The 288,358-nt window shown below is 38.9% G+C and overlaps 4 protein-coding genes and 1 long non-coding RNA gene across 12 annotated transcripts in view; 3 read left to right on the top strand and 2 right to left on the bottom strand.

Annotated features, from left to right (window-relative positions):
* The first annotated feature begins 1,209 nt into the window (after positions 1-1,209).
* FRRS1 (ferric chelate reductase 1) lies at positions 1,210-19,943 on the top strand. 4 transcript variants are annotated; one of them, XM_005498761.4, is made up of 16 exons: positions 1,210-1,572; positions 6,524-6,719; positions 6,942-7,078; positions 8,305-8,399; positions 9,083-9,233; positions 9,970-10,149; positions 11,064-11,162; positions 11,679-11,826; positions 12,379-12,495; positions 13,317-13,432; positions 13,721-13,807; positions 14,776-14,873; positions 15,050-15,108; positions 15,822-15,965; positions 16,888-16,949; positions 17,047-19,943. In XM_005498761.4, exons 2-16 carry the CDS (start codon positions 6,524-6,526, stop codon positions 17,137-17,139), a joined length of 1,782 nt encoding a protein of 593 aa, XP_005498818.2. In that variant the 5' UTR covers positions 1,210-1,572; the 3' UTR covers positions 17,140-19,943. The 4 variants fall into 4 exon arrangements, with proteins under 4 accessions (XP_005498818.2, XP_064928656.1, XP_064928655.1 ...); XM_065072584.1 differs by having other exon boundaries at positions 1,210-1,398; XM_065072583.1 differs by having other exon boundaries at positions 1,210-1,382; positions 6,523-6,719.
* A 2,371-nt stretch (positions 19,944-22,314) lies between these two features.
* On the bottom strand, positions 22,315-47,025 carry PALMD (palmdelphin). Its single transcript, XM_005498760.3, has 8 exons — positions 46,689-47,025; positions 41,819-41,899; positions 37,253-37,383; positions 31,051-31,165; positions 30,157-30,190; positions 29,954-30,064; positions 28,134-29,231; positions 22,315-23,972 (listed from the first exon to the last, which is right to left on the bottom strand). Exons 1-8 carry the CDS (start codon positions 46,731-46,733, stop codon positions 23,929-23,931), a joined length of 1,659 nt encoding a protein of 552 aa, XP_005498817.2. The 5' UTR covers positions 46,734-47,025; the 3' UTR covers positions 22,315-23,928.
* Positions 47,026-52,572: 5,547 nt separating this feature from the next.
* Positions 52,573-158,700, top strand: LOC135580127 (uncharacterized). The gene is made up of 10 exons (XR_010474361.1): positions 52,573-55,413; positions 63,592-63,716; positions 83,349-83,469; positions 89,766-90,018; positions 98,752-98,937; positions 119,416-119,623; positions 136,361-136,540; positions 142,301-142,398; positions 149,058-149,146; positions 157,569-158,700. It is a non-coding gene; the product is annotated as an uncharacterized LOC135580127 (long non-coding RNA).
* Positions 128,607-162,364, bottom strand: PLPPR4 (phospholipid phosphatase related 4). The gene is made up of 7 exons (XM_065072582.1): positions 162,154-162,364; positions 148,091-148,276; positions 143,541-143,670; positions 141,657-141,852; positions 136,858-136,915; positions 135,393-135,566; positions 128,607-133,335 (listed from the first exon to the last, which is right to left on the bottom strand). The coding sequence occupies exons 1-7, from the start codon at positions 162,229-162,231 to the stop codon at positions 131,998-132,000; spliced, it is 2,160 nt and encodes a 719-aa protein (XP_064928654.1). The 5' UTR covers positions 162,232-162,364; the 3' UTR covers positions 128,607-131,997.
* A 31,449-nt stretch (positions 162,365-193,813) lies between these two features.
* The window catches only part of PLPPR5 (phospholipid phosphatase related 5), a 111,010-nt gene continuing 16,465 nt past the window's right edge, over positions 193,814-288,358 (top strand). Inside the window, exons 1-8 of one of the 5 annotated variants that reach the window (XM_065072586.1) lie at positions 193,814-193,840; positions 199,285-199,359; positions 216,077-216,265; positions 236,335-236,467; positions 238,764-239,014; positions 247,766-247,942; positions 249,645-249,764; positions 264,540-264,641. In XM_065072586.1, coding sequence (XP_064928658.1) covers positions 193,829-193,840; positions 199,285-199,359; positions 216,077-216,265; positions 236,335-236,467; positions 238,764-239,014; positions 247,766-247,942; positions 249,645-249,764; positions 264,540-264,641 — 1,059 coding nt within the window. In that variant the 5' untranslated portion in view covers positions 193,814-193,828. The other 4 variants (XM_065072587.1, XM_065072589.1, XM_065072590.1 and 1 more) reach the window with 4 other exon arrangements.

Here is a 288,358-nt window from a genome sequence, read left to right on the forward strand (position 1 = left end):
TAATTCCATTATAACCTGTGCAAGTTACGAACCTAAATATTGTGAGGAATACTGGTCACTGTGGTCACCAGATTTTTCATACTATAAATGTATTTATGTTAGTATTTGTCATACTAATAATGTATCTGCAAGGAAGGCGTTTGTAAGAGCATAAACTAATTAGAGACACACAAGCACTTAAAGAAGCATGTACGTATTTGGGCTTACGATTTTATCAAACTCTCTCATATTTTGGGGACTTTATGAACAGCTGTTGCAAACTGATGTTCCCCTCCTCCAGCTAAGGGGAAATATCTGTATTTAATTTTAAGCTATTGATTATGCATGATCTTTCCTCAGGTGCTGTACACTTAGTGAGATCTCAGCTTCCCAGTGACTTGCACAAGCAAGATAATACAAGTATAACAGTCAAATAATTTGTCTGATTAGGCAAAATAGTTCATTATGGTTTTTCAAATTAAATATATCTTACAATATGCTGTCACTGGGTAACTCTACGGTTAATGTTGCTTCTATAAAAACTGAGAAAACAGTAGAACACTAACAGAGCATTTGTAAGCCTGCTAGATTTTAATAGTGCTTTTCAAGAAAATATGACTAAATTAATAGCATTGGGATGACTAGAACTGCTCAGACCTGTTTATAAGCAACTCAATTACCAGAGCCCTCCAGTCAAAGTGTTTGTTAACACAAACATAATGTTTCTATTATATGGGAGGACACTATTAAATATTTGCCTTTTTTGTGCTACTTTGATTTACGAGCCATTGAGGACTTGGAATAAAAGAAAAACACAACTCTGAGAAGCCTGTGGAAGTAACCGCAGTTTCTACCAGCAAAACCCACTTACAGCCAGTACTTATTTGCTTTCTTGATAAGAAAAACCTGATTTTGCAAACACCTTCAGGAACACGACTGGCCGCGCAGATGAGTTCTGCAAGCTTTTACAAGGACAATCTCCCAGTAAAACTCCCAGCGCGAGGCTCCGGTTGCAAAACCAGGACCTTCACCAACACCTCCGAGGTCTGGAGGCTGTAAGAAAACTACGTGTCCTTAACACACGTCCCAGGACCCCGGTTCTGCTGGGGATTCACAACCGGCAGCAACTTACGCGAGAACACGGAGCGTCTCAGAGCGGCCGGCCCGCATAGCCCCGGGCGGGCCCCGCAGCGCCCTCTCGCCGGCGGCCTCCGCCCAGCCCGGCCCGGCCCGGCCCGGCCCGGCCCGCCCCTGCGCTCCCCACGGGGGGAGGCTGGAGCGGCAGAAGGGGCGGGCCGGCCCGCCCGCTGCCGTTTTCTGCGGGAGCGGTGCCGGAGGGTAGAGCGGAGCTGCGGCAGCTGGGACGCTAGTGGAGTTCAGAGCGCTTTGGTTACACCAGCGCCGCTGAGTGCTCAAAGTGTAGGTACTGCAAGCTTCTTGAAAACTACACGTTTCATAGAATATCTACAGCAGCTGTGAAGCAAATTAAATTCTGGTGAAGCTTTTGAAGCACCTTGCAGCTTCTTCCTTTCACACAAACATTTTTGTTGTTATAGAAAAGACTCTTAAGCATGCTTGCCTGATTGAGTAAAGGTAAGTTATGACTTATATTATCTGGAAGCTAGGCCAACTGTGTTCCTCTTGTATCTTGTTTGCTTCTTGACATCATGTGAATATTACTTTTTTTTTCTTTCATTAATGTGTGTAGGAGATAGCAGTACGTTAACTGTTACAGGAAATGTGTTGATCCTGTTGTTGGATTTGCTTGTTTGGGTAACAAGCTGTCATTTTTAAGTCAGCCTGCAACTTGGGGTTCGTCATATAGATAAAAGTTTGCAGGGTTGGGGCCTTAAAGATTATATGCATAAAAATTATACACATAAAGATTACATAGTGGGATATATGGAGAAAAAAAAGAGACTTATTGTAATATTTGAGATACCTTATTCCTTTTCTAAAAGACAGCGTATCCTTGATGGGAGTAATTGTATAGCAAGCCTTGAGATCATGCTGCAAACTTGTACCAACTTGTGCTTTGAGGAAAAAGGTATAAAAAAAGGTGGCTTGCTTGGTCTTGCTCCCCCCACCTTAGCTGCACCAGAAGATAATTAATTGCTTAATTTGAAACTCTCTGAGATCTGTGGAAGCACATGTCTGACAAAGCAAAGGAAGCTTCAGGATTGGTGCTTCATTACAACTTAATGCACTTCAGCTGAAGCATAGGGGCTGATATGTGCAGCCTGGGAAGCAGTGTAAATTGTGTGCCTGCAGTGAAGAATGCTCTTATAAATGTTTTCTTTCTTGTGTGTGCTGTTTCTTCTTTCACACAAACTTCCTCTGATTCTGGGTATGATAAAGGTCAATACTGTTAAATGCAAATCAAATAGGAGAGGTTACAATGTAAAGTGAGTTGTCTCATTATAAGTAGAAAGCTAATAGCAATTTTACTCAGACTTGATTGGTGTAACAGGACTAGCTGTAAGGTAAGTGCCTACACTTGAAGTGTTATAAAAACTCACTTTGAAATGTACAAGCGTTGATGTTCTCTCTGAACATTTACTGAGTACAAAGACCCAAGTGCCTGAGGTGTGTATATTTTGTTATCCTGTGGGTATGAGGTTGTGCAATCAAACCTGTATGGCTGTGTTCTGACGATGGAGCCAGCGTGCTCTGTAGCACATCCTTGTAACCCTGATGAGGGTATTTGCTGGTGCACCTATTGCATGGTGTGCAGTTGGCAGGCAGGGTGGAGGAAGGAGGTTGTTTGTACTCTCAGGCCTTTGGTTAACACAAGCATTTCAGTGTAATGCATTTATCTTGAAAAACAAGCCCCTGGATAGTGCAGAAATACTTCAACTCCCTGTTGCTCAAATGATAGTAAGTGAACAAAAACAGTGGAGAATTGCCAGTTGAAAAATGCTGCAGGAATTGGCTTATATTTTTTTTTTAACATCATTATGATTCAGTCTTAAAGTCAGTTATTCTTATTCCTCTTGACTACAGGGAACTTTACTGTCTGTTAATTAGTAGGCTGCCGCTGATGAGTTGCGTTTCAAAGGGCTGTAAATAAACCACTACAGCCAAATCTTCTCAGTATAACTTGCAAGCAGAATCTGTCAAGAAGGACGTATCTGTGACTTATACTAAGTTATAGTGGAAACTGAGAGTATTAGAATGTGAAGTAACTATGTGGTGGTGGTGTTGTTTTTTCTAATTCACCTGTGTGTGTGAGAGGAGTAGAATAATAGAGTAACAATTCTGTAAGATGCAATAGCTTTGATCAGTCTATCAGGTCCCTCTTGATACAGGCAGAGAACTGTTTTTATTTTTACTTTATTCTTTAAAAGTAATTTATTATTTTGTGGTGAGGTTAAGCATGATTCACTTATTACATTTCAGCTTTCCTGAACTTAACCTCTCTGTAACAAATCCTTTTGCCGTTAATCCTAATGCTTTTTATTTGGGGTTGTATGCTATTATGGCTGTAGAACTGCAGTCAGAGAAAAGAGGAAACCATGTAATGGCCCAGAAGAAGAGGTGACTGTTTTATATGGGAGTGACTTGTTGCTTGTTAGTGGCTGAGTTCTGTTGATTGGTTGTTTGTTTAGCAAAACAGATGATTTATTGTGCAAATACTTGGCTGAGAATGGATATAATTGCTTATTGATCTTCAGCTTGAGTATAGAGACAGTTTTTCTTTTCCCTTCAAAGAATTGCTTGTTGCTGATTCATTAGTTTAATTATGTGTCTTCCTTAGGTGCTTTTTTTAGTATTGTTCATTTTTGAACCACTAATGATATGCGCTCGGCTTTCCAGACTAACTCCCTTTTTCCTTCTCTTGGCCCGGCTGTCAGATCCATGAGGGCACAACATACTATTTTATGCTTTTGTAACAAGTACTTTTTTAGAGCCAAAGGAGACATCTTAACCTGCTTATATGAGGAAATTATAGGCATCCCTTGGATTTCCCTTTTTCCTTCCTGTACATTTAGATTTTGTACCCTTGTCTTTCTTGCTCACTGTGATTGGGATGGGGCTTGTTTTGAACAGGTCTTGGCTGAAGGCTGAGGTGGTGTGTGCATGTTGTAGAAGGGGGTGGGGAGGCACAGTGAGGTGCTAGCTGAATTGGGGGCAGCAGATGAGTGATTGTAAACTTCTGGTTTTGCTTATTGCAAACTGCAGTTTTAACTATATTCTCCCGTATTATGAAAAGGTTTTTACTATGGTATTAGAGTTAAAGTTTAGAATTATTTAATTTGAAATTAAAGAATAATTTCTTGAAGTTTGACTTCTCTAGACTGTTGACCTATTGTATTGTTTTGTTTACAATGACACTTTAGGAGATATCTTCCTAAAATACAAAATCATCTTTAACCACAGAATGACTGATGTTATAAGAGTGCTTCCCATCTTCATCTTTTGTTTTGTAAGTGGAACACATGGTGTTGTAGCATATTACCAGATTAAAGGAGGAAATGGACTTTTCCAGGCAGCTGAGTAAGTGTTGTTTGAGGAAGGCTAAATTTTAATATAGGGATTACTGTTCTTTATAGGATCTAGCCCCTATCATTGAACGTGCATAGAGAAAGCTACTCTTCTACAATTAACCCTGTTTAAACAGGAAAAGATGTTTTAAGAAATTCCTACTCAGTATGGTACTTCTTTCAGATTTGGGGCTTTTTCTTTCTCTTCATCTCTGCTTCTTCCTATTCTGACAGCTTTTGAGTCAGCTGAGTCTGCAAATAACATTTTGTGTTTCATTTTAAATCCCTACCACATCCTCTGCTACTTAAACTAGAATACTAACCTACTCTTTTTCTTGTCTCTACAGTACGCAGCCTTATCTCTTCTGGTAGCAACTTGTTTTGAAGATTTCACTGATATGTATTAAAGCTGTTTCAATGCCACTGTAGTGCTAAATCTTAATTCCTATAGGCTTCCTTAACTTATGAATAAAATCATGTTGATGTAAATTTGTGACAGTTTGGAGAAGTGTTGGAACTAGAAGGAAAGGCGTACTTTAACGAGAAGTAAAAGATATTATCATAATGTTATCTTGAATATTTGGGAGGAGGAGTTGAATGTGGTGTGTGTGTTTTTTCCAGTTCAACCCCCTCTCATCTCTGATTTTCTTCTATTTACTGGTGTAAGTTTGCTGAGGAGCTGTTTTGTTGAAGTACAAGTGTGGCATCTTCCTGGATATTGTGGAGTTTTAGCACTGAATGTATGAGAACTTTGGAGAGTTAAGATTGATGACTCTGAGAGTGTGCAAGACTAAGGACGTGCCTTGTCTTCATTTGGCTGCTTTTTAGGTATCAGAGCTCAGTCTGAAGTGGCTTTGTGCTTTTTCTATCTTTGCATCCATATGCGATGTTGGGGAACTTCATAACCTGATACTAGTTATCACTTGGTGCAAAGTGGGCATGGCTCTTCCAGAATACAAACCTACTTGCCTGGTGTGTGTTCCAGTAGAGCTGATAACCCACTTCTTGTGCCTAAGGATTGAAAGGAGGTTTATCTCTGTTCTCCTGGCCTGTCGGACATGTAAACGCTTTTTCTTGCTGGCTAAGGTGTTCTGTAAACAACAATACAACTGTAAGCCCTGCATTCTGCTAAGGAGAGAAACAATTACCACAGCTTTTTTGAAGACAGGATTGTGGCAGAGCAAAACATTAAAAAACGAATGCTGAAATTAGTGCTCATTAACTGTTTTGGGTCGTACTACCTACATGTTTTTCATGTATGCTATTCCCCTAATGAGCGTGTGACAAGCAGGGATATTGTTTGAATGATTGACTGGAAGTCCAATATCCAAATGGAAGAGTTCCAAGGAAGAGTCTTGTGCTTGTCTGAAACAAACATACATATTTATTTGTTTGTATCTTTATACCAAATTCCCACTCTTTTGCATGTATAAAATCTATTTCTGACATGTGACAACTTTAGCTTCCCTGCAGAAAGAAGAACTTGTTACTTGGGAGTTACTTGTCATATGTGAAGAAATAGACACGAGTTGTGGAAACTGAAGGCAGTCTGTAATGATGCAGTTTGGAGCTGTGATTAATAAGAGTGGGCTTGGTACTGCTAGCTGTGTAATTCCTAACTACTGTGGACCTTTATACATGAACGAAACATGTTTTAAGGTCCATCTGTCCTGTGCCAGGTATTTAAGGGACTTGGACTTTTTTTGGGGGGGTTGGCAGGGGGAAGAGAACAGGAGAGTTGTAAGCAAAAGAAATTTTAAAAGCGATGTCAAAATGTACTGAGAGAAATAATCCTCCCCAGTGGATGGAGGCATCCATCTACTGTCTATACTCTTGATGGCCTGAAACATGGTATCTGTGAACATTCTTGCAGAGTCTGGCAGTTATCAGAAGTACACCTTGCCTTTGGCTTCTGCAGCTGGGAATGCTATCTTCTCATGCATGCTTTTGTTCTAAACATGCTTTTAAATTTCAGTGTTCAACTGACTCTTCTACAGGTGAATGGTGACCTGTAATGTAAATGTTTGTATTTAATTGTCTGTAACTCTTACTTTATATAGATGGAGCTGCCTGGTCTTGCTTTTGCTGTTTGGATGTTTATTTGCTTCTGTGCATCTGTGGATGGCTATCCGAATGGAAAAGTAAGAGAAGCCTGCACTAGCATGATACCTTGTCATGGTGGCTCTCCACAACTGTCACCTGAGCACACAATTACAGTGGATGAGACCAAATTTAAACCAGGGGACAACATAGAAGGTATTGTGTCAGTCATAGCTGAAGAGTTTAATTTACTGTTTCTTTGTGTTATAGTACAACTTCACTCAGCTATACTTGATTTATCTTGTTGAATCTTGTTCATGTGATCCATCTACCAGTCATTCAGTGCCTGAAAAAATGAGTTTCTGGTGGTTATTGAAATATTCTGGTTTTTTCTCTGGAGAATATTTCAACTTCCTTTTATTTTTCTTCTTACTTCAGTTCATCTGTCTGGGCCAGAATTTGAAGGATTTTTCATACAAGCCCGGGATGCAGATCACCTGGATAGCCCTGCAGTTGGTTCTTTTGTGTTAGCTGACCGGAGACTTTCTCAGCTTCTGACATGTGGTCGTACCAAGGTATAGTGCGGTGTCTGAAAATGGGACATCAGGCACTACGGGGTCTGTACTCAACCATGTCTGTAGTAGGACAGAGCTAAGCAATGTAGTCTTCTTTGAGCTCAGGGCATCTCTAAGGAAGTTGGTCTAACTTGAGGCATAGAGGCCACAGTTCACTGCAGCTCTGTCAGACTATTCTTACATTCTTATGAATCATTTAAACTAGCCTGGTGGTAGAAGGCTATTGACTGCTGCAGGAAGATGCAGCATTCATAACATAACTTTTATTCGTGCACGATGAATGCAGTGTATTCCTGGTTATTGTACTTAGTATGACAAAAAGGAGGGCATGCTCTATTTACTCTGAGAAGAAGAGTCATCAATTATTTTCTCTGTCCTTAACAAGCATGAAAAACGTTTTACAGCAAGGAAAGTTTAGGTCAGTTATTGTGGTAAACTAACACTAGAATAGACTATTTTCTTTAGTGTTGCTCTGTCAGTTACTGTTAGGGGAGCCTTCCTAGTAACAGGTTAGATCACAATCTTCAATATCCATTTTGCCTTGTGCAAGCAATGTGAACTGTGGGTTGTGTTTTAGCAACCCACTTGAACTTCATGAACATGTATTGTCATCTGAGCTGGTGTGGAGAAAGTTCTCAATCTGCCTAGATATATTTTGTTTTCTCTCCACTTCTGCCACCTGCTCCCCAGTGGCATCCAATTAATGCATTCATCAATGCCATAAAGCTATGGGGATGCCTGAGTTGTGCCCTCTGTGCTCTGGGAACTTAATTCAGTGCTGTGTCTCATCTTTTTGTTTTGTGCAAATAAGTCACTGACCCCAAGACTGCTTTTGGTTTTTGTCCTCTGGAATAGTAGTGCTGTTCTTGCTGTACAGTCATTGTGCTGTCCTTTCATGTTTTTACTGTCAAAAAATAGGGCATGGTCACACCATTCCTGCATAAATGCTGCAGGGGACCTCTGTCTCATCGTTGGAGTCTTCTGGATTGGAAGACCTCTAGTTGTTCCTTTGAGTCTTAAAGTTTGTTAGTATGTGTAAGTTTCGGTGGTAGATTTCATTTGAGTTAATGATGACTGACTGGGGAAGAGCCAGTTGCACTGGGTCTGTGCTGTTTAATGGTGCAGTGTCTGTTTAGGACTGAGCTGCAGCCTGTGATGGCTGTGTTAGCTGAAATCTCCTTAGTGCATATCCACTGTGTCACTCTTGAATATGTGTGTGTTTTCAGAATTCAGCTGTCAGTCACACAAGTAAAGCAAAAAAGAAATACATAAAAGTTTATTGGATTGCTCCTGGAGATGCACCAAAACGTGTACAGTTTCTGTAAGTACATTATTTACCATTACTTCTAGTTCATTAAAATGCAAATAAAAGCACACCTGAATGATCCTCTATGTCAAATATTGGCCAGCAGCTGAAAAGTATGCATGGTCTAATGGACTGAAAAGTTGACATTTCTTGCTTGCTGCAGAGTCTACATGAATATAGTCTTTTTGTTTGTCTGCTTGTTTTGGAAATGTTGGAGATCATTAGTTTGTGCGTTGTGGTTTTTTTGTTGGTTTTTTTTGTGGGTGGCAGGGAGTCAGTAGTAAAAAGGGATTCAGAGTCCAGCTTCTTAGTTCTGGTTAACTGCTCACTTGTCATGCCTGTAATATATCTTCTTCTGTGCTTGTACCTAACAACATGGTATGTATACCCTCTTGTTATACTGCTGCCTTTTTGGGAATTAATGGATAAAAGTTATGCAACTTTTCTCTGAGGTTGTAATCTGTGCCACAGGCACGAGTGTTCTTTATAATGAGTAGAACATGCAGTAGTAAATTTTAAAATTATTTTTCCACTGAAATTTCAGATAATATCCTACTTTATGCAGACCTTTAATATGTTTTATGTATTAAAGATGGTGGTTTACAAATAAGTTGCACAAACTGTAGAAGTGGTTCCCTCCTTAAAGTAACAAGCAGCTCTTGATCTATACAATAGTGACTGTGTGTGTTGTGTTTAAGAGCCACAGTTGTGAAGAAATACAGGACTTTCTGGGTGAAGATTCCTGGTCCCATTGTTTCTCAGCCTAATGCACCAACCCCAACAACACCCTGGGGTGCAACATCAGAGGCTGTATTAACTTCACACCCTGTTTCCTACTTATCAAAGCCAGTAAGTAATTATAAACCTAAGTAATTGTGTCTTTAATGCTTGTGATCAATGGAATTTAACGAAGTCGCATCGATACACCCTATTGACAAAAGGGAGAGATGACGGATGAGTAATTTGGATATCAAAGACCAAGAATATAGACAGCTACACTGTGTTATTTGAGCTGCCTAAATTTGTGTGGGTTACATTAAATTTTGTGATAGCACGCATGGGTCAAAAGGTTGATACAACATTTAGAACTTAATGGTCAGAAAATATTATGTGTGTCTGGGAAGAGAAATAGGAAAAGATTTGCTCTGATCTTGACTAATAACTTCCTATTTAGTAACCACAGGCTCAGAAACTTCCTTCAATGAGTTACTGTGTTACTGGCTTCCATTAATCATAGAATCGTAGAATGGTTTGGGTGGGAAGAGACCTTGAAGTTCATTTACTTCCAACCCATTGCCATGGGCAGGGACACCTTCCACTAGACCTTATTGCTCAAAGACCCGACCAGCCTGGCCTTGAACACTTCTGAGTATTCAACTTGAGTAAAAGTACAGCTTGGAGCTTACTGCTATTTTACCTGCCAGTCCTGGGGTAATTGTCAGGATGGGTTAAGAGATTGGCATGCAGACATAGATGGCATTTCTTTGCTGTTCCTTGTATGCTTTCTTCTAGAATGGGATGGAAAGGGAGGAAAAAGAGGGAAACTCTCATTGCTTCTGACTTATTTCTTTGCTTAATTATCTAGTTTAATACATCTGATTGTGGAAGTATGAAGTTCTGCATTAGGAACCCTTCAAACTGTGATCCTGAAAGTGCTTCCTGTTTTTTTCTGTCCTTCCAACAAGAGAAGAGTTCAGTACTTATTGAAATGAGTGGTCCAAGTGAAGGATATTTAGCATTTGCATTGTCTCATGACCAGTGGATGGTGAGTGTCCTATTCTACTGCTTTAGATGCTTTTGTGATATTAGTCAAGTTTTAATGATACTCTAGCAAAAGATGCAAACAGAAAACTGAAATGCTGATAGATGTCAAACAAGGTAACATTCCTCCCATAGTGCTGGGAGTGCTCCCAGGCTGCCTTTTATAGGTGGATATTCAGTTTTAGCTCAGGCCTGACTATTTGCAGTAGAATTTCCCTGGAGATATCCATGTTGGCAGAATCCAACCTGTCTGCACAGTAGCTGACTGGAATTCCTGGTGGGAGGGAGCAGTCTTGCTTTGTTACCTAGACAAAAACTCTTGCCTATCAGAAGCCAAGTTGCTATACTTTCTGAAAACCATTTGCACTTCATCATTGTTTGTACAGGAGTTGACTCCATTCTATCTTAAAGTGTTTAGAGATCCTTTTTTCTAATTGGTGTTAAAAGGGACAATGCTGTTGACAAATGCATAATCCATAAAATAACTGTTACACAAAGGAGATGCTGTTTATATTAGCATTTATGTCCCTAGTGCAAGAACACTTGGTTCTTAACGCTACTTGGTCTTTATAGCTATGAGGAAAGCCAATTTTTAACTAAAGAGGGTATTTAAATAGCATAAATGTCCATGTCTATCTTGTCTGGCTGATTCAGTACATTCTAAATAATTCAAAAAACTTCTGATAACATGGTTGTTACCTTTGGAGGGAGGGTAAATCATGATGTGCCTTACTGTGTGTCATCTCTTTGACTTAATCTGGTTCCCCTGTAATACCAAAGTGTTTGAATGCTGAGAAATATTAACTTAACAGCTAGAGAATTCTGTCTTGGGTCTTGTTGCATATATTAAATCAATAAATAAATTTGGAGACTGGTTTTTATTGGGCTACAAATATTTTTTTCATTTAAACTCTCCAGGGTGGTGACGATGCGTATGTGTGTGTTAGTGAGGACCACCATGTACATGTAAGCACTGCCTATTTGAAGGGGCGAAGTCCTCCTGTTCTGGATTCAGAGGTACATTGGAAAATAAGACACTTCCACAAATGTGGGTTTGAAGTAGTGAATGGCTGGCTGCTGCTTTGTGCTTTTATTTGCATAGCAGCTGTAAATGGTAAGATGAATCCATAATTCTTGAAGGTGAAATTAGTTGGACTCTTTCTTCCCCAGAAATGTTACTTTTGGAAGTTTAAATTTGGTTTTTAAAAGTAAGTCACATTGAGGAACTTTGTGTCCATTATTACTCCATCCCTTTGGTAGGGCTGCAGTTGCAATCAATATATCTTAAAGGCTGGAAGGGAAGGGGAGATAGTTATGAGCTGGGAAGTTTGTGATAAGAAGTCCAACGCTTATATTACTGTGTTGACTTATTGACATACCTTCTAAGTTGGTATGCAAGAGATTTTCATCCCCCTCAATCATTGCTGTTCTTTCTTTGCGTACCACTGGCACTCCTGTCTTTTGCAGGGTGACTTTTAAGCAAATTACTCTCTGTCTGAAAACACTGGGTATTGAATGTCTTGTGTTTCACAGAATACCCTTGAAGATGTATCATGGAGACTTGTGGATGGTGTTCTTCAATGCTCTTTCAGAAGGAGTACTCGTCTTCCTGCTTATAAAGGGAGATTTGATCTGGATGCGAGCTACTACATCTTTATGGCAGATGGGGAAGCTAGTGGTGGTAAACCTGACTTGCATCTGGTTGCCTTTCTTTGAACAGCTCTAAATGAGTTAGTAACCTGTATGTAAGATATGGCTTAGCTGAAGATTAGTATCTGAACTAAGGACTCTGTTTTCCATGTTTGAGGTGCTTAGTCCAGTCATCTTTACTACCTCTCTGGATCATGGTTTTGCTTTTGGAAGTTCATCTTACTCCTAGATGTGTGTTGTACGCCCACTTGATGTGAAGAACTGTTAGCTTCTTGAGAGCTGGCCACACATTTTGAAATGGAGACTAGCATCAAAGGGAATGAATTATTCTTGACCTCTTGAGTGTGTTGTGGAGAAGGCTGTTTTCTGTAGAGGGATGAGTTGGTTCTTGTACATGAAGTCTGCAAGACACCTTAGGTTCAAATTTTGATTCACGGACTTCTTACCATATTGCATGCCAGCAGTTCAGTTTGTATGACTGTGCTTGGTGGTCACAACAAGGCTTTAAATAAAGCATGAGCACATTTTACAAGTGCAGTGGGTTTCATCAGCCATACATAAACCACTTTATGTCACTGCTTAGGTGGACTAATACATAAACATCGTCGTCAGCCTCTGATCACTAGTGGAATGTACAATGTCACAGGCCTTCCTCAGGATATTGGAGGTTCCCGGTCTCCACGACTTATCAAAGCTCATGGTAAGCTGCAGCTTCTAGTTTTGTTTTCCAGCTCTAGACTTGCTGAGACTGGAGAGTTAGGTTTTCCTCATTATTGCAGAGCAGGTATTTCCTCTTGTCTTTCTGGCACTCACGTTATAGATACTTTTGGCTGGCAAGATCTGAGACTGTGAAGAAAGAGCAAAGATTTTAATTTTTCATTTCAAGAACAGTGTTTGTAAGATTCTTTTTGCTCAGGAAAATGAGCCTGCCTTTGTCTTTTCCCTTAAATTCATAATTAGGACCTGTATCTGTTTACCTTTTTCTCTCTGGCTTAATTCGACCTAGTTGTGTTGTTGGTTTAATTCTCTTTGAAATGGGGAAACCACTCAGCTGACAGTCCAGAGCTATTCAAGTGGATGAGAATATTTTCTCACAGTACTGAACTGTAAAGCAGGCCCATGAGAGAACTATCTCTCATTCTTTGTGAAACAAGTTGTTACAAACATCACCTTCCATTCTCTGATGTCGAAGTTGTTGGCAGAACAGCATCTCACCAGTATGTACTGACTGTACTGGTGCACATGAAATGTGTGGTAGCCAGAGCTGCTCTGTGCTGCGTGGGCACAGTGTGGCTCTTTTATATGGACATCGTCTGCCTTCTAGCAAGATAAATGCTAGCAAGTTGTAGCCTGAACTAAAAATTACTGCTGGTATATTCTGACCATATGTGCATCAACTAAACTATTATCTAGTCTTTGAAGCTGTATTCATAAGCAGCTAAATTATTCACGTTTACATGGTGTGTTTGTGCGTGTGTGTTTGCTTGCTTGTTTTATTTATTTATTTATTTATATTTTCAGGAGCACTAATGTTTGTTGCTTGGGTTACCACAGTTAGTATTGGTGTTATTGTTGCAAGATTCTTCAAACCTGTCTGGTCTCATTCATTTCTGTTTGGAAAGGAGATGTGGTTTCAGGTGGGCAAAGTCTCTCCATATTTCCAGTTTTATTTTCTAGCTTCATTGTAAGCGGAATTATAAACCTGCTAGGTCCAAGAAACAGGAGATTAAGCTTAGTGTGATTTTTATCTTTCTTTAATCTCATAAAATGGAACAATTACAAAGCAGAAGTTCACCTGCTTTGCTGGTAAAAACAAAGCCTAAAGAGGACACTAGGTACATATTTAACTGTAGATCTGTTGGATGTATTTTAATGGTGTATTAAGAAAGCTGTAGCATTTCTAAAACCAAACTGAACTTTTCTAGGTGCATCGTATGCTTATGTTGACCGCAGTCATGCTTACAAGCATTTCTTTTGTGCTGCCTTTCATATACCGAGGAGGTTGGAGCCATGTAAGTGTGTGCTTTTTGTTTTGATTGTTAACTGAAATGTAAAGGTTGGAGCAAATGAATGAGAAAGAGGTCCACTGATGACTAACTTGTTAGAACTATTGTCAAGGAAATTGCTGTGAAACCTACCCTAAGTAGGTTGATTTCAAATCCTACCAACACAGAAGAGGAGTGTTTCCTCCTTTAACTGCAATTGCAAAACTTTAATAATTTCCTTCCTTCCTCTTTCCTCCAAATAAAGTCCTTGCTAACAGTTGCTTTGCATACTAAATCAGTCGTCTTCACGTTTTCTTAAGAAAGCTAGAATTTTGGAGGGGAGTGCAGAAGGGTCATCTGAATTTTTAACATGGTAAATCCTCTGGGAGTAAGTGTTGTGATGAACTTGGATTTGAGTAACTGTATCCAGTGATTACACTTAGCCTGGTACATTAGTATACCTCTTGCTGTCAACTGTGTAATATTTGGTGCAAGGTAGTATCAGAAACTGGGAAGTCTAGAGAGTTTGAGTTAAAGGTGGGAGAAGAATGTGGTCACAGCTATGAGCTAGGGAAGTGGGATAGAATGTTTTAGGGTTAAGAATAGAACAGATAGGGTGGTGGGGAGACCAGTGCTGGGAGGAGTTATGAAATAGGCCTCTGCTGAAGACACAGGGTTGAGGATGAAGAGGTTGGAGCATAGCTTCTGTAGTCATATTGATCTCTGCTCTTCAGCTAGTAGAATTTCCAAATACAGCAAAAAGGTGAGACAAACCCTTGACGGATTTACCAATATCTCATGCTGCCAAGGTGAACCATCTCCATCCAGCTGCAGGGCAGCTTAGTGTGTCCTGTCAGCTCTGCCAGTCTACACACAGTGCTGCTCTGTCATTGTAACTTACTAATACAAGTGTAAATAGAATTATCAACTTCTTGGTATTTTTCCGGTGTCTTTATATAGATGTGATATTGAAAGAAAAATTGTCCTGTGCTTAGCAAGCAGGTTTTCATCCCTATCTGGGCTGTACTGTGATGGCTCTGACAATCTTTCAACCACTGATGGCAGGCTTCAGACCATCTCGTCATGCACCAAGGTACTCATAACTAACTCATTAAGTTACAGCCACAAGAATTAAATAACCCTGTTTTTTAAAAAATATTTTCTATAGTACATTGAGAATATATATTTAAAGTAGGTAAAATTGTCCTTTTGATTGTATTTTTTTTTCCAAACTATATAATCAATAAAATTGATTTTGCTGTTTTGTAGGAGGCACTTGTTTAACTGGTTTCACTGGAGTATTGGTACAACAGCTAGAATACTAGCTGGTAAGTAGGATTAATAGTTGTAACTCCCTTTAAGTGATTTAAAGGAACTTCATTTGTTGTCTGGGCTATTGCTTGTCTAAACAATCTATGGACATCCAGTCCAGGTATCTCTGATGATTCTTGTTCTTGCTGGCCATCTTCTGCTTGAGTTTTAAGTGGCTATCAGATACAGCTTTAGGGAGAAAAAGTGACCATGTAAAACCACAGATATTACAGACAAATCTGAAGAATTTCTGAAATGAGGACCTCTTCTTATCTGGAGTGATTGCTTTTTGTCTTGGAAGATTTGAGGACAGTGTTCTTAGAGTAACATAGTCCAACGTTATTTAATGGGAGAGGGAAACTCACGTAGAGAAACAGAACCTGGGCTTTAATTCTGTCAGTGGTGACGAGTTTCCCCAGGCAGCTTAAGCACACAAGTTGGGGTGACTGTGATCTTGCTGGTAGTCACAAATGCTTGTGTTTGTGTGACAGGGATGTGAGAGAAAACTGAGCAGGATGAAAACTATCTTGGCCTCCTCCTTTCCTCCCTGCCTTCCCCCTCACACTGCCCCCAAAACCCCACCTTTTAGCTCCATGAACTCCTTTAACCTCTTTCTCCAAGCAGTTGTATGCAGTTCATGGGGAAATCTATTGCTAAAGGTGTTGAAAGCATTTTTTCATCTACCTTGACACAGTACAATTTGTCTTTTTATCTTGTTTTTACTGACTAGTGGTGACTATGTTCTTGGGAATGGATCTACCAGCACTTGACCTACCAGACCCATGGGACACCTATACAATGATAGCTTTTGTAGCCTGGCATGTTGGTATTGATGTTCTTCTGGAAATACACAGCTACTGTCTCATACGTAAAGGTACAAACCCAACAGAACTCCTATTGTTACCTTTCTTGCTGAGCATTGTAGTATGCAAAAAGTGTAACAGTGAACTGAATTTCAGGAGGTGTTCTTTGACCTCTGACTTGTAAGCTGAAGGTAATATCTCTTGAGTAATGGTGTCGTATCTTCTGTACAAACTTTAATATGGGAGTAAGCCAGTTTAAGACTTAAGTGTTGTAGAAAAAATGGTTTTGTGCCTTTTAAAATAGTAGCCTCTTATTTCTCAAACCGCAGTTCATGGGGTCAGACGACTTGAAATGTGTATTTTGCAAGAATCTATTGCTTTGGAAGTTCTTGGCTTCACTGGTTAGTGTCACTGAGAGGAGATGGCTGTGCACATGTCAATGATGTGTATCTCTGGCAGAGATGAGCCATCTGCAGAACTAAAGAAGCATGATTAGTTAAGAGGTTGTATAAGGTAGCATGTGGAGAAGGAGTGATTATAAAACATGTGAGTTTAGATTTAACTGCAGTAAATACTTCCTAGAAACAGAAAAATTAACTTGAAATGTTTGAACAATGAATGTTTGTATGTTGGCTAATGGAAAATACTTTTAAATGAAATCTAGTTATCTTAAAGTGAAAATATTTAGATCAAACAAATGTTTTGTTCAGCTCAAAACTCAGTGTTTTGATGGTTCATCATAGCAAAAGAGACTAAATGTTTTGCACTTTGATGTCCAGAATTTACTTTTTGTAGGTCAGCTCCAGAGTAACTTCTCACTTGTGCTGTGATAGTACAGGTTATGAAATTGCAAATGAGACTTCCAAGTGCTTTTCAAATTTGATGCTGTATAAGACTGACTTAGTCACAGGATCGTGACTTCTGCAGTAGAAAAATGAAAAACACTGTTCCTCTTAAAAGCAGGCTTAACTTTCTTTTTCTTCCAACTAACAGTTGAAGTGATAGAGGATGACAGAGTACAGATACTGCAGTCACTCACGTCTGCAGAAGCAGAGGTAATTCATAATTTTGGAAATAACTACTATGAGATGGTATGATTCTTTGTTTAAACCAATAAAGACTGACACTTCTGTGGCTTTTCTTCTCTTGCAGGGTCGTCTGTTTAAACAGATTGTGTTAACCATCTATGTCTGTGGAAATATAGTATTCCTCATTGCCTTCCTGGCAGCAATCAACGAAATATGAAATCAGTAATTGTGAATTTTGTGATGAAATATTGTGTATTTGAAACACGTGCAAGGAACGCTTTTTTCTCTGAAAATGTAATTGAAGAATAATAGCATATGTGCATCATGGTCAGTGTTATGGAGAACTTGAATTTAAACCTATAGAGGATGCTGCAGCCTGCAAAAGTTGTGTTCTGATGTGACTTTTAATGGGGAAGCCTTTGCCTGAGTGAGGAATGAAGTCTCTGGTTTGTTTTAAGCACAATAATTAACTTGATTGAAGCTTACAGGTTAAGATGACTGAGATGATGTGCTGAAAATGCAATTTTCATGGTCTGTTCCCTAAACCTTTTGTGAATATTACTGGGAAAACTGGGAAGATTGATTCTGACAACTTCCTGCTCGTGACAGTTTTCTACATTAAAAGAAACAAACAAGCCCAAATGACCTTTAGTGTAGTAAAAAACTGTCACAAATGCAGGTTGATGCATGAGCTAAATGCCGTTGTCTATTTTTGCAGTTAAATGCAAAAATTATTCTCTCTGCTCTAAGAGCAGTGCACTTACACAAGCATATGGGTTTGGGAACTTCAGTCCTATAGTAAAACCACCATTTGCCTCATTCAAAGTACTGTTGTGTCCCATCCCCTTCAGTGCTTCTAAACCATACGGAGAAAATGCGTTTGAAATGTAAGTGCATTAAACCCGGTTGTTTTTCTCTAAAACTCAAACAGGAAGAACCCATCTGTGTGTGTGGATTTCTGCGTTTTGCTGTCTTTGGTTGCTTATGCCTTCTGAATTTTCTGTGTGAACAGGATGGGCTTATGCTACTTGATGCTTAAATAGAAGTGAAAATATTTGCTCAGGAATGTTGCATTTGTATTTGCACTATTGAGCAAAATATAGATAAGGATTTGGTTAAAATTCAGGAGAAGCTGCTTTGGTTAGTATTAAGTGGGAGTACTTTGAGCTAGCACATCTGGGAGACAGAACTGTCTCTATAGGAAGGTGGAAGTGTTTGTTTTTCTTGGTTAACAAAACATTTATCTAAATACATGAACTGGGTGTGGAGAATGGAGAGACACTATATTGTTTAACTTTTTTGATTCGTGATTTGCCTGCGTATGGAAGGACAGTCAGTCTTGAAATGGCATCTCAGAAATGTACATTTAATATGCCATACAATACAGTGCTTTGCACTTGTTTTTGCAGCTTTGAACAGTATGCTTCCACATGTCTTCATTTTGATACTGGAAAGCATTGATTTTTAGTCATAAGGTTTCAAAATATCTTCAGCCTGGGGCTACTAAGGTAGCTGGGAATAAAGATGTTGGAGTATCGCATAGATAGTGAATAGTGAGGGCTGGCTTGGTATAGACCACTACAGCAACATCTCTCTACTACCCAATGGCCAGCCCTGTAATACTGGTATGTGTGGGTCAGGCAGTGGTTCTTTCAGTTTGCTAAATCTGTCTGTTTCTGTCTCTTCCATCTCCTCAAATCCACAGTAAGACTTCTTGCTGGGATGAGTCATATTCAGAAAGCTACAAGTTTGTTTGTGTTCTTCTTTTTGGCTGCTCAAGTAACTGGTTCAGCCATAAGGGCATTTATAGAGCTGGGATTAATCTCTTCGTCGGCAGCAGACTGCAAGTGAGTCTAAGTTGAATCATCCCCATTCTTCCTGGAATCTGGGAAGGGGGGACTACAAATGAAATAGGCAAAAAACCAGGCTGAAAGGAAAGAACTGAGTGGCTAATTGTGTGGGTTTGTGTTTTGTGGAGTTGTTCTTTTATTTTTTGTGGGGTGTGTGTGAGGGTTTGTTTTTGTGTTTTGTTTTGTTTGAGAACTCTGATTTCAAAAGCCTGGGAATCAACAGGGCCCATCTAGTGATAAAGTTTTAGGGGACTCTTGTGCATAACGTGAGTTTATAGAATAAATTCTTTTAACATAAGCACAATTGATGGCTTTTAATTTGAAAGTCAATGCCAGATTCTTTCTGTAATACAATAGCTATACTGTGTTGTTTCATTTGCATGTGACAATGAACACAGGAGTTTTTAAAACATGGATGTGTATATATATATTAATAAATTTTGTCTCTTTTAGTAAGGTGAAAACACTATCAAATAGAAACTAGAGAAGAATAGACTTGCCTAGTAGCAAAATGGATTGTCTGTTTTCTTTGTAGATGTTGTTTTATAAATTAAAGCAATATAAATACTTCCTGGAGAAACTATTATTGAAATGGAATGTTAAAATAGTTTTTCTGTAATGCAGATTTTCCTCAAGAAGAAAAAGAAAACCTTGTTTAACATCTAATACAGCTTTAAAGTTGGCAAAATCGTCAGTTACTCTTTGGATAACTTGTTCCTTCCCAGTGGTAGCAGTATTGCATAGTTTCTTCTGTAAGGCCTTATGTGTGGTGTTGTAACTAATTTGATGGAAAGACTTGTTAATTTTGTGTGATGTTTGTTCGTGCCATGACTCCTGCCCTCTTCTTTCATGACTAGTAAGAGGAAGCAATGTGTCATTGTATTCTTGTGACTTCCAAAATTACTGGTATACTCCTTTGGCGGGGGAAAAAAAGAGTCCGTGGAAGTGTGTGATATCAGCAGGAAGATTGTGACAAGCGGTTTGATTCTAGAGACAATGGTGGCTGCTGTATATTTTCTTGAATGGTAAAGTACTATACAGAAGAAAACTCCCATTGCTTTGCTTCATAAAGGAATCTTGCTGAAGTCAAGAAAACTTTTCCACAAAAAGAAATCAAGAAGGTTTCAGTGTTCTCTTTTACTCTCAGATTAAACTTGTGGTGACAAATCAACATTAGCATGTTTCTTTCTGGGTTCTAGACAGGCAAACACTCCCAGTCAAGTAGAGACTTGTGCTGAGTCTCACAACAAGTAGTTTATTGTTTTGATTGAGTTGTTAGGTGCAGCCTTCAAACTCTGCTCATCTGTTCTTGACTTATCTACAACTCACATTTCTTGCATATGCTTTGAATGAAAGCTAACTGATGCAAATAGCTCAAATGCAATGGAATTTACTGCTACTTTACAGTTGTTTTTTTTTTTTTGCTAACTGATGTGCAGGCTGCAGAATGAACTAAGAAAACGTTTCTCTTGTTTCTCTTCCTTGCATTGAACGTTATGCTGTGTTCTTTTTTAACAAACATCACAAGTTGGGGAGACTTCACGTGTACAGGTTAATAAAGGCTGTGTTGTCCTGTACCGGGTTTTGGGAAGGCTGGAGAGAGGGAGGAGGTGGTTGCTTTGCCTCTTGTGTTCTATGGCAGTTTGTGACACTGCGTGGCGCTGGTGTCCAAAGAAATGCTTGCTTGCTTCAGTCTGTCAGAGAGAGGCTGAGACATATAAAGGATGTCCAAACCAAAAAGTGTTACTAGATGAACTTTTAAATTCAAGCTTGTTCATACAAATAGACATTATGAAATGGATGTATTTACTTGATTTCTATGCTTAAGCTTTTGTTTGAACAGTTATGGCCTGTTTTCTTTTGTCAAGTGTGTAGACTGTGCTCTACATAGGTACATCTCTTTCCAAGCAACTGAACATGAATGGCAAGCATTGAGGAAAAGCTGCAATCTCCTGCACTGAAATGCAGAAATTAATATCTTGGTGGTTTTTTAGATGACTCCAAGGATGGTTAAGAGGGGTGATCTGCTAGCAATTCTGAGAAATTCCCTGCCCACATCAGTCTGTTCCCATCTTCTCTAGGGGCTATGTGTGAAGGGGGGAGCTGTTGCATTCCCTGACCTGAGGAAGTGGCACAACAGAATTGGCACAGGACAAGAACTTTGGAACACACTTAGCACCATCTGTCGTAGCTCATACCTGAGCTAATTCAACCACTGTATAGCTTCTGCTGGTCTTCTTCATGCTGTGCAAAAGTAACTTCACATATTTCAAACCACAAAAGCTGAATATCTGCATTGCACTGGCCCGGGCATATGTGACAGTCATCCTGGACAAACTGTATTGCACCAAGAAAGAGTCCAGCTCTGGCTTTGTTTCAGAGAGACTTCTATTTTGCTGGGCCTTAGAAATTGTTTTGATTCAATGATGGACTGAAATTTTGCATGGCCTCTGTGCTGGCATGTGAAAAACATGGTTTGCTGCCTTGTAATTCTGTTCTTGTTGACACGGGATGTGGGAAAGCTCTGGGGCTGCAGTGCTCGGATGATTAGCATCCCTTCTTCCCAGAAACACATGGCTCTTGAATGCTCTGTTCCTCCAAATTAATGATCTGATATCTGTGTGGCTACAGAGCTAGTGTGTTAGTGTGGGACAGTTCAGATTCATCTGGCATAGACTGAGTAGTTTTTCTATATGTGACATTAAAATTGCCATATGGCAAAGCAGAGATCTGCTGAGCCCAGTATTGTCTCCAGAAGTGGTAGTAATGAGTGCTTAGAGCAAGAAGTGTGACAAGGCCACAGTGATATTTTTCTCCTCCCAGCAAGCTCTCCTTGCTGCTTGGCAGATTCTGCGCAAGGATGTCCTAAACTAGAAACTGCAGCTGGACTGTGAACTTTTGTAATGATTGGATTTTAGCTATGAAACATGCAGTGAATTATATAAAGAACTATTAATGCTTTTGCTCTCTCTTTTAACCAGTTACTCTCCAAGTACTGCTTGTTTTTGTTTTAATGATCTGTATTTTGTTTTTATCTTCCTTCTTTTATCACAGTCCTTTAGGCCACTCATGCCTGTGTCTTACTGTCTTTCTCCCTGTATAACTGCAGCTGTATTTAGCTGTTTTTTTCTTCTGATAATATTCGTTATCCATCTCTGTTTGTATTTTCAGAGGTGGGCTGACCAAGCTCTGCTGAAGCTGTAACTGTGAAATGTATTGGTAGTGAATTTCACCTGTAGATTTATTATGCATTCTCTGTTCAGTCTCCCTTCTTTTCAACTACTTTGAATAACACTGCATTGGCAACAGCATTTTTGTTCCCTTTTCCAGATAACTTAAGTTTAATAGCACGGATTATTGGAGAAGTGTCCATAGCAATCTGCTGCTGTTACAAAAACGGCTTGTGACTACTCCATATCACTCTCCCCCTGTATAACTTTTTGGGGTGTATGCTGTTAAGAACCTTTGAGAAGATGTAAAAATGACAAACAAACCCCAGCAACAACAAAACCCAAAGAAAGAAACGGGATAGACAGAAAAAGTGTAATATAGTTAGATTTATTTGTTCTTATCTACTATTCCAATCTCCAGGTAAGCATCTCTGAAAGGTCCTAAAATTTGAGATTATTACCTGATTCAGACTGGGAGCCACCAAGTGTTTAGAGGCTACAATTCAGCTGGTTACTACCATCGTGCCTCAGTATGAGGTAGTAGCTTCAGTTTCCTGCTTTGAAACAAGGAAGACCAGCAAAAAAAGTTATTTTTTTGCCGGTACATAATTTGAGTCAGCTATACTGGAATAACACAACCTGAGCTTTATCTGTTTAGTGATTTGAATTAGGCTAAGATGTAGCAAAATAAAACTACCATACTGATTTGAATATAAGGATGTAGTGCTAAGAGGCACTTCCTGCTCCCCCTGCCCCCCAATAACTATGTACTGGAAAATCTGACTTGCATGTGATTTTTCTAGGTATAATTGTATCTTATGGCTGCTTTAGGGGCCCTTAGCTCGTCCTTCATGTGCAAAGAATTAATGTGTTCCTTGGTGAGAGCCTGGGACTTTGCTGGAGGGCTGTACCCAGCAGTGGCTGCACCTCTAACAGACCTTGTCTTGCAGCTGCAGAACAAGCCATTGGTGACTCTATTTCTGATGGGAGGCTTGTGTTGATTTTTAGCTTCCCTGGTCAGTGGAAACCTGGTTACTGAACAGTGGAGTGGGGTTTGTTGTTGTTGTTGTTTTTCTGTTTTTTGGTGGGGTTTTTTGGGTTTTTTTGTGGTGTTTTTTGTTTGTGTGGTGTGTTGTGTGTGGTATGTTTGTTTGTTTTTAATGGAGAGGCACTGCCTGTCTGGCAACAAGTTTCCTGGAAAAGCAGGGCTTTCTGAGCAAGTAAGAAAGTGAAGCCATGTTTGGAAGGTCAGGCTGTTCATAGTGTTATGCACAGGATTGGTCTGCGAGGTTACGGGTGGGCAGCATGGGTGCGGAAGGGATTAAGGTCTGAGGATGGCTATACTGTTATATGTACAAGAGGAGGGTGGGTGGACTGTGGAGCTATAGGAGGTGGCTAAATATTTAAATGCTGACTTGACTATTTTTGGTTCGGTTTGTTGTCACTTAAAAAGGAATGCTTTAAATTTTGGCCAAGATGGTATGCTTGGAAATCAGCTTTTCTATTTACATTTCTTCATGTTCTTATCTCTCATGTGTAGTTTTTAATTAATCAATGTTTTTACCAGAAAAATGTTGGAATGGCATTTTCAATCAAAATTTGATAGCTTGGCACACTTTGGTGTGGAACTATGCCATGTGAAGTCTGTGGAGTTGAGTGTTCATCTGCTCTGTGTATATAGTAAAAACATATTCCAGATTGTGGGAACAGGTATGCACGTGTCTTCATACTTAGATGTACACTGCATTTATGGTGTTAGGTAATTCTCCATTACTTTCAGCAAATCCAGGATGTGATTTGTGTGTACGTGGCAGTTGGTCAAATGTAAAAGTCTGTTAAAGGATTATACAGAGGGCTGAACAGCCTGGATGCACAAAAGAGAGGAGCAAAACAAGCATTATGATCCAAAAAAGGTGTGTCGAAGAAGCTCTTCTTAGCTTTATTCTGCTTTGGGTAGTAAATTTTACTTCTGTGTCATTATAGCTGTTAAATCACCTTTTTTCCCAGCTTTGCCATTCTCATCCTCAGAGCTGAAAAGAGAAAACAAACAAGTCATTGCATTTTAAGACTGACTTTCCATTTCTGATGCTAAATCTCCTTACTTAGAAAAATAAAGAATAAACATACCTCCGGTGGTTAATCCAGAAGAATAAGCATTGTTTTAATGACATAGAAAGAAATCAGTAGAAGGCATTAGTTCTGGCAATTTTGCAGTAAAGCGAGTATATTAAGAAATTACTTCATTATCACGACTTGAAAATCAGCACAGCTCTTCTCTAACTGTTTTGTTTCTGTTACCTTCACTAAGGCTTGCAGACAGATGGCATTGTCCTTGACTAGATGCTGACAGATTAATAGGATTCATGAATAATTAAACAAACTCTTTGTTTAAACCAAACTCCTCAGTGGGAGCTGTAACTGTTTGGAAGGCTTTTTCTTTTGTGTTGATGTTCACAGGAAACTTTCCACTCTTCCTGGTGTAGTGAGTCACAGCAGGAGTTAGTCATGTTCCTGATGCGAGTCTGATGGATAACTTAGTATCTATATGAACATCAGTATGGCTGTTGTCTGTAACTAGGTATAATGTGGGTTAGTTTGAAAGTGACAGTACAGGGCAGATGATTAAATGTTAAGGTTATTTTTAGAATGGCAATGTAATGCTGTTGTTTGATAGTGAGAACCTCCCCCAGCATGTAGTTGCTCTGAGAATGCAGTGGGAATAATCTCCAACTCTCTGACCTGTTAGTTTGAAGAGTCACCCAAAATAGCATGTCTCATTCCTTCACCCTGCATATGTCTCCGTACTGAGAGGGTGAAAGCAGCTGTTTACTTGATTTATGCATGTCAGCAAATGTCCAACTTGAGTTATGCTTTGAATGCTGAAGTTATTGCAAGTCAGAAGCATCTGAGTGTAACTTTATATCATAGGGCCACATGTTAAGCGTAGCTCTCACAAAGCCCTGTGTACTGTTTGCAGACCAAGGAATCCTGAAGGATTCAAGTAATGGTTGTGGTTTAAGAGAAAAATCAATCTGGTGCTTCACTTACAGCCAATAGTCCTCTTTTGTATTGCTCTCTGAGTTTCAGAAACAGATGGTGTGCATTAATCTATTAAAAAGCTTTCTATGTTACTTTTTTCAACACAAGTGGAGCTAAGTCTCCATTGTGTTTTCTGAAGGTTGCAGAGATTCCAGTGGTAAGAAAAAAACCCTGGCTCATCTAGAGTAGCTGCCTGCCAAAAGCCTCAGACCTTAATGTCCTATGGGAGCATGTTCCACACTGTCAGATTTTACTACCTATTCTGCCTCAGTTTTTCCTTTCTGCATTCATTCCACCATGTTTAGCCTTTGTTCCCCCTCAAGGACTTCTAATTTCCCTAGTGAGTATTGAATCTTTAAAACATTTGCACACTAATGCATTTGACTGAAATTTAGAGAAGAAAATAAGCCCTAATAGTGTAAAACCCTGGTGTCTTAATTATAGCGTTGTCATCCTTCTCTCTGTATGTTTTTTCTGAGGGCAAATACTTTGAGGTATTGGTACCCCAGCAAGCTCATGGGGAAAGGACAATTGCTCCCATATGGAAGGAGGCATGTCCTGCATTTGTCAGTTTGGAGACATGCTGAAAGCTTCTAGTTTAATCGGCTGTTTCTCTATATAGATTGGAAAATGGAACAATTCTTCTGCCTCTTCGTTGTCCTTGGCCATGACTAACTTTTTCAGTAACTTGCTCTGCAGGTTAATTTCTTTCCTGAAAGCAAGGTTGTTACACAAGGGACCACCTCCCTCATCTGTCCTGTGCTTTCCTGATTTCCATTTTCTTTCAGGGAGTCCTCAGCGCCTGATCAGTGTCCAAATGCTGCAATTGCCTCCCAAAGCTTTTGTTTCAGAGAGGATTATTTTTTTATGATATGGTTTGTTTTAGTAATGAATGATGAGGTATAAAAAATAATTTTGATTCCCCTCTGGTGGTGTTTAGGGTGAACCTGCTAGGCTGGGCATCAGTGGCTGTCTTGAAAACAGTTTATTTCTCTAAGAAACAGCTCTGTGTAATACATTGTTCTAGATTGAGGAGGCTTTCCTGGTTTTGTTTCTTCTTTAGAAGTTGCAGGAGGATTACAAGACTGCTTGGGAAAAATTGAGTCACTTCCTGGCTTTTTCCACTGATCAAAATGTCTCAGGGAGTGGCAATAAATAGGTGGAGGGGTGAAGGGAAATATGGCTTAGTTCCAAATTCTACTGAGCATTTAAGACACTCAGAGGCAGTGGTGAATGTTGGGGTGTATTTTTGAGGCAGTTGCCAAACTGCTTTTAGTTTAAGTGGGACTTTTTTTTCCCTAATTGGCTGTTTTTTCCTTGGTAAAATAATTTTAAGTAAATGAGTGAGATCAAATACAGAGTAACAGAATGGATTCTCAAAAGCCTTTGCTAGATTTACACTTTGTTTTGCACTGGCATCAAAAGAAAGAGAACACAGATTGCTCGGAGAGTCCATGAGTGGCAGGGAAAAATGAAGCTTCAGTTGCTGCTTTCAGGAGACAAAAATAAGCAAAGTCTGTTACAGGTAGAGGTGCTCAGCTAACATCTCATGGCCCACCTGAACAGCCCTGCCAGCTCATAGTTACTTCTTGGAAACCTCTCTCCTGGGATCTGTTCAGGAGCACCCACATAGGGACTGTAGGATGAATGAATTGTTTCAGGAGCAACCAGCTGGTGGGTGGGTGAGGGTTGCTTCTCTGTTATATGCCTCTCCATGTGTGATGGGAGGATTAAGGGACTGTCCTCAAAACATAATAGGCTGGAGCTGATGCTGGGGTGGTTTATCTTGGCTGTACCAGCTGCTTCTGCTTTCAGTTGCTGGCAGCAGCCTTTGGTCCTGAGGACCCAGGGGAAGTGCACAGGTGGCAGGATTGGTGCTTGAGAGGAGCAAAGGTCCTCTCAAGTGATAGAAAAGCGCAGTGGCCTCATTGATCAGAAAGGCTGGGCAATGCTGCTGGAATACTTCAGGCTGTTGTGTGCCCGATTGCACGAGGCTGATACTCCTGTAAGCTGCGAGCATGATTTACTGATCAGCTCTTCCCCATTAGCGCATACTGATGTGAAAATACTTGAAGCTCTTTACGTGATTCAGTGACCACCCTCTCTCCTGGCTTTACCTGGATCATAAAGAAATGCTGGGTTGCCAATGCAGCTTTAGGCAGGGTCCAGACTTATATTTTTTTCCTACCAAATTGCAAAATTGTTCAGAATGTATTCTGGAGGAGGAGCAAGGACACAATGTGGGATCAGGACCCCAATCTTCCTATGATTCAAGCACAGTGCTCTTTCCTTGCAGTGGAATGTGACTGCTGTCTGAAATCTGATTTTCTGTAAATATACTTAAATGTAGATAAATTGTATGTGTTAAAGTGCAATATAATTGTAAAGAAGAGCCTTCTGTGTTTCTGGAAGATCTTCCTATTGTTCTTTCAATCTTGTATTATAAAACTTTATAGTAAGAAATAGACACCTGGAGTATTAATAGAGTATAAAAATTTTTACAAAATAACATTGTGGACTATATGGACTAACCACATGCAGTGGTGAAACTGTTTCATTGTCTTTCAGAGGCTATAAAAATATCTAATGCAGGTTAACAAAAAATATTAGAACTTGCATAAACATTGTCAAGGCAAGGTTGGCAATGCTGATTCCAGAAAAATGCAAAGCAAAGTTGGTTATTAAACAGTCTAATTTAAGGAGCAATTTGAATTATCTAGGAAGTAGTTAGAATGCAGATAGGCACAAAAACATTCTAACAAGGAAACAGTGTTAAGAAGCAATGCTGTTAGTTACCTGGTAGGAATGAAAACTAATTCTGATGATTGAGGTAGCACTGATGGAACTTTCAATTGTCATTTGAAAGAGAACAACTTTTAATCTTTGAAGATTACAGAAATGGCTTTTCTGAGAGTTTATTTTTCAAATTTTGATATGGTAACTAGTGCATTGCTAAAGATGAAATAATTCCAACAGTACCGAAGTGCAGATTGGCATTTGTTAACAAACAAGAGCAAAGAAACTATTAGTAATTGCATATTAGTCCATGAAACAATCCAAATAATAAAGTGAGACAGTTGCTAGCAGATAGGAGTGGTATCGGGTTTGCTACATGAGCGAACAGCAGTGACGTGATTTTCCTTTTCTGTTACCTGTTAGTGAGGGATCTTCGGTACCATCTCCAGATCCCTGGCTGTGAAGATGAGCAGGGTGTGTTGGTGAGCTCAAGCGTTCCTCTTGTTCTTGCCGGGAGATGGAATTTTTGTGGGGTACCTTGTTCAGGCTCATGCCCAGACCACTTGCAGCATTCAGCTGTGGGACCTCTGGGAGTTTCCTGCTCGGTGGCTGATAAACCTGACTATAGTGGCCTATGGGATGATACGCTGGTTTCTCAGATTTGCTGTCATCTTCATCATCATCATCAATGATAACTAACTCTGCACGGATAACCCCATCGTAACGTGACAACTTTTGATCTGCTTCTGGATCGTCATCATCAATGCGCTGATAACCCATGAAAATCATTGTTACTGGTTCGGAATCATCCACGTAACATGGTACAGCTTGGACAACGCTGTATTGAGCATCTTCCTCATCTGGAGGTGCGGAGGATGTTTCATTAAGATGGGGGGGACTTAAAAACCTTGTCTCATTATGTCTTTCCTTTGTATTCTGGTAAGGTTTTGTTTCCTCATGTGCAGCTTTTCTTTCTTCGTTACGTATCATCCTATTCTCAGGGTTAGTGTGCACTTTCTTCTCTGAAAGGGGAAGTACTGGGGAGGGAGACTTTGACTGTATTAACTTTGGAAGATCAAGCCCGTTTTCTTTATGTTGCTGCATGAAGGGCTCTGATTTGGAGGAGAATTCTGTCTGATGATTGCTAAATCCATTCAATTCTCTTCTGTGATTCTCTTCCGGTTTTGGTCCAGGAGCTAATTTGTCTTTCTGAGGAGTAACTGGCCTGCAAAACTTGTTTGCAAACACAGGCTCATGATACTCTGTGGGAGACTGGGAATTTTTTTCAGTTGCCTGCCGTAGCAGGTCTTCCACCTCAACAGGAGCAAGTTCATCCATCCCATTTTGTGTTGTGCTGCCATTTGAGGACACTGCATAGACTGACTTCCTACCATCATCATAGACTTTAATTCCTGTCTCTTTAAACTCCTTTGAGGGAAGAGGTATTGTTGATAACACTGTATTCTCTCCTGTCTTCATGTCTTTTTCGACTTTAATTTCCATGGCAAACAATGCTGTTGAAAGAAACAAATGCTTAAACTGATAATGCAGCAGCTGCAAGAAGTATTATGGAAGAGTTCTGACAGCAATAGAGAATGACTGTTAGCACAAGTTATCAAATATGTGAATTTGTCACATGCATAACCGATATTGGATTCTCACTTTGAATGCCCCTTCCATTCTGTCAAAACTTGAAGTGGAAAAAAAATGCATTTGGATCTAATTCTGTGAGGAAACATAAGCTTCTAAAGAGCCAGTTTTCATTACACAATTGAGCCAGATTTAACCTTGGTCCCTGGTATTGTGCTGAGCAATAGCAGTTGAAAGAGCTCAATGCGCTAGAAGACTAGTCTTGGGCCCTCAGAAAGGTTAGGAGGCTTTGTGGTACTTGGGAAATAACCAGACTACTGCTGGCTGCCTGGTACGTGTAAGTGCAGATAGAAAGTGTGAAATGTGTGATATGAAGGGAGGAACAACTTAGTTATGCCACGTGGAGGGATGAAGTGCTGGAAAGAAGTGTCAATGTTGAAAACACTTGATCCTTATTTTCAATGGCACTGGCCTTACACTGGTGTTCCACCTCTCAGTTTTGATGACCTCACTGATAACACAGCTTAAATGAGAACAATATTGTCCCACATCTGTAATGTTATCCTTGTCTTGAAGTGTACCAGATTCAATTAATAGGAAATCTTTGCACATATTGACACCCTTTGAATTTACTAATAAGCAGTACCTTTTCTCTTTTCTTCCTCGTCAGCAGCAGCGTGTGGTGTACTTTTCAGTGCAGAAGGCCTGAAAGACTTGGGAAGGTCGGGTATGCTGGTGTATATGTAGTCTGCTGCCTCTGAATACAGAAGATCCACAAAACATTTAGTATGCTTTCAGTGACTTCTACGATAATTTTTTTTCTAAATTTAAAAGAAGTCCTAAACATACCTTTTTCAACTCCTGTTTTTTCAGTCTTCACAGACTAGGAAAGAGAACCATTGACAATAAGTGTGATTAGTCAGCTTTAAGATGTTAACTAGACAGTGCTTTGCTCTACCTGATAGTTTTAACCTTTTGTGTGCATGCCTTCATACTGACAAGGGGCTAAAAGAAGAAAATGCTCATGGCCAGGGAGAAAGTGAAATTTTGGTGGTCTTTTTTACTAATATGCTTCCAAGCCATACAGGGAAGGACAGGAAATTGCAAAGTGTTAGTCAGACTCATGCTATGGCCCAAGCTGGTTGCCTTGAAAGATTTTTTCCAAAGGCTCTGCTTTGGCTTTCCAGTTGTGTTTATCTCCCTGCATGTCTTTAGAAAGTGTTTGTGTGTAAGAACAACTGGAGAACTGAAGTTTAGTTCCATCACTATGTTTTTTTTATACAGTTTAAGATGATTTTCCAAATATCAAAACGAACTTCTGACAACAGCTAATGACTGATAATATGAAGTCATATTTCACTATAACCTGGCTCAGTGTTTTGGAGCAACACATGATGTAGTTTATCTGGGCACATCAGCTGAAGGAGGCTGGATGTGTCAGCCTCTGTACCTGTTATGTCTGTCCCTGGCTGAGATGCAAAGTTGCTGTCAGTGGCAGTGTTATTTTGTTGAGGTGTGCTATAGATGAGCAATGATAGGAATTGCTCCACAGCCCCTGTGAACAAGCAAGTGGAGATGTTTGGGCACTTGAACAGTATAACATCTTGGCCCCTCTTGTATTTGTGCTACTGTTACTTTAGACTAAAGCTCATGACCTCTTACAGGATCCAGCTAGTTCCCCTTTCCCTGGTTATTATGATGAATAAGTAATTAATTCTACTTCTGGAGTAATTTGGCACTAACCTTTATTATGTCTTCTGTTGTTTTCTCAACAGACTTGAGTTTCTTTAAAATTGCTTCTTCCTTTGCTGATACTTCCATTTCCTCTTTTTCCAGAGCCGCGATTTCCTTCTCCAGTCTGCAATCACAATTCCTTTTGATTTAATACCAGGCAGAGAATAACATTGCAGATTTGACTACATTGTGAATATGGACTTTAGTGTAGCTGGTTCTACTTACGCTGACAAACTTTGCTCTGAGTTCAGCTTATAATTTCATGTGCATCAGGAAACACTATGAAATAGTATTCTCATTTAAAAAAAAAAAAGTACCTGCTGTAAATTCCTTCTGAGTCTACTTTGAAAACAGTGGCTGATATTAACTTACTTTTTTTAAGAGGGAATAGATAAAAATATTAGTCTCCCACAGCATTTCTGCATCTCTAAGCAAGTTTTCTCTCCTACATTGTCTCAAGAAATGTGATTACTTAATTGTAATTAAGATGTAGGAATCTAGTATGCAGACACCAGGGTTATGACTTAATTGCTTGTCTCCTAATTTTGCATGTGAACTTATGATGGAAATCAGCAAATTCTTTTGTTGTAAGAAAGTTGGAAGAATGTTCCTGTGCCTGGCAGTACTTAAAGGGCTAGAATACATTGCCTCATATGCTATATTTCAATATATGTAGCCAAGCTATGTTCAGGAGGATCCCCTGTGGAGGAAAGTTCTAGTCAACCTATAACTAGAAGCTACAATTTCAGAAGAACCACCTCTATTGATGGAAATTAAATTGCATTTATATTTCTGAGGGGTAGAACAAGTATTACTTTTTTTTAATACAGTAATAATGGCATTTGCAAGTACTTTTTGTAGGTAAAACAGCTGTTAACTAATTTTTTAGTATAAAAATTAATACAGCTAAAAATCATAAGTGATGTGCTTTGCAGGCTACTCTTATGAAGTGGATAATGTCATAATTGTGTGGATTTTGAAAACTAAGCAACCTGCATAGAGGGGGAGGATGCTCAGGAGACCACAGTCTGAGGCTTTGTTATTTTCCAGTGTGTCTGGTATTGAGAATGTAGAATTTATAAGCACCCAGGATGGTGAAGGGACTTGGAGGAGGAGTGAGTGTGTGTGTGTGTAGTGTTCAGATGCAAGGTGCCACGACAGTTCTCCCTGGTTTTGCATGTGTGAATGTGGCTTCTAGGCTTTCAAAATATTTTCCTTTGGTAAAAGAGGTGTAACTGTGCTTGACTGACAGCCTGAAGCTTGGTTCTTCAGGGGACAAATTCTTGATTAAAATGCAAGATATTGCTGATGTGGGGTGGGTGTTATTATAGTGTTCCTGATAGACTAGAGCTGGTGTTAGCTATAGACTTAAAAATACTAGTAAGTTTTAAGGACTCCTCTTTGGGGCTGTGTACAAAGGCTTTTACAGATGTACGCATCTCAGCATTTTATATACTTAGTTCTCTGGGAAGAGTGCTGATATCTCGTTTCTGGAAAGTGTTCCTTTTCAGCGGAACAGCAATCACGTAAAACACGCTGGTCCAGCACACTGAGGACGAGCAGCTGGGCAGGTCAACATTTGCAGTGTTTGCTCAAGTAGTGTCCTCACAAGTATTACCCATGAATTAGCAAGAAAAAAACTGTGTAGTGTCTTATATAGGTGTGATACATGTTGCATCAGGTGCTAGTAGCAATGGCTTTCTAAGAAGCGATTAAGTGAGATTTCCAACACTAAGAAACTATTGTTAAGGGTCTAACATGTAAACTTCTAACATGTAAAGAAGAGGAATAGGACAGTTAATGTGTGGTTTTTCTTCTGTAACCAGAATGTTCAGCTGTCTGCAAGGTGGTTCAGGCCCCTCGCTGTTAACTCTTTTTTGTTGTTGTTGCAAACTCTCCCTTTTATCAAAAAATGCCCGAATCAGAACTGATTAGTAGACATACATTAGCTCTATTTGACACCTGAGTAAAGAATGTTTTGAAACAAAGGTTCCATTTAGGATTGTGATGGAAAGGCCCATGAGACTTCTGGAGATAATCTGCCTACAATTGTCTGTACTCTCAGCAGAAAGAGATAAAGACTGGTCTAAGGGTACTCAAAAAGTCTTCAAAGTGATTCAGATTTTTTAACTGATGGTAAAGCTTGTGCAGAATAATCATCAGAGTGGACAGAATCTGTCTTAATGAAGTTTAATAAACAGATGCACAGAAGAAAGAATTCTGAGTTTCTCAATAACATACCTTACTGCTCCTGCATGATGTGGCTACGTGATCAGTTTAGCAATCTTTCATTTACAGAACTTTGTTAGCTTGGGTGCTATCTATGGCACAGCAAAAGCAGTGAGCAAGTACTGTATGGTACGTATTTTGTACTTTTTAGTGGACTCTGTTCATGCTGACCTAGTTTTCTGTATTGCTGCTGGCTGGTTTGAAACTGGGATGGCAATGTCTAAACAAAACAATATGTGGAAGGCAGCATGGATATTTTTCTAGAGGACTTTACTAGACAACTATTGAGAAGTGGTAGGAAGTATAATTTATAGCAAAAGGTGCTTGTTGTGAATAAACCTGCTTAAATTCCTAGTTCAGTGGGAATTTCCCACATAATCCAGGTATGTTCTTCTGCCTCTGTTCTACAGATGTAAAATCAAATATCCTTGTCTGAGCCCTCTGTATTGTGAAGATAAAAGCTGCAAAAGACTAAGGTGTGTAGATGGATTATAAGAGTAAATATATCAGTAACAAAAGTATTTCTTTTGATATGAAGGCCTTACCAACCCCTGTCTTTAGAACTGCAGCAGTGGTGAGTTAAGTCCTCTTAGTTCAGGATGGTTCAGAAATGTAATTATGAAAATTTCTATACTGATTTTAATTTCTAAGGTGCATTATACCTGTCAAGTTCTTATCATAAGAGTGGAGACAGCATGTCATTTTATGTTATACTTTTTCCTCAGTTAATATTATCATTTGTCTGATTCATTTCACTACAAATCTGAGGTATTTCAGATGTGTGTCAAGAAGTAGGAATCATTTTAAGGAGGAAGCAATTTGGTGGAGCTTCCCAGGAGAAGGTCACAGGCAGGAAAAGTTAGTTGGTAACCGTGGTATTAACAACAAATGGCTGTGGAAATACTTAGTTTGCTGTGAAAAAAAATCAGTTGCCATGAAAGAGCAACATATATAAAAATAAAAGGGAAACCATTCACAGGTTCCAATAAGCAAGTGTAGTAAAACAAATAGCGTTATATTCTTGGAAAAAGAATAATATTTTTAGTAAGAGGAGAAAGGTCTGTAGCTACCATCAAACACTTATTGCAGTTTTTTCCACTATAGCACTTAGAGTTGCAAGTAAACTTATTTCATTCTCATTAGAATTTAAACTGCTGATTTATGGTCAGAATATTAGCTATCTAGATATACAAATGTTATTTGTGCTTGTGATTAACTGAATCTGAAACTATGTAGGAAATTTGTATCTAATACACTTCTCCTAAATGCAAACATATAAACAAAACTATTAAAAAAAAAAACCACACACACAAAAAAACCCAAACATAAACCAAACAAAAAACCCCCCACAACACACAAAAACAACAGCAAAAACCCCACAACCGAACAAAAAAAAAACCCACAGTAAAACATACTTGGTGTCCCTGCATCCCATGTACATGGGAAAGCAATTCTAAAATGTGTGTTTTTGTACCTGCTGAATGTCAACCATGTCTCTGGCAACAATTCTAGTGGGAAGGCAGCAGGTGCATTGCTATAGTCAGGCTGTTACAGGCTCAGGTGTACATTGAGTGTATGAGCTGAGGAACCTCTGCTTTGTTTGGTGCAATGGGTGTGCTCTTGGCCATGGGATGCAGCACTAAATGTGTGGTCTTCCCATTCACAGTGTGCCTGCATGTAGTCCTTGGGGCTGAGTTGTTACTTCAGGTTCTAAGCTGTGATCTAAGAAAGCGTTTGGGGACAAATGATGGGTTTAGCACTTTCATTTCTCCTTCCATAAAGCACAAATGTATTTAGAAATCTCCATTTAAATGCCTATGGACATATTTTAAAAGACCTGGAAGCTTCTAATTCAGACAAACTTTAAAATTTATAACCCCTTTGCAACTTTTGGCTCCAACTGAGAATTAAAGCAGTGGCAATATTCCTCTGTGATTCTAATTTACCTACGTGAATTAAAAGAGTTTTTCAAGTCTGAAGCTCCAGTTGGATTACTGTTTTACTATTTGTAATAGTGATAAATTCTTTTAATGCTAGAAAAAAGTTTATATGGCTATATTCAGAGAAGTAAAGCTTACTGTGCGTGTTGAGTTTTGGTCTCTGAGGAAATAAAAATGAAGGCCACTGAGCCGACAAAAAATTCAGGACAATAACAATAAAAACAGTATCAAAAAGCTCTGCAACTGTTGTTAGAAACACAGGATTTTGTGAGACACGGGAATGACATATGTGGATAATCAACTCTATTTGCTGAAATCCCTGAACTAGTATTGTGGGTAGGTATTTAAGTCCTAATCCTGCATTCCAAGTCTTCCCAGGGATAGGACGGGAGGGACCCACGGCCAGTGCTGCTGTGAGACAGCTCAATTGCAGTGACTTAGGTGCAGAGAACCCTGAAGGTATGTTATGAGATGACAGACTAGATTTAGAGGTTGGAGATATGGTGCACTTCCTGCTAAAGTAATATTTCACTGTTTTTAAGGCACTTGATATGTCAAGAGTTCAATCACTTTCTTTTCTAGTGGCGTAGACATTCACAGACCCCTGCTATAATAGCATTGCTTGTTCTTTACTTGGTTGTCATCAAATGAATTGAAACAGTGTAGGTTATGTCAGGTGAATAAAAGCTTCCTTTACCCAACATAGCCACACACCAAATCCGGTTCTTGACTTGGTTCTGAGATCTAAGACAAAAAAAACAGTAGTAGTTTTAAATATCTCCCTTTGCTAGATTTCTCAGGGCATAAAGGAGATCTCTGCCCCATGTGGATCTTTGCTGGTGGTCACACTGTCACAGGGACCCCTTTATGTGTCTTTGTAATCACAACCTGCTGGGATGTTTTTAGAGCAGACTGTCTGCCTCCTACCACTGCAACAAAGAATTCCACAGAGGTATGTGAAAAGCTGTTTTGTGGAGAAAAGTGCTTCCAAGCAAGAAGTCAGCATAATTATAGGACAAGGTGGTACTAAGCTGCTGCCTGTCAGCCAAGAGAACTATCGTTTGTGTCTGAGAGATAGAGTAAGGATGAAAGTGGGTGGGAGTTAACGGGAGGAGGTAATCTTGGTGACAACTTTGCCAAAAGAGTGTGTGTAGGAGGAGAGTGGAGAAAGAGGAAGGTATGAAGGAAGATGCTATTGAACTGAAATAAAAGAAGCAGCCTTAAAGGATGATGAAACCAGAATTTAAAGAAATAGGAACATTTCATCTTTGTGTGTGTGCTAATGGGTAGTACCAGTCAGTATGCCTGGACCCAGAGAGGGAGCTGCCTGTGTACAGAGCCCTGTGATATTTGGGAAAGGTTAACTGCAGCTAATAAGCACCTTGAATCATGTCCATAGTAAATAAAGGAGTCATATATGAGACTGTCTATGCAGTATGGTGTTAGCCATATGGGGTAGGGAGGCACTAGGTAATGAGATTTGTAGGAATATCTCTAAATGATATAATAGAAAAAGGCCTTTGCTATAACAGACTTCTGGGAATAGAGAACAGAACTTGATGGAAGAGAAAATAAGGCAAGCGATACTAGTGAGGCTAGGCAGCTGGTACTGCTCTGAAGTGCTGTATTATGGTAGAACGCTGGTATTAAAGGCTGTGCAGGTCCTAGTGAAACTGAAGAAGTTTTAAAACTATTTACTATTGTTTTGAAATTCTGATTCATCACTTGCTTTCTCAGAGCAACACCCATATACTGCAGTTTCCATCTATTGAGTATAGCATGAAAGGGTTATCTGGAAGTAGAGAAACAAATACTGTGCAAGATATTTTTTGTGCGGTTTGATAACATTCACAGTGTAGAAGCTTGCACTGTGTATTCTCTACTTCTAGAGGACCAGAAAATATAGCAAAGATTGCTTTACTCTGTGTATTAAACTGTGTATTTTTAGCCCTTGCTGACATTTTAGTATTTTACAAAGTAAGGTAGGACTTTTAAGGAGGGACCATTTTAACCCAAACAGAAAGGCAGGGGTTCTGTCCCACCTGAAAATTTCTTGTTCCAGCTCATGAGTTCGTTGTTGGTCCTCTCGATTCTGCTTTTGCATTTCTTCTTGCTCTTTTGGAGTTAGAGAACTAAGGCCGTCCAAGAGCCATTTTTCTCGCAAGGCCTTTTTCTGGTGGGGAAAAATACAAACAAGCGCACTTTGAAAGTTAGATTATTCAATCATTTACTGTATTTGTCTTCATGCCATAGGCATGATCTATGGTCTTGTGTTGTATCTAGCATAAGGCAATCTGGCAGTGGGGAGTGCTGTTTAAAGAGAAACACTAAAAAGCATTTGTGTTTTGAGATTGTTCTTCCATGTCCTGTTTTATTAGTCTACCCAACAAATACATAGAGGATGTCAGTTGCTACATGTGACAGGTTAATATTTCTCAAGTGGATCCAGTGATATGTTTGTCCTCAATAAAGTAAAATAGTAAGAAGTAGGAGTCAGGGCTCCTTAGAAATCTTTTTACAGGGTAAAAACCTTGTATGTGGGGTTTTTTTCATTAACCATGAATTTGTACTTTAGATTCCTTGAGCTGTCTGATTTCCATGTTAGTTGTTTTTTTCCCCTCTATATAGTTTAGTTAATTGTGGAATGTAGCTAAAGATAAAACTGGGTTTTGACTACTGCTGCTTTGAGGCAGAGCTGTGCGGTGCTGGCGAGAAGGCTGCGTTAACCTGGGTGCTGGTTGCAGCAGCAGTTGGAATTCCTGGCTGCATCCTGTGCGCTGAGTCACTTAAACTGTTGCTTCCTACACTTTTCTGTTTACTGTATACTTTACATGAGTTATTAGTGAGGCCCAACAAAATAAGATTTTAATAGAATGGTTTTACCTGATCTGGTAGATGCATGTGGTCTCACTGGCACAACTCTTATTTACCATAAAATACTGTTTTCTCAAGCTGGAGGGAATGCAGTTATTAATTCCCTTTCAATGAAGTTGATTAGATTTTAATAACAGCTAGGGCTCCTAGAAAAGTGAGATTTTAATCCTGCCTGGACCTGAATTAGTCTAGAATTACTGTCTCCCAAAATCTATAATTTCAGTGGGAATTCCAGAACAGCAGTGTGGCTGGCACTGTGTGACCTCAGAAGCTGATAACACCCATTGAAATCAACAAAAGCTTCATGTATGTATAGGCTTAGGCCCAAGTAAACAAACTCCCTAAATATAGGCATAACACAATAGTGTTATTTTGCCTTTTCCTAGAGTAGTTTGCTGCTGCTCCCAACTAAATGCCATGTAATATTTTTAATCTAATTAGCCACTTCTGAAAGAATGACACACCACATAGTCTGGAAACAGCCTTTGAATAACAGGCAGTTTCAAGGCTGCTTTGCAGAGGCATCGACACAAACCAGTGCTGGAGCTGCTGCCTCAGGGTTGTCAGATTCTCTCTGCTGTCTGGTATTTCCTTTTGCTGTAAAGCATCTCTAACTCAGTACTAGGTTGGGCAGGTGTTAGAGCACTTACAGGAAAGCACTTTCATTTTGCATTAGGCTCAATATGTTAAGGGAAAGGGATACTTATACATTATGTTATGATAAGACCCTGAGAATGGCTGGAGCACTGGAAAGGAATCACTTTCATAAGCCTATGGTCACATCAGGAGTGCTGCAACAATATCCTGCAAATTTTGTTAAAAATCTCCTACATGTGCTCCAGGTGTAACTCCACTGCAATCCTTAACAAGGCTGGACTAACACTAGAAGATTCATCCTTTCCTGGAAGGCAGAGGTGTTTTGAATTCACGGGTCTTGCTCTCCCAGTGATATGGCTCTTACGGCATGTTGGGCGAGGCAGAAATCACTTTTGCTGTTTTCACAGAAGATATAGTTCAACACTGTTGACTCCAGGAATAAGAATGTGTGTGACCAGCAGCTACAAGGTGGCACTAACAGAGTTCAGGCATGTCAGAAACCAAAATCTTAATAAGCTGAACTAGAAAAGCTTTTGGTAAGTACATTCAAATCAGTGCTGACTACACTTCTCAAGCAACTCTGGTCCTTTCCTTGTTGCTTCAGTGAGAAGGATTCCAGGTAGGAGGAAGAGTTAGTTGCTGGTGCATCTAGAATTACTTGAGGATGGAATTTGACTTGTACCCTCACTAGCAACCCCCATTACCCCTTGCAGTTCCATGAAGCCCTGTCCACACCAGAGTCTATATTTGCATGCATGTCCTCTACTTCACGTAGTAGAGGTGCCTGTTTGGGGAATACATGATCCTTTTCCAGTATAATTCTACCAGATAACTAAGACCTGCTGTTGTACCTCATCTATCTCTTCCAAGTAAGAAGTTAGCTTGGGGAAAGAAAGTCATTAGGAAGCCAGAGCAGAGACTCGCATTTACAAAAAGGAAATACTTTCAACAAAAAACACGACAAAAAAACCCCCACAGAACAAAGCAACAACCTTTTAATAAACCTGTTGCTAAGGGTTATAAATAGGAATGAAGGACAAAATAAGAAACAGGATAGTGATATCCAGCTAACAGGAACATCTATATGACAGTGAGATTTACTAACTTGCAATAGTTTCCTAAGGGACAGGTGTGAGTTACGTTGGATAGGTCATGGAGCTCCAGATTTCACCATGTACAACTGGTAGGAGTGTAAATGAGTGAAATCAACCTGTGCAGCTAGGGAAATGAGCCCTCGGTAAAATTTGCTGAAGTGCATAAACGCTTGGAACTCTAAATCTGTCTTAAAGTGATTTCTGCACTAGATTCTTGTGTTTGATTCTGTCAAAATACCCGCATTAGTCTGAAGCATAAATGTTTGTTAAACGATGAAGCTTCTAGGGAATCAGGCAGAGGATGTTCATAGAGTAATGTTTCATTTGATATTAGGTGCCTGCCTTGATATTCAGTTGGAAAAAGTAGTCTCCATTTTGAGTGCTCCAAAAAAGCTAGTAGTACGTATTTATGCACCATACGTATACAATTTAAATGCATGTTTGATTCCTCTGCTGAGTAACTCCTCTGCAGATCCTTGATTTGCCTCATATGCAGTATGACTGCTTTTAATTTAAAAAACTTTTCTGCATGATACCTGTATGATTTTTTTTGTAGAACAGGAAAACAAATCACATCCTCTGTCCTCTTCCAAAGGAAGAGCATTTCAATAATATTTTTCTGTGTTTTAGCTTCTGTAAAATTCAATAAAACATCTTCAAAATAAGTGCAAGTTTAGTTTTTGTTTTCTTAACTTTTTAACCCTGTTTTACCTATTAATGTTAGCTGAAGGCATGTACTAAATCTGTAAGGAAACTGCCCTAGGACTCTGCTCACAGCAGTAGTGAGGATTAGCAGGTTGTCTAGAACAGATCAGTTTATCCTTCTTAAAAGAAGGGCAAAAGAGTCATTCTGAAATTATAGGCATGGAAACTTGAAGAATAAATTGCAGTACCCGATGTACCCACGTAGTGAGATAGAGGAAGGCAGTCACATGTTTGCTGTTCATTAGTTACCTGACATGGAACAGATATTCCCCTCTCTTTTAGGCAAGACATTACACAGTTGGTCAAGTCAGTCCTTATGATCGCTGCCTTCCAATAAAATGGAAGCATGGGTGAGTTTTGCTTTGGCTTGCCTGGCCCAGCAAACTAGTTTATCATCACTTCTCATTTTTTTGGCTTGGCACAAAGAAGAGGGTAGATGAAATCCAGGGCCAGGTGTCTATTTTAAAGAAGAGCCTCTTTTAAATATGCTTCTCCCACATTTGCTTAGGGAGACACACCATACTCCTGGTATTGTATTCAGAATCTTTTTTGAAACTGGTTATCTCCTGACATAACTAAAAGGGTATGTAAATACCAAGTCTTGCATAATTCTAGAAGCATAGATTTTTACCTTTTCTCCCTAAATTACAGGTAGTGTCAAATTGCAACAGACATTTAAAGAATGGTGCTGTTGGGTAGAAATCACTGCAATCTCAAGTGTCTATAGAGGGGGTTCCTCCGGTATCTTAGTAATTTTGCTTTTATAACCCTGAGTTTACCAGGCCATATTTCAGGACAATATTTGCAGCATTTATGCCTTTTTTTTTTTTTTTTTTTTTTTTTTTTTTAAATACAAAGAAACAGCATTATTTTACCAAGGAGTCATTTAAAAAGCTGATAAAAGGTAATGGCCAATTAAAAATAGGCTGGTTTTTTGTGTGTGTATTGTGTGTTTTTTTTCTTTCAGAAGTCTGTGATGAGACCTCATGATTGTGCTGCACCCTGTACCTAGTGAGGCTGCTGCACTGGAGCTAAGGAGTGAACACACCCAGTCTGAAATGTGAGGCTTAATTTTCAGCTGTGAGTTATTCCTGGTTATGATCTCATTATGTGCCATGAAAGTGATCAAATGACATTAGCTCCTGAGTGTAATTTTTTTTTTCAAAGGGTGATGCTTATTAAAGTCAAATGGAGTCCTGGCGAGATTCCAAAAAGCTGTGAAAATTTGGTAGTAAAAGCACAACTTAAATGCAAGAAGATTTGCATTCCAAAATGCAAACCCTTTATTTATGGTGGAGGACTTGAGGCTATCTTTAGTTGCATAAATCCAACGCTTACCTTTAAATGTTGGTGTTTCATTTTTTCTTCTTCTACTTTTAAACGTTTCTGTGTAATTTCTTCTTGCAGTTTTCTTTTGTCCTACAAATTAAGAGAGCAATAAAACTTTGTTTAGAGAAGTTACTTTTTGCAAAAGCAAAACGTTTGTGTTCTTCAGTAAGGTGGAGTCAATCCATGCAAACAAAGCTTGTACGGCACTCAGGCAGCGCATAATTCTTAGCAACAGCAGCTCATGTGTCCTATGCAGGTGTGGTTTCCATCACTCTTTCTCTGAAGTACATTTAAACATGTTAATGACCACAAAGCAGTGACGATCCAAATCAGAAATAATTTTACTGCTGAGAGGGATAGGGAAGAAAACAGTAAGAAATAATATTTGAGCATGATCGTACATGCAAAATGAGGTTAGAAATGGGTCCTGACCAGAATTCCTAGGGCAGCCCACACATGATTTAGGAGACGAAGGAGTCTGTGTGGTCTGTACTGTGCAGCTGTGATTTATCACTAAATTAAATGGGCTGTTGGTGAATCCAGCACTGAGCTGGATAGCTGACTAATAGCTGAAATAAGCAGGAATAAATAAAGACATAGAAATATATTTTGTTAGTGTCATAGAGGTGAAGAACACAGAGAAATGCAATATGGTTTGTATATGGTGTTGCCTCTCAATTTAAAAAAGATTTTTTTGTGTAAAGGCTGTTTTCACGACTGCTGAACTTCAGAAGGAAAGTCCTCAAGCTGTACTGATCTATCATAGTGCGACCTTAATCCTTTTTGCTACAATTTACAGAAAAAAAGGAAATGGGTGAACAGTCCACCTTTTCTTTCAATTTGAACAGATTACTCTTGTTGTTGGTGTGTGGTGGTGCTTTTTGTTTGGTTTTTGCGTCTGTTTTCAGACAACTGTGGTTTAGGAAGGAGTTAAGTTCTTCACAAACACAGGAAGAGATTTGCCTTTTCAGCCCACCTGAGGAGCACAGCAAGTCAGTGAGGATGTGCTGGGCACCAGGCTGGGAGTTGTTCTCGGGGTTTCCCTGGGGTCTGGGATTGGGAAACACGAAGAGCTGTAGTGTGCTTGGCTGAATCACTTCACTGCTACTTGGACATCAGAAAGCAGCAGTGGGGCCAGAGTCTATAGGGACGCTTTGTTGAAGGACAGGAAGTAGAAGAAAACCACCCAGCCTTGTGGAGAAGAAGTGTCAGTGATCTCTTTTGCAGTCTGTGAAGTGCAGTAGCCATCTATAAATATCATCTGTACTTTACAATTTTTACTTGATTGTGTTAGTTTGCTGCTTTAATACACCAAACAGAGGAGGTAGGGATCTTGCCTCAAGGAACATGCTGCCTTCATCTCTGTAGTGGTTTTGAGTTTTCACAATGCTCTCTAATACAGTTGAAGTTACTGATGTAGGATCACTACAATATGTAATTTTTCTGCAATGTCCCTTTCAGAGACGTTATTCAAGAGCTGCTGTGCTGGATTTTATTTGGCCAGTCCTGGTTTTGGAGACATAACATCTGGTCTTTGATCTTCACACCTTTCTTTAATTAGGAGATATTCCTGATTTCATTGTATGAATGGCCTTTAAATAACCTATCATTAGATGAAAAAAGTGTGACAAGAGCTTGTGTTTACAGATTGTTACAATTCTTAAGAAAACTGCTTTTTTCTTTAGTAAAGTTCTGGATAAGAGTCTTAGCCAGACCATGAACTTTTACTTGGTTTATACTATTAAAAATATTCTAAGTCAATTTAAATGTTCTTTTTGTACCAGTGGAGATGTGTTCTAAGAGTTTGGGCAGTCTGAAATGAGAAGTCGTACACAAAAATCTTGTGCAGAAAGAAATCAGAGTGTAAAGGCACAAATAACTGCATTTGAAATTAACTGTGTAACAAGAAACTTATTCAATAATGAAACTTGTACTTGTTTCTTTTGTTAAAGGACTATGTCTCTTTTACAGTGAATTTTTTTTCTCAAAGTTTTCCACTTGTATCCTTTGGTGTTCAAGCAGGTTTTAATTTCACAGGTTGGTAATAAACATCCATTATACAATTATCCAGATTAAATAGGTTGAAATGGTTTGTCTTTTATATATCTAGTCAAAGAAAGCTGAAGGTCTAATGCCAGAAGGGAAACTCAAGGAAGATTTATGAGGAACCTTTTTGAACCTTGTTTTGCTAGAGTAATTTTTGAAACCTGCTAGGACACTTTCTACAGTATATTCTGCTATGCTTTGTCTGCAAATAATGTCTTACCATACAAAGCTTTGTCTATACATCTAATGGACTAAATGTTTATTCCTAGGTATCTGAGGGATCCATACTTCTGCTAAACTTTATACTCTGCCCCAGTAGATAATCAGGTTGCTGGCAGAAGCCCTCTAATCCTCTCTTACTATGCTCTTGTTAATGTGGGCAAGATTTGCCTTTTATGAAATAACACCTTCATCCCTTCCCCTCTGTGCATCAATGCAAGGTGAGACTTGAGTCTTGGTCCTAATTTTCACTCCTACTGATACATTTTGGAATCTTTCCTGATTTCTGAGCATAGAAAAGATTTGTGTTCTGAACTGGATCTGTCTGAAAGAAAGGGAAACACATCTATGGAGCAGTGTCTTGTGGGATCTTGTGTGCCAAGTCTGTTGGTTTGTGTCAGTGTTCCTGAGCGATGCCGCTGTTGGTCTGCTGGGTCTGCTTGCACATGCCATTTACTGTCAAAGCCAAAGGAGCAGCTGATGGTTTAGCTGATGTCTTTTTGTTTTCATATAGTTTTCTAGAGGTAACGCTTGATTACTTTATCTGGAGGTATGGACACTTTAGTCTGACATGAGACTGCAGAAATGTCATAATTGAAAACTTCAGTCACAATTTAAATTTTCCATAGTTTCTGTTTCCATATAGAATGGACGATTTGATGAGAGAAGATTAAGCCTAAGGTGGTTCTTAGACTGTTTTGTCTCACAGTTTGCCATGGCCAATGCCAAAGCTTTTGTATTTTAAGATATGACAGTGTCTCTAACAAAATGGAAACATTTGATTTTTTTTTTTTTTTTTTCACTTGTTATATTCTATATGCACCAGCAGCAGGTGAAACATACATAACAGAGAAAAATGGTTCCTTTTCAGAGCTGTGGGAACATCAAAATATTAAAATAATAAGAGCTTTCCTTTTTGCTTTGCTACATAGAGAAGATATGAAAATGATTTGAAAACCCCCAGTGGGAGTGCCAGATGCTGTAAAGGAGCCAGGCATTTAACAACAGAAACCAAGCAGGTTTTAGTGCAGGTGTAGCTGTTTACTGCTCAGAGCACCCTGTGCTGTCCTTTGTTGGGTCCTTCACAACACACACCTTGTGGATAGCACTTGAGATTCTCAGGGGTGTTGCTTGGGACAAACCTTCCCAGAGCCACTGAGTAACTTGTAATTGTAATGTGCTCTTTTCTTAGACAACTTGAACTGTAGATTGTTAAACCTGATGGTAACTTCACCTTATTTAGACTCCATTGTTTCTGCAGTGCTTTACAATGGATACACCGTTCCAACTATATGGTGTCGATTAATAAGAGAGAGCAAGTAGTTCTTTTACACAGCAAATGCAATAAATGAAGTCATGGCAAGAACCCAAATGTGATTTCCTATTTCCTGTAAGGCAAGACACTGGAGACTGTCACAGTTTCTTAAAAAAATACTTGTGCAGTATTTGTCCGAAGGCAAAGCTGCAGCCAGAGGACACTAACCCTGGTACGTCCATGGGAGCCCTCACCACCAAGGGTGCTGCCCTGTCCTCCTGCCAGACATGGGGAGTATAAAACATTGTAAGGCCCCAACCTGTCTGGGGAGCCAAAACATTGCTTATCTTTTGAGCCCATACACCAGAAACAAAGTCCAGGTTGTGAATCTGGTTCAAACACTGTTAGAGTTAGGCAACACATTTATCTTTGTTCCAATAAGGTATCTTTTAAGGCTGTCAGCTATTTATTCAGCCAGTAGTGACTGGTTCGCAACCCATCCATGATGCTAAAAGTGTTTAAAAAAATATATTTCTTCCCATTATTTGTTTTTAAAGATTGCCTGTAACAGTGAGTGACCCTTCTGAAGTTTTTCTTTTGTTCCAAAGGGCCAAATATTGCTTCAGTTTAATTCTTTTGTTACTGAATAGGTTTTGCTAGAGATATCAGAGGAGACCTCAGATTTAGCCATTTTTGTTATCAGCTTATATTCCTTTAAAAAGTAATTCAGTAGTTCCTTTAAAACACAATAATTATTTTGAATCAGACTTCCCTTGAGAAGAGAAACTGAAAATGTTTTCTAATGTCTTCAGCATAAATTTTGCTGAGTATTTTTTTTTCCTTATTCTCCTGTGAAAACTGACAGGTAGGAATTTCCTTAATCTAGGCTTGTCCTTTTTTACTTTTCAGACAGCAAAGTTTATGATAAAAAATCAGTAGTTCAGAATTTGGATTTAATTCCACAATGCAAACCTGAAAGTCTTTTATCTCTGTTTCATTGTGAAATGGGAAAATTGATTTGTTCTGGAATTCTCTAGCTGCCTTTTGACCTGCTGTCCTTCAGGCAAACATTCAGCTGTGATGATAGTAATATGTATTTTAGACTGTCCAGTAGTGATTTGCACACATACTTACGCTACCTTTAATTTAGTTTGAAAGTGCAATACAACCCATAATAAAGTCAGTACAGGCAACTTTGCTGTCTTAAAGCAATAGTTTATAAACCAGAATTAAGTAACAATTTAAAAAGTAACAGTTTCAAGCAGACTTAAGTCTCTTTCCTGGAATAAATCATTCTGCAGAAAACACACAGTAGCAATAACATTTTTTTTTTTAATATAGGGAGTTACAAGCACTTACTGTTATGGCCTGGAATCTTTCTTTCAGCAATTCGTCTTCCTCCATTCTGGAAATCAAAAACAGACAAGTACTGAAGGAAAACAGAATGAGACCATAAGCAAAAAGCCTCCTGGTGGGGCTATAAAAAAAAAAAAACACCACAACAGAGGTGATTTGATCCAATTCCAGAGCAGAGAGAAGGCAGAAATTTTGACTTGTCAGGAGAGTCCCACAACAGAGGAGCAGATCAGTCCAGGCAGACACATGTAATGAGGGTGTGGAGAAGAGGCAGCCGTGGAGAGCGCTGGCATGAGTTGACTGACAAGTTGGAACAGTGGAGCACAAGCCCTTTTCCTTCAGAAGCTGCCAACTCTTTGTTTTAATGTGCTCAGCTAGCATGCCATTGCTGCTTTAACTGTTACATGCCCAAACCCCAGTCTTCCAGGATCATGGTAGAAGTAATTTTTTAATTATGTTCTTGTTTCTCTTTGTTCCCCTTGTGTATGCCTCTGGTGATAAACAGATATTTTAAACTTATTAAGTATTCCTGTTTCTTATGAGACTTATTTCACCTTTGTATTTTAACCTGCTGTAATGTTAGCACTGTAGATACTACGTTGGTTTTTTTTTTTTGAGATGGCAGTTTTGAATTAGTTTCCTAGATGAAATTTTTAGGCAAGCTGTATTCGTACCCAGCAGAATGTTTTAGAACTGCTAACCTAAATTAAAATAAACTTTAAGCAGTCAGGTCTGTCATAGAATGTAAGTGTTAATCTGTGCAATTACTGGTCAGCTCTCCAGGACTCAGGGAAAGCTTTGTCTAAGTAAGGATTTCAGGATCATCATTTCAGTGTTACCAAGATGAATCTAAAATACCAGTGGTTCTTACTCTGGATTTCCATTCAGCTGACTTGGAGGGTTTTTTACTGTGGATTTCTGCTGAAAACAGCATTATGCTCCTTAAGAGATGGCAAACATTTTGACCTTTCCAGCTACATGAGTGGGAGTCAGCCTTCCAAAATCAGTCTAAGAAACTTACAAAACAAGTTGAACTGTCTCTAGTAAAATGCAATTGTAGAAAAAACTCTAAGCAAGATAAAGCTGAATTCAAACAGCATAAAGATGTAATGTGAATCTGGAATCCCTTCGTTACCCTCAGTATCATGTAACTTAAGCCTTTTTAAGGACACCAAGAGGAGAGTCAGTCAGCAAACTTGTTTTTTTTTTTTCCTGCTAATTCACTGAGATGACTGCACTCAGCAGGATTTGGTGAGGGGTTTTACTTTACATGTCCATATAGTGACCTGGATCTTGGTCACAAATCTGGCTAATTAATAGCAAATTCTAAGCTGTTACAAAATTGAACACTTGCTGGTGGGGTTGCATCCTCAAAATTCAATATGAATCAATATTTAATTTCAATTTCCACCTTTTTAGTATGTCATCACTCATCCATATATGGAAGCAGACTATCCCCCTCCACGTTGTGATTAAGGATGCATTAATGTTTTGTTTATACTGTGATCCACCCTAAGCTTTTGTTCAAACTTGCAAAGACCCCATGTTTTATTCTCCAGTGAAGACTCTTTTTTTTTTATATATATATTAATATATGCCTCATTTGGTCAGCACTTGAAATTTAAAAAGTTACCACATAAAAGCAAGTGTGAAGTTCAAAGGCAAGTGAACTGAGGGATATCAAGAGACAGGTTACATGGGAATTTAAACATGTTCAGTTTATGGATCTGAAAATAAGTTCAATCACTGCACTGAATTCAATATATTCTTGCTGCAGAAGCCAATAGAAAGACCGTCTTTCTGTTTCAACTTTCATAAGCTAGTATAGCCTGTCTTATTGTATTTTGAAAAAAAAAAAAACCACTTAAATCATCTTCATATTCTGTGAAGTTCATCTTTAATTTTAATTGTGTATGTGGACTTCAAAATGTTTAAAAATATTTAAAGCAGAAAATTATTACATCAGAAATAAGGATTTCTGTTTTGGTTCAGAATCTGTACTGTGGTATAAATGGGATTCCATTCTCAGTGGGTGGAGAAACAAGATCAGTGTTTCAAGTTCAAATTAGAATCAATGGGATTGCATTGCTTTAATTTTTTATGTTCTAAAATATTTTCTTTATGCTCCAAAATATTTAAATGCTTTTAAAAACATTACTTTTGGATGTTACATATTTACAGACCATAATAGTATTTAATGTGTCTTTTTCTAATCTAAACCTCTAGATTTTGAAGTAACCTGAAGATGGTTCCTAAAATGTTAGTTCCCTTTTTAAGTGATCATTATTAAGAAAGTATTTAAAGCACACTTTTAACATTTCAAATTGTTTAAATCATATATATCCCCTTGCTAGGAGGGATTTGTTGTTCAGTCAATAGGTTATTTTCCAGTTATCTTAATCCTATTCTAAATGGGATTTATGTGCAAGAGAAGAAATGGACCAGCTGTCATTTTGTCTGTCCCTTAAGCCTGCTTCACCAATAGGAGTATCCACGGTGTTGTAGGTTAGATCAGTGAATCTGAACAGCTGTGTTTGCAGTCCATGGGATTCTTGGAACAAGGTTTTTCAGAACTTGCCTGTCAGAAATATATCCAGAGGAAACTGTCAACCCATTCTGCAAGTTTGAGCAGAACTGTGGCTGGCAACTGTATTATTTTCCTTTTGACAGAACAGATTCGCTCAGTTATGTAGAAAATGTTTGTTGGATCACATGATGAGTCATACAGGTTGGATGTTTTTGGCTTCATTTCTTCCGTTGTTCATTTCAATTTTGTGCTGGGTACTTAATGTAGGAGAAATAATGAGAATCTAAAGCACAAGGTGAAACAGTTGCATTATGAAGTCTTAAAGAAAAATGGGTGGGAATTTAGAAGAAAGCCATATCTTGAACCATAATCTAGAAGCAGAACCACAGACGCCCTTTCACAGCTGGAAATGCATGTTCCATTGTCCGTTTCTGGAGCAAAGTCTGAGTACTGGCATGGAAAAACTCCCATCACTTTAGAACTGTAGTGGCTGTCCCTGGCCATGCTCTACAGACAAACGCATCCTCAGTTCTACCCTTACTCGTTGCACTGGGGTTTCTTTTCAAACAAATCATTAACCTAATACATATACAATGAGTTATAGGTTACTGTAGTAGTAAACAATTGCTTCTAAGAATCATCATCTCATTAAAGGTAAGGACCGTGAAGCTTTCACTTTTTGAAAGACATATTTGAAGTGAATGGAGTTGATCAGATTGTTATCAGTTGAAAACACAGCTTATACTTTTTTTTTCTTTTGAAAGACTTTCTCTTTAGCTATATGTTATTTCCCAAAGAAACAAGTTTGTCTCAGTCAAGGGCTGGTTTAATGCCTTCAAAGCTGAAGGCCGTTTCCACCATTAGTCTGCAAAGTACTTCCAGCTGTTTCAGTCAACAGTGTTTTCATGTTGCAGAATAAGGAGCAAACAGCTTTTGTCTAGGGTACAGCAGCTAAAGAACTCTTTTGGGGTTCATCTTGGTGCTATTGTACTTTTTTTGGCTAAAAAGCTGCAGACAGGTTCACTTCTCAGTGACGGAAAACTCGGGCCTCAGTAAATAAAAAGTTTGAAGTTCAGAGAAAGAGTACTAGCCAGAAGCAGCACCTATTGCATTAAATTTGTTTTACTTTAACTAGATTTCTTTCATATTATAAAGAACATATTTTCTTGTATCCATCAAGTCACAAATTCCAATCTAAACTGGAAGGTGTTTCATGAAAAATGTATGTTAATAAAGGGGAAAACAAGCTTTGAATTGATGATAACCTAGAGGAGTGGAGTTATAAACTATCCTCAGAATATAATTTTATAGACATGTCTGCATGCAAATCTATGTTTAATATATATAAAATGATTATTTATGATTTAAGATACTGGGTATCTTTATTGGTACTTGTTTAAATATTGCATCTAGGGATATATGTAACTAAGACTAGTTGTGTGTAGCAAGTCCATGGGAGACTTTCTCATTGTTTTTTATTTCTGTGGCTCATACATCTATGGCTTTCTAGTCTCTCAGTTTCTGTTGGTCACTAAATCTTTAATGCCACGTTTAACATGTGGGATTGCTTGACCCTTATCAGGTGAATAAAATTTAAGATTCTTTCTTTTATACTTTAGTCAGAATCCAGATTATATTAGCCAGTATGCTTGAAGATATGTAATAAAGCAGGGTGAAAAAGAAGAAAAAAAGCCTCCTATCTCTCCACCAAATCATACAATATTAGAAATTTAAAAATGTGTGTACATTTTTAGGCTAAGAAGAAGTTCATAACAAAAACTGCCAGCTCTCAGGAAGGATTAAACTTTTACCTTGAAGGTAAATTTTGAAGTAGTAATTCCCTACTAGGCAGGTCTTTCAACTTTAGAAATTTCTTGGATCCTCTCACTGAAAGAAAACAATATCAGAGTATCTCAGTTTTATACTCATTTATGAAGCTAAATACTACCTGCTTTGCTTGTTTGAGTAGACACACCCTGAATCTCTGTGAGGAAAAGCCTTGAACTATTATGTTTCAGTTGGTACAACTCCCTTCCTGTTGCTATTCATAATTATGAATATATTAAGCCTTTAAAATCAAACTAAAGAAACAGCTGTTGGTCATTGCCTTCAACTGTTTTAAAAGCATTTATTATTAAGCCTTTAAAATATTAAGCCTTTAAAATCAAACTAAAGAAACAGCTGTTGGTTATTGCCTTCAACTGTTTTAAAAGCATTTATTATTTTAATCATATTTTATAATAAATCTGCTTGTCAGATATCTTCCAATATTGTAGAGAAGTTTTAGAATGCAGCTCAGGCTCTGCTGTCTCTTCTGTGGTAGGTGTGTATACCATATGCATAGTGGAGCCAAGCTACAAATGCCATTATGCTAAATGCAGATGATGTTGCACGTATTTTTGAAAATTACACAGTAAACTTTGTCAACGTTTATTGATTAGTTTTTGATTAGTTAAAACATGTTTTTTGTAGCTTTTTTCATGTTCCCAGACACTTGTAAATTCTTGGCCTTATTTGTTTTGGAAATGTTTATGAAACTCTGAATGTTTGTGGTTTTCCACAGCAGCTTTAACAAACTCTGTTGTCTCTCATTTAGAAATCACACTTCAGCACTTTAGTGAATAGCTGAAGTATCGTTACTATGATGATATTAAATGTGAGATTAATGGAATGTGTTCAGGTGCCTGGATAAGTGATAAGATTGTGTGGGGTTTTTTTGTGTGTAGGTTTGGTGTGGGTGTTTTTTTTTTTTCTTTTAATGTAAACTTAAAACCACAAAGACTCTGAAATACTCAGGATCAGAGCCTTAAACATGTTGTGGAATGCATTGCTTGCAACCCAGCATTTTCCAACTGCTGTAGATACGCGCTTCTAAGAATAGTGCAGAGTTTTAAATCCTACCCAGCCAACTGCGTGGGGAATTTTTAGCAGGGCTCTGAGAACCAGCTTTAGTGGTTGTGTGGTTTGGTTGTGTTCCATTAAGCGAAACCAAATACCCCATAACCAGGGCCAAATCGTGGGGAAAGTAACAAAACTTACATGGGTACTTGCTGTCCATAGACAAGTAAACTCCATGACATATTCTCGTGATTCTTGTTCTCTGATGCTCTTGGAGAACAGAAAGAGAACAGTAGTGGCGGTTGGGTCCAACAGGCCTCGGTAGGATTGCAGAGAAAAATTATGGCCTTGCAGATGTATTTTTGTAAGCGCTTTGTGCCAGATGTGGCTTCTCTGAGTACAAGTGCTGGTGGTCAAAGCCTTGAAAGTATAGGTGATTTGTCTAGAAGACAGACCTGAAGTAGGAATTACTTAGGAGAAAACCTTTCTTCTGGAGCTGGGGGCCTGGCAGAAGGGGCAGAGACAAGACCGGAGGTGGTGAAGCCATTTAGCAAGTTTCCCTGATGAACAAACTCTTGTTTGCAGGCTGAAGAATGGAAACTGTGCAGGTTACATCAGCTGATTCCCATTTCCTGAGGCATGGGCAGGGTGCTCACCCTGTTTCCCTGGGAAGCTGCCTAACCAGCCTCTGCCCGTAGCAAGGTCTGCCCTGAACACTGCAGCTCTGGTGTTCTGCAAGATGGGATGAACCTTATCTGATAGCTTTCAGCAGAGCAAAGAGGAATTACTGCATTCTGCACCTGCAGTTCCAACCACTTTCTTCCATCTGACTACCCTGTGAACCAATTGAATTTGCTAATCTGTCAGGAAAGCAATTTAAATATATGTTATATATATAAAATATAATAATTATTAAAAAAAAAAAGATGACCAAACCAAAACACAAACAAAAAACTCTTAAACCCCAGAATAAATGATCTCTGCTATGCCAGTGAGCTTAAAGGGAGATGAGCAGTAGCAGTAGGGAGTACAAAGGAATGAATTCTGTCTGGGAGATGGGATTCTTTTGGCAGCAGTGAGTTGCTAGATGAACTCAGCCATCTTGTGGGCCTCAGGCTTACCTTACCACAGTGTGCCAGGGACCATGAGAAACCTTAGACTGATGTGTATAATAAGCATGTATGTTTGGCTATTTATCTGAAACTCGAAACTGCCGTGCAAACATGATGACCTCAGACCCTGGCAATCCTTCCTGTGCTTCCAGATACTCAGTATCCTGCCCTGTGGGTGGGCAAAAAATATCTCACATACAATTTGTTTTGCGTAAACGTTTCCAAGTATTAATGGAAAAAACACAGGATAAGATTATGCAAACCTTTATTGTTAGCGGGACTGATAAGATTATTTATGGCAGATAACACTTGTTGCAAGTACAAGCCTATTTTCTTCAATGAAGAAGACCTATCTTTTTTGCTGAGGAGTTTGTTATTTGGAAGCAGTAGCTGAGAAAAACTCCCGACTTGTCAGTCATTTGAACTGTGAACTTCAGCTGTCTCCTGTTTGTTTGCAGTGCCGGGTAGGTCATCCGAATAACACGGGGACTCGAGCGGGATGGCTGACGCCTGCTACAAGGAGCACTGCGCGATACAGCGCGAGCAGCTGGAGCTGAACAGTCATTCAGATGCCTGTGACAGTGTGTCACCAACATACGTCTTTCAACAGATTTGAATATTTCACTTCTGCTTCTCATAGCACTATATATTTACCTAACCCCTTACCTTTGAGTGGTGATTATTAACTAGGCGCAAAAAAACTTGGTCTGATATGGTTTCCTTTATTTTTCTTGTAAGATTTGATTGTCAGGATTTCAGACCTGTTTCATAGCTACATTGTCTTACCAGAAATAAGATAATAATAACTTTCTGCTTTTCACCTGAATCTGAAGTAGATCCTCTGAGTGGTATCTGTTTGCTTGGTATTCGCTAGGGGGAAATTACATGAGCAATCTGAACTGATCCAGTGGCTGTGTGGCACTGAAAAGAGGCATCCTTGCCTCTCAGTCCTGGACGTGTGTCCCCACAGCTTACTTGTCTGTCTGCTTGCTGAATCCACTCACTATGCTGACAGGGATCTAACCCAGCAAAAAGGTGGCTATTGCTGAGCTAGTGAGTCCAATCATTGGCCAGGCACATCTGATGAGTGTCAAAACATGGTAAAGGAAGAGGGTAGAGGGTGGATCTGTGGCTACTGGAAAATGCCAAGTGGGGGGAAAGGGCAGTGGAAGAGGAGTGAGGAGTAGGAAGAAAGGGAAGTGGTGGTAAACTCTTAGATAAACTAAACTGTTAGTATAAATAGTATAAATTTACATTTACAGACTATTTAACACAATGTGTGGAAACTTTATTTTTCTTCCACCTGAAGGCTGAATAGACCTTTCAAACACTGTGTTGGTAGATCAAAGGTTAATATTTTATCACCATTCATGAATAATGCAAAAAAATTATCTGGCCACGAGTTCCATGAAAAGAATATTTTTGGGAATATAAAAGCTCTTTTCTTGTCATATCAGCTGTGGACTGTTTTTTTTACCCGGTGACATCAGGAAAGCCAAGCTAATCTGCAGCTCCTTAATTAGATGTAATTTCTGAAGAGTCTCTTTGCAAATTTCTCTTCAGCCTAGCAAGCAGGACCTTTGGTTGTTTGGGAGATCCATTATAGTCTTTGTGTAGATTTCTCACTGTCCAAATGCACCTGGAGACTGATGGCTTGTGAAGGCTGGAGTTGGATGCTCTTTTAATAATCTATTTTAGTGAAGGATTTTTACGTTTGAAAATGTCATTGCATTTATCTTGTAGGTGAAATGACTCCTTGAAAAGGGTTTTGATGCATAGTGTTAATCTGGGAAAGGAACTTGTCAGGTAGTTTCTTATTTCACAAAGTATTACAATGGCTTCCTCTAAGGGGAATCTAGCTCTATTCTCAGACTTACAGGTAATGGAGTTAAGAGACTTCAAGAAGTCAGTTCTTGGGGTTTCAGTTAGAAGCTTAATTCATGTTTCTTTCTTGTAATCATCACTGGATTGGACAGAACTCATTTTGCTGTTTGAAAAAAAAAAAAATCAAAAACAGCCTAGCAGTTCTAGTTAAGTGCTATTATCCTTTAATTTAGTTGGTCTGTTCTCTTATTCTGGTTAATGCAGCTCAGGATTGTAACAAAAAATTGTCATTATCTCATGGCTGCTCAGCACTTGTATGACAAGTTTTCTGTTTCCAGTTTCCAGTGGACCATCGGCAATGGGAGAAGAACCAAGGAATGAGCAGCACACAGTGTAATCTGTCCTTTCACTGAAGGAACACGTCAGGGTAAGTGTCAACATATTTTCACATAGTTTATACTTCAAACACCAGTAAAAAGCTAGTAATAAATTTATTTAAGCATGTATTTTCTGTATTATATATATATTATATATATATTAGTATATGTGTATTTTCTGCTGAGATTTGAGAGTGGTTTTTATTTAAATACCCTTTCTCCAGTTGTATGAAGTATATGATATGTTCATGTAGGTTCATGTTAACATTTGATTCTCTTAGGGGACAGCCGCTTATCTAAGTATTGCTTGGAACTTAAGCCATAGATCTCAATAACTCTTACACTGATTTATTATTGAGCTGTTTGATGTTATAGCTCAGAAATTGAACAGCTGCAGTTAGATCAAACAACTTCAATAACATCAGTTTGGACCTCTAGCTAGTAGAGGAAGGAGCTTTTGGGCCCTAATGATCTATCTGAAGGAAATGTCAGATGAAACACAGCTGAGGGACCTTAGTTCTTTTTAGTCCTAAGAAATGTCATAGAGCAAGGCCTTATTATTCAGAATCAGTTATTTTTACCAGTATGAGATTTATTTTATGGCTGACACATTTTCATTTAAAGTGTGTTGCTCATACATAGAGACTTTCATACCTTTTGAATCATATATGCTTATTTCTTATACAATCTCTTAGCTCTTCATTAGTTTCATAGTTCTGTAAATATCTCAGTTAAAAATACTGATAGGCCATGATTTCAGGTTCCCATTTTGATTACTGGTTCTAGTACAGTAGATGAGATAAAATAAAAATGAATTTGCATTTTTTAAGTGTACTTGCCACCGCCACCACAAGTTGAACAATTTCTGTAGTTAAGTGATGTCTTGAGGGTTACCTGTTCTTAACAGAGGCAGAAAATGGCTTTTGAAGTAATCGTTTGACTTCAGAGTACTTCAGAAACAAGTTCCCCTTATTGTGAGATCTGATCAGTGGCTTTCTGAAGCTGGGTTAAGACAATTTTTTTAAGATATGTGCATGAATTCTTCAGTATTGCACCATAGATCAGAAAAGGAGCAATTTCTACACATTACCACAACTCTTAGATATGTTTAGCTTAGTTTATGTTCAGGTTGTGACGTTGGGACCTGTCCTGAAAAACCAGTGCAGGTGTGTGTTTGGGATGTTCAGAGCTGTGTTGGTGTTCTGTGCTTGCACTGACTGTGTTGTCCAGAGCTGAGCTAATGCTGCCAGTTGCTTGCTGCCATATGTAAATCAGCAATTAAAACTGACAGTGCAGGTAGTGGAACAGGTTTGTTCAGTGGTTTCTGCTAGGGGTTAAAACAACTCTTCTAACCCCCCATTCCTTTGACTGCAGCCTTTTGTCTTAATTGCTTTATTATTATGATAGTGTCAGCAAAACCAAGCTGCCAGCTGGTACTTTCTCCAAACGGCGTCTGCTTTCCAAAAAACCTTGTGTGAGCCTCAGCCTCTGTCTCTTCCTCCCACTTCTCCCAGACATTATCCTAATCCTCAATCTTTCTCCTATCCTATATTAATCCTCTAAACCCTGAGCAGATCTGTTCTCCTTTGTCAGTGTTTGGTGTGGCAGGTCCCGCTCTGCAGGGTGCAGCTCTGTGTGCATGGGCTGCACTCACAGGCTGCAGCCAAACTGACCACTGTGTGAACCCCAGTTTAATTGTCCCTAACCTAGGCCATTAGGAAACCCTCAGAGCGGATTTAAGTGCTCTGAGAACGTTCTGAAAATATTCCTTACATACTGGTTCCTTAGGTTGTGTTGTGTATAATGTTTATGGTGTAGGACTGTCACTGAGTGAGTGAAATTAAATGCCAGGTTTGAAAATGACATGAATAATACAAGAATAAATGTACAGGACATACTTTGAAAGATCATGAGCATGACTGAAGCAACCAGTATTTTATTCTGGTTATGTAGAGCTTTCAAAGAGAAATGTAAAACAACGAAACAACTCTTCTGGTTTCTTTACTAGAAAATTACTTTCAAGTCTCTAATTAACCTTTTCTTGGAAGTACTGAGTCACTTGTGGTTTTCTGTTTCCTGTAGGTAAAAGCTACCTGTAGTGTAGCTTGTCAAAAACATTTGGTATGAAAGGCAAATATACTAGAGACTGCCACAAATCCTCCTGTGCTAAATCAACACTTTCAGATGCACTTTCTGTTCTGCTTGCTTTTTTTTTTCCCTCCCCATATATTTCCATCGGCATGCTTTGAATGAATCCTACAGCCTATTATCCTAGATTAACCTCTTAGCTGTATTTTTTTAATCTAGTTTTGCCTTTACTTACTTGACCTTTTGAGTGATTAGCCAACAAACTTTGGTCTGATTTACAGGAACACTCCCAGCTGGTGAGACAATGACTATTCTCTCTAATTTATGGTTACCTCTAATATATAGATACCACCAGTTTCAGTTATGGAAATGGAATAAGAATTATTTTAATTCTTTGGCTTGTATATCTTTGATTATTCAATTATTGTGTAATTTAATGATTCTAAATAATTGCATGCTTCTGAATAATGAAAAAGTTTACAACAATTCATGAACAAGGTCCCATCTCTTTCCATGTAGATATAGGATGATTAATGAACAGTTTGAGATCTGTCCTGTATTCTCACTTATCTGTAGGCTAAATTAGTAGTCTGCCTGGGTTAATCTCAGCACTTTGGAAGTTTACAGAGAGTCTCTCATGGCATCTGCCTCTAGTCTGCTTAATTATAAAACAGTTAGATTTGTCTGATCGGGGTGTATGTGTTTTTTGTTCGTTTTTTTCTTTCCTTTCAAGCTCTGGTTTGCAAGCCTTCCATCAGTAACAAAAAAAGCATTATGTAGGAATAGCTGGAGATCTCTATTTTCCTTTGGGACAGTAGTAGCTGCTACCACAAAACCTTAAAGCCTTGGCTGTGGTTTCTCTCCTTTGCAGATGTCACTTTCTCTTGAATGGTGAGGAATAGTTTTTTCTTCACCATTCTTTAGTATGATAAGTAGAAGTGTAGTCTTCAACAGAAAATGATTTGTTCTCTAGCATATATTGCAGTTTAAAATTCCCGACAGAAATGTGTGTTGCCATTAAAAGAGGTAGCTAATATGACTCAGATATTTTTGGCTTGTCAGTCTGTCATCAGTTCCAGCCAAAGTGTTGGGTAGGCTGATACAAGATCTAATAAGTGACATAGTGAGTACCAATACATGGGAAATAAATTCTTTCGCTCTTATCTTCTCTATTGCCTTTCCCAGAAGTAACATCAAGTTAAATTTTCATTGATACCTTAATTAGGAACTGAATTTACAGAAAGCCAACAGAGATTGTGAGAACAGAGATTGTGAGAGCTAAAGAGTAAAGATGAAAGTTCACTGGCATGGGGTGATCTGGAACATGACCAGACTGTGTGCTCATAACCAACATTCACTTAAATACTGCCAAAAGGCAAAAGAGTGAAGGTGGGAGTAAGACTCTTCCAATAAACTAAATTTATTTAAGATTGATACCTAAACAGTAGGTTTATCTCTTTATCTACCAGTGTTTTGTAACTACTATTAGATGAATGAAGGCAGGTAAAATTATTCAAGTTATTTAGAAACAAATTTCTTAATGAATAATTGAAAACATTGCTTACAGGACAATTTAAAAAGGTATCATATTGATATTTTTTTCAGTTTTCTTCTGAATATTCACACTGCTGGAAGAAATTTTTAAAAAATCTGACACATTCAAATTTGCTATTTGTCACAGGAAGGTGGTGTTTTTGGCAGTTAGCTGTCAATATTATAATAGCATCTACAGTCCTATTGTACTGGTTACAGAACATATTTACAGCACATGTTTGTTGTGACAGTTGTTGAATCCACTTGCTTACAACCTTCTGTGTGGAACTTTGTACATGTTAAGCTGTCTTTTATAATCCAGAAACAGTGATTTTTCAAATGGGGACTGGATTTGTGGGTTGTTTAGTGGTATGAGTAATGAAATGTAAGTGTGAAGCCTCTGTCACTTCACTGTCTTATCACAAGCCTAGATGAAGTGTGAATGAGTTTCTGTAAATCAGGAAAATCAACCTGTTCCACTGTGTATTTCCTGCTTCCTGTCTGACAGATAGACATAATAGTCCTTTCCTAGCTCATGGGAAGGAGCGCCATTATTGATTATGGACAACTCCTTCACAGCCATTTAGATGAGTCTGTATTCAGAAACTAGCCAAAATGATGGTTGGTCGTTTGGTAAAATAAACATATGGGGAAAACAAACAAACAAACAACCTTTAAACAGATTTTTTCACTTACAGATATCTATGCAAAATAGCAATTGCAACTGGACATAGTGATAATGGAATATTGCCAAAACAGTGCTACCAAAATGCAGCCCAGCCCAGCAGAGAGCTGAAACAGCTGCATGATTCCTGTTTGAAAGCCCTGGAAGTCCCAAGCAAGTGCTCACTGTGAAGTATGAGCTGCCTGTGTTTCAGACAGTGTCTCTGTTCTATTTTATTTCTGTTGTAATAGGCTGCTCTGCCTTACTGGTCTCCATAACTTAATCTTTTTAATGAATTGTTTTGGAAGATGCAGACCCAGCAGCAAGCTAATATACTATAGTCATCATTAGCAAATGTGATTTGCCCTTGAATAGTCTCCTATACTAATCATTTTATGTATCACCATCCTTTTTCAGGAGTAGCGCCACTTGCTAAAAGCAACCTGTCTCTGTCAGTTTGCCAAGGGGTCCTGTCGTGTGACTGAGTATCTCACATAAAATGTCTCTGTGCAGCTTGGCTGACTTCACAATTCTTTGCATGCTGAGACTGTTTGAATAGAGTGGTCTGACTATCTTTACAGAGGGCTGTAGTTCAGATCTCATCTAGTGCCCTTTCTAAATCAGCAACCAGACTGATGGTACGCATTAGCAGCTGACAGCACTTGGTTTGGTGATCAGAAGTGACACTTTTCACCCTGGGAGACTGGAGGCTGAGCCAGGGGCTGCCATCAAATTTCTCCTCAGTCACAGCCTGTGCAGGCGGAAAATGCAGACAGTAAGCAGAGCTTCTGGTAAAGCCTTGTCTTCCTGCATTCAGGGTTTCCTTAGGGGTCAGCCTGTTGGCATGAAGATGAACTATCTGTCTGGGAGGAACAGGACTTCTGCAGCTTGGCAGAATCACCATCTCTGTTATATTGCAGCAGTGTCACTGCCTCCGTTTAATCTTTGTGACAAGGATGTTGGCTGCAGCAGGCACAACTGCTATTTACAAATGCATTGCTTGCGTGACAGGCTCAGCACACCAGGGTAGGTTTTCAAGAGGGCTCAGTCAGCTCCTGTGATGCTTACAGCCAGTTTTCTGAAGACCTAGGACAGTGAGCTCCAAACGAAGAGTTGTAGAAACTGCCTCTACCAGCAGTGGAAGAGCCGTTCTGTGGGCAGCAAACACCTATGTGTGCAAGGAGCAACCACAAGTTCTCTTGTTTTCAGAGGGGCTGTTTATTGGCTTTTGAAATAAAAAATGTGACTTGTCAATAACTGAGCTTCTCGTTGGTATTGAATTCCTTCTGCCCTGATAAGTGGTAGTTGTTGTTGGTAGATTATTGTATGGTGTATATACAACACAAGCCACAATATTGGGCAGAAGAGAACACCTCTCTCTAGCTGTCTGTACGTATCGGCAAAGTGTGTATCTGACTGTAAAATCCACAAATCTGGATATTCCCCTTATGCACTTATATCTGTAAATAACCCCTCCTTCTTTCAGAGAACGGACCGCTAACAGCACACAGTCTATACAGAGTCTTTTACAGGCAATGAGGCACCTTGTGATCTGGTCATACAAACACTTGGGCAGGCAATGGTGCCAGCGGTGAGCTTACAAACTAAGAAAATAAAAGGGCCCTTCATTAAAGGTTTGACTTTGAAACTGTGATGTTTCATATGTGCTGCCTTTTCTGATCATGTTAGAGACCTTATCTATACCGGGCAAAGTGCACTGTTAGAAAACACGTATTTAATATACTTTAAATGACAGACCATGATTCAATGCTTACTGTGACCAAAGATCATCTAGAGCTAGCTGGACTGACTTAGCCTTCCACTCCCTTGACTTCAGCTGTAAATAGATAACTTTTTTTTTTTTTTAACAGAGCTATCTGTATTTATTCTAGACAATAGCCGGTTTTGTGGTATTTATAGTGTTGTTGTTTCTAACAATACCTTCCAGTTTGGGGTAGGTACTGAACATTTCACTGTTGGAAAGGTTACAAAATTTAATGGGAAAGGTAAGGCATAGTGGGTCATGGTCCTGAACACACAAAATATGAGAGTAAACGGTTGTTTCTGGTGAGCAGTCATAGGAAATTGTCAGAAAAACATGTCTGGTAGTGGAGATTTTTCTAGGCTATAGGACTGACAGTGAGTGAGATAAGGAGAAAATTAACCCCAGGAAGGGTAATTAAGACCAGAATAAAACAAAAACAAACAAAACCATAGAAAAACATACAGGAAGCCCAGTCCTTGGTTTTGATTAGTCTGATTTGGTTTTACTTTTGGTACTATTTCATGTCTAACTTATAGATGTGCCTCAGTACTGCTGGAAACATTCAAATAGACCATGCTTGAACTTCTGGAAGATATCTCGTTATAAATGTAACCTGAAGAACACATAAAACAGGAAAGAGATCATTAGGATTGGAGACCATGATGAACACTAGGAAAAAACTAACTAATACATGAGAAAGTAAGTTGCTGAAGAAGCAGTATTCATGATCTATAGTTTGGTCTTTTGTCTGGCCATCAGCAGGTACATAATAACAGAGCCTGAAAGCTCTTTGATCAGCAGTTTGGCTCCCACGCTGGGAATGAGGCAAGGCTTGCTCAGCTGATACCTCATTCTGACAAATATATTGAGCTACAGGATGGACATAGAGTAGGAGTCAGTGTGGCATTGGTAAGAACAGTAATAGGGTAAACCTCTACCAAACCTGTACAAGTATAATAAGACCATGGAAAAGTTAACCAACAGCACATCTGGTATTTCTTGTTCTGCTGGAGTAAAGTGAGCACTTTCCAAAAAGGAAGCACCGAAACTGGCCTTGCTCCAGGGATGAACCTGCTGGGGCTTGTAGATGTCAGCTGTCTGTTGTGGGTGGGTGGATTCTATACATGTTTCATCAGAACCTGGCAGGGTCTGCGCTGCCTGGGAAGAGGGCTGGGCTGTGTTCTGGCAGGTAAATATGGGATGACACAGTAGCTTAAGTGTGGAGACAACACAATAACGCTTTCTTCAGATTGCATGAAACTCAGTGAGAGCAGAAAGACACTGCTTGAGCTGGAATTTTAATGTAAGAGAGAGTTCTCCCTCTTCTGAAGTCCTGACATAACAGTTCTTTCAGAGGGTACTGGTAGATTTCATTGCAAGTTTTTCTGCTGAGTGAGATTAGTGTTGCCAGAGAATTGTCCACAGGTGCTTGTATACCATGGTTCTGAGAGCTGTGTGAGTATAGAACACACTTCATAGTTACTGATTGTGATCCTTTCAGCCTGCAGCATAGGGAAATTAACATTAATAACTCAGTGTGGTTAGGACTTAATATATGGAACCTGATCCTCAGTTTATACAGTTGGGTCCTCTGTGTTCACTTATTCAGATCTAGCATAAGTACCCCAAATCTATATATGTATAACTATGACAGAGTTACTTCAGGTTTCTGTCAACAATGCACAGAATCAGGTCTGGTAGCTGTGAACAGCTCTGGGCACTGTCAACCAACATGAGGTTCCAAAGAGCTTTAGTCCCCTGAGTTACAGCACAAAGTTTGCTCCTGGGAGTGAGGTGGGGGGAAGTAGCTTCATTTGTAGAGTTTAAATTTGTTAAAGAAGCTTCTGGCTGTGCAATGTAATTTCTTTATAGCATGCACTGGGATATTGCAAGCTTGGGCAGAAGGAGGGGCCAGCTAAAGAGCTTAGGAGCTCATCTGCACTGAGGGATCCAGCCAAAAGAACATTACTCTTGTAATGCTTAAAAATGACTGGAAAGCTAGAAGTAATTTTCAGTGGCACACATAAGGTAGGTTTGGGCTCGTTCATAGACTCCTGGGGATAGTTTTCTAGAACAGTGTTTCTTGTGGCTTTCTTCTAAAGATGCACATTCAGTCTTTATCCCCCTAGAAACAAGTTTGTAAGGAAGATTGAGTATCATTGTCTGTTATTTTGATAGGTGTTGTAGAGTTATGCTGCAAATAATAAATAACCTGGATCTCTCCTCTACCTGGAAGCCCTTGAAGAACTCTGTGTAGATGGGAAATATCACCTCTTACTGTTGTTCAATTCTCACCTCAAAAGGTAATTTCTGTGAACCTCTTGGAAAGAATGAGTTTATTTTGAAACATTCTTGAACTTCAACCAAAAATCCCACTTAAGGGACAGACTGTGACCACGGTTATGCTAATTTTTGCATAGATCAAAGTGCATGTCCCAAAACAGCAGCTATGCATTGTTAGTTTAAGCATCCCTAAAATCTAATACTGAAGTCATATAGACACATATAGTAAACAGACACAATTTCAATTTTATTTCATTATGTAAAAGAACTTCTTGAAATATAAGGATTGGTTAGAAAAATTTCTCATTTAATTTTAAGATTTTTCTCTTATGTAATTTGTTGACTCTTTTTGCACTCCACTGAGCAATCCTAGAGCATGGTGATCTCTATTATGCAGGGAACACACGAAGAGCACCTACAAGTGAAGTATTAGTAGGTGAAAACATATAATTACAAGCTCTGTCTGGGCAGATTCAAGGTCAAGCTTGTTGCCTCAAGGCAGAGAATCTTTATGGGAAATGGCAGCTAAGGATTAAGGCTATAGAGGAATATATTTGCCCCATGTCCAAATATAAGACAAACTGCATTAATTTGCTTCAGTGCATTGAATTACTCTGCTGCACAGTTAGGAGTATCTGCCAAGAAGTTTTTTTTTTTGAGAAGATAAATCTTTCATTTCTAGCAGCAGCATGGGGACAAATGACAGTCAATGCACATCATGATGGCTATTCTGTAACCAACTGGGAGCTCTGCACTTGCTGCATTAAGGGAAAAGGAAATGTTTCCTGAGTCTTTTAGCTTTCATTTTTTGTTAGTCAGCCATTACCAAAACAAACAAGGCCAAATTAATTCATTGGCTATCTTCGAATTCAGAGGAGTTATATTTGTACTAAGTCTCAAGATTCTTAGTATAAAGGCTGTGCTGAATCTTGCAGGAGAATCCCTTTTTGAGAGCTTTTTGCTAATGGAATGCAGTGTTTAGTGTGGCTTTTCATTATTCATCATGAATCACCCTGCTGCCTGTTCAAAAGCTGCATTTGCAAAGAAGTGTGTTTGCCTTTTCTCAGTTTTCAGTGAAACCTTAAATGCTCGTGAAAACAATTGTGCTTGGGCCACCATTATGCTGTGGGTTAATGAGAAGATGGGTCAACTAGGATAAAGGTCATATCAGTGGCAATGTTTTGTTTCCCTTACAACATTTAAAGGTCTCCTGATGCCTAAAAAGCGTCATAGGGTTCCTTTTGCTATTACAGTGCTGTCTCTTTACCTCATCCTCTCTGCTGTCTGTAAAAAGTCAGGATAGACGTAGTATCTTTGCAGTCTTTGACCCAGGTTACAGTCAGGGTCACCAGCAGGGAACTTTTCCTTTCTCCTCGCTCTTAATGTAGGGACAGATTTTATCTACTTCTTAAGCTGATACAAAAGGTAGTAGAAGTTTGTACAAATGTTTGCATGGTCCCACTAGGATGAGCATAACCCACGTTCAGATTTCTTCCACTGGCTGCTTCGTATTCCTTGTGATGGCTTTTTCCTTGAAGAAATAAATTAGTTTTTCTGCACCTGGTAATCTCCATAGTAGATTTTTTTCCTCAATAGTCTGACTTTAGCATTACATTATAATGATTTCAACAGAACTGACTCTTATCCCTTAGAACCTAGAGCAAGTTGCAAGTACTTGGCATTGCAGTCTATGTAGCAGACAAATACTTAATTTCAAGTACTTGCTTTTGGGAGGCCATCACAGTGAATCTCTAACTGATGGACAAACCCAGACTTGGCGACAAACGTTTGTTGGTTTTCCCACTTTATTCTCTTTCACATAACAGCTGCTGTACTTTCCAGCTGACTGTTTCCCCAGCTAGTGCTGCCAACATTAGCTGTTTCCAGACTAATGGAAACTCTCTTCTGAATGAAGCAATTTATACTGCCATCTATTTGAAGATGGAAAACATTTGTAATCTTTACATACAAAGAAATAAGATCTTACTATAAATATAGAAACAAAGCACTGTTTATTCCCAGATCTCAAATACATCTTTTGAAATATCAGTGAACTGGAAAAGTATTTGGGAATGTGAGGGAAAATGAGTGCTCTAAACATCTCATAATGAAATGCAAAACATTATGCTTTTATTTTGCTTCTTGAGCTCTTTATTCCCATAGGAGATGGCCTTTTTTAAAAGGAAATGTGGCCAAGAAGGTATTTAAGACAGAGCACAATTGTAGCCTGAATTGTTGGCTTGGCCTTACCATGTTCTAGATAGAAGAATGGAAGATGAATGGATTCACAACCAAATTCCACTGCACTCATCAGCAGAAACTTTAGAACTGGTGCAGGGGCTGCATGTCAACCTCCACGGGCGACTGTTAACCTGCAAGGATCTCTGAGCCTGTTCTGTACATGGGAGTGGTCAGGTATTATGGTGCAACCACAGTAACAGAGATGTCTGTAACCTACCTAAGAGAGACCTTGTATAATTTTTGTGACAGGCATTCATAATCCTACAAATCTGGCCATTTTGCTCTCTAGTGAATGTTTTCAGGCCTTCTGAAAGAGCATGACTGCTGTCTTTGTTCTTCTTCTACACTCAGCAGAGGCTTGCATGGTATTTTGTTCAGCATATGAAATGCTCCTTTTGTGTTGTTTCTCAAATTTGTCTGTTGTATGAAATAACTTTATAGTTTAGGCAGTTTTGCACATTCAGAATTGCCTCAATTAGAAAATAGATGGAACTCCAGAAATGAAGCTACAAGTAAATGGACATGTAAAAATATTCCAGCTTTCTGTGACAAGCTTCAGACAGATCAGGACATTTACTGGCAGACCTGTCAAGTCCTTGCTGTGTCAATGATCTCCCAAAGTCTGTCTTATTTGTTGATTGCCTGCAAATTGTTATGGTATGCTCATTTCAGGATTTTATTGCAGATCAAAGGTAAATACAGTGTTATAAAGTAGACCAGGAAAAAATTCCTCTTATCCCCTGATTTAGTTTGTCCAGAGGACTATGTTGACTTTTTCATTCAATGCATGGCTTGTGCAGAGTAGAAAATGGTAGATGGAATTGAGAATTAAACTATCAGTATGCCACCACTGAGTTTTAGTTCATTTCTATCACAATAAATCCTTAATCAAATATTTTTGAACCTGTTTGGTTTGCTTGACACTCCTTAAATGCTAGACTAATATTATTACTATCTATTAAGCATGAGACCTTCCTATACTGGGAATATTCCATATCAGAGCAGGGTAATCTTACTGTTGAAAAATCTCTCAGTCAACAGATGGAGTAGGAATCTCCCTAGCTGATGGCTAATAGATAAGTGCTGCTCATTAGTGGTTTCCCTTTCATACTTACTGCTTGCTATCTAGCCTTTGGGAAACCTGATTCTTCTAATCTGTTTAGCAATCAGTACGGACAAAGGTACCTAGAGGTGTGCAGGAGTTAAATAGAACAGGAACTGTGCTGGCTCTAGCATAAGCCAAGGGAACCTTTCCAAAATGGTAGTAAGTGAAGGTTTAGAGCTATAGGCAGAAAAATCCCCCTATAACCACACCTTCATAGTGTTTGCTAGGAGTCGTGCTGTCTGCTGGCATGTATGGAAATATACAGTACTGGAGAACCTGACATTGTATTTCCTTAGCAGACTGTGAATTCTCTGTGGAATTCCAAACCTTGAAGTGTCTTTAAACAAACAGAAGCAGCTCTCTTAAGTAATGGGCATGTTCTGTTAGTACCAGCTTACTGTGATTCAAATGCCTCTGTAAAGTTATGCTGTTTTGTTACAGAACATGCCACTTGGAAACAGCTGGAGGGTGTTGAGCTATGATTGCTACCACTGAGTCCTGCTATGTAACACTGCTGGAAATTGTGCACACTGATAGACTGTAGTCAAACAGGCTGTTATTGCTGTCACTCAGAGTCAATCCAAACTTTTCCTCAACATTAGCCTTCCTGCCCTCCCCTGAGCTCTTCTACCTTCAGACTCTCATGATGTGACCCATTATGTCTTTTCTTTGCTGCTTCCAAGAACTTAAATTAGTGGAATCATACAGGCTCCTGTTGCTCTGTGTGTAGATAAACTTTGCTCTCAGTTTTATAGCTGGTTGTGGCTGATTTGTCCAATCCCAGACTGAGAGTGATACAGACAGTGCCAGGCAATGGCAGTGCTGCTGTTTGCTGTCTCCATTTTGCTCTGTATAGCCATATTCTGTGCACTTCTGACACAATCCCATCTGGTATTAAAAAAAAAATCACATGCAAATTGGAAGAGAAATGGCACTGGGCGACTGCTGAGAAACTTGAAAACCTTTATATTCATCTAGGTTCTGGATTTCTGAGAGGAATTTACCATGATACTTCAGCCAACAAGAGCACACAGACACTGGGACAACTTTGTATGTCCTTTCTTCAGGAAAAAGGCTATGGAAATTAATGATTGATTGTTGGATTGAAGCTGCCAGAACTCTATTTCAGCCTTCTCCGTACCTGAGGTTGGATTTATTTTAATTTGTAAAATGGATGATATTTTTAAAACCGAAGTCAGTGAAAATCTTCACCATGTATTAACCTGCATCTGCTTAATATCTCTCAGAGTAATTTAGCAGAGCATTAATTTGTTGAGATAGACATCCAGAGATTAAACTCATTACTTGCCAATATTCTTTAGAAGTTTGTGTGAGAGTGCCATCCCACCAATTCCATGTATAAATTTCATTATAAATGTAATTTGATTTTAGTATCCCTCTGTCAGTGGAGATGGGCATCTCCAGAGGGCACTGTGACTATTCCTAAAATAGACTAGTTGCTTTCTGGAAGTGGCCGCCGACTCCCTCTGCTGACTACAGAGCCTCTTTCTGCTGTGCTAGTTTTTCTGTTGACAAAACAATGTTGTTGGTTCTTCACATACATATAAAACAGACTCAAAAAACCAACAATGCAGGTTACAACAAGTCTAATGTGTGGGCAAAGAAAAGTCCACAGACTTTGAAAATATGTGAAATCAACATTTTAACATGAAAAAGAGCATTTACACAGCTTTTTCATGTTAATGTACGTTCCTTCCCCCGCTCTAATATAAGCATTCAGGAGTGTTAACTCTGCTGGACTGTAGACTACTGTCAAATCTAGGAAAACTGAAATGCCATTCTGGAAGGGAACCAAGCTATATCTGTGTCTATTATCACTTTGCTGATGCTGCACAGCCCAGTGCCGATATTTCTGACAAACCCCACCGCAGGCAGGTAGAGAATAATCTGCCCTTTTCTTATGGGCCTTACCTGGTCTGTGGCGACTAAAGATTGGCTTGCATTCAGAAACACGAAATATTTTTTTTTTCTATTAGACAAAGCTTATATCCTAATTGTACTTGAAAATTCTGGGAATAACTACTTAATCCCTGCTGATTGATAGCAGAACTGAGATTCCACATTCTTAGGTAGAAATAATAGCCCATGGTAATCTGTGTGGGAAAACTAATCAAATTTGTAACTAGGCATATTAACTGAAAAAAAACCCCATATATTATGTTACATATATTATTTAGATGAAATAATGAACACTAACAGCTATAGTTATATGAGTGAGAAAGAAAAAAGCATATGAGAAATTTGATAATTTCTACATCAGTTCCCAGTTCATCTGCTTATTTCTCTAAAACAGGCAAATATCTCTACCAAAACAAAACCAAGACTATTTATGTCAAGGGTTCTAATTTACCACAAGGCAGGCAAAAATGACTGTGGTAAGTTTTCCTTCTCAGAGTTCAGCCTGAGATGAATATTCTGAGCATCCCTCTTAAAAGCAGGATGTGAGGGAAAGGTAAACAGCCAGGGGAGACTTCTTCATATGAAAGGAAAGCCTCTCTCATTTAAAAGAAGCTCCATCTGTGCAGGCAAATTCTATAGGCGTTGTGGGGGATAGGGAGAGGGGAGAGGCAAAACACAAGGAAGAAAACCGGAAGAAGAGAAATTGAAATAAAAGGACAATCGGAGTATATAATGTAGAGATGCAAGATAGAGAAGATTGAAATTATCTGTTTTCAGCAATTTAAATAGAAGGTTAAGGTGCCAGAGGGTTTGAAAGGTGAAATAACCAATTTTGAGAGTGAGAAGAGCTGAGCAGGAGTTATAATTTATGGAGGTTAGGGACTGAGAAGTTAGGTCAAAATGAGCTTCATGAGAATGTGACTTCTGATAATGGCATTGTCATGTAAGATAGCAAAAAAAACTCAGTGTGGGGGATGTTTAAGGCAATCTGCTGCTGGATATAGCTCTGATGTCCAAAGAAGATGAACAGAGCAAGGCAAAAGTTGTCTTTGATTATAGTAATACTTCTTTCCTAGTGATGGCTCTTCTCACAATGCTTTTTGCTGCCTTTTCTGATCATACAGAATGTTTAAACTAGAAGTGGCTAGTTAGAATCTTGTGTTAAAATAAATTATTCTAGTTCTGACAGTGAAAAGTTGTGGTTTAAATTAAAGCCAAACCACATAATCTGTATGTCTATGTAAGCTGTTATTATTGCTGCACATGGCTGGTTTGCTGATGGCCAAATCAGCACAGTGACCACAGTGTTTCTTCTGTATTCAAAATTACCGTGTTTAGTGTCACAGAAGCAGGTTTAGCACAGTTGGATTAAATTTAACTATATTTCAGTATTCCCACCTTTCTGCTTTGTCTTTCTCTCCTCTCTCTCCCTGTTTTCCCCTTGTCTCCCAAGAACAAGTATAGTTGCAGTCACACAGATATTTTACGACTTGTGTAGTTCTAACTTTGAAATAGATACTTAGCTATTGTGAACTGGTACAAATGCATTGAAGATATGCTGGATTAATCCAAGTATTTCTCTGTCCTGTCCTCCCTCATCCGAAAGCACAAGAACTCATAATCCAGATCCACACCACAAATGTAGATGTATAAACTAGAATTTCTTTTCAGTAAGTGAGAAAAACAGAATGGCGAGCAGGATCAAAATACAACGGGAAGACAGATTTTTATAACCACATTTCTTAAGAGTAGTATGCAGCGTAGGCAAATGTTAAGAAATTGGGGTCTTACCTTTTCTGTCTTTGATGCTGAGAAACTGATGTATCAGACTGCATTTTGGTGTCACATTTATCAGTACCACTTTTCAAATGATGACAAGGTAGAGGGCTGTAAGAAGTGCAATCTGAAATGATAAATCCTTTTGATGCTGTGTTAATGAGCTTCATTCATGGACATATCCATTGAGGTGAAGCTTGGCCTTCTGTGGGGTTAAGAAAAGCAGATGGAAAAAGATATTTTAGAAATGTCCATGGTGGGAGTAAGAAATACTTGCTGACGACTTTTCCTCTGATAAATCGGTTGTCATCTAAAGGACCTACTTGCGTTGTTTGCTGGTTATAATCTGGTAAATATTTAACTTGCTACATAAAAGACTTGGGGCTGTGTGATTTATAAGTGGGTGTAGCCCTCACTTTGGCATTTATTGTTCTAGACATAGCCTAACTAAATTAGCAGGTGAGGTAAAGACTGCAGTGATTTACTGTAATTTCTGGACAGATAAAAATGCTAGGCAGGTGCTAAAGGTTGCTTTTAACAAAAATTGTAAACTATCGTATCACAAACTATTTTAAATGAAATAAGTGTGTTGGCAGTCCAGGACAAAACACAGCAAATGCATTCTAGAATTGAACTTCCATGATCAGGAATGTTAAAATTTCTTAGAGACACAGTGGGAAGACTATATTGGATATGGAATCAATACATGTTTTGTTTCATGCAAAAAGCATATAGAAAGCAATAATTTCATGGCACCTGTTTGATTTTTCTGTGCCAAGTTTCATGACACCTTGATTTATTGATCTAGTGGTGTATAAAGAATGGCAGGAAATGTGGCTCCGTATTTGACAGGATCCCATACTTGCTACCTGTGCCATCTCAGACTACACAGGCTTCAGCACACATCTCCGTAACAGAGAAAATCTGAATCAAATCTGCAAAGGATTTTGGGCAAAAGAGTATGTAGTCTCAAATATTCAAGTTGTGTATTAGACAAACTGAAAAATCTGGAAAAGGTGCTTCTCTAAACAGATATGTCAGGAACAGAGTTAAGGAAATGGGGAGGTCGGGAACAGGTCAGAAATGTGAGGGGCTAGTGCCACTTACAGTGGAAATTTTAAGTCTTGGGGAATCTGGCTTGTTAATCTACAAACTGTCATAGAATAAGAGTCTTTTTCGTTTTTCCATTTTGTTGATGTGGGATCGTTCTGAGATGTGGAGATGTTCAAAGGCCAGCTGGAATATTGTTCTGTGCTCTGTCATGTGAGTAAAGGTAGGCTGGCACAGGTGCTGGTTAGCACAGAAATATCAACCGTGTGGCAATCTGGGTCCAAGTGTACGATACTTGTTCTGGCTGAGACAAGCTTTGTTCTGCAGGGAGGGTACCCCATTTCCCAGGGGTGACCAGGATTACCAGCTGTAAATAAGCCCTTTGCTGGTGGAGTGGTCTGCTGACTCACTAGTCCCAGAATTCTGACCTCCTTCTAGCAGAGCTGAATGCTGGGTCAGGGTACAACCTTCTGGCCTTTCTTCTTGAGTCACTGTCCCATCTTTTGGGTAGGTGAACATAAAAAAAAAAAAAAAAAAAAAAAAAAAAAATTAAATTTGTAGGTGTCTTTTCTACACTTGGCTGGGTAAAACTCCTAAAACTCCTTTGCTTCTCGTGCGTATATTGCCCTTATTATTTGTCCTCAGGAAAAAAAAAAAAAAAATAATTTAAATAGTAGTGAGGCAGTAATTTCAAAGGAGATTTAAAAAATAACCTTTAACAACACTGACTTGAACATCGACTCCTTAATTCAAGTTTTACATTTTTAGATTGCATAGGAACCTAAATGCTCTGATTTTTAAAATATTTCCTTTAAAAAGAATTGTGCACATGTGAATCTTTCCACAACATCTGTAGTGCATGTGGCTGGAGTGTGATCCAGGTCTTGATAAAACGCCTTCTAAGAGTTATATTTCAAGTGTCATGCTGACAAGGCGTGAACTGATGTCCCCCTCTCCCTGGTCCCTCTGTCACTGTGGGGTGGGCAGGGCTCTGCTGGGCGTGCTGGGGTGGGGACACCCAGTGGGGCCCTGGGATACCTGTGGGGCACAGCGTGCCAGGGCCAGGAGCACTGCCCCTGTCAGATAAGAAAGAAAAACAACCCCAAATCCCATTTTCTTGACAGCAGGAGAGCACTGAATCTCAAGCTTGATTATTGTTTAATGCCTCAGGACACAATTATTCTTAGATCCATGTAAGAGCTCTAATTCATAAAAAAAAAATTGTGCTTCTTACTTGGTCAGAAACAGTATAATTTATTTTTAAATATTTATCTTTAATATTGTTTTTATGATCTCTAAAAACATGCACGTGGGATTATTTTTTTTGCTGTAGGCCTATCAGCCTTTAAAAAGGGGATCAGAAGTTTAATTATGGTGTTATAATTATGTGCATCCCCTATATCTATATTTAATAAAGACTCACTGTGTGCTGTGTTCAAGCATTACTCACAAAGGTTTAATTCTGGTCTACTGTGAATGTTTTGTGCAGATTTGAGTAAACCAATACCTGAATAGTAACACTAAAAGTGGGGTGCGAATGTTGTTCCTTAAGAATCACAGACCCTGTTTGCTTTACTTTATACTGAAACTTTTGTCTTTGTGTAGTAGTGTCTGTAGCTTGAAACTATCTTAATATTATTTGTTGTACTACAGGAATTTTGCTTGTCTGAAGAGAGTTTTGTTTCTGGAACTGCTACAGAGTATTGTAGATGTGATGATACTTTCTCAATTACTTTTGAGTCTTGCTGCTACTGTAGTTTAACGTAAAACAGGTTTAAAGCAAAAGAACACCTTTCCTCCTCTGTAAGATACAATTTTTTTACTGTTACTCAGTTTAACCAGACCAGAGAAGCAGTAACATGGTGAGCTGGCACCTGAACAGCTCAGGGCAACTGATGGATTTATGCTTCATTAGTATTTTGTTCGACTGGTCAGATATGAAGGACAGTAGCAAAGTGTGTGAAGTCTCTACTTTTCTACACAGTTTTGGTGAAGCACCACCTAAGTCAGTCAAGAGCTCTGCATACTTAAACTTCCTTAAAATTGGAGTATTTTATGGATATGTTGAAATGGAAATGTATAGCTTGACTTAATGGCTCTATAAATTTGCAAATGTCACCCATGATCACCAAGGGGATTGGACTAGATGATCTTTCGAGGTCCCTTCCAATCCCTAACATTCTGTGATTCTGTGTGAACTGATCCACTGCAATGGATAAAAATGGAAGTTTTTTTGGCACTGGATTGCCTTTGGAATTAGTATTCTTGAAACTAATTTAAAGTAAACACTTGATATATTGTTAAATTTTGTTTTATATGAAGGTGACACCTCCAGCCCTCCCCTGCCCACTGTGCCACTTTCTGTGCAGCATTTTCTTGTGCAAAGTACCACCAAACTTCCAAGTAAAACATTGAAGTGCTGATCTGATTGAATTTGATTCCTGACATTCGAAATCTGGGATTAGTTGCCCACTTCTTGAGTGTGTTGTAAACATTTCCAAACGAATATAAGCAATTGTTAATATTTTCCATCTTCTCACAGAGTTCTGAAAATAGGTGCTTTGAAGTTTTGTTTCTATGTTTAATTTTTCTGATAAAAAATAATGTTATTTCTATTTAGGCATGTCAAAATTCCTTTGGTTAGTTTTGTGTGAGAAAGCGTACATACAGAAAAGCTGAGTGTCAAAGGTCTTAAGCCTGTAAAAAAATATTGATTAATTTTTTTGTGTGTGTGTGTGTCCCTTGAGTGTCACAAGAGAAAGATCCAAGACACTGGAGAAGACAGTCCTCTTGGTGTTCCGTTCTGTGGCTCATGCTGTGGAGCTGCTCTTACTCACTTGAAATGTAAAAGCAAATTTTTTCCTCTTAGAAGGAGTAAAATTACTTTAAATTGCCTCATTCCATTATCTCTAATTTTAAAAAATTTCCTGACCATCTGTTTGTCTTTCACATAGCATCACCTTCACTTTGGAAGATTCATCCTGATTCCACTCTTCAGGGGTGCATCTTTCAGTGCAGCACAGAATTCTTTTATTCCTCTGTACATCCTGCTGTTAGGGTCTCATACAGAAGAATTTATAATGTGTCTAGATTAGTGATTTAGTTCAGATCAAAAATCTGCTTCTGAAGCCAATCTCCTTGTCCTTGCTAAGTGTGCTTTGATTCACATCATGGAGTAGTCTTGGGGTGCTTTAATGGGTGCCTTTCAGATAAAACTGGAGAAGACAATGTGTTCCAAGAGCACGTTTGATCACTAGCTGTGTTCAACTCCTAATGAGACCTGATTTGTTCTTGCCTGAGGTAATCCCCCACAAAATGTGCATGGTGAGGATGTCAGGTTGTCAACACCAACCACTTCATGCCACAGCTCTGTTTCTAGTGGAGCCTGGTCCTTGCTGATGTGTACATGGCCTGTCTTTTTAGTTTGATTCCTTTTAGCAGAGGAGGTGTCTGTCTCTTTGACCTTGGAAGATCTTGTGGAAATGTCTCTTAACAACTCTGTTTCTGTGAGAGCACACATCTAATTGCACTTTCTCTATTTTAGAAGTGAAGGAGGAAGGAAATAACTTCTTTGCCAGAGCCCAGTCTGAGGTTTTGCTGAATACATGGCAGAGTGCTCAGTGCTGGGGTTCTGCTTTGGCTAAACTAGAGAAGTTGGAATCAACTGTGTTTGCATTCAAATATCCCTCAGAATATTCCCCAAGTACTCCATGGAGCTTAACAGGCTCATCCCTTCTACAAAAGTAGGGGAGTGGAGAGAAACACAAAGGGAGGTTTGCCAGCTAGCAAGAAGAATGTGACAAAACAGAGCGTTCTCTGCTTATGCTATATAAATAACCATTTCTGCAGTCTTCTGGAATGCATTTATATTTCCATTTTCTTTCTTGCCTTCCCAAAAACCACCTCCCTAGAAGAAGTGATAGAGGCTGACCCTCCGATGTCATGTTTCTTCATGCAGTATCTTTTTTGAGAAAGCTCTGCTCTAGTGAGACTAAAAGAAAGATAAATTTCAGTAGTGATGAACTAATGCAGTCCTGATAGCATACTCCTAGACTGGCTGGGATTTAATGGCATGGCAGTGTAGCACATTTCTGGATTTCTATGAGATAAGCAAAATACCTGCCCTGTACATGATGCTATTAGTAGGCTGAACTTGATTAAATCAGAACAGAAGCAGTTTATAGACTAAGGCAGGTATACTGTGGAAACACTGAATTCAATGGTAGTGACACAGCAGAGATTTTTAGGTATAAGTCACAGCTACAGGAAACTAAAAAAAAAAAATAAATAGAAAGCTGCACACATTAGCAGATTGGATTATTGATGCTTCCTCAAGGTTGTGTTGTGTTTTGGTTTGTTTTTTTCCCATTTCTTTTTCCTGCTCTGTGAAAGCTCAGAGTTCTCTATAGTTTGCAATGAACTCTGAAACAGAAAGTGCATAAATGTCAAATAGGAGTGAATAGTTTGGCATCAAATATTCTCAGTAAGATGAGAATATTAAGTCTCTGTAGGACAGTTCAGAGCAGTTTAGAGGTGATCCTGGTTTTCTAATTTTGACCATGATTTGGCACTTACAATTCCGTACTATTGTTGAAGCTAGCATTCATTGATATACCTGAGGTTCACGTGTCTCTAGTACCTAAGAAAAGGAAGTGATCTTCCTTGAGATTTGGGGCAATTATTTTGTGGAATTTAGGTAATCTGTGGTAAAAGCGTCCTTCAGTTAGTTCAGTCCAAGCAAATGGCTTAAGCTGAACTTACAAAATACTTGAGGTGCTTTTCAGTTATGAAACATGCTAGTCATGTTTGTTTCTCACTGGAACTTGTAGGCAGGAAATAAACTTCAAAGAGATGTTAGTGTAGCAGTGTGTTATTAACTCCTCTTTGCAGTTGGATGAAGCCTTAAAGAACTTGGGATAAAACTGAACAGTCTTAATGAAACAGCATTTTAAAAAGAATGTATTATGTACCGAGTTAATAGCTACTTCAAAAATTTGCTTCATTAACTGGGAAGTATTAAAAGCTCAAAACCACTGTGAAGGATGTGTTAATCAAAAATATTAATGAAATGTGTTGACCTCCAGATATACGTTCCCATGCACAAATACGAGAGCTCTGTAATTGAGACCCATTAAGTATTGTGGCTATATTGGCTGAGCTAGCAGCCTCAGGTGCTGGTGGGCATTCAGTATTGCCAATTTTTTGCTCTGCTGGCTATATAAAGCAGGGGGATGGCAGGGGGGGAAGTAAGCCTTAACAGCAATCCAGTCTTTACTAATAAGAAGGTGCTTAATATGCAAATGAAAAACTCTCCTAACTCCTCTTCCAATATAGATAGTAAGTGTATTCAGTCTGTCCTCGCTTTCCTCCTGTTAAAAGAAATTTATTATTTGTGCAGGTTTCTGTGCTGCTCAGTGGTTGTGCTACAATACAAAGATCATAGATCTCATTCCCATGTAAGGACACTTCTTTCTTTCTGTAGTAGAGACTCATTAATTTTAATACATACCAGCGAAGCAGCTGAGTGGGCTTTGAGGTCTCCTTCATAGCAGCATGTTGTGTTGCTTCTGCACCACTGAGTTCATTATTCTTTTATTAAGAAGGCAAGGAGGAATACAGGGTGTACAGTCCTAATGCTACCGTGCTCAGACATCACAGGGCATCAGTGCTCTCCAGAAACATAGAAAACTTGCTTGAAAAGTGAAATGAAGCATTTTTATTTTTTTTTTTTTTTATTCCATGCATGAGGAAACATGTGGCACATATTTCTACATTATTTGCTACTTCTCTTTTCCTCCTTACTCTAAACTTACAGAGGTCAAGGCTAGAAAAACTGGCTGTGTAAGAAGTACTAGTGATGCTATATAGGGCAAATAAAGTACTTGTCTGCATTTCCTCTGCTAACAACTGTATGTAAGATGTTTCCTCAAGCCTCCAATGTTAACTGTGCTGATGTATTTTTACAGACATACACATTCGCTTTCTGTGTTGCTTCTTTAGGATTGAGACTTCTGTCAAGCCTTGAGACCCCAGTTCCATTTCTGCCAGTTCCTAAATGGGTCTGAGAGTCTCAGCCCAGTTCTGCCAGGATGCATGAGGGAGGCATTCATCTAGTATTTGGGTCAGTGAAGCTTTTTAGGGGAGGCACGCAGCAGTACTCAAGACCTTAGTGTATTGATTCAGGTCCAGTTCAGATTTGAATTCAAAATGGAGGTTTGTTTCAGCTGTCACATTCTCCAGCCTCTTTGTCCCACCTCTTTTCTATCAATACATGTATAAAAAGCAAATAAGGAATCTGTAAATTTCAGCACCCTGTCATTCAAAGTTAGTGCTCAGGCAGAATAGGTGATCATTTCTGCATATCCAATATTAGCTATATTTTTACGTTGTTCGTTAAAGAAGACTATTTAATTTCAATTTTGATTCTGCAGAATTTCCCAGGGCTCAGCTGTGGGGATTAAATCCAAGCAGTTGTTCTTAAAGTTTCTAAGACCAAGTCTCTCTTCTTCTTTTCTCTTTTTACATTTGTATCTCCTTGCTGTCCCTGTGTAAATATGCCCTTTTTTTCCTGGTTTTCCCCAAGACTTTTTACTTCTAATTTACAGGTCTGTAAGTCTCATTTGAGTGCAATAATTCCCATTCTCTGAAAAACACGCATTGCAAGCTCCAGCAGAGGCTTATCCAATCTACCTCTCCTGGGCAATTTGTTTAGGAAAAGGAATGAAGGCAGGCATATTGGAATGTCTCCCAGTAACCCCATGCTTTGTCTCCCTGTAGGTGACTGGTTAGTGTCCGGTCAAGGAATGCACACATCAGTTGCTGTGCTGGATGACAGAAGGTATCTGCTGTGTTTGCTTGTTTGCAGTTCATATAGAACAGAAATGTTCCGTGCAGTGTCTGTTCTGCACTGGGACCTGGGGTGCGGCTGCTGAGCGGAGAAGCAGGCAACCTTGCATTCTTGTCCTTGTTACCTGCATAACTGGTTGGGTGAATCCTTTGGTGGGAAGACAAAGCAGCTGAGCATGTTTTGCTAAGTAGATTTCAGTCTGGCATGAGCGGACACTAGAGGGCTCTTGTGAAGAACAGAGAGTAGACAAAAAGCCAAGCATTGGAAAGGCTGAAAGAGATAAGGCTTTCCTGAGGACCCAGAGTGATATGCTACAATCTAAAGATGAAGCAGAATGTATTGTGTGTGTTGTTCTACCTCATGTCTGCATTACTGTCAGTGCTTTCATGGTTTCCTGAGAGTTTTATCAGCCATCAGTAATCGAAATTTTAGCCAGATTGATGTTTCTGAATCTTTACACAGTACTCTGGTTGCCAGTCAAATGGAAAGGAGGGGAAGGTTGTGACCTCTTGGAAGCAGTGTGGCCTTGCATCAGTGTAAGGTGGTTGGAAAGACTCTCCTACCTTTTATCATTGACCTGTCAAGCAGAAAATCATATTTGCCCCAGAGTAGGTAAACAACATGTTTATATTTAAGTTAATCATTGGGAGAGTTGGTAACACTCATGTACTGTAGGAGGAATGGTGTTTTTCATGACCAGATATCTGTATTCCTTAAGTTAGGAGGACATAGTTAGGACCCTGCTGGCTGGCATGTTGAAAGTAACTGGCTTGCTATCAAGAAATTTGTGGTAGATGCTTGAGGAGAGTTGGAATCAGAATAGTAGGTCAGAGTGTGAGAAGACACGTAAATCAAAATCCTTCCTCTATCTGAGTGCTCAGGCAAAGGAAGCTGGATGCCTGGCCATGAGGCTAGATAAATATTCTGGGAGTGTGGTAGCTGGAGAGAGGCTTGCTGCTTGGACAAAGTCAAATCCTTACTGTGAAATATATCTTCATGAAAAGTACTGAGGCTTCTTACTCAAAGAAAAATCTCAGGCCCAGAGATAACTGAGATTCAGAAAATGTCAGGTTTTATGAAAAGAGACAGATGATAGCAGCATAGAATGCAATAGAAGACAGAAAATTCCTGGGTTAAATAGCAGGAGATCTGCCCTTGAGAATTGAATCAGAGTTCAACATTTCCATGTCATCCTCCACTTCAGCAGTGACTTTTGAAATAAAGGTTTATGGTTCTGGGAATAGAAAAGAAAACAATTATTTTGTTCTGTGTACATGTGTTGATCTTTCAAAAGCTATGCAATAAATCAGTTAAGAAATATTTTCTGTGTGGCATCAGAGTTAAACAATTCTGCTTCATTCTTTCAGAACCAGAAATCTTGTATTTTTTCTTCAGCTGTTTAAATCCTTCTGCCAAGTCCTATCCTCTACGAATAATACCTTCCTAATTCTTGTCATCAAAACCTGCTCTGTGACTACTGCAGCCTCCAAGACAGAATTCAAGTTATACCTTTGAATATAATGGGAAATGCAAGCCATGCACATGTTAGTTTTTCAAGATAAAAGCTTGACAACTGATGTCTGCATCAAAGAAGATTGACTTGGACACCTAAGAAACTAATGTCTTTTTTGTTGTGTGATAGAAAAGTGCTGTCTCTGTGGCAATCTACCAGCCTGTGTCTTCCTGTAGGCCTGTTTACTGGTATTGGCAAAGGACAAGATAATCACTGCGCAGGGGCCGTTTTCTCTAGATCTGCTGGTTTGTATTGGTCACAAAACCAGGGAGCTGGGTTTTAACACAACCCTTCAGAATTGCTTCTGCAGAGTATCTGTGCAGTCCTGGGGGAAGCAAGCATGTGGCTGAGAGCTTTCAGGATGAGGCAGGAAGGGGAGACAGTGAACCAACAAGGTGACAGCGTGATCGCAGCTGCTGTGGATATGCCTCACCTCTATGTTGGTACCATTTGGAAACAGGACTGTGCATTTGTGTGATGGTAATTCTCAACTTTGGGAGAGGTTCCACAAGCCAAGCTACTCCAATGGTGTTATTTTAATGTTTACTGACAATGCTCCCCTTACAAACTTGTAGGAATAATTTCCTGGATAAGCAAAATATAAATGGCTGTAATGCACTTGAGCATTGAATGCTTTTCTGCCAACAGAGACTACTGAATTAATGCTTGTTACATCTGCAAAACCCTTAATCACCTGGAGGCTTAATTTGAAATTTCAAGGACAGGGGTACTTTACACTATTGAACACTTAAAGAAGAGGTGCTGCAAGGAGGAGCAGGGACTGTATCAGCCTTCGAGTTTCTGTGTGGGATGGGAGTGCAATACACTTCAACTATTTTCTGGAATGACAGACTCTCATTGCTGCTGTGACAGGCTCTGGCTCTACAAATCTTAGCTATTGTATAACTTGGCCCTAGTTAGTTTGTAGAGCAGAACCAACTCTTTTGCCTGCAATTCCCGGCACCTATAAACAGTGGTAATTGTCCAGCCCTGCTTCACTGGACTACTTTGAAAAAAATGAGGACAATAGTGTTTATCCTTGTATTTGCATAAGCACCTTCCCTGTGACTGTGCTCACCATGAGTTTCTACCCCAGCACTTGCAAAAGATGAGATTCTGGGTTATTCTGATTCTGTTAGTTGTGATAGTCAGTAAGGGCATTTGCGCTAGAAAAAAAGGGAATATTTCCTTGTGCAGCCTACCCAGTGCAGCTCAGTGTTATGGCAAGAGAGCAGGCTTCAGAAGCAAGTTGGTTTTCCTTTCCATTCCTGATAGATCCTACAAATAATAGATGTCTGGTGGGTTCCTCTGGCTGGTAAAAAGCAAACTCAAACCCCTCAGTAGCACCGGTAGGTGATATCTGGAATTCTTGTTTACGGAGAAGCAAAGCCCTTATGTAGCATATGTGCAATAAGACAGGAAGAGAAAATACCTTAATGGAGGTTGTAGGGGAGGGGGGCAATGGGGAGATACATACTACTACTTAGTGTCCAATGCAAACTAAAATCCTTGAATAATGGAAACAAATTGCTTAATATCCATACAGGACTTTGAAAATCTAAAGTACGGTAAGTGCTATTATTTTTACTACAGAAGCTAAAATTGCTCTTCTAAAGAGATATATTGGAGTTTTATCTTTAACATATTGTATTAGAAAGGCCTACATGATTTTTTTCTGAAAAGGAATGAATGATACGGTACTTTTATCAGCATAGGAATAAAGCATTCACAATTAGACCCTCTACTTTGTGTAGGCTTGGAGGAAAGGAATTTATGAGTCAGCATATGGTGCCATTAAACATATTTAAAGGTAGTTTAATAATAGTCTTTTCACATCCTTTTAGTGCATATGACTCTCGTTTTAAAAATTAAAAAAAAAAAAATTGCTCCTGGAGATTGAGTGCACTGTATTCATGCTGTTCTGCACCTCTGATTGTAAGTACTACTATCAGGAGGGTGAACAAAACATGACCATGAAAATGGGCGTCATAACTGTGGGCTGATACTGCTAGTATACGTTTTCCAGAAATACTAATTTGGTGTGTGACACTGGTAAGCACACAGATTGTCAGGTTGTGGCTGTACTGCTCTCCTTCAGAGCCCTGTGTTCTAATAATCAAATCTTCTGTGCCTTTTCTAATGGACAATTTCTAAGACAGCCACATATTGTTGTGTCTGCTGTTATTCCTTCAGAGTGAACAGAAATATCGTGACACTGTGTCTTGTCACAGTCAATTTTAAGGCTTTAAACGTAGAATTGTTTAGGTTGGAGAAGACCTTTAAGATCACAAAGTCTGACCATTATGTAGCACTCCCAAGTCCACCTCTAAACCATGCACCACATCTATAGTCTTTTAAACTCCTCCAGGGATGGTGACTCCGCCACTTTCCTGGGCAGCCTGTTCCAATACCTGACAACTATTTATGTGAAGAATTTTTTCCTAGTATCTGATCTAAACCTCCCCTGGCACAACTTGAGGCCATCTTATCACTTGTTACTTGAGAGAAGAGACCAACCCCCTCCATGCTACAAACTCCTTTCAAGTAGTTGTAGACAGTGATAAGGTCTCTGCTCAGTCTCCTTTTCTCCAGGCTGAACAACCTCTGGTCCCTCAGCTGCTCCTGATCAGACTTGTGCTCCAGACCCTTCACCAGCTCTGCTGCCCTTCTCTGAACTCTCCCCAGCACCTCAATGTCTTTCTTGTAGTGAGGGACCCAAAACTGAACCCAGGATTCGATGTGCAGCCTCACTAGTGCTGAGTACAGGGGGACAATAATTTCCGTAGTCCTGCTGGCCATGCCATTCCTGACAGAAGCCAGGATGCCATTTGCCTTCTTGGCTACGTGGGCACACTTCTGGCTTGCTTTCAGCTGTCTGTTGACCAACACCCCCAGGTCTTTTTTCTTTCCAGCCACTCTTCCTCGAGCCTGTAGAGTTGTCTGGGGTTGTTGTTATCCAAGTGGATGATGTGGCACTTAGTCTTGTTGAACCTCATACAATTGGCCTCAGCTCATTGATCCAAACTGTCGAAGCTCCAAAAACCCACTTTGCTCTAATTAGCAGCAAGTTTAACATGGATATGCTGAAATTGTTGTACCCTTGGTTACAAAATATTGCATTGCTGGAATGACAAAATCTTCTGGTCACTTACTATGGAATCAGTAACATTGTCTTTATGTCTTTATATTTTCTGGGCTAGGAAGGACCACCATGGCTAGGTATGAGGATAAACATGATACTAAGACTGATGTGACTTCATGTGACCAGGCCTGGATTTTGCTGTGGGTGGAGAGCAATTCTTAGAAACAGAAAATCAAAAGGTAGGAACTGGCAGCTGAACTTCCTGCATTCTTTGAAAAGCCTTCTCTCAGAAATCTCTTTAAATGAAACTACCTTTCCAGTTTTGTTTTAAGTAAAGTGAATTATTTTGTTTTAAGTTATTCTGGGACCTTTATAAATATACAGCATAAATTAAATTATGTTGTATGTCTACTTGATATTCATTTTATTTGTTGAGCAGCATTTAGAATTGCTTTCTTACAGTACATAAACATAATATACTTACAGGAGATTAGACAGATTCTGGGCTGAAACAAAGTGTCAATCTGGAGTGGTAGAATGATAGCCAAAGAAGGTAACATTTTCAAATAATAGACCTCACTAAAGGAATTTTATGTTGTTTCCTTTGAAAATTAAATGCTGGCTGTTTTCTTTGCTGACTCTGATGCATATTGTACTTTATTACGTGTTCTTGCTCGTATTGTTCGTTTTACCGAAGATGGATAGAAAGAAAATCCTATTGTACTTGAAAACAATTGCTTTTTCTTGATTAATTTATGTAGTGATATACATGACAGTATCAGAAACTGCCCAGAGCCTCCCAAACTACCTCCTAATAACAAGTATTAAAAAATAGTATAACTTTTATTGACCACATTTCCTTCTGAGATATTAAGACGATGTATACACATTTACTGTGCATATGTAAATGTCTGCAAACCTAATATGAAGTTATCAACTTAGTCTTGTGTTCTGTTTTCAATGGCTGTGTTTGCAGATCATTTAACAAAAGGAAGAAACTAGTTTTATTAAATTTTTGCTTCATATATATGGTGAAACTGTGCAGACTGTAACTGATTTGTAACTGTAATTTGCTCACCTGTGTTCCTCTCATGGTTTCAGTTTGCTATGGCTTTATTCTTTACAACTCGTTACAAGTTGTTTCATAGCATTACTGTGTGCTGTTGTGTACTTGCCAAGTTTTACCCCGAAGGTGTTTGCATTTCAGTTCTGAGTGAAATTCTTCCCGTATAGTAGGTGATTTGCAAGGTGCTTTGTGATGTTTGGTGATAAAAGGTGTTATGTAAATTATCTTTACCATATGGCCTCTTCATGTTTCCAGTTCAAATCCACTGGGAGAAACCTCCCTGAAACATCAACAGAAGTGGATATGGTCCACACGCAGCCCATGGCAGAGTATTCTTTTGGTTTGATTAGTCCTTCTATAGAAGTTCAAATGTATTAGGCATAAGAAGAAGAAACAAAGCTTCTCAAAAATGAAGATCACTCTACAATGTGTTTGGGACATGCCAAAAGCTGTTCTTAATAGAGAAAAGCATAACAGATTTAAAATTGTCTCGATCGGAGTGAAAATGACTTATAAGGACACTTTTACAAATCATCTGGAGTTTTAGGTCAGTAGTTTGCTGCAGAAATGCTCCAGACCCTGCATATTCAAGCACATGTTAAATTTTACTAATATTGCCTTTTTGCTTGTTGCTGACCACTGGTGCACTGATACGAAAGTAAGTGATGACTGTTGGTGTAGTTGCATTCTGTGCTGCTTTCAGATGAGGGAAACAAGTACTCCTACCCATGGGATATGCTGATTGCCATGCCTGCAATGCAGGCACTTTCCTTCTGCTGCTTACAGAAATCATGCCAAATTCTTTCCATTGCAGCCTTTTGCAATCTGAAAACATTTTCAAAATAAAAATGATAACGCCAGTGAGAATGAACTCTTGACAGCAGTATAATGAAATATGTAGGAGGGAGCACTCAATCTCCAGACTCTGAAAGAAAATTTAATTCTACCTCCAGTCCTGCAAGATGTGGTATTGGACCAAGGATTTTCAGTACAATCATTAGCAACAGTGTACAGTCTAATTCAAGCATGGTGAGACTAATCCCTTCTGGTGCATGCAACATTAATACTCCAGGGTTTTCTCCATCTGTTGTCATGTATACGTAAAGTGTAACCTCTTTGAGGCAGGGAGTCACTTTAGTGTTACCTGCATAACTGTGCCTAGCACAGTCACACACTGTTAGAGGAATATAATCACTACTGTAGTACAAATAATAGGTTTTTTTGTTTTGGTTTAGTTGTTTGGTTTGTTTGTTTTTGTCTTGGAGAAGTCACAGAAGTGAAGGAATAATAATATCACTCCTAGGTATATAGTCTACTTTCTAAAAATAGATGTATTTTTTAATAAATAAGTGCAGGTATAAAAGTTACCTCATTACTTTAATGAAGGTCCAGATTTTCACATAATATAACTTGTGGAAACCTAGTGACAAATGTACCAAACAGCAGAAGAAGAGACTTCCTGTACTAGTGGGAAGATAAAAACTAAACAATTATGGTACCTGTGTTGAAGGTAGGAAAGGAAACTGGGCTCTCTGATGGCTTTTGGCTCTGGGGACATGTGCCATCAGTGTGATTTCTAAAACACAATCCCTCAAAACTGCATGGGCAGAGGTGTCTCCTCCTTTCTTCCTGAGCACTAAGAAGCTGGACTGCGTTTCTTCAGCCATGTTAGGAGGAACATTCCTATCTCTAATCCTGCTGCGGTAAAGAAGGCAACTCACGTGATTATATCAGTGTGAGATTATAGTGTTTCTGGTGAAGTTTTCATAATTCAGACATATTAATGACTGGAAGGAACAAGGAAGGGGATGATGGACTTAGTTGCTTCAAGTAAAAACTGTATGGTTGTTGTATTTTTTTTGCTCTTGGTGTACTGAGTATCCTCAACAATTAATTCCAAGCTGCATTTTTTTTTTTTGCTTATTAGTAGATCATAAAGAAGAAATAGATTAAATTAATGTTTGTGTATTTACTTATCCTTTATTGTCGTGCTAACAACCTGCACTTTCTGAACTGAGCGGTGGGCATTTCCCATCAGTGTGTGCTGGAAAAGCAGAGGACAGCGATGCCATCTTGTTTGCTGCTGTGCTGAAGCATGTGTGTGCTGGGCTGATCTGACAGGGAGAATTACATTATTTTTTGGCAGAGGCTAAGATGTGGCTTTTCATTTTTTTGGGTGATGAACATCTCTTCCAAACACATTTCATAAAATATTCCCTACTGGAAGAGCCTTGGTAAATTGCTTTTGCGAAGAGACACTACTCAAAGGATTTAGAAATGCAGTTGGAAATGGAGTTTTCTCCAGGAAAAAACATTCAAGTGATTTTTTTTTTTTTTTTTTTTCCTTGAAAGATTATTTTTTTTCCATCCTGAATTAAGATAAAAAAACAAGAGTTCACAGACTCCCTTGGGGTAAAAACTGTGTTTTAGGAGAAGCAGGTTGAAAATTTCAGTTCACCTTTAGCTGCTACCAGGCAATGCCGCTGCCTCTTGGGAATGGCTGTATTTTTCAAAATCCTTTCAGTTCTTTCATGCAAGCACTTTTTAGCTGATGGTATAGAGTTCTTTCATTGTAATTTTGACCGGCTCAAATAGTTAGCCAAGCATGGATGTGATTACGGACATGAGTGGAAGATTGCAATGACTCATTTCACTAAGGAGAATTCAATTTCAACTTGCTCGGACCGTGAGGGATCACACGAATTTCAGAAAATTGCTGAAAAGAAGTCGCTTCTGCGAGTGGGGAAAAATAGCGCTTTTCATCAAGGAAAACCAGCAAACTACTGTTATTTTTAGAGTGGTGTGAGTTTCACTCCATTGGATCCTGGAAAATGCCCTTTGTCCTGAGTTTCCTCTTCACAGGGTGTGCCTGCAGTGGGTGTCTGTGGCGAGGGGCTGCCCTGCGCCGGGCACAGCCGGTTCCCGTCGGTTCCCGCCAGTTCCTGCCAGCTTCACCGGCCCCACAGCACAGCCCTGCGCCAAGCTGGTGGTGCCTCTGTGAAAGCCTGTTTAAGAAAGGGCAAAATGCCATGAAGATGGTGAGGAGTAAGGGAAAAAGTGTGAGGGAAAGCCTTGTGACTTGCCAGGTGGGAGCAGGAGGGTCAGCATGAGGTGCTGGAGCGGGATCTATGATGTGAATTCCATGAGCCCTCCCTAACACAAGCCAGCAGGTTCCCTCACATCTTGAGTGAAGCGATCGCGAGTGTCTTTCTAGCATTTGCTGATGACAAACCACGGCAAAAAAATATTTCTGGTAGGGGAGAGCACATATCTTTCTGAGACAAATAATAATGTCTACTTTTGCCTTAATTTTTTAATTTGTGTTGTGAAACAAGAAAGAAGAGTGGTTGCTTAGGAGACAGAAAATATACAAGTATTAATATTCGATTCTCTGACTGGATCGTTCACACTTTGACTGTAGTACTTAAAGCACTTGAGTGCAGTCTGAAGAGCTGGTAACCCTGACCATCCTCACGAGGCATTGTAACAAAATGGGAGTTTCTCCAGAGGGTGCGTTATGGTGCCTGCCAGGCTGCAGTGAGCGGGAACCTGGGCACGCACCACAGTGCCCATGAGACAGCAAAGCAGAACCCTGAGCTCAAAGCAAGGTGCTTCCTTACTTAGAGCCTCTGGTCACGGGGCTGAGCACATGTAGCTCTCTCTGTCTCCTCTTATTCTGTTTTCTTTTCCAAAGGCAGTGATATTTAACCAGTTACAGTTTGTTTCTTTTTATAGTGAAAACAAATATTTGCAATATACTTGGTGCAGTACAACATGTTGTATCTGGTGCAGCTTTACAGAATGTGAAAGCAAATGGATTTTTGCAATTTGCACAACTGGAATTTATTTTTCTGTTATTTGTCTGCACAACTGGTACTGTCTTGCACACATACACACAGAGGCATAATGATGATTTATGCTGTAATTAAGACTGCTGAGAAATGTAGGGTTTGGTTTTTTTTGGGTGACATGTACTTTTTTGCTTTCCTTTGAGTATCTTAGAACCTTTCTGTGAGGTCAGGTAACTTACACTGGCTGCATCCTGGGCATCACAGTGATGACTGAGACTGCCAAACAGCATATCTTTCTGGACAATATGCTCAGACACTTAATGGCTATATGGAAGCCATTTAGTAATAATATAGAAATAATATTTTCTATAGAATTACACTTCTTACAGGATCACTGAAATAGCTGCCTACTTCAGGTTTATTTCCTTCTTCCTCAATTAAGGGTTAAGGGAAACTGTGAGGCTATAGTCATCTCTCCTGGACAGCAGCCCAGAGATGTGAAACGGCATGCCTGGGAGCTGTGTCCGAAGCATTTGCCACCTCCCTTGGTTGGCTCCAAAATATGTTTGGGCTTTGAGGCAAAAAACTTTGGAGCATCAGAGCAGGTAAAATGAGAAGGTGTTACACAAAGAATTCTTGAAGCTCTAGACCTTGCTAGGTGGCAATTTCTTCTGTTCTGCAGCTCCTTAAGCACGGTAATGTTTTATAATCAAAAGTACCACAAAAATAAGATACTTTTTTCACCTTGCCAAGCTTCCTACTTATTTATTTATTCATTTCCTGTGCACAGTTAGAATATTAAAATTAACGTTGCTATTCACCTGAGTATATCCTGTTTAACACACACAGGCACACAGGGATTGCAGAATCAGGTCCCCATCTGAATTATTTAGAATAGAATTTTTTCTGAATTAGAGACTAAATCAATTACAGTCACTGGAGATAAACCAGAATCCTTTCTGTGTTTCAATGTGAAAAGAGTGAGATTTTTTTTTTTTTTTTTTTAATTAGACTTTATAGCACCTATTTGTACCCTTGGCAATTTAACTGAACTTAACCAAAATGAGATCTCATCAGGTTTTAATTGTGTGGCTAGAGCATTATTAAAATAAGCCATCAAACAGCCCTGAAAACACAATCCTATGTATGCCAGTACCTGGCATTAATAAACACCTATAATCCCTAAATACCTGAGTACAAATTAATCTAGGTTGGGTGGATAAATGGAGAAAAGCTTGTCCTGTGGTAATACACAGTATATAAGAAATTGTTCTCTAAGTATTCTGGTTTTAGTCTGCAGCTGGCAGCCCATCTTCATCTGCAACCTACCCTTTCTTACCAGGTTTTTGATCAGTTGGGGACATTGTGCAATTCTGCGTCACGTAGCCTGGGGCGTTTTCACACGCAGAGCAGTCTGAATGCGACTTGTAAATTCACAATTTAGGCAAATTGTTATGTAACTGCAATAAAATGTCTAATCTCCCTTTGCTTAAAGCTGTCACACATGGCTGGATTCTTGGTGAGTGCAAAGCAGTTAAGTTGAAGGCAGTGGAAACTATACTGCTCTGTACCAGCTGAGAATCCAGGTCACAATGTATATGGAAATCATAAAGCCTCTATTCTGGTTTCTGATATTGTCTGGTATTCTAATGTTTTGTTTTTACATATGCCTCTACAGCTACTTCTGCTTGCTATTGTCTGGGTAAGAACAGGATTGAGCTATTTTATCAGCTTATGTATATCTACATGTTAAAAAGAAACTCTTGCTCTCTGCAACAAGAAACGAAGGAATGGTGTAAGAATCCTTTTGATTTTTGGATGGATGGTGAAGGCAGATGCACCTGAAAAAGTGAGGTGGACAGAGCTCTGACTGCTGCTGAGAGTGTCCTGGTTTATCAAGAGGCCTGTGGTAATTCCTGGAGTGTGGGGAGGTGAGTGTACTCCCATGTCACATCTTGGTCTTGTCATTATTGTTGCAACAGTGAACCCTTGCAAACATTGCGTCAGAGGCTCTGGTGTATTCAGACACTGCAGTGCTGGTGTTTTCACAGTCAAACTGTCAATGTAGTCAGAGGGCTGAATGATTTTTCCCATCTCTACTACAGCTCTGGTATAGGCAAGAGCAGAATGTGCTGCCTGCAGCCATTAAAGTCTCTAGCACCAAGAGTTCATGGCAAGAGAAAGCTGAAGTGCTAGTGGGCAACCTGGCTGCCTGAGGGAGTTCATGAATATACAGAATTATTTTGAGCTGAAATGGGATGGAGTAATTGAGGTTGCAATGCAGATGTGTCAAAAACAATCTAGACATGGCTGAATGTGCTGAAGAAGTTGAAATTAGCATTTATCTGTGCTGGTAGTACCTTATTTTGTACTTCTTAGAGGAAATCATTAAGTGAGAGCAGAATTGCAGCAGTTAAATGGATGACAAGTGTTAACATCTTTTTAGGGCTTTGGTTCTGCTTTTGTCCTTCCCACCTCTTAGATCTAAAGTACATTTTCAGCCTTACTAAACTGTAATCCACAGCAGGTCTGTATTGTCATCTTTGTTGATCCTTCTAGAAAGAAAAAAAGGAACTTATGTAATCTGTAAATAAGTGAACTTTCATGCTGTAGATGGTGCTATATCCTGAGCTCTTACTAAAACCCCATTAAATAATGGAAATGGTATGTTTATATATGTATTGACCATCTATTCTCATTAATTGTGGCTATTAAATACCTGTCTAGAATAGAAAGGATATTTGTTGCAACATTGTGGAAATTCTTCAGGTGCTTTGTTAATTTTTAGATATATCAACATACAGTCTTTTATCAGATAATAATATTTTTATTTCTCTTATTGTTTCATTAAATCCTTCCTGTGTTAATTTATACACATTCTTTTTCACAAATAACTATATAAGAAATGCGGTGTAATTTGGAGCTGCATCGTATAAAGATGCCTTTGTGAAACCGACAGACCCGTGGGTTGTGCTCCCACCAGGGGGCAGGACGAGACAAAAATTAAGGAGCATTAGAACCCAATAGCCCCGCGTTTCATTTAATTCGCCCCCGCCCCCTCCCCAGGCTTCAATTTCTGCAAAAGCACAATCTCTGCAGCTGTATGACTCTCTGAGTAAAAGCTTTATTTATTTATTTATTTATTGGGGGGATGGGGGGTGGAGAGGGAGGGGTTATGTAAACAGTGCTTGGCTTCTGCTTCAGTGAATATATAGGTACTGCTGCTTCTAAGATACCGTATGTTCTCACAAACAGAAGTCCTATGATGTATTTAGAGGAGCATTTTTAAGCTACATAAAGGTATGTAATCTGTATGTTTCGCATCTTGTAAAAAGCAGCGGTGTTTTAAGTCCCATCTGCAGCATTTAACTATTATTTTTCTTAAACACAGTTGGGAGAGAACCCTAGACACTACAATTCAAGACTGTAGCATTATGTTGTACTTTGTAAAAACCACATAGCAGGACCCTGAGGCTTATGCCACGACCAATTACAGGAGAACTCTGATGTCTTAAGTGTTTCTTGTGTCTAGGAATAATGCAGAAGGCAGCCTACTTTCTAAGATATTGCAGTGACCCACTTGTGCAATGATGGAAGGGGATCACTGACTGAAGCCTGTTTAGCCCAACCATAAGTCAAAGAGCTGTGAGGAGCAAAAACTCTTGAATAAACTGGGTTTGTTCACAAAAGTGGATGTGCTTGTAAGGAATGCTGTTCATAATTAATTATAGACTAATCCCAGATGATTTGAGCTCTCATCTCTGAGCAAGATTGTGAAAGACTTTTTTAGTAATTACACTACAGAAGTTAATGCCTGTAAAAGGTGATGAATCATCTGAGAATAGAAAAGTAGCAACTAGTTCCCAGGCCACTCCAAATCTACAGCTGAGGTATGCAACCTGCAGCTGTTACCTGTGGGTTGCTCACAACCATGATTTTACATGTATGTAACCAGAGGCAGAAATTGCCAGGCATCAGAAACCATGGTAAGGGTTTTCATTCATTATATAGGAATGCCCTGGCAGTGAAAAAACAGCTTGAAATTGACAGTACACTTGGCTTTGCTGAAGGATCTCCCAGGCTTAAGTAATGTGTTTCAGCAGTTACCAAAAAATCAAGGCTCCCCAACTTAAAAGAATGAGGTTCTCTTTACGATCTGTAATTAAAGACTCTACTAACTTGAGTATCTCTGGAGCTTTTGTTGTTCATTTAAACTTTAAGCTTCATTATTGCATTTGTCTTGAGAAATAAGTTATTCAGGTAGGTCAACTATGTCAAACAGGTAGCTAGAATAAATACAGATGTGGAAGGTCTGAATGCTCGGAGGTGTAAATAACTGCATGGCATATACCTGGCATATACTGTTCCTTGCCCACCACTTCTGAATTGAAACTGTGAATCTCAGCACAGTCCTCTGGACTGTCAAAGCTTAAACTGCTGCTTTTGGGTGGTGTTAGGTTGTACTGAAGAATGCATTTACAGGAAGTGACCACAGCACAGGAGTCAAGCAGCAATTCTGTTGCAACTACATGATTGTGATCATGTGCCAGTTCTCTCCCAAAGCAGCCAGAGTCTTCGAGTATGTTTCTCCCATATGCATGTGATTTCTTTCTCATGTCAAAAATCAGAATTATAGGAAAAAAAAAAAAAAACCCAGAGTCTGGAATGCTTCAGGATCTATATGAGTAAGAAATTATACGTTTGGCTTTTACACAGACATGTCACAGACTCACAGATTCATGCAGGCTGGATGGGAGCTGGGATGCAGTCCAACCCGCTTCTCAGAGCAGGGTCTGTGCTGAGGGTAAAGTAGGTGTCTCAAGGTTTTGAAAAACTGCAGGTGTGAAGACTTCCTGGGCTACCTGGGCAACCTCTTTCACTGATTTAGTGTCCTGTCACTGTCAAAAACTATTTTCCTTATGTCAAGTCAGAACCTCCCATTTTAGTTCATGTCTGTTGTCTCTTATTCTCCTACCAGGTATCTCTGTAAAAAGCTTTATCTTCTCAAGAACCCTCTTGTGGGTATTGAAAGGGTCTGTTAAGTCAGCCTATGCCTTCTATATCAGTGCTGTGGAGGTGAAGGTTTGTATTCCTATATTTTCACTGTAACGTAAATAGTGTGACTGTAACACTTGGGTAACTATGATACCATCTTTAATCATTGTCTATACATTTATATGGAATCTAAGATACTCTTCAAAGTTATGGTTACTTTCCCTTAAATAGTCACAAATAGATACTATATTTTAATATAAACATACAAAGTATTGACATGTGTAACGTAGTCACATATTACTATAATAATATATAAAATTCTATAAAATCTAATAAAGATCTAAAAATAATTTATGCATCTAGAAATTACTTGTAATTATATATTTTATTTTTTACATCTGTCAAGTGCTTTAAGCAATTTTTGTACAACTGTGCTAAAGCTTCTTCAGAAATCTTATGTATTTAAGTGCAGAGAAGCAGTAACTTGTATCAAACAGCTCTGGTCTGGTCCTATAAACAGTGTGAAAATTAAATATTTTACTATTATTACTGGCCTCATTCACGTCAATGTCGTGAGTCAGCCCCCCCGCAAAGAGAATAAAAACATGTATTAAGATTCTTTTTATTTCCCATAATTTTTGCATATAGTTCCGTTTGTTTCATGTTTTAAGCTTTCCCCACTGGTTAGTCGAAGTAAAAACTTAAAAATTTCTGCTGCTGCAGCAACTTAAAAGGGCCAAAATGAAGAGGTGGTACGGGAATCTCTGACTACTTTATCTCAAAGGGAATGAGTTAGCAAGGAACAGAGGAGGGTCTGTGTAAGGCAAACTGAAAAAGCACTACAGGGAAAAATTTCCTCCAGCATATTAGTATGCACTAACATCAGCGATATAAATAGGCACATGAAGTGGAAGCCAGAAACAATGCTTTTACTATTTTTTTCCTCAGTAGAACAATTCAGAAAGTGGCTTTGTGTTTGCGAGTTTCACCGCTGGCTGAAACACAAAGTCAGAAAGTTTTCATCTAAAAACATTTGGCAGAAAACTGAATGTTTTTAAAGCATCTGCAGAGATGGTTCTGTTTTGCCAATGCCTTATGTCTCATCTTCCTCCCTTGGGCTGCCCCAGGCTGAACTGGACAATGCTCTGCCTGTGGTAGCATGGGGTTCACAGTGGTGCCGCTCAGGACGAGATGGAAGACGCTGGTATATCTAATTGATCTGTATTTCCACATCAGGTGATAAGTTAAAACAGGTAGCATATGAACTCACAACTGCTTACATACAAGGCAAACACAGTTCTACTGTGTGATGGTAAAATATATCAATATGGCTAAAGCATGCTTAAATAATAAAAGTAAGTCTAAACTGAATTATAAAGCTAAAATCAGATTCAGGTTATTGAAATAAATCTATACAGCTACAGTAGATATAACAGAGGTCAGAACCTACCTCAGAGTCAGTGGTAAATAAAAATCAAGAGAATACTAAAATCATGTATGCTATTGTCACAAGTGGGTGTATTTCCTGAAGGTGTGTGTTTCTGTGACCAAACCTGCATTTTATAAAGGTAATATCTTGGTTTTAATTTCATATCAGAATATTAAGCTATTTAAGCTTATTTTCTAATAATCAGATATTCAGAAAGTTAAAACAAGGCATCTATTTTTAATAACAATCTGCAATCTCTGGTGGATTAAATGTCATGATCTTAAATTCTGAAAGTGAATCTGGAAATTATTTACGTTACTGTACTTTATAAGATTTCCTATTAGATAATTGCTACAGACACTAAATGGAGGTCTTTCAGGAACATTCAGTTAATAACTTTAAGTGAATGAAAGAACGGTCTTTTGCTGAAAGCTGCCAGAAGGAAACCAGCATACATTTGATATAAACATTATAGTAGAGTTGAATTTGTTTTCTTTTTTTTTTTTCTTTTCCTGTTTCTCAGTCCACATATTCTTGATTTTTAAAAATTGTCTGGACCATATGTTATAAAATAATTTCTTACACTTTTGTTGTTAATTCAAAATGATTGATAGCAGAAACTAGGGGCTGAATGTCAAAGTACATAACTACAGCGGCAGGAAGATCAGGCAGATTTAATACATGTTTTTGTGAGCTGCTGTTCCCAGTAAACAGATTCTGATGAGGTATGTGTTTGGTGTCAGGAGTTAAGGAACAATTATGCTGCTATGCATCTTTTTTTGGTCTAATGTGGCTGCTTCCAGGAATGGAAGAGGTGAAGGGTGCTGTGTCCATCTCTTTGCACAGGGGTGACTGCAAAAACATGAGCTAACCTCACCTATCTTGCCTAGACACAATTGATTAGTGTGTGATGGATGCAATTTACATTTTTTTTCTAAAGCAAGTTACAATATAGAATTTCCAATCAGTTAAGATATTTTGCAGCAAATGACAGCTTTTAGGAAAAAATAAAATAGTGAACTGAAGAAAAGAGGATCTGAGAGTAACAATGTAAAATTTCTCTTTGAAGAAATTTTGAATTCACTGTCATAATCACAATTGAATCAAAGCCCTTCATATATGTATACTGCTTTTTAATCTGTGAATCTCAGGAGTGCTAGAAACATTAATTAATTAACCTTCTTAATGATTCTGTGAAAGAAGATTGGTAATTATCATGAGATACTCATTTTAGAGTGGTGAGAAAAGGTACAGAGAAGTAATTTACATAAAGTTAAATACTTTGGTAGTATGTGAAGCAGTTACAGTGTGCATTCTGACAGGTCGAGTTGGGATCTGAAAACAATCTAAAAAAAAAATAGCCAACCTCAGGATATCCCTGAGAACAAGAAAAGATTTTTTGATTTTGATACTCTTGTTCTTTTAACTATTGGAGCTAAAAATTGTCAAACATTAGTTGAACAGTAATCTGGATTACAGTAGCTGTAGGAATAGATGTAAATACAAATATCTCTTATGAAGAATTAGCTTCTATTTGATATTTTTTCTAAACTTCTTTTGATCAAAAAGTTCCAAGACAGCCTTTGCTTCTCAAGTATTTTTCTTGTATTTATAGTACAGACAGAAGCCTTGAAAGATGAGTACAGCTAATGGTTTATGTACTAGTAGGCAATCTTTTCTTATGGAAGTCTTTGCTTTAGAGCAGCAGCTTGAGGAAGCCTAAGTTCTTCTTTTTAATGCTAATGTTGATACTACTATGAACTGTACAAATTCTTCCTGATGTAAAAGCAATATTTTTGATCATAAAAAGAGACTAAAATACAGACAAAATGTAAAAGATTATGTGCAATTTGATATGTTCTTAATGAAAAAAAAAACAAACCTCATGGTAGCACTCAAATCTTACATGAGGATAAATTAGATCCTACAGGAGGAACGGGGAGGGGGACAGGAGGGGAAGGAGCTCCAAAAAATTCCCATATTGCATCTGAGAATAATTATTTCAATTTATTGTTATGTTCAGTGACAACTGCTGTTATATTGAAAAGAAAACACCAAAGCAGTGATTATAGTTGTTTCTCCTTAGGTGCTTGTGTTTGAGTTTGGATCTGAAACTTTGACGCTCTTCCTTTGTCCTCATAGCTACTGGCAGTTGGTACATACCCAGCCAAAGGAGAGAAAGGCAATCTCTGTTTCTCCTCATATCTATAGACTGATCTTGGAGTAAGAGGACTTTTATAATTGGGGACTAGGCACCTGCAGCTGCTGTGGACAATTAAAATAAAAGCAGCTGTACAGTTTATAGGGAGGCCCTAAAGCCATGGTATTCCTGTGACCAGGAGGAGAAAGAGGCAGTCCTATACACCTCCAATACACGTGGACTCTCATTAACGGGGGCATTCTGAGAGAACAGGGTTTGGTAGATTTTCAGATGATCTTTACTGTGTCCACAGGACGAGCATTATCTTTCCATTGTTGAAGTGGCTGGGATGGCAGCTGGTTTTCTCTGCGTGATAAATTGACATCCAGGCCTGCAGGGCTGCAGATTTGCACTTGGGTTGGCTGCAGTGCATTCCACCATGTTCAGCACCTCCCTTCATGGTCCGATGAGGCTGTTTCAGAGCCTTTCAGAGCCTTTCAGCTTTGTTTTCACATGTGTCCACAGGTGGTGAGCTACAGCCCTGATGACTAAGGGAGAATTCTTCCTTAGGTGAAAAAAGTGTAGTGTAGATGCAATATAGTCTTCCTTGGGGCAAATGGGAATGCAGGATGTGGAGATAATCTATAGATACATACATACATGTTATGGATTATTTCCACTGTATCTTTCATTTAATTTATAACTTGAGTTGTGTGTGTAAAGTATTTTACAAAATAAATGTATTTACTGTTGGTTTAACTGAGAAAACGGAGAGGAAAAAAAAAAGACATAAATCTGATAGAAAGGCTCTAGATATTTTCTTGGCTTGCAGATATCTTCTTCAGTGCCGTTTCCATGGTAATTATTTATAGTGCCTGGAGGGAGTGAAGTGCAGGTCACAGATCTGCAGAGCTACAGTAGGCTCTCAGCCCAGTTAGACAGAATCTGACAACAACAAATGGGAATGTCTTTGAAAGAGGCTCTTCTGCTTTCAGAGGAAAATGTAATCTCTTATAAAAATGTGGCTTTGAAAGAAAAACGTTAATCTCTATGGCAGTTTGGGGGTGAAATTGGAACCAAGAGCTGTCGGTTTTCATAATGAAAACAGCTTCAAACTCTCTTCCCTCCATTCCCCCTCCCCTTACTGCTTGAAGTCATTAAGGGTTTCGTCACATTTATTAGAGCAGAATTCTAAGTACCATTCTGGATAATCACCATGTATTCCAGTTTGGCTGATTATTTTACCTCTTGAATGTCCACCTACTGAAACAGCACAACAGGCAAATCTGGCAAATGCTATGGATATTGTGATTCATCAATGAGCATATTCTGCATTTTATTTACATCAAAATATATTTTATATAAAACATCTAAGCATATATGAATGTTTTAATATATTTATGTATATGTTGATGTACCTTACATATATGTATATTTTTTTCCTCTCCAACAGTTATGTAATTTTTGTGATACATTATATAACTATTTATGTGACAGCCTTTTGTGGAAATGAATGCTTCCTATAAAGAATTTGTAAAGAGGGGTGAACAGAAACATGGACTGCAGTTTGAATTAGAGCATCAATCTTTCAGTTTGTCACAAATTACTTGGCAACATTAATGCAACGTTAAGGAGTTTCTTACTCCTTTCTGTCAAGAAAAAACCGCTAGGGCCATTTGATTCACACAGTGCATAGCCCAGCCAACGCTGAAGACAAAGATACAGAACAAGATGGTGATGAGGGTATTGAAGCCTGTGTTGATTTGCAATCAGAACAGTGTAAAATGCGATGCAGCTGGGTGTGGCACGTTGGTCATTAATTCTCAAATATACTGTATAAAGGTTAATTTAAGCAAGGCAATTGTATGACCAAGGCAGAGATCCTTCCATGAGCATTTGTGTTTCAGCTGTTCATAGCTGGCCTTCCACAGGCAAAGTTTAGTTGACTGTATTTTCTGTCTGCAGTTCCCACAGCTTAAGTCTCTTATTGGTTTATTAGCAAATAAAGTGAAAATGTTTTCATTTTTTTTAAAGAATTTTGAAACCAAAAGAAGTTGTTATTCTCATAATCAACTTTTTTTTTTTTCTCTTTCTTCCTAGTTTATTAGAAAATAATGAATACTCCGTACACACTTCAAAGATTGGGATATGCCACGGAGCTACCTTTGGCCTCAGCAGGCTCTCTGTGAACCAGAGAACAGTGGAAATAGCTACTGTATAAGAGTGTGTGACCCAGCATTGTTTTCTTCCATTTTGTTGGAGAAAGGCAGGGTGTTCAATATGATGGTAAGTCACTTCAGAATGACTTTATCTGTATTCCAGGAAAAGAATAAGTGCATGAGAAAGATAATGAAATCAAGTATCCTAATAATTATTTTTGTTAGGATGGCAAACACTAAGAACGTTTAGATTTCTCATTTTTTTTCTCTCATACATATTTGAATTATTGTAGATACTGTTGTACAGTGCATTTCCAGTAGCTCAAAATGTAAATGGGAGTGAATATTAGTAATCACTTTCAAGTGTTTTTCCTGCAACTTGACACATATAAATCTGATTCAAATTGTTTCAGCCACAAACCCTGGCTTTAGGTCTTGCTTACAACTATTTTTCAGATTCAGTTTAGTGTCTGAAAGGTTCTGCCTACTGTGAAGTGATATACTTTCCTGTAACTTCTTAGCCAAATGAACTGTGAAAATTTGGAAATATTGAAGGGTATTGAAGACATGCCATGTCTGCTGGTTTTGTCAAGAAAGTAACTTTTATGATGTTCTCAGTGCAGTGACAAGATTCATTATTGCAGATGAAATTTCTTTTGGTTTGGGTCTTTTTGTTTTTTCTTTTTTTTTTTTTTTTTTAACAGAAAGTTAACTTTTTATCATTCTAAAGTTGTTTAGGGGGGAAAATTATGTATCTCACTGATCCTTTTATTTCTCTTCATTTGACTGACATAGTATAATATGAGCTCATGTAGTCTGTGTGTCTCTCCTCATCATAGCTTCTCAGAGGCAAAAAAATATTGAATTTCCAATTCCATACAAGTGTTGTGACAAGGTCTCTCTACTCAACCATCCCCCTCACTCCCTTTCATATATCTATTTTTATTTTTTTTTTTTTTTTTTTAATTTGGAAGATAACTCTTCAAATTAGCACAGTGTTTCCAACACTTCAATAAAGTAGGTCTCTTTACCACTCAGGTGTAAAAATCCTAGAGGTGTCTGCTGGCTGGGGGTTAAATATTAAGCACAGCCTAGAAATTCAGCACTCACCTCATTAATCCATTTGAAACCATCTGTCATAAAAATATGCAATATGCCACATTACTTTTTTCCCCCCCTTTGTCATCTGCCAATTAATTTTTAATCTCCAAGAAATATATTGTTGAATTCAGTAATTTCGTGGCTGTGCTTTTGTCAGTTTGGATATCTTGGCTGATATTTATTAAGATTGCTTCCATTAAAAGAGGCTCAATTTGAAATCTTTTCTATATGGCAGTATACAATTCTTCCCTTGGTGTTGGGATGGACTGTTCTGAACAGCAGTGTGCATAAAGCTGTTCTCCCTTGGAGATACTCTTGGGGAAAAAAAGAACAAAACAAAAACAGCCCATATGCTTCCTTCTTGTTCCAAATGTGTTCAGATTCCCACAGTGGTATGAAGTGGATATGGAATTAAATATCTTAAATATGCTGGGATCTGCCCATGCATGTTGTGCTCTATTCCTATAGGTGTGGACTAAACGCAGAGAGCAGTAAGAGTTGTGAGCCTTTCCCAACAGGTGCGGTCAATAGTAGATTGAGTACTTATAGTGCTTCATATTGTCTTGAAGAGAGTAAACCTGTATGGATTTCTGAGACATCATACTGTTACAGGCTGAATGCCAGACTCTGTCTCACTAACTGTGGTAAGAGATTCAGCAGATGATCATTTCATCTGTTATTACCTATGGTAGTGTTATGAAGATGTGTACTAGTTGCCTCTCAACGGCTTAGTTTTACATTAATGGGAATAATTGTTGTAAGAAAAAGCACTGATGCGCCATTATGGCTGCCTGAGCAGGGCATACTCAGGTATTTCAATATTCCTTCTTGACGTTCAGTAGTATCCTTTTGCATAGCTACTGAAAAGAAACCTTATTTTTCTTCACAACAAGCAGGATGGACTATTTCACTTTTCTGGACGTGTTCATTTATTACTTTTTCTCATTGTGCTTTGAAGCTCTTTCTTGGTAAGAGGAGGATTATGTCAATGACAGTCTTCTGAAAAATAAATTCATAGCAGAGTATTAATTAACAATATTGGTTTTGCTGCTGGTCTTTTATACAAGCTCGTCCAGCCTTCTAGAAAACCCTTTTTTGCTTTTGCAGATAGAAACAAAGTGATACTGTTTCTGACTAAATGTTGTGCTCAAATTCCCATGCATATAATTGCAATGAGAATTTGCTAATTGCTTGCTGATTTTTTTCATCTACAAAAATCCCAAATATAAGCAGTCAGAGCCCACAAATATGCATCCCAAGAGAAGCTCTAAAATATTTCACAAGAATGATGCAATATTTTAACCCTATCAGAGTCTTCTATTCTGATGGTATCCCTATTCTTTCAATTGTATAGCATCTAGATTTGTGTTTCATTATAATAATATTGTAGTGAAGCTGGGTGGTTTCAACTCCATTGTCGTGATAATCATTTGACATAAAATAGCTTCTTATTTATCTTATAAACTAGTAAGAGGAGTTTTTAAATTCATAATTGTTAGTGAAGTCGTGGTTTAGTTTAGTGGCCATTGTCTGCTCTGTGTAGAGGCTGCTAGAAATGAGTGCCCTGGTTAGCTTTACAGTTACATGAGAAAAGAAAGGGAAGTCTCCTCCGATGAAAACCTGGCAATGAATTGCTCTCTCCTGAGGTGCTAATTGAAGCTCAGCAATGAAAAACAGCAGATTGGCAGTGATTAATGCGAACTCTCACAAAGAACTGTGCCCACTTATGAAAATTTTAATAGTCTAAACAGCTTCCTTGGCTTTTGTTTTTCATTGCACCAGATTAATCTCATTATTTTATTTCACTGATGTGAAATAAGTAACAAAAAATGTAGGGTAAATGGTTTCTTTTCAGCTGATGAGTAGCCACGTGCTTATCAACCAAGCAGAAGAGTACAAACCGTTAATGTGAATAATGCTTTTAGACTCAGTTTTGCACAGTACTGTTTTTTGGTGCTGTTTTTTTGTTGTTGTTGTGTTGTGTTTTTAAAAAAAAAATTTATTTTATTTTATTTTTTAATTTAGGCAACCAGGAAGAGTGAGTGTTCTGAAATACATTTCACAGAGATTACTTTATAAATGAATTTAACACAATTGACCCAAATTTCTTAAGAATTCTGCAACTGATATCTCCGATTAAATATTCGGGAGTATTCGGGAGAGATTTGTTTGCTCTGTGCAGTTCTCTACTAGCCATCACCATGCGGTAGCTCTACAGAGACATAAAATACACAATACTTGAGATTTTCTTGTAGCACTTCAGCTTCACTACTCTTTCTCTAGAGTCTATTTCACAGCAGCTTGTGTAGAACCGTTGTGAATAAACATCTACTCCTGTGTTTGCATAGCCAATCCATACAAGCACGAATGAAACTAAATGATGATTCTTCTGCATTTATGCACTTACGAGGGATACTTGTTTCTATAATTATGATTTTATCTTTTTGTGTTTCTAGGATTTTATAGTATCAGTGCAGTAGCTTGTACACATGAGCAAGATGATATACAGTGTACACTGAAGAATTTTAGGCAAATAAATAATCATATCTGTTTGGCAGGGCGGTGTGTTTGAGAGGTAAAGCACTTAGTGTAAGCTGAAGTGACCACAGGTAATGTAGTTGAATGGATGTCTTGCCTGTTGTCCTGTTTACACTTAAAGCTTGCATTTCTTATTACAGTTCCGGGATAATTATGTAACCAGCTCACTGGCATGAATGGGCTTGGTCAGTCTCCAAACAGAGTATGTTTGCAGTTGAAATCAAATGCAGTCAGTGCTCATGGATTATTTTAATTAAGGCTGACACTGAAGGCATGAGATAAATGTATAGCTAATTCATGTAACTGCCCTCAGCTCAGGTCTGTAATTGTAATTACATATGGAAGTGCACAAAGCAGAATGATTAATTTTTCATATTATGACTTGAGCCTCACTCTGGGCTTGTGCTAAGGACTGTTTTGTATGAGCTATCTGCAAATGGGTATCTGATCATTTGGGGAGCGAAGGCAAAAGTAACAATGGCTGATGCTAAATGAAACCATTCCTTTGGGTGAAGTTGGCTATACAAGCTGATGTATCTTAGTTTTACTAGTCTAGTGATCTAGCTAAGATCGGGAGGATTTTTGACCTTTTGAATTGGAATAGAATAGAATATTTAAGTTGGAAGGGGTGTACAGTGGTCACCTAGTCCAACTGCCTGACCTCTTCAAGGCTGACAAAGGTTAAAGCATGTTATTAAGGGAATTGTCCAAATGTTTCTTAAAGACTCTCAGGTTTGGGACACTGACAACCTCTCTTGGAAGCCTGTTCCAGTGTTTGACCATACTCTCAGCGTAGAAATGCTTCCTAATGTCAAGTCTGAATCTCACCTGGTGCAGCTTTGAACCATTCGCACAATCTCTTAAACAACAAAACCAGCTAGTTTCCTGTTAGCCTTACAATGTGAATGGAGTATTTTGTTTTCTCAATTTAAAAAGGGAGATTCTCTTGTTACTGCTGTCACTAACCATGAGACATTTATTTTTCTAGTGATTTTATACATATTGTCTTTAGAGGTTTTAATGTTCATCAATATTAGCTGAATTCTTTTCACTTGTTGCAAAAATATTACCTAGAATGAAAAAAGTGACGTAATTGCATGAATTTGATATACAGCAATACATTAACCATACAAAGTTATGTAACATGGGAAAGAAAAATGTTGACATATATAAGCCCCACTCTGATATGTTTTAATGTGGATTTGAGTTGTAGACTTTAAACTTAGTCTGCAACAGACTCTGCTTGATTTGCTGGCAGCCTTCTCCCGAAACAAGGAGGCATTTATGTCAAGTCTGAGTATCCAAAGTGATATGTGCATTGTGACCATATTTACTCATGAACGCTTAAGTTCATGCAGTAAATATCATAGTCTTGGAACATTTGTGAGTTCAATGGAAAAACCCCAAAGATTCATCAAATAAAAAATATGAACAAATTGCTTTCAAGCAGGTGTTGTTGTATGGACTTTCAAGAGCACAGCAGGAGTCTCACTGTCCTCACCTACCCATTCTAATGTTCATGCATGTTACCGTGCACACACAGCATGTGTTGGCCCATCTTCAGTTAGTTGCTCTGTACACAATAAGCTCGTTGTATATACACATCAAAACACTGGAGAAATGCACACAGGGAAGACTTGTAAGAAAAAACCCTGACCCTTGTAATCATTTCAGTGGAAGTAAAAATTGGAGATAGAAGATGCTCTAATTTCTTAGCATCTGGGCTTAGACCTGAATGCTGATCATTTAGATGTTATTGAATGGAGGTTTTCCTTCCAGTCTTCAGCTGGCTGCAATTATATTTCTATCATCTTTCATTTCAATCCGTCATGATTTTTTTTTATCTTACTAAATATGAAAGCAGAAGGAAGGAGAAACATCTGCTATAGAAAATATTCTGAATTGCAGTTTAGCGAGCTTATGAATCCTTTAGGCTTATCACTTGTACAACACCGTGTGGGTGGCACACTGTCAAGTGCAGACAGCATGGTGGAAGATCCCTGTATGGAAACAGTTTTTTTTTAATGGTAGTGAAAAATATTAAAAAAAAAAAAAAAAAAAAAAGAGGGAAAGGACCTGATTTGGAGGATGAGTATGGCATGTTGGGCACAAATTAGTGTGTGGATTTATACAGATATACCATGATTAAAAATCCATGTGCTTAATCCAGTGAGTCTTTATTAGAGTTCACTACCATCAGGTGGCAAAATTCCAGCTGAGAACTTTGGACTGGTTTAAATTAATAAGTATTAAATTATGTATCTCAGGGAATTTGCCTTGTATTTTTAAAATCTAAATTTTTCATGCTGTTCTATCAACCAGGAAGGATTTGAAAACTCAACTGTACTTTTTTCCACTGTTTCTATTGTTGTTGTTTTCAGCTCTTTTGTTAATGCTTCCACCTGCCTTTAATATTGCTACATTAACCAGCTGGGTCTCTAGCTAACACTCAGGAAATATTAACAGAAAGTGTTTGAGAAATGGATGATTTGGCTGTACAAAATACATATTGTGGGCTCTGACAGAATGTAAAAGATTGTGCTTGTTATCAGAACACTTCTGGTTTCCAATATGAACGCCAGCTAATACGTTTGTTCCAAAGACCTGCCTGCCAAATATGTTAGATTTGGAAAAGAAGTTTTCCTGCCATTGCTGTATACTTAGCCTGCCTGTCATTATCCCCCTCAGCATTTTTTTCAATGATTGTGCATTTTACACAAGTGCAAAAGAGAAGCAATTTAAAAGGCTTTTTGTATATGAGATGCTCTACAGGCAACTCACCTCCTGGAAATTAAACAATGCTGCATTTGTGACAATTTTCTCCCCTGCATGTAACGTTTATTCCACAAAAGACATGATTGTGGAGATAGAGTTCTTATTTGCTGATGCATTAGTTAAAGTGAATGAAGTGATTTTCTATACAGTTTAAACCAAGCTGAGCAGTTTTTAAGAACAGCAATTTCTTTACAGCAGGGCAGGAAATTGTTTTGCAGTCCTATAAACAATCACTATTTAAATACCTTTATCATAATGAAATTTGGACCCTTGAAATTATTAATGAACTTATATTATGGAATAAAAAGCATAAGCTTTCTAAAATATCCATAGAGATTTTTCCATTTCTCTTAAACAAAAAATCTGTTAGGAGTTTCTTTTCCACAAAATGTTTTAGTTCTGATGATGCTATGTTTGCTGAAAATATTTAGTCAAATAATTCTCATCTAACTCCAGTACAGACTTTACCCTTATATCTGCTTCTGATCCAATCAATACTAGATTTGTTTACTTCAGTTTAATTAAAAAGACAATATAGAACATTTGTCACATTTTAAATGACTTCAGTAAACTGAGCAGATCCACTGTTTTATTGATCTTTGCAGCAGTATAGTCACCAAAATATAACAAAGAAAACTTCCATAAGAGCTTTCATGTTGGCACTGTGCTGAATTATCTTGGGCGCACTGTGCCTATCTTGCTAGTAAAATGCATGCTGATTACCAGAATGCTAATGCTTGACATATACAAAGTAATTTATGGATTGGAATGTAATCCTCTCTATAACAGAGAGCAGGGGTCCCTCTGCACTCCACGATTTTGCTCATGTTAGTAAATGTCCTCACAAATAACTAAATAGACACTTAAAATTTTAATGGCAGGTGTGTCTTGAGACTAGCAACTCCCATGGCCAATGTGCCTCCTCAGACACACCAGCAAACAGCCAGAATTACTGAGCAGTAAGGAGATGCACGCCATACTCGGCGCTGGCCACCAAATGGAACTGCTTGCTGAGCTGTTGGGTCTCCACAGCCTCCTGGTATCATTCATGGAGAGAGGTCAGATCTTCTGAGCATCATGTTTGAGGCAGGACCTCAGGTGGTCAGAATTCCCAACTGTACAAACCTGAATTTTTCCATTGACTGTAGAAAGTTTAGGATGATCTGGTACAGTTAGCAGCTCCAAGGTGAGGGAATAAATATACCTATATGGATTACCAGGCATCCAGCTGCAGAAGACCCTGACAGGCTGAGAGCCTTGAAGGCTTTGTCAGCAGGTCCCAGGAGAGCAGGGCCCTATGGCAGTTCATGCACAGGTGATACAGTGTGATTGCACTTTGTAGGCAATTTATACAGTACAGGAGCAGTTTATCTGGGCATTCACTGTCTAGATGAGCTACTGCTGTATCTCTTATCTGAGACACGGGCTGGGTCCTGGAGGCCTTTGTCGTGTACTATGAAACAACCCATTTTCTCATTATATAGTCTGCAGCTTAGCATGGCTTCATGTTCTTCAAGGTCACTACTGGGACTGCTAGTTTAGTTTTCTGATCCTTGCCAGTGAAAACAAAAGAGCTAGAATTACAGTTGTATTCTCTGTGTATTGTGTAGCTATACACTGTGGCCTGAAACCCACCTACATACAGAAGCTCACCCACAACTAGCTCTAAATTCTCTGTTCTGCTACAGCAGTATTTCTGCTAGTTCAATTCATAAAGTCCATCAGCTGTCATAATTTTTTCCTGACTTGTTTTTAAATTATGGTATTTGTAAGAAAAGTGAAGCTTCATGGTCTCACTTAAGTGTTCATGTAAGAAGCATCACTTAAGTGTTTTACAGGGCACTGGTTGTGTGAAGTAGGACAAGAAAGTGTCAAACATGCCAAATGTGTTCTGCTTTAGAAATTCTTTGTTTTTGAGGCAGCAGTACTTGGTTTGTGTGGTAATGTTGGGTTCTGGCTGACTCCTTTAGACTCACTTCTATGGCTCCTTTGGGCACTACCCCATGCTTATGCCATGCTGGTTGTGACAAGGGGATGACTTTTTCAAGGAGTATTGTATTGTCTGAATGTGAGGACAGAAGTTATTGTATATCAGAACTTTGTCAGGCTCCATGGGCTCTAGTTTCAGTAGGTTCTCTTCAAAATACACTAGGCTGGTACAGACCATAAATTAAAGGTTCCCAGACATATTGATAATAAATTTTCTGCCAAAGAGTGATACTTAATGAATGTTTTGCTGTTTTGCACCATAACATAATATTTTGTAGGTGTGACAAATCAAATGGATTTAATTTATCTCATGGACACCATGGGTCAGAATCTGTTCCTCTTGGCTTAGAATTAAAATATTAGGGAGAGGATTTCATGTAAATCCTTACTTAAGGGTGTTAAAGATTAAAGTGAGTTCTGATTAGCATAAATCTTTCAATCTCTGCTCCCTGGCCCCTACAGCTGCCCTCAAGTACTATCTTTTAAGAAACAGTACAGAGAGATTTTATTAGTTGATCAGAGCTTGTTGGGATAGCCCACTGTGAAAAGCAAATTGCTTGTGATTTTAGGCTATATGGCACCCTGAGTAGGGAATGACAATCACTGTGCATTTGCCAAGTGCATGGGAAAGTCCAGTAAAAACTAAATCTTGTAAAATAATTCTGATCTTTTCTTCTTTGTTGGATCTTCCCCTTCAGATAATGTTTTTTGTTTTTTCTTGAGCTGAAATTCATTAGTTTCAAAGTTAATGCAAATTCAGGTATCTAAATAAAAAAGCCCCAGGTCTGAAAATGTGGAGCGTTTTTCTTTACTGGGAGAACAACTTAGTAATTGAATATCTAAAAGTGGGCTTCCATGTTAGTATTTTTGAGATTCCAGAGCTTTGGCACAAAGTCATATCAGTATTGAAATAATATTAATGATATTGAAATGTTAAAGAACGTTATTTTTTATACTACACAGTCAGGTGTGATATTGCCATGGAGATCTTATGGCAAAGCACTTCATTGAAATATAAATGCTCTTGTTACTTTAGCTCTGATCACTCCTGTGGTTAGGAAGAAGAGAAGGAAAAACACATTGCAGGCTCACAAAAGCTGAAGGGAAACCTTTTCTCATCAGAGTTCTGGCTTTTCAAATGAATTTGATATAAGGTGTGTACTGTGAAGAATTCTGTTTTAACTAGCTCTTAACATTAAGGTTTTTAAAATAGTTTCCTTCTGCATAAGACATTTTAACAACACCAAATGATTTTAAAAAAATAATAATTTCAGGCTGTGTCATTGTGGATGGATGAATATCTGTCATTGTGTATGACAGGCACCTACTCTTAGAGAGCTGTCAGGCTTGTGCTTTTAGTGTTATTGTTTCCAAGAAAGACTGCTCTTGTTAGGAGAGTTCTTGTGGTAGAAGGTAGAAAAGAGAATGCGTTTAAGATCTCTGTTTTAGCAAAGCTGAGATTTCATGTGACAGGGTACTAAGTAACTGTATGCATAAAGTACCAGTCACAACTTTTAATGTTAATTTTTGGAAGGGAATATCAAAGTATTGAAAGCCTTGATGTTGCTGTCAACGTTGCATCTGGTTTTCTATTGTGTTGTACTTTTTGTAATAATTTGTGAAAAATGCATTCAAAATCTGTGGTAGCGACTGTTGATATCTGCTGTAAAAAGTGCAGGGAAAAGGAGAATTGCTTATCTTTTTGTTTAGAGACTGCATTGTATCCATACCTTATTTCCTTATTCTGGCAACACTGGGAACATTGCTAGTATGTAGGATTATTCAAACATATAGTAATCCTTGTCTAGAAATTTATATTTGGATTGCAATGTTTTAAATCAGCTTACAGCTCAATGTCAGATATCAATGGCTGTCTCCTGGGCACTACAGTTTTCTGTCAACTGTATGAATTCTCACTTGTAGTTGACATATCGTATTTTAATGACAACATGTGAGGAGCACACTCTGATAAAGGACAGTGGACAACATACAACTGCAGTTGAGAATGCTCAAATCACATCTACACTTCTTTTTTCCAAGGCAAAAGTCGATAGGAAGTGGTATCTAAGTGAGGTGGACTGGAGGTGTGCTGTGGGAGTGCTGTTCTGGTCCTGATTTTCCAGCCATGCTGCTTTAACTGAAGCTACTCAGAATTTTACCGCTGATGGGAGAAAATTATATCCATTAATTATTTTCTGGTTTATGCTCGACTACCTCTGTTTATCATTTCACAGCAGCCTGTTTATGCCTGTAGATGGGCCCTAGCCTGTCCTTTGTGGATGAGATCCATGGAGATACATTATGAAATCTGTGTTAGCCTCTGGAAGTGCTTAAAAAGCTCTGTAAATGGAACATCATATCTAAATGAGCCATCTAGTCTGCCAAAGAAATAACTCACCTTAGTAAGTGTTCTATTTAGAATCACTGAATAAAAATATTAGTATGTGTTATTCTAAAAGTAAAGGGCAAACATGAAAAATCACCCTGAGAAAAACAGAAAAAAGTTTTAAGTGAAAAAAACACACCCACACTCCTACTATATATTGACCTTGATGTCTTTGTGGTTTTTTGTCATGTGAATGAAAGTAGGTGACCAACATGAGTTAAGATTTGTTCTTTTTGGAATAGATTTTTACAAAGTTTTGAGTGATTTTAGTGTGACATTCACTGCTGAAAAGCAAGAAAAAATGTAGTATGCTGAAGAGAAAAAGGCAAAATTCTTCACTCTCACATAATGGTGTGGAAATACTCTGCTAGAACGCGGGAGCTTTTAATCATGGATGTCTCCCTGTATTGAATGACAAGCCATCTGCAAACTGTACTTCTGGAGGTTATGGTACTGAATCTTGTGATCAACATTGCCAGTGGAAACAAGGGGTTAGGATGAAGCTGGCAGCTTTGAAGATGGAGTAGATGGAGAGAGAAACAAAACTAAAACAAAAGCTAAAACAAGCAAAAAAAAAAAAAAAAAGCAAACCACCAAAAGAGAAATATTTTCAGCAGTTATATGAAAATGTTGTCTTTGTTTTGCTTTTGTGGTGTGTAGAAATGAGTGAGAAAGCCACAGGGAAAGCAAATGTGACTTCAGTCCATTCATTATGAAAATACGTAAAAACATTTTTGTCTTTAGCTAATTAGAGTTAGAAACCATTTTAATAACTAATACCAGTTAAAAGATAACAAATGTTGAGTTTTGTAGTTATAACCACAAAAATTAATCCCAGGACAGATGTGATTTTAAAATATAAACCCATGATAAAAATATTAAACGTTTCATTAAATTGTTGCTATGTATTAATAATTCAATTCTGAAACACTCCTAAAAATGAAAAAGAATAAAGAATACATAAATAATATTGCTATAATATTCTGCACAGACAATAGCTAACGGTGATTATGTCAGCTAGACCAAGGTAGAAGGTACTAGACTTCTATAACAACATTAAATCTGCATATCTTCACATGCTCTTCTTATAAGACTTTTTTTTTCCTTTAATACAAAGTTGTCTACAGGGCTGATGTAAATATTTTTGGCAAATATTGCTTTAGTGGTCTTAACACTGAGTCTGGGTGAAAGACTGAGGGATTTTGTGTTCACTGCCTTACACTCATTTAATTTTTTTTTTCTTATTCTTTTAAGTTTATTTAATTAGGGATATTACAAAATTTAAAGCTCAATCTCTAGTTCATCCTATATTGTGGGTGAGATAAGACATGTGATGGGCACACTCCCTGTCCTCCTAATGGTGAATTCTAATGGTGAATTAAAATGTAATTCTACACAGTTGCAGGCTGTGGTTATTCTCTGTTTTTCCAGTGTAATTTCATTGACATATTGGCCATGAAGAGTAAAGTTATTAATTGTTGTATTCCATAAGGATGTTTAGCATTGGTGACACATGCTATAGATATGTGATTGGGATAGCTGCTGTTTGAGATTTCCAGACATATGAATGTTTTCCTAGTAGAACCAACTGGGTTTCTGGGAATTCAGCTAATTCTGCAGTGAAATACCAAACAGGTTTTAGAAAAATGAACTCGCTCTGTTTCTTTAATTTTTATGAGTTTTGTATTTTAGCAAGCATAGGACTTTACAGTTTCTATTTACTTTTAATCTAGTTCATATTTTGATGAAGCTCTGTCTTTTAAACAGTAACTGGTTGTAATAATTTTTTTTGTAAATCCTTAATTTGTCAGGCACTCAAATGCTTCTAATATTGTTTTGCTGCTCCAAATGAGATACAAAAAAAAGAGGTTTTTAATGATTTGTGTTTCCCAAGTTACCTTTTAGAGGCTTTTTACAGAAAGATCTATAAACAAGGTCTTATTTGGAATTAGAAAAAGGAAGTTAGCATTAATATTTTGGTGCAATTCTAAAGCAGTCTGCATTTTCAACCATTGGGAGCCATGCAGAAATATAATGTCAACTTTGATCATTTTTATTCCCGGTGTCTTTCTTTTGGGTGCTTTCCAATTGCACTTTGGAGTGAAAGTTATCACCACAGTAATATGGTTCATCAGAGGTATCACAAAGTATCTGTGTTTGTTCATTTGCAGCTGACATGGAAGAAAACTATGGCTTTATGCCATACTTGTCTATGGAGAGGTGCAATGAGATATTTAAGGACAGCTGTTTTATGAAGCCTTAACATATTCATAGTGGCAGCTGCAGTTTGCAAGAATATAAGAGCAGCAGTGCTGTGTGTTTTGAAGAAGAAAGTTTTTATCATCTTCCCATCCATGACCAAAATGTAGATGATAATAAATTGCATAGAAAAATGTTGGGAAATCACATAGTAGATCTTCTCGCAAGGGCTCAAGTCAGTAAAAGGTGGCTCTGGTTTAGGATATCACAGTCATTTAACATGGCTGTGTTAAATCCAGTTTGCATCAGGCCCTGTGTATTACCAGAAAGACATTGTTTGAGAACCCTCTGGATATTTGAGCAGCTGAGATTTTTCTTACATTATTGTATTGATTTTTCTGCTTGGTCTTCCATATCCTGAGATATTTTTCTCCATCAAACCATTCTAGCACTAATTCTTGCAACACTTTTGTTTTTAATTTAAAGTGCCAGTCAGTCCTGATGAGAAGATACACAAGCAAATAGGATTATTCATCTCAAACAAATTTATAAATGTCAAGAAAGCAAAATATGGTACATTAGCCATGTGTTGTATATGTCAACTGTAGCCAACGGTAAAGACAGAATCCTGGATTTACAGATACGTTGATTCTTATATGTCTCTTGCGATAGTGAGCTGATAATCACAAACACTGGATGTACATTATTCCCCAGCTTACATTTCAGCTAAAGCTTCTATAAAAATTTGTTGGTAGAATTGTAGGAAGATGCATTTTAGTTGCTGTTTTTGTATTGTGCTGCTTGTTCTAACTCAAATACTTGGTGATATAACCATTTCAGCCACCAGGTGGATGTGCAGCCATCGGTCTGTTCTGCCATCAGCCAGGCTGCTGCTATGATGCTGCCTAGAAAGAGTTATTTTTCAACCAATGCCTTTCCTCTTTCAAACTGTCCAGTGTGTTTCAGAAATCAGTTCTTTAGGCTCAGACCATTTTGTGAATGTGCAGTAGATATTCCCCATCATCAGGTGAGCTCGTTGAAAAGGGCAGAGCTACTCCACCACAGACTGTACTTTTGCTTTGGTTTCAAGCAGAAATCTGCTTTTATCAGTAAGCTTTCTTTTTCCACTACACTATACTACGGTGTTTCTTTTTAATTGCAGAGCATAAAAGCTAGGTATCATGGGATATTTTATTTCTTTCTGATAAACCACCTTTCCAGTAGCATTTTCCAGGAGTGGAATCGAGACAGCTGCTGCCGTTTGGCTACATTGACATATTCATCAGCTGCACTTGCATTTAGGGTAGTAAAAGTCTGAAAGCCACTTGAATGTCACTTAGATTGAGTTCAGGTTTGATCAGCTTTAGCCATCTTTTGATATTTCAGATGCCTAAGTTAGTAATAAAACACAAGAAGTCCTGCACTTATACCAGTTTATTATTATTATCTTAGTCATATAGGGTATCTGTTAACTGCATTTCAGCTGTATATTATCATTCATTATGACACAGCTTATGCAGCGCTATATCATAGTCTCTTGAATAGCCCCTGTATAGCATTGATTAAAGCTCTGAATTTTCATTTCATAAAGGAATTTTTGTTTTAGAACAAAGAAACTTAAAAAATTTTTTTCTGCATAATGGAAATTCATATTTCAGTTTTACCATTTGATTTCAGGATTTTGAAAAGGTATTTTAAAGTATACCCTCCAGCTATTTTTAGTATATCCTGAAATAATGGACATATATATATAAACTTATACAAGAATAAAAATCTAAAGTAGCAAACATATAAATTGAAGACTAAACAACAATTGGGAATGTATATCTCTCTCTCTTTTTTCTTTTTCCTTTTTTTTTTGTCAGACCCTTTATTTTTCTTAAAAGAAGTTTTGACAGGAGAAGTTAACTTGTTTCATACTGAAGTGACAAATTTTACTTGGAATCACCCAAATCGGAGTTTAACTATTTTGAATGCTAATGATATTCCAAGTAAATTTTAAAGGCAAATGTGGTTTACTATGTTACTGTCCTGTGCTCTATAGCATGGTAGTAGACCACCTACTTAAATAAAATGCTATTTGAGTGCTTCAGATTAACCCTCAAGATTAATTCTGTGTTATGTCTCATAAATACAATATGAAAGTGTCACTGCTATGTTCATTTACATGTCAACAAACTATCAAAAACTCAGGTGTGCATTTTCCTTTTTAATATTGCCCTGCCATGGAGATGACATATTACCTTTCCTTGTGACAACGGCAGTCCTTAGGGTCTGCCATCAAGGCTACTATTTCTTTGGGTTCAGCCTGTAACAGGACAGAAGTTACTTAAAAGTACTGTGATGGACCTATGACGTCCAGCTGTCTGGTCTGGAGACAAGATTTGGGAGCAGGTTGTGGCAAGGAATCTGTGTAACAATGAGTTTTGCTGGAAGCAACTTGGCAAATGACATTTAGATTGACTAGCCTTCAAGCTTGCCTCAACATCCAGATGTGGCAAATCCCGTGAAGGGGCACTTAGTGCTTTTTCTACCTCCATATGCCTGAGCTATGTCTTGTGGGGTAAAAAAATCTGTATTGCTGCATAAAAAACTGGCTGGATGGCTGAGTCCAAAGAGTTGTGGTGAACGGAGTTAAATCCAGTTGGCAGCTGGTCATGAGTGGTGTTCCCCAGGGCTCAGTATTGGGGCCAGTTCTGTTTAGTCTCTTTATCAATGACCTGGGTGAGGGGATTGAGTGTACCCTTAGTAAGTTTGCAGAAAACACCAAGTTGAGTGGCAGTGTTGATCTGCTGGAGGGTAGGAAGGCCATACAGAGGGATCTGGACAGGCTGGATTGATGGGCCAAGGCCTGTTGTATGAGGTTCAACAAGACCAAGTGCTGGGTCCTGCCTTTGGGTCACAACTATCCCAAGCAGTGCTACAGGCCTGGGGAAGAGTGGCTGGAAAGCTGCCTGGCAGAAAAGGACCTGGGGGGTGTTGATTAACAGCTGTGATGATAATGATGTATTCCATTGTGGGTGCTTCCTTTCATGGGAATTTTTCAGTTCTTTGTGTGTTTGAATTGCACTTGGCTGAAATAAGGTACAATCCAGTAGCCTCTGAAACTGGTGAGTTAGACCCACACTGCAGACAATGAAGAAAAAAAAAAAAAAGAAAAAAAAAAAAAAGAAAAATTACAGACATGGTGTGTGGAAAACATGTAAGAGTAGAAATGAATGCCTTTGACACCCAGTGATGACAGAAGCCTGACTATAGAAACTGATAATGACCCATTGTTTATATTTAGACAGAGAAACAAATGTATACATGTATAAATGACTATTTTACAGGTATTCATATTCTACCTATATAAAATGAAATTAAGTTATAAAATTTCATCAGCCTGTTTTCCCCTCTCTGCTTTCAGTTATTGCAGGTGACTGCAGGGCATTTCTTTTGAATGGTAACTTCCATCTGTGTATCAGGTTACCAACACATACAAGGCACATAAAATATACAGGGTCTTGATTGCTTTTATTAATTTCAAGATCTTGTCCCCAACAATGGATATATATTTAGCACTGTAATACCTGTAGTCCTTCAAAATCTTTTAAGAATACTGTAAGCCTACATTCTCTGTTAGCTCATTGTTTTTAATTGCAATTCAAGCTTTTATTTTTATTTGATGTTACAGAACACTGGCTTTTCAGTAAATAATACTATTGACTGATTTCAAAGCTTGAGGACCTGGCTTAGATCCAACCTTATTTTCCTCTTTAAGAACAGGTCATAGAAGTAGGGCACATCAGACTGGGCTCCCAGCAGGGAAATGGAAAATGTGTCATGATTTTTTGGGGGGAATGTGAGCAGCGCCTCCTGGCTCATTTCGTTCATTTCTGTAGAATCAGGCACAGGAGCAGGTGACCTGCCTCAAAGTTGTAAAATCAATCTTGATTCATTTTCAAGAGCAGACAAGGATCTGCATTTGAAAGTAGTCATCTGATGTTTAGCTTCTTGACATCACTGCAACCAGCTGTGCTATATGAGAAATCTCAGAGGAGATATAACATTTTGTAGTCAATGTTTGACTTTTTCTGAAAGAGGGAGATATATGAATCATCCCAAACATGTCATTTCAGTCTCTCGTAAGTGGGACTACAGCAACAATGTTTGTAATACTCCTTTCCCTCCCCAGCTTTATCCATATAGCCTTAAAATTCTGAACAGGCCCTAGTGCCTATAATGTAAAGACAAAGAGGCATTTTGGTAGCAATAATACAATATTTATAATGTTTAGGAGATAAGTTTTATTAACATGACTATTGAGCATTTTGGTGTTTAAATGCACCAGAAGTGACCAACTCGGAGTTGGGATTTTTGTTGGCTTTGGTTCCTGGCATTCAGAGACATGTGTTGGGGATATGCAGAAAAATGGAAGAAAGGAGATATACGTTGCCTACTGTTGTTTCTCTTCCCAAGCAGATGGGTTAGCATGCAAGCCAAAATAAATAGTTATGTCTGTAAATCCAAAATAGGGTCTCTGCAAAAGTAAGTGGCTAGAGAAAGGAAGTCCAGAAATTTCTGCCCAGTTCACTGGTTTTTGCCCTCCTTATTGTTTAGTGACCGTTTTAAGTGAAAGAAGCTATTTGTTTTAAAATTTTCATCTAAAAGGAAAATTTATTTGCAGAAAAGTTTGCAATGAGTTTCTGCTATTTGGAAGTTTTGTCGTGTGCCAGTATCTTTCTGCACTGCCAGTTAAAATTGCTCTTCTTCTCTTCTCTGTATAGAAGGTTATAGTGACTTCTTCAGCAGAATTCAGAACTCTGAATTAGGTAAATTCCCTAAGGCTTTTCAGTGTTAGCTAATGATCTGCTGTGGTTGGTTTTGAAACTCTTTTTTTTTTTTTTTTTTTTAAATTGTGAGAGTTAAAACCATTTGTTTGAGTAATGGCTTGAAAAAGCATGGCACAAAGTTCCTAAGTGGTGAAGAAATAAAACAGCTCAGAGGCGTGGGGTTCAGTGGCAGGAAGCAACTGTGACCAGTACTACATTTTTGACTTTTATACCAAGTACAGCCTACATTATACCTGTGTGAGAGTTGAGCCTCTGGACTGCAGAAGAGAAACTAAATGATTAGAGGTCTGAGAGGATCCTGTAAACATAGCAAGTGTCATAGCTCTTTCTTTTTTTTTTTTTTTATTATGCATATAGCAGTATAGTGATCCTTTTTTAGCTGAGCACTGTGGTGCAAAGACTGAATGTGCTATAGCAGTGCTTTGAAGATGCAATGTGCTATAGACATTGCTATGTGGAATTCGTCATCTTTCATATGTGAAAGTGTGCTGCTATTAGGCAGTGTGTCCTCTGTGAGTCTGGACTGGCTTGGTATGTGTGAAGCTGTCAGTGTCATAGACAGTATAGATTTTCTTCAGTGTTTTTGTTTCTAGGGTTTATCTAGAACAAGTCTAGGGATGCAAAGGAGTTTTACACTGTGATCCTCAAGGGCAGACAGGTATTTAGGTAGGTAGTTTGGTAAGTAGTAAGCTTTCACTCTTTTGAAGCAGGATCTAAACAGATCTTCAGCTGGAGAGTAACAGCACAAATAAGGGAGCATTTCTGCCATCGCTAAGTAGGAATGGATATTGTGGCAGAGGTCTCTGATACCAACACCATAGCGAAGTCGTGGGTGAAGTGAAGAAATAAGCTTGAGATTGGTGCTAAAATTAGCAAATGTGGGATGGAGATGTTAAGTATGGAGTCATTGTACTCCTCTGTAAATAATTTAATCCTGAAGTAATGTCTTCTGTCTGAAAATAGTTAATTGGCTATTTTAGAGCAGCAGACTAACCTATTCTGAAATAGAGAAGTTTGGGTTTTTTTTACTTTGTAGTAGGTGACTGTACTCCTTATGAATGTGTGTACTGGTAGGCTAAAGATATATAGAGTATCTAGACCCTTAACAATTTGTATCCTGAATAATTTTCTAGCTTTTGTCTTTCTCAGAAGGAGTTTAGAAACGTAAGATTGAAGAGCTGCTAATTTAAGTGAAAGAACAGATGAAATTTTAATTATGTAGAACTGACATAAGTTATTAGCTCTTATGCTAAGGGGGAAATCAGTGCAGTGCAGGCCAGGCTTGGGGACCTCTTGTAGCCAGTTGGTGCTAAGGAGCTATTGAGAGTCTTGCTCATTCTCCCATGTGGGGACATTCAGACAGTTGAAAAAAAAAAAAGCCATGCTAGGAGCCCTTTTTTGGTTTTGTTTTATAACCAGAAATACTAATAGAGTAAAGCTTTTGCTATTGAAGGATTGTGATTACAATAATCGTAACAACCTTATATGGAAGTCCAGGACTGACTCCTAAATGGGAGATTGGCTTTGGAATGAAGAATTTGGAACGTAGAGACAAACTAGCATTTAAGCTGCTTCTGAAGATACGGATGGGAAATCTACTCCAGCTTTGTAGATGTCAGCATTCTCCCTCATTTTGAAATAAGCTTTACTACATGAATTAAGTCCTGTTTTCAGTTTGAAACTGTATTTAAGAAATAATTTGGTACCTACTTCTCTCTTCACTGAAGAGAGACATGATTTAACTCCTCTACAGGTCCTCAGGTAGACTTCTTTGGTAAAATCACGATTGTTACTTTAACAGTAATATATATATATACATATATATATATATGTATATATATATATATATAAAACCTTCTACACATCAGTGTGATTGTGTCAATGTAAACAATATATAATTCTTGATATATTAGGAAGTGTTGAATTGCTTAAGAGGAATTATTTCCCCTCTCTTCTTCCCCAGTATCCTGCTAGTAAATTTAAAAAATTGCATAAAAGAGTGTAAAGAGTGACCTCATCAGATCTAGTCAAATAAGTTACTCTGAGATTTCCTATATTGCTGGAAGAATTGTTAAACCAGACTTGGTAAGAAACTCTTTGCACTAGAAAACAAGATACCACTATAAAAACTAGTACTGAACAAAAAGACAGAACTAACCAGTTATATGCAGTAATGTGGCATCCAAGAACAGGTCAGGAGTATAATTATAGAATCTTGATTACATTAGTGTTGGCATGATTATATAACAATTCCCATGGATTGCAACAATGTTACTTGCATGTACCAATATTTGGTTTGTTGGACTGCTAGCAAAGTGTTTCCTGTACAAACGTTGAATCTGGGCTTTTGCCCTTGTCATAAGACAATGATGGGAATTTTAACAAAAGCCACTTCTTTTGTGTGAGATCTGTATTTTTGGCCTAGTACTGTAAGAATACAGTTTTGGGGGTCCTGAGAGCATTAGTGTTCAGCTGTGCCTGTTTGTTACTGACAGAACAAAGTGAGGTGGTTGTATTCAATGGGATTTTCCCCATTTTTCGTGCTCTCTGTCTACAAAAAGGCAGAGTTATGACCTATGGCCTCAGGACCAGGAATTATTAGCCAAGCAATTAATAACAGCAGCTGTCAATGACACAAATATAAAGTTGGTAAATCATGTTCTCAGGGACAATACCTTTTAGTTCTGAGAGCAAATTGAGCCAGTTTACCTTTTTATTCTTGTTGTTGTCATTATATTTATGTGGAAACACAGACCATTTTACAACTAAATTTCCTTTGCAGGTTCTGCCTCATCCTGAGCGCTGGAACTTGGACTTCACTCTCATTCCTCCTTCCCATGAAGTAACTTCATTTTCTGCGTTTTGGCTGACCTCATTATTCAACCAGCTGGCCCCTTTCCTCCATCAGCCAGCCATTTGTTCTCCTTTGTCATTCTGGGATGCCCTATGTTACCTCCGACTGTCACCTGTCATCACGTTTCTTCCACAAGGTAAAGTCCAGGATAAGATGTGCCTTGCAGGTTTTCTAGGCAGTCAGCTGCCTTGTCTCTGCTCTTTTCTAGTATTCCCTCAATTGAAGGCTATTGCATCTTTCTAGTCTGTAGCCTGAAAGAAGGGAGCTAAATGGGCCAGAGTCCTCTTAAAAATGCCCTTGCAAAAGCTCCTGTTGCTGAATTCACAGTACCCAGCACAGCGAATCTTAAGAACCTGTCTTCTATTGACAGTTATGTGTTATTTCAGCTCACACTTATTTCTTCACAAACAGGGAACAGAAGCCACTAAAACGGGAAAGGAGGAAATTCTGGAACACAGATTTATATCCTTCAGCTTAGTTGGATCCTGTTCCCTTTTAATTCAGTGGCTTTAGATCAGGCCCTGTTGCTAATTTCTTTTCCATTCAGTTTCCCTGGTAACGTTTTATTTTTAGCATCATTATTCTTCAGAGATCTGGCATGGAGGGTTCACTTTGAATATGAACTGTTTTATTTTAAATGTTTAATTTCAGGAGCAAAAATGGAAAAAAGAAACCAAACCAACCCAACAACAAAATCTTCCACAAAGTATCTTTAAATATCTGAAAAATGTGGTCATATCACATGGTTAAAACCTTCATTACTTTTTTTTTTTCCTATGGCTTCAGTGGAAGATTTTTGGAAGATGGGTTGTTATGCATTCATGTACTTTAAATCTCTTAAAAATCATTATCCTTTTGTGCACTGACGGTGTGTTATTCTGATTTTTCAGATCTGTTATCATAGCAGACCCAAAACTGTCAGCAGCACAGTGATTCTAAAAATAATCTGTCTGGTAGAAAAAGAGAAATACTTCTCTCATGCATCTTCAGCACTAGTCACCTTCTCTCCCTGCAAATAGGCAGGACAGAAGTAAAACTGTGGAGGTTGCCTCTGTTTCCTTTTCTAGATTCTACTTAATGACATACTTGTCATTACATAGTCATCCGAGTGCCTTGCCTGGAAATTTCTCTAGTTTCTATAAGGAATGAGACTAGCAGAATTTCTTGGTTTGGAGATTCCAGCAATCATTATATAATGGGATTATAGTTGGAGGTTGCTTGTCCTTTTGAAATCAACACAATGACTCTGACTAAAGAACAAGTGTAGCAGCTGGTAAAAATTTTGGTTTTCATATATTAATTTAATGAATTAATTATGATTAATGTTTAACCCTTTCTCTCAACTGGCCAGCCTCCTTGACAAAAAGCAGTGCTTGAGAACTTATGCTGAATTTATTGAGAATGAAAATAACTATGCTAAACATTAATAGAGTGAGAAAGTAAAAAACAAAAAAAACCCAAAAAAAACCCCAAATATACAAGCAAACAAACAAAAAAACCCTACAGTCCTATCTCAATATGATGCTTAGAATTCAGTAATATGACCTCACTGACAAAGAGAAAACTGTAATTTAACATTTTAAAGCTTTCAGTATTTTTCAAGGTAGTTAGAGTGCTATTTGCCCATTGACAGATCAAGGACTTTCTGATTATGTCTTTCACTCGAGTTGCATACGAAAGATCTGTCAGAATTTATCAGCAGATGAATAATTATTTATCCTCTTATGTAGGCTCCTATTTATAGTATTTGTCAAGGAAGTTCTCTACTAGGGAGGGACTATAATATGAGCACTACATGGTGTGATGAAAGCCTTCCCATACCTCAGGCTTTGTAATTTCCTTTTATCTGAAATAATTGCCATAATAAGACATAAGGCCTAAAAAGCTCTTAGGGTTTTAACAGAAAGTCCTGTGCTATTCAGAAGATGCCTTGGTTACAAGCAGATGCTTCTATTTTTTTGCAATACTGAAATCAAGGCTCTTCTATAAATGAAAAAGAACCCCTCATTTTCTCTGTTGCTAGGGAAATGGTAAGAGAGAAATAATCCTTCCTCTTCCTTGAAGAAATGACCAATTCATGTCATGAAATGTGTCATTCTTAGTATTTTTCAGTTCTGTAACTCCATCTGTCCAAACAATCTTGACTAAGTCTGAGATAACATAGTCTGACAAGACTTAGATGCTAATTGGGCCAATAAGATCTCATCACTATCTCTCCAGAGGTTAAGTAAAATGATTATGGCCATTGGCCCATCCCAGCTGCCATACCCAAGAGTAGTGCTAATGGCAGTTGATGGGTTGCTTTCTGCCAAATTTACTTGTTCTCTTCACACATACAAGTTTCGGTTGGTTTTTTTTTTTTTTTTTTTTTTTTCCTCTTGTAGGGAGCAGGAATGAAAGGCTTTCGAAAAGAAGGAATTGCTGGAGCTTACATAGTACAAAGGCTCACAAAAATTGCCTGTCAGTCAATTGGATTTAATGGGCAGGAAAGACAGATTGGTGAGAGGGTATGGTTAGGACATTTGCTAGGTTCCAGATAGAACATTTCTCATTTTGAGGTTTTGAATTTTAGCAGTAAGAGGAGAGCTGAAATGCTGCTGCTTCGATTTGTTAGTGTGGGTTAGTAATTAGCCCCTGCTTGCATTGATGGTTTTATTAGTGCTGATTATTTGATTTGCTTTGGAAAACACTGTCCTGTTTTGAAAGCTACATGTGATGGTACTGCACATTATTTGCACTTCCCATCTGTAGAATCTTTTTGTCCTTTCTTGGTATGGAGACAAGGAATAGAGAACAATAAAAACAGGTACCTTGAAGCAGTATCAGCCTGCCAGAAGTGTGTGTCGGTCAGCTTTTGTTTCTGTAGACAAAGGGGCATAACTCTGCCAGTAACTCATACTGCCAGCACAGTAGGGCCCAATACTGTGTTAATGGGCTGTGCTATAGCAGCTTCTGTTGGGTTATGCACTACCTCCACTGCTGTAGAGATTGTGTTTCCCAGAACATGTACAATCTAAGGAAAAAGAGAAGTGATGATATGGTAAAATGAAGAAATGGCTACATGTAACCTGTTGTATGGAGTTGTAGTGTTTGTAAGAAAAGAAAGAAGGGTAGGAGGACATGGCATCAGTGCTATGGTGAGGAGTGCTAGATAATACAAAATACCTGGATTTCCACTTTTGTAAGAGCATTGATGGAGAATGGAAGAAACTGGAGACATCAGTTTTCCAGACCTTGTTGTCTTCTCCTCTTGTCCTTGTTCAGTTACTTGTCAGCAATTTCCATGCTGGTTAATCACTGACCCCTGCTACTACTACCTGAGGTTTGTCATATCGTAGGCTCTTTTTACTAACAATTTTTAAAGGCCAAAGCCTCACACAGACTACTTATGCTGAAACAAGGAGAGCCAGGCCAGCACTGAGCCTGTGTGAATCCACATGTTCTACATAGTCATACTAAGGATAGTGCATCTGGTTTCTTATTGGCAGTTATCAAATAATTCTAGTAATTTCAAATGAATATTTCTTTTTATGTTTTAATCTTTTAGAAATTAATTTAATTCACACATCAATCATATATGTGTCCGTGTGTATGCCATATTTTGACATTATGTCAGCAGGGTTGCTTACCTGGACAGAGCTGTAAGTGGTAGCAGCAGCTAGAAGATTCCCCATTAGATTTTAAGATATGAGGTTATTTAATCTTGAGTCAAATTTTCAGCATACATTTCCCCCAGATTTATCTGGTTCAAGTCAATTCAGTGGAATTTGGATCCTGAAAACACTGAGTAATTATGTTAGCTAACATAGAGAGTTTGGCAGAGATTTTTAATATCCAGTATGATAGTTAACAGATCTTGTTCATTATAACTGGGCTTTCACTGTTCCAAGAGTTACTACATCCTTTTTCTTTTTTTTTTTTTTTCATTTTTTAAGGTGACGTAGATGACAGTTTGAAAATAAACAGCATACAATATACAAACCTTCTGTCCTTTTGTATCACCTTCTTAATTTGCACTCATTACTCTAGTATATGCCAAGCACTCTTAATGAGTGAAAACAAGGCCAACCCAAATGGAAGAGTTTTATTTCTTAACACTCAGACAGTTGTGATGAGTAGACTCAGATTTGAACTTAGTGTGCAGTGGAGAGACAATAAAGTCAACGGAGATGTGGCATAGTATCTTCGTAGAGACCACCACTGCTGAGCCAAAAGGCAGTCCTTTTCTCAGCAAGGTGAAGTCACCAGAATCAACTAGATGCTCAGCAAAACATAAAAATCAGTATTGCTTCCATATTTGGAAAGTATCTGTCATCTTAAAAAGATATAGATTGAAAGTACTTTCAACACTTCTATGCTTAATGCGATAGATCTGTAATATTCATATCCAGATGCTTCTGCTGCATAGGTTATTCTAGTTTATTCGTACCAGAGATGTGTAAACTTGGCAAGTATCTGAACTTCTAGAATAATAGCTTCTTAATTCAATTGAATTTCCTGTTCTGGAAAGATGGAAGATCTTTTCATTAATGAAGGAAACAATTACTGCAGTTTACCTAAGGTCAATTCATGTTTTTTACCACAAAGCAGCATTACTGTGGAAGCTGCTGCCACTGAGTACCATTATACAGTGAAATCCATGTAGGAGTGCATTTAAATGGAACACCTTATTTTGGTCTCACAGAAGAGAGCAAAACTGAATAATTTTCAAACATATAATTTCTTCCCATTTAAGTGGTATCATCAGAATTCTAGCAGGAACTGGTAGCATTCGGTAAAGATTAATACAGTTATACAAGATTGTAACAACTACCAAGTGTCATTTTTGTGCCCTAAATATAATACTCGTAAGAGATACTACATCTCTCTAAGTTATTTTGCTACTGATTTGTTTTATGTAGTCAAATCCTTTTAAGGAAGTGAGAATCAGTGGGCTTAGAATTCAGTGTATCACCTCTATATCAATGCTGAACTCTCCATGGACAATTTAATGATGCATGGTGCCATAATTTTAAAGCAGAAATACATTTGCACTTCACTATAGAATTATGAATAATGAGATACTGACTACATAGAACTAAGATTTCAGCCTTAAACTGTTGCCATTATAACTTTTTCTGAAAGTAAACTTTAAAATCCAGTTTTTGTAATGATTTAGACAGTGGCTTATTTTTATTTGTTCAAAGAGTTTATTGATTTCACATAAAGCCGTTGCACTTAAGGTGAAACAGGCTGATAAGTCTTTGCAAGATTGGCTGTAATAGAAGATGAGATGTGCAGTGTTGTTTATGGTCCTGGCAGTTGGATTCCTAATGTACAAGAAAGTACTATGAACTGGAATAGAGGAGATGGTCTTCCATTAGAAATACGGAATCTGAACTTCATTCTATGGGAAACAGGTATGAAAACCGCACATGTAAAGAACCCTGTAACTGCTCTAGGGCTATTGTCTGGATAAGAAATGAAGGATCAGGCACTATATATATATTTCTTTTTTTCACTTTTGTGATGATGCAAAGCACTCTCGACATCAAATTAAAACTTCTGAAAATTTAAGGATTAAAAATAATTTAGAAGTTTTTTATTTCCAGCTTTCCACTTGTCATTAAGTCCTGTTAGTAAGTATGCCAAGTCTGTGCAGCCATGTTGTATTGTACATAATAACTGAGGAGCATGTATCTGTTCCAGATTTTAAATTCTTATTGAACAAAGCAAGTTAGATGCAGTTGGTGGTATACTGCTGAGCTGTGGTCTGTCCTTAGTAAGCAATGATGCAGTGTATCTAGCAGCTACATTTGTTTTGCTGGCAGCAGATCTCTTGCCATGTTTCTCTACAGGTTTTTCTTCATAACAATGGACCATTTATATAGTCTAATGCTGCTTAGTGGTACACAACTGCTACTGCCCAACTCACCATTCCTGCTAAAGATCCATTCTGTGAGCTTGACCCATCAATATGCTGCTCTCACGACTTCTGAAGTATTTTAGTTGTGTTAGTTCCACATCCGGTGTTTGATTAGCTACTCTTCTTCCTTGTTGTAATTTTCCAAATTTTCGGTCTTGAATCTCATTAAGTATTCATGCAGCTTTTGTATCACTTCACAGATTAAAAGAGCTCTCCTCATCAGTTCATTTAGTTCCTGACCCTTCCCAAAGAGCTTGGAAAGCTTTATAAACCAAGCACATTTTGTATCTTAACTATGGAGGAAATTAATTGTTTTACGGTGACCCAGCCTTTAATTATTTGATGAATATTTGAAGAAGGATGAAGAAAGCAGTGATTGTACTAATTATCTGCCTACTCTGCTTGATAAACTTAATGTACAAATTTCTAAATTATGATTTTGCACTTTAAGTGCAGTTTAATCTTCCCTTTTGGGAAGCACCTTAAACTTTCTCCTGACTTATTGTTAGAACTTTCTCATGACTCATTTTCTTTTTTGGGGTAAGTTATAAGACTTTTTTTTTTGTTAACTTGTATCTGAATTCTTCTGCTTGCATCATAAAAAAGGTCAGTGAAAGGAGGACTCTTACAAATCTCATTAAAAATAAAAGCATTTGAAGAAACCTCTTCCAATGTTCTTCCTTGGTTTAGCAGATTAGACAAGTCTGCAATCTGTTAGGCATACAGAGCTCACAACACTTTTGTTTTGTATTACCAAACAGAATGTGATAGATGAAGTCTTAGCTGTCCTGTTCATTTAAACCACATGCTTCTCTTCCATTCTCTGGTAGGAAACCAAGGCATTACTTTGGCATGAGACCCATGGTAGATCTCAGGAAGCTGAAGCCTAGAAGTGGCCAAAGTCTACAACTCTTCCCCTGCCAGATGGGCACTCTCTCAGTATTGGGAGATACAGGTTGCTGGAACCACTTCTGTGAAAACTCTCCTCTCTCATAAGAGTGAGGGTAATTGTCTCAGACTATATAGAAAGACAAGAAATACTATAGCAGACTACAACTGACACCATGCAGAAGTTTCACCTAACGTTTCCTTTGGGTCTGGGAACAGATGATGCTCTGATTAAAAAAAAAAAAGTACACTTGGCACTCTGCTAAGTATCCACATCTCTTCTGGTCTAAAGCTAACAAGTACCAGGGTGACCGGCCCTTAGGGAGAATTACATAGCTCAGGGAATGAGTATCATGTGAATATGTCTCTGAAAGAACACCAGAAGAACACATACTGAAGACTTCAATTAACAGGCTGTACTAATTTAAAAAAGAAAAAAAAAAAAAGCTAGTTTTAGGGAAAATTCAAAGGCAGCTATTGTTTGCAAAGCATTGATTATATTCTCATATACTTTACAGATGAAAATAAGCAAAGCTATTGCTCCCTATTGTGTGATGTTATTCTCTTAGCAGAGGTTGCTGCCCTAGTTTTCTGGCCCCAGTAGTACAGTATAGGAACAGACATTGTAATCAACAAGCTCAGTTTGAAGCAGGAACAGAATGAAATTCTGTTGATTACATTGCACACAGATATGCTCCAGTCTCCTCTGACTGATTTGGTGGGAGAGCAGAGCTTTCCCTTATGCATCATTTAGTAGCTGCAGAGACTTGACAGATCCACAAATCCCTGCGATTCTCATCTCTCTCTCTGAGCATCACTGGAAAAGTAACACAGTTGGAAAAAGCTGAGTGACAGCTGGCCTTTGGAGGAAGGGAGATGGGGGGGGGAAGGGGAGAACAAAAAAGGAAAGAAAAAAAGAAAAAAAGAAAAAAAAAAAAAGATGTGTGTGTTGCATGGGGGTGTTTTTTTTTCCTTTGTGTTTGTTTTTTATATGTGTGCGTTTTTTGGTTTTCTTTGTTTGTTGGTTTTATTTTTTTTTCTCAAGCATAGGAGGTGCTTTCTAGGTCTGAGCAGACTTGCTTGAGTTAATGGAGGACTTACCGCCTTAGCTCTTTATTTCAGCAGGGCTATGCTGGTAAAGCCGTGGAATGGGCAAGTTTTCTATCACCTTTTATGTCAAACCACTGGAGGAACAGATTTCTTCTATGGGAGGTATAACCAAAAGATGTCTTAATGTATATTTGGAGTGCCTGAAGAGAGAACTGCAGGCAAAGCAGAAAAATTTTAGAGACAGTTTTTGCAGCCTTGCCACAATTTGTTCCTTGATTTAAATTATCTGTTTAGCTTTCTCTTTCTAAAGCCTGTCTTGAACACATTAACTCTGTGATAAGTGTGTTTGTGTATGCAGATGTATGCAGCTGAAGTTCCCTTACTTTCATTTTCAATGTGCAATGTGGAAACACTTGTTAGTTTTTTCCAGTGCTTGATACACTTTGTGCTATAAGATTTGTGAAGAAATGTTATTCACAATTTGATGAACCGAGGTTGTAATGCCTTTAAAGTATTCCTGCCAAATCAGCTGTGCACTGCTCTGTCATAGAAAAGGTCTTCATAAATCTATACCAAACTGATTATGGTACATTCTTGTCTTATGTGGCTTCTTATAGCAAGACCTCTGAAGCTCTTTTAAAATCCAGCACAAAATAGATTTAAGTTTTGGTTTAATCATTCATACCTTTGAAAACTCCTTTGCATAATTAGATAGATTCATCAATCTGGATCACAGATCTCTTAATTTAGTGACAGTTGCTGTAACCAGAATGGTCTGAGAATAAAACAAGGTTTGCCAGTAGAGGTAATTTCTCATCTTAGATAAGTTTTCTAACCTCTACATAACCTGATGACTCCTGCATTCTAACTTCTTCCCCTGGGGAGAGCCCTTCCTCTCAGCTTTGCTCCTGACAACTGCTCTGTTCTCATTCCCAAATCCAAGGTGGGCCTTGCCGTGCCTGGTGGCTCTACCCAACACTGGAAAGGCGGTTTAGAGGCATTAGGGGCTTAGCAATGCAGCTGGTCCTGCAGAATGATCTAGCAGGCGTGTCCTCACATGGCCTAAAGTTCCCAATTTGCTTGTCTTTTTTTTTTGTACAATGTTTTTTAGATAGAGACAAGCTTGTTTGGACACTGTTGCTCATACCTTACAGCTACACAAGGTTTTGAGGTTTCCCACTGATGGCTGCTTTTATGTGTTACCAGATACCTAATACATAAAAATAATTGGCGCAGGAGGGCTGAGACTTTGCTACACCACAGAGAGGAATGAACATCAATGAGGAATTTCATCTTTATTTTCATGATGTTAGCACAATAAACTCACACAATAGCATTGATCTGTACTTATTTAACAAAATACATTTATAGCAATTTACAAATTCTTTTCCATTTGAAAACATTGCATAACATTTTATTAAACACAATACTTTATATAGAGAATTCTCATTTAAAAACATATTTTATTTTTGAGTATTTTCTCAGTAAAGCACAGCCTAACAAAGAAATATGTGCCTGTTAGCAAGTAAGAAAATCAGAACACTAAGAAGATGTCACCTGTCAATTTATTTGATTAATTTTAAATTAAGGTATCAGTGGAATGTAAACAAAGAGTAATTTTACAAAAGGCTCCTTATCAAATATACATGCAGAGGTCTGAGTTCCAATGTATATATTACATTTCTGCTCTCTTAACGTAATATAATTTGATAAGCCATTATTAAAAACAGTAGCCTTTGGCACTTGGAGTAAAAAAGAATATATCAATATTTATGTAAAGAACATAATTTCAATGATTACACAAGAGCTTTAAAATCTTTTGTTAAGAAATAGGAAACCTTAGGAAAAATATCACACTGCACTTGAAAGAGTGCAGCAAGTTTTAGAGTAATAAAAGCAACACATATGCCAATATACATCTGACTAAAACCAAGGAATAAAGAACAAACACTCCCACCAGGAATCCTGCTGTTTCCAAAACAGCTAAATTGCCAGAGGGAACATTTTCTAATCTTTGCTTTATTGCCATTATTCTCCATTTCAATTTTCCATTATTTCCAGGTTCATCTACTTATGTTCTTTTCCCCTGCACTTACAAACTAACAAATGATTGCATCTTATTTCCCTGCATTGATAAGCCAACAGTGATTGTGTCTTACTCATTCCTTTAAAGCTAATCCTACCTGCTTTATCTTGTACTTAGACTAAACTAAATCCAAAGGGTTTTGTTTATGACAATCCAAGTGTTTGTAATTCCTTGGAACCTTGTACAAAATTTGATATTAAATAGCAAGGACTGAAGATTTATTCTTTTAAAAAGAAAAAATAAATCCTGACTTGTAAATATTAGAGTCTGAGAACATATTTCTAAAAAATTACTCTTTTCCCCCCACCCCCCAGCATCTATGATTATTTTTCCCAGCTAATGTGCCTTGAAGTGTGTCTTCAACATGCTGTGCCTTTCACATACACAGTATGATGCAACACTACTAGTTGGCTTCTTACGTGTAACCTGCAGAATACTTCCCCCCAATCATCAAATGCACGATGTGGTCTTTTTCCGTTAACTAGCTGGGAAGCATGGTCATTTCCTTAAGGACCAACACTCCTCCACAGCGTTGGGTGATGGGCAGGTGAGGGAAGCATTGCTTGACAGGGTTGGCTGACAGCACTCAGCTGAGCCTGGAGCACCTGTGTAACTGGGAAGGTATATAAAGCTTTCCATTGACTCTGAATCCCTTCTATATTAACTAGCAAACACCATCCTCATACTTCTGAAATTACTTAGGATTGGGTTTATGTTTGGGATTTATTTTGGTTTTGAGGTTTTTTTTTTTTTGGTCTGTGTGTGTTGTGCTATATATCTTCTTGGGTTGGGATGATTCTTCCTTTGTACCTCATTCTTGGCTTTTCCTCAGAGCTCTGTGGTGTAGGTTTTGTAGACAGGTTCTGACTATGTAGGATGTATCAGGTTCTCCGATACACTAAATCAGAAGATAACTTAGAGCGAAACACTCCTCAAAAAAAGCCAGAGAACAGACCTGATCTGCTACTACTTAGGCAGGGCGGGGACTGCTAAACCATTCCCTCCTGCTCCTAGCCAGGGAGCTGGTGGGTGTGTGATAGTAGCTTTTTTTCAGGTGGAAGTCATCTAGGAGAGTATGAGAAGCAGCACGAGGCTAGCACTGCCCCTGTCTTGCTTCATGGTTTAAAAGTTATTTAAGTAAGAGCCAGATGTAATGAGGCATTTCTGCTGGCATGCCCAGGACGTGTTATACTCATTCCTTTCAGAGCTTATCTTTTCAACGTTTTTTGGCAATGGAGATTTTTAGCAGGCAAGTTCTTTCATTATATTTGAAACTCAATTTACTAAAATAATCTGTGTTCTCTCAGGTGCAGAGACCCTCCATATTCTGAAGTGGCAGTGGTGGGAAAAAATATGCTTACGAAGGCTCTAGAGGGTGTCTCATGGGATGTGAATGGTAGTAGTGGCACAATGCAACACTCATTCAGTGCTTCTGCAATATCAAGGCATTCCATTTTTAAAGCGAAGCATAAAGCCCCGAAAAGATGGTGACTGGGGTGAAAGTTGTGATTGTTCTTGTTGCATGCTAAGCAAGTGAGGTGAATGACTGCTTCTAATTGTGAGCTATGATATTAATTACTGTCTCCTTTGAAGCGTCTCAGGAAAGTGGCCATTTATTTACTCATGGCTCACCTTTCACATTTGCACATCTTGCAGTTATTGGTGTCCCACATTATATGGTTAAAAACTAACAGAGAAATATAAGGACAGAATAAGAGGTTTAAAAATGTAAAATCTGAATTACTTCTAGTACTTTAAAAGACCCCTTAAAAACATAATTTAAAACAGTTCTACAAGTTAGCCCACTAAGAAGCAGCCTCTTCATTAGTAGCACCTGTTCTTAAACAAAAGTTGAGCAGTAGCAGCAAAACTATTCAAAATAGTTATTCCATTCTAATGGAATGTCACCCACACATTTTTGTTGCAGTAGACATCTTAAAGAACTACACAAAACCTTTGCAATCTTTGAATGTGACAGATCCACTATAACAAAGCTGTAAATATTTCCTACACTAAATGAATGCAGCCAGCGTCATCATAGTATTAGCAATTATACTTTTAAAGTAACTGCACATCAATATGTCATGTGTTTTGCAGAGTCTAATAAGTATGCAATTTTTCAAAATATGTAAAGTTATCATCAGCACCATCCTGTATTAAAGATTTGGTGCAAATTCTGCAAAGGTGAATATATATCACTGATACAGCCTTTGCTGTGAAAAATTCAGCCGATTCTGGACACAAATATAAATAAAATAAAAAGTTGGCACATTCAGGAAATAAAGTGTCTTTGTTCAAGACCATTGTTTTGATTGACATCATCACCCTCAGATAAATGTTTTGAGTCTGAAGAAACAAGTTGCATTTCACATTAGTTAGGTTCTGGCGTTGTGCTTTTCCCCCCACCACATGCTTTCCACAGGCTCATGCACATTGCACATCAGCAGTGTTCAACAACAGCTGGGCTGCTGGTCAATAGTTTGGCACATCAAAGATAAATATCAGCTCAAAAGAAAGGAGCAGAACCTGTGTCAAGACCTGTTTACTTTGTGGTGGTACGGACCAGCTGATATGTCTCCTGTCATTCCTTGTATGCTCGTGTGGGGGATGTGCCTTTATAGAAGATGTTTCTGGTGTTCTCTGGACTGCTCCCTCTCTCAGGGATTAAAATGATGTTACCTTTTCTTCGAAGTGTTGAGTCCCGGCTGGAAGAAATGGACAGAGTCTCTGAGCCAATCTCACTTCCCTCCACTGGTGTGACTCTTATTGTAGTGATTCCATGATGGTGATGCTCACTGTTATCTATGTTGCTCCTTTTCCTGTCACCTGACCCATAAGTGTCTTTTAAGGAGTCACAGCTTTCAGAGTCTCTGTTGAGATCATTTAGCTCATATGTCTGACGTAGGGTGACTTTTTCAGGACCTTTCCATTTCCATGACCCACTTCCTTCACCTTCTGATGGCATCTGAATTACAGGTCTGTTATTTTCTGGATGGGCCTCAACTCTGACGATGCTGCTTGGCTCATGATCTGTCAAGGTTTTATATCTGATGGCTCCTGTGCAGGTGACTGTGCTTCCCTCTGAACCTTTTGGACTGCCTTGAAGCACTCCTTGCTGCTTAGACATAGCTATTACTTGCATGATTCTTGGCTGGCTGTTGCTTCTACATGCAACACTCTTCTCAGCAGCTTTCAGCCATTTAGCTCTAGCTGAACTACTTTTAGGTGATGTGTTCACGTTCTCTTGAGTCTCTTCAGGAATATGCACCAGCTGGGATGAGCCAGGACGTGACTGAATAGAGACCCTTGGCCCACCAGAAAGGCCTGAGTTGTTACAGCCTGGTACACTGCCAGGTTGAATTTTCAGGTATTGGCCTGTTGGGCCATGATGATCTCCGTTTACACCCACTCTGGAGGGTTCTGAGCTTGACCTCATTTCAATAGCCCTTGGTGGTGACTGGCCAGATTCAGTCTCTATTACTTGCAGCGACAACTTTCGACTTTCATTCTTGTTCTTCCACTGAGAAAGCAGCTGTTTGGAACGGGCAGAATCCATTGATGCGTGTATTGTTGCATTTCGTCTTGCTGGATCTTCTAAGGATGGTGTGTTGACTCTTGGCAAAGTGTTGCTGAAAGTAACCATATTTTCCTTTCCCATTGGGCTTCGTGGCGTTATTATTTCTACATCAGCATTTGCCCTCTTGATATTAGTCAGAGACCCTGAATCTCTGTGATTTCTATTCAGGATACTGTCTGCACGATGAGAGACAATGCCATCGCTGCTGCTACCATTTTTACCTGGCAGGATTCTGTTGGCATCTTGACTGAGATCTGTCAAAGACCTTAGAGGTTCTCTGTGAAAATTTGGGTGAAACACATTCTCGTCACTTGGTAAGAAGTTTCCCACAGCATACAGGCCCTGATATTTGAACAGAAGCATCAACAATCAGTTATGAAAAAAAGCGACATAAAATGTCTGTATTTTAATTATATTATTCTGCTTTTAAATACATATTGAGAGATACAATTAGTCCAGTTTAACTGACATGGGTATGCTCACTTTCCTCACCAGCATATCCTTATTCCAAATTCTGTCCTAAATCTGGTACATTTAGGTATGTATGAAATAGTCTCAGTAGGATAACTAGGGCATGTAGTTCATGGCAATAAATAGTTGAGGAAAAGATTTAGCTTCCTTCAGGTTTGTTTTGGGTTTTTGTTGTTGTTTTTTGTTTGTTTGGTTTTGGTTTTTTTTCCATTTTATAAAGCAACAGATACAGCTGAAGAGCATTGCATTACGAAAGTAACAAAATTCATGTTTGCAGTCTTCTGGGCAGAGCTATGTTACAGCTACACTACTGTCTGCTCTGATTTACTGGATCTTGTTACAGCTTCAGTTGTTCTCTGCTCTGTGATTCTGCCTTTTCTACTGCATAATAACTGTGTAATACAACATCTACATGGTAGAACAATTTATCAACTTTAAATCAATTGCTTTCCAAGCTTCACAGAACTATAACAAGATTCAGTTACACAACACTTTCTTGTTCAGCAGACTCTCTGTAAAATGCTGTCATTTTAAAAAGACTCCACTGACGGATAATATTCCTTGGAAGGGTCAAATGCCTGACTCAGTCACTTGGGTTACTTGTTCTTTACTCTCCTTTCAGAGTTATCTGTAGTTTTACATTATTTCCCCTGCCCTTCCTCTTATTGGTCTGTAGTTTTCAGGGCAGATTTACCAATTACTGGGTATTCAGGACAATGTACTCTCTGATGTAGGTTGTCATGCAACAGTATATGGAGAAGACCTAACAAAGAGCATACTTATTTGTGGCTTTCAAACATGGGAACACCAGCTCCATTTATGAGAGCCTGCAACAGCTTAATCATTTGAAATAATATTCTTAACAGAGTGCCTTTCAGCTCACAGTGCAATCACAGAAACTGACTTCAGTAGGTCATGGGGTTTCTATTATCCACCCCGGTTGCTGTTCCTTCTGCCACTGTGAAAGCAATTTTTTCCCCGGTCACCTTTGCAGACCACCTGCATGTACCTTAGATTATCTTACCACAGAAAATAGGGGAGAGGATATGTACTTATTTTAGTAAGAGACTAAAATTCATCATTGATTTCTTGGGGGTCAAAACACATCCCACTGCTGTTAAGATTCTTCTGTTCACCTGATCTCACTAGAGCAAAAATGTTATCAGTAGCAGTTCCCGATTGCTCACAGGCACCCGGGCTGACACTGTGCTGGACAGCTGGGGCAGCAACAGTCTGGTTGGAGACATACGGAGAGCCGCAAGCAAAAGGAAACACTTGATGATCCTTCCTACTGACAGATACAAAAAGGCCTACCCTACATACTCCCTTACAGGACCCTTCCAAGGTGCTTCATCTATTTCAACCCAGTGCAGAGGAAAAGCATAGCAATAACCTGGCTTGAGCATCCTATTTCCCTTTCAAAATTTCCCCAGGAGCTCCAGAGAATCACAAGGGTGCAATATTGTCTTTGATTTCTTGCAGGTTCAGCAATTTACTCAGTTGAGTTGCTGCTTATTAATTCAGCCATCTTTCTTTTTTTTTTAAAATCATAAAGCTAATGTTGGCAATATGAACTCAGGCTGGCAAGAAACACCAATTAATCCAATATTTTTCTTGCATGATGTTTTTAAGTGTGGGGTAGAAAGATTAGTATCTTTAAGTATTTAATGAAGCACATAATGTTAGAACTGTTTCTGTATACAGTGCCAGATGATTGTATACCGCTATGAGCACTGTTATGGAACTTTAAATTGAAACACATATTTGCTTTTTCTTGTTTATTTTTAAAGCAATTACTCCTAACATTATCAACATATTTTGACTATATTTTTAATTATGGCATGTGACCATGATGAAAGGTTTTCATAAAAAATACCCGTATTCTTATTACAGCCTCTAAAACTTAACTACATGGATATTATATTTACCAAATAGAGAGCAATTCCTCCTCCTATGAGAAAGCCACAGTAAACGTCAACTGGATGATTCTTATACTGGGTGATACGAGTCAGACCACATATAATTCCACAGATGATAAAAGCAAAGACCAAGAGTGGTTTCAGAAGTTTTGAGGAGTCTGTTAATGTAGAATTGAAGTACATCTTGAAAAAAGAAAGAAATGAAGAAACTTAGATTTACCTAAGAGGATATAAATTTATCTTGCTCAAAGTTTCTTTTTCTTTCACATACAGATCATTGTTACACAGTAATATTGCAAATAATCAGTTTAATTTTATTTCACAGCTCTGTTAAAATTTGCTCACTTACTGTAGGAAGATCTGAAATCACAAGGAATGGATTTTGAAAAACATAGGCAGTGTTGCTTATTGACATCAATAAGGATAAGGATGTTATGCCTAAATACTGTTCACAGTCAGAGCCTAAATATTCTGTAAATGTGACTAAGGAGCCACTGCTTGTGAAGTACAGAAGCCAGATGTCACGCCAGATGAAAGCAATAACCTGTTCTAACAACAGCTACCACCAGATGCTTTAGAGAGCCATTGCTCAGCTGGGGGACATGATGTCACGGAGGTCACAAAAATTAAGTGGAGGTGGTTCATCAGCATTATTCCAAATTTTGGCCTTTCCCTGGGCAGAATAAACACTGGCAAGCTCCCAGTACATGCAGAATTCCATTATCTAACCTGATTAACTGGTTGTTCTTGCTGTTTTTTTCCTTTTTATAGCATGAGTGATGGAGTAACTGGTTTGGTTTTTTTGTTCTTGTGTTTTTTGTTACTTTTAAGTTCAAGTAAATGGTCACTTGCACAAACGTTGTAGCCCATACTGAAGAAATGTCATTGGTCAGATGTGGAAAATCAGCTGTGATTGCTGCAGCATATCCTTCAATTCCCTGCTAGTTACTGATGTTTGTTATTCCCTTGCTTTGCAGTGGCACTTTGGAGGCCTCTGGGAGTGATTGTGCCAGTTCAACCATGCTACAATTGTATGGAGGTCAAATGAAACTACACCACATAGATGTTTGTTTCTTAATGCCTCAAGTTTAAAGGCAGTGAGTCAAGTGATGACAGCAATCAAGAAAAGGCAGAACACATAAAGGTTAATTTGAATGGTAAGTTAAAATATCACCCTGTAAGACAGATAAGCACTGCATTTTATGTGTGAATAATATGAAACATCAAATATACTTTAACATTACACTTTTTGTTGCTTTTAACAAAGGAAGTGAAGCAGTTCAATCTTTTTTGAATACTTAATAGAGCTGGTTTTATTTTAGCTGTCAGTAGTTTTATTTCGCTTTCCAACTGGTAGAATAAAAACTTATATCCATCCAGGATATCCAGGCAACACATCACTTTGCAATATACAGCAAATGACTTTCTAACTTTTTTCTTGTATAAATAAAGATGAACAGAATTGGTTACTCACCGAGATGTACACTGCTGCAAAAGCTGCCAGGGTGGCATGTTGAGAAGGGAATGACTTTCTGCCAAGGAAGGACACTCAAATTATGCTTCTAAGTTTAAATACACTGTGCTAGTGTTCACATGAAAAAAATGCTGGGTGGTACAGTCACTTTCAGCTTACATTTCCTAAGCAATATTTGATCCATCAGTAGCATTTAATTTCTAAATTTCTTTTCTATAATCTGAAGAAAGGGCCAATGTTAATGAAATGCCTTTGTTTTGAAGTAAATATTTAGCATATGTACTAAGAGAACAGTGGAAACGAGCTAAAGACTGAATCCTTGACTCAGAGAAATATCTATACATTTATTTCTATAAATAAATTTCCCTAATAAATTTTCACTAAGTACCTAATTACACAACTTATTTAATGCATAAACCTTGATCTTATGATTATTCTTACTGACTTCACTGGGACTCTTTCCAAAGTAAGGACTCATACACTTTGATGATCAGGCCCTAACGTCAGCAACTGAATTAATCATCTTTGTGCCCCTGCTTTGTTGCTCTAATAATTGGGAGAGGACAGGGTGACAGTCTTCTAAGAGAGTGGCAAACCGCATCTTTATTTGCTATGTTTTCAGGTTTGTTTTTTAAATTTCAGCACTTTATCACATGATAGGAATGAACGGAGCACAAGAACATGGAGAGGGCATTTTAAGAGTTATTTGGCCTCTTCTTGAAGCGCAGAAGAAGAGGGTAAATTAAAATAAAACCAAATTGTATTAGACAGTAGGCAAAATCAGGTATATTCTTGAAACTGTTGAGAGCCTTCTGCTCCCACTGAAAGCCTGGGGATTCGAATGATGTGGACTGGGTCTTGAGTCAGAAACCACAGATACGAAAATCAAAAGTGACAGCTTAGCTTCTACTTCTCTGACCAAGAAAAAGACGTTTTGTCTAAGCAGCAGCTACACAGAACCATCACACGAGGCCCTTTAACATTTTAATATTATCTTTCTTATAGACCCATTTCAATCCTCTCAAAACAAAAACAATGGGAACATGAGGGGTTTTTACGCAGTAAAGAGAAAAACTTAGCTGAGGGTGGATTCAGTAATACCTGTTCTATGGTGGACATCTAGTTCATAGCTTGCAGAAGCCCTAAAAATCTTCTATAAACTTTGAGATTCATAAGTGAGTAAGAAGCAGTGAATATGTGTAGCAGTTTGTATCTGTATGTTTATCTCCTTTAAATAGCATGGACACGTAATGTGGTGGCTGTCTTTGTGAAGAAGGGTATGATTGTCTTACAGCCACAGAAGCCACTTTGACCTGCGAAAGCTCAGCTTGGGATAAAGACTCAAAAAATCCTTCAGCTTCACAGATGGGTCTTGCCCCCCTAACTGGCTCCATGCACAGCCATTTTCCTAGCAGCACCTGACTTAGGTATTTTAAAATAGCAAAGACTGAAATGTAGTTCTTTGCCTTTAGACAAAGACATTTTCCTGCAAAGCAGCAGAGTCTACTTTCTAAATTTCCTTCCTCTACATTTTGCCTTGTCTGTTCTAAATAATTCATTGGCAATTAAATATGTGCATGTAGTGCAGTGTGAATGCCACACTACTGACCTGAATTTGAGGCCACAGCTCCAGCAGGTTCATGACTCTGGCCAAGACAAATTCAGTATGATTCCTTTTCCGTTTCATAGACCTATTCTTTTTTTCTCTCCCCCCCCACCCCTTTCCCCTCCCAATCAAACCTTTCACAAATAGTATCCCTGTGGAACGGGTTTAGGGTTGAGGACAGGAGGATAAAGACATGAAAAAAAAAAGTACATGTTTATAATGGCTAATCAACTCCTTTACCTTGTGCAGGTTTTAGTGGAAGCATAAATCTACTCACAGTCTCTGTGGAGCTAATGTATAGATTTGATTCTACGAACTTTAGTACCACTCAAATCTTAATTTGATGGCATTTTTATAGTATATAAGGTGTGTTACTATGCTACAGTCAATTTTCTCTTTATTCTATTTTCTATTCATATGCTTTCAAGGCAAGCACAGCATGTTACAGACTAAATGCGCTCCGTGTACTCTCTAATGGTGACACTGCTTTTGTTCCTCTATTTGTTATCTTTTCATCTAAAATGAAAATAATTCAAGCTAGAAATATGTAGCCTTTTTGTATGACTCTGTACTGAAAAGGTGAACAAAGGTCACAAAGAAAACATGTCCTGAACTCAGATGACAGTTTATCACTCTAAATGCTCACGCATGAGGATGTGTAGAGGGGGAGCAACGATGAGAAAAAGTCATACTGAGTCAGAGCATCAGAAATGATAGAGGATAGAGAACTCACTGGAGATCTGAATAGAAATGACTGAAAAGGGTCTTTGAAGATAAATAGAGAAAAAGATGAACAAAGGAAACCACTGGATATTTGGGGGATGTTGCAGAAAACCACTTCCTACAATGAGCTGGACAATTATGTGGTGTTCTCTGTACTTTTCATAGGGGAGTCTAGAGGCAAATTTCTGGAGCTAAAGTTTCTGGGAAGTACAAATAAAAAATGAAGGCCATTAGCAATCTCATAAGAACCAGTCCCTTACAAGCTGAAATTATTAAAGTCAAATTAACCTCCTGGGCTGGAGAAGGTATACCGTAACTTCTATAATAGATGACTGAAGAAAGTATTGAGCCAATAGCAAGTGCTGATTGCTTTGGTAAAGTTGAGACAGGCATAAGGAAAAATGCAATAAAATGGATTTAAGAAGAAACTGAGGGTAGTGCCAGAATATTATAGATCACCAAACATATCCTCTATGATGGCAATAAATTTGAGATATCAATATATGGCCATCTTCCTACAGAAATAGAAACACACGAAACCTGAATGATTAGTCTTAATATATTACAACTAATTTCACTGGGTTTTGGAAGTGATGATATTTGAACTTAGGAATGATCAGCATTTTTGGGATGGCTACAGGCAGTACATTCAGAGCAGCAGGCATGTTACTTGAGATGATAATGAGATGAATGAGATTCAATAATGATGGTTTTGTTTTTTCTGCCTGGCTCATGAGTAAAGCTACACCCATTTCCCTGGGACACCACAGAGGTGCAGTATGCTGCTAGAAAGCATCAGGCTTCAATGGCAGTATCCCAGTAACAGCAAATGGTCATGGGAAAAAAGACAGTGAGGTTAAGGCTGATATAGTAATTCTGGTTATGCCTTTCAGCAAAAATATTTTCATCAAATTATTTGGGCCAAATAGAGCTACAGTTATTCATTTCGGCACAAGATCTTGCCCACATATAATTGAAAAGATATGGCAAATTGATCTATGCTAACTGAGACATATTTAAGACCAAATAAATCAAATAACTGAGGAACTTTAAACATCAGTGAAATTGGTTTGTCCTAGTGAAAGGAAACAGACTGAGATTTGCTGGAAGATACTTACAAAGTAAATGACTGCATGATTTCCATGTGTGTTGACTATTGAAATAAATGGAAAAGCAAACAAACTGGGGGAGAGGTACATTAATATATAGACAGAACATTTTAGTAACATTGATGTGAAAAAATGTAATGCCACGAGGCATAAATTTAAAACAGAAGCTAGCATCTGCAGCTGCACACAGAACAAGAAAGGAGTGCAAAGCTTTAGTGAAGTGGATGTGACAGAAGTAACACAGCTTTATGTCTGCTAATCAGGTACACAGAGAAATTATGCAGCTCAATCAAAGACAGAAATTGTAGTTATTTCAAGTATTCTGTAGTTTTGCTGTAACTTTTTTTGGAGAGCAGGAGATTTTAAAAAGCACACAAATTTTGAATGACTGCAAAACATTCAAATGTTCCATGATTAACAGGCAAGAAAGGTTAACCTGGTGTAGAAGAGATACAGAAGACGACTATTGTATTCAGTGAAGAGATTCATGATTTCTTAGTAGTGTAGTGCATATATTTAGGACACTTCATACTAATGAAGTTCTTGAACTAACAAGTAGCAGTAACTTATACCTTCAGATTCCTTGTTTAAATCTGCGACCTGCCATCAGTAATTGAATTATCAGTATTTTATCACATTGAGCTTTTTAAAAAAATAGGATATATAGTCTGGCTTATAGCTCAAGTTGACTGATATGCTATTATCAACAATATTAATTTCTTTTCTGGCTATCTGAAGCTAAAGACTAAATGATTAAGGTAGATAAAACATCAGTTAGAAATACCATGAAAGAAATGGCATGTGTTCGGGAACACACAGATTTGCACTGTTGTGGTCTTTATTCTAATAAAGGGATTTTTTTCAATGTTGTCAATATAAGAAAACTTAATCCACTAGAGAAACAGGAAACAAATAAACCCCTCCAACAAATCCCAAAACCAAGCCTCACAAAGAAAGACCAAAATGCCGTAACAGTGATATACTCTATACAGAGGGCTCAGATAAAGTACTTGAGTGTCTTCTTCCTCTGCCTGTTATGGGGGACTTACCCAGATCCCCCTGGGAAAAGCAGTAGAAGCTATACATATTAATAACTATATAGGAAATTGTATCATTTGAAAGAGGGAAAATAACTAGCTACTAATGACTGTGCTTCAGAATCTGACAGTCCACAGCCCACTGTTGGCCTAATGGCTTTATACAGAAAACTGAACATCACTAAAAAGATGCTTTTGTTCACACCTTTGTTATAAACTATTGACAAAACTCATTCAGGCTTTAAGTAGAAAAAAAAATCTGAAACTGGGACAGAAAATAAAAAAATGAATACTTAAATGTACACATTGAAGGATGGAACCAACCTTCCAGCATTGATGATATTGAGATCAGCTCCTGAGCAAATATCTTCCACAACATATGAATTCTCTGAGCAGGATACATTTAAGGATGTATAGTTAGGCTTGCAAACAGTCAGGAAATATGGTGCCTGATATCCTGTTGATAGCTGTATAATATCAGTAACAAGAGCAGTGGAACAAAGACCAAACACATGAACACCTAGGAAAGAAATCGTTAGAGCTTGTTAACTTTATTATATGCATAAATCAGATTAATTCACTGTGAAAAAATGGAATTCTGGTGGCTTATGTCATTGGACTTGGAAGGATTTAACTGAAGAATAAGATGCTTTTTTTTTATGAAAGCTTATTGCAAATTTGAATTCTTTAATGTAAAAAAATATTTATGCTTGTTTTCCTCCTGTTAATACATTTCATTTTGATGGCATGATGACCTCCAACATCTTTTCATAAAAGTGAACTACACTGGAGCTCTTTCAGTTTAGGAAGCAGTTTTCTGAACTGACTAAACGAGAGCCATCTATTGGAACTGAGCACATGTACTCAACCAGTCCTTGGACTTGCCCACTGGGATACAGGCTTTTGATAACATGGGCAGCTGTCTGTTAGATCCCTGCTCTGAGGACCTGTTATCTTTTTTCCACCAGGGACTCATCAGCTGGCAATAACTTTGGCTGTCCTCACACCTCTGATATTTCTTGAGTACCAAGTCCTTGCCACAAGTCCAAATATTTAAGTCTTTCTGGTAAGTGATCAATGTTTCTATATGGTTAATAATGTCAAATTCACAAGGCAGTTGAAGTAAATGCAATTGTTTTACTCAGCATTTTCAACTGTTTTTTCCCTGAAGATTTATCTCTAATTCCCCACTCATATTCATATGCATTTATTTTTAATATTAAAATTGAAGAATGCTAAAGTCATTAAAATAGGAAAGAGACCGCAAGTTCAGAGCATGAATCAAGAATGGAATTCATGCATCTTTGAGCTTGTGTTTTTTGGTGATGGAATGGGATGTCATACATAAGTGGAAACCATGGGGTGTCTTTACAGTCCTCCTTGCTGATGTTGTAACCTGTCATCCCCTTGGCTTTACTCCTCATTGCTGCCCTTAAGAGTCACAGACTGTATAATCTCTCCTGTCATTGCCTCCCTGCTTGCCGCACTAAGAAACCTGGTGAATAGTCCTCCCACCAGGTTTTCAGTCCACTGTCCTGCAGATTGTCTTTGCCTAGGCTGCCCTTTCTAATGACAGATTTCTGGAACAGAGAAAGCCTTTCCTCTAGCCACTCTTTGGCAGAGGAAATTAACTGTAAGAAAAGGAACAAAGTCCTGCTGCCTTTTCAAGTTCAGTTTTCATAAATGAAAATTAAAACAAAGTAAAATAAAACAATTCAACATATTCCTCTCTATCATTAGGTTGCCAGATTCCAGCCCTTTTTCAAGAGGTAGATAAACACATCCCAGAAAAATAATGTCAAATCTACTGACAGTTTCTGACAAGTTTTTACTATCATGCTGAATACTATGTCAGGTGGGTTGAATCCTCATGATACACTGAAGACAGGCAGGGGAAACTATACACTGAAACCACTGCAAGGAAGCCAGCTCAAGGTGGGCAGAGAAGGAAAAGCAAATTATTCCTTTAGAAACACTGACAATAGTACAGGAGAGGAAAAGGAAAATGGATAGTGTAGATGCTGCACTACTATGGGACTGCTCTGTCGCTCTGTTTGACAGTTCCTTCCAGCATTTTCTGGCAGAAAAATATCTATGCCGGGGCAGCCCTGCCCTGCTCTGAAAGGCTGTTTCAGAGAAGGAAACCTGCATCGTGAGAACTGAATGTACATGGAAAGCTTTTCTTTGTGACTCATGTTGAAAACCCACCAACAAATCTGACAGCTCTTCTAAGAAATGAATTGAAGTTGCATCCTCCTGCATTAATATTGGCCTCTGTTCCAATCCCATTTCTTCTTTTGGACAGGCAACAGTAGAGAATTCCTTCTCCTATCATTATCTGCAATGACAAAGGAGCCATTAAATTAAAGGCAGCAGTTACTCAGAAGACACTGATTGAATTTAAAGGGCATAGTTATAATGCCAAAACCAATGTCATCCACTGACGTGTACTCGCCTTTAAAAGATTTGTATCAATACGTAAATATTCAGTAATGCCCACTTAGCCTGAGTGAGGGCAGGCAAGAAGACGGCACTGAAATTAAGTGCAACTGGCATAAAGTTGGAAGGAGACCTTTTTACGTGTGTGTGTATACAGTGCTCAGTGGAATCCGCGTCTTGATCCACAGCTGAAATTTGATGCTTCTTCAACAAAAAAATAGTAATTAGAAAATCTCACTTCTCAAATAATCCAGAGCCAACACAATATCTTTGTGCTCCTGAGGTAGTTTTAGCACTCTGTCTTGGCCTCAAGCCTAACAATCCCTAGCAGCTTCTAATTATATGGCAGCCTGCTCTTCAGTAATTGTTTAATTTGGCTTGGGTTTTAACCAGATTAACAGCAGTAGGAAAAGTTCTTTCTGTCCTTGTGGTCCCTCTGACCACACCAAGCAAAATGGATTATGACTGACGCCCTAGACGAGAGTTTAGAATACAAATAAAGAGGTTAGATGGTTTTCCCTGTTAAAGAGTACAACAACTTGGAAATCTGTACAGGTCTTCTACAGAGTTCAGAATAAGGATTGGGCTGAAATATTGAAATTAATGAGGCAGTTCTCAGCACTAAGAGGAGATTCAACTTGTCTATCCACAAATGCATTGAAAACTAATATATGCAATGCACAAAGCTTACAATACAATGAGGGCTCAAGCATCTGAATTATGCTGAATCTGCTGTAATTACTAGTGAAATTTGTGCATGCTCAGACTCTTAACCCTGGGAGAAGGGAGAAACAATGAACAAGCTTAGTCTAACTCTTTTTAGCTAAAGATTTAATAATTTGGTTTCCTTTCTTTGCCAGAAAAAAATGAAGTACTGAAGTCTCATTACATGGAAAAGTTAGTGGTAAGGGTTATTTAAGGAATTTTAATTAGATGAGAACTGTGGTCACTATTATCTGTCTTCATTTGATTAATTTAGAGCTAAAACTTTTCCCAGAGAAATCAGAAGTATTTCAAACATAAAATACAGAGAAACTCTAATAGTTTTTCAGTAAGCTCTAAGGAATGTCTGGCACGGGGAAAACCACTAGAGACATGGATTAGCTTGTATGATACAAGAAAAAATAGGGAAACAGCAAGGCTTATGTCAAGGAAAATTCAGAAGCTTGTATTTCCAAGGAAATAAGCTCCAGCAGTAGAGGAAGCAGGAGGACTGAGACTGCCAGCACTGGATTTCTCTCCTTGCAAATTGACTTCCCACATCAATGTGGTCTAATTTCCTGGTGACCTCTGTTAGAAAGCACATTGGTGTTAACTTTAGGTTTTGGTCAGTGGTTGGTAAGAGTTTGAACCTACACTGATATAATTAAATAACTGGTCCTAACATTTTTGATTGAGCAACTAGAGAGAAAATATGTCAGAGGATCAGATTCAGAGTTCTTTGAAGTAAATGGAAATGGTGTTGCAATTCAGGTACATCTATATCCCAGAAAAAAAATATCCATGTTGGCAATTTTGTACAAGTTCAGTTGTTCCACACTGAAGTTTCCTGTACTTTATGAATACATGTAGAAAATTTCATCTGTGCCACAAGCCATAAGACATCTGTCAATAATACAGGTGGTAATTTTCTGTAGCACTTCAGGGCTGTGGAAGAGACCTTATTAAAAACAGTTGCTGGTCACTAATATTGAGAAAAAAAAACCCTACCCAAATTAAAAAAACAACCCATAAAACCCCAAACCCACACAGGTCCTCCTGCAATAATGGCTTGGCAAAATAAATTACAAAATGCTAAATATGTTGTAAAAAAAAAATCCTATAAGGTGAATAGATTTAATATGTTCTCCAGTCTTGGGAAAAAATGAGTGTATCAATAAAAATAATTTAGGAAAACATTAAGTCTTATTCTAATATTTATACAAGACTTTAAGCAGGGATAGAGACTGCCATTAGCTTGTCTTCTGCCCCCTGCTTTTTAATTTTTTTTTCTTATTTACACTCTTTGGTAATATTTAAAATGTGGCTTAATTGCACATGTATTTTATTGAGTCTTGATGAACTTCTGCCTCATACTGCAGTAAGTACCTGAACTGCAGACAGAGGTTACCATATGCTGTGTTACTGGAGATCCTCAATTCCTCACATAGCTCATGCTTGCTTTTCTACATTTTACAGGCTTTATAAAGTGTGTAATTCTTTGAAGTGTTAATGAAAACTAAATTACATAATATTAAACTCTACAAGATGACAATGGCATAATTGAAATATTTTTGTATTGGGTTTCATTGGCCTGTTTTTCCTAAGAAAATGCGAAGGTTTGGACAAAAAAAACCCTAGTTTTTTACTGCACAAGTGGTATTGAATAATAAAGAGCCGATGCTCTACACCATCTTCAGTGCCTTTTATTAAAGAAGGTTGTGTATTTTGCACTATTGGAGCCCATTCTCCAACTATTGCAAGCACCACATTTGTGCTCATGCTAATACAAATGAACTACACCTTCAAAGGCTTGAAGCTTTATTACAGCAGTTGTACTTTGAAGCTTCAGCATTTACTTTCTTTACCAATCTTATGTTTTATAGGCATGCTTAAGCGTGGGTCTGAGTTTCTCACATGGGGTGGTTTTGGTTAATTGTCTGTACTGCTGGTGGGAGACTGATTCAAGCAGGAATAATGTTTTATACTGCAAAATTTCATGCAATGCTGAAATAATTTAGCTGTAACCAAAGCCCTCAATAAATGCTCTGTAATGAAATGGAGATCTTTCATCTCCAATAAAGGTGTTTGATATTACTGAGGCTTTACATGAACTCTCTGAAGTAAAAATCAGCTTTTACCCCTCTACTGTGGCCCAAGTGACCCTATATAGATTCCTTCTATGGTTGTTTCAGGAAAAGACCACTTTGTTGTTATCAGAAACTGTCTGAATTTAAGAAATCCAGCCACTGCAATACCAACAAGTTTTGGTTTTATCACAGTATTTGGTGTTCGCTGCAAGTGTCTGCACCAGGAATGCTGAGACTCTTAGCTCCCAGTTCCTAAACTAGTACCATTTTTAGCCTCATGATTGTGTAAAATCCTTCATAAATGGTTTCTAAAGCAACCAAAATCAAACATGGTAAGAACAGTTCAGTTTAAAAAAAGACAAATAAAAACCAAACATCCTGGAAAGCAAAGAGAGAACAGCACTTCATGATTTTTATATGAGCATCCATTTTATAGAATTTGTAATTGCAAATTGGCTAGCATTATAAAAGGAATGAACTGGTTGAATTTAAGGGAATTCAGTGGAGCAGGCAGCAGAGATACATTTGTAGCTGGCCTTGGAGAAATATTGAACTGAGATGTGCAGTCACTGCTGTCAGGGGAGAGAAGAGACCCTTTCAGAAGGCTGATTCAGCTTTTCAGATGTATGGAATCACCCACTCAAGGTGAATTTCTCTTTATTTGCCAAACAGCAGTGGTGTGAGAATAAGGCTCCTATCTCAGCTGCCTAAAATCAGACACACTGAATTGCCTCTAGTATTTATATAAAGGTAAAGTCTTTAGATTTCGTAGAATCTCAGAATCATTTTGGTTGGAAAAAACCTTTAGATTTCATAGAATCTTAGAATCATTTTGGTTGGAAAAGACCTTTAAGATCATTGAGTCCAACCATTAAACCTAACACTGCCAAGTTCTCTGCTAAACCATGTCCCTAAGAACCTCATCTGCATGTCTTTTAAACACCTCTAGGGATAGTGACTCAACAACTTCCCTGGGCAGCCTGTTCCAGTGTTTTACAACCATTTTAGTGAAGAAATTTTTCCTAATATCCAATCTGAACCTCCCCTGGTACAACTTGAGGCCATTTCATCTTGTCCTATCACTTGCTACTTGGGAGAAGACACTAATACCCTTCATGCTACAAACTCCTTTCAGGTAGCTGTAGACAGCAATAAGGTCTCCCCTCAGCCTCCTTTGCTCCAGGCTGAACAGCCCCAGTTCCCTCAGCTGCTCCTGACCAGACTTGCGCTCCAGACCCCTCACCAGCTTCACCGTCCTCCTCTGAACTCTCTCTAGCACTTCAATGTCTTTCTTGTAATGAAGGGCACAAAACTGAACACAGGATAGTGGGAACAGATGAAGTGCTACAGGGAATGTTTTAAAGGTGTGTCTCCTTCTGTTATGGAAGAATAGAAGATGGATTAAAAATCCTAAGGTAATTCATCCGGATGACACTGCAGCCTAAGTGAAAAGAAAGGAGCTATTTTCTTTATGACAACTGGAACTCTGTTCAAAATCTTTAATAAGTGACAGTGGCACCTCAAACTTACCGTAATTGATGGTCCAGCAAAAACCAGACTAAGCAACATCAAGAAGGGAACAGACTCTTGTGTAGGTTCAATGTATGGCATACTCAGACTCTTGTCATAGCAATTAAATCCAGAGTGAACTGGCTTGAAGACATCAGTAAGTTCAAGAAAATAGAGGCTAACAACAGAAGATGCCAATATGGGCAACTAGAAGAGAAGAAAGCAACAAATTACTACTTGGAAATGGATACCTTTGCTTTTGCAAAGCTCGTTAAAACACCGAATCCAACCTTCAGCTCACATAATTTAGCCTTTTCATCTATGAATCATTAATAGACAAACTTTGATTATTTTCTTTTTAAAGGAAGTACCAGGACTGCAGTCTCCCACATGGGGCCTCAGCATTCTGCTGTTTGTCATCACTCTTTTTGGTCCTTTAGCAACTCTTTGTCATGTATATGACAGTGCTTACATCAAAGCCAGCTTGCATTAAATTTCAAAGTAAGAGTTAATGAAAAACAGTATCCAGTGCTTCCCTAGAATCTAAATATGTGATAATACAGTGTTCTTCCTTCATACATTCATTTTGCAATTCTACCAAAAAAGAAATTAACTTTGGCAAGACCCAGTCTGTGTAGAGCCATGACGACTATGGTTACAATTCTTTTATCCTCTAGCTATTTAGTGATTTTACCCTTTGCAATTGCTTCCAGTAATTTATTAAGAGTGAAGGTGGCCCCTCTGGGGATAAATTCACCCCAGCTTGCCACCAGCTCCTGAAAGTACAGATTCAACTAGGAAACTTCAGTGGACAGAAGTCGTTTAAGAGAAGAAATAGCAAAAAAGGATTCTGAGGCCATCGGTTTAGAAGCCAACAGAGAGGGCAGCCCTGACCCCAGGGGCATTCAGAGGTGACCAGAACCATGTGATTATTCTCCGTACCCTCTTAGTAAATGCTCAGAAATGTTTTTTGTTTGTTATTTCCCAGAGTCCTCACTGAACAAGGCAACATTAGAACAACTGCATGCTCCTCCACTGAGATGCAAGGACTCCTTCCGTGTCACTACTGCAATAAAGGTACCTACAGATAATGTGATGTAAACTGCCTATCTGCTTCCTTTGCTTTTTTTTTTTCAAGATGTCTGTCACATTAACTTTTGTTCACTGTTAGCTGCAGCTGAAAAGTAAAAGCTCGCAACTACTAAATAGATTAACTTAGATAAAATCATAAAAATCTTCTGATAAGGCTGTATCACATCTCTTCAGAAAAAAATACCCTCGCCTTTTACATGAAGCAACTCAGGTTATGAAAAATACATAATTTCAGGCATACTTAGATTCTATTGTTCTTGTAGTGTTCAGTACACATTCACAAAAATAATCGATTGATTAAAATCAATATAATTCATCTTCATCCCATTCTACAATGGAATAAAAAAAGCAGAGGTAAAACTGGATAAATATGCATACTGGAAAAAATTATGAATAAAACCTGCTATATATGGCAGAGGGACAATGGTTTCCTGCATTAACCCGCCATTTTCAGGTTTTTAAATGTTGGGCTTTTAAAATCCAGACCTTTTGATGCATAAAATCTAATTGTGGGTGTTTAAAGGAGGGTTCTAGCTGAGTTTCACTGAAACATTTTTTAAGGTGACAGTTTTTGTTTGCAAAGAACAGCTTATCTTTGATGGGAATGGTGTATTTGAAGAGTGTGAGTTGTATCTTTGAAGTGTTCTCAGCAAAATCTGCAGGAGGTGTAGAATGGGATAACTTTGGCTGTCTGGGTATCTGTGTTCAAATTGATCACATTGTAATGTCACCTAGTACAGAGGCTGTGATTGTGCAGAAAGGGAAGGAATGGGTACTGGCATCCTTAAGTGCTATGAGCACTACAAAAATAACACAAGGCATCTTGTAAGTTTACTTCAGTAAGTGTGTATGTATATAATCCAAAGATACATGTACATTTACACTCACATACTATATTACACATACATATTATGTATAGCATATAACATACACAGTATGTAATACATATCATGTGAATACATAATATATAACCGTAATATAATCTGTCATATAATATGTATGGAATAATTATATACCATCTAACTAAACCGAGTCCTGCTTCCTGCATCCAGTTCTTTAGGCAGCTGCATGATCTAATGCTACTTCTCACTTCTGTCCAGATGCAGTCCCCCATTGACTAGAATGCAAGCAGCACTATTAGCCAACATGGGCTAGACTGTTTCTAGTCGCTATAGGGATGTGCAGGGATGAAAGAAGCCTTTGGTCTTCATACTTTGGGAATAATTAAGATTGTTGTGGGACTGGGTGCCCTCCTCTCCACACCTGCCTGCACAGGGACTGTGGAGCTGTTGGGGGTAAGAGGGCTCCTGACCAGAAGGCTGGCAAAGTGCACGCTGCCCTGGTGTGTGGGGAGCTTGCACCAAGTCTCTGCTGCTCTTCCTGGGACACTGAAATTCTGCACAGCATTTGAACTCTCACATATTGCAACTTCACTTCCGCACAGCATTTAACTCCTGAAATATTTGCAACGTCTTTTATTATTAACTATTTGAAAATCACACCTAATGACTTAGACAGGGTCCAGATCCCACGGGGCAAAACATCTTATAACAGAACACAAACATATTCCAATGAGCTAAATGGACAAAATAGGCAAAGTGCCTATTGCCCTTCTTTTCAGAAATTATGCCCGTTTATGTAGATGTCCCCAGAGGTTCATTTCCTAGGATGGAAACACAGAGTAGGCAGATCTTGCACTCTGAGTTTCATCTCCATTTTGTATTTTTAAATTTCTCTCATGTCAAGAAAAGGAAAGCCTCTCCTTGAACAACAGGCTCTGCATTACCAGCAAGTCTGCCTCTCCATTGATTATGGTATTCTTAGGCAGGCAACCGCTTTAAATGGCAATACTGAACTATCAAAAATAGGTAATATACGAGGTGATATTTTATTATGAGACAATAAATAACATAGGTGGATAACTTTTATTTTTTTAAACTACTGTATGCAAGCTGTAATTTTATTGTTAATTACAAAGTCAAGGAATTGTAAGAATAGCGTTTTACTGTCCTATGACTTCGCTACAGGGCTCCCATATTATTTCTGTCTGTAATTAGCTATTCTGCTAAAAGAAAAGAAATAATTCTAAAGGATTATGAATCTCCAATGTAACTGCTTACAATACTAATGAATAGGTTTATAGTCAGTTTGTTATATACAGTATGTCAGATCCCACAGGACATTTTTCTTCCTATCTTTTTAAAAATACAAATATAAAATCTGCCTTAAAAAAAAAAAAAAAACAAAAAAAACACAAAAACCAAACACTTCTAAAATCTAAATAGTGTATCTGGCTATTTAATATATGAATATTTATGGAGTGTTCTGCTTAAGGCAGCAGTCGTTCTGTAATTATAGACTTCAGCTCCCAACACCTTGAAAATGTCAAATATAATTAGATAGTAGAATGTGTATTGTTTTAATTACAAAGTGGAATAGGAATTTTCCTCTTCCTAATTAGAATAATAAAACCCCCAACCTCAGTTCCCATATCTTGACTAGTTAAGTCTTCATACTCTTACTTCCTTGGTTGGGTAGTGAAGAAAGATCCCTGATAAGTTTGTAATTTCTGACCTGTAAATGTAGAGTTTGACCCAAGTAGCCAACTCTAGCTTAGAATCTTTAAAGTCAGGACAATAATCAGCATAGCTGCTGAAAAGGCTTGATTTGGGGTTTATTTATAAAAAAACAAATGAACAAACAAACACTGTTATTTACTTAAACTGTAAGCTCCAAACATTTTTAAAGCCATAGCACTTAGCTATTAATAATAATTAATGTTATTAATATTTTAAAAGATGTTTCTGTATTGAGCTAGGCATTGTCCAAGCATGAGAAAAAACGATCTCTCTTCCCAAGAGCTCAACAAGGATGGAAAGACATAGAGATCTTGTAAGGAGGAAAATAATTGTTGAAAACCTCCAGTTTGTTAAGTAGCATGGGACAAACCAAAATAGCATTCGGTAGTACAATAACTTCTCTGAACTGATGGGATATGTAATAAATCTTCCTTCTGGTCAAGATCCACAAGACACATGTCACATACTGGAGAGAACTCAAAGAATAGATGGCTGTGAGAGGAGTTCTGAGGTGGGAGATAAGAGTTCTTCAGACTGCCATCACTCTTCTGTAGGATATGCTGTGATTGCTCCTGAGGCTGTTTTGGGGTGCTCCTGGTTTACTTGTGAGGCTTAAGATTACCCAGGACCCACAGTGCCAGCACAATTTGTCACTGGTCATATGATATAGCCTATGCATGGAAGCCATGCTGGTCCTGGCCCAAAGTCCAGTCTTTCATCCACCAATATCCACAAGTCCTTCTCCACAGGGCTTCTCTCAGTCCCTTCATCCCCTAGCCTGTATTGATACCAGGGGTTCCCCCAACCTTTGTCTCTACTTGTCTAGCTGTGCCTGGAGCTTTGTTTTCATTTGGTTTAACTGTAACAGCAGTTTTTCTAATGACCTTAGATACCAGGCTATGCCTAATTTGTTTTACTTTCATCTACCTCTGTATGATACAAGTCTGCATGATTTTTAGATCCATATGTAGTAGTAACAAGTAGTTACTCTGTATTAAATGAGCTACTTATGACTCTAGTGTAGCGCATCCCAAATCATTTGTAAGGAGCAGTATGATGTTGATGGTGATTCTTCCTCACTCTAGAAACCACTTCGGTGCTAATACGCTTTTACACTTGCTCTTTCTCTTTTAGTCTGTCTTTTCACATTACCTCCCAATTTACTATATGCAGCATGATTTACATATGTTGGATGCTTGTTCTTTGTACTGTTTGTTACCCGAGCCTTAGCAGGAGAATCTTATTGAAGTGTCTGGATCCCTAAACAGCACAAGGTTGTCCTCTGGACGGCTCAGTATCTGGGGCACTGACTTGTCTCAGGCCTTCCACCAGGCACACACCCTCTTGTTCCATATGAAACACTGAACTGCTTGGTCTTGAGTTAAAATGTAGGACCCTTAACTTTACTATTCCACAGGGTCCCTGCAGAGCCCTAGGTTTATAATTCAGGGTGCTCCTTCCCCTTGGAGAATTTTCACATGATCAAAGCTTCACTAAAACCACTTTCTATCTGCAAGCATTACAGACAAGTCAGTAGCAATCAGATATTGATGGTTTCCTAAATGACACCATGCAGATAGATAGTGAGGCTCAAGAAAAGCAACAAATTAGTACCCCCTCCTGCCCCAGTTTCTCTCTTACCTTGGAAGAATATGCAACTGGATACAAACATAATTCAAAACTCTCTGGGAATCAGTAGCTTCCATAAATTCCCTTTCTCTAAAACTGTAGTTATACATCTAATCCTTATATTTGCCAGCACTTAACTAAGCAAGGAGTCCATATTTATCTTCAGGAGAATATTATAACATCTTAAAATCCAGGGGCTTTGCAAGATTGCAACCATGGAGTGTCACATACCCAAATATCTGAATCCGTTTTGCAGGTTGCAGTTATGTGACCTCACTTTGCTTTGCTAAAATGCACTACAGGCAATATCTCTTATTGTGAACTCATATCCAGATGCTGTGGTGGTGGTGCATTGGGCTGTATTGGTGGGTACCAGCAGACACTTTTTAAATATGAGTTACAAAACTGATTAGCCTTGGCTATATTTCAGTCAGGCTAAGTGGGGTGAAAAATGAAACGCCTGTCTTATAATTGTAGCTGAATACTGAAGTCACTGCTCAGTGTGCTGGCCAGAATGACTTGAGTGATTTTCCTTGAGACTGGATGCAAATACAAGGGCTGTGGAACTGATTAGCTTTACCTGCCTGTATAGAAGATAGGCAGAAAGGAGAGAAGGAATAGGTATGTAGCTTTCAGAGGAAGTCAAGACACAATCAGCTAGATGCAGAATAAAGGTAGTATGACTAGCTCACCTGTCAAAAAGGGTTAAGAGATGCCTGATGTGCTATTTGGATCTTTCGTATTTTTAGACTTGGATGACCAAGAAATTCCTAGGTCCTTAGGTCATTCTGCAACTCTTTCACAGCAAACAAGGAATTCCTGAGCATGGGAGCTGCCTCTCGGTGTTTCTCTTGTTTTCTGGGAATCAGGGCATCTTTCTAAGCAACCAAGTAAATAAACAGGACTGCCTCAAAGAGTTAGCTACTGAATGCCATTGGTTTCTTCTCATGGAAAAAATAACAGCCAAATGCTTGGGAGAAGAATGGTCTATTTAATAACTATGTGCAAGGCTGTGGCATTGTGGAAGATTCTATTAAAATGTATCATAAATGTCAGTCCTTGTGCCAAAGAATTCATGGTTTAAATGACAAGGCACAACAGATGGATGAGACAAAAAACAGGGCTGCGGTGGGTTGGAGGAGACAAGGTGTTCCTATTCTTAGCCACCTACTAACAGAGATTGCAGCTTTCAACTGCCCTGGCTGTTGTCCTGTTATACTTTGCCGTGACATTCACAAAAGACAGGAGAGAATGGAAGGAGGACAGGTCTCTTTTATCCTGACAGGAATTAATACTGAGGCCATGACTATGACTGAATACCTTCCAGAAACAGGTCAGGAAGACGAAATGCTCAGCCCAAATTCTGCCATTTTCTCTTGTTTTTAAGAACCTATGGGCTCCTCACCATGGCTCTTGCTTAGCTACACCAGTGCTGTATCTTCAGCCTCAGCCAGGCTGCTGTGCAGGGCTGGGATTAAGATCAAGCACAAGCTCAAATGCATTGCAGACTGGGCTGTCATGAGGACTTCTGGGAGATGGTGCTAAGCACAGCATGGCTGTAGAGCAGGGGACTTGCTTGACCTAAAAGTCAGGCTTGTAGATTTTTTTTTTTGTAATGTTCTAAACTTAATTCTTAAATGCCTCAGGCTTTTAAGAGAAGGCATTCAGGCTCTTCAGAAGCCTAAAATTTGTATCTGTATAAAGGCTTTTTGCTTTTATCTCTGGACTTCAGTTTCTGCTGCTTCTTGTTCCTTTCTTGGATGCTGGTTTTATGTGGCCCAAAACTGTAAGGAACTTGTCTTTTCTGTAAAGGAGTTTTATCTCACCATTGTCTAAGTTCTGTGGAAATCAATTGCAGAGACATGGGATGATGGTCAGTCTTCTCCTAGATTTAACACTGTTGGATTTAATTTCAACTCACAGTTTAATTTCAAATCCCAGGTGTCACTGAAATCTATTATCATTAACATTTTGGAAAATTAAGTTATCCTTATTTCCAGCATTGATTTTAGAGTTTAATCAAATTGCTCTGTGACTGCCAGTTAAGAGTTTAGCTTTAGAAATACAACAGATATCTTAATGCAATTCCTCAAACCTCTTGATCCTTTGCCAAATCTTAAAAGAAAACCTCTCAGTATGTGTAAGACCAAAAATAGAATAGATACATCAGTGATAAAGTTCCTATTTCAGAAATCTCAAAGTCAAACTGAATGCATGGTAATCCTAAAAGTGCTTTATATTTTTTTTTTTTTTTGATAAATGTATGTGAAGCAGGCATTTTGACATGGAAAAACCAACAGAATAAAAATTGTTTAAAAAAAAATTCTCAACCAGGAATAATCTAAAACTACTTTTAAAATATTTCAATTTAATTAAGTATATATGCTTAAGTAGAGAGCAAATCCTTACACATAAATTTTACAACACAATAAACACCATTAATACATTTCTTTCCAGTGTGACTTCAAGTAATTGGTGAGTCTCTATATTAATTATTATTACAGTTAATGATGATTATTAGTTAAATCAATAATTAGCTATAATCAATTAATAACTACAAACAGTGAGATTTAGGATATTGTATCTACTGTGGATTATGAAGCTTATGCTCCTGCTGCAAGGTTATGGCAAATCAAGAACAGCAACACTTCAAAAGAGGGTGGTTGGTTTTCGACCAGAGTATCACCAAACTTCAGATAGAAATTTCCTCAAAAACCCCATCTCTATGGGCCAAAACTGCCAATCCCTACACAATACTACAATTTATTCTACTCTCTAAAACACATGGGTTTCCATACATACATTCAAAAAACTGTGTGGGTACCAACCCTTCTCCAGGGCCTCACTTCCATGCTGTTTTGCCACTTCTGAACTCATTTCCTACAAACTGAACTTTTAAGTGACAAGATCATCGGTCAAGATAGAATGTTTGTAACAGCTCAGCTCCTGTGTACCTAAGGTTCCACAATAGGCTGTCATTTATTAGTTTTGACCGCAGAGTAACAGATCTTTAAAAATGAGAGAAGAAAATCAGAGAGCCATATTTTTTTTTTCTACTTTTGGAAAAGGTAATCATTTTGAAAAATGAATCTCCTTTACTTTCTAATGCATTCAAGCTTCCTTTTGCTACTGGGGTATTAGGTCAGGAGGATGGTCCAGGGTTGGAAAGGGCCTTGTTTCACTATGGACTACTCAAACTCTACACCTGCCAACTAAGTAGCCAAACGCAGAGGGAGATCTACCATGTGGCATTTGCATTTTTTCTCCCACGACAGTCTTGGCACAGGCTTGACACCTCCCTTTTTGTTCCCCTTTTCTGCTCATCTTTTGCTAAAAGCTGGTAGTATGCAGGCTTTACGTCTCTTCTATAAGCACCGAACTGATGTAGAGGATGCAAGGTTGATCACTCGGCCAAATAATTACACAGCTGCTTTGAATGCATAGCAGCCTCCTCAAGCCTCAGATAGCCCCTTAATATTTTGGGATGCTGGTCTCTAGTGCACTGTTATAAATGAATCTGACATCTGCCCTCTGTGAGTCAGTCACATGCCAAAGTCAGCTCAATGAGCAGACTGTTAAGTGTGTTTCTCCTTCTTCCTCTCCCCTCACACATGATTGACTCTTTTGAAAGAAAAATCTATGTATTTAGAACGTATTATGCTACTTCCACAGGATGGGGACAATTTGATGTTCTATAGTTGGGGTTTTTTGTTGTTTCCCCCATTCCACAGCCTAATTTAAGCATAGCAGAAAACCTATCTAGAGAGAAATGTGACTACAGTGTGCCTCCAAGACACAGTAGTGTAGTTTAACTCTTACAGTAGATCCAAACATCCTGGTCTTAGGAAGAAAGATATAGCCTTACAGCCTATTCTCCCACTACTTTTATTCTAATCACTTCTCTCCCTTAGCTTTTTGTGCCTTTTGCAGTCACTCCTATCCATGACTTGCAGGTGAAAAAGTGCATAATTTAAATGTGGGGGTCATGCATGGCTGAATGGCTAAAAAAAATTCCAGATCTGACTGAGAAGTGTCACCAAGGTATCAAGTGGTGTGTACAAACATTTGATGTTTCAAACCTAGCTCTGTTAGCGTATGTTAGAAACAAGATGAAATAAAGCATCTGGTGCTGAGACACGGTGAACATTCTCTACATGCACTTATTTCAATGGAAGCTGATGACCTCCTGTGTTTTGCAGCCTGGAGTACTACAATGACAACACAACTTTGCTTTCTGCTGGTGAGAATTCCAGTTCCTTTGGGGAAGAAGAAATATAAGTGGTCTTCCAGTACTGAAAGAAGTGTTTCCAAACAACCCTGGTGTGATCATCTCCTGGCTGTGCTCTTGAAAATGTAGAAAAAGCAGCTATCTGTATGCATGCATCATACACAAGAGCCTAAAAGATGATGTAAGGAAAAAAATTAACCGTAACAAGGGACATTGTCTGAAATGTGTCTGATTTTAGACCCTGGAAGTTAAGCAACCACCAGATGAAGGTGGTGCCACAGGGACTCAATTCAGCTGGAGAATGTATGCATTGAGTCACTCAGATTGACAACACCTTGGCCTTTTGCATTTCCACATCTGGGGCATGGGATGAAGCAACAGTGGCACAAAAGTCAAAGGAAAAATTCATAGCAACTTCTGTGAAACCAGGATTTAAACCAGAAGTTTCTGAAGTGGGATACCATGAGTGAAGACAGTCTTTCCTTCACCAAGAAGAAATGTATTTGTCTGTCCTGCCTCTGAAGTGTGACCATTCTGCCAGGAACAGAAACTACATAACCCTGGAAGTTTTCCAGATTCATGGTAAAGGACATGTGTTTCTTCTGAAAGTGAATATACACATGATATACTCTGAATATGCTGAAAAGAAAGGCAGTTAACAAAAAGCAAAACTTATTCCAGGAATACTCATTTTCAATACTTCCCAGAGGAGTGTAGACTTTGTATCATGAACATGAATTCCCACTAGACCAGTGGAACTATGAATTTTCATGGCAAGTTTTGTCTTTCTCAGCTATGTAAATGAAGTTCAGATAACCCACAGTCTACAGAACCCTAAAATGCCACAAGCATAATTAGGAATAAAACATGCCAAACTGCCCCGCAGTGCTGATGACCACATGCTTCAGGTAAGCCTGATGCACAAGGCAATCTAAAACTATTCAGCTCTTAGGCGTGTGTTAAAATAACCTCTAAAACATTCTTATGATACATAGGATAAATCATCAAGTTATTTTACGAATCATGAAATGTGAAAATATGTAACTGAAAATGTGTTAAGAATCACTTCATAATGCTCATTTTTGCCTCTATTGTTTTTAGAGAATGACCTGTCCACATTTTTCAGAAGCTACATCTCTTCATTTTCTTCTATTTTCTTTTCACTTCTATGTCTAACAAAGCTCTAGCCCGATTATCCTTTTGCTTTTCCTGTGTAAATGAAGAATAGTTCTAGTGGTAACAGTGATCTTGAGAGGGGCATATTAGTTTTATGTTTTAACTCTGTTGTTGGTAAAATCTGCTAGTTTGAATTATTCTTAAATTAGACTAAAACCAAAATAATGACCAGAGTATTTCTTTTGAAGTTAACATTAGTTGGACTGCATACATTCTACGTAATCATATTTTATCAAATCCTGAAAGTTGCTGCCACCAAACACATTTGTTTACAGGAGCTAGTCTCATTTTTAAAACATTCTTGAGAATCTTCACAGCAGAAAACCCTCAGTGGCAGAACTGTATTTCTTTGCTGCTATTTCTGAAGACGAGGTCCTTCTGAAGCAGATAATCTATCTTTACTTGTTCTGCTGCCTGAATTATATTAGTTATTACAGATTATTTTCATTTTTAAGTGTATATTTTATTTCTATAATATAAATTCATCCCTTTCCTACCACTTTAGGAATTTGACTTCGCCCTTGGCCCAACATCCTTTTCTCCAAGCCTTTCCTTTTGTCTAGTGTTTAAGAGAAAAAAATGGCACTTTTTTGAACACTAATTTTCATGTTTGAAGGTGCAAACTTAATGCGTTATTTTTTTTTGTTGCAATTCAGGGTGGGAAAGGACTATCTGCTATAAATGGGACAGAGAAAGCAGAAGTGATGAATGGCAGAAGAAAAAAATATTAAAGAATTGGCAGCATTCAGAGAGAGGTTGAAAGCCTGTTTCCCATCATTAATTCAACCACTATTCATGAAACTAAAAGCTTTAAAAATCATAGAGCCTTAATGAAATTGGGTAAGTTTTGTTTTTAAGTAGTTATCTGTTGTTGAATCCCATTAGGAACTCAGCCTCCTGTTTACAAAGGAAAAACCATATTGTACAGTAAGGCCAGTCAGCCACACTGGGTAACTCCTCTATCCCTTACAGTTACAAACTTCTTATAGCAATTAAATTATCTTCGATTAATTCCCTTTTTATGAGGTACAACTCAATCTTTGGTTCTCCTTGAGCCCATCACAACAGAAGAATCTAAGCCATCACATCCTTTTCCTGATTCTGTTGAAGTGCTAGCATTTGCTTGTGTTATAAAGCTCTAGAAAAGCACTCTCATAAGTCTCATTAGAACTAGTGCCCATGTGGGTGAATGCAGGCTGGTTGGACACAAATAAAACAAGGTGTTTCTTCCTAAATACCACATGAATTGTTGGCACCCTTTCAAGTGATTTGAGTAGTCAACTGAAATGTGGGAAATGGTTTCAAATCCTCTTGCTGTGTAATGGGAGGAGGCTGATAACTGACCAAAGGGCTTCCTAATCAGTGTTTAGGCTCAGGTGTATTGCAGTCAGTTTTTTTACTCTTGATGTTCCTTTTACTTGTTTTGCATACCTACACGTTCATCAGTTGAAGAGGGGCCGTAAGTCTGCAGTTCAATAATTAGAGCTTGCTCCTGGTGTAGAAGGGCTCGTACAGCCTCTAGATTCTGCTCCTGTGACTGAATAACGTAGAAATCCTAAAAGTTCATTAGGAGACCATCCTCTTAAGTGAGGACTCTGACTCCCTCTCAGAGCAGCTGGGTGTTAGATCTAGCTGTAAATGACTTGCTGAAGGTCTTAAGAGTCCATACCAGTCCAGACCAGACTCTGTACACAGAGCTCAGCCCAAGTTCTTCACTGCTCACAGAATCCTGTCTTATTCCTTGTAAGAGCTACAGGGAGCTTCTGGGGGAACTGTAAGTATGCAATTAATATTATATAAGACAACTCTTTTGAGCAGCAGGCACACATTTTATACTGCTGCTCTCTAACTCATCTCATCTTACTTCATGCCAAAGCACAGCCCACCAAACAGCACAGTGCACCTGTGTCTTGCAGGATCTCCACATCGTCTCCTGCAGTAGAGTTACTCCTAAGAGAAGGTCCAGCAATCTCCTTCCTGTTGGGATTCCCAAAGCAATAAAGATAGCACAGAGGGTGAGAAAGCTCTTTTTTTTAGGGGCATCTCCCCACTGACCTTTCACTCCTGTGGAAAGCTAATGTAAGATATATGGCCCAGTAAGTACCTTCCATCAAAGGGCTTTTCTTGAGCAGGCCTAATGACACTGATAGGCTGCATCTGATACTTCCATATACCCAGCCTCTGCAAAGCTTTCCAGCTGGTGCAGCTTACTTTGGGTCAGGCTCCTGATCATGTCTAGGTTCTTAGGGAGCATAGGGGACAGAGACACTCCACTGTACCTAAATCCCTTTTCAACCTGACCCCTTCTGCCTCCCAGAGAACCTCCAAAGCCCTTCAAGTGCATCTGAAAGAACATTTTTGCTTTATATTGCAACCAATGTTTATATTTTAATATTTTATACATTAAGTATTGTATGTATTTTTATGTTTTTATCTAGCGTACCAGTTATAGTTAACTTACACCATTTTTTACCGCTAAGTTCTTCATGTTATTTTAACAGTCTCTGAGGTAAGTTACATGGTGCCTCAAAGTGCCTCTATCTGTGAGGGGGGTCACCTGTGAGCGGGGTCACCTGAAACACTTTGCTCAATCCATAAAACATTTTTACCTCTCTCTTACTGATGTGCCATGAAGCAAATTCACATAACACTGACTTTAAGCTTAAACTGTGTCTACTGATGATCTTACAGAAGTATGTAAGTGACTGTACTTTCCAGGGGGTGCCAAATGCCTCCAAGTGACACACCAGGCAGCGAGTGCCTCTGCAACTTCACCTGCTACCAGCTGAGCAGCCATAGCAGGTTTTGCTCTTTAAGATGTGCCGAGAACCTCATTCCATTTTTCAAAACAGATATTTTTAGCTCTGCTAGAAGCAGCATGTAATCTAGAGGTCAGTAAAAACACACCACTGAATATCATTTTGAGAACATTTCTATTTTCCTAAGCATTCCTTTACAAATGTGATTTTTATTCTACCAAAGACATGTGAGCGGTGATCGCCTAGAAGCCAGCTCTTCTTGAAACATGTCTTCCTCCTGAGAGATTCCTGTACATGTAGCAGGGTTTAGTTGAGCGACCCTTTCATTTTCTGAGTTATTCTTATAAATAATTCCCACTCGAAAAGACTGCAAAAAAAGAGGTTAATTCATGCCTGCACCTTACGGGGGGCTTCGATGCTGATTTCAGTAGGGTGAAGCATCACAGAGGGATTTTGCATCAGGCAGTGCGGTATCAGTGCCGAGGCGAGCTCCCCCTCTGCGGGGAAGGCGAGAGGCTCCCGGCCGCGCCGCTCCCCGCGCCCGCCGCCAGCCCCCCGCGCCTGCCCCGCCACCCCCGTGGCTGCTCCCCAGGGGCCCGCTCGGCGGGGGCGGCCACTCACCTCCACGAAGTAAAAGCAGGGCAGGAGGGTGACGCTGTCCTTGGTCACTGTGCCCTTTTGCCGCTCCTTCGCGGACATGCTGGCGGGGGCTGCGGGCGGCGGCCGCTCGCAGCCGCCCGCCGCGGGTCTCCTCCGCCCGCCGCCGCACCGAGCCCCGCGCCGCCCGCTAGCGCGTCCCTGCGCCGTGCGCGGGGCTGACGTCAGGAGGCTGCTGGGCGGCGGGGGCAGGGGCCCGGCCCGGAGGGGTGCGGGCGGCGGGGGGCTCGGCCGCCTTAACTCTTTCACGACGGCGCTCCGCGGAGCGTGGGAGCCGCCGGGATGCAGGCGAAGCCCCGCGGCGGTGCGCTCAGGCTGAGGGAAGCTTTGGCTGCAGCAAACGATCTGCAAATGAGCGCGTGCAGGCCTGGGATACCTGAACAGGATCCCTGCAGGCAGGAGGATGTACAGGATGGTCCACGGGGGAAGTTTGAGGTTAATCGTGTTTCTGGGAAATCTTTCTCTGAAACAGAGCAATGGAATGGTCCTGGGAATACCGTTGGTTATTCCATACCGTACAGGCTGATGTTCTCTTGCAGGTGTACTCTTTTTGAGCTCACATTGCTAGTTGACAGCTCACCCCAGCCTCAGCGCTGGTCAAGGGGGTGGTGTGACTGAGACTGGGCAAAACTGAGCTCTTCAACCCCATGTGCAATACTAAGGCATGCGATTTATCTAATCTGTAAAGTATCTGGTGCAGTTCCTGCTGCAATCTTAAAGATAACAGAATTAAGGTGAACAGTTGTTTCCATGGTGAAATGTATTATTTTTAGATCCTATCTGTGGATCAAAGTTTGTAGCCTTTTCTTAGCCAAGGTCCTGTTGATATCAATGAGAGGTACCCTGGATAAGGCCTGCAGGGGTTCTCAGTACAGGACAGCATTTTCATTCTTTTGTAGCACTTTAATAATGTCTGCAAAGGTTATCTTGTGCCTGTGAGCTTAGTCTTGCGTTGTGGTGTTTAGCTTTAATGTTCGCGGAGAGAAGTGTGACTCAAGCAGTAATTGTTTATTTCCCATCCCACCTTTTCTGCGGGAACATGGGAAATAACCTGCTGTTCTTGTTCAGATGGTTGCTAGTATTTTGGCTGCTGTAGCCATTGTGCTATGGCAATGGAAATGAAAATTCTCACTAGCTTCTTTTCTAGCAAAGAGGATGTGCCAATCCATGCTCTGCACTGAGCAGACAAGCAAAGAAGCATTATAAGAGGGTAAAAGCAAAAGCATACTCCGTGCCTGCAGGCAGGTATGGAAGGCAAATCTGTAGTCTGACTCCAAATCATTGAAAAAGACTTTTTCAGAGCCGCAACAGATTGCAAGTGTTGCCATACCAACACATAGTCTTGTCCTAACACTGTTAGGGAAGATTTCCAGGTTTTCTGCTGATTCAGAGATACAGAGAACTCACTGGTACCCCTGTGAAAGGGAGGTCAGGGGGATCCAGGCAGCAGGAGTGGCCAGGAGGGTTTCTGGGAGTACAGGAGCTGTGAGCAGAGGAGGTTTGTACCCAACTATCAGCACCCAATTCCAGGAAGTTATTTTGGACAGTGTGGGGATGTCTGGTAGTGATTCCTACCCATCAGTGATATAGCCTTTAAGCAAAAGAAATCCCTTTTTTTCAGCCTTGCTGGTGGGTTATTCTAAATAAAACAGCAAGAGTTGAGGACCTGTAGCAAGACTTTGCTACTGCCAAATATGTAACTATTATTGGGGAGAGTAGTTGGTGAGCAATGGCCACTTGAGTTGCATTTATTGTATCAGCCCCACTTGTTCTGAAATAATGAATCTGTCTTGAAAATCATTAGTGCACATCATTAAAAATTACTCAAGAATGCTTCATCTGCCTCTGTTTCATATGCATTTGCTTCATTCTGGAAGAGCAGGGGGATTAGGGTATTTCTCTGGTAAAATGAATCAAGAAACTCACATCATGATGTAACTTCAGAAACTGACAAACCACCTACTATTAATTACGTTTTATTGTGGTACTGCCTAAAGGCCATTTAAGTGTGCAGCTCTGATAGGTACAGTAAAACACAGGGTAGTAACCAGGACCTATTTCACAAATTTTCACTATGAACAAATGTCTGGTGTGAAGGATGCAATGCAGGTCACTCAGTGTGACTCCTGGAGGGGCAGGAAGAGTTGTGTTAATTCTCTGGTTCTGTTTCTCACTATTTTGTGAAGGTACCGGTAGAGGGAGTTAGGGGAGGGGTTATATATAATTTAAGAATTAGTTTTTTGGCAAGCCTTGACAAGAACTTCTGCCCTTTATTTAGTCAAATAGAGGAGAAAAAGTATCAGCAATGCCTGGGTCCCAGGTTTGCCTCCCACTAGTCTGAGGGTGATACTGATGGGCAAGTATGGACATGGCTGGGGTGCATTTCCCACCCTTCTCTCTGGGCTTTCACTTGTTCTTGGTGGAGACTCAGCAACCATTTTCTCAAGAGTAAGTAACCAAGGCACAGCTAAGGTGCCACTTGATCATTTCACCCTTGCTGTGCTGCCAGCAATGCGTTCCCAGCCTCTCCTTTGCCTGCTGGAGGCTCAGCGGGCAGCACCTGATGGACCCTGTGCACAGGTTCTGCATCACTCTTCGTCTGGCAGTACCAGAGAGGCCTGCAGTCATTTGGACCTTATGTCCTAACTAACATAACAGAGCAAGAATTTTACTTCTCTGATTCTCAAGACTGTATGTTAACTTTCAAGCACATGAATATTGATGGAAAAAGGGAAAAATCCCTTGCTTGGTGTAATGATATGGCTTTTGGACTGAAGGGTTCATCTATATATTAACACCTGGAAATACACAAGTCCCTCCAGTGTGTTGCATTCACCTCTTTTGACAGTTAGTTGTTGGAAATTATGGGATTGATTACCATTTACATGGAAGCTCATTGGATTGCTCTAGAAGTATAAGCACCCTTCAAATCAGTATAACATACATTTATATCCTTATTAAATTCCCTTAACATTGATAGAACAATGTGAAATGGCTTTTATGTAAATGAATATCTCATCTATATGGTCTCCTAAAGGAAAGCGTGTTGGTGGTAAAAAATTCAGAAAACACATCCTGTCCATTTCAATCAAGACAGTCATAAAAGAAAGCGCGGTGATGCATGACTTATGAATGCCTATTATCTGTGTGCAGGATAGTCATAAATACAGGATCTGCACTAACACTGACAGCTTTTTGCCCACTTTCCAGCAATCTCTGTAACAGAAGAGTGTCATGGAAACATGTTAGCATGAAGCATAAAATGGTTTGTTTATGCTTTGCTTCAGCAAAACCAATTGAGTTAATGGAAAAATGTAAAGAAAAACTAGAAGATAAAATTCATAGATCTGGAGTAAAGGCCTCTTCTGACTCACCTGGAATAAGATTCTAAGAAGAGAGATTTATTCTTTCTTCAGCAAAAGGAAACTTGACCATCAGTGGGTGCCCCTGGTTATTCCAAGCTGATTTTTAAGAGGTCAGCTTGACACAAAATGTTGCCGCCCCCCAAGATGTATCAGTGGAGATTGTTTAGGTGAAGAAAGCACTATTCTTTCCATGTATCAGGCAGACAGCAGCTGCCACAGTTATTAGAAACACAATTTGAAATAAATTTCCAGTATAGTCTAGTGTATTGGCAAAGCTGCACTGTATAAAACATGACTGCAGGTCATTATCTTGTTATCCAGGTGCTTTCTTCCTTCTGCGGCAAAGTCTGCCTTTATTCTCAGGCTTTGCAAGGGCAATGGCTGTGGTTTCACTGCTTCCATGGGAACAGAAAGCACATTGGATAAACAGGGACCGGTGCTGCATCACTGAAACCCCTTGCAAAAGCAAAATGAAACGATTTGGGAAAGAACTGGAATTGGCTGAGAGCTGGTGGGTCTGTGGCTGCGCAGAGCCACTGGTCAGACAATGGCATGGGGGGGTTGTAGGAAGCAGAAGTTTGGCCAGAGGCTGCAGCTGCAGTTACTGTTGCTTAGTAGCCTAAGGAAACCTGCTTTCCCCTGCTCACCACACAACTTCCATGCACAAAGGTGTTTTCTTGGACTGTGTGCAGTCCCAGGGTTAACTCATAGAGATGGATTTTTTAGTTCTGTTTTGTCCATTTAGAAGACTGTTTGGTCAAAAGACAGATAAAGTTTTACAAATATTTAATGAACAGGCTTTCTCATCTTTGATGCAACTACTTTAATATAGTCTATTAGTTGGAGAAAGAAAAATGGTGGCTCCCTGGACAAATTCCACATCAGACAACAAAGTAACATCTCTAGCATCCTAACAAGGTACTCTATATGTAAATATAAATCTCGTAAACATGACGAAAGGGAAAAATAAATGATAGGATGTAGCAAAACTGGATAGCTGAATTATGTCAAGGGCCTCCCCTTAATAATTGACTTTTGCATTAGCTTTTTGCAAGTGCAAGGTTGTTGTTTCCTTACTTTTTCATATTAGGGCAAAATTTTCCTCTTTAAGCCATCTGTAGCTCTCCTGTGAGCAGCACATAGCACTCTTGGATAGATGGCATGTGACAGCCCTGGGAGATTCGTAGTGGAACACGTTCAAAACACACAAAAGAGATCCACAGTGCAGATGGGAGAATTAAATTCTGCTTTGAAGTTGTAATTGCATCAAGCAATTGTTTCTCCACTATGTCTCATAATCTCCTGTTGCTGTAAAGCTCTGTCTTCTAATGTCCTGTCTTAGGCTACTAGATATAGGTCACAGCTTTAAAGTAGCAGATGACTCTGAATGATTCCTGGCTTTCCTCCTGTCTTTTACACTGCAGTGTTTGGACTAGAAAATGAATTTTGCATGTTTTGAATGAGTCATGCTAAGATCATTCTTCTGAATCCATGTCTTTAAATACTACCTATAAACATGTCTACCTAGTATTTTTCAGACATCTGTTCCTGTGCTTTCTGGCCTTGGGTGAGTGTTGGCTTGCAAGTGACGTGGTTGCAGAAGCATCATGCTGGACTGTGCTCTGTACAGACTGCTTTGCCTTAAGTCTGATTTAGCAGCGAGCTGAGTGATTATGTGATTTTAGTGAAGCTGTCTTGTGGCTGGCTAATGTGGAACCTGGAAAAATGAGTTTATGTGTGGTATGCATTATGCCAAATATGCTTTTATTTTGATGCTAATAATGGAATAATCTTGGTTACCTGCATACGTCTGGATTTAAGATCATAGTTACAGGCCTGAAAATGTCAGAATGTGAAAATCCCAGATTGTTTCTGGAATACCAATGGCTCTTTAAAACAGCTTTCTGTAGATATCAATAAGGCACAAAACTTTATTCTTATGTGGTGACCTGTCACAGATATTCTGCTTGAATCTGGGCAAGTTATGTATCAACAGCTAATTAAACATCAGCCATTTGGTGCATGAGCTGAGACAGAGGTTGAGTGAGAAACCACAATCATGGAATTAACAGTCATACCCATTTGTCTAAATGGAAATGCAGAAGTCCCAGCAGGAATCCTGTCTGCCCTGCAGGCTGAATGAAATACCATATCAGAAAAAGGCTGACATGTATTTGACATTTTGAGTACTGCTACAATAGCCTGTTGATATTAATCCATCTTTTTCTAACTACTGCACATATTTGCATCTGAACTTAGTTTTGCCATTTCCAAGATTCTGATGGCATGTTTTTCCAACTTAGATCACTTCTTTCTATTTTTTTTCTTTTTAAAGTAATATGCATAAATAAACACGTTATTCAATACATTTTAATGAAAAATGCATGCTTCAAATTCTGTGAACAAGAAAAACTGTGTGCATGGCTTTGAGAAGGAAATTCAGGAACTGAATGGTAAAAACACAAGATGGTCACTTTTTCATAGAAGGTGGCAGGAAAAATGCCTAAAACACTAAAATATGTATTTTCAGAGTGTTCCTAGATGTTCCAAGTTCAGAACAGAAAAAAATATTTTACTTTTGCAATATTGAAATGCAACGTTAGCTTTCCAACAAGAACATCAATTATTTTGGAAGTCTGTAATCGTAGTGCTGTTGGTTGTTAAATTAAGCAGCCTCAGGACTGATGAAAACTCCTGTCTCCCACCATTAAATACTCATTTTCACTGCTAGTTATTAAAACTGAGGCATAAGAACCTACCTTCTGTGTACATATGCACATAAATATGTTTTTATGTACTTATGGGGTCTTAAGGCTTAGATACAATGTGGCAATTGAATGAAAGCATGTCAGCTAAAAATGACTGCAATTCTACAATAGCACTTAATATGTATCAACATTAACTATTTATACTGTATAGCACCAGAGAACTCTATCACTGAATTAACAAAAAAGGGAGAACCATGGAATGCATATTTTGTTAGTTGTATAACATTTTCCTTGAAAAAATTCTACATCATCAGGCAACAGAAAAACTCATTATCAATAAATGTTATGTAGAAATAGCACAGCACAAGAATCATTCTATCATCTTATTAGGTTTAAAATGAAAACACTGATCTGTGAATAAGTTGAGTAGATACAGCTTGATTGTAAAAACTGGTTGAATATTCATGAAGAGAATGTTCTTCATAAAATTAACACTTGGGCAAAGATGTAAGAAGCTATACAATCATTTTGTGTCTTGGTTCTGTAACATGAGACTGAAGAGCTGTCAGGGCTTTCAGCCCCTTTGTGATCATGCTTAGAAAGCCGTTCAAGTCAACCATCGCTAAATTAGATGTGAAAAAGTTTGTTAACAGTGGGAATGTAGATGCAAACAGTCAACAGGTTTTCACCATAGACAGGGAACAGTAACTAAGTAATTATTCCTTGATATAACTAAAGATATAACTGTACAGTTTGCATTATCATTAGTGAAAATAACTGAGGATTTTGCACTTGATGTTAAAGAATTACCCCTAGTAATAGTGTCTGATTAGTAGAATGATGCCAAACAGGCATGCTTCTTGGACATACCCTGATGCTCTCGATAGTTTCTAGCACAGAACATAGAATGCTAGTGGCAGAAATGGATATTTAGCTGTCCAAATAGTTAAAACTATAGTACTCAGTCTTCTTCCAAGGACATGAGAAGTCACGGATTGCAATCCTTCTCTTGTCACATGATGGAATCTACTGTACGTGTATTTTACCATCTATCTGCACATGTTCAGTAGCTGCAGCGCTTCCCAGGAGTGTGGATTTATGACACACAGGGAGATCAGAAATACTGCTCATGCACAGTAGGTGTAAGCTTATGGACCATAATTGTGCACATAGGTAACTGGATGCACTCCAGTTTATATACATTCCCAATGAATAAGGGCCTATGCAGCCAGGTAAATGTACCAAATAATTTGGTTTTATGGGACAAGTTCGTTGTTGCTAGAAACTTCTGGACTTCTGTCTGACAATATATTGCTGAAGTTTGGAGTGCAAATTCTGAACAGGGTAGTTACACTCATGCATTTGTTGTTCCACACACTGTGAGCCTGTATTTTCTGCCACCTTGTTTTCTCTAATACAGCTACTCCTGCCTTTGACACTGAAAGGAAGGTGTTTTTCAAGATGTAATTATTATTGCCTATCTCATAATTAATTGCTGATATTTGGGTTTCTGATATAACTGAGCTTTTTTTTTCCTGTATAAAGTTGCCCTTGTAGAATTATGCTTCTGCAGAGAAGCACATGAGCTCATAACACACACACACACACACACACACACAGTTTGTTTTTACATAAAATGTCTCTTCAGTGAAAATATTATACAGTTTACAGTAATACAGGGTTGAAATTCTCTGCAATAGAATGATTGCTTTCACCCTACTGAAGTCAACTGGAAGTGAAATGCTTTAGTGCTAAGTACGCTGGGCTTGCTTTTGATCTGGGTGAGCAGAGAACTCTGGTATTTCATGTTCGGTATTGGAGTTATGATTATTCATCTAAAATATTGATTTAGCTTATCACAGTAAATGAGCACCTCATAATTTTATATACTTATCCTCAAGTTATCCTTATCTTGTAACTGAGGAAATGAAAAATGAAAGATTGTGACCTTGTCAAGACCTCAGCTTTGCCAAAATAGCTCTTTGGTTAGATGTACCTGGCATAGTTAGACTAGTAACAGCTCAGTATGGATTCAGTGATATTGACAGAAAAAGTCTCTGTGGCTTTTCACTTGGAGAATAGGAATACATTATCCTAGTTATGAGACTTACTTTGTTGCAGTATAAAATACAACTACCTTTAAGGCTTCTGAAGTAAAAAAGTCACACTTTACTCAATGTAGTTACACAATCAAATCTTGTAAGCTGTGCCATGGCAATTTTTTTGAATGAAAGATGAGAGCTGAACTAGTACCTTCTGAGTCTTGCCAGTGCCTTAAACCACCAGCCCAAGTTTCCATTTCTTCCAGTGCCAAAAACCAAGGGCAAAGAATAATAAACCACAGACTGAATGAAATAGCTTAATAACTGAAGGAAAAATAACATATGTAATGGCAACAGCAATAATGAGAAAATATCCATCATGTAAGGAGGTGATTTGTCTTGGTGCAATTCTTAATTTCCCCTGACTGGATTATCTTAAACACATTCAAGCCATTATGACTTTTCACTGAGTTTTAAGGATTGTAACTATTAGGTGTAACTTGCAGAAAAAATTGAGATGTTTATTTGTAACTTGAGTGACGTGAGCCATATTCCGGTTACAGGCGTGCCTGTACAATGTGTGCTTGAGGGTTAAATGGATGGCATTTTCTATGATTGTACACATTCAATAACTCTCTTTGAAATTCAATTAATGATGATTAATGCGTGTAAGTAAATGGACTGCTTTAATAAATAGATATTTCTACACACGCTTGGGAGCATATGCATATTAGGATATATAATTTCCAAGTTGTCAACTCCGCATCTAAATTCAGTCTGTCTTCTGGTACATACCTACAAAAATCTGCAGATTTTTCAAATGGCATTTGGGAGTAGGCAGTTATTGCTGATGGTCGCAGATTCAGTCCCTGGATAAGTGTCCTGCAACAGCTTGTTATGTTTGCAGAACGTGTGGAAAATGTGAGATGATTTTGCAATAGGGCAAGCAGAAGTGGAAGCTGCGTATGTGCTTGAGCTGTGTGCAGCTCTCTGCATAGGGTGGCAGTAAGTTCTTGTTCTGTGTAGCTGCTTTAGTGAACAAAACAAGACATGGGGAAGAGCAGGGAATTAGACATATCTGATGGCTTAATGAATGCATTTAGCTTCATGCTCTTCCATTTAGCACCTGGCTTTCCCTGGGTGGTTGTTCCTGCATTTGACACAAACTAGAAAGAACCAGGCTACATTTAAAATCTGGGGAAATTAGGGCTCAAAGTATTACCTAAGATAAACTGAAGTAACTTAAGTGTCCCTCAGCTTTGCTGCCTGCAACTATGCCCTGTGGAAGCATTCAGGAGTGCCCAATACTTGAAGTTCTCTGATAACCAGAGCTTCTGCAGGCTTCTCCTTGTGGATGGGCTGGTGGAGAGTTCTCCTGCTGGCCTTACGTCTCTGCAGCATGCCTCTCAGCCTACTGACACATCTCCAGAGGGAAACCTGACATCCTTATGGCTTCTGTATAATCAGAGAACTGTAAGAAATGCCCAAATGAGGGACAAAAGCTTTGTAAAAAAGTTATTTCATCCAAACATTTTTAAACCCGTGAAAAGCAAGGCATTCCTTCTTTGAAATATTACTTTAGAAAGCCCACAACATTTTACATAGTAGAATCTCAAATTAATATGCTACCAGAAATTATTTAAAATCTTTTGTCCCACTGTGGGCATATAGATGTCACCCTGCCTAATTTTCAGCAGTACCCTTGAATTGCACTGAAATAGAACTATTCATATCTTTAATCTAACTCAAATTAAAAAGGAAATGGTGGATTTTGAAAGAAGCAAAAGCCTTACGAATATTTTCTTAACCCCAAATTAATCCATATATACAATTGTTTTCTTCATCTCTCCCAAGAGTCCATTTGTGTTGATTGAGGGATTTATTTGTTTGGGATTTAAAAGGCTTTGATAACAGAACATCAATATAAGCACTCATTTGGTAGAATGTAATTTTCATGTTTTTTTCATTATTATTGGTTGCCTTCCTGCCCCGGCAGAATGCTTTCTGGATATAAATTCTAATGATAAACAGGGAACTGTGACCGATGACAAATTAGATGTCTAAAAAGAGGGAAAATATATGAAGGAGGTGATATTTTTGTTACTGCTTAATACTTGATTTTACTGTTTTTTGAATAGGCTCATCTATCTCTCTAATGGAAATAATTTATTTCTACTATTTTTTTTTGCATCTGATATGCCACTTCAGCAACAGAAAAGTTTAGCATTTTGATCTAAAATTCTACATTTGATGGATAATAATTAAATAAGAGTATGAGAATATTTCCCTTCATTTGCACTGGAATTAAGTTCAGATAGTCTGACCTGCTGGTAGATCCTAATGATTATGAATTTCACTATAGTAGAAGAAGCAGGGACAGTCATCAGCAAAACTTTCTTATTTACATGCATGCCACTTGATGAGTATGCAGATGAACCATATCATCATCTTGGATACCAGGTTGAAATTGTTTATGACTCTTAGATATGATCAGCTAGTTTATTTATGGTGCAAAAGCAAAATTAAAACCACTGACTGCACCTACCATCTTAATTAAACAGGTTAAAATGCTACATTTTTAATCACTGTGATGTCAAGATTATGACCATTGTTTAGAGGACAGAAAGTACTAACACCTTTCCATGAGTTAAAGTGTAATCAATAATCTGTTAATGGATTGGTGGTTGAACCAGTGAATATTGATTTGTCATGGGATACAGATGTAAGGCTTGGAGATTTGAGGAAGGATGTGATGCTCCAAAAGCAGGTATCGCTGTGCGTAATATGGACTACACGTTTCTGTATGTTCTTGCTACACATCTCTTCTTCATGTCACTTCCATAGCATTTCCCCATTTTCCTTGCTATTTCACCCTCCCAGTTCTATTGCTCCATCTTCTACACACATTTTCTTTCCTTTCTTCTATCTTCGTGTCTTGTTCACTCCCTCTGACATAGTTTCTTACTTCTCTCTTCCCCCATCTTCCCTTCCTTATCTTTTTCTCTCATCCAGTTCTTTCAATCTCACATTTTAATCTACTTGTGCTCTTTTGTTTATCTTTGCCATGTCTGTTTCCACGCTCCCTGCCCCTGTCCCCACAGTGCTCCACTTCTTTGCTTTTCCCTGCCATGCTGTCTCCTGGGTATTGCCAGCCATCCAGCCTTGCTTAGGGCAACAGTTAATTTAGACAGTAAGCAGAAACCAGGTGACTAAGCCATGGAGAGAAGAGCAATATGACACCGTTTTCTTTACTTGTGTCTGTGCCCTGTGCCTACCGTGTCCCTCTAACTGTTCCCCATACTGAGGTCATCGCAGCCAGCATGCACCATCCCATTGTTGCAGGCTGAAGTGACGCTGAGGAGCTGTCCAAGGTATGGATGCCAGTCCCTTCTGCCCCGTCCTGTCCTGTCTCATCTGTCCTGTCCCATTTTGTCCTTCCATCTCTTTCCCCTTCAGTAGTTTAGCACTGAGCTTTTAAGGAAAGTGGCTGCTGATGTAATCAGGAAGCCTCTCTTTCTCTCATCCTAGTAACTCCACTGCAGTCAGTGGGGAGGTATCTGTTGCTCTGTGACCAGCTAATAGAATCCAGGATAGCAATCTTAAGGTGCTGGAGTCCATAGGATGTTGCAGTGCAGGCAGCTCAGACACCGCTTTAGCTGAAGAAGATAAGGAACAGAGGGAAAAACAGTATCTCATGTTGCACTTTGGCGAAAAGAATGTGAGGTTTCTATTAATACATGGAGATGGAATTACAGACTGATCACCAGTGTCCTGCTTCCCTAATCACTTGCCTTGCTAGAATTCTCAGATATGCACATATGCTGTTTTTTTTCTATATCCAATTCTTACCGTCCTGTTTGATTATTTTCAAATGTTTGGGAAAATGCATTTAAAATGTGCTTCTGTGTGTTGCTATCAATCTTATGAACTGACACCTAAGGACAGTTTTCCAGTCTATTGACCTAACCTTTCTTTTAGAATATATGTAACGGATATCTGGTATATCAAAGATGTGGTGAGAGACATGACAGGTACAGAGGATCAACCTTTAACTCTCCTTGCTCCAAACAATACTTTGTTTTCATGGACATTCTCAATTAAGTAATCATATTTCTTGCCTGGAGTATTTTCATCATCTGTTTTAGGAAGTAACATCTCTACAGAGAGGAGTGGAGAAGGTTTCTCTATTTATTAGTTTGCTTAATTTGTGCATCTGAGAACTCTTTGTGTGTAGTTAATTTGTTTCTCAGGTTTTCCCACTTTTTTGTGTCACTCTTTCCAAAAGTAATTGAAGAGGGACTATTCCTAAAACCCAGAAATATGGGATTATAAAATCACTCTCCAAAAAGCAGAAGGGTGGCATTGGCTCAGTGCATAAAACTTTGTTGTTTCTGTCATTAACTTTGTTACTTTTTTTTTCGCACCTCTCATAAGCTCTCTGTGCTGATGTTTACGCTTTTGTAAAATGGGGACAATGTCCTTTTCAGTCTCAGGAGATGATATGAGGGTTATGTGAACCATAATTAAATTCAGTACTGTGAGATCATTAGAAGGGAGTTTCTTGTTGTTACTGTAATTCTAATCTTAAAAGATACTCAGCTGGGTACAATTTCTAACAATGTTGATGGAAGTTAGAATTTTTGAGGAACTCCTAAAGAGTTTGGAGACATAGAAAGAATACTTTTGATCTTTGACTCCCGACACATTTCAATTACAGACTGAGTCCTCTTCCCAGAGGAGCTATCAGGATGCTCTACTGTCCCTGTAATTTTTAGAATCAGATGTGGTAACAAGAGGTTCACCCCCCTACTCCATCTAACCTCTCAATTATGTTGTAACAATGGCAATACAAAATGGCAATACAGCAGTTGTTGGCTACTTCCGTGTCTCCATAAGAATATCCATTTTATATATAAAGTTCCTCTAGGAGACAGTGAACCTGAGGTTCTACCTTCAAGTGGGTATTTTCCATGGCTATTCTCTTTTTTAATGCAATGACACTTTTCTAATGACACAAAGGGAAGACTTTTCATGTAGAAATTTCACAGAAAGCACGAATATGGGTTATTATTACTACTGTTCTATGAATTCTATATCACAGGTTTTCCTTTTAAATATAACACATAAGATTACTATATAGATGTAATAATTTATCATCTTTTACTATACTTGAATTCTTAAGTACTTTTTTTCTCATACACTGTAAAATGGGAAATAAAAGAAATGAGTCTTGGCAAAGCATCACTGATATTTTTTTTTCAAATGCAGTAGCTATTTTTCCGATTTGTTCCTATTATGGAAATGTGGTGAAACAGTAGTATTAGCGGTGTAGTGATCAAACATCATGGAAATCAGTTCTCAGTAAGACCAGCTTTTGTATTTTGGAAAATTGTGTTGAATATGGGAGAAATGGAAACTGATTCTTATACAGTTTTGTAACAAAAATCATAATCACTCATGATTTATAAAAGGGTATGTCTAAAAACATACCTCTGGAATGTGTACGAGGGCAAAAAAGAAGCACATGTATTTGAAGAGAAGTTTGCCAGGTTAAGTGTAATATTCCTCTGTGGGTTTTTACTTCAGGAGTTGTGTGGGCTCTAGGGGTAGGAGGAAGAAGAATCACCACATGGCTCTGGAGACGGAAGTTGCATAGATTTTCAGGTCAGCCCTGCTACTGCAAGATCTATAGTGAACAGGTTACTTCATAAAAAAAGAAAAAGAGAGCGCATTTTCCTGATTTATTTGCTGCTAGCTAATCTATCCCTAGAACGAAGATACAGAGCAGAGAGGTGCAGATTATACCTGATATAATGTGGCAGGCATTCATTTTGCTTTGAATGCAAAAATTAAAAGCAAGTATTCATAGCTGTTCCTTATCCCTGCCCTCTCCCACCTCCTTCAAATAACCTGCTCAACCTCCTGGGAGTGAAATGCTACTGTAAGTGCCAGTTTTATCTGGAATGGATTTTACAGCAATCAGCATAGCAGGACAACACCATACCCTTCAATAATTTCCCCGCAAAAACTGTTGAAAACCAGCAGCAATCATGTCGCTCCACTTCCAGCCTGGAGTGCTCAGCCTTGGGTGACAGAATCATGCTGAGTCCTTTCCTCCAATGAATCCTCACCTGCAATTAAAATCTTGTGGGTTGTATTAGTTACTTGTACCTGGTAACATCAATGCCTTCAAATGATATGGAGCAGACCCCTGCACTGTGCTGTTTGGTTTCTGCTGCTTTGTGGACAGGTTATTGATTAGAGCTGGGCCCTCCCATCTTTCTCTGTGTGAGTGCCCAGGAGGTGGCTGTGGAAGCTGGTGACTGCCCAGCTGTGCCCTCTGCAGGGTCTGGTTTGTCTTGGCTCCCGGATGCTCCGGCTCAGCGGGGCTACAACATGGCTAAATATTAATAGCTCTGGGAAGGCAAAAATCAAGCTTGTGTACCTGTGTGTTCTGGCCTTGCTCCTTTGACCAGTTGCATTAAGTTGTCTTTGCTGAGATGGCAGAGGTTTCACTGAGATGCCTGAGAGAAACAGTCACATCTTCAGTCAGTGACCCCGCCCCTAGAATTTTCGTGTGCTTATGCTATATTTAGGGCCTGGGGACACTAATGGTATTTAGAAAAGCAGCCACAATCCCTTTGAAAATGTGTTGTTTGGTAAATGACTATGCTGATCAAGGAAAAAAAAAAAAAGTGTGTTTGATTCCTTCATGTTAGGAGTTAAAAAGAAGTAAAGGAAATAGTTTTGTGACTATGGTCAAGAGAAGTTATCCAATATTTCAATGGAGGTGATCAACCATGTAAAAACTGACTATTTGAACATAAGTTGTTTTCAGATTAGTATTGCACTTAGGAGGGAAAAATCTGGGCCCAGTTGAAGTTCATTACTTCAGTCAAACTGTAATTGAAAGTATTTCATGAGGACCTGCACTCCTTTGTCTGTCTAAGGAAATGACTTTCTGCAATGAGTCTATGTTGTTTGGTTTTTGTTTGCTTGGGGTTTTTTTGTTTGTTTTTAAGATGTAAAAAGGATACAAGGTAGGAAAAAAGTTAAATCATACATCCATAAAAGTCACATTATATGCACAGAACAGTTTGGTCTAGAGTTTCCTGAGATTTTTTAAGGTATCTTTTAAATGTTCTTTCTGAAATTTTGATTCGTATTTAAAAGCATCAAATTTTGCTGTAATAATACTGATATTTCCTGCCTCACTGGTATGGCTTACATAATTTCAGTACCATATAATGTCAGATCATTACTACAAAACATATCTTTCTGAGCAGAAAGAAACAAAACCCTTAAGAGTGGCATGGCCAGGAGAAAATGATTCTGTCTGTCTGCATGAATGAAGGGAAATGTCATTGTATATCAGACATTATGCACCATACATGCATAATGTATGTGTTTTTTCTTCTCATTTTCTCTCAGTTACATCTGCTTATGAGGGGAAACTAAAAAAATAATGGACAACTGGAAATTGCTAGAATATGTTGCTATAGAATGCTTTGAATATTATTAAATGAATTAGTTATGCCATCAGAGGGAGAACAGCTGTGTTCTGAACCAGGAAATAGCCTGATTCTACCTTCATTTTTATTTTAAGCCAGTGAAACGTGCATATGACTCAAGTCAATGGATCTAATGAATTTTTCAAAGTATCTTCCTGGTTGGAACTTCTCAGAACATAACCACCTTGTGTGCAAAAACCATTAGAACCAAATCTTGCTTCCTGGTGTTTCAGAGTAGCTCCTTTCATTTTCAGTGGGATTTGGGAATATACTTTAGTGCTTTGTTTTTATGTCTGTCCAAAGTATATATTACAGAAATAAAAGGTTATAAATTCAGCAAATTTGTAGAGCTCTGCTGAGTGAAGGAGCTGACTTAGTGTAGTTGTAATACAGAAAGTCCATTTGGAACACTGTGCAAGAACAAAATGCGCATTCCATTACAATATGTATTTTAGACATTTAGTTACTGCGTATTTTAGGGAAAACTGGGACTGTTGGTCTGAAGATGCAGCACTAAAGGGAGTATGTACTTTGTAATATATATAGTTGTCTTCATCTTCCTCTGTCAGGGTTTTCCCCCTCCTACTTGGAAAGGCAAGTCTATCTTAGCACCTATAATGCAAAAATCATTGTTGTTCTCAGGGATATGTGCTGTGGTGAAAATACATGAGGAGGCATGGAGAATAACTGCATTTTGTCATTATATAAAACTCTATTAATATGGCAAAGAAAAATTGCCATTACAGAGTGTTCTATGGTCAATTGATGATTTTTTTCTGCTATCAGCGCAGTAATGCAGTGATCTGTGTTTAATGAAAAGAGCTGTATAAAGAAAAAAGGACTCATAGTGCAGCTGTATGAAATGTCTTTCACAGAAGACGAGATGGGTAATTTTGCTACCTCCTCAGTAAGCTGGGAAGTGAACTAGCTGCATTGTTCTTGAATGCCTTGTGGGGACTGTGACCTGTCTGTTCTATCTTTCTTTGTATGACAATGCTCTCCCCTAGGGCTCCACGTTGCGTAGAGGCCACACACATATGGGCCACATATTTGGGCACAGGTTAATTCTGTCCAAGTTTAGGTGCTCAGTCCCCAGGTTTTCCTCACAGTTGATGGAGAGAGTGAGTGGGTTTTGTCAGGGAGAGACATCTGCAGAAGGTGATTAGAATTTTGGGAGGACCAGATATACTCCCTGAGGTTCTGCTGACTTTTGGTGTAGTTGAAAGCTTCTAGCTAAGGTACTTCAGTTAAATAACTAAATTTGGACTAATCCAGGCCTTGATACGTATTTCAACCCCCAGGCTGTGGCAGGGAAAATCCATTTCTTAGAGTGTCAGGATGAATTTGAAAAGAGTGCATCTTACATATGTAGCATTACACTAAGACCCACTGTGAGTTGCAATCTTTAGAATGTATCTTCAATTAATGTCGTGCCAAATTATGTTTGTGGTGGAAACACACATATATGAAATTTCATAGGAAATATAAAATCACAACCTCAATATTTCACAGAGTGAAGCCCTCCTTGTCAGGACAGCTTGTGTTTCTGTACAAGGGTCTATCTGCACTCCAATTGCAAAAGCACACCAAGCAGGACTGATTTTATGGCTCAGCTGGCAGTCTTTGCTCCATCATGGTAACTAATAAATTCGGTTCAATGCAGAGACTTCTTCCTTTCTCCAAAATGGAGAATTTTGTTCCCCATAGATTTCACTGGGATTAAAGACCTCCTGATAAACGTGTAGGGATTAAGCTTCCTGTCCTTTCTTGGTAAGAGTTATTTTACCTGCACTCTAACATTAAACTCTTAGGTACTAAATCCTGCATTCTATGATGCAGGGTTTCAGTACAGAGCAACGTTTGCTCTGAAATACCTAATAAACTGTTACATTTCTTTCTCAGTAATAGGATAATGGACCCCTTGAAAATTACTAACTTGGTCCTCATTATTTTCTGTTATTTAAAAAGGGGAAGAAAAAATTGACTCCCATTATCACAGAAACAAAGCAAACCAAAGTTGGAAATCTGCATGATATTACACTGTGTGTTTTTAGCACCTCATGTCCTTAGCTCAAAAATTAACTCTAAAATGCACATTTTCTATTTCAAATTGCTGGTAGTATAATTAAAATAGATTTTTTTTTTTACTGCAATTACATAGTCTTTCTTTTTGCAGTGCTAAGGTACTTCATCATATAACAGTCTATATCCTGAATGTACTACCTTGTAAAAAGCTGTTAGGACTATATTCACTCAAAATCTCATTTGTGCATACGTAACTCACTATATACCATTTTCATGGCCTACTCCAGATCTCCCTTTTTGCTTAAGAAAAACCAGTCAGAAAAGGATAGGTGTGCACATTTTAAGAATGGTGTGTTTCAAATCTTCCTGGTTTAATTTAAATAGATTTCCTGAAATAAATTGTACTTTCAGGCAAAAGAATGAAGAGTCCTTGTTTATACTAGGTTGCAAATATGCAAGACTTGCAGCATTCCCTTAACTTCACTCCCACCCCAAGGCTGCATTTTCCCCTTTCTGAATTTTCTTCTTTCTGATCTTTCCAATTCAGCAGAGAAATAAACATACAATTGTCTTCCACCTGTAGTCCAAGAGGAAAAGAGTGATAACAATACCTCACATTGTGTGGATATGTGTATGGATTGCTGTCATGAGAAAGCCTGCTCTTTCTGGCCTGTTCTGAACTGCATTTACCTGCAGTTACAGTTGTGAAATCAGGGCATCTCCCGTCTACATGTTCGTGCTTGATAGTACCACCAGTACAGTGGTCTGTCACATTACATGGGGCATTAGAGCAATTCTCTTTCCTTTTGAGTGTTTTTACCTAGTGAACAGATGAAATTGCCACATGTGTCACTGAACATCATGAGGAGTAAAATCTCAGTATTTTGGATAACATCTCTACCAGAGAAAACCATCATCTCCACTATACTAGTCATAAATTGAGAGTTTCTGAGTGTGATTTCAGCCTTGCTAGAATGTCTTTTGAGGGAAAGAGGGTTGTTTTCTGCAATAAATACTGAAGAAAAAAAAAACTTATTGCTAATAGAAGATACCCCTTATGCAAAGCTCTCTAAATTTGAATAAAGCTGAAAACATTTATTTATCAAGTGGACAATCCTGTAAATAAATGGCATAAAGATCTTATAGAATTGAAAAAGCAAAAATAATGTGAAATTCAGTAGGAATATCATTGCTGTCCTATAGTAAATACTACAAAATAGTACAAAACATGTTAGTATACATTAAATTCAGTGAGATTTTCCCGAGGGGGTTCAGCAGAGAATCAGAATCCTTGGGGTCTCTTCTAGGGTTATAGCTACAGACAGCTTTCAGCTTAGATAATGTCAGATGTCTGTAAGCACTGTAGCTCAGTTGTGCATACTGTATGTGAAGGTTGCCCACATCCATGTATACCACACTTGTAAGCACAACCCTTTGTAACTTTGCCTTGTTTCATATGTTATCAATGCATATGCATATTTATACACTCACAATTAGTCTGCTTGTTGGAGACCTGTGAATAAAAATATTAGTGTATGGGGGGAAGGGAAGGAAAGGGTGTGCAGTTGTACATTTGTCCTTTATTGTACAATTGTCCTCTGCTGTACAAGTAAGTACCACAATAATAACCAATGGATGCACCACTGAGTACTTGTACAGTGCTAAGCACAAAGAAATCTTGCACTCTTTTTTTGAACTGTAATAAAAAAGAATAATTGTTTGTATTACCCTCTAGATAGCATATATTGCAAAGCACTGTATAAAGGGTGGGGTAGGGATTCTGAATATTCTTGTGAAGAGGGCTAATTTAGAATGAGAGCTGATCTACTTGCAGTGGCACACTTCAGCAGCAACTGTGCTTCCATGAAGGGAGTAATCCCAGCACACACTCAAAATCAGGCCAGTCAGATTGCTTCTGTATTTCATGCTAGGCTCAATTAAATAGCTGCTTCAAATATTTGCACTTTGTCTTGGCATTATCAACACCTGAAAAGGTAGTACTGTTCTTCTGTACTAAGGCTCTATTTTGTCTGTATTTGACTACTTCAATGTTTTTTCTTTAGCCTAGAGAGCTCTCAGTAAACAAGAAGGGAGCAGAGGCTGACATCCAGGTGTGTTTTGTAAGAAAATCTTTAATGAGAGGGAGAACAAGTATTTCACTGCGTTTGCTTGAGCAGAACAAGTTACTGTATGTCTCTAATACAGAGTGCACTGGCACGTGGGCCAGGCATGCTTCCTGCTCTGCTGCCTGCTTTTTTCTGTGTGGCCGATGTTTCACAGAAACTAAAAGGGCACAAACCATTTTATGTCAACCCCTGCAGCTCCTCAGTGCAGGAACATCATAGCTTTTTTTTTTTGTCTGCTGGGAATAATGATGATCTCTAGACAATGGTATGAACAGAAAACGAGAAGCCTATTTCTTCTCAAGTCAACAAATATCTTAGCCCTAATTTCAAGATATAGTTTTGTTTTTCCTGTGATTGGTCAAACTGCAATTTCGCTCTTGCGGGATGGCTGCCTGCAGCACCCCTGGGCACGGGCAGCAGCGAGCAGCTGCCTGCGTGCGGGGCTGGAGCCCTCTGCCGAGCGCTGGGCTCTTGCAAGCGCAATGACACATGGCCTCTTTCTGTATCTGTCTGTGCGTTTTTCATCATCTCAGGCTCTGCTCCTTTTCTCTCAATTTCCTTTCATGGTACGAGAATGCGTCATTCGTATTTTTGTCCAGCTTCTCATCTGCTGTGTGCGGACCCGCGCGCAGGGCAGCTGGCCGGAGCAGAGCGGAGCGGGGGCAGCGCTGCCGCCGGGCGGGGAGCCCAGCCTAGGGCCGCGGCGCCAGCGGCTGCGACACCGCAAGGGCGGCACCAAGGGCCACGTCTGTGTCTAGCCCTGGTGTCCCAACAGCCAAGCAGGACTGCTGTTATAGGAGACAGAAATATGTTGTCTTTTGAGCGTAATTGACCTGTGAAATCAATCAGCAGTGATTTGCATTGCTTCTTCCTTGGCTACAAGGGTCTGTCAGTCATGTGTGCATAACCGGGTTTCAGCTGGCACCCGCAATCCCTGTTGGGATTTTCCACAGCATCGACACAGTGCCTTTTGGAATTCAGAAGTGAACGTGCATCAAACCTGCTCAGCTAAAAAAATTCCCAAATATTTGGGCTTTTTTTTTTTTTTCCTTTTTCCCAGTGAGTCCATGTAATCCAGAAGCAGTCACATGCTGTTAGAGCTTTTCGGGTTTATCCCATTATTCTCTGGCTCCTTGCAGCATCTGTAAGCATGCGGCTGCACAGAGCAGCCTTTCCATGGGCTCGGGGCCGCCCTGTGGGCAAGCACTTGCTGCCAGCCACCCGGGTGCACCCCGGCCCAGCGCTGAGCCATGCTCTGGCGCTTCCTTCAGTTACCTTTTAAAAACAAATTGGGTGCTACGTTTTTCAACAGAAGCATTTAATTTCACTAAAGGCATGTAAGGTAGTTTGTTTACATAGATACCTAGTGCGTATGGGAACTTCCTAAAGACACTTGTTACTTTGCACCTGATTCTATTAATGTTGATTTAATAGGTGTAAAGAGTAACTAATGTAGCTAAGAATGATAGTAATGCATTTAAATATTTTAATTACCTAAAATTATCTATCCTCTGGAATAAATGAACCAAAGAGATTGAAATATGCAGTGAAATGCTCTTTAATGCATTGAAGAATTTAATGTATTATAAGAAGTCACATAGATGAAATGCTGATTAGTATTTAGGAAGACTAATTATAGTTAAAGACTGCTCTACTGAGCATAGGCTGATATGCACCCTTGTTGTGCATCAGAAATCTTTAGAGTGTAGGACACAAAATAGACTTTACCTTTTCTGAAATCTGGTACATGTGTATTCGTATGGCCTACAAAATGCTTTTTGTATGCAATGAGCGATGGATTGCTATGTAATGAGACAAAGCATCACACAGCTGTAGCAAAACTGGATACAACTCCCCTGGAAAAATGGAATCTGATTTCTAGGGACATTCATCTAACAGGATGAATCTGTGCAAAGTTTGCAGGATGTAAACAGCAATGCTTTTGCTTGATGTCAAGGGCTTAATGAATGGGGAATAAATTGTACTGGAAGGCAATACATGGGATTTAAAAATCAAGTGTTCTGTACTTGCACATTTTTTCCAAAAGGTTTTTCTTCCAATATACAATTCCAAACTCACAAATGATTTGTGGATGTTGACAGAAGATATTTTCTTCGGTAGAGATGTTGAATTCAGTTTGTGAGGGATAGGGTGCTTTTCCATATTGAACTTTACATACATTTGCTGGGGCATGCTTTGCATGTACTGCAGCACCAAGAATGTTTAAGCTTTGGGGCATAAAATTATCAGCTACTCAGAATGGGAAGAAGTTCATCCTTCTATCAAACAGTGCATTGCTGGAGTTTAATGTTTTCTGGAGCAGTAGTGGTTGGTCAGAAAAGATATAAAGCTAGATGAATCTTCCATCTTTTCCTGTGTAGTGTTTCTAATGTTCCTAAATTGCTACGAACAGCTCAAATAGAAAGAAATTTTGCAAATTTTGGTCCACACAAAACTTCCTTCCTTTACACAAAATATTCCACAGAAGGTAGTTGGCTAAATCTCCGAAGTAGGATTAGGTGCAGAATGTCATTTTTTATACAACTAGAAAATATTAAATAGGTGTTCAGTAATTTCATCAGAAAAAAAGTTGGAACATATGTCATTCTCCAGCCACCAAAAAAGCCCTTGCACAAAAACTTTTTCTCTGAAAATGGAAAAGAAACAGCAATTCCATTAAATGCACCAGTGACCAGTGCATCTCTTCTGAGGCCCCTGATTTGTGTTCCTATAACACTAAACACCTATAATGCCCTTCTACCTAATGTGGTCTCCCTCTCCAAGCTAGGCACCCAGGATGGGACCTAATAAAATAGTTTAAAGAGGAAGAGCTTAAACTAGTGACGGATTTTTTTTTTTTCTGACTGAAATAGTGGTCAATAAAGTGACCCAAAGTAGGCTATATGGGCATATTCCTTGTAGTCAAGATAATTATTTTCATGGAAATAATTAGTTGTAAATCCAACACCACATGGATCATTACCGTAGTCCTAGAGTGAACAGAATCTACCACTTCCCAAATTGTGACAGCAGGTAAGGTGAGGATTTTGTGTCTTGGATGTTAAGAGAACTACTTTCCTAACAGTTATTATTAAAACTCTCATTAGAAACTGGACTGAGAGGTCTTAGAAGGAGTGACTTCCACTAAATAGATGTATCACATCACTTAAATTTTACTCTAAGCTGAATAGTCCAATTATATAGTCCAATTATATAGTCCAGTTCCTGTCACACAAGCTGCCTGTCTGCCCACTAACACAGAAAATTTTTGCAGACTATGCAGCAGATAGGAATGGACACAATGGACTGTAGTTTGTCATGGTGGTACTTACACATGTTCATGTAGGTGCTTCTAACTTAATTGTTTTTTTAAAAAGTGCCCAGATATCTTCCTCTCCACTCTGCTGTTTTTTCTTAAGCTTATACTTGCACTGTACATAAAAAAAATCATTTCAGATTTACTGGATTTCAAAGATCCACTTGCATATTGATTTTTAGGTGCTATCAGTTTATCTAGTGACTCTGTAGTGTTGATATTTTAAACCTGACATCATTTACATGATAAATACATTTTGGTTTTTAAATTATATGACAGAAAATGTAATTATTTCGTATTACACTTTTTGGAATATTTTGTAAAGGCATTCAAAGAGAGACAGTAACATGACTTACATTGTTTCAAATCTCAAAAATATCTCAGGCAAGTTAATATGACTTTTACCTGCATAGTTCTCATCTGTTTTCTTTTGTCTCCTATACTGCCATCATCACCAGAGAATCTGGAAGCCTCTCAAGAGATTTGTGGGCTATGAAATTATTTTTTTTCAGAACCCATGACATCATTCTATCTCATTCTTTTCTTTAGGTGCAAACTCTATGAGATAGGCATTATACAAGGAAGGCAGAGAGCCTACACATGCTCGTGCTGCCCTAGATTTATCCTGGAGCTGGCAGTCCTGCTGAACTTGGAGCAGGGGGTAGTGAGGCTGGTGATGGATGAGCATTCCCATGGTAGTTCTTTCACTTGACTTGGGGAGGAACTCTAGTTCCTCAGTGAAAATCTGTAGATGGTAGAAAAGTCCATTGTGTCCCTGGTGTTATCCCCAGACTTACAGCAGACTTTCACAGTTTTGAGCAATGTGTTTAACAGTTTGAGGGTGAAAGCTGAGACCCAGAACATGACTCAGTGCATTTAGAGAGACAGCATGAAGCTTTGAAGCTTTGCTTTAGTCCATGTTGACAACACTAAGTTAGACCTCTGTAAAGACTGAGAGTCATGTGTCAAAGCCTAAGATGATGAGAATATCTATGCTCTGTTAATTGACAGAAGCAGATGTATAGGTAGACCATGAAAGATTGCAGGAATCAATTCTTCCTTTGGTTGTCTTGCAAACACACTTTAAAATTCACTATTTATATAAATAATAAGCAGGTGTCCAGCACGGCTTAAGCTAGCACTGCACTAACTAGTAAGTCTGGGTGACAACAGTGTTAGCAGCTTCAAAGGCAATTTTTTGAAAGGTATGAGTTGTATCTCAAGAAATTGTATCATCAAGTATTCGATATTATGCAGTAAAGTATACAAAGTGATATCCCCAAAGTAAAGGCACAAACCTGTTCAGAAAATAGCAGGTTGCTGTGATCTGGTTTTCCGCACATTAAGGCCAGAAGTCCAATTCATTTCAACAGGAAAAGGAAGGATCATTAGTCTTTTCTTTCTCTCTCTCTCTTTTTTTTTTTTTTTTTTTTTTTTTTAGTTTTTTTTTCTTTTGAGCTTGAAAAGAACTGGCAAATAGCAAAAATAAATCCTTATCAAGAACCATTAAGTTCCTTCCAGAATATTTCAAAAATCACAATTCAAATTATCCTTCAAATGTCAGTGTCTGATTCCAGTGTCAGGTAGTCACCACCTGTTCTATTATTACTAGTGCTGTGTACCTTGGAAAAAGCCTATTTACAATACATTATTTTCAAAGATATGCAGCAGGATGTTAATCTGTCCTTCCATCTATTTCTTGTACTGCTTTCATTGCAATAGCATTTGGGCCTCAGGAACAGACACTATAATAACCTTAGTTAAAAGAAAAACCTAGAAAAAATTTATGTCTGTCTGAGACAGCAGGAGGCATTTGCACCCTTTTTTTGCTATGTGATGTTTACCATTTATGCATTTATTTCAAGGAAGCCTAGTAGAAATATAAATCATAACTGTAGCTAAACTGAAGATGGTTCATGGCTATATACATAGTTAAAATCTTTTTAAAAGGTCAGTTTTCAATACAGCATGTGCTAAATTATGAACTGTGTACTTAATTGTGCAGAAGTCATTTTAGGTTGCATCACTTTTTGCCCACAAGTTGTTCTTCCGGAGTATGCTAAAACTTTCAGTGGTTCCTTCAAATGAATGTAGGTCATTGCATGTTTTCAAGTTCTGCCATTGTCCCAGTCATCTTTGTTAGCTAACCTAAATACTTTCAAAAATATTTCAGCTGAATATTTTTCCTTGTAAGTGTGGACAGTATGGTAATCTGAGCCTACACAGCTGTTTTTCCCTTATTCATTATTACTAATTTTAAATTGCAAGCCAATTACAGCAGTGACTATCTGTCTGGACAGCAGCTAATACATTTGGAGTATTATTGAAACTTTAAAGAATATTACTAGTCATGCAACTTCTTTACAAACTTCAACAGAGCCACATGTCACTGCAATATTCATTATCACAAAGAAACTCACATAGTACATAAGTCATTTGCAAGATGCTTTCCAACAGGTCTCAACCAGTTGAAACATATTTGACCTAAATCCTTGTAAGTCTGTTTACTGTGAAGGAAAAACACACAGTTATTCAAAAAGGAGAAGTGAGGTGTCTTAATGACATTAAGATGGTTTAGTAGCAATGGTTTAATTTCCTTTTGATCTGTCTTAGATTATTTGACAGTGGTGGTAGGCAAAAGAACCTGGTTTTGATAGCAAGAGAGCCTAACTCCTCATATGTACAGTATAAGCTCCATGTAGGAAAAGATGGCCTCATATAGTAAATTGTACAGCAATTAAAAATATGTAGCAATTTTCTCATAAACAGAAAGTAACATACTGCTGGTGAAATAAAATGTTAATTGATAATTGTTAGAAAGAGGCTTTTCTCAGAATATCTTTTATGGAAAATGAAAGACAGCCAGTCTAAATAGTAGGTTATCATTACTTTTTTCCAGAACACATGAAATTTATTTTTCATTTGCTTTTTTTGAATCACATATATATTCTAGGATGTCCCTTTAGACTGCACTGTCACTTCATGCAGTAAATTCCTGCAAGTAGCCATGGATGAGGCTATAACTTCCAGACAGCTTCCCAAATCTCAAGTCGTCTTTTCCCCAAGAGTGTGGAGTTGAAGGTCATTATGCCAGTATCACATTAAGCCCTCTGGCGCTCTGTCTGCAAAGGGGTTATGGAATGAAGGCTCATATCTATGCTCCATAGCATAAAGAAATCAAACAATCAGTAATAGGGATATAAATGTTCTTATTCGTGTTCCATTACAAAGGCATGTTTCAGTCTTGAACTCAAAGTACAGGCATGTTGAGTTTGAACCAAGGGCCATCTAGCCTGTCTTCTGTTTCTGACTGTGACCATTGAAAGATGCTTAAGGAAAAGGTAGAAGAAACAGAGAGTATGACTTAGTGATCCTTCCCCTGAAAAGACATCCTAAATTTAGTGATTCGAAATCTGAAAGTTCATCTGGATCGTCACATTTAAAAACTGATCATGTCCTCAGTGAATGAGTCTGAACTCTTTTGAGAGCCCTTTCACAGCTTTAGCTTCTGCAAGAATATAAAATTTTCCAAAACATTCCTGAAACAATACATTTCTTAGTGATTTGTTTCTTAACACTGCAATAGCAAGATAAAGCTTCTCAAGCCGAAAGCTACACTGGAGCTAAGCTTTCGTCGAGGAGCAGGTAACCCTGTATTTTCTATCATAGTAAGTGCCTTGAGGTAAGAAAACTTACATGGCCATTTTCTGCTACTGATCTCACAACGAAGATCCAACCAGGCAGTTATGGTGATCATGCCCTTTTGATACTACTTAGTAGGACTGCTTTTGCATACTGATTTTGACCCACCTAGATTCTGTTTCAGCCATGGTAGCCCTTCTTATTTCTTTATAGTCTGTCACATCTCTACTGTGAAATGTCACCTCACTATATTTAGGTTTATATCCCTCTCCTGGCCAGCAAATTCTTTTTGATGCTGGTGTCCTGTCACAACTGCTATTTCAACTTTCTTCCCCTCTAGATGTTCTTTTCCTTTATGCACAAGCATTTCAAGTGGTGCTTGCTGTCTTCTTTTTTTTTAACTTTTTTTTTTTTTTAAGCCAGATTTCTGTGGATATGTCGCTGGTTCATCTGGCACTTTCTTACTTCCTCTTCTTTAAAAAGTCTTCCTTTCAGACTACAGTCCTCTATTGAGTGGCCAAGCATCCTAAAACTCTCATAGTTTATTTAATCTTATATTTCATACGTGTTCCTTCTCTTGGGGCTGGAAGAGTTCCATTCAAGACCACATAAGCCATTCTTTCCTAGCTGGCAGAGACGTCTTTGATCCTGTTCTTGATGGAATTTTGCAGTGACATTTTTCAGCATGAAGTAGGATTAGTGGATTCTTCTGTTCTCCCATGATGACTTTTTGTAGTTCAGGACAACGTGTATTCTTGTTCCTGCCATGTTGCATATCTGTCTTTCCTCCAGATCAGGTCTGATGACTTGCTCTTTGATCCTTCAATGAAAATTGCTAATCATCCATACATATCTGGTTTTCATGTTACAAATGTGCTTTTTCCCTTATCTCTCATCTGTTATTTCGTTATCCATTATTTCTGTCCTTTTTTGATCTCTGCCATGACCTTCTGTATAATGCAATTCATTATCCTCACAATCCAGTCCCTGCTTATTTTCATTGCACTGTCCTCTCTTCTTAGAGAGACAGCTGCTCTTCTCCCCCCTTGGTGAGTCTGGTAGTTTCTTCTCTTTATTTCTCCACCTTGATCTTTCAGTTGGCTGTCTTTTCTGCTACCTTGTATTCGTGGCATGAATGGCAACTTTTCTTTTCTGGGTCTCTGTGTTTCAGATCCTCATTTTCTTCAGGGATCTACAGTTCTTGAATCTTCCATACTGTCTTCTCTTTTCTCCTCTGTCACGTCCTTAAATCTCATTTAAAAACTGGATTCTATGTATTCATGGCAACAGTTACTTCAGATTCTGTGACCAAAGCAAGCACTGAATTAATTCTGCAGTGCTTTTCTTGTTTACCATACTACATGAAGATGGGAGAGGTGAATTTTCTTATCTGATGACTCATAACTCTCCACTAGAGCTGATGTTTGAGCCCTTTCTTTTGAGCCCTTTTATTTAGAGCTGAGTAAACAGTTACTCTGAAGCAGAATCAGTTGGATTTTTATGAAGAGTAAATATTGAATGCTTAGGATGTGCTGAGCTTTGGAATATTCTTCCCAAAACCTTTAGAGCAGAAAGACAGCAATGGGGAACACATATCTGGGATGGTGAGGGAGGAAACAGGGTAAAGCAGCTTTGTTAGCAGCCATCTGTACTCCCAGAGATACTGCTGCCCTGTGCATCAGTGATTTAATCTTGTGAAACAATGCAGCAGGTTCAGTCTGAGGGCATGGCCTTGCAAGCCCTTGGCAAACGCTGCTAGGAAGCTGCAACCACCCCTTAGTCAACAAGAATGGCTACTGAGAAGCTCATCACAACGTATGAATGCTACATACATTCAGGGCACCGACAAGCATCTTAGGGCAACAGCACATGTGTTACATGTGTAACATGCACGTTATCAACTGAAAATTAGGACCAAAATGCAGAAGTGGCTATGGTGCATAGCAGGATGCTTGGTACTTATGTGAGGATGTAGGTGTATACAGGGTTGATAGATTTTGTGAGATAAGGTGCTGGTGTGGTTTCTCATGTCAGTAATACTATAAAGAAGCTGCTTATCTGATTATACAGATTGTGGAGAGGACTAGTTCTTTTAGCAGAAGACTCTTCTACAAATAAGATGCGTCTTGACCATCTGTTGCCAGATGGAAGTGTTCTACTTCTGAATCACTGGCTGCAATGACATATTTAGAAAATGAATCTTTCATGGATAGATCCACAGCACAAACAGTTTGTGATGAACCTCACATAAACATGCTGAGGTTATATTGTCTGTTTACTTGGCCTTAAGTTATAGTATGGCTGTATACTCCTGTGAACATATTGTTGTTTAGTAAATAGCAAATCCTGCCGTTCACACCCGCCCTTTGTGAGGTATCCCAGTTGCCTCAATGAGTACATAATTTACCACTAAAAAATGCAAACACAACATAGAGCTCCTATTTCATTTTTATTCTGAAATCTGTTAATTTATTTGAGGAGTCTGTAGGATTCAGCGTATGTACTCGGGTGGCCAGTGCAGGCAGTGTGTTGGTATTCAGGCATGCCCAGAACACAATCAACTGGTACACCTTCACTTACAGCTCTGTACTTAAATTTTCCTTGTGAAAAGAAACCCACATTTTTTCTTTTTTTCTTTGAGATATTTACTGTGATTTTTTTTTTTTTTTAATGAACAGATGTTAATATGAAGAAAAGTTGTAAACTAACTGGGAACTATTATGCAGTAACATTTTAAGTCATTACTATTTTAATGAAGTATAAAGGTTATTATCATGCTTAAGTTCTTTGAAGTTTATTTGTGGCTTTTTACATGTATTATTATGTACAAATTAGGTCTTACACAGTAGCTCAGAACTGTCAGTGAATTTTATCTCAGCAGAAATAATGCCAAGTTTTAGTATTACGTGAGCTGAAAAGAACTGAGTTTATTTGGCCAGAAGGAAACAGAATAAGTAAGTGGAATGTGAAGAAATGGCATACAGAGATTTATACATGCCAGCCTCCATCAAATTGTCTAGATGAGAAATAATTGATAAACAGATTTTTGCAGTGTCATAGACTCTCACACTGGTGACATGGTGCACCTCTTTGACGTAAAAAAGAAGAACCGCTCCCATCTGTAGTTGCATCACATCTTTTTAGCAACACAGAATTTGCTTAGATAGTCAGATATTTTAAGCTACAGTTTAAAGAAAAGCAGCAGCTAAAGGCTGGGAAGAAAACCACTACTGGGCGTTGAGCCCAGCTTCCCAAAAATCACCATCAGGAATTCTGCACATCACAGTTCAAGACAACTTGAGATGCAGCTATTATTAAATAGAAATTAATTTTTATGTACACAGAACCTCAACGACTTCTGCTTCTCCTTTTTGTATACTTTTGGTGAACATTAGAACAGTTGATTTTTTTTTAGCAAAAAAATTTAGAAATAGCAAATTTCACAGGCTAGCATGTGAGCTAACATTTAATTAATACAAGGTGAAATCGGTCTTTGTAACAGAAATAATAATGTGTGATTTGGATATTTGGCAATAATGAGCATTAAAAAATCAGGAAAGAAAGGTCAATACTGAATAAACTTGAGGAAATCACAATATGACCTCTATCTGTTATTATTTTGTTCTAATAATACTGTTAACGAGACACACAGAAAGTATATTAATCAGCTGGGTTAGTTTGATCAGCAGCTGTTTCGCACCTGATTCCAGACGAGGCTGTAGGACCACTGTCCATCACTTACGGTGGCCTGACTCCACATCCATTGTTGGTGGAGATGGTGACTGACCAGTGCCAGAGTTGCAATCAGCAGTGCAGAAGTGTTCCTGCAGAGCCCAGGTGGCACACTGGAAAGTGAATAGAGAAAGCGTGGCTGGCCATAAGTACTTCAGGGACCCTAACTACCCAAATAAGCATTGAGTGAGGTAGTGAATTGTGGAACAAAAGGTGCTTATCAGAGATTCCACAATCAGCTGCTTGACTGTAGGCAGGTGTCTGTAGGTACCTCCTGAGTGGCAAGGACTTCCTGTTATTACAAGAGAGGGTCATTGTCACATCCGTGTTGGATGCGATTTCATGTCAGCACCAGGATTTTGCTTCTTCACTCCAGTGAAGTACAAATCTATAAGATTAAGATTTGCCTTGATTTCACAAATGAAGTAATTTTATGAAATACTTTTAATCCCGTATTAATTTGCCTGCTTGCAAAACAAGTGCATTCTTCCCTCATCTTCTTAACATAAAAATGACCTTGTTATTTCTGATAATGCAGCTTGTTGGGCAAAATTTAATCCTGTCACTACAGACATAATCCAGTGAATCCTCTTCTTGCTGATAACACTTTTTACTATTTGAATTCCTGTGGGAGCATTTGATTTGGTGTTTGACAGGCTTCTAGGTCCTCCTAATGTTAATCTTCAGATGATAAGTAATTTAAGAAAGAGGAGGATATAGTTTCTCTGCTTCCTAGCTTTCATCTTTCGTGGTAATAAGATTGTCTCTCAATACTGTTTCAACTGTTCTACAGTTTTTTAAAAACTCCTTTTATCTAATTGTAAGAAAGGAGAGCACAATTTAGCTCTCAATATCATCACAAAGGTACACCCATCAGAAGAGTGCAACATGTGGAAATCACTGAGGAAAATTATGTGATGGTATATGTTGCTGGTATATCAGTCTGCTGATAACATTCTCCTCCACGTTTCATTTACTCTTGACCTAGATGTTTCTGTCCATTGGCAATCACTGACGACCTGGCAGATGCTACAGGGGCCTGGTTGGCTGCTGATTATGAAACTTGTGAGGCGGGAGGTTATTTCGAGGAAGTGGCAAAGAGAGCAACTGCCCTGTGCTTCAGAGGGAGAGCATCTGTGTTCATTACCAAGGTTCACCAGTTAGTGGCACTCATGAATTTTCAGGTAGGAAAAGCAGCCAAGAATGCCTTTTCCTGCTCTCATCAGGGTGATTTGCAATTGTTCTTCTCTCATGTGGCTCTCAGCTGATAGCAGCCTATTGCACAGTTTACATTTCACTGGCTTCATGCTTTGCTTTTGAATATACATGAAAATGTTGATTTTGATTTGTATGATCTGTGTCCAAGTTATCTTAAATAGTAATTTCTGCCTCATCATCTTTGCCATCACTATGAGCTGTGTAACTTCTCTTCCTTTTTTCCTATTATGTACGTAGGAGATACAGTCTCTCTCCTATTGGGGAGAATTTGCTCTTGTGTATTTCTTTTCTTACTCTGACAGGTCTGGAGCCTGGAAGTATCATAATTCCTATCTTCTTACTTTATAGTATTTTTATATGATAAAAGCAATTTCGAAAAAATGTCACATTTGGCTGAGAACAAACTCTCTAGCAATTTACTGTTGAAAAAGGTATAGACATTAGTGTACAAAATTATCTGTTTCTCACTCCTATCTGAAGATGAGTTCTTTCATATTCTGTAGTTTGATTTTATATTCAGGCCACATTAGATACCAGACTCATCTCTATTCTGCCAGTTGTTCAAAGGGCTCATTTGCTGTCCATAGAGTTAGCTTCCCATTGCTTTGTCCATCCTCTCTCCTCACACCCCAAGATCAACACTAATATTAATAACACCAGGGAAAAGAGACTTAATTACCACCTCACCAAAGCTTAAAATGTAAGAGAAGTCCTCTTGGAGAAAGAGGAAGAATAGTGTGAAAGTGTGGAAAACCTAATGAACTGTGTTATTCTAAAGATTGTTCTGAATATACATTTTCAGTATTTCCACTATGAAATGGTTCAGGCTATTACAATATTTTTCTCTGCTGATTTCTCTCAGCCTTAGAGAAACAGAAAAATCAGCTAAAACTGATTTTTGTCAGCTTTAGATCATGTAAGAATTCTTTCGGATGTCAGAACAGAAACTTCATTATATATAAAAGCCTAAGTAGAGTTTGAAAAAGTAGCTGTTTCTGTGCTTCTGCATGGAACATAGAGGTAACTGGAACATACGCAAAAATAAAAAGGGAAATCTTCACTTGCAGTGTTTTCCATGAGTATCAACTACTGTAAAAATCAACTTGAAAATGTTTTTTTGTCACCCCAATGAAACTCAGCAGTGACAGGTTAGGAAGTTTAAGTAGTAAGTGTGAAACTCTCAAGTTTGCACTGTAACTACAATTCTTGTGTAGCTGGATATCAGAGCTGTGCCTTCGTGCTCATCAAGGCAAGTCCACTGGGTGGTGCAGGAACTCTCAGTCTGGCCATGTCCAGAGACAAAACAGTGGATAATGTGAAACAATGAGACAAAGTGGCTGACTGAATTCTTAGCCACCTTCACAGCAAAGTGACTAACTGGTACAGGAACCATCTAGGCAGGAATTTTGGACAGTCCTGAAGGCTTACCCAGGCAGGTCCTGCCATGCCCAGACCACTTTGGATGTTTCAATGTGTTGATTATCACTCTGGATGGAGAATCTGGGCCTTCAAGGGACTCCCCATCTGCTTCATCTTGGAAAGTGGATGAAGCTGTGTAAAGATATCCTTTAGCCCACAAACTCTAAGCTCTCATGCTTTGCATTCATGAAGAATGTTCACCCTGATGATAGATAAAAACGATACAAATGATAGATAAAAATGTCAGTATCTCAGAGTAAAGTATCTTCATTGTTCTTCTTTCTCTTTTTCTTTATGAAAATGTCATAATCGTCTCCATTCTCCATTACCTCTATGAAGATTATATAGATTTGGCTCATAAAAATGGTTTCCTATCATGACAATTCGTTTTCTTCATAGCACAGTGGACTTTTTTCCTGTTTTCTTGACAAATTCAATGCTTCCCGGACCTATTTGCTGTTTACCTTCTGCCAAGCCACTACATTTTTACCACGTTGGGCACTGGGGAATATAACAGTTACAGATAGTTCTAGTGAGCTTTTTTTTTGCATTTAGTAAGGGGTTTTTTTGTTTGTTTGTTTGTGGTGGTTGTTGTTGTTGTTGTTGTCGTCGTTTTGTTTGTTTGTTTTTCTTTTTTTTCTGTAGTTCAGAGCATATCTTTACATCTCCCGAATTACTGATAAGTACTTCTTCCTTGGTGTAAGTGAACTTCACCCATAAATGGAAAGAGCCAAATGAAATAGAATATGCCATTTGTATTTCTAACTGAATCCTAAGTTAAAGGGACACCTGTGATGGAACAGACATCTTGTGATGATGTAATAGTGTCTTAGATCTGCTTGGCACTTATATAACAAGATTATGGAAGCTGGGCAGCACCAGGCTCTCAAATTGCCTTCATACTGGCTTTCCCCAAAAAACGGACATGCCAGAAGACAGTCATACAAAAGCTAACTGTGGATAATACAAGTAGTAAGATAGCGAGAATGTTAGGGAACTTCCTTTCAGAACTAACAATATTTGAGTTCATTTTGTGGCTCTGGCAGAAATGTGGTATTAAGGAAGTTACTTGAAGTCATATTCAAGCTGTGAGACCAATTACTTCTTTTGTTTCTGAGTGATGCTGGAAGTGCTTGAACTCTAGGCATCTTACTTTTTTTTACATTAAAAGTTGCTCAGAGTTTCCCAGAGCTCATTGCTGATTTCACATGCAAAGAAGAAGCTTCTCTGTGCATCTGAAGTACCTGAGCCACTAGGCATGTCTAGAAAATGCAGGGCAGTGGCTGCTTTTTGTAGAAAAAAAATTCTACTGTTTTGGCCATGGTCTTGCAGCCAAACTTCTACCCCTTTTATTCAGTAGCTAAAAGTTTACCCCCACAAAAACAAACAAAAAAACCAAACCTTGAAACATGAATGCATTTCTCTCAGCACTGAGGTACTGAGGCTTCTTAGAAATTGAATAGATTTTGATCCAAATGGGATCAGAAACACTGAGAGCATGTTTGTGGCAACTGTATCAATAGGGGATGTTGAGCCTCCAGCCCACAAGTGTGACACCCACTTGTGGCTCATAACCAGCTGCCATTCCAAGCTGCAGGGGGTACGTGTGTCCCCTGCCGTGCCAGAGCTCCTCCCAGAGGTGTGTGCCTGCCATCTTTCCTCCCAAAGCACCGGGTGGGCAGATGGGGACACGAGTCCCAAGTTTGGCAGTGAGGCAGATGGGTGATGGCCTGCAGCAGGGGCAGGCTTCTCTGGAGGGCAATCCTGTAGGCTGCTGCCAGGCATACACCAGAGGAGCAGCTGGAGTGAGGCAAACTACCTAACGCATATCCTGGGACACTGCCAGAGAAACTATTTCACAGCCTGCCTAGTAACTAGTTATATTAAAAGACTTCATATTACTAAAACACAACTAGCTTTTTACCAAGAGCTATTTTTAGGGATACTTGTAGCATTTCAGCCATGCCCTCACAGATTGCTTCTTGATGCCTCATTCAGGCTCACTCATCTTCCTCCAAGCTCATAGCAGCAACCTCTGGAAAGGCAATTTCACATATGGTATGTGTTTATCGTGTGTAAAGGGTGTTCCAGGCTCCAACCAGTGTCCATCTCCATCTTATGAAAAAATAAATTCTGAGTCACACCTCAGGCTCTACGGTTCATCCCCATTTTGGTGCACTGAGAGCTTTAGGCTTTGGCAGACACCCGTCTGTGGTACTTAGGCAACATTAACAAGAACATGTCTCTCCTTTTATGCTGTGCTGCAGGAGAGGAATCTGAGACCCTTTTCGTTCTTGAGGGAACAGCTGAAGAGCGGCCATGTGTTGGTTCTTAATGCTCAGAGCTTGTTCTCTTCAGTGTACTGTTGGCACTCAATAAATAATAAATAACTGCTATGTTGGTGTCTCTTTAGTGAGCTGAGCCTATAGTCCCAATGTGCACTAGCTGTGCATGCACATCTCCATATGCAATATTAATGGTTTTATTACATAACTGTATAGCAGACTGTCAAGGAGTCTCTGGGACTCTTCCCTGAGTGAGGATTTAAACCGAGTATGAACAGCAGAGTTTGGCTCTGTGTGCATGCAAGTAAACTGATCAACAGCACAGCCACCATTTTCTGTTTACTTGATAAGTAAGTTCAGCCTTTAACAATATGAGATAGATTCCAAGAACATAAGGCATGCTGCTTGCTTATGAAGCATTTTCTTGTTCATTGCTTTGGATAAACACAAGCTGAATGCCAATAACCACTGCTGTGTGTGATAGCACCAAAGATGGGGCTAAAAATGCCCAGAATGACAGGGTCCCAGCTGAAAAGCTCATAGCTCCCAGGGAGACCCCAGCTGGTGCATGCACAAGTCTTGCTGAACAGGGCAGCAGCTCTGTTTCCACGTTTCTACTAATGGACTCAGAAGGGGAGGGAGGTGTCGTGTCAGATTCCCTCAGCCACCTTCTTGAGGGGCGGAGAGCATCCGAGATGCTCAGCGCATTGCTGAGAGCCAGGCTGCACACACACATAGCAGAGTTTGTTTTTCCGATACTGCTTGGAAGCATCTGCTTTCTCTTCTCCTTAGTCTGCTGCCTTCTGGACTCTTCAGCCCGAGGCCCTGTATGAAATACGCACATGCACAGGCAGGGCATGGGAGGGAGAGAGAGTCAGCTGTAGCTTACTAAAGCATCAGAGGAAGAAAGGGAAGAATGGATTTGGGAGGCCATGGAAGAAAGAGAGGAGATGCAAGACGTTGGAAGATGTGCTACATGAGAGAAGCTGAATGATGAAAAGAGAGTGTGTGAAAAGTATAAGGAGGAGCTGGAAGGGGAACACAGGGAGACAGAAAGGAGAGAATATAAAAAATTAGTGAGTGATAAGACAGAAATGAAGAACAGCAAGAGACACAGTTGAGAAAAGCAGAAGAGTGCTGAAGGACTATCTCACTATCCTAAAAGGAAGAGCCTAGAGATAAGCGTTTAAAACTAGAGTTTTAAAAATTAAATAATCAAAGCGATAGTGGTGTGTGTTTTGGTTTTGTGTTTTTCTTTAAGGAAGAAGAGAGCAATCTAGAGGGGCTACCCAGCATTTAGAAGTTTTCTAATGCTTGAGGATGCTAACACCTCTGGAGATTTTAGTAAATTAATTATTCCAGTCATGGGTGGATTCCTAGGAAAAGGAATTGTTTTGTTGAAGTATGCAGGGATACAATTAAAAGAATTTTAAGTACAAATCTTTGTATAGATACTGTTATTTGGAACAAAAATGGCTGGATTCAATTTAGCAAAACAGTAAAGTTTAAATTAACTTTGAGCTCTTTCCTGCTGGAATGAAGGAGCACACATGAACAGTCCTTTTCCCTGTTGTAATTCTCACCATTCCTTATTTTGGTAAAAATCTGTGTTTTAAGCAGGCCTTTTATAGTTTGCTATAGGCACATTATTCTGAGCAATGCTGTGGTCTTACACCTGGACACAATATACTTTGTTTCCTTCACAGGTGAACATAATTTCAAACAGCAGGTGTCAGTCTCAGAGAAACTACATGATGTTGCCATGCTCCATATTAGTTGAGGTAAGAAAATACTGTAGATATTTTGCTTAGTTCTTGGGTGTGTTTTTTTAAGAAAATGCTCTTGCAGCAACAGATTTATATTTTACCAACATATTTATGTTTATGTCAACACGGACTGCTATCTGCTAGTTGGCAATCACTTAATGGCAGCTGTGGATAAAATTCTGTCCCCATAGTGTATTTTTTCCCAGTTCTTTCATGAGAGGGAATGGAGAGGGGTCCCTGCATGTGTAATTTCATTTTAAGTGGATGTGGTGTTCTGAAGTATCAGAATCCAGGAGAGTGAAGTACCTCTGAGCAGGACCTGTATATCCATAGGTAATGGTGGTTAAATCTTGATAATAATATTCTATCAGTCTAGAAAACTTTTCATTCATCAATCTTAAACCAACTTACATTTGATATCATTACTATAATTTTAAAGATAGGGAGCAATGGAACATAATGTTGCTTTAATTGTTCAAGGTCCTTCAGCCTGTCAAGAACAGGAGGCATTTTGGAATAATGCCTATTGAGTAACCTAAGCATCATCTGAACCAGTTTGCAATTCGTTAGCTTTAATTTTTGAGACTATTCTTACTGAGGCATTATAAACAATTCCTTTTCTTCGCTCTGATGTCTGTGGATCATGTTCATAGCAGAACTGACCCCACTTAAGTCTGCCCTGCAGTGGAGCTGGAGCTGCAGCACAGCATAGATCTGTTTGGCTCTATTCAATGTGACTTTAGGGTGGCTTGCTTCAGCTTCACCATGAACTCAGCAGAACTTGCCACCTGCAGGTTGTATTCTATAATCACTTTTTATTTTCATCATTCTTCAGGATCAAAAGGTGATCCAAATGTTTAACAGCTGTAATTTTTTTTTTTGTTTGGTTTTTTTTTGGTTTTTTTTTTTTTTTTTTTTTAGCAAGTGGATAAGGGAAGTATGCAGTATTTGAGCACCTTGGTTTAGGTCTTTGGGTGATGAAAAGGACTGTGGGATTTCTCAGCCCTCCTTTAAAAGCCTCATTGTGCTTCTCTAGCAGGAGAAATTAGTCCACACACATACATCAAGGACGTGATAATGCAACAATTGTGCTTACACTGAGGTCGACAGTAGAGAGCAAAAGAAGGTATTGGGTAAGGGTTCAAGTATCTGCAGCTGTGCAGCCACAAAAACAAGTTCTCTATACTGATAGAAGGGAATAGAAGCCATGAGGTGCCAGTGGCAGTAGTGGTGACTGTCGTTTGGTGGTGATTGCCCATAGAGACCTGACAGGTCTGCAAAGTTTATGGGACTGGGCTGTCTGTCAGAGAAACTGATTATTTGCAGAGGTACAGTAGTAACTAAGGGGCTGTGTGTGTCTTTGCCAGCCTGTATTTCAAGAGTTTATTTTGCATGGGACACAGAAAAAAATCCACTTTCCTGGAAATCTGTCAGCTTTTCCTGACCTGAGTATTAAAGCATTCGAGGACATGTATTAAATGGGATACAGGGTATGACACAGGACTGTATGCAAGTCCTAGTTTGCTTCTCAGAGAGCTGTGTCTGAGATGCTGATGCTCTCTGTGCCACTGATGTCCTGGTAGCACTTTCTCCTGAGCTCAAGAGCAGGCGGGAAGCCCGGGCTCAGCCCTTGGCCAGGACCTGGCCTGGCACAGCTGGTGGCGAGGTCAGTGGGGACGGCAGTGTGGGAGTCAGCACAGCTAAAGCTTTGTGAAGGCTGGTAAGCACCTCAGCCCTGGAAAGAGACATGAGGCTGCTTGTTGGAAGTTAGAGCAGGGAGTAGTTATATACATGTTAGTCAGGTTCTATTTCACTCTCTTCAGAAAAAACATGACTTTTTCATGAGTAGCCTGCAGGTTAGAAGTGAAAGAAAAGCTGGAGATCAGAGTGATTTACATTAGGGGAATGCTAAGAGTAGTTTCTCTCTTGAAACAAGCCAGAATAAGGTTTTCTGCACTTCTTAGAGCTTGCTCCCAAGAGTAGGCTCAGCTCTGCTAAGCAATGACTTTATGTCAGGAAATTTTATTTGGTAGATCTAGTTTCTGTACTCTTAGCCTTTCTAGCAATATTTAGTGGATTTTTTTTCCCCAACTTATTTCTAACCTTGGAGAGAAATTATCTAAGCAGTCAAGATGTACAGAAACTTTCAGAGGTAAGAAAACTGGGATCTCTATAGACTTCATTCTTCTGGTGGTAAGCCCTGTACCTTTCAAAATGTCAGCTTTTCTCTACAGAACAGTCTTGTAAGCTACTACTGTCAGCCTTTCTGAAAACCTCTGTCCTCTCCAATTCACGAATTATAGAAAAGATGTGCTTGGGTATTCTGTCATCTGTTACAGATACTTCCATTAGCCTAATTCAAAGAGACGAACCTCTTTTTATATGTTGATTCTTGTGGATGGAGCTGGGAGTTTGGATCTGACTACCCAAGCTGGAGGAAAAAAATGTAAATTCTGTAAGATTCTGAAAGCTCCAAAACTAAATCTGCATGGCAGAAGTTGAGTGGTGCAAACTTCTGTTATATGCTATTGCTGTCAAGAGCTTCTGGTTCAAGGCATCATTTACACAGTATCTTTTGTACTTGGTTTTCTATATCAGATGTTGAATTTTATGGTATGTTGCTGTACTTGTTTATTTATTGTTTTTCTGCTAGTACCTTTACCATTAGAGAAGTTCATGTAGGCATCAGATTTTGAGATTAATCTCCTCAAAGCCATGCAATATCAAAAGTCAGTTTCTCCAGCAATATTAATTCATGCAGCTATTGTGACAGATCATAAGTTTAGATTCCGAAGGCCAATTATTGTCCAAGAGTATTGCTCAATTTTGCTTTGACCTAAATTTTCCCTACCTTATCCATTCTTCTGCAAAATCATATTTATTTCTGCTTTCTCTGAGATGTTTTAATTCATTTGTTGCTTAGTGAAATATCTTCTTCTAACATGTATGCTGAAAACAGCTGTCCAGGTTACAGCTCTGAGCTAACTGTAGCTATCTCTCTTTAGACATGGCCTCTAGCTGTCAAAAATGCCTGCTGGACAGTCCTAACTACCCTAAATCTATCTGTCTTGTACTTAGTATCACCAGGTGCAAGCTTTTACTAATCTTGCACACTTCTGCACTTTTAGGCTTAAGCATTTTCCTTCTAAAAGCATGAAGTGGTACTATTTAAACAATCTATTTTATCTTCTTTTGTTTGTCTGTTTTGTTTGTGTGTTTTTTTTTTTCCCCACTTGTGCATATAAATATACTAACTGGAATCTCTAGATAAGGTGTAATTCTTTCACTTGCTATTAACTTTTAGAAATTACTAAACTTACCTTTTTTGAATGAAGTAATTAGAATATTACTAACTCTGGCAGTGGACAGATCCTTTAATATATGTACCAGACTTCCATGTACTTCAGATACTTCACAGTTACAGTCATCAAATACCTATCTAAATTTTGTGAAAACTTTACCTTAGTGTGCAAGGGACTTTCATGCTTCTCAGGAGATCGTGGCTGACATTTGTCTCTGCCTTGGTTATCCACTATGCAGAGCCCTTTATGCTATTTATTCTCTAGTGAATTGCGAGCTTTCTTATTGCTGAGTATCAAGATGACTCAGACAATTTACAGCTGATTCAACAGTAGGAGATCAATCTTAGTTTTCCTTTATCCTTTGGGTTCTAAGGATTTATTTTTTGCCTAAGAAGGATATTATTTATAATCTCTCTCTTGTGTAATTTTCTCAGCCTAGTGTTTTCTCCCCCCCGCCTCCTTTTTTTTATTTGTTGTTTTCAGTGTCTAAGTGCCTTGTCAACAGTCTTAAAAACTGGCCAGTAAAGCAGGTAGCATAGGATGCAGAAACTAGTTGCATGTGAATGACTGAACTCAAGTTGTATGAATTTGTGTTGATATTGGAAAGCCAACAAGGAAGCCAGTAAAGAGGATTTCACATCTACCATCAAAATAGCCAGCCTTCACAACACATCAATCAATCTTTATTTAAATTTATAACTAATTTAATTGTGTATTTATTCCCATTCAAAGACTTGCAATGCTCTTTAGGTATGGAGTATGGATGCCTGATAGCCTTTTTCTTCAATGTGAAATGGAACAGCAGGGAGGTGCAATATTAAAATGTCATGCAGATTTGTTTCTAATTATATTGTTATGTATTGTTGATCTGTTCTTCATGATCTAGCTCTTAAGGTTCTCCGTAGCCACTTGAATGTAAAATGTAGGTCCTGAGAGGACTTACAGAAACTATAAAGATTATGATAGCAGTTCTACCACAATAACAACAACATAACTAATGATAATTTAAAAATATATTCAGCTGGGTTATTTAAATTATGTTGTAAGAAAATGAAAACCATTTTAAAGAAATGGACTGCTTTAAATATCACAGATAAATGCAAAAAACCCAGGACAGGATCAAATACACATAGTCTTTGATGAAAGTGAAGTTATATAGAGATTTATTAGGAAAAGAAAACAAAACAAACCATAACAAACTGCAGCTGAAAACTCTTCTCCATAGCTTTCAGTGACTTTGGCTGTCCTTGGCTTGCTTCTTGGTGGAAAGCTGTTCCTTCAATTACAAGTAACTTTTTTACTCATTTTGGCCTAGGGGAAAAAAAAAAAATCACTCACGTATATTTCTTGGAGCATCTGAATTGAGGGAGATGATTGTTATTTTCTAATCTTGCATCCCATTAACTAGTCCTGACTTATGGCTTCAGATACACATATAATCCTAACAGGCACAAAGTTTCTTTAGGGAAATACATGAGCTTCAAAGGAGGAAGTGAATTGCTTGGGCAGCCTTTGTCATTACATGTTACAGAGATAATCTTACAGAGCAGTTGTCATGACTGACTGTCTTCTAACCCCATTCCAAAAACAGAAAAAAAAACCCTATTGGTCCTTTTACAGTCTTGCTGAATTTGATATATCCATCATTTGACAAAGTGCATGGAGGGAAATGCATATCTAGAAATTGTGTGTGAGTCTCTCATTCCAATAGATTCTTCTCTTCTTTTGTGAAAATTGAAAAGTTTACCTGCTCAGAACCTGAGCCATGTGAGTTTTATTGCCATATCCTAGTTAGCTTACACTTACTGCACTGTTCATTTAAATAGCTTTTGGATAGAAATTACCTTACATGAAAAGAGATATTTCACAGTTATTTTCAGTTGCTTATTTCTGTAATTCACTTTGAATTCACTTCACAATGAAATTGTATGCACCACCATACATACCTGTTCTGTTATTGCTGGACAGGGCTAGTGCACTGTCAGAAGCAGTCCCCAGGGAGCCCCCGGCTATCTGTGTAGTATTGCAAGAACAGCAACACATTTTATTTTACAATGCCCTGTAAAATTAAACTTCCAACCATGTTTAACAGGATGATAAACATTCAGAGAGAAGAAGATTTCAAAACTAATCATTCACTGAGAGCAATGCAACTGAGAAAGAACTGATGCTGATGAAAAGCACTAATTGTGCTAATGAAACTTTTTAATGTCTTCTACTGACAAGGCAAGCATTTGAAAGCTGCTGCTTCTTTAGAATGGATAAAGCATAGTAGTTCAATAAATATTCTTTATTTCTAATGTAATCTTCCCCAGCAATTTCTGAGTTTAGCTCTCATAAACCAGTAACATCCTCTAATAGTAAGCAATTTCACTGTAGCAGGTAATTGTTTAAGGACTTACATAATAGAGAATCATATGCAAGCAAATGTCCTGCATCCAAGGGTTGTGTCAGTCATCCCAGGCAATGCAGAAATGAGCCACCTCCCCCTCTTTGTTCATCTTCACCTGCTAGTACTGAAAGCAATTGTAGTAGCCAAACCCATGAAGCAGGTACTGTTTCTCCTGCCTTTGATAACACCTGTTTTACTTAAAAGGAATAGATCAAATCAGGAGAAAGCAGGAAGAGGAGATGCCAAGGACAGGGATATAATCTGAGAGAAATTAATCCATGAATGGATTTTTTCTGGAATTGTCTTGAAGTCTGAAGAGGTTCCCCAAATTTTTGCTCTTCTCTCTGATGCAACTACCTTTCCAGCCCTGACCATGAGAAATGCAGGGAGAAAGAAAATCCTGGTGTCCAGTGAATGCATTGTGGTTTCCCTCTTCTGATGGCCAGCCTAGAAGGGAAGGCATCATGAGTTCTGTACCTATTGGGTATGAACAAGGAGTTGAACTTTCTCCGTGGAATATTTTTAGTATGCTTAGGGAAATTTTTAGACAGTGGAAGTATTTTCTAAGAACTTGTATAGCATAACTATCCCAACTGATTTATAAGCTTTATTCCTCTGTATTTCTTTAAAACACCCACATGGGTGATATTTTTCTTGAAAACTGAAATGAAAAGATTATCTAGAAGTATCTGTTCATTACATAAGTCTAGTAAAATACAGCTACTGGTGTAGGATTAAATTGCTGTGTTTCAGAAGCAAAGAAAATTTCTCCTTTCAAGATATTTTTTCTATCTTCGAGGAAGATGATATGACAAAAGCTTCTCTGCATCCCTGTTTGCATCAGCTTTGTTTCTGGAGTGGCCACATGCAACACTATGGTAGGAGAGTTGAGATAATGAGTAGAGAGTGTGTGATTAAAACCTGTGTGGATTATATGCATTTTTTAGAGTCATACATAATACACCATGTGTGGTTTTCCTAAACTTACTGTTGACTTTGGCTGTGTAGTTAATGCCAAGGTTAGCTGGGACAAATCTGATATTGTTCCCTTTTCTGTGGGATGCCTTTTTTTTTTTCTCTAACTGAAATTTTAGATATTCTTAATGGAATTAAACACTGGACATCAGGTTGCCTAATAAGTTAAATAATTTGCTTAAATCCAATTTGGATACTGTCCTAGTTACTATAGAAGCAGTATTCAGCATACTGGGTATTGGCATTGCTCTGTGAAGAAAAGGTTAATGCCATAAAAATTATGTGTCCTAAGATGGTTGTATCTTTTTAGCAACTGCCCACTCCATTCCCCAAAGGTTAACTTTTTTGTGCTGGCCTAGTGAGAATCTGATTCTGCAGCCCTTATGTTCTATACTCAGATCTCCTACTGATTTTAATTTCTCTACATTAACAGAATTCTCATGGAGGGGAAAGACCAAACCTCATGTCTGAGGTAGCTGTACTTCATGTTCACAGTTTTACCACATGGTTGTCAGTTCACAGTAAATGAGCCTTATAAGCTTCTAAGAATGATAGTTTCTGGGAATGTAAAGAATGTAAAAACTGCATGGTGCTTTAAGGCCATAAGAATAAAGTCACCAGGTGGTCATAAGAGAAAAGGTGCTGGTCTTAGTTCTGGGAGATAACAATTAATCCTCTCCTGAAATGAATCTTTAAGACATTTTATAGCCCTTGATTCTGTCCCAGTGATACAGCCTTCTTACCCTCTGCCACCTGCCAGGCCAGTGAAGAGCCCGGCTGCCTGGGCACATCCAAGTTCTCTTGATGTTGTCCTGCTCTCACACCAGCAACTGGCTGCCTGTGTGAGCTGTTGAGCCTTTTAATCGTTTTGCTCTGGCAGAAGCCTGCAGAATCACCTCCCTACTGTATTTTCCCACAAGAAACCTGTAATTTCAACTTCTGACATCCTTGCCAACTTTGTAAATGTACCCTTACGCAAATCTCTTTCTCCTCTCTTTTGCTTCTTTAATCAATTTTTCCCACATGATCACTTGCCACTTCTTTCTTTCAGTACTGTAAGCTGTCTGGAGTTAAGCTGGTTAGCTGGATGAATAAGGCATCGAATGAGTAAGGATTTCCAGAAGTAGAGATCAAAGTAAAGACTTGTGTATTAACCAAACAAACATATTTTTGTTACATAATGATTTGACAGTGTCACCTATTATATCAGTGATATTCATATTCCAATCTAGTAAATTTCTTATCCTTTAGCCTAACAAATTGAAAACTTTGATTATTTATAATCCATGGTACCAACGATAGCAAGTTGCCACAAAGGATCTTCAGAGGCTGGTTTATGTATTATTTTATTGTTACTCTTGCTCTTTACCTTTCCAGCTGCTCCTTGTAATTCAGGATTCACTTCTCAAAGCAACAAAGGCTGTTGCTGTGTCTCTCAGAAGTGACTCTTCACTGTTTAAGTTATTTCCTTCCTTTCTGCCTTCCTGAGTCTCCTGCTAATGCTTGACAGGATGCTTTTTGCCTGGAAGGTGATTATGATGAGAAATTATGACCAAGTCAAAGGGGTATCTTCTCAGACTATTTTTTGAAGGACCATTCCTGTAACAGGTTTTATGTAGAAGCTTATTGGAGCATATACATATGTACGTAAGTATAGGACTGTCCCTTTAGAAAGGGGAATATTAAGAGATATCTTTGTTACTACCAGTGTAGGCAAGTGGATGGGTAGTTTCACTTTGTGCCAATTCACCAATTTAGAGGAAATATGATTTTTAGATATGAATTACAATAATCAAGTGAATTGCAATAATTGCAGTGAATCACTATTAGAATGGATTATAATTGTTAAGACCAAAGACAGCAAATCTCTGGGTCGCAGTAAATCAGAAGGAAGTAGCAGAAACATTTAGGTTTGAGGGGACTCCTTGTGGTCCTGTAATCTACTCGTGTTCAGAGCAGGGATGACTTCAATTTTAGGTCAGGTTCCTCAGAGCATTGTCAGTGAAGTTTTGAATGGAGATATCTTGTTAGGAGGAAAGTATCTGAATAGCGATAAATGGAAATGGGTGGTTCCCGCACTGATTGTTTTGTAGGAATCCAGACATTCACAGAAATAAACTTACCAACTTCGATGGGAGCAGGCTTAATGCCTTAAACAAAGCCTGTCTTTTGCCAGAAGGGGCAGCATAGAGGTGATGTTCTGCAGAAGGTGGAGGCTCCTTGAAGTGCAGAGTCGTCTATCGTGCAGTGGTCATGAACAGTGCGGCTGTGTGAAACAAACCAGTGCAGGGCATTCCTGTGAAGGGTGTCCTCGCTGCCCTCAGATGGTGTCATTTGCAGCAGTATCACAGGGCTATGTGGATGCTTTGTGTCTTTGTAGCTGGCTACTGTTTGTCACTAGGCTGTAAGTTTTCCTCTTTCTTGAGTTTTCTTTCACTGCATGCTTACGAACAAGCAATAAAAGAAGGGGCATTTTTCAGAAAAAGAATATGTGTGAAAACATGAACGCAACATGAATGTCTTGTGTTGAATGGAAATGTGTGATATCCGTGTTTCTTGTAGCCCTGTGGATTGTGAATGCCGAGGGCTATACCAGGGTACAGAAAATTCAGGTTCTGATAGCATTAGCACTGTAAATTGGACTTTAAATGTTTTTAATATTTCAATTTTTAAAAATAATCTAAGAAACTCATCAGCTCTGTTTCTCACTTTCTTAGACAATTACTTGATAGCAATGAATAGTGTCTGTAGTTCTGTTTGGTAAATTCTGTGAGCTTTCTTCTTTTCCTTTTTCTCCATTGAACCACTGGCTAAAGGTATCCTGAACTTGCTCTTTCTATGCTTTTCATCTTAATTTTATGAACTAATGGATAATATCCAACTTGGGAATGGGATTTCAGGTGTAATGCTAATGAGAAATGTCTGGTATAATTTGTAAGAACATAAGTAGTTCTACTGCACAACTGTATGTGAGCTTGTCCAGCAGAAACCACTACTGATGGTGTATTGGACTCCTGCCAGCATGAGCTGCATATATTAAACGATAACCAGAGCTGGAAGTATGCAGTGATTGTGGTGCATAATTTATGATATTAGCCTATTTGTCTTTCCCTTTTGAGAAAAAGTTAGTAAGTGGGTTAATTTAATCTTATGTACAGACTTGTGTTTAAAAGTATCTTTGGAGTCTTGTATACCTTACCTGTTCACGATACAATTGCTAAGGGCCAAGCTTGGTTACGGGAAGAGAGAACTCTGCAAGTTTTACTGTGCAGCTGCCCTGACTTGGTCCTCAGTCTTGGAAGGAAGACCTCGCAGTTCCATGCAGAGTCCATGCCAACGTGACAATCTGGTTTCTTTTACACATTTTTGAATGGTTTTGCCTTTCCCCTCCTCAATATCTCAGAATATTTTGTTCCCAGCCATGGAATTAGCAGAAGATAATGATGGCAAGTGTGTAGAGCTAAACGTTAGTCACACTTCTGTTTAAGTGTTGAATTTAAAAACGAGATGGTGAATACATCCAGATAGAGGCCAGGCTATAAAACGTCGACCCTGCGAGCAGAAAGGGTGCAATTTTTCATGCAAGTTTTCCTGCCAGTGAACAAGATCTCCTTCCATTTAAAACAGAAGTTTATCTCCATCTCTCTGGTAGCTTCAGCTGTTGCTTACAGGTCTTTGAGGACTGTGTTTACAGTATGTATAAAAGCACAGGGCACTGCCAGAGTCCTGTTCCTATAGGTGGCCAAGCTGTGGGTGAGAGAATAACTCAGCATGAAAAGGTGGCTGGGTAGGCTGGCTGTTTCCTTCCTTCATACTTGCTTGTTTTCAGATTGATGGAAGTTATATGCCGACAACATAGAGTCTCGGGGAGTGGGCAAACATTTCCTTTAAGTGCCTCCCCTTAATGGCTGTACAGAATATTTAGCTGGTAAATTGTATTAATTAGTCTCACTATTTATAATAAAAAGGTACAAAAGAGAAGGAAAATTAAAACACAACAAACTGCCATATTCAAATGAGAGCAATTAATTCAATAATATGTACAGGGAGTTTTAGGATTGGTCTGTAAAACCTTCAGGCATTGTACAAATGTCTGAACTAATTTTGGATTATATACAAAATCAGCTGTACAAACACATACAGTGTACTGCACAGGGCAGGTCTGTGTGATTACTTTTTTTTTCCACTTGACTACTACATCATGAATAGGCTACTGCACTGCTTATGTCAGCTACTCTTCAGTAACCTGCTGCATCAACATTCTAAGGTGTACCTCAGAAAGGTGTTTTCTGTCATCAAAAGAAATTATAAAAATTATTATATTCTGGCTGAATGAGATGAGGAAGTTTACTCTAAAATCCTGAGGTTACTGATGTGATTTTTATGGAGTCAGTTATGCCAAAGATTGCCAAGTTTACAGTCAGTTTGTGTAACATTGGAGTTATTGAAAATAACTTCATAGCTGTGACAATAATTTTATAAGTGGTAGGCTTTTTCCTGAGCTTATCTTAGGTCAGATTAAATAGTCATTATTTGAGCTTTCAAATATCAGTGTTTAATTTCATTTCACATTGACAAAAATGTGTTTTGTGTTTATTTTGACAGTATAGTCATACATATGCTACTACAAGCTTTAAGATATGTAGGCCTGAGGTACACAGTGTCCCTCTGGCATCACAAGTTTCTGTTCTAACCTATAAGAACTTGAAGACAATAATACTTTTCCTTAATTTGAAGACAGCAAGCAATTTTAAGAAGATTAATTATCTTATTGATGTAAACACTGACTAGGCAACTAATGTGCTGTGACTGCTACTCATTATATCAAACTCAATCATTTCATTGTTTCCTTGTCCTCCTCCTCATTTGTTTAATCTCCATCTGCTCACTCTCTCATATACTTGCACTGCATTGTATGAGGTGCCCAAGCTTACTGGGGAAAATGTTGTCTTCTATGGAAACAGGGTCTAGCTCTACATAATACTGCAATACAAATGCAATATTAATGCTTATGCTGCTACTAATTTGACTTTTTTCTCCCTCTGAGACTCTTGGAAGGTACAATTCCTATTTTGGAGCTAGTGTAGCTATGTGCAAGTGAAAGTTAAGAGTAAAATTGATGACCTCTCACTAGAGCCCTTTCAAAGAAGGGTACCAGTCTAAGCAGGTCACCAAAGCTTGTTTCATTATTGTTGCAAGTGGTATCATCGGAGCCTGGTATTTCTTAGGATGGAATGAATGACATTTTCAGAGGGTGATTCATCCTGCCCTAATGTAGTAGAGCTTAGTCACCTACCGGAGTTGTCTCTCTCCATGAACTACACACTAAGACCATATGAAAAGCTTAGATTTGGTGCCTCACTTTAATTGAGTCATCCTGCAAGTGTTCTGGGCAAGCCCCCATTTTGGATTCTGTGCTGTGCTCCAAATGCTAGAAAATTATTTTTCTCTTGCATTATGATGGTCCTACAAGCATAAATTTTAGCAGTAAATGCCCCAGGCTTTAAGACTCAAATCACTGTATATAATTGAACAATTTAATGAAACAATTTAAATGTCCTTTTAGTTATGTCTTAACAATATCTGTTATTAAATACAGAGGAAGAGACTACTGTATATTGGCAGAGTAGACCTTGCTTCAAATATCTAAGGCTTACACTATGTTCTTCTAAAGCTTGTATGCAAGTAAGTCTCTCTCCTGGAGTTTGCCAAATTAGGGGGCTTTACCTAATTTTCTTCCTGGATAAAGCTAGAAGGTCTCTAAAGATTTCAGTTCATTCCGTCCCTTCCCTGCTGCTGTGCTGTCAACACAGCTGAAATATTCCCTTCAGAAAGGGCTGGTTTAGAGTAGCAGTGTGGAGACGTAACAGGGAAACCGCCATGGGGTTGCCAGCTGCTGTCACTCTGATAAAGCATGAAAGAGGTAAACAGAAAGTTGAAAACAGTGGGATGATTTGATATCAATTCTTATTTTTCTTCCCTTTGAGAAGGTTTTGCTGGGTTGGCTTTGTTTCTTTACTGCCTTTTGCCAAAGCCATGTTTTATAACTAGAAAATACTATAAAATGTGGTAATGTAAACACATGAAGGGTTAGTGAATTTGGTTTGGAACTGGAAATACTTCCCTGTAATGAAGGCCATGATGTCAAAGTATTGAAAGGAGTCAGCTATGGTTTGTCTTTGTCTGCTCTGCTCTACATTGTGTCTCTTCAGCTGATATTTCACTTAAAATTAGGCAGCAAGTGAAAAGAACAAGATAAATCTATGAGGACTATCAGGAAAACTCTTGCTCTGAGATCAGTGGCACTGTTCCCAAGAAAGTTAGTTTAACAACAATCTGTCTGTCACCTGAGTTTCAATTGCCAGTTTTACTAACAGCCTTCTGAAACAAAAATTGTTGATTCTGGGCTTTTCTCTGCCCTTCTGCTGTCATGGCTTATCACTGATGTAAATCAGCAGGGAATGCTATGATTGCAGAATACATTTAACTGGCTGCATTAGTCACTGGGGATTGTGTTCTTGTGCTTCTACTTGTTTGATTCAATACATGTTTGTATATTCAGCTGTGCAGCCAATAAACATCATGTTCGTTGTAATAAGAAGTACAGCTCTGGTTTTACTCAACCAGGTAATTGCAGACTCATGAAGGCAAGCCACTGTTGTGCAGGCTATGCTTATAAAAAATGTCTGCAGCAATGGCAATTTGTTTATGAGTATTAACATAGAGCAATATTTTGAATTATTGTCTTTTTGCTTTTGTAATGTTCTGAGCATCTTATGGAGCTTGAACCTGCCTTACCTATACATTCCTAAGAATTTCTAACCTTCCTTATTACACCAAATAGTAGTCTACATGGTGCAACAGTCAACTTCTATGAAGAGAACAGTAGCAAGCATCAAGTGCATATAGGTTTTTCAATAGGTGCAAGTCAGACAGACGCTAATCCATATTTTGATGTATCAGCTGCAAGTCTTTCATAGTTGTTCTAAGGAAAAAATATCTTCAAAACTGGAGAAGAAGAAGGGGCTGAGAAAGGATGACAGTGCCAGACCAGACCTTACCTGTATAAAAATAAATACACAGTTCATCATTATTTTCAGAAACAGTCATAAGTTTACAGAGCTTTCAAAGAAAAAAAAAAATCACATTTTAATATACTTTCTGCTTTAAAGTTTTTTGGCATATGGTCATCTACTCTGTGGTAAAGCCCCTTGCTATTCAACAAGGTGACCTGACTACTTTTCTCACCTTTACTCTAAACTGGAGTTTGGAGAAAGGGAATAATTAGTTCTCTCGATTCCTCAGTGAAGCATCATGTTGATAATCAATCAATTTGTCTACATAGCACCATTTTTTAAAGGAAAAGCAGAACCTGATATTTTCATGTTTTAGTTTTTTTTTTCATCAGTGACCTGAGTTGACTCGGATCTCTCTGAACTGACTCGGAGTTGACTACTAATGAACTCCTCTTTGACTTAAGTCCCGTATTCTCTGGTTTGTAGCTCTATTAAACGGCCAATCCACCTGTAGTATTTGAAGCATGGGCACTAGATCAAGCCAAATAATACAAGTGAATATTGTATCTAATTCCAGCCTGTTGCATACCATATTTTTAAATGTTTGGAAGCCACATATTAGAGCCTAAATAGTGTCACTGTTGTACAGTCAGAGAAAAGCATAAAGACAGAGTCCTTCAATGTAATGCCTCTTAATAATTCCTTTGATAGACTTATGCTTCATTTGATGGCAGGCAGTATATACTTGCTAGCACTTGTGTATCAGCACTCAGGCTAGAGGTGTATTCCTGTACTACCAGTGTTATTAATTTTGTTTAGCCTTGCTGAGAGAAGGCCAAGGGCATTCCTCACTATTCTTACATCTACCTCATGGTGGGGTGTAGGAAAGGGAGAGTCAGATTCTTCTTTCCAGGTTCCCAGTGACAGAAGAACAGGCAGCAGGCCTGGGATGGAACACAGAAAATTCTGGCTTACTATAAGGATAAAATGTTTCAGATGTCGGTAGCTGGTCACTGGCACAGGTTGTCTGGAGTGGCTGTGGAATCTGCATCCTTTGGCATACTTAACAGTTGACTGGAACAAGCAACCTGACCTAATGGGACCTATATTGAGCAGGTGGTTGGACTATGTGGCCTGTGGAAGTTCTTTCAAAAAATGTATGATCCAATATGCTTCAGAGCTGATAGTAGCTTCAAAACAGTTTTGTAAAACCAGGGCTTTTTATATCCCCTAATTCCTATATGCAATAGCTCCATTGGTATATCTATAAGTAGAGGTTAGCTTGTAATAGCAAAATACAGGAGTATTTTATTAGCTGCTTACTAGAAAAACCTTAATTTTCTCCAGTTCAATTTTTTTAAACAAATATGCCACCATGTTTCTCTGGGCCATCCACTCAAATAGAGCTGAAGAGCTGAGTCTAGTGTTCATTGCAGTCCTGCTATTCACTTTAGTCTTTGGCTCAGGCCTTATATCCTAACAATGGAAGTATTTGTATGCAAGCTCCAGGGTGAAATTAAGCTTTTTATGTGTATGGTGATGGATATTGGACTGTGCAAAAGAAATGGGGAAAATAAACTCTGTGCTAGGTAGAATTCACCACAAGATGTCTCATGTCTCACTACATATTTTTCACAAAGGTAGGGAGCTTTCCAGCTAAGTCTGGTGAGTGCAATGTGAATGATATGATTTAGATTCTTCTGGGGAGTATGTTAAGAACACATAAAAATAGACTGGATGTGGAATCCAGGCATGAAGAGTGTGTTCTTCAAGGGCTGATTAAAAATAAATGCACAGAGACTAACATCACTGAATATGAACAAAATTCTCCAGAAAGGGGAGGAAACGGAACAGTTAAAGCCAAAGTAGAATGCTAGAAGAATGATCACACATTATAAAACAGGATGATCAAATCTCATTTTTTATTTCTAACAGCTTTTACTAACTAAGCCAAGTGGAATCTTTAAGGCTATGGTGTCCCTTTATAGACTGTTTCCTGGCCATGTAACATTTTGGGGCAGAGGGGAGTACCTTTAAGTAACTTTTTGTCTGTTGGTTTTGGGAATCCAGAGTAGAGATCGCATACGGGTGAATCTGTACAAGCATTGGGCACACTCATCTATTCTTAAGTGTATGTATTTGTGCTATATATGTATTTTTAAGTGAGACTCTTGTGTTCGTGTATATATGATTTCTCCTGGCACTAGAGCAGACTCTCACTCTGGGATGTTCCTTGGGCGAGGACACCATCGTGTCCAGCTGCCTACTTTCTTTGTATATATTAAATGAAAGTTTTAAACGTTAATTACTTTAATAGCTATCCACATACAGAAGAGGATGTATCTACATTCCGCAGCCTTTACCACCCGGCAAATAGCGGTGCCCCGTTTGTCTGCCCGGACACGTCTGAGCTGTGGTTGCGGGCTGTGCGGGAGGCACCGCCGAATCGCACAGTGCCCAGAGCTCGCCGCTTCCCGGCGGCTCCGTGCGGGGACGGGAAGGGACGGGGCGGGGCGGCGGGCAGGTCCGGGAGCTCCCCTGCCCGCACACGCCCGTCGTACAGGTGTGTGTGTGTAGTCGGTGCAGAGAAAGGAGGCGGCAGGGCGGGTTCACTCACTAATCACGGTCGCGCGGCCGTGCCGTGGGAGCCGTCCGGGACCGGGGTACTTTCAAATCGGCCTTCGCAGCCGGTACAGAGCCTTCCCCAGTCCCCGTCCTCCTCCCCGCCGGGGCCGGGGTCCGGCGCGGCGGCTGCTCCCGGGTGGGGCGGGGCGGAGCCGCCCCCTCTCCGCCGCGCTCCGCCCGCTGCACGAGCCGGCGTCCGCGCTGGAGCCGGTACCGGAGCGGCGGGCCGGGCCCCGCCTGCCCTGCCCTCCCCGCCCCGCGGGCCTGCCCGCGCTGCCGGCCGCCGCCGAGCCGCCTCCGCCCGCGGTGGATGCCGCCGGGGAGCGGGCGGAGCGCGCCGCCGGGAAGGGGGGCTGCCGCGGCCGCCGGAGCCCACGTACATGCGAGTGCCCTCTCCGCTCACCAGCATGCTTTACTTCCAGATGGTGATCATGGCTGGGACCGTGATGCTGGCTTATTATTTCGAGTACACGGACACCTTTGCGGTCAACGTGCAAGGCTTCTTCTGCTACGAGGGCGCGTACCGAAAGCCCTACCCGGGCCCGGAGGACCGCAGCGCCGTGCCCCCGGTGCTGCTCTACTCGCTGACCGCAGGCGTGCCCGTGCTGGTGGTAAGCAAGCGGGGTCAGCCCGCGCCCCCACTCTGGCAACTTGTTGGGGCGGGCCGCGCCGCGGGCGGGTGGCTCTGGGGTGGGCCCGGCGGGCAGGGACCCTCCATGCTCCCGGCGCTGCAGCTCGGCCCCGCGCGCTCCGGTGGGCAGCGCAGTCGGGCCCGACCCCGGCCCCTGCCGCTGCTCGCCCCGCGCCTCTGAAGTTTATTTTTAGCACTGCTTTATGTAACCGCTAGTGCCTGTATTGCAAGCCCCGTTCGACTCCTTTCGGTAAAAATAATCTTCTATTTTTCGAAACGTTTGTTGGTTGCGGGTAGATGGGCTACTTGAGGGAAACCTGCTTGTTAGCAACCACTCAATCCTATTTTACCCAGTACCAATTAGAAAACCCCCCTGTCAATTTCTTTTTTTTTGAAAGTAAAATCATATGTGTAAGGAGCAGAGAGCAGTTCTGCTTGATTTAGTTGTCTCCGTATGTCACAATTGCTGATGTATGTGCAAATTAAACCTATGTGTCTCTAATTGAATGTGGTCGTCTGTCAGTCAGGTTTAGATAGATGTATCTAAAATGAGATTTATTTCATTGATTTACTTTGGGTTTTTTGGAAAACAGCTAAGAGTTGTCTTCCCTTCAAGTTGTTGAATGTAGTATTTGCATTGTCAGATAACAAGGGCATGGGCATAATTTAATAATCCCTGACCATACTATGGAGCTAAAACAGAGGGAATGAGATGGGAGTGTTTAACCATTGGGGATGGATTATGTGTAGATTTACTGGGTGTATGCAAAGTTACACGTGCAGAAACTCCCTGTGAAGACTTTATTTTAATCAACTGTAAGCACTGGAATAAAAACAAAACAAAACAAAACCTCAAATACCTGCAATAGAAAGAGGCCTCTTAAGATATTAGTAGTTTCACAGATTAATTCCTCTTCAGGAAAATATAAAAGTATTAGAACAGAAGGCTTCATCAAGGTGATACTATGGTAATCCTGTACACAATTCTCTTCTGCATTGTAGTACCATGAGGTCTCAGATGGTATCCAACCTAAAACCTCATGGTCAGGCTCAACCTTACTATTTAAGACCTTTTTTTTTTTTTTTTTTCTTGCAGATGGAACTACATCATTTGGCAAAAGATGTTATGTAGCCTTTTGCTTTAATTTTCCTTTTTATTTTAACATCAGTTAGTTGACCATTTTATTTATCAGTTTACTTGTTTGCTCTTCAGAACCGCCAAATGCTGTTGAGATTTTTAAGGGGTGTTTTTGTTAGTGATATTTTTCTGTTGTTTGCATGTGGTGTCTGTTTTGCTTTTAATTCTGTTTCTTTTGTTTGGCTCAGGAGGTTATAAAGATTATGTCAGGTATTCATGATGAGCATCTCTTTTTCCTAATGTGTGTCAGCAAAATTGATTGGTAGCTTCCATTCATTTCCTGGGTGCTAGATGATTACGTCAGAGAAATCACCGTGACATTTTGGGTTGGCAGTCTTTTAATTAGCTTTGCCAAAAAGCTAATAATAGAATTTAATAATATTTAAGCTTGCTTCCTGTCCCAGTCACCAGTCTTTCAGGCAAATCACATTCATTGGGAGGTCAGGGCATGGAAAACCACATTGCAGCTGCCCATGTTGCTTTTTTTTTTTATTTTATTTTATTAAATGGAGAATTCAGCTCCTGGGAATGTCAGTCTCATTATTTCAACAACATTAAGTATAATCATTAACATTATTAAATAGAGGCAACATTTTTCAGCCTTCAGATAGAATTCAGTTCTGATTCTCCTTGGAAAATCTTCCTGGACTTAGTGTTTACATGGGATAGCTCTTGCTCAGTTGTGTATGGTATGAACATTGCCTTTGCTTGTTCTTTTCATTGAAAGAAGTGGTGAAAGTAATATTTCTTCAACAAAGCAACTTCTGTGAATGAAATTATATTTTTTTTTCCCCCCTGTAATCACTATTGTCATGGAATATAGTTTATTAAATACTATGATTTGTGAGAGGTTTTGGGTTTGTTTTTTTTTTCCTTCTGTTATTTCATTTTGTGGGGCTAATACCATTTCTGGAGTTTTGAGGTAGAGCAACAAAGAGACTTTACCTTGGTGTTCACAGTAACTGGTTTTATTTTGAGGGATGGGACTTGTTGAACTGGAGCCATACAGTGCTTCAAGGTAACTGAAGTTCTCTTAATAACTGGAGTACTCTTAATGTGACCCAATCAATGGCTACACTGCATTAAGTTTTAATGAAGTTGCTCTAAAATCAGAGAACGAGTTCTTCCAGTGACTTTCCCCTTTCCACATGCCTGCTATTAGAAAACTGTAAAGTAAAGTCCTGGTAGCTGGATCTGCCTTGGTGAGCATCACATTGACAGTGAGTCTCTTGCTGCTGTGAGGCTGTCCTGCAGCTGCTCTTCCAAAACTCCTGTGCCACATCAGAGCTGCAGCAGCAGACCTGAGTTCCAGCCATGTGGTGGAGCTGAGTGTCTCGTCACAGGGCGGCAACATGCATGTGCTGAAATGTAAATAATGAGCTGGGTCATTTGCAAGGGATATACCTATGGGCATTATGTTAGTCCTGGAAACTTTTGGGTTAGTTGTGAAAATGCTACTTCCTACTAATACATTCCTGTAGCCCTGGTGCAGCACTGCTGCCACATATCCTTTCCTGAGTCCATCTGCCCCCGTGCCATCCAAGCACAGATGCTGCTGGCTGTCAGGTCACAGCTCCTCAGGAGTCTGATGTGGAAAGGGGAGTCCTGGGGCAGAAGCAGAGGCCGCTTGCTCTCCTGTAGTGCTTGACTGGCATGTGCTCTGGTATGGGAAAGGGAAATGGTGACTGAAGGAAGGGGGTTTTGTATTTTGCACTTGAGACTTATGTGGTTTGTGTATCTACATTCTTTGGTCAAGCATTTACATCGTATTAACCAAGTTTTTGGTCAGCTCTGAAGTGATCGGGCAGATGATCATTGGTGACTAGATGATCATCGTAGGTCCCTTCCAGGTGAGCTTATTCTATTCTACAGTATCTCCTAGGTCAGGCAGCAGCTACTAACACTTCCCTCCCTGGAAGTGTTCAGGGCCAGGTTGGATAGACCTTTGAGCAGTCTGGGCTAGTGGAAAGCATCCACCCATGGCAGTGGGCTGGAATTAGATGATCTTTAAGGTCCCTTCCAACTCACACCATTCTTTGATTCATAGGTTTAACAGCAATTGTAGCTAACCTATAGAGGAATCCAGCAGCTGTTCTGTAGGATAAGAACTTCTTCCTTTCCCAGCTTCTATTTAGGTTCCACTAAATGAAGCAGGATACATTGCAACATTGGTTTTCTGTATTTTATGATGGATTATTGCTAAAGAATGTATGCACTTTTTCTTACCTGTTAAATATGTAGTTTATGAGTTCTTCCACTGGAGAATTTTGGGGGCCCAAGTGTTTGGATTTGTTTGGTTTTGTTTTTAAAAAAGGCTGAAAACAACTGCAGCTTAACGTATAACAAAATATACGGCCCATTCCAGGGTTAGAGTATTTTTTGTGGAAGGTCTCCTAAGTCATACCTTTAGGCACAGGTAAAGTAGTGCCTGAGTGAGTAGATGTGTTTACATAAAGAACATTAGGTAGACTAACAGGAAAATCTTCTACAATGTGAAGATGAGGTTGAAATTGCAATCAGAAGAATGCAGGTGCCCAAAGTGTGAGATTCTGTGACGAAAGAAAGAGACCCCCCCAGAGGTGGTGTCCCCGTGTGCTCCGTTCTTCCTCCTCCCATATGGCTTTGTGGCTCAACTTTGAAAGAGTACTGCTGGCTCTGCCCTCCCGTCTTTGTACTGTCTATAGCACTAATATCCAGAAATCTCCAGCACACTGAGGAACTGTCAATAAACTTTTTCTTTTTCTTTTTTTTTTTTTTAATTTTTATCTTTAAGTCGAATACAAAGGTGTCAAGAAGTACACTCTTGATTTAAGTCTCTTCAAATATGTAATAAGCATAAAAGTGCTTGTTGAGAGCTCAGTGCTATTTAAGCCATTTCCCAAAGTGCCAGTTCTTGCTCAGTGGGCTGGTTGCTTTTTTAGACTTGTTATGACAGATGTAGCTTGGGAAATACACGTCAGTCTAATCCTTTAGCTTCCAGTAGAAGTGATTTGTAGAGCTGTGAGGCTAGTGTCTTATGTTTTCAGAATCTATAGAGGGAACAGTTCTGCATTATTTCTGTCTGGTAGATCTTAATAATTTTTACCGCTCTAAAATACTATTAACTGCACTCAAGGATTCTTTTAATGAGTCCACATACTAATATGGATTACATAAAATGTCAAAAATGTTTAACCAACAATGGGTGTAACACTCAAAGTATTGGACCTAAGATGTACAATGACTGTTGTATAAAACCCAGGAGGAGATAGTGACACACTTTCATTACGATGTGTAAACAATTTTATTATGCAAATGTTTGTTTTTATTTCCAAGTAACAAGCGGATGATTACAGCACTTACACATAAAATATACACTGTTCTGTTTGCCTACATGAATTCCTAGCATATTCATAATTTCCCCTGTAAACCAATTAAAGCCTAATTTGTTTTAGAATAATCCTCTTAATATCATGGAAAAAATATCTGCCATTCAGACATGAGGTATTGTATTCTGCTTGTTTGGTGGTTGTTGTTGTTGTGTTTGTTGCTTTTTTTTTTTTTTTGTAGACTGGATGAATCCCAAACAAGGAATGGATGTTAAGAATCAGGCATTCTGCCTTCAGATTAGCTTTAGTCAGTAACTTTCTACTTTATGAGCATTTGAGGAAGGAATTTTGAAACCTGACAAAAAGACTGTAAAGTGAGAGATGGAAGACCACGTATCAAATTTACTGTACTCTGATGCTTTAAGAAAAAACAAGATCATTTTGTGAATAATGAGAAAGAGAAGTTACCTTTTGAAGGATCAGCAAAGATTTTATAAGATTCCCTTCGTTTGATGTCTCTGTTGATGTGGTGGTTCCAGGTCTAAGCAGTTTGAGAGTAGTTGAAAGATATGCAGAGACCTGAAGGAGACGCGCTGCTTGTGTCCAGCTTATAGCTCCCAGCTGATGTGATTGGACTTGCTCCTATTTCACTCTTCCTTTTTGAACTTGCTGGTCCCTCTTTTCCTTTTGGTACCTATGATTCCATGTGCTGTGGCATCAGGGACTGATTGGATTCCATCAGATTGAGTTTTCAAAATGCTCTTGTTAGAACAGCTTTTAGTTAACCTGTGGTTCAGTGAAACTGTTGTACTCTGATAAAACTTAGTGCTGTACCTGAAAAAGGCTGCTGGATTGTGATCCATTTCTGTTATGTGTTGCTTATAACTTAAGGAAAAACAATTTAAAGTTCTGAAAAATAAATATTTCTGGAATTCTTTTCTGTGAATTTGCCAAGAATCTCTACATTTACCTCATAGTTGAGAACTCTAGGTGCTTTTCACTCCTGACCTTTGTCAGAAAAAAGCACTACCTTCACAAATGTTTCTTCCATCTATTTTAGACTGATTATTTTTCTACTTCATGGTTGGTACCAAGTCACTTTAGACAAAGTGACTATGGACACTTTGGTACTAGAGCACAGGGTCAGGATCGAGCAGAGTTTTCTCCCACTCTGCTACTCAAACGAGAAGTGGCCTCTCTGCACCCTGAAGGACATTAAGCTGTTTTGACAGTTCTGCCAGAAAGAAATCAAGGAAACTTGATAAATAATTCGAAGATGCACAGTTGCCAGCACCTCTTTGTTACAGGGTGAAAAATTCTAAGAATGTGTAGTGAGGTATTCAAGTGTTCATTTTTAGGTACATGTTCTAGAGGTAGTTAGAGGAATCACCCAGCAAAGTGTTCAGTCTGTCCTCGTGCTCTTTTTGGAGCAGTAAAGCCTTTTTGCTAGGTAACTAGCTGCAATACTGGAACATCTCCCAACGTGTTTTTTTAAATTACAATGGTAATGCAACAGAACATTTGAATTGTACGTCTAGACTTGTATGAATTGGGTAGACTAAATTTATCCTGGTTTTACTTGTATGAGAAACTCTATTTAGCTTTTTGATATGTGACCTGTTTCAATAATCCTGGAATATCTTTGGTTAGCTAAAACTCATATATGTGTCCTTTTCTCTTCGGCACATTTGATGGCTCTTAAGACTTTACATGAAGAAGGAATTGCCAGAATACCTCGTTTATACTCTGTGATCATGTTTTTCTTGAAGAGCCCATTTGGTCTCTGTCTTCACAATTGTTTCAACCTGTGTGCACAGCTGCAACTGCTTTTTCTTGGTAGTTGGTCTTTTGCTATTCTGGCATTAAGGGGCAGGTGAGAAGAAAGACATGTAAAAAATACTGTTTTGTTTGTTTGGTTTTAATGTGCAAATGCTGGGGACTTCAGAGAGCCACTTTTTTTTTGGAAGGGGGGAATGCCAGCAGGAGATGTTAAAGTGTTAAAGCTAAGGCACAATTTATGTCATGCTCTTCCTCTGTGAAAGTAAAATTGCATTGCAACTTTACTTAATAATAAAAAATAAATCACAGTGTTAAAGTCTGCAGTAACTTTCTGTGCCAGATGTCAGTATGGGCCTGTTGGGACACATAGCAAGACAAATACATGGTTTGATAGTCTGATGCTGTTTTTATCCCAGCATAAAACCACTAATCTGACAGAGCTGTAACCAGGAAAAACAACAAAAGATTCAGAACTATTGTGGTTTTTCTTGGGAATTCTTCTTTATCTAGCTGTCTTCCTCTTGTGCTGTGGTGGCTTACATGAACAGTACCTGCAGAAGTTATGTTTGTGCTTGCAATTGAATGTGTAATTTCTGCTGTGCTTGCTATGCATGCTATTTACAAACACTAACAATATCAGGGCCATATGCTTCATCCCTTGATGGGCTCTCTGGAAGTAAAGTGGCAAGCAGATGTGAACAAGGCAGACAGCGTTCTGTTTGCAACAGCTGAATGCCTGCTTGCCCTATAAATGATGCACTTATGTTTAAGTGAGAAATTGTTAATCCAACTGATCCAATGCGATTAGGGATTTGTATGCGTTGTTGGTAATCTAAAATAGTAGGCTTGAAGTAATAATCAGTTTCTCAACCAAACAATTCTTGGTCATTGTGCATCATGCAGGATTGAGGACACAAGTGTCCATATGATGCGTAATAAATGACAGCCAAAGTAGAATTGTAAGTAGCTTTAGCTGTGTTTTTCAGCCTAAAAAGCAGTGTGGCATTTAAAAAGCTTTACAATGCTCTTGAAGCATCCCTCAGATACATTGAACTCAGCAATGGCCCAGCTTTCATCATAAGTGGTTCTTATTTAGCTGAGGTGTGGTACCTCATAGATTGCAAATAAAAAGTCTAGCTGAGCAGGATATACCGTATCTATAGTATTTAGAAGACATGTACATGTGACATGCTGTTGTAATGGTGCTTATCCACTGTGAACATGCTAGTCCTTAGTATTTATGCATAGTACAGCGAACATGGTATTGGAGAAGGATTAGGAAAGCACAAGTTCTAGCACTTGCTGTCTCTGATCAGCAAGCTAGCTTTACTGAGATCACTTCTATTCACTTGCAGGTGGGAATATGTTTATTTTTAATGTAAAGCACTAAGAAATATCTAGTAGAAAAATCACTATATAGATATTAAGATTTTTTTTTTTTTTTTGTTAATCTGCTATTAATCCAATAAATTGTTTGGTACCACTTCAAAATAGACTCTCCATCCTGGATGCCATTTCCTGGCTTATGAGGCATGATAAAAAAACCCTCTGGTTCTACTGAGTGAAAACTCAGGAGGCTGTGGATTTCACTTCTGCTTATCATTCTTGACAATGTACGCTGTTACCTGTAATTTTGCATGTCTTGTATAAATGTATCGTAATTATCCATTGTAATTATTATACATTATATGAAAATTTCATTAACCTTATATACTTACTAATGTACAACTAATTATAATTGCAATATAGCTATATTTTAAGGTTTTTCTTATTTACAAATAGCGTTTTTCTTTCTCTGCAGATATTACTTCTTGCCTGTGACCCACACAGGGTTAAGGAGTATGTATGAAGGCATTAATTCCTAAACTAGATTTTTTTTTTTTGTTTGTTTTCTAAATAATAATAATTTAAAAACCCTCTCAGGAGCAGAAGTCAGCGCAACAGTATCCTGCTGTTCTGATTCTTTCTTCTTTCTCTACCTAGCATTTGGAAACACCTGTTGTTTTAGGCTGGGAGGCTCCATGCGGTCTTTAAAAGGGACCTGAGTCATACATTTTTTTAATATTTTTTTTTTTTTTGTCATTCAAACTCTGAATAATATTATAAGGACTTTATTTGGTCAATTTGTACTTTCCCTCTTTGTAAATCAAGTATTAAAGATTAGAAAACAGTAAGTGGAACTCAGCTTCCCACTACAGTTATTTTGGGTAGCAATAGGGATTTCTGTGACATGTCCATAGCAATTTAGGGCTCAGACGTGACTGAATTAATTCTGCTTAAAGATTTGTTAATCACGGGTCAGCTGAGCTGCCGTAACCAACCATGTGCAACTTGCAGCCTGCGGGGAGCACAAGGTGAAGTATTTGAGCTTGACCAGCTTTAATTAAGACTTAGGCCAATACATGCTACTTTTTTGGATTTTTACAGAATGGGTGCACAGGCTGCCTGTAACATGTCTCTGCGGACAAGTGGAGACCTCATACGGTCACACTGCTCCTGGCTGATGTCTGAAGTCTGACCTCTCCATTTGCAGAAATGTGTGGCTCTGTGCATAGGTTCACCTCTATGCAGAACAATGTGTGGAGATGCCCATGTTTCAGTGCATATTTATTAGTAGTTTGATCATACTTACATAGATTTAGCGTGGTGTCCAGTGCCTCTTGGCTGCTCAGTTTCTGCCTCTCCTGTTCCTGTGGGGGGGTCCTTGGACCTGTTGGGGTGTATCTGGGCTCTGTCATGAGGCCAGGCTTGATTTTGCTGCCTTTGTGCATTCAGACTGCACAGATGTGAGTGTGAGCGTCTGAGAGGCCTGAGGGAGGAATGAGAAGCTGGTGCTGCACTGTACCGTACGCCTCGAGCGCACTTGTGTGAGCGATGGTGGGGACAGTCCAGCTGTTATGATGGCTTTCACTTTGCCACGCTTGTGCTCACGCTTGACAGAAGTCAGTGCTTCATTCAGTCACGGGGCTTCTTTCCAGAGCGTTTAGCAAAGGCAGGTGAGACTTTTAGACAGACTGACCTTGGTGTATATAAGCACCTCATGCACATGTGCAGCTGGCAGAACGAATGTCTGGAGCTGGGTTGTGAGCTTTATCAGGCTTTGCTTTGATAAAAGGATCTGGCCACCCAAGGAGGATATACCTTTAGCCTTTACTGCCTGGCTGTCACGGTAATTGTGATACTAGGCTTCTCTGTAAAGCACTGGGAGATCTGTGCATGAAAAGAATTATACAAGAGCTAGGTATGTACTGGTTGTTAATGAATTATCGTGGTATTGGTGGGATTTAATCGCATGCTTCAGTGCTACTTGAAATAGCAAGGCTTTCCTGAGATGGAGTAGTATATGCGAATGAGCGTGGTGCTGATAGAATCTTTTTAGGGAACCACATTCATTTTCGGTGTCAGCATTCCAGTTTTATTCAGTATTCCTTGTATTTATGAATTGGTTGAAATTCTTGTATGATGAAAAGCAGAAGGAAATCATAAAACAGAGACTTTCTTTAAAAAACTTCAAGATATTTACATATGGAAGTGTGTATGCACGATGTGCTGCCAGAAAATACTCATGCTTAGATGGTTGATTTGTATCCATAGTTTAGTTCACATGTGTTTTTAACCTTGAATGCCAAGGGCAAAAAGTACTGTGTTTACCACACCAGAATGCCTAAAAAGGTTAACATATCATTGAATGTGTGAAAGCACCATTCAACACAGCATGCTTTGAACTTCTCTTTCTAGTAGTATCTTAAGTTGCTTAAATGAGAGATTACACCCATCACTGATTAAAACCACAATATATGTATGTACATTTACATAACAGTTACATATTTTATCTAACACCCCTTTATTTTCTTCTCAGAGGAGACCAAATGGCAGCTCTTATCAAGTCTGCCTGGAAGACACCCCGTGTCAAAGCTTCATAAGATCTAAATAGACTCATTCATCCTTAAAACACTTCTCTCACCACTTGAGCTTTTTTGAAGATATTTGATAAAGCCAGCAACATGTTTACTGTTATTTTACAGTTCTATGCAAAGGAGGTGATTCTTTTTAAGGTAAACCATTATGCCCTATTTTATCACTGGAAGGAGATACAAGCACATATTAAAGAAGAGTAGCTGGGCTTACTTTGGCCTGGAGACTTCGCAATTAGTTTTCAGAATACCATTGCATGCCTAAAAGAGCTGTTTTTATGCTCTGCTGTCTTCACAGCAAAGTATACAATCTCCCCTCTGTCTTGTAGGCATTTCCTGTACTAGGAAATTTTTGCTGAAATTCCCCACTCTTGCTGCTCCTGTTTCAGCTCATTGGCTGCTGTGCTAATGAGGGCACTTGGGACTTCCTCTTCATTCAAGCACTGCATTGTGCAAACTCCCGAACAGGGTCAGACAACATAGTGTTGCCAGCTGCACATCTGCAGCCATCTGGATTTGTGGCCAGAGCAGTAAAATAGACATTGTGTAGCAGAGTTCAGAGAGTGACAGTAGTGGTGCAAATCGTATTTGCAGAAAACCTTAAAGTAAATGCCCTATATTTGATCTACAGGATATGCAGTATCATTATTGAAGCAGTGTTTCTACATGTACATGTATCAAATAAAGACAAATGGGATGTGGTACTGCTATGCAATGTTCTGTGAAAGAGCTTGCTGGCTAATTCCCTACTGTTGCATTGTTAAGAGGTAAGCAATTATTAAAACTTCTGATGCTCATAAACAGTTCTCTGCTCCCACTTCTATGCCTTCATTAAGATTCTGTTTCTAATAAACATCACTTCAGTGTATTAATTTATTGTAATAACATTCTTAAGGAGAAATAATTGCACACTGTGAAATTACAGCTTTCAAATCTGAGGAAAGAGATGCAGGTGAATGGTCACACATTGTTTTGTATCTGGGCTTGCTATTTGTTTGGGGGTGTCTGCAGGAGGGACTTCTGATCTCTCTCTGGTGTTTCTCGCTGATCACCATCTCTAGTGACCATCCTGGGAGTAATATCATGGGTCTGCCTAGAGTCAATGGAGCTTCACAAGTTGACTTTGATAGAGCCATGGTTTCATTTGATCTGCCTCTGTCACTGAAGTGTCAATACAAGTTGCAGTCTCTACTTTGGAAGCTTTTATTTAGTCATTTGTTTCCTGGCTTTCACAGACACTAGAAATGTGGCTTAATGCTGTCAGGGTTTGTTGCTCTCTAGTTTTACTGCTAGCTTTATGCTGAATGTATAAAATATACACAAGTAGCTTTGATATGAGACAGCTCAGAATAAAGTCATAGTTCTAGATCCGATGCTTTCCATGCAATGGCTTTTAAAATGTTTTTAACTAATTTTTAGTGATACCCGGGTCCTTTGCAGTACTTGCTTACAATGTGAAGACTATGAAGTATCATATAAGAAGAATTACTGTAAGGTAATATGCTCAGGAGTGGGCATTATCTAATTCATCTGACCTGTTAAACTTCTTTCCTAAGTATTTAGTACTATTTCCCTGTGAAATTGATTTGGCTTCCTAGTTTCGTTATCTTCATAACTAAGATCCATTTCCCCGCTTTGCCATAGACATTCATGACTAATTCAGCCCCTGTTGAATTTAGTGGAGATGTAACCTTTGATTTCACCTGGAAAAAGATAATGACTGTAGTGTATTTGATGGGTTGGCAGTAATACTGTAGCTTAAGCTAATTGTAAAGGAAGAGATGCATCTACAGAGGCCATTATAACAGGAGTTAAACTAGATACTAGAAACTAGATACATGCTTTCAAAGAAAGCTGTTTTATTATGCAGATAATTTTTAATTAAAAAGGTATAGGATCGTTTTACTGAGCTGTCTGTTTAAATTTATCATTATGAATCAAAAAGTAATTGACAGTAACAAACACAAATAAAAACAAATTATGTGTGTGTGTTTTCGTGCAAGACAGGGTGAAAAGCAGGAAATTCAGATATTCTCCTTGCTCTGAGAACAGGTGGCTTCCATCATATACTGACTGTAAAACCACTACTTTGTGACCAGAATCTTTAAGAGATGCCTTTTATGTGATCAGTTTTTATTCAAACAAGGATGAAAGACCATTTAAGTTGAATTATGTTTGAATTTCCTGGGTAGAAAAGTGCAGTTGTGTAGATCACCTAAGGTTTAAAGAGTAAAGTAACATTGCTGTTGGAAATGGTCATTGGTATGGGTGGGTATCATGAACATTGATATTGTGTTCATCAAGTAATAATGTTTGCAACATGCACAGAAGGGTTAAGAAATCGATCTCCCTCAACAGACAGAACAAATACTGTTTTCTTGGACAGGCAAGAAACAAAGGTGTTTACCAGGGCCAGGCCATAGGGAACCGCAGTCTTTTGCACGTGTCACTTGCAATGCAGTAGAAGGCTTCCTTGATACAGCTGAGTGCAGAACTGAACATGCTCTCAGGAATTCATCTTCTCATAGGGAAGATAAATGGTAGGACTTTGGACATTTTGTTTTTCCTTCACAAATATTATGGTATTATAAAGGTTGAAGCTAAGCACCTGAGAAAGGAAAAAAGTGATGTAAAGTTCTTTTTCAAAATCCCTAATGAAATAATTACATTTAACAACCACCTTTTTCAGGTATCAGTCGGAGATCTGGAGACTAAAATTAGTTGATCTCTGGTCGTATTACAACCTAGCTTTCTAACAGGTTTGTTTGTAGAGTGAAGTGTGGAACTTGGAAACTGGATTATGGCATCATCGTTTTTGCAAAAAGGAAATGAGAACAACTTAAAACCTGTATGAATTCCCTGTTATGAGAACCTTATCTGGAGTATTTCAGCTTGAAGTAACTTTGCCTTTTAAAATGTGAATGGATACTTTTAGAAGGCAGTTTTGAATGAATTCTCTTCTCTTCCCCTCACCATTTTCAGATCAAAATTACTGCTTTATTTAGATGTCAAGAATTTTCTCTATTTTTTTTTTTTTTCTAGCTTTTGTGTGTTAATTTTTTAAAGTTAGAAAAGCTTGGTGCATGGGCAAAAGACCTCTCACCGAAGTATGTTATCGACTACCTCTTGGAATGTGTTTGCCAAGAACACTTGTCTCAGTGTTGTGACAGCACCAGCAGTGAGATCGCTCTGGAGCCAGGTGCCAGACATTGACTTGGCCTCCAGACTGCCGTGTTAGCATCACTGAGCTTGTGTTCCTGCTGTCCTGGCCATTTCTAATCCCCCAGAGAACTGCAGTGCGGAGCAGCTGGATACTCTTAATCTTGCAGTGGTTTTGTAGACCTAAGCAGGGGATGGTGTAATGCCAAATGCAGTGGGTAAAGCAGGTTGAATACAGAGGGAATGTTCCTGTGAAGGCAGAGCCTGGCAGGGCTGGTGCGCCTCGGGGGACTGTTTGCTCAACCCTCGTCTTCTGTCGCAGAGCATCGAATGCAGGACCTGCTGTCACACGCCAGGGCTCGTGCTCTGGCCCTCCGTGATGATGGCACAAGGCCCTTCTCTGAGTTACACTCTACATAACGGGCTCCTGGTAACTCTTTCTCAAAACGATCTTTTACATAACCAGGTTTTGCTCTGGCAGTGTGTGGTTCCAGCCCTGGTGCCAGCATGCTGCCGTGCAGAGGCTCTGCCCCTTGGGTAACACAGGTGGGCTCTAGAGGAGATGCCGTTTGCCTGCACCATCAGTTGCTCAGGCAAAAAAGGGAAAAGAAGGGGGGAAAAAGAGGAAGCTTTTAAAGACACTGTACTTAAAAATATTTCACTATTTTTTTTTCTGTCATATGGTAAAGTAATGAATGAAGATAATTCAGTGAATGATGAAGTTGGCCATGTCTCTGTGATTATGTGCTCATGGGGATCTTTCGAAGCACCCTGGTTGTAAGTGCTTGGTTATTATGTGCCTCTTGTTTTCAAATAGCAATAAAGTCTTCATGAAGTGAGCAACCTTTGCCACTGTTACATACTTTGTGTACAATGTATTCCAAAGAGCAGTAAAAAATATTTGTCCCTGTCAGAAGCAACGTTAGTATTTAATAGTGTGTAGCTATACTCTGCACTAGAGAGAAGTAAGGCAGCTAATATTTAGCTATTAGATATATAAACTTATACTGCTGTTTCTCTTTCCTGAATAGCCATGATAAAATATAGACCAAGAACCCTATTAAAATGTTGATACTTTTATAAAAAAATTGAGAGTATGTATCTTTAAAACAAAATTTACTGGGAAAAAATGCTGAGTGGGGTTTTTTTTGTGTGTGATTTCTTCCCCCCCCCCCGCACATCTTTCTCTAGAAACGTTATTTGCTTTTCATGTCTTTTCGCCAGACTTTCGGAAGCTGCTATGCAATGTGGCCCTGTTTCTCTATGCTGAATGCAAGGGGGATATTTTGTATCTAATCAACAGCAGACAGATTTATCTAGGATTTTTTTTTTTAATTTTCTTCAAAACTACTGGTCACTTTTTACTATAGAATATGTGCTGCTGTGAAAATCAACCAGGGCATTTGCTGTCAGTTTAAGCAAGCAAGAAGCAATGAGAACAAGAAAAACACAAAGAAAATGGCCTCAAGGGAAAGCTCTGCATAATGAACTTGAAATTGCTACTGCTGGAAATACTGTTGCTGCTTTTCCTGCCAGGGCTGTCACCTCACAGAGCAATTTTAGCTTAAAGCAGAGTGGAGCTTATCTACAGCATCACTAAGGACTGAGGTTTATGCAGCTAGATTTTCTGAACTCTGGAGACCATTATGCTCTGTGGTATGTTGATCGCATTTTTAAAGGGGAAATAGGCCAGAAATAGCCCATGGTCTTGCTAAAAGTAAAGAAAAAGAGCAGGATCAAAAAGTCTATGAAAGCCATTTCCTTTGAAAAGGAAATCTATCCCACACTTTAAGTGGGAGCTCAGAAGTGAAATGAATGAGGAGGCCATGCAACTTAAATGATAACAACTTACTTAAAGATACAGAGATCATCCCCAAGATTTTTAGCTCCATTTCCCAGCTTCTCTTCCTGCCTGATAAGGAAGTTCATTCTAGAGAGAAAAACAGAGCTGTGAACTGCCTGAGATGCTCATTCCCCAGAGGGACAAACCCTTGCCGTGTTATGTCTGGAAGATGGTTTCACAGAAGCCTTGGCTAGGGTTCAAGTCATGCCTAAATGAGAGAAATACAATTAATGAAAAGAAGTCAGAAGATAAATTACAGTGTTTTTTTAACTTGATAACTTCAGAATATGCATAAGTGCTTAGTGGTCTTTTTAATGCAATAACTACTTTTCACTCTTACTTGTATATCTCAGTGGTTGCTGTAGCTATAACCCTGAGAATTGGCATAGAGGGAGGGAATCGTGTATTCTACCACGTTCCCTGGCCCGTATAAAATATTCCATGAACATTTGTATACCCTGAAGTAGGTGTTAGCTGGAAAGATCTATGAATTTATATACTGAAATTTCTTTCCTAATCCCAAACAGAGATTATCAGCCTTGAATTTCAGGATTTATCATATTTAAATGCATGAATATACTCTCAGATATCTTGTCATCCGAATTAATGTTTAATTATTACTCGGATCCTGGGTTTTTACATGGAGTTACGTCATATATGAGAAGGTAGTCCATAAAATAAACTTAATTAGCATTTCAGAACTGCAGATTTAAGGTAATTTATTTATATAGGTGCTGGCTGTTGTAAACCATAACTGACACTAGGGAAAGTGTGTTTATGGAGTCAGCTTACTGGAAAATCAACAAGGTCAGAGCTGCTGTAGATCTAATATTTGGAATGAGTCAGGTTTGACATTTCAAGTTGAAAAAGAGCTCAGAATTTGGAACCAAGATAAGGATATACTGGATGGATGAGTTTGGGAAGGACAAATTAGATTTCTAAATTGACATGCAGTGCTAAAACTAGGAACAGCTTGCCTGGATTCAGAAAAATGACTAATATGGAAAAAAAACTGAACTTATTTGCATTGTAGGGAATGTGTGCTAAATGCTTCAAGTACCCTGTGCAGAAAATAAGGGATAGGTATTGGGTGGTTGGCAATAAATATATTACTAGTACAAAACCACCATGAGAATACGTTAGTTAAGTTCAGCAGGAGCTGAGAGATGAAACAAGGAGAAATATTAATTTTAGATCTCTCTCCTACCAAACTCTGTTCCTGGCTGTCAAATGGGTTGTCACATCACAGACTGGATATGATTGTCATGGAGATGGTTATGAGAACCTTTCCTGTAATTCAGATTTTGCTGGGTTAATATTTCTTTTCCATGCTTCCATGAAAACAAAGGATGATCTAAATGCTAGTTCTGAAGTATGCATTGATGTTAAATATTGTTATGTAGGGTGACTTATTTTGTATTGCTCCTAGTTGACTTTATACTGTGAACCAGGCCAAAGGGCCTGCCTGGAGGTTACAGAGGGAAGCCGTAGTGGAACAAGGACATAGTCGCTACCTGTCAGAGCTTGAGCTGATGCCCATAGGACAATCATTCTTGTCTTGCTCCTTCTTGTAACAGTTATGTACACTGCATTTTTATCTGAGGACTGTGAAAATTATTTTTATATATGTTTTTTACAATATTAGAGAGCTGGCACTTCCCATTTTTAGTCAAGTGAAAATTGTTCTTTTCCTTATACTTTACACGCTGTAATTATATGTCAAAAGGTTTCCTCAGCCACAGGGATGGTCTCTGCTTTTAACAGCTGTTAAAATATCTGTGAGTTAAGAATTTTAACATACATTATTGTTCAGGAAATCTGTACAGCGATCTAAAGAGGTATGATCCTGTTAAAACAGGGTGAAAGATACTTCTAATAGCCTCACTTTTTTCATTGCAAATTATATTTCTATATCTGAACACATGTAGCTCTGTCCAAAAATTTATGTTGTCAGAGCTTTCAGATTCTCAGTTGCAGTCCTTCACTATCAGTTTTGGAATATTCCAAAAACTTTTTGCCCCAAGACTTAGCCAAGAAGTACACAAGTAATTATGTTATTTTAAATGTCAATTCTTGAGTGGTTGCAACTCGCATATGCAGTGCAAGGGGTAACGGTCGTCCCTGTGCCAGAGGGAATACAGAAATTGTTCCTTCCTGGAATATGCAGACATGTAGTAAAGGGCAACAGGGACATCACCCTCCCTTTTCTCCGCTCTGTACCGCTTCTTATTGCCAGTGATGCCAGAGAGAAAAAGGGGATGGAATTGCACTGGGAAATAGAATCTCTCCTGGGACTTACTGAGATAGAAAAAGATTTTCCTTCCATTCTTTGAAACATCAATAGGCTGATTATTGAGATGAGCAGTGCTTGTGCTGAAGGCTGGAGGAAGGAGAACAGCTTTGGCTGAGCTGCCAGTACAGAAAAATACAGAACCTGTATTTATTGCCAAATTCCAGAAGGGTTCTATCAAAGTCACAGGAGCATAGGGATGAATGTGTGTTGTATTCAATGACATATCCCACTCTGATTACTTCTGAAGGCAAAGCACTAGGACTAGTGTAGCAAAAGCTTTTTCTTTGGCTGAGTTCTGCATCGTTCTGACCCTTGCACCTACGTACCCACTCTGAAGCTGGTTTTGTTCAGCTAAGAACTTGAACACTGCTCCCTGCTATTGTTGGAGCAGAGATTTTTCTTCATCCAGGTCACCATCAAAGACAGGAAATGTAACAAGGAAAAACTGTTGCCAGCAGCAAGGACCTAGATGCAGCTGATGAAGACAGGTTGCTGGGAGTGAGGATCTCCTTTCCTATGAATGAATGAGCAGCTCTTCCATTGGCTGACCCCAGCTTCCCTGCAGCCAAGAGCAACAACCTGTATTCCTAGATCAGCAGATTCCAAGATTGTTCAGATCTGGAGAGCTGAGCTTACTGGCACACTTTGTGTTCTTGAAGATGTTTTGCTCTGTATATCACAGGTGTTTCCCTTGTATTTGATTCTGCTTTTTCCTAGAGATTGGAAATCTGCAATAGCTTTACTGAAATGTATTGGACTGGGCAAAAAAATCCCCAAACCAGTTAACAGAATCTGACTGTATTCAGGTTGCCTAGTCCTCGATGTTTCAGTATTCTAGAGGAAACAAGGGAATTACTGTGACACATAGTGAAAGTCTTAGTGTTTCAGTTCTCACCTTTATGAATCACATTAAAATTGTTTCTTTGTTTCTTTGTTTCTTTCTTTTCCCAAGAACTGTTAGGGGTCATTGGGCTGAATTCTCCTTATCGTTGTCATAATTTTTATGAACTTGAATTCAAGGTCGAGTTACATTTCAAGCGTGTACTGATCATGTGTTACTTCAGTATGTTAAAAATTCGCTTGCGTTAGCAAGAAGATAATTGTTAGATCAGGTTTTGAAATTTCTGTTTCATCTGAAAATTCCACTAGGATCTGAAGCCAGTCTAAACTAACAGATGATGGCTGTTTCTGTGACAAACTGAATTTTGCTTTTTATGCACTTGCCACCACAGTAATTTTTGTTATTTGTGCCACATTGTTTACAAGAAGCACTTCACCCTCTGTGTGTCACAATTTAGCCTAAAGTCATCTATGTAGATCTACAAATAACTACGTAAGGTCATTAATTGCATTCTTCCTGTTGACAACTGTGCTTGTGAGACATCATCCATAGGTGTTTTTGAAAGCCAATGCTGTGTGTAGAACTGTTCAGACCTATTGTGATATATGAAAACACTTATAATTTCCTATTGGGTCAAAGGTTTGTAAAAACCTATGCAATTAATCAGATTTGATGGCATTATTTATTGTATTTATGTAGTATGGAGACTTCAATTTGCTGGTCTTCATTCCTGTTGATCAAAGTGTGATATACCTGTCAATAAGCTTTACTACTTTCATATAGAAGAGTGGCAGAGCCTTGCCTTTAAGGCTCACAGTGAATCAAAGTTGGAATACAGTGGTCAGTATTTGGCCCTAATGCTCTACTCTTTTTGACCATACCTGTGCTACCTGCCATAAAGCTTCAGTATCACAGGTTTTGATAGATATACACTTAAGGCATGGCTTTGGCTGTTGAGTCTCCTTACCGTAATTGTCATGAGTAAATTAAAGGTCATCTTTACATTCAAGATCTATATTTTTATTTTTTTAGTTTTTTGTTTTTTTTTTTCTTCCTTGCTGTAATGTGAATGATCTATAGAAATGTGAACTTTATTCGTTTTGGTGTAATGAGTGTGAAACAGGCCATGCTTAATGTTAAAATATTAGTGGTGACACTTTGTTCAGGCATGAGGAACAAAGCTAAAGCCAGACTTGATAAACTTAGATGACAAAATATGAAGCAAACCCTGTTAAGTACCTTCTGGCAAACTAATCCTTTGATGTTAGCAGTTCTGTTGTGATATTTTTATTTTTTCCTTTTTTTATTTCTTTTCCTGTGCCTCCTTCCCCCTCAGCCCCAGACTTGGTCCAGAATTTAGAGCTCAACCCTGTGAAGTGCTGAGTATCAGTGAAAGCCGAGTGGGAACTGAAATGTTCAGCATCTTCCAGGATTAGGCCTTTACTTTGGTCTACACCTTGTGCATTATGTGATCTGTTGTTCTTGAACTAATAGATTTATATCTCTTTCCCCTTATCCTGAAAACTAGGTTATGTTATATTGATTACAAGTCCTGATTATAGAAATTTATTTTCTTTTAATGCAAATAAAGTAAAGCAAGGCATATTTCTCCCATAAGAAGATTAACATACAGAACATGGTTCACTTATGTTGTCTTCTGTGCTGGTTTGGTCTTTTTTCCTTAAAATGAGATAGCTTTCTCTGTAATATTAGTACATTTTACTTGCTGTAATCTGATGTACCATTTCTCTTCCCTTTTTTCTGCTTCCCTAAGATTATCGTTGGAGAAACTGCAGTGTTTTGTCTACAGATAGCTACAAAGGATTTTGAAAACCAAGAAAAAACAATATTAACTGGAGACTGTTGTTATATAAATCCACTGGTGCGCAGGACCATCAGATTCCTTGGTATGAGCAAAATTAATGCTTTATTTTCTAAATGGTGGGAGTGATGCATTATGTTTTAATTTTGACCTGGGAAAAGTATTCGGATAACCACACAACAGTTCACGTGTAGTCCTAACTCAGGTACAGTGAGTTCTCTTCTTTTGGGTAGCAAATGAAGCTTTTTGGAAGTCTGGGTAAAAAAAAAGTGTTGCAGAAACAGCAGTAAAAATAGAAAAAAAAAAATGGGACCACAAGGAGGACAAACAACTAGCAGGCTTGGAGCAGGGTGAAGTGGAGAAGGGAGATACCGTTGTGCCATGCCTGTAGTTGATAGTTTTCTTTTGGCTATGCACACACATAGCAGCCAAAGTTGAAGACTTTGGGATATAAATGTGTATTTGAAGCCAAGCCCAGTTTAGGTACTTTCTTAGCCCAGAGATTGCATTATAGTTTCTATCAGAAAACTGTACAAGAGCCGTGCTCCTCTGAAGTCAGCTGTAACTCCACCATGGACCTTAGCAGGTCTGAGATGTCATCCTTTCTATGTCATTGTGTGTTTGGAGAGAGAAGCACCACCACTCAAAATGTCTATTGTGTATTCCCAGATGCTGCCTTTTAATTCGTGCAGGGGAGATGTAGCATGGCTCACTTCTGTTTGCTTGTATCTAAGAGAAACAGCTGGAGGAACGTTGCCTTGGGGCAGCTAATCCTCCTGCGTGCCCCAGTCGCAGTGGGAGGGACGGGATGTGCAGCTGTGTCAGTATTTGCAGTGCTTGTGTAACAGCCATGCCTGCCATCAGAGCACGGTTGCTCGCTGTCACACTGAGTGCTAAAACTCAGTAAGAATGAGACTGTCTTGCATAGATCCAGAGGAGGTGGCAAGTGACGATGAGGAGCTCCTCCTGCTCCAGTTGCTCTGTGTGTCATCAGTGCCTGGGTTTCTTTCCCACTTGGTGGGCCCTCCTTGCTCACAGAAACAAAAATTTAAAAAATTGGGAGAGAAGGAGGGGATGAACGGTGACCTCTATGCTGTTCTACCAGATGAGGCGTCACTACCTGCTCTGCTCACACAAAATGGTGTGGCCAGCGATGCTGGGGCAGTGCACACCCTCGAGGCTTGCTGAAAAGGCCCTTCTGCGCAGCCACTCAACCAGGCACAATGTACTGCCCACCAGTGTCCGGCAGCTCAGGGTGAATTAACATTAGTGTGACATGGCTGACCAGCCAGGATCCCAGAAATCATCCTCCGTCCTCCAGCTTTGCTGGAGAAAAAACCCTAACCATTAGAAACACGTGTTTCTGTGGCATCCTGTCTGCTGTAGTATACATCCATTAAAATGCTCATGGTGCCCCATTACTGCTAGAACTCATGCTATATTCACAGTGAATAGAAGTATGGGAAAGGTAAGGTGATTTGCCTGTGGAAATGCAAGAGGAAATCTCTAGCTCAGGTGGAATTTGGACACACACCTGCTGGCTTTGCCTCCTAGGCAGGGTGCTGTGTTTGCATTTCCTTCCATGGCTCATTTCTGCTTCTGAAAGGATAGAAAGGGACCTTAGAATTGCAAAATTCTGTTTTCTTTTAAGTAACCAGATAGATGCATTTCCATTCAAATGAACAAGTACCTGTGCTTAATGCTTTGCTGATATGTCTGATTAAAATAAAAACAAAACCAAACAACTCTTTAGTATAAGCAGCTCCTCAAATATATAGATTTTTAGCTCACTGTGGTAATATTGTGATTAATATGCCATGCATAGAGATGTACATAGTAGAAGGAGGACGAAGATCACTCGTGCATGGCAATATTGAATTATTCAGTACTTCAGCTTCTTTACAGCTGCAAGGGAAAAGAAAATGTTTGTCCAGTATGCGTTACTGTTTTTCAAGTTAACTTCTCCATCATGGCCTGACTTCCTTGGCTCTCAAACAGATGTATAGGGTGGAAAATTTGCCTCTCTCACTTTTGTTTAGTGAACATGGGCAAAAGTTATGTACCAGTCTAGCTAGCGAACCCGAGCAGTGCAGACTCGTGGCTGGGAGGCCTGGGAAAGTGGGCGGCTTGCAGAAGAGGTGAGCGTGTTTCTCAGAAGGATGGAGGGAGACTGTGTGTGTGGGTACATCACAGTGTTGCTATTGCAGTTGTGTAGGAAAGTACCATTCCCTACATGGGCCAGGATCTTTAGGGTACAATACACATGAGAGTTTTTCAGGTTCTTAAATGGAAAGAGCTGGTATATTACTATGATAAATACTATGATATGTTGCCCTGGACTGAAATTGTCAGGAAATTTAACTCTTTGTTTCCCTCTTTAGGAATTTACGCATTTGGACTGTTTGCAACGGACATCTTTGTAAATGCTGGACAAGTAGTAACAGGGAATCTTGCACCACATTTTCTTGCACTTTGTAAACCCAACTATACAGCACTTGGATGTAAACAGTATACACAGTTCATCAGTAGTGTACATGCCTGTACTGGAAATCCAGACCTTATCATGAAAGCCAGAAAGACATTCCCATCCAAAGAAGCAGCACTAAGCGTATATGCAGCTATGTATCTGGCTGTAAGTATATTGTACTATCTAATGTCACTATATTTTTGAGAGCAAACAGCTCACACTGTGAGGGGAGGAGGGAGGAATGGGGAGAAAATAAGACAACTCTTGTCTGATTTTATATATGTAAACGTTCTATGAGGCCTTTGAGAATTTGATTAGTGGGACTTAATTCCGACAGTTACAGATGTAGTGGTTCTCTGAGGCTTGAAAGCTAAGGCAACCCTGAGAGAGGGTAAGTTGTCCAAAAAGGGTTATAGATTTAGGATAATCAAGCTCTGGGTTTACTTTTTCCCCATTTCCAGGCAATTTGAGAGGAGGCTTTGCTGGGTGGTAAAGAGAAAGGTCAGGGATTGCCTGTGACTGGTAGTGGTTCCTTTCCATGTTTTAACCCAGTACGGATAAGTAGAATTGCACAGAGCTGTATTCTTTGGTGGTGTGAAGCAGAAGAGTGTGCATATGTAAGTATCTGATCTGTGCAGGTTTCCTGAGATCTGTGCATGCCTTTAGGTACTAGAGTTGGTGTTTAGAGGTACCTCAGTGCTCATGTGAAGCCCATTTGGCTCTTATTCTGCAATGAAGTGGGTTACAAGACAATCCAGTCCTCCTTCCCTCTCTCCTCTCTGGTAGCAGGGCTAGGGTAAAAACTGGTATTTACTGCCTGGCAGCAGAGCTGTTCTAAAGGCTACTGAGAAGGGTGGGGAGGCAGAAGGGAGGCAGAGTGACTCATGAATCTCACTCAAGTAACTCTGCTTAGTACTCCATGGCTTAGTTTGGAGTGTGCATCATTCTGGTCTTAAGCAGAAGTACATCTTGTGCTTAGTAAAGTTGTCCCTGGCACGTGCCTGTGGGAGTCTCTTACCCAAGCTGCACTGGTGGTCACAGTCCTTTGTCGCCCTTTGGCTGGGCTCAGGGCTCATTGTGTCGGTGGGGAACCCACCAAGTGTGTGCGCGCCTCTGTGGTCATTGCTGGAGTCATCTCTTGAATCCCCTCAGTATTTGAACAATCGCCTGCCTATACATGTGTGTGTGTGCATGTGCATATATACACATGTATATATATGTGTGTGTTGCTTTTGAGCATATAAGCTTACTTCTAGTTCCTGATTGATCTGGAAACTGATACTTGCCAACATGGCAAAGATCCCAACCCCATCCACAGACAGTGTGCCAGCTCTGCTTCTGAATATGGTTTTAGAACTAGTTGCTTAAAATCTGCAGCACTGACAGTAACATTTACCAAAAATTCCTTGTGAGTGATGTCTGTTTAAGAGATGTGGATCATCAGTTAGTACAAGAAAGTGTTATCTGCAAATAGGAGATGAGCAATAAAATTCTATTCTAACTTGAGGCAAGTGTAAGACTCCTAATAGTATTGTCTTTATTTGGGGAGATATGTAAGGCTTTGCTTCACTGAAACATACCTCTAAATTTGGCACAAGCTATTTTAGAAAATATTCAGCATTCTTCATTTTAATTGCTCCTATTTTTCTCATCCATCTGTAAAGTTGGATTTCCACTGTTGCTATGAGTCACAGTAACTAAAGGAAACCAACTGTTCAGCTACTGCAAAGCAGGAAGGAAAATAATATTAATAGATTTTAAGAAACAAATGTAGATATTAGTAAGGTGTAATACCTAGTTTCAATGGCTTTTTATATGAGCAAGAGTATTTTATGCAAACTTTGTCTTGTCTGTGGTCAATATGCAGTTAGCAACATCAAAAACTAAAACCACTGTGATCTGTTTCATGACTTCATAATCTTTCAATAACTTCAAAAATAAATATATCCTATGTCATTACTATATCACTGCATGATGCATGACACTGTCATCAATTAACTATAGCACTATGAACTGTTCTTAGAACTTCTGAATTCCTATAGGCTGCCTAATAGGATTATTTGCTAAGATATATCAGCTGAGTTGTAGAGTCTGCAAATTTTCGTCCTTGATGCAATATTGGGAGATTATTATTTATTTATTGTTTTTTAATCCCGTTGCATGGCTGCAACTAAAAATACTGTTTACACACCAGGGAAAGAAATTCTGTGTTCCAATATTTGGGTTCCCATCCTGATACTGTCATGATGTTTATCAGGATAGTTTGCCTTGAACAACAACTTTCTCATCATTATTCATTGGATTAGAAGATTTAAACAGAGCCTACTCCTTGTATTAGCTGTGGTACAACAGTTATTGAAAGCATGGACATAAAGACTTCCATGGATTACTCAGCTAGTATTTCATGAGCATATAATCTCTGATACAGAATGTGCTTTCTTTTTGGTTAACAGAAATTTTTGGGAGGGGGGCGGATTGCTACAGAAGCCTCCCTGAACATTTCAGCCAGCTGTGCAAAAAACACAACAAGCTTAAAGACATAAGAAGACAGCAAGCTGATCCAGAGACCTTGCTCTCTGAGCGGGCAACAAAAACAATGTCAGAATTGGGTGATTTCACCCATCAATCCACTTAAAGCTGATTCTTTATCTGATAATTCCCCTATCTTGTTCCATTTAAGTGCAACCATGTCCTTATCATCTAGCAGCTGTGCATATTGTCTTGTTAACAATAGCTTCTTTTTTCATCTAAGTTCTTGAGTCTTCCTTTTTCCCCTCCCCTCCCCTCTTTTGAGAGTGGGTGGCTGCTATGGTAACTCTGAATTCCCCTCCTGCTGGAAGTACAGTCTTTTTCAAACCGTTGTATTGCTAATATTTAGACCTCTCTGTAATGTTTACCTCCATTACTTTCCCTCAGTACCTATCAAGAAAGACTTAGCAATGGAAATGTTGAGTGGCAGCACTATGGTTAGTCTCTACCCTGCTCCAAACCCAGGCACTTTCAAGGATGCATTACCTGTCTTCTTGAGACTTGTAGGTTTATATTATCAGTGTACCAGAGTCTTCAAAATGAACTACTGTAAATTTTTTCCAGAATCTCTAACCAAGTTGGTTGCTACCTGGATTACTCCTTAGGTGTCTACTCAACTTGTCTTAGATCTTTTGGTTTGCTTGCTTTTTCTTGAGTTACATTAATATGTTGACTGCATCAGCTTTCATTTCTTTTCGGTATTGGAATTCACCCTTTCTCAGCTGAAACACTACCTGCTAACATAAGTGTTAAGGCAAACACTGCAAGTTTATTAAGTTAAATGTAATTGTATAAGCCACATTTTGATATGCATATACCGACACAGCTTGGACAATTAGAGATATATTTTGAAGCTGCCAAGTATGTACATACTTGGGTTTTTTCCACAATTGAGACATAGAAATGAAAAGTCATGGGTCTTTTTTTGGTAGGATTTTGAAGTGATATATGAGGATTTAGTCAGTCTATTACCATGGATTTAAATAAAAGACTTGTGATTAACAGTTGTCCTTTGGTGCTGCAGATCTAGGTCATTGCTAGTTGTAGTTAAAGATAAATTTTAATTAGTTCTCTAAATGTTTACTTTTTATTGTGTTACTGCATTTGACAAGAACAGTCAACCCATCTGTAGGGTAGTGTTTGAACTTAGTGTTACCACATACGTTTCAGACTTTCTTTGGATTTGTAATGATAAAGGAGCAGGTTTAATGTCTTGATAACTGACATATCCCTTAGGTCTATAGGCTGCTCTTGCTGCTTTGTACTGTGAACCCTGGACCTCAGCTACAGCCTCAGGCAAGGCTGGCAGGTAAAGATGACAAATAATTTTTTCCTCTCTGCAGAGCTTTTGTTGGGCCCGTGATCATCTTTTCTGCAAGGCTTTTGCTCCTGGGCTTCTACTGTATCTTGTTTGCTGCTGCTCTGTTTATGAGTCACTGGGAAAAGACAGCAAGGCAGTCTGGGTCACAGTGCTGGTAACATGGTGACATTCTGCTTAGTGTCACTCTTTGATCCTATCTTTAGGTGTTGGCCTGGTGTCGTTTCACCTCTCCTTCATCTTTAAGTGCCTGTCCATTTTTTGTTAGGAAATTAAAGAATTAAAGGATTTTTTTTGGCTGCTTTTCAGGGGCAGTATTAGGAAAGTGGAATTTCTTTTCAGTACCTGGTGAAACAAATGAAAGAATCCCTTGATTCTAATTTTACAGCATATATCATGGGCTTTATACATTGGGTGTTTTGGTTACTTTCAGGCTGGATAGTAAAAGAACATCACAGTTTGGTCCAGGGATTTATCTAAAGACCTCTAGATATTTCTTGTCAGTCAGTTCTTCGTTACAATATAATAACTCAAGATAATGACGTCTGTAGACTGAATCAGCTTTAATTAATATTTGGGTGTATCTAACAGTCCTGGAACACTGAAAGATACTTCTTTCCTTCTGCAGTTGTTTAGAGTTAGAGCTGTGGGGATTTCATAGTGGAAAACATCCAGCATTTCTAGAGCTTTCTCTCTCTTCCATTTGCCAGCCCAGACCCCTGACTTTCAAAGCCAATTTTTGTCTACGGTCATCAGTAACTACTGCAAAACTTACGGAGAAAGACAGAGGAGGCTTCAAAAGCACTAAAAAAATCTTCAGTGGGCAGTTGCAGAAAGGCCCAGATGATTTGAGAATATGACTGTGGTTTGATGTAGAAATGGTTTGACCCAATAATTACTAATCAAGAAATCTGAAGATTGTCAAACAAGATTCTAACATTGAATCTGGATATAGATTACCATCCACTATAGCCCACTACTTTTTCAGCTTTTTGATCTCCAAGTATCTCTTTTCTTGTAGGTATGATGAATATTGAAAGTTGTGCATTCCTCAGGTAGAACATCAGTAACATTACTTATATTACTTTAATACTTCAAGGCTCTTTCCTTAATGATAGCATAGTATAAAAGCAAAACAAAGCATGAGATACTTCATATTTGGCGCACTGCCTGGGATAGGTGCCTGTACAGTGATTCCTCTTTCTGCTTGTCACTTGATGAGTCATTATTCTCTGCCCACTAACGGACTGGTCTGTCTCTTTGTCCGTCCCTCAGACCATCTGCTTCAGGGAGGACTGAAACAGCAAGTACAGAGAGAATCTTCCGCCTCGTATCCCTTGGTCCCAGGCTGATGAAATCAGCTGGGAAAATTAACCTCCCTCCCAGCTGGTGCACCCGGACTGATGACTAGCTCCACTCTAACTAAAATGGGACTCTGGGACCCGTTACATGTGTGTTTGTGTGCATGGATGTTGGTGTGGATGAGCCTAGAGACAGCTGAAAGAAGACGACTAGGAAGAGTTTGCAGCACAGCCCACAAGGCCACTTTGTCCTGCAACTGACATACAATTGCTGTTGTTCTCTTACATGTTTTGGAATATTTTTTTTCACTAGAGTTAGGACATATTTCACATGAGTCAGATTTGCAACAAGACACTTTTGAAAGCTTTCCCAGTATAAGTTAAGTGCCAACACTATGATTGTTCCTTATATTACGATCTGAAACAGTCATGTCAGGAATCTCACAGGTTGCTGTGTCTTTGGTGATTATGACGCTTTCAAATACGTATTTTCAAAACAACTTCAATTAAAGTTTTTTCTTTCAATTTATGAGGTTCTCTGAAGACTTCACTTCCAGCATCTTGAAGACTGAAGGTGAAATGTTTGCATTTTCGTGCAAATCTAGTGACCGTTATACAGAACGGTTCCTTATATGACTCTGACAGTGTCTACTTCCTGGTACCTTCTTTCTATCTTTTCATACTAAAATCTTGTTTCAGGGAAAAGGAAAAGCAATAGCAGCAGTTCTTCAAGAGAAGATTCACTGCCGATCTGATGTTGCAGGAGAATGTACAGCCTGCAAAACTAATGCCAATTACTGTATCAATCCTTGACCTTATGTACAAAATCCAACTGCTGTTGGTTTTGTTGTTGCCTAAGTTAAAAGATTTCTTTAATTAGATTCCTTTTCTCCAAACTTCTGTTCTTAGAAGGAAGTGAGATGGACTTGTTCAGTAAACATCTCTAGCCATGTAAGAATGTATATTGTCATTCATTCTCACTAATGTTTTAAATCACTGAGCTATTTTCCTTTGTTGATACTGCATTTAATATTTATGAAAAGTAAGAGAAGAAAAATCTTTTTAAGAGGTTTATTCTTTGTTGATTACTGACTGTTCTGGTTTATAGCTTTTCTTCCAGAATCAAGAAGAAAACTACTGCTTAATTATATTTCATGCTTAATGCAAATCAGATCTTTGACTGAGTTGGCTGTGTTAATAGATTGTACTAGAGCTACAAGAGGTCAAGTTTAAAAATGGACATCCATGAATCCTGCCTTGAAAGAGTCTACCTTTGCTATGTAGAGTTTCGCAAATATACAGAGTTTTTGCTACACTGTTTCAGTTTATTCTGTTTCTGTTGATTCTTTAATGTATGTTTTAGTCTATTCTTAACATCAGTGATGTTTGTTTGTTAAAGAAAAGACAAAAATGGTGCCTATGCTGGCAAAACCCTCATGTTATTGTAAATAACGTGATGACCAGGCATGGTCATCTTGACTGCACGTGTAGGAAGGGACTCGGCAAATGGAGGTCGTTATTATTCCATGAGGCACGGCATGAGTCTGCAATTGGTTCATCCTACTAAGTGCTTTGTCTGAGTAGGGATTTGAAGGACATGCTTGACTGTGAAAAGATTACAAAAATATTCTGGAGAGCACTTTTCAGTTTAGCTTTATATTAAAAATGTTGAAGTTTGACTGAAGTACTACAGAATCAAGTGTTGATATTATAATGTGTTTTGACTTCATAAAAATTGACATAATCATTTTGGTGATTACCAGGTGATGTAGGTAACTGAAATACATCAAGACCTGCCTTAAGCAAACTACACTCTTTTTTGAGTTAACTTTTCCTTCTTGATAGTAATTTTGATGTAATATGCCACAAAGCAGAATTAAATGCAGGATAGCTTCCTGCCAACTTCCCTGTTTCAACTTCACCCAAGCTGTACTTAAAATTTGATGACCTTGCTGCGTATTCAAAATACTGGAATATTTTCCCCAGCACCGGACATTCTCACATGTGTGAATGTGGATAAAGGTGGTGTACTCTGTAGTATGGTGAAACTCACTAAAATGGAGGGTTGCCGAGTAACTCAGCATGCACTACTCCTTCTGTAGCTTAAGAAAACCAGTGGGGCTAAAAAGCTGGAAATTAAAGTTACAGTTATTTTATCAGCGTTCCATGTGGTAGGAGTAACTCATTGAAGAGAACCTGCAAAAATATAATGAGCTAAACTAAAAGAATAGTCAGCAAAGGGAGAAACACTGTGTCTTAAATGGTCTAGGAAGAAGAGAGGAAAAATATGATTTGGAGATACACCCCCAATTTTTTTTTTTTTTCCAAACCTTTGCTCTGTCTGGATTAGTTAAAATCTTGCTACTACTTTACTGTTCATCACACAAGGTACATTGCAGATGTATGTGTTGCAGTATTTTTAAACTTAAGCTTTGATTTGTCCTCTAAGCTGTGGATCTTTCTCCAGTGTTTTGAACAAAATTACTAGCAGATGTTGCTCTTTTCAGACAGGCTCTGACCACTACTTCCTTCACTTATCATAACTTCTTAAACTTCTTCCTGAGTGGATTATTGCAGCACTTCATAACTGATTGCACAGTAAATTCAGCTGAAGTTTCAGACAGCACAAAAAACCACAAAGGACTGCCCAGTTGTTGGCCAAAAAGGTAGTGGTTCTTTGATGCAGATTCATCTGTTTCCCTTTGCAGTTCAAAGGGATGGCGTTACGCACTTGGAGTCTCTAGTGAAACTCCATAGAAAATATCTGTATTCTTTAATCTAAAAACTTCAACTCTTAATCTAAATGTGAAGGGTTTAGGGATTTCAGTGGTTTAACTGCAGAAATATCTTCTGCAGAAAGTAAATAGTTTATCCTCAAAAATCTTGTTAGTTGAAGTATGATTTTTCAGGGGGGGAACTTTCAACAAAATGAAAATTGAAAGCTTTGGTATTCGTTTCTTCCATTGACCCATCAGAATTTGGAAAGTGCTGGCTTAAACCTAGTAGTCACTAATGCACCCTTAGGGCAGAAGAGCTGCTCTGTCATCAGGCGGTGCTTTTAGTTCAGTCCTATTGCACTGGGAGAGTCAGCCTGCAAGCAGGGCAGATTGATTTGTTGGAGTCTGATGCATAAAAGGTTCTGCATTTAGATTGGTTTATGTGCTGGGAGTGACTGGTACTGAACATTCTCAGTCACCGTCTGTGAAGTACAGGGGTGTATTGGTTCAGCACTGGTTGAAACTATCACACATTGTTTATAAAAGTAGATGCTGGCATTTAGCTCTATTTTCACTGCTTTTTGACAAGTCTCTAGTTAGTCACATAGAAGAGTTGTGTATGAGCAAGAAAGACATTTCCTAATAAAAACAAGGCCTTGATGTATCCCCTCTCAGGGTAAAGATCTTTCTCTATTATTGTCAACACTGCACAGTGAAAATTTGATCAGTCTCTGTACCTCTATGCATTAATAAATACATAGATTGGGAGTAATAGGATAGGATTGTGTAATGCGCCTGTTCTTTTGGGGGCTTTTCAGGTTCACATAAAATGTAATTTTGTTATATGGTCTAATTCTTTTTCTATATCCCAAGGAAAAGGGTGTGATGACTTTATCTAGCACTTTTTCATGTTTCTTTACGTGCCCCCTGCCCCCCTGCCAAAAAAAAGGACGAATACACATAGTCTGTTCAAGCAAAATGTAGAGATTTTATTCACCAATTAGTGGGAGATATCCATCAGTCTTATGCTTTTTTCTTTTCTAATTTTCAGATGTATATCACCAACACAGTAAAAGCCAGAGGAACAAGGCTTGCAAAACCCGTTCTGTGTTTGGGCTTAATGTGCTTGGCTTTCCTTACTGGAATCAACAGAGTAGCAGAGTATCGAAATCACTGGTCAGATGTAATAGCAGGATTTGTAATTGGAATATCTATAGCAGTATTTTTGGTAAGTGTATATCTATGTTATTAATACTTCTGTTTGAAAAATCAGTGTATAACTTTGTATCTCTTAAATAAATATTGTCAGCCTTGACTTTCCAGACAACTAAATGACAGAAGAGGTGTTTTTAATTTTTGTTTCTAATTAAGTATCAGTTTCCTTAGTTATATTTACATACACTTGGAAATGTGAAGTCTAGAAAGGACTGATCAAATTATCTCTTTTGGCTTCCTTATCAGCCAGATTGTAGCACTTCAACCAATAATTTTTGCATCAAGCTCCCCTTTAAGCAACTCTATATCTTTCAGAATAACATCTAGTTATGATTTTGAGAATAAAGTATTAAATTTAGTATAGTAATACCTACACTGATCAAAGAATAAGTAGCATTTCTTTTTTGGCTTTAAAGTAACCTTATTGAATTTATTTCGTTCTCATTCAATTTTGCATTGAAATTTTATGATATTCTGTATCAAAAAATCCTTGTTTAGCCTTTTTCTTTCTGGAATTGTGTTCCAAAAACAGATCATTAGTCACAGTTCACAATGACTAGTATCTGTGTCATAAAGCTGCCACTAATCTATTAATTACCTTCACTGGTAACTTCAGTGCAAGACTATAGCATAGAATAGTCACTGCTGTTTACTGCCTGCAGGTTTGTCTGCATGGCAGCTTGTAATAGTGCTAAAAACACCTTTTGAAAGTTTTCCCTATGAACAAACTTTTGAGCTTGATTCTTGGATCTCAAGGTCTTGATCTCAAGATCTTGGATCTGAAGACTTGGCTTGGCTGAGAACTCTCACAGTAATGGTTGAGGTCGGTGTTTTTACTCCTCTGAGAAATGTGAGTTGTAGCTTTCAGTCTTCTGTAAAATGTACCTGCTTGCACTTCCAAATATTCCTTTCCATACAAGATGTCCAGGATTTATAAATTTGGTTGATTATTTTTTATTTTTTATTATAAATTTGGTTGATTATTTGTAGGAAGTTTTTCCATTCTGTTTGTGCCCCTAAAATCATAAAAGAAAACAGAATAGAAAAGAAATATGTTCCAGCATTTTTCTTATATATTGTGATAAACATTGCATAAACTCCTTTTAGTAGCATTACATCAGATTTCTTTGTGTTGTGAAGAAAATACAATGGGCAAACGTTGCAGCTCGGCTGTATGTCTGAATTAGTAGAAACACTAACTGGTATATATCATGTTGCTATATCCTTGTGGGAGAGTCACTGCTGCCCTGAGCAGTTTAGAGTTTAGTTCAAACTTGGGGATGATCCTTGCCTTCTTGTTCTCCCTTTCTTATTCTCTATTTGAGAAAGTCTTGGCTGCTCAAAGTTTAGATGGTACTGGCCTTTCATAGGAATTGAAGGTGGTTGCCATATTCTGCTGCACGTGTTCTGGACATCTATTCATGACACAGCTAATAATTGGTATTCTATTATTCAGCTTAGGTAATGGATTTGCTTTTAGATAGAGGGGTTTTTGATTCTCAGATGATGGATGTAACAATAAATTGGTTGAAAATCTTTTGTCTTGAAATATTAATTAAGGATTTTCTGTAAAACATGAACTTCACATTTCTGTGTTTCTGCTGTGAGCTGTGACTAAAGCTGGTGTCAGTTCTGCCTAATTATGTATGACAGGATCAAAGCTCAAAAAATGAGTTGTTCCTTAGCTATTCTGTTTATCTTCTAATCTCTTCTAGGTTGTCTGTGTGGTAAATAACTTCAGAGGACGTCAGCCAGAACATGAACATTCTCATATGGATAATCTGGCCCAGATGCCCATGATCAGCATACCCCGAGTAGAAAGCCCTTTAGAAAAGGTAATGTCTGACTTTTTAAAAAACAATTAAATAAAATGTAGTTTTCCTGGAAGGATGATCCTAAACTATCTCGACAAGAGTGCCAAGGTAATCAGATTTAAAGTAAGGAAAGATGGCAGTGAAGGAAAAAGAAGGGAAGAATTCAGACACTCCTTGGGAGACTCTTCATGTCACCTCCAAGACCAGTCACTGCGTATCAGTCCAGTTTGCTGCTGTAGCCACTGCTAAGTCAATGGAGTCAGGCTGTGTAGATCTGAGGCCCTCTTTCCTTGTGTTCCTCAATTAAGTTTGATTAACACTTTGGCTGAGAGTCCATGGAGCTTGAAGTGCTCAGAAAGGATATCTAACCCCTGAGCCCAAGGGTTTTGTCATTCAGGTACAAGTGGCATTTATCCTGTTGCTTTGGGGTATGTCCTCAGGCTAGTGTAGAGCGTGGGGTCCAGTCCCTTGTGGATCAACTATGGGGTTTTTATCATCAGGTACGTGCTGGCCTCAGGGCAGGGCACCCATTTGGAAATGCTGGGGATCTGACATCTGCGCTAGTGGGGCAAACAGCTTGATGAATGTGATGATAGTAGAGAGTAACAAGTAACATGGGACATACAGTAATTGCACAAAAGCCATCATCTCTTGCCAGAGCAAATGGGATTTTGGGCTAGGACTTGCTAGTGATAGTCTCCTGAATATGCCTGAGTAAGTCTCCTGAATTTCCATGAGTAAGTATTGTGATGTATTTAAAATTTTTTGTGGTTTCCTGTAATAAAAGTTGCGTTTTTTGGAGATGAACCTATAGTATGTAAGTGTTAGATAAGATTATGTCTGAACAATTTTGGGAGCAAACAGACACTGAAATAGATAGCATAACCAAATGAAGAAAACATGTTAGGCATTTTTACTGGGGGAAGGTTTGAACTATTGATGCAAAGTATGAAAGCAATTCAACTTTTTTCTAATTACTTTATTCGTCATTATTTGTTAAAATTTCCCATGTTATGCCCATGTTCGAAGATAGTGAACAACTCTATACTGTGAAGGGGACCAAAAGTATGTTTCTATGGCATTCTTTTAACTCCAAATTATAACTTACATTTTTTTATATTAAACATAAGAAATGTTTTTAACCACTTCCCAGTCTTTCTTAGTCACTTGGAAGAGGCGGGAGTTGTCCTTGTATAAGAATGGCTGCTAGCCCGGGGTTTGTTATGCCTTTCCCTGAAGGGAAAAAAGATTTCTTTTGAGAATGATCTAACACGCCTTTTTGAACCAAATATGTCTAAGCTACTTCTGCTGATATGTTGTCATAAGGAGGTCAGAGTCTAATTTGCTTGAACAAGTGTTTAGATGATGAATGTGTATCTTCAAAATAATCCATTCAGTAAACTTTCTGTAAAATGTCAAAACAAAACAAGATGTCAGTTGGCCTAGGACATATTACATGAATAAGAGCATGTCTTAATTATGTGCTAGGCTCCCCTGCAGTAGAAGCCATTTCTGTGGCTCAAAAGCCATCATAGGCAAGAAATGCACATTATCTGGCTGTTGTTTGTTTTTTGTTTTTTTTTTTTTCTTTCGGGGAAAAAAGAGATCATGTTAACTTAATCTACCTGATTTGACACCCTCACTCATGATGAACACTGTTCTTTTTCTCAGAATTGACCTAGGCTTGATTGAGATATTGTGGGGAAAACATTGGGAGAGTGTCAAAGGTGGTGGCAGGAATGTTTGCTTTGCTTGAGTTCACATTTGTGAACTGCCAAGGTCTCTTATTATATGAAAGAACATATTTCCTTTGAACCCATATTCGCATGGCAGTAGAAGGTAGTTGTTTGCTGTCATGGAACTTCTCTCTGGATAATTATATTGAAGACCGCCAGCAGGGTGGTCTTGGTGATATCTCAGTGTGTGGGTTCATCTTTGTCTATGTTGCAAAGCCTTTCTTCTTTCCAGACAGAGAGGAAGAGGTGGGAGTTTGCTATTTGTTGGGAAATGCTTTCTCCTGTTTCCACCCTCAGAAAGTTTAAATTTGAAGTAGCAAATAATTGATGAAAAAATTACTTACCTGTGAGTGCTTCAGATGTTGAGTTTTTGTGGACTTTTTTTTTTTTTTAATGTTTAGACTAAAGTTTTAGATAGAAGCTGGGCCCTGTTAAATAAAAGGCACAAAGAGTAATACTTATGTGGAACAAAGGTCTAAATTGAACCATTTCAATTAACTACCATCACTACAAGAATTATTAACTTAGTTTTTTCTTTTTAACTCCCTTCTTATTTTACATCCTTTGCTCTTCTCTGGAGAGAGAGAGGTGCTAAATAATTTCTGTGATACTTGCCTTTTGCCTACTTTAGCCATGTGCAAGTTACTTTTCACTACATTTCAGTTAGGGCTGTTCTATATTCTGAAAGCACATATGTTTACATGTGGCTTATTTTAAATCTGTTTTTCCTTATTCTCAATGTGCAAGCTCCTGTGTCAGTGTTAAAGTCAGGTTACTGTCAGAAACTAGCACCAAGAGTAGCACAAATCCTGACTGACTGAAGTTATAATGGGCTAAGACAGTGCAAGCATGAAACAATGCAACTCTGTTATTGGTATTTAAAAATAAGAACTATGTGTGTATCTGGGAGCGAGCAATTCAAAGATGCTGTCTTAAAGAATGACTTCATTAGAAATGCCTACCAGAGGGGACCTCAGACATTGCAATTTTGTTATAAATTTACGTGTAAATGAATAAGCACATTGTGCATCACACAGACCTCCAAGCACCTTATTTTTGTCTTTTCCCGATCTGCTACTTGCTATTCCAGTGCTTTTTCCTGCTCAAGAATGAATGCTCTTGGCATGCTTTGCATGCTGTCCGTGTTGCCACTGTCTGAGATCTGGTGGAGGTCAAGAGCTACATTTGAAGTGCACTTAAATAGTAATATGTGTACTTGTAATATTCTGAATTGAGCTGCTGCTGGTTAATGATGAGGGTAGATCATTTTTGCATGACGCTTCTGTTTAATTGTGGTGCATGCAGATGATTAAGCTGTTCTGCATGGGTATCCACTTCTCATGCACTCAAATGAGCCATATAGTTACAGAGTGTCTCCTTGAAGAATCCTTGCCAGAGCTGGCTCAGCAATGCAGACTTATTGCTTTCACCTTAACTACATTCATCTTCAGAATTAATGAGAAGAATGAAAGCCAACAAACCTCATCACTCATCCATCTGCTCCTTTTTCTCTCCTGTCTCTGGCCTTCTTCATCTCTTACAAGACAGTTCATGTTGCAGTTAGCTGGCTCTCTTCTTACCGCGGGCAAGGTTAGAGATTCCTGTTCTTTTGCAAGAGTTACTGGGAAATAGGAATATTCTCATGGTACCTGGAAGAGTGTAAAGTTCAACTTCTTCCAGTGCAGTCACAAACTATTTTTTCCTGTTTCAGGGTCGACTGATGTTATTTCATACTAAAGTCACCTGAAATTGGCCAGCGCTTACAGAGGGCTTGTACACGTCCTGTAGTAGTTGCTGACTCTCCTAGCCTCTTTTAAAAAATTACTATTCTAGCTTTAAAAAAAGCAAATGCTAAGGGAACATGGAGCATTTTAGGACTAATTGAGGCAGTAGGTAGAATGCTGAGGTTAGAGGTTTTAGAAGGAAGTGTTTGGTTTAGGAGAAGCACTATGGTTTGTCTCCTGTGAGATGATTACTGTGTCAGATCATCAGTACTTTCTGTAGCTGTTCAACATTATTTGCACAGTGGGTTCTCCGCAGTGCTCTATTTGACAGCTAAGCTGCATTTATCCCCAAAGCCTCTGCTTGGCATTCCTGCTTAGTGCTACTTCTGTCAGCAATGGCCAAACCATGTCCCCAAACACAGCCACCATTCCTTGTTGCAATGAGGTTTCTTATACTCCACCCACAGGACTGACTCTCCAGCATGACTATGAACTAGAAACAGATAGTTCAGGGTCTTTAGGTTAGAGTGTCTCTCCTCTCTGTCAAGCACAGCCATTTCTAACTTTTAATGGTGATAAGCATTTACAATTCCTCTCACAATATTTAACACTCTTGTTGCCTAACCAATTGCTAGTGACTATCAGGGTTGATTGTCTCAAAAATCTTGTTGGGTTTGACACTGTAATTCTTGGTTCTTTTGTGTGCATGCCAAAGGTAATGGTGGTGATAAAACATTTTAACAACAGTAAGTATAGATATTGCAATGGATCTTGATAGTATTTTAAGACTGGGGAAGCTTACCCCTTCTGTTTTTAGTACATAATGTTTTTTTCTATTTACTCTATCTTGATTATTCATGAGATATAGAATAGTTTCTTCACAGTGTCAGAAAAGGATATTCCTAATTTTACTTCTCAGCGTTACTGCTTTTTCCTTGGCCTTAAGTATTTTGGTAGTAAGAAGCCTTTCAGTGGTGCGTGCACCTGTGTACACCCAGCATGGCCTGGGGGGTCCCTGGGCTCTCTAGGCAGACTGGTGGCCTGTCACTGAGCTCACAGGCTGAGAGCAGAACACAGAGATGTTTTAGCTCATCATACTATAGGCAAACAGGGGAGAGGCTTTGTATCTATTTCTGTTCCTTGAAAATGTTTTAGATCAGAAGTATCCAAGTACTGCTGTGCTAGATGTCCAAAGGTGTGCATAGGTTTCCATACAGACCATATTTTAGTGCATGTATGTGTATCTCTGGGACAGCCTGACTAGAGTCCGTGTGCTTCTGTTAGCTTGCAGGGAGATTTTCAGATTTCTGTTGTCATAATCGTTCTCCCTTGATAATACAGTATGTTAAAGGAGATACAATACAACGTTGTTTCATGCACAGAAACACATACCCAGGAGAGGCAGCTCATAAAAGACCATAAGCAATTTTGTTTGAATGTCAAGCATTTGAAATTGAATTCAGGTCGACTCGTCTGCTTAAATCTACTTCTGGGGGATTGTACAAGAATTGTTTCTGTGTGAATGCAAACTGTGATCACCATATAAAACATTCAGATAAAATAATACTTAAACATAGGAAAAGGAACAATATATTCAGTGTGACTCCTCAAATATACATGTTTTAGGTGTTACAGAATCAAGGTATTAGTAACAATCAAGAAGATGCTTTACAACAAAGCTCCCTCAAAGCACGCATCACTAGGTTCTTCTCCTGGATATCAGGAATGGACTGTTTTGAACATCTTCATCGAAGGCAATAAGTGGATGTGCGCAAGCGCGCACACGAGTGTTTGTGTGTGGAACTGAAGCACGGGCAGATGCAGTGTGGCGACAGCATTCTGTGCAGGTCTTCAATGTTTTAAATGGGGAATTTCACTTGAACTTACTCTTATCTCTAAAAATGTCATTCATCCAGTAAAAGCATAAAATAGACTTTGCTGACCCGGCAACCTGTATTATAACATTAATGTATGATAAATTATCATCTGCCTGAACTACTACAGTAGTACTTTCTTTTAACAAAAGAAACTCCACTGTGTGGAGTACTATAAACAATTTTTCAAATTCCCGTTTTCAAAAATTGATAAATCTTTTTGGGGATGATGACTTATTTTTGAATATTTCTAACTTTATTCATGAGAGCAGAACAAAAAAATGTCAGGTAAAAAATATTTAATATATATAGCAAAAACTGCAAACCACAAAAAAAGTTGTCATAGATTTTTTTTTTCAATGCTTTAACGTTATAGAATCACTTATAAACAGCAATGAATTAAAATATTAACAGAAGAGATACAGGTATGGCTCATTTTCCCCCAGAAATCTGCACTCAAGGCTTAGCCTCTAGCTTTCATTGTCCTGTTAGTGGTGTGAGAGCACGGCCATGAAGCATGCTTTGTCCATGTGCTGCTGACACCAAGCTGATCCTGTCAGTTTAGAATGAATTGTACAAAAGTTGGCATGCCTGTCTGTGAAACTGCTGCCATTGAGCAGACCCTCAGCACATTCTAATTCTTTTGCGTACTATAGGGAAAATCATTTCCCATGGAGTTGGAGGAGCTGAGCTGTGGTGCATGGATTTTTGCTTGTCTCCTGCATCTGTGTGAATTTGTGTGCTGATAGTGGTTTGTATTTCACACTGAACTTTGTCAAAGTAAATCTAAGCAGAAGCAAAAGAGCATGCTAAGAGAGATGAGACGCAGTTATTCAAGAGGGATGCTGTTTGGTTGGTGTTTTGTTGTTTGCTGTGGTTCTTTTGGTTGCTTTTTTTGTGTGTGTGTGGTTTATTTTTTTACTGTGTTTTTTTTTGTGTGTGTATTGTGTTTTTTTTTTTCCTGTAAAGAGTTTCAGCAAGACTTATTCTAGTCAGAGACGATAACATGTGAAAAAGCATGAATAACTCAGTTGCATGAATCTGTATCAGTGATTCTTGCCCATCAGCAAGTGATTAATTTTGACCTAGTTAAGCATCACCCTGCTGAGTCTGTTGAAAATGAATTGACAAGTCTTCACTAAGGTTCAAATCAATAGCTCTGCAATCAGTGGCTTAGTAGGTCTCTCTGAGAGTTTATTGAGGAAGCGGGATTTTCTTCTGTGTTATTATATGCCATGATCTGCATGTCCTTCCAAGGATGGTGACCTGCTCATTAGGAAAGTATAGGTGGCAGGAGTGTGAACCACATTCTCCTTTCCTAAGTAATAGTTACCCAGCCCTGAATTAATGCCAAATGAAAGAGCATTTGGTTCTCTGCATCACAGACAAATGTGTGTCACTTAGAGAAAGAAATAGCATGTAACAGGACCTGGAAGAATTTATTAGAATAAGTAACGAGGAATTTTTTTCCTCAGAATTCCTCATTTTTAAACCATCTTACTTATCAACAAAGTGAATAATTTTAGACTGGTGCTAGCTTAAGTTGACAGGATAATATTCAGGTCAAAATAAGAGAAAATAAACACTGTGTAAGAAAATGTCATAATAGCCTCACAGCGCCTCCAGAGCCGTTGAGGTTGCCCAATGTATTGTCCTTCCTGTACTGAAGGCAGAAGATGGCCTGACAACTAAAAGGCTTTGAAACGTGAATGTTTTCTTTTCTAATTAGAAAATCTAATTTTGCTTTTTCTCCTGCAGAATCAAAATCTGGAAACAATGACATTTGCTAATATTGTTTACTAAAAATATTTTTGCAGAAAGTTGCACATGGATTCTTTATCTAATGCTTATTAAAAATCTGCTGGCTGTGGTTTAATCATTGTTATTTACTTAAAATGTATTCATTCTAGTTTGGAGATGAATGTACATAGATGCCTACTGTTTGGTGGTGGTCTCTTATGAAAGCTGTCACAAAATAAAGCAAGACTAGAGCTAAAATGCATATACAGGGGAGGGGGAAGAGAGCCCCTCCTCTGGGCACAATGCAGTTATGGCACAGTGAGAGAGGAGGCAAAGCTGACAGCATGTTTGAAGGGGGGGAAATAAGAGGCAGATCTCCTGTGCTTCCACTCAAGGTGCTTCTAAATTCCTTTCTGCAGTGGGAAAATCAAAGATGCCTCCTGCCACACAGACTGATAGACAAATATCCAGATAGTTTAAAGAAGAACTGAGAAATAGAAATTTGTGTGGTGACCACTGTTTCTCTTCAGCACTTTCTATGTTATGTGATACAGGATTTTTCTGAAGGACTTAGAACAGCTTCCTGTAAGCGGGACAAAAAAGGGAGTTCTATCCTACTGTCCATGAGTTATCTACATCCCTCCTCCTCTTCAGCTTACACCTCCTCCCTTCTGAGTTTGGTCTGCTCCAGGAGGGGAGGTGATCAGAGAAATCTGCAGTGCTTTGCCTGGTATTATTTCCCTCTGTGCATTTTTGTGCTGGGCAACAAACACATGTCTTAATGTCAAGACTCCCTTTATTAATTTTACACATTGCATGTTTTATAAAATTGGTGGCAGTCAAGGGTACTGTGTGTCTGAAGAGAATGTACCATTCCTTTGGGTCCTGCACATCACTGTGCAGTTGAGTCTTCACCTACCAAATACTTGCAGAGGCACTTGCTTAGGTTAGAGCATGAAAAAGTAGCAAAGCTCTTTGGGGTGCTGCAGTTTTAATGTGTAGAGTCACATGTAGCATATCCACATTCTGATACACATCTTTGAGTTCATAAGAATCATCCCATTGAAGGGAAGAGGAGAATAGCATTGCAAATGAAAAGGACACTGCAGTGATTCTGAAAAAATGAAATTTTGAGTATAAGCTCTCAACTGCTAAATGCAATTTTGTTGTAGCATTTCACCATTTGATTCTGTGCCATCAAACTCATGAGGAGCAATGAATCTTTAAAAAAGTGCAACATTAAAATCGTATGAACACTGAAATAGAAGATTATAATCTGTCAGAAAGTATCACTTTAGTTTCTAGGAATTTTGCTTTTAATTATGAATAAGGTAGGAATAAAAGTACAGCTTACTCAATTATTCACATTGTTACTTAATTTTAAAAACCCAATTGAAAACTAAGATTTGTAGAACCATTGCACCTAATTACTTTGTTCAGCATACTTATGTATGCAGTCTTTCAGCAGTTAACAAAGAATTTCTGTGGGAGAGAGAGCACTGCAGTGAAAACCAGTTTTATTTACATCATCCTGCAATAGTCTCCAAGTATAAGGCTGTCCCTGAAGCACAGGAGGCAAACATTTTCACAAGAGCACTGATATTTATCTGTGTGGTTTCTGGGTTTTTATCTGTTTGTTTTTCCTTTAACTCGTAGAACCACATCACGGCCTTTGCAGAAGTCACATGATGTTGACGCTGATGTGTATTCACTCCATTGGACTTCATCTCTTTTCACAGCCCACACATGATAATTGCAGTGTATCAAAATAAGAAATTTTTAGAAGTCCTATTTCTGACTTGATTTTTACATTGTTAAAATGATACCAACATTTTGAAGAATTCTTAAATATTAGAACGTCACTTTACTTTCAAGCAAAAATAGTAACTGTTTACTTTTTGATGGAATGGGGTAAACTGAGCACTAATTATATTTATCTGACAATACCCTCTGTTTTGGCTTCTCATTGTTTTTAATGGTTCATGTACCTATTCCAACAGTACTTCATATTTTGATTTGACTTTGAGTTTTTAAAATCTACATTTTTAATTCAGCATGATCTTGTTTCCATTTGAGGCAATTTCAGTGTATAAAAACTAGACAAATATTATGTTCTGTATGAAAATGCTGTTTGCACATTGTATTATGCTGTATTCCATGTAAGATATCATTCAAACAATATGTTATATGTAAGACTGGTGCTTCTGCTTTTGAAGAGAAAAAAAATGCCAATTTTTACTGTAATAAGTATTGTATCATAATTAAAAGTTTATTTATTTGGATATTTTCCTGACATAATTGTAGTAGAACTGTTGTTTTGTAGTTCTTGAATGTCTTGGATGATATATATGTATCTAGGTTAAAAGAAATGAAAATAATATAGAAAGTTTGATCATTGATATATTCTTTATTACTAATGATATCCCCTGGAAAGTTAAAGGCTCAATTCTTAGCTCAGCATATCTGATGGGAAGCCATGCTGTTCATAAATCATTTGAACAAATTATTGAAGGAAGCCTGCAGCTTCTCATATTTGTTGTACACCCTGATATTATGCTGGGAGAATGGGTGCCAAGATAAGAAGAGAGTCACTGGCTTAGTGAGAAAAGTGCGTATGAGTTTCTACTCTCCATTTTCATGTTGGAGAACTCATGGAAAAAACAAAATGGCTTCATTAATTTTCTTCAGCCCAGGTGACCAGGACAGGCAGAATTTCTCTCTTCAAATCTTTCTATCTCTGTTTGTGTTTCAGGGCCATATTATTACAAAAAATATCCCATCAGTCTGTACAGTGTTGACAAATTGATTTTTTTTCTTCAACATCAAGCAGTGTTGTTATATCTCTGTTACTGCTGTGAATAATCAAATTGAGCCTCCCCTTCAGAAGACAACTTTGTCTATTCATAGTGAAGTTGTCCTATAAAAATTGAGCACCAAATGGATCTGAGTATTGTAGCTGCTGAAGATGCTCTTAACATCTGCCAGAAAGTTTTCCTCTGGCAACAGCTGATACCACACTAGCACATCGAGAATAGTAAGGGTCGGTTCAGGCTGTCAAACATTCGAGATCTTAAATTTTCCATCATGCAGTGTATTTCTTGTCATTAATCATCATTTGAAGATGTTTGAAACATAAGGCTGTAGAATCAGGTATATATTTTCTATGATTAATTCGGAAGTATTCCCACATAGTCATCCAGGTAATACCTGCTTTTAACTACTTATTTTAGCCTCCGCTTTCACTAAAACGCAAATACATAAGTGATGCCTGACAAACAGGGCAAGGCCAAGTCATCTTTGAGTGGAGAGAGCGTATCTCACAAAGTCACTGTGCTAAGCTGAGAATTAGGGAATAAAGAAATATATCAGTGGGGAGAAAAGTCCTAGAATAGAGCCCTTAGCTACAATGATATTACTTAGGTGATTGAAAATCCACCTTTATTAGACTATCAACTGTGTTTACAAAATTGTAGTAGGTCCAAAGCTTGTATCACCATATTAGGCACACGTACCTTTCTCTTAGTCTAGCTCTTTAGGGTCCAAGGTACTAATGATTTCTCTGTGTGCAGATTTAAATGAAATCTTCACTCATTTTTGCATGGTAGCAAACCTGCATTTTTTATATCTGATTTATAAGATTACCAAGAGATTCTTTTATGTTAAAAGAGATGACTCTTTTTCAGTGTACTGTATATCATCAGCTTGTAACTGGTCTCTTTCTCTCTCAGGATCTTTCCCAGTCAAATATTTGGGTTAAATTTATCATATTATCTCTGTGAACCAGCAGTGAGAAAACAAAAAGAGAGACACTCTGCTGTATAATGTATTTTTAAATAAAATAATTTTTCATTCCTATGTAGTGTATTCTTTATAGATATCTGCTCTAGATATATTTTGTTTGATAACGTACAAATAATGAAATGATGATTTTTAAGTCAGCTGCATTTGGCGATATATTTTTCACAATTAACCAGGAATTCCCACAGATAACTACCTTCCCTTAGAGGTGTTTCTGGTGAATTTGAAAAGCAGGAGAGGAAGAGCTGTATTGCAGAAGGGTCCACAGACAGTTGGTGAAAGACTCTCCCCAGAATGTGGACCAGCCAAGCTCCAGACCCTACTTCGATGGATTTTCAGAAGTGACAAGAATTTACCCCTCCTGCACCTCTTCACTGCGCTGGAGCTTTGGCCTTCACTCTTCCATTCTGGACCTGAAAAAGTTTACATAGGAGGTTTGCTAAAACAAAAGTAAGTTGGTATTTTCTGGCTAAAATGGCTTTTTCATGGTTGTTTTTAACAAAATCCCGGTGAGGAACCTATGACAAACAAGCGTCATCCCTCATTCAGGGGTTCTGGTGCAGAGTGGTTCCTAATAGAAGCACTATGGTTGAACCATTTCAATGGTTTTGAATGCAGCTGGTTTTCTGATCCTCATGGACCTTTCTGTGTGTATTTCAGTGAAACAGCTCCACTCTGTTTATAAATGAGATGTTTAAGAAGTATCTCTAATGCTAAATGCTGCTATGTTCCTAAAAATGGAATTCATAAGGCATATGGGGACACCAGCTGGGCTCGTATCCATATAGTTTTAGATTCCCTTATATGTATTCTGCTGTTTGTTCATAATAATGAACTGCATAAGACATACGGCAATAGCATCTGGGCTCACATCTCTTCAGCTTTTAAAAATGTTCATTTTAACAATATGTATTAAAAGAGGAAAATGTTGGTATTTTTCAGCTGCAGTTTTCTTTGCTGTTGCCTTCTAATTTTGTTGCTGTCCAAGATCACAGTGAGTGTGACAGTCCATTTGCACATTATGTTAGCAGGGAGCTTTTTATACTCTTCTGAGGTTTATTTTTGGTATTTCTGAGGATTGCCATGCAGAAGGCAGAGTGTACTACATTTTAGGGACAGATAACCTGAGTCTGTTTTGATCAAATACATCTCTGGCCCTCTGCGTAGCCTTGGCCTTGGGGACACACAGGAGCTTTTGCAGGTGGAAGGGCAAGCAGACCTCCAAACCTCTCAGCCTTGTGGCACCTCCCTCCAAGTATATCAAGAGCAGTTTCACCAGGCACTGCCTCCGATAGCTGGCTTGGCCCCAGCAACCAGACTTCCTTGCTGTGCACCAGCACCTTTTGTCTGTCCTCAAGTACTTTTGGGAAACTAGATAAAACAGGCAAGATACCAGGCCCTCACCTTGTAGTGTGCTGTAAGCATGACTGTAGCTGGAGCCAGCAGATGCCCAGTTCTCACCTGGACAAGTGGAAAGCCAAATGAATGAAGACCTATCATGGCTTCAGCGCTTGACCATCTCCTCCACTTTCTAGGCCTTTTGGTTTTTGGGGACTTCCACAATGGAAAATAAAGAAAAGCTTCAGAGTGTCTGTTGCCTTTTTGTCATCCTCTCCTGTATAAGGATGGCTGAAGAAGCTCCTTAGAGTTTCCAGGCTGGACCTCATGTTCTGGGAAGAGGAAACTGTGAACACTCCAGAAATGCTCTTATCAGGGTGGGAATTGGAAGCCAAGGTGTGACTGTGTGGTAAGCCTGGTTGTTTCCTCAGCACTCACTGAGTTGTCATGCTAAGGTATGACTCTTAACAGGTTTGCTTTTGATACTAAGCTGCCTATATTTACCTCATCATTTACCAGTCCACTTCCAAGGAGCTTTAGGTATGTAGTTCCCTGCTTAATCCTGGAGCTTGTTCTCTCTCTGTAGAGAATCCTAGGAAGTGCAGTCTATCCCATATGAAACCGGTCCCCAGTGTCTGACCAACACTATCCCAGACAAGCTGGTGGTAAGATAGCTGTCATTAAGGCCAGCTTCAAAGATGCTTAGCTTCCAGTTGCCTAAAAGGGTACTGTGATGCAGGCATGTTTGATGACCTCTATAACCAGCTAGTGCCCAGGCTCCAACTACCATTTAAGACGATGGTGACATTCAGTTCTCTGCCTGTCAGATCCTTGAACTGAGGTTCTTCTATTCCAGTTGTCAGCTCTTGAAACTTCGTTCTGCTATGAGGTGAGGAGAGTGACTGTGTTCAGTAGCAGATAATTTTAGATACTTTTACATGTCTTCTACTCTTGGTCTGTTATCACTAGCTGTGTAAAACATTTAGAAGTTAATCAAATTAGGATGATTTAATTCTGATTAAAGGTATACACCCAGAGGTTTTATATGTTTCTAACTAATCCACATCAAATCTCTGGCTAATTCAGATAAACCATACTGAATTGTCCCTTGTGTAGGCAAGTCCTAAGCTTTTTTTTCCCCAGAAGAGCTCTACTGTCATAATGTCTTCTCTTAGTGACTACAGCCAGAACAGTGTGTGGCAGCTGGTTTCCTGAAACGATCATATCAGCAAAATCTCTCAGTTATGCAGCTGCTAGTGGCTTCATTAGTGGGCTGGTAGCAGTGGACTACTCTTGTTCTCTGAAAGTGATAAAGAATAGTACAATGGTAATCTCCAACTGTGTAATTACTGAATCCATCCACTAAGATGGGGGCTTCAGTAGAAGCACCAGTAAAGAGTTTTAGTCCCCAAAGCCAAATTCTTTGCACCAGTGTTCTCATCTGGCAACTTTTAGATCTCAATAAATGAATAAAAATAAGAAACCAAACCCTTTTTTTCTGATAAATCTTTCACTAAATAATGGTGATGTACCTAAATACATGCTCTCTGCAGCTACAGGGAACTTGTAGCCTTGTTGGAAATCTTTAATGTCATTCTGAATGTGAGATCCTTGAGTTGTGAATTACTCAAATTGCTCTGAAGTAGACAAATAACCCTAAAAAATAGAGTAAATATGTCTACAACTATAAAACTGAAGAGCTACAAAATGAGAATTTCAGAAGCAGGAACAGTCCCTTACACTCTTCAGAAAATGTGCCAATTTGAGGTAGATTTGCTATATTTTTCTAACTTAAAATACCAGTACTTTAGTGGATGGAATTTCTACATTTTTAAAATACTGCAATAGAAGAGAACTGCTGCTCTTAGTCTACTGTTTCTGCTAAGAAATCATTGCTCTTTCATTCTCTTTTTCTACTGTTGCTTAAGGAAACAGCTACTGTTCCTTCCTTAGCAACCGCTATTTATACAGTAGCAACTAACAACTTAAAGATATTCTATTCAAATATTCTAAAAATAAGTCTGATGAGATAAGAACGAAGTTCTTATTCAGGAAAACAAAGGGCCCTTTGGCTCTCATTGAAGACAGGGGACTGGAATCTAATCCTAGTAGGAAAAAACAGGAGTAAAACAAGACTTTGCCTTTTGGCAATACTTCATTGTCAAGACAAGGTGATAGATCTTTGTGTTTTGTTTTGTTTTGGTTTTTTTTCTGAGCAATTAGAGAAAACATTATAAGGACATAGTCTTGGAGCATGTAGTCTTCTGGAGAGAAACAGAGAATGTCCTTCATGTTGTATTATATTTATTCTATGGAGTTACACTCAAAGATGGCAAACACTGGTAGAGAAGAGGGGGAACAGAAGGACTAAACAAACTATGTACTGTCAATGGAGGGTGAGATCTTTCCCATGCTGAACCTTTTTAGGAAAGAAATCAAGCAGGGACTTGACGTCAGCTGATTATGTGACAGAATTCTGTCATCCTGGGCCTCCTGTGGGAATGTTGCCTGCTCATAATGTATACTTTTCAGTCAATTACCATTTTGCTTAGAAGAACAGATAATCACAAGATGTTTGATCTTCAGTTCTTTGTCAGATTCAGAGAAGTCGGGACTCCCATGGCACTGGACATTATGCTGCTGCATTTCGTTTGTTGCCTGATGACCTGCCTTCCCTGCGTATTGAAGGTAAAATATTGTATTCTACATTTTTGATGAATAAAATGGAATTTTTCTTCCGAAATCCGGTAATATGCATGTAGAGGTTAAGAAAATCTCTCTCATGGATGTAATTTCTTTTGAAAATTGGGATGTAACTGACGTCTACCTGTATACTGCTATACACCTGAATCTAAAAGCTTCTCATCGCTGAGAGGAAGGGTCACCTCTACAGGCTCTCTGGAAGAGCCAGCTTCTACAAGTCTTGAGCACTGTGATGGGAGATATCACAAGGTTTTGATCACCTACAAGGCTCTTTTTGACTTGCTTGACGTCAAGTGTGTGATTTGATTTCCAAACATACTGCTCACTTCCCTGTGGTCGTGGTTTCAGTTGGAAGGAAATTGCTGAAAAACACAAAAGACAACAGTACTAAAACTTTCCTCTTCATCCTCACTGGTCATTAGTATACCTGCTCCTTCTGTTAAATAGCTCTGTGCTCTGTCTTCACTTTTTCACTGTGTGTCTTGCATTTGTCTTTCTCATTAGATGTTACACATCTCCGTGTCACGTTATGTAATAACCAGCAAGTGTAGTTGGACTTAGGCCTTTGCCAACATAAAATGGATTTTTCAGGTGCAGGTATGAATATGAAAGCAGAAAAATGTGTTGAGGTATCAATTATTTTAATGGGAATAGAGTAACAACAGAAAATGAGTTTGTTCCAGAAAAAAAGGAGGGTTAAGGAAACTTTTATAATAAACACGAGATAATCTAAGCTAAAGGTTTAAATGTGAGTGCAAGTGGAATTTCAGAAGAACATAATGTGCTATGACTTTATAGACAGTGGATGAGAATTTCCTATACAGCTGGTAAAGCAAACAGATCGCACAAGATTAATTCATGACACTGCAGATCCTACAGATAATGGTCTGATAGTCATGTTTACAGGCACAAATATTGCCTGAATTTGTGACGAGTCACAAACTAATGGGAAAGCAAAGATGTGCATGGCTGTGTGTATCGTGCCTTCTACAATATGTCAGAAAAAGAAATTGGTCAAGAAAGGACTAGATACTGGTCTTGTCTGTTCTGGTTTGTGTAACTCTGGGTGGGAGTCAGGGGACTTGTTCCAGATTTAAATAGAATACATAGCAGGGGATGGCAGGGGTGATTCTGTATGTTTTTATCATTTACAAATCAGACCATATGTTTGTTAATTCTTTCAAATACATGTGGTATTTGGGAGCAGCCATCCAGATATGACAAATGGCCCTTTCCAAAGCAAGCTTCTTGTGTAGAGATACGCAAAGGAAAAATCATCATCACTCCCCTTTGGCCACCCTTGTGTCCTCCTGCTTTGAGAGGTCCCTTTCTGAAACTCATACCCCACCGTGATCAGGTGCTGAATTAGACCTCGAATGTAGGCCACCCAGTGGGAATCCAGTACATCCTCTCCTGTGCATCTCTCCTCTTTTCTCGCCCCCACTCCAGCACGCACTCACAGATCATTAGCAAGGCTTCAAACACAGCTTTTGCCTGAGCTGTGAGGAGAGGACAGGAGAACTGCAGCTTTCCCTGTCACTGCTGCTCTGCAGCTAGAGCCGAGATACCCAGCCATGCTCCCTCCTGCTGGGGGAGAGGGACACCAAGTGCTATGGGCAGGAGAGCATGCTGTGGGAAACTGGGCCGTGGTCTTAATTGCTGATGAGTATTTGCACATGTGTATTGTTACATTGGTATCATTCTTCCTGACAGACCTAGTTGTGACACGAGGCAGTAAACCATCGGTGGTTAGCCCTGGAACTGGGGAAGGCTCTTTCACCTGCCAGATGGAAAGTGGAATTATCATCTGAATTTATCAGCTGTGTCTCCCAGAAGCTTTAAGTATGCTATAAAAATAGGCTTTCAGTCCATCAATTCCTATTACTTGAGTACTATGAGATAGATGTGATTTCCCTTCGTTCTCTGTAACAGATGCTGTCCTTTTTTTTTTTTTTGTATGCCAGATTCTTATTCTTGATTACTTTTTGAACTTATTCACTCTTCCATATTGGTCTTTTAGTGCTTGTATTACCAGATGGCATAAAGAGCTTTGCAGGATACGTTAATCTAGCTTTAAAAATTTTCCATTTCCCTCCAGCGCCTATCCCCTCTGCTGAGTTTTACACTTCGGTAGTGTTTAAACATGTAATCTTCCTCATTGTTTGGTGTTGGTTTGCAGTTTAGCATCTGAGTTAGATGATATAATAGACAAGTAGATAGCTTTGCCTTGTACTTTTTGATAGCTAGGCTCTCGTCTCCCTGTGGCAGTGGTGAAACTATGACGTTCTGCCATTTTGTGCATTACTGAACGTGAGTGCTGGTTTCAGTACAGAGGTGTGGGCAAGGAAAAAAGTGAGACTTTCCTGACGCAGGAAGAGACCTCCTGGTCCAGGCAGCTGCGTCTGCATGGCTCTCGGGACACGGTCACTCACCATCCTGAGGAAGCTCTGTCTCAGGCAGCTGTGGTCCTTCTGGAGCCCTGTACTTGTCTTCAGTGCTGCTGTCGCAGTAGCGGCTGCTTTGTCCATACACTCCTGTTTCTGTATCAGCAGGGTCAAAGTGTGTTAAGTAATGCCAGAAACACGCAGGGTCCCTGGCACTTTTTCGTTTTCTACTGTCTGCCTTTTCATGCAAACGTGCAGCATGCTGACATGTCAATGCAGGTATTGCCTCATCTGTTTTGACATTCATCCTTCAGATATGACTGACCATGTTTTGACCAAGGAAGCAACACAATATTCACTCTTTCCTCATATTACTCCCTTCCTTTAGTGACTGCCCTTTGGCTTTGGTTCTATTTTAACAAAGACCACAACAGAAGTAGCACTGTTTATATTTGCCTACTATTATACATATCTGGCTACAATTTGATGTGATCTATTAGACTGTTTTTGCACTATAAATTGACTGTATCTGGGTCTGCAAGGCACTTCATCAAATGGAGCATTCATCCCAAATGGGACCTTCAAATGTCATCCATCTTCTATAGACACTTCTATCTGTCTAGGAGCCATTTGAGGTCCCACTGCTGAGCACAGCATCTGCAGACCTGGAACAGTGGACATAGCACTGAGCAGCTCCAGCCAGCCTATGAACAGGAAGGACCAGGCCAGGATATATGAGCATCTTTTATGCTGCTGAATTGTGCTGCTGATGACTTAAAACTGAGATTACTGTGGAAAGGGGAAGGCATGAAAACAAAAACCAACCACAACAACAAATATATAAAAGAGAGAGAGAAATAAATTTAGACATATTTAGATAGTAAGATTCTGAAGGGGAAAAGTTGATTACTAAAGTAATTAATCATATCAGATGAAAAATTTAAAAAAACCCTGTCCACTGAGAAGGGAGCTTTCCAAATATTTTGTCAGAGAAACCATGTAAACACAAAGAAATGCAAATAGATTTCTTCTTTTTTTCTGAGACTAAGCCTTTTGCTGTGCCATCCTATGCAGGAAATTGCAGACTATGATCAGTGTACAAAAGTATAAATTGACTATATTTACTGACTATATTTATGTAACAGGGATTTTTTTTCTGACCTGCTGTTCCCTGAATGGAGCTCATCATGATCACTATGTGCAATCAAGTGGAGTTGTGCTGAATATGGTTGTGCATCCAGGACTTCTGATATCAGCTAAATAAAAAGCAGCTTAGGAGCTGGAGGTGATGGCTGCTGAATCCATCTTTCACCAATTCCCTTACCACACACCTGTGCTCCTACAAAGACAGATTATAACCAAATCACTCAATTTACAACTTTAGCAATAGAAACTGCCTCTGTGGCAGCATTACAGTTTCTAATTACAGCAATTGAGAGGCTTCTAGATTAATGAACAGGCCATTTAGATGCAGTTGGACTCTAGGTATCAGAGTCCTGATGTTTCTTGCTGCTTGTTTTATTTCTGCAGAGGTCTAGAAGGGTTTGTCAGGCAGAGGCTGAGGGCACATGCGGAAAGTAGTTCTACAGCTGTGGGAATGCTAACTCAGCATTTTGAATATCAACGTAGGGCTCCATTTATCAGATAAGGTACTCTGCCTTACAGGACTCTGTAGCTATGAGAATGTTCTACGGGAGGATTCATACTTGTCATCTATTAAAGCAATTGTTCATCGAAGTATCTAAAAGCAAAGTCATGGTAGCAGACCTTTTTTTCATTCTAGTATAGTCGCCTACTCCCTGCTACACCTGCCCAGCCCATGGATATTTCTGAAGCACTTGGGAGACTCCAGAGAAGGGGAAGTTTGGTTTCAAGGAACTGAGAGAGTTTTATTTTATTTTTTTTTCTCTGTAATAATTGTGTTGTGTGTCTTTTAATACCTCCCCTCAGAGTTACTCTTATGAACCAAAGCCTGGGGGGTGGAAGTGCAAGAGACTGCAAGCCAAAGAGCTTGGCTTGAGCTGGCAGATACATAAACATTTGAGAATTAGTGGGAGACAATAACAGTTACTGGAGACACATTGAATTTTCTTGAAACTTTGAGAAATAATGCATTTCTCCTTTCTGATGATTTACTAGGTATTAGTAGTGGCAAAGACCAAACATAGAGGAAACACTTAAAGCTATATATCCTCAAAACAAAAATACCATTTAGTAGTTGTTTATTTCCCTGTGTTCTTATTTCTTTCACCTGACACAATCCTAAAAAAACTGAAAAAAAAAACCTCAAATACATGCTTGCTTATAAGATGCTTAAACATGTATAAAAACGGCAGGTGCTTTTGCCTTCCTTGATGTTGGCCAATGTGGTGATCCGAGTAATTAGAACACATTGTAGTTTAACTATTTTTTTCAGCCAAAACAGCCAATTTGATTGTTATGCATTAGTTGTGATAGAAAAGCGCCTGGTCCATTGGCTTGTCTTCTCTGACTCTAATTAAAAACTGCTCATCGCCCTGGGGAACCCACTCCTCAGGAAACTTGCTCTTTTCAGCAGCAAAGCAGCAGCTCCTGTCTCAATATCAAAAAATCATGGCATTTCAGACAACAGCAGAAATAAAATGTGAGCACATCTTTCTCTTCCCCTATCCTTTAAAAATGGTATTGTAAAGGTCACTTTTGGTGCAGGCATAGGTTTGTAGCTATGTCATTTCCTTTTCTAAGTGGAGTTTAGTCTGAGTTATAGTCCAAGATCTTAGTGATTTTGATGAGAAGATCTGTAGTACGTTTTGTATCCTGGCTGGCCTCCAAGTATATTCTGCCTGGCTTAATTTACTCAGTGCCACCAACAGACTGATCCAGTTTTCACTCACTGTTCTTCAATTTGGTATAATGTTGCTGTGCACCACTGAAACAGCCAGTCCAATGTAGTCACTGGGCAAAAATGGTAGAGGCTCAAGAGGCTGGCAGTCCTGGGGCCAGGCACTTGGTACCAGTACTGCAGTGCTGGACACTGGACTGGGCACCCTGCCTTCAGGGTTGTTGTTACCAAGGTCCTTAGGTGGCTTTCACAGGAATGATTGATGCATAAACTGTGTCCAGACTGTTTTTTGAGCATGACATTTGCCTCATGTTTACCCGGTTTGGAAATGTTTCATGAACCATGAAGGAGAACCGTGAGGAGAAATATTACAAGGAAAGCTCCATCTGTGAGCAAGGAGAGCCATAAATTCATTTTGAAAGGCAGCTAGTGGTTTGCTAGGTTTCCTATTTGCATATTCTGTAGCCTACTTAGCAATGCCTTTCAGGGTTTGGTTGAGTCTGTGGCAGAGATTGGTGACTAAGATTTCTCCCACCTTGGTATGTCTTAGTATAGAAAATTGGATTAACTGAAGGATGGTGAAATAAATACATGAAAGACACATTATTGTAAAGTATGAAAGCACAAGGGGGGAGATGGGGAGTACAGACTTGGACATATGGGAAGAGTGTTTTAAGTGGGACATTGAGTCTGGAAAGCACTGAATATAAGAATTAGTAACCTGTGCTTTGAAAGTCATTCTTCATAGAAAAATCATATTTTAATTTCTGTTTTATATGGAGTTGTTCTTTATTATTTTGTAAACTCAAAGAGGTTCTCTAAATGCTTATTAGAAGTTATGTTGCTTCTAAAAGTGCATGATTTTATTTGATAGCTACTTTTATACTGATGGATCTGGTTTTGATTACTGTTATCTTGTATTTAGACCCAAACAGATGCTAGTAGAGCTAACTTGGCAGAGCTGACTTGGGCTTTTCCAAACTGTTGGTAGCAATTTTACCTTTCTGTGACCTTGGGCCAAAGTTTTCAAATGCATTTGAACTTTCAATTGTTAGTATTTTTTCAAAGCTATTAACTACCCACATCTACAGGAATGTGCCTATGTCTGGATGAAGCAGTCTAATGTTATGCTGGACACTTGGATTTGGGCTTAATGTACCGGCATTTATGAGCTGATGCTGGAATGACCCTGCAAGCGTCAGCTTTAAAGTCTTCGTTTTTTCACTCTATGCAGAGAAATATGATTGCACAGACTGCTGAGCTGTGGAAATACATTATTTTGGGACAGACTCAGTAAAGGGCTTTCAGACATGCTGAGGAGCTCAACTTGAGATTTTGGATTTGTCTCAAGCTCCTGATGAGCTCATTGGACACAGGCAGCAGGGACTGAAAGCACTAAGTGCCTCATCACTGACTTAGCAGGGGCAGAGGCAGCCCAAACAGTCCGTGCAGAACAGATTAGCCTGGAAAGATTCCCAGGAATGAAAAATATACAAGCAGAGATTATACCTCATTGCAGCAGGGTAGTGGAAAATTCAGGCCAGGATTTCATCCCTCTAGTGTGTGCCCAGAGCATGGCAAGAGTTGCTCTCCCCCACGTGGTGGCCTTGCCAATTCCTGCTGGGGCTTTGGTGTTGGCGGCAGTGCCGGTGCTGCCCAGCCAGCTCTGTTAGGCCATCAAATAGCCTCGGCAGGAGGCAATTTCTTTGGGCTAAGAAAAGGTGCTTATGTACCATAGCTGAGGGATTTGCTGAAGAGTCTGTAGAAATCAAATGTCAAATGCTTTAGCTTGCCATGGGAATTCAGGGATTAACTTTTGGGTGCCTTTGAAAAGCACAGTCTGTGCTATTCATTTGAGAATTTTAAGTGGCATGGATTCTGAAGAGCCCTTTCTTGAAATCAAAGTTCTGGATTTTTAAAATCTATTAAGCAGAATATTAGAATATTGCTTCTGATGCAAAGAAATCTTCACTTTGCCTCTACTGTGTGTTAAGAGATTTCCAGTGCTTACAGGGCAGCAAGAAAAGAGCTGTGCAAAGTTCAATCTGGGAAGCCTAGTTTTCCAGCATACAGCCATCACACACTTACCATGAGCTATTTGGTAATATTTTGCCCCTACTTGCCTTTGAATAAAACAGAAATGAAACAGCACAAAGGATTAATTTGCCAATAGCTCTGATGTTAACTCAAAACATCCAGTTGTGATGACCATCCTTTGGAAGGAGGATAGAAGAGAGATGAATATTATGTTTGGAGAGTGGAATTGTTGTTTGGCATGTGGGTTGAGGGCTGGAGGTTTTGTTTTTTTAACGTATGTTATCTGTGGAAACCTGGGCAAGTCACTGGGAAGTGAAAGCCCATGACATCCCACAGCTAGTAAGCAGCCAATCTCAGAGGAGTTACTTGGCGATGGATTTCCCTTCAGAGGACAGAGAGACCTTTGTGCTTCAGTTGCTGTGACATTGCAGCATGGATGATCATTTGTGCTTTCCCAGTGCCAATAGTTTTCCCTAGGGGTGAAATAAAGCAATGGCTCCTAGACGCAGGGATGGTGATTTTCAGGGCCAAACTGGTAACTCTCGTTATGCTGCTGGAAAAGCATTATAATATTTAACCTGCTCTGGAGCACAAACTGGATATGGACCATCCTGTGACTTCCCTGTGCATCCTGAATGGTTGTCACCTGCTTTCATGATTCACTCATGGAAAATGATTTTCCACTATTTTAAAAATACACACTTAAATGTAATTTGATTAAATGAGATCTCTACCATTAGTTCTTGAGAATCATATTTTGGTCCAGGGCAAATTTATCAAGTTACAAACCATGGAAAAAAAAAAAAAAAACAAATTTAAAATGAAAATGCTGTCAGGCATTAACTGTGAAAGCACCAAAGGTTCTGCTGTAATAAATTTATCTTTGTGCCTGCAAGCAGTCTTCTAATGGAAAAAAAATAATAAATTTTGTTTATCACATATTATGGCATTTCTATCACTCCATTGCAGAATAATACTCCCATGTTAGAGAAGAATCTATGTGCTTACATTTAAGCATGAGAATGTTTCTCTGATGTTCAAAAGTTCATTTTAAAATGAAATTTTACAGCCCTCACCACCATTCATTCATAGAGCCTAGCAGGCTTTTATTAAAACCACTTTCTCATGTATTTGTTATAATTTATCCTTCTTTCTCCGAATAATTGAACATTTTATTTAATTTAGAGAAGCATACAATTATTAAACTATTAAAAAAACCCCAAATAATGCAAAAGCTGTGCATCTTCTGTAGAACAAAAAATTCTTTCTGAGATCAGGGGTAGATCCTGTATCTATAGCTCATCTTTGTCATTTTTTTTTCAGGTAACAAATTAAACTCTATAAACATTATTAAAATGTTTTAACTACAGATTTATTCTGGTTATCCTTTTCTAGTTTCCATGCAACATACCCACTGTGCTCTAATATAAGTTCAATAATACATGATATTTTTATTTTATTTGGTAATGTGTACACATTTAAAGTACTGGAAAAACAGTTCTCCAGCACTCCTTGATGATTCAGTGCAGTGCTCCAAAGTGTACTTGCAGTTTGGTCTCTTAATGTCATCTACAGCTGTTATAATGGTGCGTTGTACATTTGCAGGCTGAGATCATTTGGAAAGAAAAACAAGATTTAAAATATTTCTAAGTAGTGAATAAGCAAAGAATTATGTTCTTCTTGCTCTTTACTGCAGGTGCTTTCTCCTCCTACTGGTTATTTCAGAACACCTCAGCACCTACCTAGTAGTTTATAGATAATAATACCCAATTAAACTATATCGTTTTCCTTCACACATCACCTCCCTGAAACAGTCTGGTGGGTGAGGAACCAGACAGAGCATGTGGAGGTTTTGTTTTTATTGGCTCCCTCTCAATAAAATCTTGTATCAAATTGCTGCCAATGGAATAGTTTGGTTTGGTTTGGTTTGGGTGGGTGGGTGGGGTTTTTTGTTTGTTTTGTTTTGGGGATTTTTTTGGTTCTTGTTGTTGGTTTGATTGGTTGGTTGGTTGGTTAGTTCTTTGGTGGTTTTTTGTTTGCTTGGTTGTTTTATTTTGTTTTGTGGTTTTGTTTTGTGTGTTTATTTTTTTCTTTTTTCCTTTTCCCCTTCAGGAGTTAGAAAATAAGATTCACTTTATAAGGGGGCTGAGAGTAGAAAGAAAAATATTTGCAAGAAATGAGACAGGGAAATTATCCTTACTCAGTCATGCACCTTACAAACTTTTTACAGCTATTTCCAACATATTACTGAGTATTGATTTTAATGGTTATTGCTGACACTTGTGAGTACTGTGTACAGTTCATAACCACCTCTAACTATGTCCACAGTGCCCATGGGTGTTACAAGAGACTTACCTCTTCTTCTGCGTGGGTCATTGTGGGTTTCTGATTGCTAGTTTTTCCACCCTGCTGATTTCCCTCTGCCTCCCATTCCCTTGTGCTGGGTTTGGAAGCAGCTGTGTCCTGTGACCCGTCTGGCCGTGCCCCTGCCCTGCCCCAGCAGTGCCAGCAGCGCTGTGCAGAGCTCCCAGCTGCTCCGTGGGGTTCGGAGCAGTCCTGGCTCCAGAGCTTCTGAAGGAGAAGTTACCATTTCAGCAAGAATTGTGGCCCCCACAGTGTTCATTAGACATTTTATTGGGAAGATCTGAAATACTTTTTGCAGAAGTCACATTCTGTTGGGAAGGATGGTTCATAAAAGTTTCTGATGTAATTGCAAGTTGCGGTTCACCCTTTTCATTTCTGAACTTGGAACTGGGCTCTTTATTGCTGCTGCCCTCCTCTGTGTGCATTTCAAGACAAACATCTTTGCGCTCTGAGGCTTTTCTCACTAGGGGCTTGTTTTGTTTAGCACCCTCCAAGGGCCTTGGCACTTTGCGTATTTTCTAATAACTGCATTTCCTCTAGACAGATTAGACGGTACTGTTGAAATATATTATTTTCCTCATGAGCAGCAGCATCCTGTATGTCTCTGATTTCTGATGAATGAGTATTCAGGTATGTCAGACATTTTATCCTGTGGTTCCGCACAGGGCCCTGGCTGATGCTGGAGCCTGAGTGAAAACAGAAAGCACAGGACTGTGTTGGAGCAGGTTTCCAGCCACTGGAAAACCCCAGTGTTAAAGCTGGGCTTTTGGCAACACCATGCTCGGCTTCACATGGCTGTGGTGGTTGTTACCTGAGTGTGCCTTGCTCAACAAATGAGGCTACAGGAAAAATAAAGTCATCCTCATTAGGGTGTTTGAGTTTTGCTTCGTGGAAACAAAAGTAAAATATTTCCTTGAGAAAACTTTATCAAAGAAAAGGAAAAATATCGGGAGGAACAAATAGTATGTCTTGAGTAGTAATAATTTTGCAGAATAGGCATTTTCTTCCAAAGGAAGCCTGAATCTAGTTTGGTTTGGCAACCAGTAAAAGAGGCTGTGGTGGAAGTAAGTAAGTGAGGAAGGAGAAGCTCCAGCTCCTCAGGAGCTGTTACTATGTCTACAAAGGGTTTTTTGTGTGAGGCTAGCTTAAAACTGATGACTTTTAAAATTAACTACAGACAGCTACTACCACAGGGTTTTGCTGAAGCTAAGAGCTTAGTAAGATTCAGAAAAAATAATTTGATGTATAGATGGTGGAAATGTTCATAATTACTACATACAAAATTTTAAGCTATTTACAATATAATTAAACAATTAGGCTAAGGAAGCAATCTTAGTCCTGAAGAGAGGACTTCTCCTATATGATTGTTGTTTCATATCTGCTTGTACCCAACCTCTCGTGAAAAATCCAGTGCCAATACCTACCAGAGACCACATACTGGACTAAATGGATCGTGAGTCTAGTCTCCACTTCAAAATTCTCTCTCAGCTATTTTAGATCTGTGAATTGGCTACAAATGACTTAATAAAAATGGTTAGTATTTACAGTTTGGACTGCTTGGATCAGAAGTGAGCAAATCAGTAATGTGGCATCATTTCCGCTTTCTGCCTGGCTTCATAAAGACTTGGTTTGGGTTGTTTTGTGGAAGTGGTTTTGGTTAGTAATAAAATACAAGGTGAAGTCTCATTGTAACAGGGTAATAATGTTGCAAGTTTGACAAACATGATTTGTGTAGCTAGCAAATACTGTGCAGGTTGTAAACAGCTGAGGAAAATAACATAAATTATAGCAGAACATAATGTAAGGAATGGATGTTGGGGTCATTCCCATGGTGTTTCGGTAACCTTCCCCTTGAGTTGTGCAGCTGTTAAAGTAGACAAGATACAGTTGCTCTAATTTAGCAACTTGGCATGCAAATGCCCCTCTTGATTTCTATTTAAGAAATAATTCAAATATTCATTTAATAAGTAATAATGGGAAAGTACTAATTTAGATATGACAGGTCAGTAACGAACCTGTAAAGAAGTTGGATGTGGGCATCATCTGATCTTTCTATAGTATCAGCTCAATATTAGTTTGATCTATTAGTCCTTTGCATATGTTGCAAAACCCATCTTTTATCTCTGTCCACTGGGATAAGCAAGTGTAGGAGTGGACGGCAGGCTTGACATGGACTTCTTTGAATTACTTAGAGCTTTTTTTTTTTTTTTATTTAGCATTGCCACTTATTAAGATTTGTTTTCTTTGCCAGACAGAATTCTTTCCAGTATTAAAAACTATGGAAAACTTTTTTTTTTAGGAATGTGAACAGTATTGAATATTAAAGAAATTACAATACAGTGAAAAGACATTATTTGTTGCAGTGCTAAAAACAGAGGAACAATAAACAATTTTATAGATTACAATAATGTAAATCACATGACTGAAAAGAAATTTTTCGAGACTGTAGTGCAGTTAGGGAAAGTGTGATTTCAGGACTAGAGGTGTTTAGCAGTTGCTAGAAATCAGCTATAATCTTAATATTTCTTGCAGTGGTTCATTTTAAGTTGTATAACATTTACACTTGATCCAAAACGAAGACATATGCTGTGGAAAGAGACTGGATCAATTTTTATATTGATCTGCAGTTTACTAAGGTATTTTGACTGCACCAGGATCTGATGCTTTTCCAATAATTCATAAACAAAAAGTAATACACGACAGTAAATCTGGTTAACCCCAAACTTAGTTTTAGGAGGATTTGTAGTATTTCAATAAAATAAATACATTGTTATTTCTTCCACTGGGTTTCTTCATTTAGAATGACACAACTGTTTGAATAGACTGTGCGTGAACTGAGCAAACCTGACTCGCTAACGTTTTAGGCTTGTTGTATAACAAATAGTTTGCCACAAGACCCAAGAGGATGATGTTTTGGGGCAAACTATTGAATTCCTGTGGGTTATCATTTTGATGTGGTTAATTACATATACAGTTGCAAGTTTAAGGAATTCTGTTCCTTTTGGCAATCAAATAGTACAAAATGCCCTGTATTCTCATACATGAGATTTCCTTAGTTACTTTCTGCATTTCAAAAAACCTTCCTCACTTGTATTTCCCTTTGTAATTGTCTTTGCTATAGGAAAAGTAGTGTGCTCAAAGGCAGTCATTTAATTTTGATAACATCAGAGCTATAATATTTTTATTTCCTCGCGATCAGATCTGTCTGTTTCTCCTAGGTTTTTGAAGCAGTACATTCCCATAACAAATGCCACAGGCTGCAGAACCCTTGATGTTAAGATGTTGCTCTGATTAAGAGATAGGCAGCCAGCAAATTGGAAATGCTGATCCTCAGATGCTGAGCTGGAACTTTGATTAGTCACTAGCAGTAAATATAAAAGTCATATCAAAATATCTTCCTCAGTCACAGATAAATATTATGTGTCATCCCTGCCTCTTTTGCACCGATCCCTCCTGTTCTTTGCAAAAAACACCAGCAGCCAAAATGTAGCACGGGGGTAGGAAGCGGTCAAGAGTGGTCCATGAAATGTGATGTAAATTATGTAAGAATGAAGGACGTGAAATAATACATATGTCTAGTGCCTTGCAAAGATGCAGTAGCTGCAGCTCACCTGGGCCAATCTGTTTAATGTTTGTCTCACAATGTATACTGCTTCCTAATGGATAATCTAGTTGATGTGGCTTCTCCAAAGCCCCATTCAGCTGTGGAATCTCTCACCATAGGCTGCACAGGCCAGTATCACCCTGTTTTTCAGATGCATTTGCAAATTATCTCATTGCTGCCAGACCCACGTGTGATGCCTGAGCCCAGGTGGGAGCTGCAGCTCCAGGCTTCCCCCAGCACTGCCCAGGCTGGAGCACAAGGGGTTCCCACATGGAGAGCTGAGGCAGGTCTAGAGGAAGAGGCTTTAAAAGGCCTAACTACCGGGCACTGGACACCCCTGGCCCTCTGGGGAACACACCTGGGTCTCGTGTAGGTCTCATACCAGGGCAGGGATGGAGCCTTGCGGGGTCCACCACAGCTGAGCAGCCAGGTGGGTGGGAGATCACCAAGGTGTGAGGGCCCAACAGTGGTTGGGCCAAGATGTCTCTTTAAATGGACTATTGCCCGCCTCAGCTGGAGCACTGTGACATGGAAAGCTGTAACCTGGAGTGCTGTGGCAATGAGTGTCTGTGCTGGGAAAGGGGCGATGACAGGCTGTGTGAGCCTTGATGCTGTAATAATACCTGTAAGTATAAATGAGCTGGTAATCATAGCAATTACGTAAGAATTTATTATTTATTTTAATAGTGGTTTTCAGCTATTTTTTAATATTATATAACTCAGTTATAACAGTGATAACAATGTGAAAAAATCAGTAGTACTCTGGACAACATCTCATTTCATAAGGGATCTATTTTATAGCTTAATTTTAACCCTTAACTGATTGATTTACCTTCTAGTTAGTAGGAAATCCATCATGTAGTCTAAGACCAAGTACTGTAAATTTCCAAACAAGAGGGAAAAAAAAATAAAGGAAACCACATCATCCACAAAAATAATGAAGTTGAACCCCTGATTTAAATTCTAATGTCTATTCAGCCTTAACTATAGAGCTGCAGCTGGTACCTCATAATATGAACACTTAAGTGGCCTGTTGAATTTATCCTCAGTGTCCACAAATGAAGTTATAAACTTTCTTTAGAGCTTCACTTCTGCTTCAGTGCCTGCCCATAGTGGTTCTGCAGACTTCACAATAGCCCTGTGTTTCCCTAGCTGTGCGAAAGGTTCAATAGCAAACCTGCAAACATCCCGTGTATTTAGCTCTCTGCAGCTGTGCAAACAGCACAGTGCATTTTCAATATTCTGCTTTAAACATGCACATGGATAATTGAACTTCAAAGCAACAACTCTGCTAATTCTTTTATGAAGATGCAAATTACTAGTGTGACTTCTCACCAGATTGGGAGTTTAATGGAACAATCAGTCTGATCTAAATCCGCCCCAAGGCATGGGCACAGTTGGGGGTATTTCTGTGAGTCTAATCCATACTTTACTCACTGGCATGGTGCAAAACTAATAGTAGCCTGGAGTTAGCGAAGTTTTCATGTTCAAATCCCAATACTCGAGTTAACTCCCTTTATAACCTACATTATTTCAGGAACAAGGGTCCTCATTCTGCTTTTATTTGCAGGGAGCAAGCATGAAGATAAAAGTTTAACCATGGGAAAAAAAAACATTGTCTTCTCAAAGATGTAGTGTGGAAAGATGAAGTATTTGTTAAATTCAGTGTCTTCTCTTTCAGCAAAACCATGTTCAATGGTGGTTAAATATGTGGCATATTTGGCTCCAGTGTACATATTTCCTGGTATATTTTTTTTAAAAGAGCCTTAACTTGATAAATGCTTGGCATTTTCTCCTCTGACCATTACCATTGTACAGCCAGCTTTTAAATGAAAGGCTGAAAAATACATTAGGTGCCTCAAAGGCAGCCAAAGCAATTTAGCATCCTGCTTTCCAGTTCACAGAAACAGATATGAAAGTTTAACTTCTATCTATTGGGAAGTCCAACTCTAATTCAATATAGAAAATTAAGGCCCAGGAGGAATAGATGGCTTTACTTGTGTCTTCACACTTTTGCCTATGTCCCCACATGCACCTACAATGAATTGAAATAACAGACCAGATTATGGTATGACATATTATTATGTCCTCCATAATGTATGAAGTCATGCCCAGTATAGAAAGTGCCAGTCCTGTGCATCAGAGCCAGGGTGCCACTGAGCTGGCACAGAAAGTGGGAGCTGGACATGGAGTGTGTATCATTTACTTATTTATTCATTATCTCCTTTTTCTCTTCACTCTGCTCTTTGATCAGAGACTCCCTACATTTTTTATTATGCCTCCTTGTGCTCCATTTCCCAATCTGTTTTTCTCTGCTGGGTTATTTCCTCTGGGTCTTTTTTCCTGTTAATTTTCTCACAGCATTTTTGAAGCAGAAAATGCATCAAAAATGCTTCAAGTGTGAGCTGAACTTTAAAACCCATAGTCTTTGAGGGACTTCAGGGCTGAGGTGGACTCACTTCCCTCCTTGGTTAGGAGGATGGGGTGGGCCTGATGTGTCCAGCTGGGCTGGCAGCTTTGGTAGGCAGGGCAGGTACTGTCCCCAACAAGGACCAGAACTTAATAGGAGCAGGCTGGTGGGAGCTGCTCACCCGAGCAGAAAAAAGCACCACAACCAGCCATCCAGCCACTCTGCCTCACTGATGGAAACACAAGCACTTTAAAGATAATCTGAAATTTTCTGAAGCCTCAATATTTGATACATGAACAAGAGAAATGTGAGTGGTAGAAAAAGCCCACAGTAACAGAGTTGTCTTACTAGCAAGCAGCACAGAGGTGAGTGATGGTCACCTTCAAAAGCTGCACAGGAACAGTGATGCAGCTTCTCTGCTAGACCAATAGCACAAAAACCAGTATCTGAGCTAGGGAAAGGGACATTGGGAGGTGGTGACTCCCTGTGCTCTCCCCAGGAGCTGACAGAGAGGCAGGAGCACAGAGAGCGTCCCACTGCAAACACACATGCTTTCGGCCCCTTCCAGGAGTTTACCGTGCCACCAAATTATCCTCGTAATAGAAAGGAAATGCTAAAAGCCGGTGCAACCATGTGCAAGCACCCCTGAAAAACGTGGCCTGCTGGCACTTCTTTAAATCTGGCATTTAAAATTGCTCAGACAGATGGAACAAAAGTATGTAATAAAATGTGACATTTTATTTTATCATCTATATTTGTTAAGTGAGTTCTTCTGATCATTCCCACTGTCAGTAGTACTGAATGCGAACCAGATTCTGGCAATTTTCAGTTTATAAAAACCAACTCTAGAGGTCAGACAGAAAAACAATAAGTAATAATTAATTACAGGATACACATTTATCCACAGAATCTGGCTATGGTGGGTGACAGCTCAGCCTAACAGAAAAGAAATGACATTAATCCAAAACGTCACAGCTTCTATAGTCAATCATTACAGACTACTCAGTAGCAATTGTCTACTTTGTGGTCTTCCTTGTAGATATTTCTATGTATCAAGGTTTTAATAGAAATTCAGAAAGAAAAAAATATATTTGGCTTCCTCACTGTCTTCCAAGTTAGTCCCACTTGTTTGCTTTGATTTGTAACAGAGCACCTTCTCTCTGTCCTCTTCAAAGCAGGGCTCCATTTGAAACATACTGTGTGTCCCCTTTGGTTTTAACTCCTTGCTGCCCTAGACAGACTCCCAAGGCCTCTGCAGAGCACAGGTACAGCTGGCAGCTCTTACAGACCACGGCAGAGAAACACACTGATTTAACTCCCAATTTTTTTATTCAAGAGAAGCTAATCCAGAGGGTCAGTATGCCCTGCTTAGCATTGCTAACGAAAAGAGGTGGAAAACTGGCGTAAGCACGGAGTGAGCCCTGATACCCTGAAAGATTGTCCCCCACTCCTCCTTCTTCAATTTGGCCGGGGACTTCAGCAGCACTTGTATCAATGTTCAGTTAGTGCTAAGGTGGGAATATTAAGCAGTAAATGTTTGAACTTTCAATTAGCAATTAAATTAAAAGCAACCTCCTCACTGCAAAAGAAATGTCATTGAGAACAAACTTTATATCTGACATTATTTTCCAAACACTTTTATTGCATTTTACAGGTGACACTTTTCTGGGCCCTAGCCCTTAGTTTGCAATGACTACTTGCTCCTACTATGAACATGAATAGTTTGCATCCCTAGAACATACCGAAAACAAAAGTTAAGAGGTAAATACTAATTCCACTGTAAAGTCCCAACTTCAGAGCAGAAACTGCTGTGTTAGGTGCTTTATCAACAAAACTGAAACACACCCTGGTCTTGAAAGCTGGCAATCTATGGAATTGCAATATTTACATATATGCTTACACAAATGCTTGGAAAAAATAACCACACTAATACTAAAATTTGTTCACTGTTTATTTATGACACCATTTTTCTCACCAAAGAAGACAAAGTAGCCAAGAAGGTACTGCCACCTGTCTCTAAGGTGCAGAAATGAGCTGGAAGCTGGTGATACAAAGGGTGGGTTTGTCCAAGGATCTTCCCTTGAGCATCTCATTAACAGCAGGATCTATAGCTGGGACACTTGCTTGGAAATGGCTGTTCCCCTGAGGAGAGCAGAGAGGGACTGCAAGCCCAGCTGCTTGCAGGTGGGGAACAGGGCACAGGACCTGCTGGGCCTGCCAGATTTCAAACTCCTGAAAGCCCAGTCCCTTGCTCCCCAAAGTGTGGGATCCCTCATCCATGTAAAGACAGCATTCACACCCTGGCTGGCACTGCTGCCTAAAAAATACATGGCTGAATATAGAATCATAGAATCAATTTAGTTGTAAAAGACCTTTAAGATCGTCAAGTCCAATCATTACATAGAAGTGAAGCCTCTTGTTTTCATCCCTCCACTCCAGAACTGCCGATGCTGACCTCTCGCTGCTGCCAGCATCGATGCTGCAAGGGAAACTCACCAGCACTGTCGGTGCTTTTAGCATCAGTGTAATCTCTTTTAGGCTTCCCGAAGGCTGGCTGTGTACGTCATACGTACAGCATTTCACTATTAGGGAACTTGTCACTTGGGGTAACCTGTGCTGTTTGGTGGTGCTGAGGAGCAAAGAGAGTAACTGAATGAACCCAGTCCAGGCAGCCCGTCAGCCAGCTGAACAAGCTCCCTGTAGACAGCACTCTCGCTGCTGGATGAGCGATGAGCATTGAGGAGGATTTTCAGGAAGCCAGTTTCAAGTGGGGACATTTTCAGCAGATGCACCAAACACTGGATTGGAAGAAGAGCTTCCATGTTTGGATGGAAACTGGGTTTTTGCCACATGGGTTTTTGGTTGCGCCTCTGAACAATACACAGGCCAAGAATTATTTGAAAAATTATTCAGCAACACATTTCAAATAATGAATATTTCAAGTAAATCATTATGGACCATACTTGAATAGGAAAAGAGGCAAAATAGTAGATAAATTATTCATGCAGCTTTAGCACTAATGTAATAAATATTACATGGTGTCAGAGGGAAATGAAGGATTTTGAAATAAAGAAAGAAAACTAACTATGAAGAAAAAGCACTGGAAAATTTGAGAAGGTGAATACACCATTTTGAGATATGTGAATAATAATGAAGAGACTAACGGGATAAATAAAAAAGTATGTCAACTGCAAATCACTTTGAGAGGTAAAATGCTCCTCCCCTTTAGTTCTTTCTCTACAGAGAATATACAAACTTCTCAAACTTCCTTCAGCTCTGCTTAAAACCAAAAAAAGGCAAACAAAAGAAGGCTGCCTGGAGTTAGCCAGGTGGTAACATACCTGCATCTGCCTGAAGGGAATGACATCATCGGAAGAACTGATCTACAAAAGGGCTGTAACATTTGGAGAGAAATAGTGTTTTGAATATCAAATAACATTACTTTCATTTTGCAGGGTGACTTTTCTCTGCAGCTTAATACTGAATTAGGACGAAAGGACTGTATATTTTTAAGGACAGAATCCATGAGGTTCTGTTGTGCTTCAGGAAGGCACGCTCAGCAGCAGTAGCTGCTGTGCCATTAAGCACGTCTAAGTGGTCAGTCAAATCTGTTCTGACATGCTGCATCAACTAACAACATCATTAATTCCTTATTTGCTGTTTTGCTCCAGTGTAGTGTGTACAGATTCTCACTAGTCTTATCAGTTGATTTTTCATTTTAACATTTGAAAAATGAATATTTTTTAAATCTTATTTTTGTGTGAGAGAGGGATTTAACCTTTTATTTTTTTTTTCCTTCCAAATCCCTTCTAATTCACCTTCCTTTTCAAAAGTAAGTAGAAAATGGGAGAGAAGAGGAAACAAGTTAAAAAACCCCAACATATTCCAAATGGATTTTGAAAAAACTAGTTTTTCTAAAAGTGGAAACAGACACATTACACATTCTCCATTGACAATGGACTTGGACTTCTTTTAACCTCAGGAATAACACATTAAAATGAAATGTTTTACGTTTGTCACTTCTATAAATGTCTCATTTACAAATTCTGTCATGGGCACACCAGTCTCCTCCTCATTGGACATTTACCAGCTTTGGCATATCAATCCATCTTTTGCACATCTGCTCAGAAAATGTAATTAGTTATACCCATATGCTGCAGAAGTACATGATAAAGCTTCAGAAACAGAAAAGGCCATGAGACTTGACAGCCTTCTCCTTCCTACTATGTGTATTTTGTCAAAGACTTAGAAAAGTGAGAAGCTTTTCCTGCCCTCTGCCGCAGAGTGGGGATATCACTGTGTTCTAAGCAACTGCAAGAGATTAGGCAAAAGCGATTTATACTTTATTCTAATACTTCTGGTTCTATTCACTTGAGAAAAATGTTTATTTTGTAAAAAGATGTAATATTCCCCAAAGAGACATACGTTCTTTCCGTGGTCGTTAACACACTTAGGAACTTGTCCTTGCAAAGAAATAGTAGATAAGACGGACAGGGATCCTCATCTGAAGTTTTGTGGCATAGAAGGCCTAGATGAGTTCACAAAATGAACTCATATGTAGCAAATACAGGCACTCTAAGCTTGTTGGTCAGCTTTCTGACAGCCTCAGTTTTGCTGACAAGTGGCGAAGGAGAGAGGGATTACAACCCAAAACCAAGCTCAGCAGCTGAAAGTTGGTTCAATAGCATTTTGTGCTACTTTGGCTCGTGGGTAGAGCTGTTCCACATTCACCAACATTTAGCCCCTGCATTCAGTGGCCATGTCTCTGCAAAAGGGCTGGGCAAAGGGCTGGTGTAACTCCCTTAGACTTTACTCAGCTACAGGATCCTCTAAAATGTTGGGGAGTTTTGTTTGTTTATGGTTTTTGTTTGTTTGTATTTCACTGAGCAACTTTAATTACCTTACATGCATATGAGGATTTTCTTTCTTATGACACCGTAGTTCACCATAGTTCAAAGCTACAGACACTGGAATGGAGATTTATCCATTAATCCCAGCTTCTTCAAAATTAATCCCAAAGGATTAAATATGCTCTGGATACACTATAGTTGCATCTCCATGGCAAGGGGTTTGCTGCTGTTCTCAAAATCTGCTGTGATGAAACATTATTTTAGTTTTCCCCTGGATGGTACATTTTCAGCCTCAGATGGTGCCATGTTTAAAACCCAGGATTACAATTCCATTCACAAGAGATCTGAGCTTTCAAGAGGACCTCACCCTCACGGTGTGGAGCAGAAGCCACTGGCCACTCCTTAAATGATATAGTACAAAACAAATTCTGAAAATGCTGAATTCTGTCAACTCTGTTTTCTTGTTTTGTTGCTGAAATCTAAAACAACGTGTCACTGTTCACTATCTGAACTAATTTACAGTGATTCAGCATTACAGAAACACTATGTTAAGTTAATCTCTGACATACCACATTTAGTTGCGTATATTGTTTAATGGCTGTACATTTTTCTTAAAAAAACACCAAAACAAAACCAACTTTCAAATTATTATCATTCTTTTACTTCAGTAGGGGGTTCAAAATCAAAGCTGCTGTACCTCCATTCTCCCACTTTTCTTTTGGGATTAATTTGGGAAAAAAAGAAAAGCTTTCCTAATTATACAGATTTAGCTTTCTTATAAGCTGGCTATTTTAAGATCTGTTTACAAGATCACAATATGAAACATCATTCAAAAGCAGCGTGAATTGATTACATCCTTCTGAAGAACATGTAGCACTAGAATGTGCATTTGTAGCTGTTATACTGCCCTATAATTAAGGCTTTATTGCTTCCCTTCTAAACACATGTTGCTGCTGCTGGAGAACAGCTGAGATACTTAAGATCAGACAATGGAAAATGCTCTCCCCCCCCTCTCACCCCAAACCACCCCCCAGCCTTTTAGAAAGAAATGGCAGAAACACTGTGGTCACTACCAAATATAAGTTAATATACTGATTATATTTTTCTGTTCCAATTCCTTTTTAATGAGCAATTTTTTTTCCCAAATATTATTAATAATTAGAATGGCGATTAATTGGGAGACTTCATATTAGAACAGCTGAACACAGTCTTTGGTCTTTTCATTAATTTCCATGGATTCTGGTCAGCAATCACATTGGGAATATTCACGTATTCCACAACGAATGAAGAGACTAAGACACAAGAGGCACCATATTGATACATTTGCATGGTTAGAATTACTTAGAATTACTCAGGGAGCTCAATTCTGCTCTGAACTGATGTCACATATTTGAAAAACTAAAATTAATACTGAAATGTTCCTTGCACTGAGCAGCTCTCCACACAGATGAGTGAGCTAAATGTCAGCTGCCAGCTCTTTGGGCACATGGCTGTGCCATGTGGCACTGCGCTGGCTGTTTTATGGAGTTATGCATGTGTTCCTACATCCTCACTATAAAATAGCTGTACCACAAATAATGAATTAGAACAATCTAGCATCTGGATCTGTGTTATTGGTGAGGGACTCCCAATGAAAATCTTTCCAGCCTTGCAGTTTATTTGTTCTGAATAAATATTTTTGATAAACGAGAGGACATATTAAAGGGCAGATATGAAATAGTATTGTTTTCCATAAAGGTCATCTATAAGACAAATGCTTCTAAAGGCAGACAAACATATATAGCAATAACACTGATCAGCTTTGTCAAGTTGCCGACAATGACTTTCTGAGCAGTGGAGCCAGAATTCCCATAGCAACCCTCAAAACTTTCACATGCAATATACATTTGGTGTTGGTAGCAAGCCATATAAAGTAAGAACAGGAACATTTTGAGTTAAGGGTTAAAAACTAAGCTAAATACAATTTAAATCATGAAAGCAAGTATCCTAATTGTATCCAAGGTATTTTTTTCCTTCTGTACTATTTTTGGATCTTCTATATTCTGAAATCTATGTATAGACTGCAATCTGAGTGACAGATGACAGTTATCTTTGTACCACTCCCAGAATCTCTTTTGAGTAACGATGTGCTCCTCAGCATCTCTCTCAGCACTGGGGCAGTGCTGTGGCTGGGACAACCAGGGTGACCTGTCCCCCACGTGTGCCCGGCTCTGTGCCAGCTCCTCCCTCGGGACTGCGTACCCCTCCTAATGTGGCTGTGAAAGCCCCTATGAAACCTGGGAGAGGTGCTCAGCTAGAGGGCAAGAACCAGGGTGGGACCTGCAGGAAGGAGCTTCACGGCTTTTACAGAAAGGGGAAAAAAAGAAATAAAAATCAGAGAACGTCTTCTATTGGCATCTCTGCATTTTAGCCAGATAGGGAATGGCATTTTCTAGCTTGGTTGAAAGAATCTGGCTAAGACTTGCTGGTTTGACCCAGTACTGCCTTTCTGTATTAGATATTCTGGATAGGGCTGATGCTGGTCTGTACTGAGAGTTTCTCTGCTTCAGCACAAACTCGGAAATGAAGAAAAGGCTAATATAAAAAAAGGGTTCCAGGTTCAGTCTTCAGCAGAAGTGTATTTCTTCATTTGCTGTACTCATATGTGACAAAATGAGACATGACTGTATTTATGTAATATTTTTAAATTCTTTTAACAACTCTGTGCCATAACGCACAAACATAACCACAGAAAATTTAAATTAGTTGCTTTTTCTGCTTTTGCACCTCCTCTTTTACATTTCTTGATTATTTTTCTTCCCCACAGTGAGATGGTAGCAAAATACGTGCAGTCGCAGGAATAAAGCAACACGCTGGAAGGCACCAATAAATATTGAACAACTGACTTTACTATGTTAAGCTGTCACAATTAATCTGTTTATAAAGTTTGAACTGTCCTGTTATGGAATGAAAACATAGTCTCTAAAGAGCTATTCTCACTTAGCTCTTTTCTCTCAAACCCAATTACAAATCTTTCTCTAACCTTGCTTTAGCCTTGCTTTTATGTCAGCAGAGTATCTGCCAGGATTTTTTTGTTTATTGAAAAAGGTATTACTGGTAGACAAAAGCAGGAGAGGATGTACTAAATTCCTGCAATAGTCTTCTTTCTCTTCATAGAATTACTCTCAATTTTCACTTTATTTCATAGACTCACAGAATACTTTTCAGGTTGAAAGGGCTCCTCATAAACTCC

The sequence above is a fragment of the Columba livia genome, chromosome 8 (assembly GCF_036013475.1).
Source record: "Columba livia isolate bColLiv1 breed racing homer chromosome 8, bColLiv1.pat.W.v2, whole genome shotgun sequence".
In the NCBI taxonomy this organism is placed as follows: Eukaryota; Metazoa; Chordata; class Aves; order Columbiformes; family Columbidae; genus Columba; species Columba livia.

What these genes read in the sequence shown, in the direction of transcription:
- FRRS1 (XM_005498761.4), top strand. Translation starts at nt 6,524, where the DNA reads ATGGAGCTGCCTGGTCTTGCTTTTGCTGTTTGGATGTTTATTTGCTTC. An exon ending in TGTCTCATGACCAGTGGATG is followed by an intron (nt 10,150 to 11,063) that starts GTGAGTGTCCTA and finishes TAAACTCTCCAG; the next exon opens with GGTGGTGACGATGCGTATGT. An exon ending in AGATGGGGAAGCTAGTGGTG is followed by an intron (nt 11,827 to 12,378) that starts GTAAACCTGACT and finishes GTCACTGCTTAG; the next exon opens with GTGGACTAATACATAAACAT.
- PALMD (XM_005498760.3), bottom strand. Translation starts at nt 46,733, where the DNA reads ATGGAGGAAGACGAATTGCTGAAAGAAAGATTCCAGGCCATAACA. An exon ending in TGAAACACCAACATTTAAAG is followed by an intron (nt 37,384 to 41,818) that starts GTAAGCGTTGGA and finishes TTTCCCCACCAG; the next exon opens with AAAAAGGCCTTGCGAGAAAA. An exon ending in CGAAGATCCCTCACTAACAG is followed by an intron (nt 23,973 to 28,133) that starts GTAACAGAAAAG and finishes TTCTCTTTTCAG; the next exon opens with CTCTGAGGATGAGAATGGCA.
- PLPPR4 (XM_065072582.1), bottom strand. Translation starts at nt 162,231, where the DNA reads ATGTCCGCGAAGGAGCGGCAAAAGGGCACAGTGACCAAGGACAGCGTC. An exon ending in TTGCAGCAGTGTACATCTCG is followed by an intron (nt 135,567 to 136,857) that starts GTGAGTAACCAA and finishes TCTTTTTTCAAG; the next exon opens with ATGTACTTCAATTCTACATT. An exon ending in GAGGAATTGCTCTCTATTTG is followed by an intron (nt 133,336 to 135,392) that starts GTAAATATAATA and finishes TTCAAATATCAG; the next exon opens with GGCCTGTATGCTGTGGGAAA.